Below are 207,471 nucleotides of genomic sequence, written 5' to 3'. Positions count from 1 at the left end.
TTCCAGTCTGAGCCACCTGAATGCTAGGATTTCACGTGTGCGCTCACCTCTGGCTCCAGCTTCCCACACTTGTAGTAGGGCTTTCTGCCGGGTGCTAGTGCACACGACACCGAAGACAATTACATGCCTGTAATTCCAGATTCTCAGAAGGCAGAGATTGGGAGGCAGGCAGCTGGAGGCTAGCCAAGACAAAACGTTAACTGGACCCCTCCCCCACCTCAATCAATAGCTGGGCGTGGTGGCCCAAGTCGGCCAAACCAGCTATTCAGGAAGCCTGTAAAATAGGAAGACGAGGTGGTGGTGGTGGGGGGGGGGGGTGGTCCAGGCCAGCCCAGGCAAAACCCACGTGAAAACCCCTATCCCCAAAATGAAGTCAAAGGGACTGAGGGCTTGGCTCGTGTGAGCGCACCTGCCTAGCAAAGCGCGAGGCCTTGAGTTCACCAGCTCCACACCCCAGTTACCCAGTGCTACCAGAAAAAAACTAAAACCAAACCCTTCACACTCGCGGAACGCGTCTTCCCACGACCCCTGCTCCCCAGAAGCCGCCCCGGTAAGCTTTGTAGCCAACCCGGCGCGCCGCGGGTTAACAAAAGTTGATTCTGGGTGGAGAAGAGGAGGCGCGTTCTCATTGGTGGAAAGTTCTCCGGGGGCGTGGCCTGAGCGTGCCGGACCCCACCCCCTGTCCGCAACACTCCCCCCCCACACACACACCCCACCCCGCCCCCCCTTCTCCACTTTGTACCTTTCTCGCCCCGACTGCGAAGCGGGCCGGGACCCGCCGGGCCACACCGGACCGGAGCCCGGGGGCGATGCGGCTGCTGCCCCTGCTGTGGACTGTCCTCTGGGCCGCGCTCCTCGGTTCCCCGCTGCGGGGAGGCTCCGGCCTCCGCCACCCCATCTACTGGAACTCCAGCAACCCCAGGTAGACGGGCCGAACCGGGCGAGCGCCCCGCCGGGCCTGCGCGCTCCCAAGCCGGGCGCGCGTCCGCCGCCCGCGGTGCGCGGCGCCGCCGGAACCCAGCCGCGCGCGCCGGGGCTCCTTTGTTTGAGCCGGCGGGGGAGGGGGAGGGGCGAGGCGCGCCTGGGGTCTCCCCGGGCCCGCACGTGTTGGGGGTGGGGGGCGGGCGGGGGGGGACCCCAGTCCTGAGGCTGGCGCGGCCGGGATCCGGGAGCCTGGAGCTGGGGGCGGGGGGGGGGGCCTTGGCGCGCGCTGCGGGCCCCGCCCCCTCGATGCTCCTCCGGGGACCCCCGAGCCTCGGAGGGGGGCTTTGCCCTCTGAAAGAATGCGGTTCGCTCCCGGCAGCCTCCAGTCTCGGGATCTCACTTTGTATCTCTGATTCCATCTCAGCCTCTATCGGCCCTACTATTCCTGTCCAGGTCTGGCCCTGCCCTGCTGGGTGAATCACCTTTGGGCAAGTCGTCTGACCTCCCCAACCTCAGTTATGTCATCTGCAAAATGGGCTAATAATACCCAGCACCCTGGGAAGTCAGGCAGGCTAACTGAGGTCAGGTGTGCGGAGAGAGGCGCAGCCTGTAGCAGACAGGAACGACTATTCCTTTCTTTCTCTTGAGCTGCCTGCCTTTGAACCTCGGTATTTTTTTTTTTTTTTGCTCTTTCCATCTTCCTCCCCTCCTCTCCCTGCCTCTCTGCCTTTCCCATCTGTTTTCTTTTCTCGTTTTCTACTTCAGACAATCTGTGACTCTGTTCATTTATTCACTAATATTTGATAAGCGCGTACTGTGTGCCTGGGACTTGGGCTGGGTTGCTGGGGATTAGAGAGATGAGAAGATCAAGACCCTGCCCTCTGCGAGTCCACAGACCCCCCAGGAAGGCAGGCCCGAAGACAATGGGAGAAGGCAGTGATAAGAGCTATTGTTGGCCTCCTGAATTCTTCTATCTCAGTTCCAGACCAGTGCCTCTGAAACACTTGAGGGACCCTGGAAAAATGCAGGTTTCTAGCCCCCCCCCCCGCCCCCCCGGCCCTGACATGTCTGCCTCATTCACACACTCCACAAATATTTATTGAGCTCTGCCTGGTGCAGGGCTCTTTTCCAGGCACGGAGGATTTGATGGTACAAAATGTACAGAGGCCCCATCCTTGCTCAGCTGCATTCTGGTGGGTGTCTGCTGAGCCCAGGAACCTTCCCTCCTAATCAGAGCTCCTCGTGCAGGTGGTCCTCGGACCACCCATTGGGGGACACTTGGAGGCCTTTCATAAATGGAGCTGCACTGTGCATGGTGGGTGGGGGAGCAGTGGAGTGATTCATGCCGTACTTGGTGCTGTGGTGGGTACCGTCTGTCCCCGAGCTTCCCACCTTTATACTGGCTCCCTTAGGCAGCTCCTAAGAGATGAGGAAGGGGCTGCGGGAACAGCTAAAACCAGTAATATGTGGAGAGTGGCTCCACTCCACACCGGCCTGTAACCCTAGCACTCAGGATGCTGGGGCAGGAGGATCACGAGTTCTAGGCCAGACTAGACTACATAGTCAGGTCCTGTTTAGGAAAAAGAAAAGAGTGAGACACAATGGCTCATGCCTATAATCTTTGTTATTCAGGAAGTTAAGATCACAGTTTATACCCAGCCTGGGCAAAAAGTTCAAGAGACCCTCATCTCAAGCCAATAAAACCTGGGTGTGGTGGTATATACCTGCAAATAAGTGAATTGCAATCTAAGCTGGCCCTGGTATTAGCATGAGATCTTATTGGAAGAAATAATGAAAACAAAAAGAGCCTTTTTGGCTCCAATGGTATAGTATCTGCCTAGCAAGCACAAGGCCTTGAGTTCAAACCCCATTACTGCCAAAATTTAAAATATGGCACCCAGCACGTACCTCTAGTACCTACTCCTCCATTCTCGCGCACTGTTGGGCTGAGGTTTAAAGGACAGTCTGCCGACCTCAGTGTTTGATACTAAGATCCTGACCATCCCGTCTTCTCGGTCTGTAACTGCTGTAACTTGTCAAGCCCGGGTGTGTGGTGGCGGAGCTTGGGGGGGGGGGGGGCATGGCCAGCCTGAAACGTAAGGCTGTTGTGACCTGTTTCCTTATACATATAAGCAGGCCTGCTAGGCTGTCTCTCAAGATGTGTCAGTCTAGAGAACTCAGGCCTTTCTGAGCTGCTTTATGTGTAGAGGAGCCAGAGAGGCCAACAGGGACATCTGGGCAGGTGTATCCCCCATCCTGCATCTCATCGGTACTGTCCTCTATACCCCTTCCTTCAATCCCTGTGCCCACAGACTGCTTCGAGGAGACGCCGTGGTGGAGCTGGACCTCAACGATTACTTAGACATCTTCTGCCCACACTATGAAAGCCCAGGGCCCCCCGAGGGCCCTGAGACCTTTACTTTATACATAGTGGACTGGCCAGGCTACCAGGCCTGCCAGGCAGAGGGGACAAATGTCTTCCTGCGCTGGAAATGCTCTATGCCCTTTGCCCCCCTGGGCCCTGTGCGGTTCTCCGAGAAGATTCAGCGCTTCACACCCTTCTCCCTGGGCTTCGAGTTCTCGCCTGGATACACTTACTACTACATCTGTGAGTGGAGTGATGGGAGCATGCTGCAGGCCGCTCAGGGAAGGTGGGGAGAGGAGCGGGGCTTCCTGTCTCTCCACCCATCAGGGAGGAAGGAGGGGCTGAGGGGGAAAGAGCTTTGGAGAGCAGCTAGGAGGGGGAGTGAGGGACCTGCCAGGGACAGGACTGGCACCTGGGGTGCTTGGTTCCAAGGAAGAAAGAGCCTTTCAGGACCTGGGGAGAAGCTGGGGGGATCTGAACCTGTGAGGCATACGAAGAGGCAACGCTGTCATGACTTCTTCCTCCCAATTTCCCACTAGCGGTTCCAACTCCCGAGAGTCCTGGCCAGTGCTTGAGGCTCCAGGTGTCCGTCTGCTGCAAGGAGAGCAGTAAGTAGGGTGATGGGAACTGGGGGAGCAGCCCTTCTAGACAGTCTGAGGGACCCAGAAAGGAAGGGGGGTGGGGAGCATCTCGGGCCATCACCCTAAGATCAAAGGGATCCCGGTGGAGCTTTAGGTTCTTCTCCCCAGATTGGTCTTGTGAACACTTCTACTGCGTCTTTCCCTCCACCCCCCATGTCCTGGGGCTTGAACTTGGGGCCTGGGCTCTGTCTCTGCGTCCCTTTGTGCTCAAGGCTAGTGCTCTATCACTTAAGCCAAAGCTCCCCTTCTGGCTTTTCTGAGTAGTTTGCTGGAGATAAAGGGTCACCGCCTTTTCTGCCCAGGCTGGCATCAAACCATGATCCTTAGACCTCAGCCTCCTGAGTAGCCAGGATGACAGGCAGGAGCCACCAGCGTTCAACTTCCTGAGCCTCTTTTTAAGCGGGGCTAAAAGAATGTGGTCTCCAGGACAAGGTTCTTTAAAGCCTTTAGCTAGGTACTGGCTGCCTCTAGCAGAGGAGACATGGAAGTTGGAGCTTAGAAAGGATGAATAGGTCATGGGAAGGTAGGGGCTGGTTTGGAGACCCTGAAAAATGAGATGGCGAAGGGGAAGGGCAAGAAGGAGGCTGGTGAAGAAGTGGGCAGACCCATCAGTGCCACCCCTGCGCCCTTACAGGGTCCGAGTCAGCCCATCCGGTTGGGAGCCCTGGAGAAAGTGGCACATCTGGGTGGCGAGGGGGTCATACTCCCAGCCCCCTGTGTCTCTTGCTGCTGTTGCTTCTCCCAATACTGCGTCTTCTGAGAGTTCTGTGAGCCAAGCAGATCCTCCCTGACACCCCAAGGAGCCAGAACCCTCCTTGCTACCCCTGCACTGGGAATGCCATACCAGACAGACAAGATGGAGCCTTGATGAGGGAAAGGAGGAGGGTCTGAGGTGACCCCCACAGGTGCCTGATCCCACACCGCATGCTGAAGAGGAGCCACAGAGGAGCTGCAGTTAAGGCCCTGGGCGGCTCCCGGGAGCGGAGCGCAGGCCTGACACACCAAGGCTTTGGGCAGCTGCTTTCCTGGTCTCATCCCCTCTCCATGGGAGACTGGGATTTGGGGGTGGGGGGAGGCGAAATCAACTCCTCTGGCTACTGGGGCCGAGGCTGAAGACCTGGGGACAGGTGGATTGCTGGTCCAGGGCAAAGGTGAAGAAGTCCTGCCTCCTGTGCCCTGTGAACCTCTTCCCATCCCAGGGGCAACACTCTCCCCCCCCCCCCACCTCCCCAGGGGTCATTTCACTTGTCTTCTGTGAAGACAGACTTGCCATGATGATGAATTTCATGCTGGTTTGTATTTTTATAAATATCTGGACCAAACCTTCAATAAAACACCCCTCTTTGTGTTGCCCTTTCTAACCTATTGCCCTTTGGCTCCTTCTGCAGCACCAGGACTCCCTGAGGCCCCGGCTCCAAGCTTGCCTTGGCCTGACGGCCGCACCAGCTGTGCCCAGGCCGTCTATGCCAGGCCTCAGTGGGCACCCCTCTGGGTAGCACGGAGTGGGTGCCAGCAACAGCTGCGGAGCTTGGCACCCTCCCTCCACTCCCTAGCAGGCTTCCTGTGCTGAGGAAGGGGCAGATGCTGCAGACAGCCCACCTGCCCGGGGAGCTGCGCAAGTCCGGGCAGCACCTGGCAGTGCGCTGGGGCCAAAGTGAGGGCCAGCGGGCAGATTGCACCTGGAGTTCCGAAAGCCTGGGTCCGTCGTCCCCCCCCCCCCCCCCTAGCGAGCGCTGCCCGCCCTCCCCCTCCCCAAAGGCACTCTGGGCGGTGCCTGGCCTAGAACCGGGAAGGTGGGGTCAGATCAAAGCCTCCTTCCCCAGCGGCCTCTTTGTTCTTCGCTTTTATAAGGAGGAGGGGGTGGGGCTGGGGAGGGAGGGCCCCCTCTGCGCTCTGCCCACCTCTGGCCGTCAAGCCTGGGATCGCCCCCACGCCAAAGCAGGTCCCTCTTTCTGAACTGTGTCCCGGGTGGAGCCGGAGGAGGGGGTGCCTCTCCCCTTCCCTGCAGCTGTGCGAGCTCCCCGCCCGCCCCGTGGCCCCGCAGCCTCCTCTGGCGAGGTGCCGGCCCGCCTGGCGCTCCGCCAGCGATCGATAGGTGGATGTTGTGCTGATTAGCTCGGCCGGCTGCGGCAGCGAGAGGCGGCGTGTGAACATGGGGCGGGGATGGGGGGGGGAGGGCACTGGGGGTCCGGAGGCAGGCGATCCCCGAGGTGGGGGAGACCTCCGGCCCGTGCCCCAGCCCCTGGCACACCTAGGTCAGGCTGGGGTCCTCCCCTGGAAGGGGGCGGGGCCCGCCATCCACACCTAGCACCCCGACCTCGGCCGGTTACCGTTCCTTTGGTGGCACGGCTCGGGTGGGGGGCCGCGGGGGTGGGGGGCGCCCCACGGGCCGGGCAGCCTGGAGCCCGTCCCTTCTCCCGCTCGCTCGAGGACACTTTCGGAAGCCGCCGCGCGTCTGCCGGCGCTTGCGCCCGGGATTCGTGTGTCAGGACCCTCGCTCCGAACCTCAGTCTTTTTTAACCTGGGCGAAGAAGGGTTGGGGCGCGGGAGGGGGTGGAATCTGAGCCCCGAGCCGAAGCAGGCGCGGCGGGCTGGGTCTCCTGGTGCTGAGTTCGAATCCCGTCTCTACCCTCATCCAAGGAGAGTGTCTGCGCGTTGCCATGGAAACCAGCCGTCCGGCTACCTCCGCCCCCAGGAGAAATCGCAGGTGGGGGCCCTGCCTCTGCTTAGCAGCCCCTGGCCTCGGGGTTCGGGATTATATAGGCGTCTCGCCCGGCTGTCAGCGGCCTCCCCGCCCCCCGACACCCCCTCTTTGCGAACCGAGCCTGGCGCGCTCGCTCCCGCGTGGCGCTAGCGCGCGGATCCGCCACTGATAAGAACGCATGTGCGAGGGAGAGAGAGAGAGAGAGAGAGAGAGAGAGAGAGAGAGAGAGAGACGCGGGGCCCAGCCGGCCCTCGCCGCGCCCAGACTGGCGGGCGCGCCCTCGCCCCGGACCCCCGCGCGCCCTCGCCGGCCTCCCCGCTCCCTGCGTGTTGGACGGCGGGTACCGAGGCGGCCTAAGGGCCTCCACTGAGGGGTGGGCACCCGGGCCAGGCGGTCCCCGCTTCCATTCCCTGTCCTCCCAGCCTGGGCCCTGCGTGGATGGCCGTTTCCATCCCGGCGCCCTCTTCACCAAGTCCAATCTCAGGGCCAAGACAAGCTGAAGGTGTTGGGCGGCCTTCTGGGCACCCGGCCCTACCCACCAAAAGTCCTCCAGGCGTGTTCCGGGGCGCGGCTCCAAGAAGCTAGGCGGGCCTGCAAGTTTTGGGGCGTCACCGATCTCCCCTAAAGTCAGCGACGGCTGAGGGTGGGGCCCTCGATTTACTGGGCCTGCCCTAGTCTCTCCCCAACAGATGCGAAAATTCCACTCGCCTTTACCTCGCCCTGTCTCCCTGTCCTGAGAGTCCCCATCCCAGTCTGTTGTCACTCCAGACTTTACTGGGTTACAAATCATGCTTTTCTCTCCTTGAGACGAAAGCTCGAAGGTTGTTTTTTTTGTTGTTGTTTTTTCGCTTTTTTTTTTTTTAAAAAAATCCTTTCCTGTGATCTTTCCGCTCCTTTTCTTTCCTCTCTAATTATTTTCTTCCTTCCTTCTCTTATTCATTCATGCAGCGCATTGTGAGCTCCCCTGCGCCCTCCATTCAGTTAGCCATTCTCGCTGGGGTCGTCGAGGGATCCCCAGCCGTGACGCAGTTGAAAAGCATGCACTTTGGCTTCCAAAGAGCCAATCGAATCTCAAGGTCTGGGGCATGAGGTCATCTGCGGTAGTGCCCATTGGTTCAGGCCTGGAAATGGAAAGGAGGTCCCCATAGCAACCGACGGTGCGTCCGAGCGCGAGTCAACCTAGAGAGGGGTCCTGGCTGCTGGAACTGCTGGGGCAGCTTAAGTTGTTAGAGATGGAGGGGAAAAAAAGCTAGGTTGGAGCCTAAGTTTCCTGGGTTCTGCAGCCATGGCCCAACTAAGCTTCTGTCTTTCTTGAGATCCGTTTTCTCCCTCAAAGTAATGGTCAGTACCCACTTAAACCAGAAAGGTTACACACAACCCCCGGGGGTGGGGGTGGGGTTACTGGCGACAGCACCGGGGTCTGAGGTGCGGAGCTACTGCCACCGGGAATGTCAGTTCTCAGATCCTTGTGTTCATCTGCATATCGTCTGCATCTCATTTGCATTCTCTTCATTTAAGGTCAAATTGGGCAGACATCTCCACCTTCCCATCCCTGTCGCTTGTCTGTATCTGCAATCTATTCCCTTAGTGGCTCTCTAATCTATTTCTCAGTTATCTCACTCCATGCCCTGCACCACCTCCCCCTCAGCAGTGTCTGAGGGTGGGAGAGGGCAAAGCCTCGCTGGAGGAGAAAGGAGGAGTGGTCGCTCCCTCTGGATGCTGGCTGACAGATGGGGAGTGCTGGTCTGCCCTGCTTGAAGACCAAATTGGCAAAGCAAGTGGTAGGGGGAGGTGGCTGAGGCTGGGTTGAGGGTCTCCAGGGCCAAATCACCCACATGCCTGGCAGGGGTGCTGGAACCAGAGATGCCTGGTTCCAGCAAGGGGCAGGCCTGCCCACCTGTCTGGTGCCAGGGCAGCTTCCTTCCTCCAATTAAACACTAATGAGGTGTCATTAACCCTTACCCTGCCTACTAGCTGTCAGGTGGAGCTCAAATTTACAGGAGGGAGCGGGAGAACAGGAGCCTTTGAGGAAGCTGGGAGGCACTGAGGTCAGGGCAGGAAACAAGGAGGCAGGGCCAGAGGTGGGAGCACCATTCATGGTGATCACCTCTGGATTCTAGGAATGAATGGCACTGTTCAAACACATTTATTTATGTTTTTGTTCATGGATTCAGAAGTATCTGTTAAGCACCTCTACTAACTAAATACCAGACTTCATGAGGATTCATATTTGCCTGAAACACGATCCATTCTCACTTCAAGACACAGACTGACCAATGAATAATCCTAATGACAAATGCAAATGCTAATCTAGAGCTACATACAAAGTACGGCGGGAGGATAGGGAAAATGGGCCTTCAGAGGAGGCTTTGATTTTTGAAGGACAAAGTTTATGACAGGGAGAGGATGTGTACAGCTCATAATGTTTGGGTCTGACACAGTGTGGGGTCTGTGTTTAGATGGTTCCAGGACGGTTGCTGTCTGCCTTTGCATAGGTGTATGTTTCCTATCCCCTTGCATATATGTGAGTGTATACGTGTTGTCTTTGTGCTCTCTTTGTGCCTGGAATGCCTTCTCCTGAATACATATTGTGGTTTTATTACAGATCAATGTTTGCTGCGAAGCTCTTGTGCAGATTGGCCTGAACCTGCCCAGCCCAAGGGAGAGAAGTGGAGATCTGAGGCTGGCTCTGTGGGAAGGGTGAGCAGGTACTAGCTTCACACCTGGGCCCCAGACCCCTGGTTCCCCAAGTGGGCAGCAGGCTAGCCAAGAAAGATAAAGGGCTGGGCCCTGGCTGTGGTAGGGTGTGACCAGGCCATAGATCCCTCTGCACCTGACTTCCCAGAAGAGACATGGGGAGGTTACAGACGCGACTCCCCACCAAGATCCTGGCCCCCCTCCCCCAGCCAGTTCCTCTTCTGTCTGTGCTGAGGAGCAGGCCGGCTCAGACCTGTCTGCCGGCATATTCCTCTCTCTCTCTCTCTCTCTCTCTCTCTCTCTCTCTCTCTCTCTCTCTCTCTCTCTCTCCCCTCTCAGCACCCAGACTTTTCAGGGGACATAAGAGGGCTGGGGAATGCTGGGACCTACTGGGAGATTGCCAGATACTCCACCCTGGCCTTCTGAGGCTCTCTCCAACCTAGATTCTCCCCGCCCACTCTGGGCTGCCACGTTTCTGGGCTTTGCCCAGGCATAATCATCATTGCCCTTGACTGCTAGTCAGAGTGGGGGCCAGAGCTCTGGGAATGAAAATGGAGTTGGGGGGTGCATTGGGATGCTGCTCAGAAACCTCGGCTGCTCCCTCTGTCTCCTTGCCGCAAAAACCTTGGTGAAAGTCAGTGTAGTTAGAGGGTTATGAGGCTCTGAAGAGAAGTCCAGAGCCCCTTCTTCCATATAGAAAGAGGGAGATTTCTTTGTTTTGCTGGTACTGGGGCTTGAACTCAGGGCCCCTTGGTTGCACACATAGCTGGCACTCTACCATTTGAGCCATGCCTCCAACTTCAGTTTTTTACTGGTTTAATTGGAGATAAAGTTTGTCTACCTAGGCTGGCTCAGATCTCAGTGCACCCAGCTTCTTTTCCTTTTTTCCTCTTTCTACTAGTCTATCTAATCTTTTCCTACACCTTCTCTACTGTCCAAGCCCCAGGACACCTCTCTCCCTGTGATAATTTAGGGATACTTAGAAGTGAACGGGGCCGGTGCTGGTGGCCTATGCCTGTCATCCTAGCTTCTCAGGAGGCTGAGACCTGAGGATTATGGTTTGAAGCCAGCCTGGGCAGAAAAGTCCATGAGACTCTTAGCTCCAATCACCTACTCAGAAAAAGCTGGAAATGGTGCTATGGCTCAAGTCCTAAAACACTGACCCTTGAACGCAAAGAGGCTCAGGGATAACATCTAGGCCCTAAGTTCAAGCCCCAGGACTGAATAAATAAAAAGATAGATAGACAGGGGCCAGGGGCCAGTGGCTCACACCTGTAATCCTAGCCACAAAGGAGGCTGGGATCTGAGGATCCAGCCAGCCCAGGTAAGAAAGACCACAGGAGTCTCATCTCCAATGAAGCAGCCAAAAGCCAGAAGTGGAGATGTGGCTCAAATGTTAGAACACTATCCTTCAGAAAACAAACAAAAAGCTCAGAGACAGTGCCCAAGCTTTGAGTTCAAGCCCTAGGACTGGCACACACACACACACACACAAAGAAGAAATGAAAGGGAACAAATACAAAAGGGAGTCTGGAGCAGTGCAGGTGGGAGAGCTAACACGTAACCTCTTCACAATGATGATGATGAGGCCTCCATTAATCAAGCCCTAAACACTATGCTCAGCTTCTCAGACAGAGTGGATCCTGACCCTCTTAACAACCAACTCCTTGAGCCAGTGGGGGTATTATTAGCCCACTTTACAGATAAGAAAGGAGTCCTGGAGCAGTGACAAGCTTGGCCAGCGAGTGGAACCAGGCTGTGACCTCCCACTGCCTTTCTCTTCACTTTTCTCAATGCACTTCCAAAGGCACATGTTCCTCCAGGGTAACAGCCCAGAGATGCTACCCAGACCTACCTAGACCTCTTGACTTGTCGGACTCCATAGAGGAAGAAAGACCTGTCTAGAATCCCGAGGTTATTATTCCCTGACCCCACCTGCCCAGTCCTGTGTCTCTAGACCACACTCAGGGCCACCTTGCTCCCTGCTATCAGCCATGTGTGTGGTTCTGTGTCAAACTCAGGCAGAGGTTAGCGCCCCACACAGCCACGCACACAGAGAAATCGGAAGGCACACGCATCATCCTCTGGTAGGGATCCACGGGTAGGACTGCAGACACAGACTGCCTGGGCCCATGCAAGGTGCAGAACCTGTGAATATTTCATGCCAGGAGCTGGCGGCTGCCTCTCCTGCTCACACGCGTGCCTGATCTTCCTTCTCACAGGCTCCTTGTTTATTTGTTTAATGAATTATTTATCCAAGCCCCCCCTCCCTCTCCGCCTCCCCCTCCTCCAGGCCCTAGCCTCCATGATTTATTAAACGCAGAGCACAGCTCTGTGGTTGCCACCCGCTGTCCCAGGAGCTGCCTTGGGCCACACAGCCTGAGAGCTCTCTCAGCCCCAGACCTGTTCAGCCTCCTGCTTCCTTGGGCCCTGGGGAGTGGGGGGGAGTGAGGCACCTGTGTCACAGGACTCTCGGGGGACCTGAGCTCAATGCTCCTAGAGAGTTCGTGGCAGCCAGCCATGTTCTAGCAAGCCATGGGGTCAGCTGGAATTGAAGCAAGAGCCTGAAGGGGAAGAGAAAGGGGGCAGGAAATCCAGAGGGAAGACCAACCTAGAGCCAACCTCAGCATCTACAGAGTCCCTTACCCTCCAGACAGTAGATCAGAGCAAAGCCTTGAACACCAGGCTGGGTGTGCACTATAGCACAGAACCGGCCATATGACCCACTGGGGAAGGGGAAATCAAGAAATCAGTATTATGACTCTCAAGTAGCTTATCTAGCTGCCTATTTATTTATTTTGTGCCAGTATTGGGGCTTGAATTTAGGCCAGGACACTATCCTTGAGCTTTTTTTTTTTTTGCTCAAGGCTGGTGCTCTACCATTTGAACCATAGCGCCACTTCTGGCTTTTTGCTGGTTAATTGGAATTATGAGTCTCATAGACTTTCCCGCCTTGGCTGGCTTTGAACTGTGATCCTTGAATCTTAGCCTCCAGAGTAGCTATGATTACAGGCATGAGCCACCAATGCCCAGCCAGCTTTATAATTGTTTCCAAAAATTTAGATCTTTGTAGTAAGTATTGTTTGATGAAACTTACCATTACTGAATTTATATTCAGTAAACAGAAGCGAATGTGTTGTGTGTGTACAGGCACCAGATTGCAATGCCAAATATACACACTACTCTGGGTCATAGTCAGGTAGGATTTGTCTCCTTAGGTACAAACAAAAGCCCAGACCCCACTGATAAAGGCCTCCCTAGGTTCTTCTCAGTTCCAAATGCCCATAGAGAGAAACTTGCATCTTCAGACCTGGTCCCAGGCCCAGGGACAGGGAGACCTAGACCCTTGGGAATCCCAGATTCTCTGAGTATAGACCTACAGGCAGGTCCGGGCATTATGGCTGGAGGAGTACATTCTGTGGACAAAGCTGCCACATATACAGTTGTGCCGTTTGTGACACAAAGGAGTCACAAAAGGGCAAGAGGAGGCTGACATCAGCCCAAGCTCCCTCACTAGAATGGGAAAATACAGACTCACCTCCCACCAAAGGAAGCAGCACCTTTGTTTCTGTACAAAGGCACTGCTTGCCAAGAGATGCACCCTAGGGACAGAGTCTACATAGAAGGGTGCCTTTTAAAATTGACACAAAGGCCTGAATCAGCCAGCAGCCTCATGGACAGAGGCCTAGATACCAGAGCACCAGATTCCATGGACATGGATCTAGGCCCTACAGAGAGTATTTCAAATTAAAACCAGACTTAGGCTCCTAGAAAGAGCTGTTTAAACACTGCAGAGAGAGCTGGAGATTCGAGGGAGAATGGCTCAGTCATTATTGGAGGGAGCATTTGGAGACAGAAATAAAGGATTCAAAAATGAAATCCAAAGGCCTGGACCAAGCAAACAGGCTAGCTCCTCCTCACTATGTGTATGGAAAGTCTTTCTGCTAGCTGCGGGCCCTACAGAGAGATGGCTACCTTTGCGGAGCAGTGGGTACAGCTCCAATAGGAGAGGAGACAGGGATTTGTGGCCCCTGGAGTAGACAGGGGAGCATCATGTGGGTGAAACAAATCTCCCTGAGGATGAAGAGTCTGGGGGCAGGGAGAGCTGTTTGCGAAGTCCCCCACTCCCATCCTTAGGGACCTAATTTACTTTCTGGCTCCTAAGCAGAAAGATCTCCTGGGGTGGAGAGTAGCCCACAGAGGATGAAACCTGTTCGTGCCTGGCAGCAGCCAGGCACAGAGGCCTATTGTGGATAGCAGTGTGCCTCCCCAGCACCCAACACAGGCTTGTAGTCAGAGGCCTGTGCTACCAGGAATGAGCAGATGGAGGGAGCCTGGGCAGCTCTCCTCCCTCGGCAAGCACAGTAGGGAAATAGCATTACACCTGCCTCTCAGGGCAGAGGTGACTGTTGTGAGACCTCAGAACCTAGTTAGGACTGGTTCTACCTGGTCAAATCTCAGTCTGAGCTTCTCCAAGAGAAAGGAGATAAGGGGTAGAGGTCCACTAGGTATGGATTCTGGACCTTTCTAAATTCCTACTTTCTAGGAAGAGAAGTATGGATGGGTTAGAGGATACACATGGGTTTGCATTTGAAAATCATTATGCATGTGGGTTTCTAGATATATGCTATGAGCCTATGTTTCTACAGATCTCTAGTTTTCTGGTAGCACCTTTAGCTATGTGTGTGTCTGTCTGTGTGTGGAGTGCTTGTGTTTCTATATTGTGTCTTGGTTTGTATGCCCTTTCTTGCGTGTGTGTGTGTGTGAGCGTGTGTTGTCTGTGCTTGGGTGTCCCTGTGAAGACAATGACTGTGTTGAGACCTGGATTACAGGTGTTCTGTGCTCTGCCCTTGGGTCAGCGTTTATGAGAAGAGGAGTGAGAACGCCCGAGGACATGACTGGGAGCACCGGGAGGGGCCCTTTGTGGTTGTGCCAGGAAAACTCGCTTGGCTTGAGCGGGTTCCATCCCCCAGTCTCCTCCTGCGCCACCTCGGGCCCTGGCCTACCAAAGGTCTCTGTGCATCCAGGACTGGCGAGCTTGGGGGCTGAGTGGGTGAGCTTCCTCTCTCTACTCCAGCTGGGAGAAAAGAAAAAAAAAAACAAAAACAAGCTCCTTGCTGCTCAGCTAAGGGGTTCAAGAGGAGCTGTCAGGTGTCTGGGTGTCCTCTAAGAGCTTCTCCACCACCCTTCTGGGCCCACTTGGCTCTTCGTGCACTTGAGAGGGGCCTGGAGGAGGCAGAAGGTTCGATTGTTCAGACATGAAGGTGATCCGGTCCTCTTCCTTCAGAGGTGGACGTTCCCCGTCTCCACACTCCTCCCTCCACTCCATCCCCAGAAATGAAGGGGCCCACACGATAAAGACCCCCGTGTTGGGCTCCCAGACCCTTCAGGACCAGCCGGAGGAAGCCACCTAAGAGAGGAGAGGCACGCAGGTTGTTCCTGAAGGGGCAGCACCGGGCCCCGGCGCCCGCGCACCGCGCGCTCCCGGTGCTAGTGGGGCGGGGCCTGGCGGGAGCGCGCCAGGGGCGGGGCCTCGGGGGCGCGCCCAGAAGGGCGGAGGTAAAGGCCTGTGGGCGTGGCCTAGGGCCGGGGGCTGGCGGCGGCGGCAGCGGGGAGCTGGGAAGCTGAGAAGCCGGGAGCGCGGGGCTCAGTCGGGGGGCGGCGGCGGCGGCGGCTCCGGGGATGGCGGCGGCTCCGCTGCTGCTGTTGCTGCTGCTCGTGCCCGTGCCGCTGCTGCCGCTGCTAGCCCAGGGGCCCGGGGGGGCGCTGGGAAATCGGCATGCGGTGTACTGGAACAGCTCCAACCAGCAGTGAGTCGGGGGGCCCGGGGAGCCCGGGGAGCCCATGCGTCCCGTTGTCACCGAGAGCTAGCTGGTGGGCCGGAGAAGTCCTGGGGGAACCCGGAGTGGGAGTCCCGCAGGCCAGAGCTGGGGGGGCTGGGAGGCGAGGGAGAAGGGGTGCACTCTGTGAAACTCGGGGGCTGTCTGACGGAGGTGGAGTACGGAGCGCTCGGACGGTGCGGGGGAAGCCTCGGGGGGGGGGCCCCCCATCCTGGTCTCGGCTTCTCTCCGCACTCGCCGCTGGAATAGCGTGCCTCCTCGTCCCACAGCCCCCCTCGTCCTCACTCCCTCGGGCCGGGTCGGGGTCGGGGGGATACCGGTGTGCTAGGGATAGGCCGCCGCGTCTGGGGGCCCCCGGGATGACCCCGTTTTTCAGCCATGAGGGTTTCGGGAGGGGTGTGGGGGGGGAGGCCTCTGCCTAGGACTCTGGCTGTGAAGAGCGGGGTCCGGAGCCGCGGCAGGAAGTCCGACCCAGCGCCTCCCCTGAACCGAGGGGTGGGGGCGGCCCTGGTGGTGCGGACGCACCGGCCTGCGGCGAGCCGGGGTTGGGCTGCCGAGCGGGGAGGACCCCGCGCGCGCGGCTCGGTGGAGAACGGGGACGCAGGGAAGCCGGTGACCGGGAAGGAGGCCGGCAGGGATGTCTGCGTGTCACACGCGCACACACGCCGGGGCTGGGGACGGCGAGAGGCGCCGAGTGTGAGCGGGCGTGCGCGGCTGTCAGGGTGCGTGTGTGTCTGCGTGTGTGATTTGTGTGTCTGCGTCGGCGATCGTCTCGGGGTGGGAGCGGGCGGCGGGTCGGGGAGTGGGCTGCGGTCGGGCGTCCGCGTGGCCGGCCTCGTCTGGGCTGGGGTGGCTGTCGGCGCCGCCGCGGTCTGGGCGGGTGTCGGGGCGGCCCTGTGGTTTCCCGGGGTGTGTGGTTCGGCGGCCGAGTGCCGGCGGCGGGACTGGGGTCTTCCTCCGGCTCAGTCCTGGCTGCCCTTGCGTCCTCCTCCCCGCGGAGCCGCCGTGTGTGTCAGTGTGTTGGTAAGGGAGGAGGGGGGGGATCCCTGGGGGACGTGGGGGTCACTGTCACACCTGCCCGGGCGGTGGCGGCTGCGTCGCCCCTGGCTCCCCTCCCCGAGGCCTACTGAGGAGCAAATGGTGAGACCCCAGGGGAGGGGACCAGCCGGGCCTGGCGGCCGCGACCCCCAACCTTCCGGGGGAGGGGCTGCCGCTCGCCGCTCCGCTCTTTGTTGTTTGGGGCTCTGCGCCTCCCCCTCTTCTTCCCCGCGCCCAGAGTGTCAGACTGGGGGTGGGGGATGAGCCAACGACGCCCCCCTCTTGCTTCCCATGGAAACCTCCGGGGTAGGGATGCGGCCCCTCCCCCCCGGGGCGGGACGCGGAGATCTCCGAGGGGCTCCGAGGGCTGGCTCCCCGGCCCTACCGAGCCTCCCACCCACCCCCCCACCCCAGACCCCGAACACCTCCGGCCCCCCCCCCCCGCCCCGCGAGCCCGGCGGCGAGTTGGGAGCTCGCAGGTGAGGGACCCCGGGCTTCCCGTCACCCTCGGGGCAGCCCCGCGTTCTCAATGGAAGGAGGAGCTGGGGGTGGGGTGTGGGAATAGCCTTGGGAGGGGGGGGGTGTTGATCGGGTTCCCCGCCCCCGCATACACCTGGGCGCAGGTGAAAGCTCCGGAAGGGGGTGGGGGCGCCCGGTTCCGGGAGCCTCCTTTCTGTCTGTCTGTCCTCTCCCTTCCCGTGCGGGCCCGGGCCCGCGGAGGTAGAAGGGGGCCGCACGCCCGGCCGGGAGGCTGCCGCCGCCCCCGCCTCGCTTCCCTGGCCTTTGTTGCCGCTGCGCCCGGGCTCCCCGGCTCCCTCACTGCGGCAGCCGCGGCCCCATAAATCGTGAGAGCGACGTGCTCCGGAGCCGGGAGTGGAGAGGGCCGGGGAGCTGGGGGCGGGGCCGGGCCGAGCCACAGGCTCCCGCGCCCCCTCCCCCCCCCCAGTCACGTGAGCCCAGCTCCGGGCTGCTACCTCCCGTCACGTGCCGAGGGTCTCTGCCCCTAGGGGTCACGTGGGGGGAGGGTCGCGCGACCCCGCCTCCCGGGGTCACGTGGGCGGGTGCTGGTGGGACACGTGCTGCGGCCTTCTTTGACAGACCTGGGGGCCCGTGGTCCGCAGGCGGTCACCCAGTCCCCCCCCCCCCCGCCTGGCGCTCAGCCCCCCTCCTGTCAGTCCCCGGGAAGAGACCTGTTCCCAACCTGGCCTAGAAACAAGGTCTGAGGCTGGGGAGGGAGGGGGGGAAGGGCTCTTTTGGAGGGAAGCCTGAGTGCGGGGTGGAGAGGTTACTCTGAGCCCCGGGTTGAATTTGGAGGAGGTAGAGGGCCAAATACATGCATGCCCCACCCCCCCCGCACTACCGCCCTCCCCACCGCCTGGGCTTCATTTCTTTGCAGAACTGAGCGAAGGATTGGTACTCGACCCTGACCCGAGAGCCTCAGAAACGTCTTTTCCCTGGCGGTCTCTCCGCCGATCTCTGTGTCTCTGGGATGTTTGTTGCTCATCTCTTTGATTCATACATTCATTCAGCAAATATTTATCGAGGCTCTACTACGTCCCCGCGGCGCGCTCTCCGGCCTCCCGTCCCGCACCCCCAGCGCGCGCCCCTGGTGCTCTCCTTGGCGTCTCTGGTCTCCAGCTCCGCCGTGGTGGGCCTCCCCAGATCGGCCTCCAGTTCCGCCCCGGGTGTCCAGGTCTACCCCTGCCTCTTGATTCCTGGCCTCCCTCCCCTCTTCCTCGCAGCCTCCTTCCCTTTCCCTCGCTGTGGATCCGGCCTCCCCGAACCTCCCTTCTCCGAGTGTGTCTCTGTCACTCCGTCTCTGTGTCTGGCTTTCGGCTGGTCTCTCGCTCCTCTCCGCCGCTGCAGATCAATAAACCTTCGCCGCCGCCGCCGCCGCCGCCGCCTCCGCCGCTGTCGCAGGCACGAGGGGCGGGGATGCCGGGCGCTCTGATCCTCCTCCCCCGACACGGTCTAGGGGAGCCCCTGGTCCAGAAACCCCATGGCAAGACCTAGGCCCACTGGGCGCCGAGGCCTGGGGCGCCCGCGGGGCGCGGGGGTGCCGGCGGGTACGCGCCGCCGCCGCGGGATCGTTCCCGCCTCCGCCCCCAGGCTCCTCGGGGCCCCGGCGCGCGGACCCCACGCCGCGCACACGTGGTCCTGCCTCGCCTGCCTGCCTGCCGGAGAGGGCGGCGCGCAGCCTCGGGGGCGCGCGCTGAAGGAAAGAGCCTGGTGTCTCCATCCCTCCTCCTCCTCTCCCTCTACTTGCTTCCCGGCGTCTGAGGCCAGGGGAGGGGGCTTAACAAGTTCAAGGCCCCTGGAGATCCTTTGCCTACTCGCTGGTCTTGTTAGGCACCCTGTTTACCTGCCCCTAATTGCCCCGGGGGGAGACGTTTGCTCCTTTCCCGGCTCCCTTGCCACCCATCCTGCCCCCTCTGCGGACATTTCAGGGAGGCTAGGCACTGAAAGGTGGGGCACTGAAGGAGTGAAGAAAGGGGGTCGGGATGTGCCCCGGGGGTGGGTGAGCAGGGAAGGACCTACTTGGCGGGGAAGAGGGCATCCCTTCCGGGAATGCTCGACACTCAGGCTTTTCTTCGAGAGAAGTGGGAGGCAAGAAGAGGATGAAGTGGGGGAAGAATAGAAATTTGTCTGAAGGAATCGGGTACAACCCAGTCCTCAGATCCCAGCTCCCCCCCCCCCCCCCCCCCGCCGCCTTGGGGGTGGGGCCCTGGAGGCGGGGTTAGCAGCTGAGCTCTTCTGGGGCCTAGCAGCACCTCCCTCTTCACTATTAGGTAAGGGAGGATGACAGATTCAATTAAAGCGCCCAAGCTGAGCAGACAGGTCGGGTCTCATAGGAGTTGTGGCTTGAGATTCCTGGCACCCAGCCCTCTGTCCCCTGTTCACCAGATACCAACTGGACACAGACAGCAGGTCTTTCTCTCACTGCCAAGCTTTATAGGCAGGGCACATTTCAGGGGCCTTTGCTGCCACCCACTCAGAGATAGGTGAGAGGTGGCTTCTTTTCCCTTCTGGTCACCCATCAATCTTTTTATAAGGCTGGTCCCACCCTGTTAAGGAAACTGAGGTACCTATAGAAGTATCTCTGGAGTTGGCTTGCTCCCTGCTGGAATGGGGTGTGTGGTAGAAGGAACTGGGTGGTGGGGCAGGGAGGAGCTGCTTCAGAGTGAGACTGGAAACCTGGGCAAGGCTCAAGGACAGAGGCCCCCGTGTGGCTCCATGGCTGCTTCAGACCTGACACCTATACTGATGGCCCCCTCCCCAAAGCCTGAGGGAAGGAGCAAGAGACCATGGGGTTAGGATGGACAGACAAGCCTGGGGTGGCACCTGGGAGCTAGGCCTAGTCTAACCCGTTTTCCTGCTCTCAGTGCCCCAGGCCGAGACTCCTGCCCACCTGAGTGCCAGGGCCAGGGAGGGGCCAGAGTGACCCATCACTCCCATGGGAACCAAGTGGGACTGCTGGCATTCATGATGACTCAAGAAGGCTATGCCCATTCTTCCTGGGGCACCCAAACACCAACTCTCTTCCACTTGACTCACTACCAGGCTTGAGGAGGGGGCAGCCCAGGAAAGTGGGGTCAGGTGAGGAGTGACTCTCAAGGTCCTGCCCCGTGCAGAAGCCTGGATGAATTGAATTGCTGTTTATAGAACTGAGTGGTTCCTGGTGACACGAAGTGCCAGTCTCTCCCCTCAGGGAATTCCCAGGGACTAGGGACCCCAGTGGTTTGACATTTTGGCAGATACCCCATCCCTTACTGTGTCCTCTGCTCTCCTCTGTCAGTGTCAGCACATGTGGACTTACCCTGGGGAAAAACCCCTGCCAACCACATTTCTCCCATGCCCACACCACCGGGTACCACCACTGAAGGTTTTAGACCAATGCTTTGATGGTGACTAGAAAGGCCGGGGAGGGTTGCTAGTGACAGTGTCTGCTCATCTGCTTCCCTGTCCCGGACACTGATCTGGGAAGTGAGAGGCACAGTCACCTTGTCTAGGCACTGTGCCACTCTCAGCCTGGCGTGGTTATTGGGGGTGAGAGGCAGTGGCACCCAGGTAGAGGAGGGAGGTGCATAAGGAGACAAGTTTTTGGCTGGTTGGCATGAGGCCACAGCAAGGCCAAGTCCCACAGTTCCCTGGTCTGTTGTGTCAAGTTACTGAAGGCTTAATTGCCCATGGCCTTGGGGGCGGGGGGCAAGGGACATCCAAGCCCACTGGTCAGCAACATTGTCATACGGGGGAGCACGGGGAGCCCCCTGCTTGGTAGGCTAGGGCCAACCAATACTGGCATGAGGCTCAGCACACATGCAACCTAGCTTTTCTAAGTGCCGCCTGTGAGTGAGTGGGTGGTGGACATTTTTGTTCCCGTGCCATAGAACTTGTGCATGTATATGCATGAAGCCGCCATCCATGCGGATGTGAGGGCAGGTCCTGTTGGACTGGCCTTGGGGGGTGGAGGGTGGACTGGCAGCCGCGAGGGAAGCATGCTGGCAGGGGCGTTGGGAGGGTGTGTGTCCCACGGAAGGAGCCCCCTCTCCGTTCACCCTTCACTTTCCCTCCTTCATCCCGTCCTCTCGGCTGATGGGATTCTGGGGGAATGGATGGAGGAAATCCGGGCCTGGGGTCTGGGAGTCGCTGGGGCCTGCGCCGTTCCTCTGGCAACCGAAGCGTAGGTTTCCCCCCCACCCCCACCCCCTCCCCTTCCCTCCGCCCCTCTTGGCTCGCCGCTCTTTCTTGGGAGGCAGCCGGGCTTCCCTGCGCCTCTGCTCCCCTCTGGCGGCCGCCAGGAGGAGGACAGGCCAAGGAGGAGGAGGAGGAGGAAGAGGGCACGGCAGGATAGCGAGGGGCTGGCGGGCACTAGGGCCCCGGGGACGGAGACGGGAGTGGAGGAGGGCGGAACCTCGGAGGGAAAGTCGGCGCGCTCCGGGGAGCCCCCCCCCCCCCGGGGACGGGGCGCGGGGCGGCGCCGTGGGGTGCGGGCTGGCGTTGGGGTTTCTCCTCTCTGACCCGCTTCCTTCCCCTCCCACCCCCCCCCACCCCCGCAGCCTGCGGCGAGAGGGCTACACCGTGCAGGTGAACGTCAACGACTACCTGGATATTTACTGCCCGCACTACAACAGCTCTGGGGTGGGCGCCGGGGCGGGGCCGGGGCCCGGGCCGGGCGGCGGCGGGGCGGAGCAGTACGTGCTGTACATGGTGAGCCGCAGCGGCTACCGCACCTGCAACGCCAGCCAGGGCTTCAAGCGCTGGGAGTGCAACCGGCCGCACGCCCCGCACAGCCCCATCAAGTTCTCCGAGAAGTTCCAGCGCTACAGCGCCTTCTCGCTGGGCTACGAGTTCCACGCCGGCCACGAGTACTACTACATCTGTGAGTGGCCGCCCCGGGGGGGGGGGAGGGCAGGGAAGAGGGGGGGCGGGGGGCAGGGGGCGGCGCCCCGGGAGGTAGCACGAGTGAGTGACCAGCCTGGGAGGATGGAGCCTGCGATCCGGGCCCACGGAGGGGGGCAGCTCCTACGTGGCCGTGAGGCTGAGGGGCGCGCGGGTGACCTCTCCTTCCCCCCCCCACCCAAGTTTGGGGCGGTATCGTGGGGTGCGATGTCTTGAGGGCTGAAGCCAAAGGAGCGTCTCTATCTTAAGTAAGGGCCGACAGCGGAGGAGCCCCGGGACCGACCCGTGTGCGTCCCAGAGGGCGGGGGACCGAGAGTAGTGTGGATGGGATGAGAAGGGAAGTCCTGAGGGTGGGCACCCCCACCCCCCACCCCCGGGGCGCGAATTGGGCGGAAGTGACCCCGCCCCGTCTCCTCCCCAGCCACGCCCACCCACAACCTGCACTGGAAGTGTCTGAGGATGAAGGTGTTCGTCTGCTGCGCCTCTAGTAGGTATCATCGACTCTCGGCCACGTCCCCCATCCTTGGCTCCCCGCCCTCCCCCCTCCCCGCCCTCCGCTTTGGGGCTCCCCTAGCTGCCTGGAGGTGGGGGGGCTGAGGGCACAGGCGAAGGGGGACTGACTCCCCAACAGTAGCAAGGGGTGGGGGATCCTGGCCCTGACTCTCCCCTCCTCTCTCCCCACCCGCACCCCACCCCGCAGCATCGCACTCCGGGGAGAAGCCGGTCCCCACTCTCCCCCAGTTCACCATGGGCCCCAATGTGAAGATCAACGTGCTGGGTGAGTCTGCGCAGCGCCCTCTGGTGGCCACTGCTGAAGCCGCAGCCCCCCGTCCTGGTGCCTGCTCATCCCCGCATGCCTCTCCCCCCCCCGCCCCCACCCCTCCGTCCTGCCCCCGTGGGTGGCCACGTCCCCGGCTCCACTGCTGCTGCCGCGTGCCCCCGCCCCCGGCGCGCGGCCCAGCCCTCACCAGCCTGTCTATTCCTGTGTCCACAGAAGACTTTGAGGGCGAGAACCCCCAGGTGCCCAAGCTTGAGAAGAGCATCAGCGGGACCAGCCCCAAGAGGGAACACCTGCCCCTGGCCGTGGGCCTCGCCTTCTTCCTCATGACACTCTTGGCCTCCTAGCTCTGCCCGCCTCCCGCGGCAGGGAGAGAAGGGGCGGGGCTGAGAAGGAGCAAGGGAGCCTTTGACCTCTCCAAGGGAAGCCTAGCTACATGTAGGGTGGGGAGGGGCCTGTACCCCTCCTCTCCTGGCTGGAAGTGGGGGTCTGCACCATACATCTGTGCCTGCCCCCTCTGCCCCCTCCCTCCAGGCAGGGCACTGTCGTGGACTAGGCACAGGTGCCCCCCACAGGTCCCTGGTGGCCTTGTGGCTTTGGTAATATTTGGTACCAAACTTGGGGGGGCCCATTAAGGGCAGTGGCTCAGGACTCCCTGACCCCCTGGTACTTTTCTCTGGCCCTTGGTGCCCTCCCCCTTTGTCCCATCAGAGAGGCAAATATGCCCCAGAGAGAGCGAATGGCAACATGGGAGGCACCCCTATCACGCTCCTCCTGGGACAGAACATGGGGAGGGGACTGGGTGGGTGAGGGGGTTGCACTGTCTGCTGCCTCCTTCCCCTGTTTACAGCAATAAGCACGTCCTCCTCCCCCCACTCCCACTCGCAGGATTGTGGTTTGGATTGAATCCAAGTTTACAAATAGACACCCCTGGGGAGGCAGGCAGTGGACAGGGGTGACAAGGGGTGGGTGCCAGGCAGGCATGTACAGACCCTCTATCTCTATATATAATGTACAGACAGAGTCCTCCCTCCTGAACCCCGACCTTTCTCAACATCCCCTTCCAGCCTCAAACCCTTTCCCCACCAGGCTAGGCCCCACCCCCCCTGGGGACCCCCGGCCCCTCTTTTGTCTTCTGTGAAGACAGGACCTATGCAACGCACAGACACTTTTGGAGACAGTGAGACAACAATGCCCCCTCCCTTCCAGCCCTGAGCCGGGAACCAACTCCCGGGACCTTGCCCTGCCCACCCTACATGGTCCCCACCCATCCTGGGCCTTTTTCAAGTGCTTTGGCTGTGACTTTCATACTCTGCTCTTAGTCTAAAAAAATAAACTGGAGATAAAAATAACTGAGTGCGTGTGATTTCAAGGGGGCCATCACCCTTCTGTTTTCACCAGCCAAGTCCCACAGGGCACAGGGCCCCAGGTAGGGAGGGGATTCTAGGCCAAAGAGTCCACTGAGCACCTTGTGATAAATGGCTTGTCTCCTCTGAGAGAGGCAGCTCTGTGTGGAGAGAGCACAGGGGCTTCTTCGAGCGGGGGCCTGGATAACTTTGGGCGAGTCCCTTAACCCCTCTGGGCTCAGGTATTCCATCTGAAAGCTGACCTATCATCTCTGTCAGGGTTGGTGTGAGGACAGAATTCTGTGGGGAGTTAAGGCTCAGTCAACAATGGGGTTCTCCTTTGCTTCTCACTCCATGCTGCAATCAGAGGTTCTTGGCTGGGGTCTATAGATTCCAGGGGATTTGTGAACCTAGGTAGGAAAACAATTACACCTTTATTTTCACTCACCTGTAACAAACTGAACATTCTCCTCTGTACTTGGGCGACAAGCCGTGATAGTATTAATGGTACCTGTGACTGTAAACAACAGAGATCACAGATGTTTTCAGACTGCATTATAGTTGTTGAAGATATCTCAAAATATCATTAATGTGCATCACTACTTTGAAATAGTTGTTAGATCTTCCTTGTTTTTAATGTATTAATAAAGAAGCATATATATTACTATACCAAAAAATGTAAATGTTTTGATAACTGTGTTTCAATATAACTGGTTTCCTTTATAAGCTTTTGTAATTTTATTCATTTAAAAACATGCTAGCTTGGGTGTGATGATGATGAATATCTGTACTCCTAGCACTTGGGAGGCAGAGGCAGTCGGACCATGAGTTCAAGGCTAGATGGGGCTACACAGTGAGTTTTGTCTGGAAAACAAAAAGCATGCGTATTGCTGAGCCTCACCCTGCATCTCTTGGGAGAGCAGGGGGGACACAGGGTGAAGATGGAGAACGGACAAGGCAGTCAAGAGGTTCTCAGAAGCCGTGGTGGGCTGAGTTGTGAGGGTAGGGGCTAAAATGAGCCTGAGGCTTCGCTAGCTGAGCCAAGGGGGGGTGGGGGTGAGGTGGGGGTGGGGTGGGGGAGCTCTTCACGGCCTCCAGGGACTCCATTCTACTCAGGATCTCTTAACTGGCACTAGGTATCAGGCTAGACACCCATGTGGCTCTTGTATTGTGAGAGCAGGCCTTTGGGCGCACGGCCTGCATTTGCCTTCCCTCTCTACCTAGAAGAAATGGGAAAATGGGACTCAGCAGGACTCTGGAGAGTGGGTGGATTTCTGCATGGGAACAGGGACGAGTGGGGGTGGAGGGCAGGCAGCGGGCCAGGCGGAGACATTGCTGCTAGAAGAAAAGATTGTAAAGGTGGCTTAGCCGTCCAAATATCCACGTACTCAACCAATGTTCATTGCACACGTGCTGAGTGCCAGGCCCTGTTGGGGGGCTGGGGCACAGAGCAGTCTCAGCCTCTGCTATCAGGTAAGTTTCTGGTTTGGCTGGTATTGCTTTGCATACCTGCAGGTATACATATTCTGCATCCAGGAGGCAGAAACAGGGAGATGGAGACTACACAGGGAGACCCTGACTCAAAGAAACAGGGAGATGGAGACTACACAGGGAGACCCTGACTCAAAGAAAGAAGGGAAGGAGGGAAAGAAAGAAAAAAAGGAAGAAAAGAGAAAAATGAGTAAGCAGAAATCGTAACATCACCAGCACTGCCACCATCACCCCCCCCACACACACCCAGAACAATATAATCAGGTTTTGTTTTCTTTTCTGCCAGTCCTGGGGCTTGAACTCAGGGCCTGAGCACCGTCCCTGAGCTTCTTTTTGCTCAAGGCTAGCACTCTACCACTTGAGCCACAACAACACTTCCAGCCTTTTCTGTTTATGCGGTACTGAAGAATTGAACCCAGGGCTTCATGCATACTAGGCCAACACTCTACCACTAAGTCACATACCCAGCCCCATAATCAGTGTTTATACCATGAAATGCCAAAGGGTGTGAGCCTTGCCTGGAAACTTCGGAAGGAGAACTATAGCTTTTACCCTACCAGAGAGAGTCTTGAAAGCATCTCAGGCTGAAGAGTGTAGTTTGTCCTAAAAGGAAGTTTTAGCAGCTGGCTTAGGCTCAGAGCCAGATGGAATAAGGGCTGGCGATTGGGATACCAAGAGCTTCCAGGATTCAAAAATCCAAAAATGGAGCTGGACACCAGTGGACACTAGCTAGCTGGACAGCTGGGATCTAGGGGATTGCAGCTGGAGGTCAACCCAGGTAGAAAAGTCTGTAAGATTCTATCTCCAAAATAACTAGCAAAAGATAGGGCTGAGTCAGGCCCTGGTAGCTCACATCTGTAATCCTAGCTACTCAGTGATCAATGCCACCCCGGACAAAAAAGCCCAAGACTCTTTTCAATTAACCCCCCCAAAAGCTAGAAGTAGGGCAGTGGCTCAAGTGGTAGAGTACTAGCCTTGAACAAGAAAAGCTAAGGGTCAGTGCCCAGGGCCCTGAGCGCAGGCTTAGGGTCCTGACCACCACTAGAACCTACTGCATACCTAGAACTGTTCACCATAAATCCCGGTGGCCCTCAAGTCCCCTTACACCCATAGTCTGTCACCTTCTCCTGCCTGGCTACCTGAACCTATTGGAGAAAGACATAAAATACATCAGGTCTGGATTGGGTGAGCAGCCCCAAACCTCTCATTTTTAAAGATGGGACAAAAGCAGCTCAGAGAGGACAAGGAACTTGCCCACACAGCCATCCAAGTATCTAGGGCGTGGCGGGGAGGGGGAAACTAGAACTCAGGGGTTCTGAGCCCCCATCTTCTCCCCTGTCTTAGTGACATGCGCAGAAATGAGAGTCATTTCTCCCTGGGAATGAAAAGCTGGCACACAGGGCAAAGAGGAAGACTCAGCTCCTCAAGGATCTCCTTCTATGCCCCTGAAGTTGAAGGCCCCAGCTGGGCATCACCCCTCAGTCAGGGCTTTTGATCCCCAAACAGGCAAAAAGGGGCACTGAGGTCGGGGCTCAGTACTATGGAGAGACAGACACCCATGACCCCGAACCGGCCTGGTACCAGATCCCTGCCTTGTGATACCAAAGCCCACACTGTCCAAGGCAGTAGTACGGTGGCATAGTGGTATTCTGGAAGAGAGAGGAAGGGAGAGGAAGGAAGGAGACCCCCAGACCCACTACGCGGCTACCCATCAATAGGGTGCTGAGCAGGATACCTTCAGGTGGTCAGAACCTGCTGGTGGCTGCCACATGGTGCCCCAGGGCCTGGACATTCTGCTCATTGTGCTATCCCCCCCCATCCAAAAGCAGCACCCTCAGATGGGCAACGCCAGCCCTGTGCAGGGCCCTCCTCCTCTTTGGTTTCAAAGGGCTGCCTGGGCAAGGGCGCTGCCAGAGAGTTCTTTCTCATAGGTGAGTCCTCCAGATGCAAAGAAAATGCATTCATCCCTCCTCTTCCTGTTCTTGATGGGGTCACAACAGACAACTAGGAGGATGCGATCCAGAGTGGCCATGTTCTCCCCTTCCAGGTGAGTGCTAGCTCTACCAAAGCTTAGGGTAGAAGGGGCACAGCCATTGGCCAACTGGGCTGGGTCTAAGCCCTCCCATTGCAGGGCTCCCGCTCAGAGCCTGTAGTTCTGCTCCACATCCAGCAGGTGGCACAACCTGCAGCTGGAGGCTGCCCAGCTGTGAGGGGGCTTGGGAAGATTTTGTGGTTGGTGGAAGTGTAAGGGTCAGCGTCGGGCCCTGGGGGAGGTAGAAAGCTGCTCTTTGGCATCTTCTGGGCGCAGGGTGGAGGAAATGACCCAGACCACACTCCATCCCAGAATTTCTCTCATCCCATCTCTTTTTCCTACTTCCTTATCTAAACACTATGGGGTTGGGCCCAAAGGGCACCCCTCTAGCGCAAAGCTACCCAGCCTCTACCCTCCAGCTTCTCCATTCTCCTTTTTTGTTTGTTTAGTTTTTGTTTTTTTATTTTGCCAGTCCTGGGGCTTGAACTCAGGGCCTCAGCACTGTCCCTGGCTTCCTTTTTTGCTCAAGGCTAGCACTCTGCCACTTGAGCCACAGCGCCACTTCCGGCTTTTTTCTATATATGTGGTGCTGAGGAATCAAACCTAGGGCTTCATGTATATGAGACGAGCACTTTACCACTAGGCCATATTCCCAGCCCCATCTCCTTGTTCTAATAGCAGGCAAACCAGGGGGGCTGGGCTGGGCTGGCATCCACTTGGGAGGATTGTAATCACACCAGCTGGGACCAGGAGATGACTGCGGTGAAGGACAGAGAGGATTTGGCTAGGAAAGCCAGATAGGACCTGCGCTGGCAGAGGAGACACAGGTGTGCGGTGGCAGGAACACAGGCCCCAGGATGACAGACAGGAGAAGTGTGACACTGACACAGGGAAGGGCCCCATGAACAGGGGTTAGACCCACCAGAGACAGGAGAGGAGGGCAGCAGGGGAAGCCGTGCCCTGACCCTGGGGGCCTGGCCTCCAATCCCTTCTGTGGCCTGACCCACTTGGGACAGATATGGCCCCTGCCTAGGAGGGCCAACACCAAAGTCTTGGGCTTCACCACCGCATCTGGCCTCAGGCAATTATAGGATGGTTGCCAAGCCTAGCTATGAAAGGGTGAATGGATCAGCCCAGGAACCAGGGAGCGCCAGCTAGCTAGGGGTCAGCCGTAGAGGATACTCAGACTTCACACATATACACACTTCACACCCACTCACACACTCTCACAACTCCCAGACCCCACACGGTCAATCAAACTCACTGCTCAAGACGGGGGTTGGGCGGGTGAGAAGCCTGAAGGGGCCTCGGAAAGGAAAGCAGGGGCTTTGTTTACACAGCTGAGGTAGAAAGGGGCCTCACACAGGACCAGAGGGAGCAGCCCAGGTCCCCGAAGAAGGGCTCAGGCTCACAGGCCACCCCACCCCCTCTGTGCGCAGGCAAGAGCACGCCCACCGCCTCCAGGTGGGCGAGCTTGACCTGCTTCCAAACCCTCACACGTGCACGGGGCACGCACATCACGTGACGCTACCCAGCACACTCCCACGCCGAGAGACACCCACTCCCACAGAGGAAGACGTTCACAAGCACCCCAGTCACACTTGCATCCAGGGTCACACAAGGTGACACCCTAGAGGGCTGGCAGCCAACAAATGACACAGTTCTCCGACACAGACTGGCGGTCAGTCCCAACTAAACAAACAATGTGTTGTGCCAGGAAGGGCAGTGGCCACACCAACTGGGCAAGGCTGGGAGTGGGGGAAAGTACAAGGGAGGGAAGGGGGAAGCTGTGCCACGTCCATAGCCCTGGGAACCTACAGATCATGTCAACAACTACACCAGACACAAAAACATCCCCAAGGTCGTACACACACACACACAGAGCAGGAGCGCCCTGCCACACGAGTGACTACAGTGGCATAAACCCTGTGCAGCACCCCGCTTTCCCCGTCCCCCCCTCCCCCCGCAGCTCCTCCTGGGATGTGCACAGCCCACCTTGTTGAGAAAGTAGGAGACAATGGGAGACCAGAGGGACCCTCCTTCCCACCACCCCACAGATATGAGGACGCATGCGTGTGCGCACACACACGTGCGCATACACACACACCAAACCTTGAGCCTCAGGGAAGGGCCTGAGGAAGTGGACCATCTCACAATCTCTCCCAGGCGTGGGGGGCGGGGGGCCACCACATCTGCCCACCTGGACACCCAGGGCCGCCCACTCTGAGCCTGCCCAGAGTTTCCCTCTGCCCCATTCAACTCCCTGGTCCTAGCTGCTGACCCTGGCACCCCTCTCAGCACTGAGAGCTGTCACGGAGGTGTCCTCTGGAGCCTGTGACAGGACCTGGCTTGGCATGGGAAATGGAAAAAGGAGGGGTTCTCGAAAGTCCCCTCCAAAGGCCCCACAGTGGGCTCTGAGAGCTCCTCACTTGGCCCTTGAGGGCCACCACTCATCCACAGGTGGCTAGACCTGGTGTGAACCCCCAACAGGGCCGCCTTCGGCCTGGGTCTGTGGGCAGGGTTGTCAGCGAAGGCCGTGGGAGGGGCCAGGGGCGTCAGGGGTGATTGGCAGTCTCCCAGCCTAGGATGGGGGTGTTGACTGAGGGGGTGGGGGCTCCATGGGGGTGGACAGGCCAAGGACAGCGGGCAGCAGGACCCAAAGGGCAGAGGCAGCTGTGCTGGTGCTGCACAGTACCCACACTGGCGGCCGGGAGCACCCTCTTCACCCGGGGCCTCGGTGCGCGCACCCCCCTCATTGAGCAAGAGCCTGCGGTCCCGGGCCTGCAGGGCTGAGCGCCGTTCCCACGGTGCCGGGGCTGCGAGACGGCGCCCCCTAGCGGTCCCCTCCGCCACTGCGCCCGGGGTGGGGCTCACGGCCCGCGAACCGCCTTCCACCGGGACCTCTGGCCCGGATCCCCAACTCTTGACATTCCCCGGGGTGGGGGTGGCCCAGGCCTGGAGAAAGCAGAGAGGCCAGGAAGGCTGGCTGCCGGGGCGTCTCATACACAGCCAATTCCCTTAACCAGAAGCACTTAGGCAGAGGCCAGAGTTAAAAATAGGCTGGATTTCCTGCCAGAAGGTGGCAGGAGAGGAAGCTGTTTTCTGACAGTACTTGCTCTCCTCGCCCCCCCCCCTCCCCACCCCTCTGTCCTCCACCCCAACACTTACAGAGGCTCCCAGGACTCTGCTGGGCTGGGGAGCACAACCAAATCTCCAGAGTAGTCAGCCATGTGTACTGTACCCACAGGCTTCCTGTCATCCCAACTCCATTCCGTCTCCTTTATTGGCTCACTAAGCTGTACTCCTTTGTTGTTTTGCCTGGTTGGTTGTTTTTTAAAGCAGGGTCTTACTATACCATCCAGGCTGACTTCAGATTCACTCGATTGCCCTGGCTGTGGTGGTCTTGAACTTGAGATCTTCTTATTTCTGCCTCCTGAGTGCTGGGATTACAGGCATGCCTGGTTTACTATGCTTAAATTTGTGTGTGTGTGTGTGTGTGTGTGTGTGTGTGTGTGTGTGTGTGTGTGTATGCTTCCTTTAAGATTACAGGATGCATCTTCAAACTATAGTTTATCTTCCTCAAATTTCAACCAACTTCACTTCCCACCTCCCAGACATTGGGCTATTGTACATTTTTATTTCTACATATCCTTTGAGCCCCACAATACATTTTTAGTTTTGTTTTCAACCCTCAACTATCTTTTAAAAGAATTTTAAAATAAGAGAAAATACCCACAGATTTACCATTTCTGGAGCTCTTCATTCCTTTGTATAGATGGAGATTTCCATCTGGTGTCATTTTTCTTCTGCTTGAAGGACTTTTAAAAATATTTCTTACAGTACAGGTCTGCTGCTGCTGAATTATTTCAGCTTTTGAGTGTCTGAAAGTGCCTTTATTCCACCTTCATATCTGAAAGATATCGCCATGGAATTCTAAGTTGACTGTTTTTTTGTGTGTTGTTTTTTTAAAAATCTTTTTGTACCTTAGAGCCGTTTGTTCCACCCTTCTCAGACTTGAATTCTTTGTGATTCTGCTTCTGTGCTTCCTCTACAGAATGTGTTGTATCTTCTTGTTGCTCTTAAGGCTTTCTCCTTGTGGCTGGATAATAACAATAAAGACAGATTATAATGTATCTCCATGTTGACTTATTCATATTTTTGTACATATGGTTTGTTGAGCTTCTTAGGTATGTGTTTATAGTTTTCACCAAATTAGGAGGAGAGTTAGTCATTAATCTTTTTTTCTTGGTTCTCTTCTTTTTCATTTGTATGTGGGGGGGGGGGAGGTACAGGAGCTTAAAACAAGCTCATGTGCTCACTGTAGGCTATTTTTTGCCAGTCCTGGGGCTTAAACTCATGGCCTGAGCACTGTCCCTGGCTTCTTTTTGCTCAAGGCTGGCACTCTGCCACTTGAGCCACAGTGCTACTTCTGGCTGTTTTCTACATATGTTTTCTACATATGTGGTGCTGGGGAATTGAACCCAGGGCTTACATGTATACAAGGCAAGCACTCTTGCCACTAGGCCATATTCCCAACCCTCACTGCAGGCTTTAACTCTACTATTTGAGTCAACCCGCCACTTCTGAACTTCTGGTTAATTGGAGATAAGAGTCTCAGATTTTCTGCTCAGGCTGACTCAGTTAGACCTCAGCCTCCTGAGTAACTAGGATTACAGGTGTGAGCCACCAGCTACCACTCCTTTCTCCTCCCTTCCTTGTTGACTTGGGGTCTTGCTTGACATGGGGCTTCCTGCTTCAATGAAGTGCTGAAATCGCAGGCGTGCACCCACACACCTAGCTCCTTTTGGATAAATTTTATTGCTAACTCTCTGACTTCACAAATCCCTTTCCACAATGTCTAACCTACTTTTAATTCCATCCAGTACATTTCTATCTAGGCATCATAATTTACATCTCTAGAAGTTCAATAGGGGTTTTATTTAAAATCTTTCCTATATCTCCATATCATGTTTGTGTTTTATCCTCTTGAACATATGGGATGTATTTAATAATAGCTATTATAAAGCCATCATCGACTCATCCTGCGATGTTTCTGCATCTGTTTTTATTGCTTGAGTCCTTTCATTTTGGGACATTTCCCTACTATTTACACGCCTGGTAGTTATTGATTAGATGCCAGACATTGTGCATTTTATGTTTGGTTGGTGCTGAATTTTTGTGTTCTTTGGCGTATTATTTAGCCCCATTCAGGAGCACAGTCAAGTTACTTGAAGACAGATTGACCCTTCTAAAGTTTTTATTTCAGTGTCATCTGGCAAGACCAGAGCCGCCTTTGGTTTAGGGCTCATCTGACCTCATCTCTGAGGCGATAGTCTGAGGACTTCATTTGTTGCCCCGTGGATCAGGGGGTATCCAGTCAGGAGACAGAAACGACGTGATACTTTGAACAGGGAAAGTTTAACGTGAAGAATGATTAACTGCAATAACGGATGGGAGGTAAAAGGGATTGGCTAGTTAGAAATCACTAAACTCTAAAGGAATACTGGAATTGCTGGGTGTGCCTGCTACCCCAGCTATGGCAGAGGCTGAGGGAGGAGGGACTGCTGGAGCCCAACAAGTTCCAGGCCAGCCTGGGCTACATAGTGAGACCTTGGTTCAATAAAACATTTTTTTTTTTTTTTGTCTTTCAAGGAGATTGTAGGACTCTCAGCTCTAAGGAGCAGCCACTGTTCCTACGTTGAGACAGAGTACCTGAGGAACAGACCTTCCTCAATCTGTTCCTGCAGGTGTTACAGGAATCTTCGGGGAGAGGGGACCAGAATGGGGAGGCGATAGCCTTCTTTCTGAAGCATCTCTCCAGCACCATCTAGGGATAAAGCTGAACCTCACAGCCACCGACAAAAGAAACATGTGAAAGGCTGAGCTGCCTTGGTACAACAGCAGGCAATGAACAATCGATTTTGACCTGAGAGGCCATACTTAATAATTGGCATAAAGTGATCAGTGATAGGCTGTCACTCAACACAGACTGGGATCACAAAGCGTTCCTGGCCCCATTTGAGCTCTGAGTTGCCTGCGTCTTTCCTGCAGGAGCTTCTCAGCACACAGGTGAATTCTTTGTGCCAGTTCTGGGGCTTGAACTCAGGGCTTCACAGTCTTGCTTAGCTTTTTTTTTTTTTTTTTTTTTCCAGTCCTGGGGCTTAAACTCAGGGCCTGGGCACTGTCCCTGAGCCTCTCTGTGTTCAAGGATAGGGCTCTACCACTTGAGCCACAGCACCACTTCTGGCTTTTTCTAGGTAGATAATTGGAGGAAAGTGTCTCATGGACTTTCTTGCCTTGGCTGGCTTCAATCCCAATCCTTAGATCTCAGCTTCCTGAGTAGTTAGGATTACAGGCAGGAGCCATCAGTACTGGCTTTACTTAGCTGTTTTTGCTCAAGGTTGGCACTCTACCACTGAGCCACACCAACACCTTTTTTTTTTTTTTTTTTTTTGGCCAGTCCTGGGCCTTGGACTCAGGGCCTGAGCACCGTCCCTGGCTTCTTCCCGCTCAAGGCTAGCACTCTGCCACCTGAGCCACAGCGCCACTTCTGGCCATTTTCCATATATGTGGTGCTGGGGAATTGAACCGAGAGCTTCATGTGTAGGAGGCAAGCACTTTTGCCACTAGGCCATATTCCCAGCCCCCACACCAACACCTTTTGTCTTTGTTGTTTTTGTGGTGAGGCTTGAACTCAAGGCCTGGACACTGTCCCTGAGCTTTTGTGCTCGACTAGATCTCTACCACTTTGAGCCACACTCCACTTCTGGTTTTCAGGTGATTAATTGGAGATAAGAGTCTCATGAACTTTCTTACTTGGGCTGGCTTTGAACCATGATCCTCTAATCTCACCCCCCTGAGTAGCTAGGATTGCAGGCATGAGTCACTGGAGCCCAGCTTACAATTAATTATATTTAATTAAAATGGCACACTACAGGGCTGGGAATGTGGGTTAACATTAGAGTGCTAACCTAGCATGCATGAAGCCCTGGGTTCAATTCCTCAGTACCACATAAACAGAAAAAGCCAGAAGTGATACGGTGGCTCAAGTGGTAGAGTGCTAGCCCTGAGGAAAAGAAGTGCAGGGACGATGTTCAAGCGATGAATTCAAGCCCCCAGGACTGGCAAAAAAAAACAAAAACAAAAAACAAGGGGGCAAGAAAAATGAGGGAGGAGGTAACAAGTTTGATAAGAAATGTACTCACTGCCTTACATATGGAACTGTAACCTCTCTGTACATCACTTTGACAATCAATAAATTCTAAAAACTCAAACAAAGGCACACTACATAATTTTAAAAAGTCAGATGGGGGCTGGGAATATGGCTTAGTGGTAGAGTGCTTGCCTAGCATGCATGAAGCTCTGGGTTCCGTTCCTCAGCACTACATACGCAGAAAAAGCCGGAAGTGGCGCTGTGACTCAAGAGGTAGAGTGCTAGCCTTGAGCAAAAAGAAACCCGGGACAGTGCTCAGGCCCTGAATTCCAAGCCCTCAGGACTGGCCAAAAACAAAACAAAACAAAAAAAAAATCAAATGGTACTAAGCTGATGAAAGGTCATAGCCTCTGTCAGCCCTCCCCGGCCTGTTTCACAGAGACAGCTACCCACAAACCTTCTAGCTGTTTCTTCCTAAACACAATGCTAGTCCCGCTGTTTTCCTTTTTCTCTTTCCAGTGTTGGAATTTATGGATTTCCTTCCATGGAAGATGAGAATTGAGTTCTCCGTGTCTTCCCCCTGCAAGCAAGGACCCCCCCCCTCACCCCAACCCTCCCAAGAGAATTAGATGCACATTTTTGGTTAAATCAATCTGTAGCATTTAGATGGTTATAAAACTGTAACAATTGTTCACAACTGAGCCCAGTACTATAAGAGGATTCATTCCCTTTCTTTTCAAATGCTTTTGTCTTCCTTGTTGTTAATAATTAACTGGAAAGACCAACAGCCCCTTAGAGAAATGACCAAAGAATGAAAAAAACAGTTCACAGAAAGGAAATGGAAATGGCTTTTTAAATTTTTTAAAAAGATGCTCAATTGCAGAAGATAAGTGAAAATTAAAACTACATTGAGATAGCACTTCTCATTTATCAGCTTGGCAAAAATCCAAAAGTTTACAACACAGTCTGTTGAGGTGACTTTAGCGAGCCAGCTTGTTCCTGTATTGCCACTGGGAAGATTCACGCAACTCACAGGCAAGGAGAGTGGGAGATTGCAAGCAAATTAGGAAGGCATTTGCCCTTTCACCTCACATCCTACTTCTGGGAATGTCCTGCAGCTACGCCTGTGCACACTGACTTTGACACATGTGTGTAGTTATTTATTGTGGCATTCACTTACAACAGGGAAGTACTGAAAACAACTCGAATGTCCTACAGAGGACTACTTAAGTAAACCACTGGAAGCCCACACGAGGAAACAGCACACCACAGCAAAAGAATGAGGAAGCCCACCATAGAAGGACTTCCGGGATATAATCTGATGTAGAAGGTTAAGGAGCATGAAAGAATAACAAGGCAGTATGTTCCTGTTTACTTGCCTAAGAACGTACAATTCCAGCACCTGTAGCTCATGCCCAGTCATTTATTAACTCAGGAGGCTGAGGGTTTCCAGCACCTGTAGCTCATGCCCTGTAATTTATTAACTCAGGAGGCTGAGGGTTAAGAATCCTGGTTCAAAGCCAGCCTGGCAGACAAATCCCAGCGCTGCTTATTTCCAATTAACCAGTGAAAAGCTGGAAGTAAAGGTGTGACTGGAGTAGCCGATCTAGCCGATCACCAACCCTGAGTGAAAAAGCCAAGCAGGAAGTGCAAGGTCCTCCAGCCAGCTGCCATTTCCAGCTGGTGGGGGGCAGCTGTTCCACCGAAGGCAGGCAGGTGACTTGGGTTAATTCTAGACCTGGATTTCAGGGCTGAGGATGACCCTTCCATGCCCTCTGCCCCAGGACACAGGTCTGCCTGCCCCACGACCTGTGCGGCCAAGAAGGGCCTACCTACCTTCATGGCACTGTTTCGGTGAGCAAGAATGCCCTGGTAAAGCACTTGCCCAGTGTGCTTTCCTCAGCCTCTGCAGCCCCTCCCCACATCCGGACCACCCTGTCACCACTGTTTAGTAGGCACAGGCCTGTGCTGTGAACATGGCGGCACCCCACGTGCTGAGGGACAGGGAGGCAGGTGTGAAACGCACACTAGATCTGGGAGACTGAGTAGGAGGAACAGTTTGAACATGGTAACATCTTGGATCCACCAAGTTAAATAAAAAATGCATTTGGACTGGGCCCCAGTGGCTCACACCTGAGATCCTAGCTACTCAGGAGGCTGAGATCTGAGGATCCTGGTTCAAAGCCAGTCTAGGTACTGGCACACACATGCACGCACACGCACACACACACACGCACACACAAATAATAATAATAATTAATAATAAGAGGGGATATAGCTTAGTGGTACGAAGCTTGTCTGGTATATTTGATCACCAGCACTATGCAAAAGTAATTATAACTGGGGCTGGGGATATGGCCTAGTGGCAAGAGAGCTTGCCTAGTATACATGAGGCCCTCGGTTCGATTCTCCAGCACCACATATACAGAAAAAGACCAGAAGTGGCGCTGTGGCTCAAGTGGCAGAGTGCTAGCCTTGAGCAAAAGGAAGCCAGGGACAGTGCTCTCAGGCCCTGAGTCCAAGGCCCAGGACTGACCAAAAAAAAAAAAAAAAAAGGAATTATAACTGATTTCACCTGTTTGTTGGGTTTTTTTGGTGGGGAGGGTTTGTTTGTTTTTTGCCACTCCTAGGGCTTGGGCTCAGTGCCAAGAGTGCTAGGCAAGCACTCTACCACTAGACCACATTCCCAGCCCCTGATCTCACCTGTTTTTACTTTCTTAAGAAAAAAAAATGGTCTTGAGTTCAAGTTCCAGTACCACAACCAAGAAAAAAAATCTCATTTGGGCCAAGGGTTTGAGATGAAAAACAATAACAACAAAAGGATCGCCTAAGAAAGGATAAAACAACAACAAACAACATCCAATTACAACGGTGTGAGTACTGAGGGCCACATTGGCCCAGGTGAAAATGCATATCCTGGGGCTGGGAATATGGCCTAGTGGCAAGAGTGCTTGCCTCATATACATGAAGCCCTGGGTTCAATTCCCCAGCACCACAAAAACAGAAAAGGCCAGAAGGGGCGCTGTGGCTCAAGTGGCAGAGTGCTAGCCTTGAGCAAAAAGAAGCCAGGGACAGTGCTCAGGCCCTGAGTCCAAGCCCCAGGACTGGCAAAAAAGAAAAAAGGAAAAAAAATGCATATCCTTATCAGAAGAACAACTTAGATAAAGAAGAGAGGGGAAAAAAAGACTTATCAGAAGAACAACTTAAAAAAAAAGAAAAGAATGACTATAGTCATAGCTCAAACGTTAGAGAATCACCTATCACCAGTACAAGCCCTGTTCAAACCCCAATATCACACCAATAACTAAGTAAGTGAATTTTTTTTGGCAGTACTGGGGTTTGAACTCCAGGCCTAGCACTTGCCAGACAGATGCTCTTTGCTGAGCCACAACCCCAGTCTGGGTTTTTGCTCATTGTTTTTGATATAGGGTCTCTCTTCCAGGCTAGGTGCACACCTGGGCATGATCTACCTGTCTGGCTTCCTGGTAGCTAGAATAACAGGTGTGTGCCACTATCTCCAGCTCTTTGTTGAGATGGGTCTTAAAGGTTTTTTTTTGTTTTTTTTCTGCCCAAAGTAGCCTTATACCACAATCACAATATTTTTAGCCTCCCAAGTAGTTTGGATTACAGGCTTGATCCACTGACACCCACCCAGTTATGTTATCTATGCTTTTTAGCCACCAAAAACAACCCACTAGAAATGTGTGTGTGTGTCTGTGTGTAACCAGTGGGTTGAAATGATTGCTTGTTTGGGGGGTAGCAGGGTACATGCTCCATTGTTTCACTTTTTAAATCATTTTAACGTACGAACCATATGAGTGTACTTTAAATATTAACAATGAAGGGAGCTGGGGATACGGCCTAGTGGCAAGAATGCTTGCCTTGTATACATGAAGCCCTGGGTTCAATTCCCCAGCACCACATATACAGAAAATGGCCAGAAGTGGTGCTGTGGCTCAAGTGGTAGAGTGCTAGCTTTGAGCAAAAAGAAAGCCAGGGCCCCAGGACTGGCAAAAAAGAAAAACCAAACAACAACAAAAAAACTCAAAAGCAAACAAATACCACCAATAAATATTAACAATGAATTTAAGCTGGGCACTGGTGGCTCACTCCTGTAATCCTAGCTACTCAGTAGGCTGAGATCTGAGGATCATATTAGAAGCCAGTCTGGGCAAGAAAGTCCATGAAACTCTTATCTCTTATCAAAAAAATTGGGAGTGAAGCTGACAGGGCTCAAAGTGGCACAGTGCTAGCCTTGAGCAGAAAAGTTCAGTGCCCAGGCCCTGAGTTCAAGCCCCAGACCAGCAAAAAAATAAAATAAAACAATAAAAATAGGGCTGGGAATATGGCCTAGTGGCAAGAGTGCTTGCTTAGCATGCATAAAGCCCTCCCTGGGTTCAATTCCTCAGCACCACATAAACAGAAAAAGCCAGAAGTAGTGCTGTGGCTCAAGAGGTAGAGTGCTAGCCTTGAGCAAAAAGAAGCCAGGGACAGTGTTCAGGTCCTGAGTCCCAGGCCCCAGGAAGGGCAAAAAATAAAAATAATACAAAAATTTAAGTTTACCAAATTATTCAATTTGGGGGTGGGGGGGTAGTCTTGGGGCTTGAACTCAGGACCTGAGCACTGTTCCTGGCTTCTTTTTGCTCAGGGTTAGCACTCTACCATGTGAGCCACTTCTGGCTTTTTCTATTTATGTAGTGCTGAGGAATTGAACCCAGGGCTTCATGTATACAAAGCAAATGCTTTACCACTAGGCCACATTCCCAGCCCTTGTTATTATTTTATTTTTTTTGGCCAGCCCTGGGGCTTGAACTCAGGGCCTGGGCATTGTCCCTGAGCTTTTTGCTCTACCAACTTGAGCCAAAGTACTGCTTCAGGCTTTTTCTATTTATGTGGTAGCGAAGAAATTGAACCTAGGGCTTCATGCATGCTAGGCAAGCACTAAGTCACATTTCCAGTCAAAATAGTGTATTTTATCCCAGTGTTTCTTTTTCTTTTTAACTTTTGGATCAGATTTAAAGTGACCCCTTGCAAAACTGCACCAAGATTATAGAAGGTGAAAACCAGGTACTTCGTAGAGATGTTTTCAATGAGCTTGATTGCCAGTGCCTTCAAGAAGGATCTAAACTGAAATGACAAAAACTTAGAATAGGGCTGGGAATATGGTCTAGTGGCAAGAGAGCCTGCCTTGTATACATGAAGCCCTGGGTTCAATACCACATATTTGGAAAACGGCCAGAAGTGGCGCTGTGGCCCAAGTGGCAGAGTGCTAGCCTTGAGCAAAAAGAAGCCAGGGACAGTGTTCAGGCCCTGAGTCCAAGGCCCAGGACTGGCAAAAAAAATAAAAATAAAAACCTTAGAATAGCCATAGTTAAATTTTTTCAAAGAGGCTTAGCAATTAACCATTTCCATTGCATATGCTATTTTAAGATGATAGTTATGATTGACAGCATTCTCTCAGCAATATGAAGCTCTTCTGGTTGCAATTAGGAACACACGTACACAGATCTGTATGTTAGGTGAGCCATGGATCTTTGATCTTGGCAGCTCCATCAATAGCAGTTACTATGACACTTGTAAGATTCAATTCCTAGCTCAAGCTCCCCCATTTCTGTTATCCCATGATGGATGAAGGCTTCCCTCAGCTTCCACACAGAATCACAAGTCCATGAGATCCACCTATTTCAGGCTGTCTCACAATAAGAAGAGTCTAGCAGGGTGAAAGTTTTAGCAAGGATTTATTTTAGCATAACAGGATTAAATTAGGAAGAAGCAGAAAAGGAAACATTTCCTGTTCCCCGTGCAGAATATGAGCGTTAAAGATGACTCTTTGTTGTGTTGTGTTTCAGTGCTGGGTCTGCTGAGGACCAGTGCTGCTGCAGCATTAGAGTGCTCTACCACTGAGCTACACCCTTGCCCAGCCCATTCTTATTTTGTTTGGGGTTTTTGCCAGTCCTGGGGCTTGAACTCAGGGCCTAGGCACTGTCCTTGAGCTCCTGTTACTCAAGGGTAGTACACTACCACTTGAGCCATAGCACCACTTCCAGCTTTTTTTTTTCTGTGTATGTCATATCAAAGATTTGAACCCAGGGCTTCATACATGCTAGAAAAGCACTCTACCACTAGGCCAAACTCCTGGCTCGCATGTATGAAGCTTTATTACACTCTTTCTAAAATTTCAGGTCTTGGAAAGTTTCTTATATTATGGTTATTTTTTATATTACTTCCTCCTATCTAATTTCTTCTATTAGTCTCCTGGAATAATTCTCTAATTGTGTGTGTGAGTGTGTGTATACATGTGCAAACACACACGTGCATGTGGATGCACATGTGCCCGGCAGCTTGAACTCAGGGCCTGGGCTGTCCCTGGGATTTTTTTTTGGCCAGAGAGAAGGGAGAGAAGGGGCGACTCCCACCCAGCCCTGCCTTATCTAGGGCAGGGGTAGGGGGTGTGGTCAGGTGGATTCGGAAGTGACCTCTCCCTGGGCTTTTTTGCCCAAGGCTAGCACTCTACCATTTGAGTCAGAGCTCCACTTTCACTTTTTTTCCCCCCTGAGATAGAGTCTCATGGACTTACTGCTCTGACTGGTTTTTGTTTTGTTTTTTTGCCAGTCATGGGGTGTGGACTCAGGGCCTGACCACTGTCCCTGGCTTCTTTTTGCTCAAGGTTAGCACTCTGTCACTTGAGCCACAGCGCCACTTCTGGCCATTTTCTATATATGTGGTGCTAAGGAATCAAACCCAGAGCTTCATGTATACGAGGTGAGCACTTTACCACTAGGCTATATTCCCAGCCCCTGCTCTGACTGGTTTTGAACCTTGATCCTCAGATCTCAGCCTCCTGAATAGCTAGGGTTATAAGCATGAGCCACTCACTAGTACCCAGCTCTAATTCTCTAACTTTTTTTTTTTTTTTTGTCGTGGTGCTAGAACTCTGGACCTGGATGCTGTTCCTGCGCTCTTCAGCTCAAGCTAGCACTCTACCATCTGAGCCATAGTGCCACTTCCGGTTTTCTAGTAGTTAATTGGAGATGAGAGTCTCACGGACTTCCTTCCTTCCTCTCTTTCTTCTTTCACTCTTACATTTTCACACATGTTTACAATATATTCCAATCAACCCTACTCCCTCTACCACTCTCCTTTCTTCTTTTTTCTCCTTCTCAGCGTTGATTACAGTTTTTCTCTGGGGACGATGGTGTTACTGGGATTGAATTCAGGGCCTCATCCACAAGCATGGGCTCTACAAGGGAGCAATTGCTCAGCCCTTGCCATTTTAGAAGTTGTCTATACCATGTTATTACCTCTCTTTCCTTTTAATTTCTTTTCTTCAAGGCATTTTGATCTCGTTTTCCCACTGGAGAGTTCTTCACTGTTGTCCATCCGTGCTTCAGCTGACATACAAAAGCTGTGGAGCAACTGTGTGTACAGAACAGCCTGGTGCCTGCCCTGACTCCATTACAAGCTCCCCAAGGAAGGCTCCAGGTCTTATGGCATCCTTGCACCTATAATACGTTCTTGGACATAGAGGCTGCTTAGAAAACATTGGCAGAAGAGAAGGAAGGTAGAAGAAAAAAATAAAAGGATATCTATCCCTGACACTGGTGACTCATGACTGTAATCCTAGTGATTCAGAGATTCAGGCTGACATCTGTGGATGGCTATTCAAAGCTAGTTCAGTCAGGAAAGTCCAGGAGATGCTTATCTCCAATTAACCACCAAAAGTCTCGGAGTGGAGCTGTGGCCGAACACTAACCTTGAGTGGAAAAGCTAAGGGATAGTGCCCTGGCCTTGAGTTCAAGTCCCAATACACATATACATATACATACACGAATACACACACACACACACACACACACACACACACGAATCCTATACTCTTACTTACGTAACATTGGCTTTGAGGAAAAGATAGGGGACAGGATAAGTGGTCTTCACTATTGAGCCCACGAATTGGTTTTGTTAGAACAGCTGAGAGGATGCACACCTGTGCACACCTAGCGCTCAGGAGGGTGAGCTGTAAGGGTATTTGAATTTAGCATGCACTACATAACAAACCCTGTCCCAAAGCCCAGTGAGAGAGGGGGGAGACAGACAGACAGACTGGCAGAAGCCAAGAGTGAACACAGTTCCACCGTAAGCTGTCTCCTGGTTTCGCTGGGTCCTGTGAGGGCAGAGTAAGTGCTAGTTCTCTGGCAATGTTGGAGGAGGCCTTGTGGCTGCAGGGAAAGAATCCCAGGAGAAAAGTTAGGTATAAAGATGGAGAAAGTGGCACTTCAGACGGGAAATTCTAGAAACACACTCAAGCACCAAAGGAAGGAAAGGAAAACCAGGAAGCAGGAAAGCCCTCAGGTCAGTGACTTAACCCATGGAGTGACCGGAAATGGAGCTTCTTGCAGAAATGTGAACTTCTTGAGGTATGATCTGTATCTCAGAATGAAGAAGAGTTTTGTGTCAAAAGCAAGTGCAAGGTTGAGTGCTTTGGCTCACGTCTGTAACCTCAGCTACATATGAGATCATCAGTTCCCAGGCAAGGTAGAAAGGGGAGACCTTGTCTGAAAATAACATAGCCAGGCATAGGTGGCTCACGCCTATAATCCTAGCTAGGAGGCTGAGATCTGGCAGAAAACTGGAAGGCGCTGTGGCTCAAAGTGGTAGAGCACTAGCCTGAGCAAAAGAGCTCAGGAACAGTGCCCAGGCCCAGGATTCAAGCACCAGGACTGACAAAAACAAAAAGCAAAAACCACCCTAAAGCAAAAAGGTTGGGGGCATGGCTCAAATGATATAGCATCTGCCTAGCAAGCACAAAGCCCTGAGTTCAAGCTCCAGTCCTGAGGGGAAATAAACCACTATTCTAGGGCTGGGAATATGGCCCAGTGGTAGAGTGCTTGCCTAATATACATGAAGCCTTGAGTTCGATTCCTTAGCACCACATATATAGAAAAAGCCAGAAGCAGAGCTGTGGCTCAAGTGGCAGAGTGCTAGCCTTGAGCAAAAAGAAGCCAGAGACAGTGCTCAGGCCCTGAGCCCAAGTCCCAGGACTGGCAAAAAAAACAACCCCAAAACAACAGCAAAAAGAAAAACAAAGCAAAACAAAACAAAACAAAAAAACACATAAAAAACAACCCACTATTCTAAAGGGAATAAAGAAAAGTCAGGGGAAAAAAAAGCGATTATACAGGCTGCTGCTGAGCTTGCAGAATTTCCACTGAGTATTCACAAGGCCAACAGGAGATAAAGGAACAAACCCTTGCTTTGTTCTTATGGAGAAGCCCTGGGATGTAACAATGACCTCTCAGGTCCTCTCCCTGAAGACTCCACTGAGCTCTGGCCTCCAATGTATCAACCCCAGGACTGAGGCACCCCCAGTCCCTTGGAGGAGCAGCTGTGTTCGCACCCAGCCACAAGATCTGTGCAGAGGATCTTGAGACACCCAAATGGGAGTCCTGGAACATGAGCCCTCCAGGTGCAACTTCTACCTGCTTCCTGCCCATTCTCCCCAAAGTGCTCAGCTTCCAACAGCTGAGGTCAGCCTCTTACAATCCGGATCTAAATCCTCACTGAAGACAATGAGAAATATCCTCACCTGAGCATCCGCTGCTCATGCCCGTGATCTTAGCTACTCAGGAAGCGGAGATCTGGGGATTGAGGTTTGAGTCTAGCCTGGCCAGACAAATCTGAGATTATCTTCAATTAACCTGGAGGCTGGAAGTAGAGCTGTGGCTCAAATGGTACAGTGCCCCAAGACCAGCATAGAAAGTCAGTCAATCAATGGAAATATCCTGAACCGGGGCTAGGAATATGGCCTAGTGGCGAGAGTGCTTGCCTCTTATACAGGAAGCCCTGGGTTCGATTCCCCAGCACCACATATACAGAAAATGGCCAGAGGTGGCGCTGTGGCTCAAGTGGTAGAGTGCTAGCCTTGAGCGGGAAGAAGCCAGGGACAGTGCTCAGGGCCTGAGTCCAAGCCCCAGGGCTGGCCAAAAAAAATTAAAAAAAAAAAAAAACAAAAAAATGCTATCCATGGAAATATCCTCAACCATCTAGGGAAAAAAAAAAAAAAAGAACAGGTTTTGTTTTACAGTGCTGGGGATGAAACACAGAGCCTGAGCTACGATCACAGCCCAGACTATTTCTATGTGCCCCTCAAAGCCATTTTGTTGCTACTTCTGAGCTAGAATCCTGCCTTCTAGTCCTTTTACATTTTTTTTATTTTTTAGAATAAGTGTATTTAGAAGCAAAAGGAAGGAAAGAAGAGTTAGCGGGAGGGCATTCTCCAAAGATAGGAAATTTCATAGGTTAGTATCCCTGATACTTTCATTTAAAAAATTTTTTTTGCCAGTCATGGGGCTTGAACTCCACCTGGGCGCTTGTTCCTGAGCTTTTTTGCTCAAGGCTAGCACTCTATCATTTTGGGTTTGTTTGTTTGTTTTTGCCAGTCCTGGGACTTAAATTCAGGGCCTGAGCACTGTCCCTGGCTTCTTTTTGCTCAAGGCTAGCACTGTGCCACTTGAGCCACAGCGCCACTTCTGGCCTTTTCTATATATGTGGTGCTGGGGAATTGAACCCAGGGCTTCGTGTATACGAGGCAAGCACTTTACCACTAGGCCATATTCCCAGCCCCACTCTATCTTTTTTTTTTTTTTTGACCAGTCCTGGGGCTTGGACTCAGGGCCTGAGCACTGTCCCTGGCTTCTTTTTGCTCAAGGCTAGCACTCTGCCACTTGAGCCACAGCACCACTTCTGGCCATTTTCTGTATATGTGGTGCTGGGGAATCGAACCCAGGGCCTCATGTATATGAGGCAAGCACTCTTGCCACTAGGCCATATCCCCAGCCCCCACTCTATCATTTTGATCCATAGCTCCACTTCTGGTTTTTTGAGTGGTTAGTTGGAGATAGTAGTCTTCTGGGGACTTTTCTATTGGGGCTGGGCTGGCTTTGAACCATGATCCTCAGATCTCAGCTTCCTGAGTAGCTAGGCATGAGCCACTGGTGTCTGGCTCCTTGATCCTTTTTTTGGCCAGTCCTGGGACTTGACCTCTAGGCCTGAGCACTGTCCTTGGCTTCCTTTTTTTTTTTTTTTTTTTTTTTGGCTCAAGGCTAGTACTCTACCGCTTGAGCCACAGGGCCACTTTTGGCTTTTTCTATATATGTGGTACTGAGGAATCGAACCCAGGACTTCTTATATATGAGGCAAGTGCTCTACCACTAAGCCATATTCCCAGCCCCCCTGATACGTTTTTGTACGAGAGCTTGAACTCAGGCTTTGCACTCTTACTTAGCTTTTTCATTCATGACTAGTGCTCCACAATTTGGGCCTCCAATGCCTCCAGTTCTGGCTTTTTGCTAATTAACTGGAGATAAGAGTCTCATGGTTTTCTCCTCTGGCTGGCTTTGAACTAGGATCCTACAGGTCTCAGCCTCCTAAGTAACTAAGATGATAGATGGAGGCCATTCTTCTTACTGCTATCTAAAACAAAAATTTAAGTCCTACTATCTACTTTTCTCTTCCCTTCTTTCCTTCCTTCCCTCCTTTCTTTTTTTTTTTTTTTTGTCAGTTGTGAAGCTTGAACTCAGAGCCTGGGCACTGTCCCTGAACCTCTGTGCACAAGGCTAGCACTCTACCACTTGAGCCTCTGCACTACTTCTGGTTTTTGAGAAGATAAGATTCTGCCTGGGCTGGCTTTGAACTGTGATTCTCAGATCTCAGCCTCCTGAGCAGCTAGGATTACAGGATTACATGCCCAGCCTCTACTTTTCTCTTTTTTTTTTTTTGGCCAGTCCTGGGGCTTGGACTCAGGGCCTGAGCACTGTCCCTGGCTTCTTTTTGCTCAAGGCTAGCACTCTGCCACTTGAGCCACAGCACCCTTTCTGGCCATTTTCTGTATATGTGGTGCTGGGGAATTGAACCCAGGGCTTCATGTATACGAGGCAAGCACTCTTGCCACTAGGCCGTATCCCCAGCCCCTCTACTTTTCTTTAGCAGAGAACTGTTCCCTAAAGTCTCTGCTCCATTTGTCATCTACTGGGGATGGGCAGGAAAGCTCGTGTGTGGACGCCTAGTTGTCCTCTGGGTCTATGGTTCCACATCCTTTGAATAAACCAACCACAGATAAGAAGTACCTGAACAAATTTGCTTCCATATTGAACATGCAGGAAAATTTTCTTGTTATTATTCCCTAAATAATACAGTATAACAAGCATTTACAGAGCATACAATTAGGTATTTAAAGTAACCTAGAGATAATTTAAAGTATACAGGAGGACATGAGTAGGTTATGTCAAATACTATGCACAAGGGACTTGGACATCCCTTGGTACCAGCCCCCGCAGATAGCCAGTAATGACTGTGTGTGCACATGTGTGTACTTGCACTCCTTACTAATAGAAAGACAGAAGAATAAGAGGAAGAAGAGGGGCTGGGACTCTGGATCTGTGAGCTTGCTCACTAGTGTATGCTAGATCCTTCAGGAAAGAACTCTCCCAAGAAACCTTTGGATGAGGCACGTGGCTAACTCAGGAAGCGTTTTCCTGCTTGAGGTATAAATGCAAATTCCCTAAGGGTAGCACAAGCTTGGAGAGTCCAGGAGCATCAAGAGGGCAAAGTGGTTGGAGGAAAGTGAGTGAGGAGAAAATTGGTTTGAGATCCGGTGGGGACAGGAGCCAGGGCCTTGGCCAACCACAGGAAGCAGAAAGAAATTTTAGAATTTCATTCTAAGAAGGATCTGGAGAGGGTGTGTGAAGGACAGATCTCGAGGGAGAGCAACAAGTGCAGGGCCAGGCAGAGAGGGTCGGGGCTCAGCCCAGACTGGACCACATGGAGGCGCTAAGCTGGAGATGCTCATGAAGGGGACTTGAGAAGGATGGGGTGGCCAGGGAGAGAAAGGAGTGGGCTAGAACGACGACTTGTATTGCGTGGTTCTGTAGGTTTTTTTTTTTTTTTTGCCAGTCCTGAGGGCTTGAACTCAGGGCCTGGGCACTATACCTGGCTTCCTTTTGCTCAAGGCTAGCACTCTACCACTTAAGACACAGCGCCACTCCTGGCTTTTTCTATGTATGTGGTGCTGGGGAATCGAACCCAGGGCTTCATGCGTGCCAGGCAAGCACTCTACCACTAGGCCACATTCCCAGCCCCTGGTTCAGTAGCTTTTGTCTTGACAATTACTACTATTGGTACTATTTTTGTGTGGTTTTGCAGTGCTTGGGACCTCATCAAAGCTAGGCAAGCACTGTACTAACTAAACTACACCCCAACCTTGGTGGTGCCTTTTTCTGAGGTGGGAAACTCAGGGCGAAGAGAAGGCTAGGGTAGAAATTAATCCTGCACCTGTGGGATAGTCAGCGTTGGCTGAGTAGACTTCTGGTGGAAATCTGAATGGGCTGAGGGCTGCAGTAGAAAGGAGATGAGGCCTGGGTTAGATGTTCGCCTGTGAGTTATCAGCTTACAGGAGTTCACACCAGGAGCCCGGGGACCTCTTGGGATGTGGCCTCAGGACAGTGGCAGGTTTCCCATGGGGCAGGGTTTACAGGGCATACCTGCCTAGCTTTGGGGGATTGAGACCTGGGAGAACCAGGTATGGTTTTTCACACTGGTATTTCCAGAAAGAAACAAGACATGGAGGCCTGTCTGCCGTAGGTCTCCCTTTCCCAATCTGAAACGTATGTCCAGCCCCGATCCATGTCCTGAGGGTCTATGTCCCACTCCTCCAAGGCGCTCAGAACCTTCCTGGGTTGAGAGGCGAACTTGGTGTTGTCTAAACTTCATTCTGCAGACATCAGCTTACAGTGGCTTCCTCTCAAAAAAGCTCTGTTCCCATCCCCTACCTGCTGTCCATCTTCGCAAATGTGTGAAGCCCAACTGCAAGGTGGTTTCTTCTCCCGTTCTTGGGGGAGCTGTATGATTATTACAGGATGACTCACTGTCATTTTAGTGTGGTTTTGAAGACAGACTTATGTGATTAACCCTCATGTGTCCTTAAGTCTTTAAAGTAAAATCAGTGTTATCACAGAAAGAGCTGAGGATTCAATTAGACCTGAGTTCAAATCTCAGTTCTTCCCTTTTATAAGAAAGTGAGGGGGCTGGGAATATGGCCTAGTGGCAAAAGTGCTTGCCTCATATACATGAAGCCCTGGGTTCAATTCCCCAGCACCATATATACAGAAAACAGCCAGAAGTGGCGCTGTGGCTCAAGTGGCAGAGTACCAGCCAGGAACAGTGCTCAGGCCCTGAGTCCAAGCCCCAAGACTGGAGAAAAAAAAAAAATTATAAAATTTGGGCTGGGAATATGGCCTAGTGGTAAAGTGCTCGCCTCATATACATGAAGGCCTGGGTTCGATTCCTTAGCACCACATATATAGAAAAAAGCCGGAAGTGGCGCTGTGGCTCAAGTGGCAGAGTGCTAGCCTTGAGCAAAAAGAAGCCAGGGACAGTGCCCAGACCCTGAGTCTAAGGCCCAGGACTGGCAAAAAAAAAAAAAAAAAAAGTGAGCTCAGGGCGAGGAATGTGGCCTAGTGGTAGAGTGGTTGCCTAGCATGCAAGAAGCCCTGGGTTCGATTCTTCAACACCACATATACAGAAAAAGCCAGAAGTGGTGCTGTGGTTCAAGTGATAGAGTTCTAGCCTTGAGCAAAACAAAAAGAAGCCAAGGACAGTGCTAGGGACAGTGCTCAGGTACTGAGTTCAAGCCCCAGGACTGACAAGCAAGCAAACAAACAAAAAGAGAAAGTGAGCTGGAGCCAGGTGCTGGTGGCTCACACCTGTAATCTTAGCTAATGAGATGCTGAGATTTGAGGGTCAGGGTTCAAAACCAGCCCAGGCCGGAAAATTTGTGAGACTCTTATCTCCAATTAACCCACAGAAAGCTGGAAGTGGTGCTGTGGCTCAAAGCTGTAGAATGCTAGTCTTCAGTGAAAAAGGAGCTCAGGGATAATGCCCAGGCTCTGAGTTCAAGCCCCATGACCAAAAAAGAAAATGAGCTTACAAAGGCTTTTATCCCCACCAGTTTCCCCTCTGAAGACAAGTTGGTCCCCTTACTTTCTCTTATTCCTTTTAAACCAACCTCTCAGAAACATATAAATTAAAATGGGAGTAAAAATGAACAAAACAGGGGCTGGGAATATGGCCTAGTGGCAGAGTGCTTGCCTTGCATACATGAAGCCCTGGGTTCCATTCTTCAGCACCATATATGTAGAAAAAGCCAGAAGTGGCACTGTGGCTCAAGTGGTAGAATGCTAGCCTTTAGCAAAAAGAAGCCAAGGACAGTGCTCATGCCCTGAGTTCAAGCCCTAGGACTAGCAAAAAAAAAAAATGAACAAAACATGATGAGCATCAGTGATCATTCTTGTAATCTTAGCTACTCAGAGATCAGAGGATCTCAGTTCAAAGCCAGTGTGGGCAGAGAAATCCTTAAAACTCTGTCTTCACAATAACCAGCAAAAAGCTGGGCTGGAGGTATAGCTCAACTGGTAGAGCACTAGCTGTGAGCAAGTAAGACAAGCAAAAGGTCCTAAACCCACACCCCAGTATCAGAAGAAAATAAAAATAGACAAAAGAGGAATGAGGGTTATTCTGACTAAAATATATGTACCTCCGAAAATATGATGGTGAGGCCCCTTGGTACAGTTAACACACTCAGGAAAGTCTGTGAGACTCTTATCTCTAATCAACCACCCAAATGCTAGAAGTAGAGCTGTGGCTCAAATGGTAGAGCATTTGTCTTGAGCAAAAAAGCTAAAGGGGAGTGCCCAGGCCCGGAGTCCAAGTACTGGCACACACACACACAAGAAAAGGTGTATGGGGTGGGGATAAGAAGGAAATAGGCAGCCAGCTTTCCTGGATAATAACCCACCCTAGGGAAGGATACTGCAGCTGTGACATTTCTCCTCCACAGCAACATTTCCTTCTACACTAGAGACTAAGTTTGTTTAACCTGCCTCATCTGCCTAACTTTGAAGCACAAAGCAGGAAGTAGCATTGATACGGTAAGTGGGAGACTGGGATGTAGCTCAGTAGCAAAAGTGCTTGCCTAGTAAGTGCAACGTCCTGGGTTCAATTCCCAGTACCAAAAAAGAAAAGACAAAAATACAGGTATACAGTTTAAAAAATTTATGACAATTGGGATCCAAGCAACAGTAGGAACTGAATTTGATGACAACAACTCTTATATTGGCATCGCCCCAAGAGTAGATAAAAGCTCACTCCTAATCCTTAAAGTGACATTGGACACCCACGGAATAAAGATTGCATATCATACCAGGTTTGGTGGTATATACACCTTTAACCCCAGCATCTGGATGGTTGAGACAGGAGAACCACAAGGTCAAGACCAGTTTAGGCAACTTAGAGAGTCTCCACTTCGAAATAAAAGTTTTTGAGGGGGCTGGGGATGTGACTCAAGAGGTAGAGTGCTAGCCTTGAGCAAAAAGAAGCCAGGGACAGTGCTCAGGCCCTGAGTCCAAGCCCCAGGACTGGCAAAAAAAAAAAAAGTTTTTGAAAAGAGCTTTGGATGCAAACTAGTGATAGAGAATTTCCCTAGTGTGAGGGAGACCTGGGTTCAATCCCAAGTATAAAAAAAAAAAAAAAAAGCTGGGAATATGGTCTAGTGGCAAAAGTGTTTGCCTCATATACATGAAGTCCTTGGTTCGATTCCTCAGCACCACATATATAGAAAAAGCCGGAAGTGCTAACCTTGAGCAAAAAGGGACAGTGCTCAGGCCCTGAGTTCAAGCCCCAGGACTGGCAAAAAAAAAAAAAAAAAAAAAGCCAGGCTCCAGTGGCTCACATTGGTAATTTTAGCGACTCATTCACATGACTCTCAAACCAACAAAGCCCATAGGAATGTAGACAGACAGCCCAGCTCTCTGTCACGTATCCCATACACACTGTGTCATACACCACACCACACTCCGTATCACAAACCAGGTCGAGAAGGACTTTGCTCGGAGACCCATTTCATAATACTCCAGGCAGCACTGGTAGAGTTCACATCCAAAAGCAAAGAACATCTAAAAGTTGAGAAACTTCCTTGTTTATCTGGGGGGGCAGGGGGAACCGTATCTTTGGCACTATGTGGTTTAAGACTTGGGAAATACATTTCAATCTCATGATCTCCAAATCAATTCTGATATGACCACTGCTCCTTGGGGAAAAAGTGCTGTCCAGAACTGGAAAGCTGGGAGATGGCTCCGTGTGTGGCACTGGCAGAGGTCTCGTGAGGACAGACCAGATCCCTGACCTCTGGAGGTAGCAAGGTGAGCTATGAAATCCACTACTGCATGGTGTACCATCTACAGGGCGCCAACCCTTTGGTGCCTCTGTGAGAACACAAATTCCAACCCTGTAGGTTCGCCAGGAGGGTGAGCATGACAGGTTATTTTATTTTTTTGCCAGTCCTGGGGCTTGAACCTAGGGCCTGAGCACTGCCCTTGGCTTCTTTATGCTCAAGGCTAGCACTCTACCTCTTGAGCCACAGTGCCACTTCAGGCTTTTTCTATTATATATGTGGTGCTGGGGAATCGAACTCAGGGCTTCATGCATGCAAGGCAAGCACTCTACCACTAGGCCATATTCCCAGCCCCCAGCATGACAGGTTATATACAGCACCTACAGGCCTATTACATCATTGCTGCTCAAGAGGAGTCATAGTCATTATTACTCATCAGTCATAGTGCTGCTGCTCCCAGGTGTCAATCAAGTATTGACTCAATAGGAGCCCCAGGAGTTCAGAGGGTGCTGGGTTTGAAGTTAGCCTAGGCAAATACTTGAAACTTTTTATTTAAATTGCAGTGCAGAGTCTCACAGACTTTTCTGCCCAAGCTAGCTTTGAACTGCGATCCTCAGATATCAGCCTCCTGAATAGATAGGATTACAGGTGTGAGCCACCAGCACCCAGCTTTCCTTGAAACTTTTGTCTCCAATTAGTCAGCAAAACAACAATAAAAAAACCCAGAAGTGTAGGCACAGCTCAAATGGTAGAGTGCCAGCTGTGAATAGAGAAAGCTGAATAAGAGTATGAGGCGAGAGTTCAAGCACACACACACACACACACACATACACACACACACACACACACACACACACAGATGAAAGGCCAGCTACTTGAAAGACAAAGATCAGGGATAATCATTAAAGGCCAGCCCAGGCATAAAAGTTTGCAAGACTTAATCTCAACCCACACCCGGATGCAGTGGCCAGCACATGCTTGTTATCCCAGTGACAAGGGAAGCACAAATAGGAGGATCACAGTCTGGGCTAAAGCAAGATCCTATCTCGAAAGTAACCAGCACAAAAAGGAACTGGAGGAGTAGCTCAGGTGATAAAGCACCTGCTTCCTAAATACAAGGCCCCAAGTTCAACCCCAGTCACACACACACACACACACACACACACACACACACACACACACCACACACACACACACAATCAGAACCCCCAGGTGAATTTGAATTTCAGGTAAAAGAAAGAAAATTGAAAATAAGTCTCAAGGGGCTGGGAATGTGGCTTAGTGGTAGAGTGCTTGCCTAGCATGCATGAAGCTTTGGGTTCTATTCCTCAGCAGCACATAAACAGAAAAAGCCAGAAGAGGCTCTGTGGCTCAAGTGGTAGAGTGCTAACCTTAAGCAAAAAGCAGTTCAAGGACAGTGCTCAGGCTCCACATCCAAGCCCCAAGACTGGCAAAAAAATACCAAAAAAATAAATAAGGGCTGGGAATATGGCCTATAGGCAAGAGTGCTTGCCTCCAACACATGAAGCTCTAGGTTCGATTCCCCAGCACCACATATATGGAAAACGGCCAGAAGGGGCGCTGTGGCTCAGGTGGCAGAGTGCTAGCCTTGAGCGGGAAGAAGCCAGGGACAGTGCTCAGGCCCTGAGTCCAAGGCCCAGGACTGGCCAAAAATAAAATTAAATAAATAAATAAATAAAATATGTCTCAAATTTACACCAGGTTAAAAAATAAATTATTTAACTGAAATTCAGACACTTCATTGGGTATCCTACAATTCTATTTGCTAGCACAGCCTACTTGTGTTTTTTTTATTTATTTTTGTTTTGTTTTGTTTTGTTTTGTTTTTGTTTTTGTTTTTTTTTTTGGCCAGTCCTGGGCCTTGAACTCAGGGCCTGAGCACTGTCCCTGGCTTCTTCCCGCTCAAGGCTAGCACTCTGCCACTTGAGCCACAGCGCCGGTTCTGGCCGTTTTCTGTATATGTGGTGCTAGGGAATCGAACCTAGGGCCTCGTGTATCCAAGGCAGGCACTCTTGCCACTAGGCTATATCCCCAGCCCTGTTTTGTTTTGTTTTGCAAGTCCTGGGCTTGAACTCAGGGCCTGGGCTCTGTCCCTGAGCCTCTCTATGCTCAAAGATAGAGCACTACCACTTGAGCCCACAGCACCACTTCCAGCTTTTTCTTTTTTTAATTTAATTTATTTTTTTGTTTGCCAGTCCTGGGCCTTGGACTCAGGGCCTGAGCACTGTCCCTGGCCTTTTTGCTCAAGGCTAGCACTCTACCTCTTGAGCCACAGCGCCACTTCTGGCCATTTTCTATATATGTGGTGCTGGGGAATCGAACCTAGGGCTTCATGTGTTGGAGGGAAGCACTCTTGCCACTAGGCCATATTCCCAGCCCCCAGCTTTTTCTGTGTCTGTGTACTGAGGAATCAAACCCAGTGCTTCATGCATGCCAGGCAAACACTCTACCACTGAGCCAAACTCCCAGCCCCCCAACAGCCTACTCTTGAAGAAGGGGCAGCATAGATAGGGCTGGGAGGAGAGGATGGAGGAAACTGCAGGCTGAGAGAACCACGCAGCTGCCAGAGGCAGCCCTACAAGATTGTCAACAGTCCCTACAGAGGGAACTCGAGACTGGAGATCAAGTTGGCCTGGTCCCTAAATACCTGATTTTTCCCCCTCATGCTCCACCCAGGAGCAGCAAGGAAGCAAAGGAAAGGGCATGAACACTCACGTTCATGTAAGAGCCCACCCCAGGCCCCAAGCCAACTCAGGCTCCCTAGGTAACACCAAGGCTCTGTGGTCTCTTCTCTTTGTAACTTGTTCCTGAAAGCCCAAAGCTAGATTTACAGTTTGCCATTCCCTATAACATGTCCATTCAACGAGGCTGCATTTTGGGTGCCTTTGAGTTATTCATCTGAATCAAGTGTTTCTTCTGCATTAAACTTTCTTTTCACTTCCCCTGTCCCCAGCAACCACCACAGGGAATATTGCCCAGTCGCTGGAGTGTCATCATCCTCCATCAATCTAGGGCCAGAAAAGTTCACAATAAAGAAGACAAATTTACTGCACGCTGGTAATCCCAGCACGAGAGAGGCTGTGAGGTAAGGGGATCTGAAGTTTGAGGCAAGCCTGAGTTATATAGTAAGAACTTGTCTTACACAATAGAACCAAAACAAATAGAAGAGATCAACTTAACCACAGATCTTCTGATCCCCAACAAATGTTATTCCCAAAAAGAGAATTTCCCAGTACATGCTATGTTATGTGTCGTGACCATAATAAAATAAAACCACATTTCCTTCAAATTAGATTATGAATTTTACCAGTTCTAAATTCAGTCCAATTACATTTATACTATAAACTGGGCAAAGTTCAAAATAAGAAATTTAAATATATATCCTAAATTGTGATGGCTTTATATCAAATTAAGTTTTTTTTCTTTTTTGTTTTGTTTGTGTTAGTCCTGTGGTCTTGAACTTAGAATCTGGGTGCTGTCTCGGAGCTACATCTTGCTCAAGGCTAGTACTCTACCACTTGAGCCAGAACACCACTTCTGATTATTTGGGGGGGGGGGGGGGAGGTCATTTACTGGAGATAAATGTCTCAAAGATTTTCCTGCCCAAGCTGGTTTCAAACCTTGATCCTCAGATTCTCAGCCTTCTGAGTTAGCTAAGATTACAGGTGTAAACCACTGGTAATTCAGTTTGGGTTTTATTTTCTATATAGCGGTTCTCTCTCTCGTTCTCTCTCGTCTCTCTCTCTCTCTCTCTCTCTCTCTCTCTCTCTCTCTCTCTCTCTCTCTCCTTATCTCTCACTCTTTCACCAAGAATTAATTGATGTAGCAGTGTGAGATCTAACCCATGGTCTTACAAATGCGAGGTCAGTCATCAACTCTGTAGCTACACCCCCAATGTCCCCAGTAATTCTCTTCTTAAACAACACTGCCTAATTCAACAACAGTCTAATTCAATAAACATGGACTGAGCTTCCAGTCTGGGCTCACAAAGAAGCAGGGAAGGCATCCGCCAAGAAAGACACATTTTTGGTCCTCAGAGGACATGCGATGGAGAACAGACACATATTTTGCTAAATTTCAGAAGAGAAGGAATAAAGTAAACATTGTAAAAGACAAAATGTCACAGGGGCCCAGGAGAAGGAGTGATTAATTTGCACTGGGGGAGGTGGTAGGGAGCCAGGCCGGCAGGATGAGTAGGATTTGACAGCTGGGAAGGCATCCTGGGCAGCAGAGGGAACAGCTTAGGGAAAGGTAGAAGGAGGGGCCCAGGATGCATGACTGGGGGCGGAGGGGGGGCTTAGGCTGGGGGGGGCCGTGTAGGAGGGGGGATTTGCTCCTTGTCATCATCTCATTACCAGTGTGTATGCTGCTGTATTCTAGTAATGATGTGTTGTTGAATATTATCGCACCTACTTGCTTCAGAAGTAAAAATCACATGCCTATATTATTGGCCCTCAAGGCCTTTAACTAATGATCTATACTACAGTCGTTTTCTTTTTTATTTAAAGATACTAATTTCCCAGACTCACTAAACCACCCTCCCTGAGGCTGGAGGCCTTTTACACACATTCCAACACTAGGAACACACACCCTGGCCAACAACAGAACCCCTTTTCTCGCCCCCCCCCCATGCCCGCGGCCCCTCCACATCTCTGCCTCTCTCTTCCTTGTTAACACGACCTCTAGGCCACACAGGCACACATATTACCAAAACCCATACGCAGCGCTAGACAGGAAACACGTTGGGAGGATTTTAAACAATTTCAAAATGCGCCTTCAAATTTTACAGCTTGCCTTACTTGCCTGAGGGAGGAATCCAGCCCCTTATATAAATATCACCCCAACAGGCCTGCCCTACATCCCACCCAGCTTGGGAGGCTGGGGTTTTCTGGGGGGAGGCGGGGGGGGGGGAGGAGGGGATAGTTTATTTTGATTTTATTTTTTTCCATTTCATCTGTGTTTTCTGTGGTTACTGGCTTTTCTAATCGTATTTATTTTATTGGCACTCTCAGTAGCCGGAGGAGATGCTTTCCATAGTCCTCAGATCAGCAGCAATCCAACCAGCCTGGGAAAAAACAACATTTAGGAGGCCCCGGGTTGACGGATGAGGAAACAGCTCAAATAAAGGCTTTGCTAGCCAGGAATCAGGCAATTCCTAGAATCAGGGTGGCTGGGGACAGAGGAGAGGCTCCTGTAGCTCTAGAGCTGAGATAAGCTAAACCTCAGTCCTTAGCCTTTGGCCAGTCAGCAGGGTGATTATCAGCAGGACATCCTGAGGGACCCCCACATAGCTTCCTAACTCTCTCTCCGGCCAGGCACCGAGGGCTCACACCTGTAATCCTAGCTACACAGGAGGCTGAGATCTGAGGATCAAGGTTCAAAGCCAGCCTTGGCAAGCAAGTTTGTAAGACTTGTCTCCAATTAACCACCAGAAAACCAACAGTGGTGCTGTAGCTCAAAGTAGTAAAGCGCTAACCTTGAGTAAAAAAACTTAGGGACAGTGCCCAGAATCTGATTTCTTTCCAGCCCCAGTACCAGCACAAAACCACAAAGCAATCAAAAAACAAAACTGGGGTCTCCAGCTTTCTGTTTATTGTTGTATTTCATCATCTTCATGAAACTATAATTTCCTGATGATAATAGTCACATACTTTAAGCATAGTGTGACTTCCTTTGTGGATTCAACCACATTTGGGGGAAAATTGTGCCTGCATTGAACATGTACAGAGTTGTTGGGTTTGGTTTTTTTTTTTGCCAGTCCCGGGGCTTGAACTCAGGGGTCTGGGCACTGTCCCTGAGCAGTTCAGCTCAAGGCTAGTGCTCTACCACTTGAGCCACAGCCCCACTTCTGGCTTTTTCTGTTTATGTGGTACTGAGGAATCGAACCCAGGGCTTTGTGCATGCTAGGCAAGTACTCTACCACTAAGCCACATTCCCAGCCCATGTACAGAGCTTTTATTCCTTAAGCAATGTAAGTATTTACAGGAAATTTATATTATGCCAGATATTATATAAATAATCTAGAAATGATTTCAAGGACAAAGTAGGAAGTACATAGAGTATATGCAAATACCAAGTCATTTTATGATAAAAGAACTTGAGCTTCCTTGAAATCCTGGAACCGATTCTCCACCCATACCCAGAAACAAGTGTCTGCAGGTTAGTGATGACTTGGCAGGGTACACTCTTTAAACCACCATGGAACAAAATAAAGACTGTTTTCATCTCCCAAGAGGCTCCCCCACTATCAGTGAGTCCCCATCATATCAACCCCTACCTCAGCTCAGACACTGGAGATTAGATCTACCTGTCCAAGAATCAAGTCATTAGCCAATCACAAGCAGATTGTGAACCTGAGCTCAACCAAGCTGAGCAGAGGGACAGGGCCGGCTGTGTTAGGGAAAAATAGAGGAGCAGCCTGCCTGCTCTGTGGGCTTGCTTGCCAGATTTTTTGTTGTTGGTGGTGGTCATGGGGTTTGAACTCAGGGCCTGGGTGCTGTTCCTGAGCTCTTTTGCTCAAGGCTAGCGCTCTACCACGTTGAGCCACAGCACCACTTCTGGCTTTCTAGTGGTTAATTGGAGATAAGAGTCTCATGAACTCCCTGTCCAGACTGGCTCTACACCATGATCCTCAGATCTCAGCCTCCTAAGTAGCTAAGATTAAAGGTGTGAGTCACCAGTGCCCAGCTTGCTTGCTAGATTTTTTAGGTTGATGATGCACCCTTCTTCACAGAAGTAAATTTTGCCTTGCTGAGACAATAACAACAAAAAGAATTAAGTCATGATATTCTTAGGGGAAAACGTAAAGGTGCAATGCCTCAATGCCTCTGAAGATAAGCACAGGGAGACAAACATTGCCTGTTTTCTCTCATGTGTGGAAGCTAAATCTAAAATACACCAGGATACGATACGTTATACAGGATTCTAGGTATTCACACACAGTGAGACCAAAGGAGGATACTCCCAGGGGAGAAACCCAAAGACGCAAGGCCTACGTGCCTCTGATCATCTAAAATAATATTCAACAAAATGAAGTCCAGGAGAGAGGGGTTTTTTTCCCTTCATTGTCGTTTTTATTTTCTTTTTGTCTTGTTTGTTCATTTATCTATCTTTGAGAGAGTATGAGGGCCACAGAAATGGAGGGACAAAGGGTGAACCAATGCAGCAATGGCACTCACTAGACACGATGTTGGAAATGAATGATACAGCTTGTGGGTAGGAGGGAAAAACTGGGAGAAAGGGAGGGAAGGGATGACATTGTCCAAAAAGAAATGTACTCTTTACCTGGCTTCTGTGACTATAACCTCTCTGTACATCATCTTTTTTTTCAATTTGTTTTTGTTTTTTTTGCCAGTCCTGGGGAGTGGACTCAGAGCCTGAGCACTGTCCCTGGCTTCTTTTTGCTCAAGGCTAGCACTCTACCACTTGAGCCACAGCTCCACTTCTGGCTTTTTTCTATATATATGTGGTGCTGAGGAATCGAACCCAGGGCTTCATGTATATGAGGCGAGCATTCTACCACTAGGCCATATTCCCAGCCCTGTACATCATCTTTATAATAACAATAAAAACATTTTTTTAAAGACTCAAACACTTTTCCTAGTGGGGTATCCAATATTCTTCTTCCTTAGTCTCCTTCCCTGCCCTTCTCCAGGCTTATAGTGTCAGAGGCATGTAAAGACCTAAGGTAATGTCTATATATTTGCTTCTCAGGAGAAGGAAAAGAGTTCCATCGAAACAGGAATGTGTAAGAGTCAGGGATGAGGCACAAGGAGGGAGAGTCTTGGGTACCTTGGCCAGGTGGAGACTGGGGGCCAGTCAGAGAAGTGACAGTTAGCCTCACAGTCTGATCCTAGTTCTTGGGGCACTAAGCACAGCTCAGAGTTGGAAAGAGGACCACACCCAGCTGCCCCACCTGAAATTGACCGCTGACATCCGGGTCCTGGGTTCCAGTCCAGTTATGCAGGGCAGGGCCCTTGCTCTGCTTCAGCTTCCTGCAGAGAAACTCGGCTAGAAGGAACTGTGGCAAGACAGCTTTACAGCCTGCGTACACACCAGGGTTGGAAATCACCAGACACCCAGGAGGGCACGCTGACCAAGATGGTGTGCTGTCTGGATGGGCTGAGCAAGCTTCTAAATGGCCCAGTGGAAAGCCCTGAAGGAACTGGAATCTCACCACCGCACAGCCAGGGGCATGCACATTAAAAACCCATCCGCCTCCCACCCCACAGACAGGCAGCTGCGAAGCAAAGCCAACACACCAAATCGGAACACAAATGGCTTTCCTGAGAACTCCCCGCCACAGGTGATAGAGGAAGGGAGATTCCTGCCCGCCCCCCCACCCCACCCTTCCCACCAGCCAGAACCCACGGCTTACGCCTGGCAGCCAGCTGCAGGCTTCAGCAAGAGCAGACACATTTATGAGCCCACTTGAGGCGCCCTCTGGGGACCACAAGCAATAGCTGAGGGGCCTTGCAGAGCGTTGGAGGTCCTGGCAGTAGGCAGGAGCGAGAGCCAGTTGGATTAGAAGGCACTACTATCATTCTGAGACCTACAATGGAAATCATAATAATTAGCATAATAACAGCTAATCCAAGGTCTCTCCATTTGCCAGACACGCCAGCCCTTCCAAGCGCTTTACATACATTATCTCATCTAATCCTCACCATGATTCTATAGTAAGGAGTTATTATTATCCTCGCTCATAAATGAGGAAACAGAGGCACAGCTGCAATTTGCCCTGGATCATGACCTACTGAGCGACAAGGGATGGGATTTGAATTCCCAAAGTGTGTCCCCAAAGCCCACCTTCTTTGCCTGGGTTAGGACTGGGGAAGCAGGTGACCTGTGAATAGGCACTGAGGACTCTCTTCCAGTACTTCTGCTTCCTCTTCCTATGGCTGTCTCCCTTCTGACTGCACTATGGGAAAAATAAAAAAGCTCGGGCTGGGAATGTGGCTTAGTGGTAGAGTGCTTGCCTAGCATGCATGAAGCCCTGGGTTCGATTCCTCAGCACCACATAAACAGAAAAGCCAGAACTGGCACTGGCTCAAGTGGTAGAGTTCTAACCTTGAGCAAAAGGAAGCCAGAGACAGTGCCCAGGCCCTGAATTCAAGCTCCAGGACTGGCGGAAGGAAGGAAGGAAGGAAGGAAGGAAGGAAGGAAGGAAGGAAGGAAGGAAGGAAGGAAGGAAAGCTCTGTCAATATGAGTTTTTGCCTCTGCCCTGATCTCCTGCTCTTCCTGGGACATAAGTTCTCAGTTTCCCCTTCATGCATCACTCAGCTTTCTCCATGACTTCTCCCTTCCTTCTCTACAACTGGGCCCAAGTTTCCTCAGGCCAAAAGACAGTGTTGGGCTGGGGTTGCAGCTCAGAGGTAGAGTGCTTGCCTGGCATTCTTGAGGATTACAGTTTGATTCCCAGTACAGCAAATAATAATAAAAGCCAAGTAGTGTCTCATGTCTATAATCCTATCTACTCAGGAGGCTGAGATTTGAGAATCATGGTTTTGAAGCCAGCCTGGGCACAAAAAGTTCAGGAGACGCTTATCTCCAATTAACCAATAAGAAGTCAGAAGTGGAGGAGTGGCTCAAATGGTAGAAATCTAGCTTTCAGTGAAAAAGCCAAATGAGAGTGAAAGGCCTTCAGTTCAGGCTACAGTACAAAGATACACAGACACAGACACCACACACACACACACACACAATAATAATAATAATAATAATAATAATAATACATCAAATCATTCCAAAAGCTTACAAAGCTATGTACCTTGCCTAGTCAAAATCTGCTTGTGAGAGGAACATCAAAATGAGTAGACAGGGCTGGGAATATGGCCTAGTGGTAGAGTGCTCGCCTCATATACATGAAGCCCTGGGTTCAATTCCTCAGCACCACATATATAGAAAAGGCCAAAAGTGGCACTGTGGCTCAAGTGGAGGAGTGCTACCCTTGAGTAAAAAGAAGCCAGGGACAGTGCTCAGGCCCTGAGTTCAAGCCCCAAGACTGGCAAAAAAAAAATGGAGAGACAAAGGGTAAAAGGCAAACCAATGCAACAGCAATACGTACAAAACTATGTGTTGTTAACCAACTGTACATCTAGTGGAGAGGGAACTGAGGAGGGGGGGAAGGTGGGAGAAAATGAGGGAGGAAGTAGCAGGGTTGATAAGAAATGTACTCACTGCCTTATGTATGAAACTGTAACCCCTTTGTACATCACTTTGACAATAAATTAATTAATCAATAAAAAATATCTGCTTGTTTTCCTGGCTTCCATTTTCCTTTCTAGGTAGAGAACCCCATTTTTCTTGGGGATTACCTTCACACTCAGAACACAGGCTTTGGGCAGGGACTTCCTCACCCCTCGGGTTCAGTAGTGAGCAAGTGTTTCAAGTTCAGCCAATCCCCATGCAGCAGTCCCTTGACAGATAGATGGGTTGAGAAACGGCCCTGTAGTACAGGGCAAAACAATGAGAGCTTCCTTGAACTCTTGTTGAACCAGAGAGGGGCTCTCTTCCTTCTGGAATGGCTAAGATGATAGGATACCAGACAGAAGTTTTTACGTTTGCCTTCATGACAAATATAACCAGCTCCCTCTCTCTCTTGGGATTCCTGCCAGCTTTCCATGGGCCTTGTACTGGCTAGCCAGCTCCTTGCCCTCTTAACATAGTAATCAAATCTAAACCCTATGCTCCACCTCCACACTTCAAACTCAATGCACTGTTCCTAGGCCCAGCCCTAATTTGCAAGTCCTTTGCAACCCACACAATCAGGAATTCCCAATCACTTGAAATTTACCTTCGCCAAATAGAGCCCTTGGCTGAGTCTTCTCCAGCTTCCTCTGGTTTTGTTTATGGGATCTTCATGGATCCAGTCTCCCAGGCTTCAGTCCCTCGCACTGTCCCTGACACCGTCTGCCCCTGTCACACTTGAAGCAGAAAAGAATTCATGGGTAGGAAATTGAGTACTTTATACAATGAAGACTGAAAATCTGTCTTGGGAACAGGAGCCATAGAACAGGAGTATGGCTACCGAGAAATAACCTCTAAACTCCACTCTGGTCTGAGTCCTGGGTGGAAGCATCTGGTTTGGGTTGGGGATTTTGTTTGTTTGTTTTGTTTTTGCCAGTCCTGGGGCTTGAACGCAGGGTCTGAGCACTGTCCCTGGCTTCTTTTTGCTCAAGGCTAGCACTGTACCACTTGAGCCACAGCGCCACTTCTGGCTTTTTCTATATATGTGGTGCTGAGGAATCGAACCCAGGGCTTCATGTACAAGAGATGAGCACTTTACCCCTAGGCCATATCCCCAGTCCTTGGGTTGGGGATTTTGTGAGGGATGGAGTTTGTGTCAGTACTGAGGCTTGAACTCAGGGCCTGGTCACTATCTCATAGCTTTTTTTTGCCAGTCCTGGGGCTTGAACTCAGGGCCTGAACACTGTCCTTGGCTCCTTTTGGCTCAAGGCTAGCACTCTACCACTTGAGTCACAGCACCACTTCCGGCTTTTTCTGTTTATGTGGCATTGAGGAATCAAACCCAGGGCTTCATGCATGCTAGGCAAGCAAGCACTCTACCACTAGGCCAGATTCCCAGCCTGCTCATAGTTTCGTTGTTATTGTTTTTTGCTGTGTATGTGTATGTTTGTGTGTGCCAGTACTGAAGTTTAAACTAGGGTCTGGGCACTGTTCCTGAGCTTTATCACCCAAGACTAGCACTCAACCACTGGAGCTAAAGAATTGCTTCTGGCATTTTGGTGGTTACTTGGAGCTAAGAGTCACACAGACTCTCCTGCCTGGGCTGACTTCAAACTTAATTCTCAGATCTCAGCCTCTTGAGCAACTAGAATTACAGGCATGAGACACTGGCATCTGGCTGAGTGGAACTATCTTATTGGCTGGGCTCTGACAGAAAAGGCCTGCACAATCAGATATTCAACCAAATATTCTTTCTTTCAGCTTTCCTAATGCTTCCTCCCATGAGGGTTCCTGATGCTGAAAGACAAGCCCTTCTTTCCCCTACATCCGATGGCTACAGCATCCTAGAGGGATCATTTCTAGATTGGACTTGCATTTCTCTGTGTCCCCTTTGGCCCACACTAGCATTCTGTCTAGGAGCAGCTAGGCAGTACAGGGCAATGGTGAAAATAGCCCCCCACCCCACATGCCAATTGCCTTGGTCTACATTCCAGACTGAGTACTTTCAAGCTGTGTGATCTTGTGGACTTTATCCGCTTCTCTGTGCTTCAGTTTGCCAGCATCTGCAAAATGAGGATACTAATGTTACCTGCCTCTTACGATAACGGTGAAGATGAAATGCATTAATGCACACAAAGTGCTTCGGACGAGCCTGAACTATTCCATAAACACAAGCGGATGCTGTTACTATTCCCAAGGCACCTTACCCATTATCCACTCCCAGCTCTTTTTCCTTTCCTCGGCCTAAGGCTCCCCACGCAAATCCAACCCTGCTCACTTGCTTCTGAGGCCAGCCTGGTGTGGCCCCAGTGCCCTTCTCCAGCCTAATCTGGAGTGCTCCGGCTCCATTTCAACCCATACTCCCTGGGAGCTCTTTCTCCTAAGGAAATGTCCTCCATAGCTGTCTGGGCGGCTCCCCTGGTGTGCATCCTGAGATTTGCACCCTCGCAGGGGTCCATGGCTGTGTGTGCTCATGCGCCCTCTGCCCCTCGGCCCCTCTCCTTATGCACGGACATCCTCCAGGGTGTTCACTATCAGGGCCTCCAGCTACTTGGGGTATGTGTGTGTGTCTGTCTGTGTGTGTGATGTATGTATATTCTGGGGCTTGAACTCAGGGCCTAGGCACTATCCTTAAGCTTTCTGTGCTCAAGATTAAACGCTCTACCATTAGAGCCACAGCTCCACTTCCAGCTTTTTGGTGGTTAATTGGAGATAAGAGGCTCAGGGACCTTTCTGCCCAAGCTGGCTTTGAACCATGATCTACAGATCTCAGGCTCTTGAGTAGCTAGGACTATAGGTGTGAGTCACCAGTGCCCGGTTAATTCCAGCTTTTTGGACCCTCCTGCTCCACCTCCTCTGGGTAATTCTGGTTTCCTCCTTGACCCCACCCCCCCTCCGAAGCTCCATTTCCCTTTGGGGCCCTTCATACCCTTCCTCACCATTACTTAGTTCATCTCTACTCCTGTTTAAGGGATCTCAGGACCCCCACCACCAGCCAGGGCCTAGCGTACACTTAGTGAACTCGATGCTGTCACGGATGACAGAGAAGGGTGAGTTGGTTATGGAGTTGAGCTGAGGAAGGAAGAAGAAGCAGAGAGGATGCAAGATTGTGGCAAGGAGCAGGTCCTCTCTGCATCTCCAAGCCCTTCTGCCCTCCATCTGTCTGCCCCCAAGGCACCTCAGAATCCTGGGTTGCATATGCCATGTCCCTGGGGCATTTGCCACATATTATCTGACTCAGCAAGTATGCTCCCAGACTCCCCCTTCCCCTGATCCAGGAGACTCCTCTCTCCACGCTCCCCACTATCAGGACAGCGGCTTCCACTCAGCCCTTGAAGGCTGGGACCACCAGTGACAGGCTAGTTCCCTAGCTTGAGCAACAGGCCTGCTCATATCTATTATTTTATTTGATTGCTATATAATTCCGTGGAGAAATACACATATATGTATGTATATATGCATATATGTATATGTGTGTATATAGTCACACATATACACACATATTCAGAAAGGTTCATAATAACTTAGGAAAGTTTCCAGATCTGGGACCGGAGCCTAGGCCCCTTGGCACAGAATAGATTGCTTTATCTAGCAGCTTCTGCATCACTCCCATATCACCTGCACCTCACAGAGTGCTCACTACCCAAACAAATGAATCACTTTCTGAATACCCACTGCCTACAGCAACAGGCTAGAGTTAGCTTAAGCCTAGAGAACTGTATCTCACAGCCTGTCCATGAACCCAGCCCCCTCAAGTCCCTCTAGGATATCCCACTCTATTTTTTTTTTTTTTTTTTTGCCAGTCCTAGGGCTTGGACTCGGGGCCTGAGCACTGTCCCTGGCTTCTTTTTGCTCAAGGCAAGCACTCTGCCACTTGAGCCACAGTGCCCCTTCTGGCTATTTTCTGTATATGTGGTGCTGGGGAATTGAACCCAGGGCCTCATGTATATGAGGCAAGTACTCTTGCCACTAGGCCATATCCCCAGCCCCCCACTCTATTTTTAATCTGCCCACCACAGAGCTCAGATTCTGTTTATGTGTGTTGGTAGTAAGGTTTAAACTCAGTGCCTAGGTGCTCTCTCTTAGCTTTTTCACTCAAGGCTGGTGCTCCACCACTTGAGCGACAGCTCCCACTTCTGCCTTTTTGGTGGTTAACTTTGGTGGTGAACTTTCTTGTCCAGGCTAGCTTTGAACCGGGATCCTTAAATCTCAGTCTCCTAGGATTGCAGTCATGAGCCACTGCAGGGCAGGGCAGGGCTCGGGTTCTAAAGGAAGTAGTTGGGGCCAGAATGTGGCTTAGTGGTAGAGTGCTTGCCTAGCATGCATGAAGCCCTGGGATTGATTCCTCAGCACCACATAAACAGAAAAGGCCGGAAGTGTGGCTGCGGCTCAAGTGGCAGAGTGCTAGCCTTGAGCAAAAGGAAGCCAGGGACAGTGCTCAGCCCTGAGTTTAGGCCCCAGGACTGGCAAAAAACAACAACAACAAAAAACCCTAAAGGAAGTAGTTCCTTTCCATTCCTTCTTTTTTCATCTCTAGCCCTGAGCATCTTTGTGCTCAAGGCTAGCACTCTCCCACTTGGGCCACAGTGTCACTTCCAGCTTTTTTGAGTAGTTTATTGGAGGTAAGAGTCTCACGGGGACCTTCCTGCCCGGCTTCAAACCATAATCCTCAGATCTCAGCCTCCTGAGTAGCTAGGATTGCAGGCGTGAGCCCCTGGTGCCCTGCTGGAAAAGCCTTTCCTGATCCCTAGGAAGGGAGGGCGGCTGTATATGAAAGGAAAGGCGCTGAGGGCACCTGCCCTGCCGAGGGCTCCATCTGAGATCTGCATATCATCACAGCACCATCACCTGTCCTAGGGAGCCTCAGTCTCCTCACCTGCTAGCAGCGGTGGGGGGGGGGGAGGTCGCAGCTCCTGCCTTTGCCCACCCACCCCACAGTGTGTAGGAGTCTATAAAGATGAAATAGCATGTGATAAAGCTGCACAACTGAAAACACTGGGCATCGTAAAATGTTACACAAATGTGAGGGGTTCTGCACTGGCTGTTATTACAGTATTAAACTGTAACCTCTCAAAGATATTTACCATAAAAAACTACAGAGCCATGGGAAAGAACCAAGAAGTGTGTGGGCTCCTGGGACTGAGCCTCCATGAGTGATTTCATTTCCTTTATTTGTGTTTCTCCAAGTTTTCTACACTGATGGTGTAACTCTGAAATTAGGGAATAAAGTTATGCAAAAGTAACACTTGGCTGGGGTATAACTCAGTGGTACTGTGTGTGTGTGTGTGTGTGTGTGTGTGTGCCCGCACGTGTGTGCACATGCATGCAGAGATTTGCCTTCCACCATTGCCAAAAGAAAAAGGAAAGAGAGAGAGAGAGAAAGAGAGAGAGAGAGAGAGAAACAGAGGGGGGGAGGGAGAAAAGAGGGAAGGAGAGGAAGGGAAGAAGAAAGGAAGGGAAGGAAAGGGAAGGGAGGGGAAGGGAAGGAAGGGAGGGAAGGAAGGAGTGAAGGAGGGAAAGTAAAAGAGAGGGAGGGAGGGAGGAAGGGAAGGAGGGAGGGAGGGAGGGAGGAAAATAAATGCTAGGAACAGGTGGCTCATGGCCTATAATCCTTGCTACTTAGGAGGCTGAGATCTGAGGATCCATATTCAAAGGTTGCCCCAGGAAGGAAAGTCCTTGAGATTCTTGTCTCCAATAAACCACCAAAAAAGTAGGAAGTAGAGCTGTGACTCAAATGGTGGAGCACTAGCCTTTAGCAGAAAAGATCAGAGACAGTACCCAGGTCCTGAGTTCAAGCCTCAGTATTGGCGGGCGCGTGCACGCACACACGCGCGCGCACACACACACAAAGAAGACAGAAAAAGGAAAAGAAAGGAACAAATTTTCTAGAATAAAGTCTCTCTGATTCCTGCTCTTATGCTGTGCGTGGTGAAAGATTATGGCCAGAGGTGAAAAGCAGCTACCCTTGGGGTGGGGGTAGGGGGTATCTTCCTGCCCACCCCTCACTCATCTTTCCCAGGCTAGTGCTCTTAACTCTGGAGAGCTGGCTGTAAAGATTTCTTCCCAGCCAGAACCATCGTGAGACGGATTCTGGGCCCCCTGTTCTCGGGCCGCCGGGGTACTGCACCTTCACACAAGCCCTTCTGCTGAGCCCTGGATCCCAAAGCCACACACCTGTTCTGAGTTTCTCGCCCTCCACAGCTCCCGCCGCTGCCAGACATGTCCTCTGGGAAGTCCTTCTGGTTGCTTAACAAACCGTGTCCCATCAGTAGCACGCATTGTTCACCGCTACCCTGAAGCCACAGAGAGTCGGCTCCTAGAGAGCTGAGCAGAACTGGGGTTGGGAGAGGCAGGCCCCCAGCAGAGTATTCCCTTGCCTTTTGTAGATGCCTGGGTGAGATGCCAACCCAGGCACCTGAGCCAGATCTGCTCCTGGAGGGGAGATTGCCTGAGGAGCCAAGATGGAACCCGGGAGACTGCACATACTAAGCATGCGCTCTACCCTTGAGCCACACTCCCAGCCAAGATTTTCTTACGGGCAGGGGCGGGGGGGGGGAGGGAGGGGTAAGAAGGGAGTCTTGGGAGAACTTTCGCTTTCATGTCTTCTTCCGCAAGGCCCCCATAGCTAACAGGTGGCTCTGTAGCTGAAGCAATGGCCTAGTAACCAGGGTCATGGGGACAACTGAGGCAGAGAAAGAACACTGGCCCTTTGATGAAGACACTGATGAGCTGCTGATCCACTTCCAGACTGCTGCTTGGGAGGGGACTAAGCTTTCCTGTTGAAACAGTAGTAGCTGGATATTCTGTCACTGGAAGTCAACGACACTCTGATGGGCACAGAGGGCCATCTTCCCAGGATGATGTTGTGCCAAGTTTCTTTATTTTTGGGGGGGGGGAGGCAGGCTCACTTGTAAGGCCTGAACTTGGGGCCTAGGTGCTGCTCCTAAGCTCTTTTGCTCAAGGCTAGTACTTTACCACTTGGACCCACAGTGCCAGTTCTGGTTTTCTGGTGGTTCAATGGAGATAAGAGTCTCACAGACTGAGCTGGCTTCTGTTAGCATTTCCCTAGCCTCAGGTCCTCAGCTCCTCCCACTAGCCCCCAGATCCACCCATACCTAATGAGCCACTCCTACTCACTACCTAACTACTTCCCCTTTACCCCCAGAGAGAGAAGCTGCCACCTGGATAAGGTGCAGACACCATGTAGCTCCCTCTCCCGTGAGAACTATGGCCCCACTAATAAACCTCCTTAAGAACCTTCTTCTCCTGTCTGTGATTATCTTCACATGGTCTTCTGGGATGGCCGGGAAATATCCTTTCAACTTCGAACTGTGATTCTCAGATCTCAACCTCCTGAGTAGCTAGGATCACAAGTGTGATCCACCAGCACCCAGCTTGTGCTAGGTTCATTGTGCACACTTCTGCCCCCCACCCCCGCCGCCCGCCATCCAACTCCTGCGTGGCACCTGCTTTATGTTCATGGCTCAGCTTGCAGCCCCTGTGTCCTCAAGCCCCTGTCAGCAGCTGGGGTTCCTGCGGCTCCAATCCCTCCCTCTGGACTCCTGCTCTCATCCAGGCTCTCTCCTTACAGTGATTTTTCTTTCTAAAATATAAATCTGAGCTGGCACTGGTGACTCAAGCCTGTAAGCCTAGGTACTCAGCAAGCTGAGATCCGAGGATCGTGGTTCAAAGCCAGCCCAGGCAGGAAAGTATGTGAGACTCTATCTCGACTAAACTGTCAAAAAAAAAAAAAAAGCCAGAAGTAGAACTGTACCTCAAGTGGTAGAGTGCTAGTCTGGAGCAAAAGAAGCTCAGGGACAGCACCCAGGTAGGTCCTAAGTTCAAGGCCTAGGACCACCCCCACACACAAAATTGTGTGTGTGTGTGTGTGTGTGTGTGTGTATGTGTGTGTGTGTGTTTATGTTTCCTACTTAGGCATCTGTGGGCTTAACCAATATTCAAATCCCTGAGCACCATCTTCAAGGCCCTTGGCAACAAGGTTTCCATGCTACCTTCTATCTGGTCTCTTATCACTCCCCTGAATGTGTTCTGTAGCCTTGCACTGGTGGCTCACACCTGTAATCCTAGCTGTTCAGGAGACTGAGACCTGAGAATTGTGGTTCAGAGCCAGCCTGGGCAGACACATCCAGGAGACTTTAAACTGGAAATGGAGGTCTGGCTCAAGTGGCAGGTGAGCTGAACAAGGGTATAAGACACTCAGTATTAGCCCGGAAAAAACAAACAAACAAAAATTTTTAAAAGTTCCATAACGGGGGCTGGGAATATGGCCTACTGGCAAGAGTGCTTGCCTCATACACATGAGGCTCTGGGTTCAATTCCTCAGTACCACATATATAGAAAACAGCCAGAAGTGGCGCTGTGGCTCAAGTGGCAGAGTGCTAGCCTTGAGCAAAAAGAAGCCAGGGACGGTGCTCAGGCCCTGAGTCAAGGCCCAGGACTGGCAAAAAAAAAAAAAAAAGTTCCATAACATGGAGACAAAGTCCTTGCTCTAGCAAGTTTTGAGGTTGGAAAAGCCCAAAAGTGACAGTGTAGGAGCTGGGAACAGTGAACACACTCCTCCTGTACATGGTGGTGTGTTCTGAGGATTTTGAGTCACTGCAAAGAAACAGATACTCTGAAAGCGTATTTGTATCCTGGGACTAGGTAACATGGAGATGTACTGTCACTGCTGTTTATGTTCTTCCTCACCTCTCTCTGTGCAGGGCTCCTGGCTGAGTGACCCTGGACTTAAGACTCATTGGGCTGGATTCATTATGATTTGTTTGTTGGAGAGAGAGCAGAAAATAGACTTGCTCTGTTCACCATGTGGCCCATACTGGTTTCAAACTCCTCTGTAGCCCATGCTGGCCTAAACCTGTGATAGTGAAACCTCAGCCTCCCAAGCAGTGGGTTATGCACAGTCTCTTTGGTTCTAAGTGCTGATAGGGAATAAAAAGATGTTTGCTATTGAAAAAAAAAAAAAAAGTCCCATAACAGTTACTCCACCAGGGAACTCACTGCACAAACTCTCACCCTCTAACTGGTGCTGTTCCTTCATCATTGAGTGTGAATGCCTACTCAGCTCCTTCTCTGGGAAGCCCCTCCCCATCCCAAACAAGCATTCCTTCCGCTAGGAGCCCTTAGGTTGTTGTGCCATTTAGACCTCTATTATAATTCTTACTTAATATTCTAATCATACATTCAGCTGCATTCCTTTGGGGCGGGGGTGCATTTTCGCATCCTCAGTGTCTCCGGGGACATTAGGGCACTGTGCTGAGTGCACTGGTAACTCTTCGGATTAGTACATTTTTGGGTGGGAGAGACAGCAGAGTATCTCACTTCTAGGACTTCCTGTGCAGAATCCATTATCCTATCCTTAGCTTCCTGCCCTTCCCCTTCCTTCCCCCCTCCCCCATCCTGCCCAACCTCTTCCCTGCTGTGGATTCCAAGGGGAGAAATCCACTGACTCCCAGGATCCGGCCCCCTCCTGGTAAAGAGGAACAGGTCTACTAGATTTTGTTTATCCTTCTGTGGGATAACTAACCAGTCACCAAAAGGTCAATGACTAGGTTGACAATACCAAAAGCTTTCTTGCAGGCCAAGCACCAGGGGCTCATTCCTGTCATCCTAGCTACTCAGGAGGCTGAGATCCAAGATCTCTGAAGCCAGGACAGGCAGAAAAAACCTGAGATTCTTCTCTCCAATTAACCAGTTAAGGACAGCACCCAGTCTGACTGCACACATTCTCTCTCTTTCTCGCACGCGCGCAGCTGAATGTGGTGATTTGGTGATTACAGGTGTGTGTGTGTGTGTGTGTTTATAATTCCAGAGCTAGGACCCAGGAAAATCAAGGGTCTGAAGCCAGGCTGGGCTATGTAATGAGGCACTGACTTTTCTTTTTCTCTCTAGGCTGGTGCTTTACCACTTTAGCCACAGCTCCACTTCTGGCTCTTTTGCTGGTTAATTGGAGATTATTTTCAAATCTCAGCCTCTTGAGCAGCTAGGATTACAGGTGTGAGCCACCAGTGTTACCTGGCTTGCTTTTTCTTTTCTTTCTCCTATCTTCTCCCCTCCCCTTCCCTCCTTCCCTTCTCCCCCCCTCCCCTCCCCCCCCCCCCCCCCCCCCCGCCTTCCTTTCCTCTCCTCCTCTCCCTCCCCCACCCCCCCACCCCACCCCGCAGTACTGCAGTACTGGTAATTGGCATTTATCCAAAACTTGGGAAAGCATACGCCTAAACATGAACTCTTTGAGCACAGGATCTTTCTACCCCAATCTAGAACCTAGCCCACAGTAGGTAATCCATAAATACCTGTTAGATAAAAGTCAGTTGCAGAGTTATTTCTAAGTTCCAAGAATCCATCAAGCCAGCTAACTACTCAGCAACTCAGGAATATTATATGTGTGTGAATGTGTTTATTTCTATTATGCTTTCATTACAGTGCAAACTCAAAACATTATGCTGCCCTTAAGATATTATGTATGGAGCTGGTTGCAGTGATATATGCTTGTTGTCCCAACTACTTAGAAGGATGAAGGAGGAGGATCTTGAATTTGAGGCCGGCCAGGGGAAAGTAATGAAACCTTGTTTTTTGTTTTGTTTTAAGAAAATAAAAGCTGGTGCCAGTGGCTCGCATGCATAATCCTATCTACCCAGGAGCCTAAGATCTGAGGGTGAAGGGTCAAAGCCAGCCCCAACAGGAAAAGTCCGTGAGCTTCTCATCTCTAATTAACCACCAAAAAAGCTGGAAGTAGAGCTGTGCTTCAAGTGGTGGAGCACAAAAGCTCAAAGACAGTGCCCAGACCCTGAGTTCAAACCCTAGGACCAGAACACACACACACACACACACACACACACACACACACACACACACACACACACACCCCACTTCATGGGGCTAGGAGTTTAATTTGGTGGTAGAATATTTGGCTCTCATGCTCAAGGCCCTGGGTTCAATTTCCAGCACTGTGGGGAAAAACCAATTCTAGGTCTAGGAGTAAGCCCAGAATTTCATTAACAGAATTTGAGAGACAACCCTAGAAGCTAAACATAGGGCTAACCCAATGGTACAGATCAAGTTTATTATGCACCAGGCTCTTGGTTTAGGCTTACCCTAGCACCAAAAAATAATTTGTGATTTTTTTTATAAGACATCTTCTGTTGTAATGTTATGAGGGAAGAGGAGGAGTATGCAACTGAAATGAGTCATATTTATCATGCTACCAAAAGCAAGCAAACAAAATCTCACAAGCAAGAGACTGGTAAGGAAGGAAAACAATGTTAACATTATCTGCAGTTTTCTCTTTCCTTCCCCCCCTCCCTATTTTCCAGACTTCGAAAAACGCGCAACCATTGCTTCATAATAAAGTGCACTTCGTTTTTCACAATGACCCTTAGATAGGGGGACAGAAGTGGCTCCAGGCTCCCGACTCACACCTCTGCTGCTGCCTCACCCCATTACCCAGAGATGCCCGCCGGGGAGCCGGGCTAGACACATCCCAAGGCCCCTTGGCTGTGACCTTCCCCAGCCAAACCTCAAACTAGCAGTCAAGCATTTCCAGTCTGGAAATGCTGCCTGCAGGGGTGCAGTGCCCCCACAGGTAGACAGCCCCGCCCTAGGGGGGGGGGAGGAGGCAGGGCCTTCCCCCTGGAAGACTCAAGTTTAACCTTACCATTCAGGAATTCCCAGAAAGGACTCACTGAGGGAATTTCCCAGACAGACAGACAGCTCAACTGCACTCAGCCTTGAACACAGATGTTTGCCTGGAGGGGGGTGAGGGGGTGGCGGTGCTGGGAGCCAACGCAGGTACTCAGCTCTGCGGTGAGAGTCAGCCCACAGCATAAGTGGAGATCAGCCCCGCCTGGGCTAGCGAGGGGCTGACAGGAGAGGGGCGCAGAGTTGGTGGCCACACGGAGGAGCCCCTTGTGGGGTCCGCGAGTAGCACAGTACCTGCAACCCTCCCTCGTGTCCACCAGGCGGCGCGGCGGCTGAGGGGGGGCAGGGAGGGTCTGAGCTGCAGCGCTTAGCAGCAGCTAAGTGTTGTGTTATCCTATTGGGGTGTCTGTTGTCTTTCACCCCTACACCCCAACTTCAGCAAAGCATATGCCCAGCCCTAAGCTCTCCGCTGATTGAGGGGCAGGGGCTCTGCCCTCGAGGGTAGTGGGTTTTGTGTGTTTTGTTTTTTCTTAGCCTCATCCTGGCATGGTTAGCGCTCCATTCGATGAATGACCCCCGAACGCACAACTATGTGGAGAGAGGGGTGCGGGGTGCCGGGGGCAGCGTGACACCAAGGGTTCTGCGCCCCGTCGGGGCCTGAGATCTCTCCGCCCCCCCCCCACCCCCCAACACACTCCATCCCCTCTCTCTCCAGCCCTAGACAGCAGGCTGGGCGGGAACGGACGTGGCCCCGCCAGGCTGGGCCTAGCGAGCCAGAACCTGCCCGGCCGGAGTCGCGCTGCGCGGAACCCCACACGTGCTCGCTCCGTCGTGGTGGTCAGGGAGATGGGGGGGAGTCCCGGGAGCAGCCTCCCGCGCCAAAGCGAGCCCACCGGCCAGGGGCGGAGCCCGACCCACACCCCGGCCCCTCGTGAAGCTTCGAGGCTGTGGCACGCGCGAGGCGGGACGCGGCGCTCTCACGGGGACGGACACGCGGGTGAGCGACACCCAGGTGTCCTCCCCGGTGAGCAAAAGGCGCGTGAGGTGTCACCCGGCGGCCTATCGGCCGGTAGACTTCGGCCCCTGCGGGAGGGGCGGCCGCGCCTCGGACCTACGTGGGGCTCGGGCACGTCGCCTCGGGCAGGTGCACGCGCGCGGGGCGGGGGGGGGCCAGGCCGGACCCGAACCCCGGCGCGGGGTCAGGCGACGTCAGTAGCTGTGATAAAGGCGGACCTCCGGGAGCGCCAGCCGGGGGCGGAGGGCGGGCGGCCAGCACCAACCTCCCTCGGCTCCCGGCTCCTCCCCGGCAGGGTCAGCGCCGGACTTGCCGCGGCGTCCCGGCCCCCGGGTAATTACAGGGGGCTGTCGCCAAGCCTGGCCGTAAAAGAGGAGGATGAAACGGCCTGGGAAATAAGGAAGCCCCCCCCCACCCCCCCGCGGCCCACAGCTTCTCCTGTTGCGCAGCCGCAAGAAAGGGCGGACACTCCATCCATCCATCCATCCATCCATCCATCCACACACACCACCGAACACTCGGCGTTCCAGCTCCAGACACACGCACCAACCTAATCAAACACCTGCCCGCCCTCTCCACCCCGGGAGCCGCCACCCGCCCTCCCGCTCCCCTCCCACTCCCCCTCCAGACGGCCGCAGAACAGCCCCGAGAGGCGAATTCCAGCGAGTTTGTTTACACGGCGCGGGGGAGGGGAGGGGAGCGGAGCGGAGCCGGGGCCGCGCACCGCGCGCGGGCCGGAGACTGGAGCCCGGCGGACTGGGGACCCGCAGCCAAACGCCGGGCCTCTAGACGCGGCGCAAACACCCCCCTCCCACCCCACCCCCCTCAGCACCCCCTACCCCCGGCCCGCAGCACGCCCAGGCCCTTCCCTCTCTGCACACACAGCTCACAAACATTAGCCATGCGTAAGTTTCACACGCTTCCACACGCGCCGCTGTGATATTACTCACAAATGTTTTCACACATGCGCGCCATCGCACGTATTTACGCACGCCAGATGTACAAGTGTTGGTTAGTTTGTCACCCTGGTACTCGGATTCTCACACTCCCCCTGCAAGAGCCCACTCTCCCGATCCACCCGCGCGGCGCCCCGCGCTCCCCAGGTCGCTGGGGTCCTTTTGGCGCCACTCGAGGCCCGGGCAGACCCTCCCCTCTCTCGAGCCCGGGGTCCCGCGTGCTCCTCCTCCACACGGATGGCCCGGCGCCCGTGGAGGTGCCTCGGACCCCGGCCGCGCACGTTACACACGGTCGCACTTGATTCCCGGCATCCAGGCGATGACACAATCTCTTGAACAAAGACAACATTGACAAACCCAACAAAAACAAACAGCCGCGTGCGTGCGTGCGTGTGTGCGGGGAGGGGCAGCGGCCGCGCGCGGCGTCCAGGAATGGAGGGGGGTGGGGTGGGGTGGAGGTGGAGGGGGAAAGTGTGGGAGCCCAGCCTGGGTGTGTGCGAGTCCCGAGGACGGTGCCGGCCTCTCCGCCCCGGCCAGGGGCGCCGACTCCGGCTCCGGCTCCGGCTCCCGCGCTCGCGGGCCTACGCGCGCCACTTCCCTCGCCTTGCAGCACGCGCCTGCACGCAGTCCCACAAAGTCCACAGAAAGCTCCACGCAGCGCCCCCCCCCCCGAGTGGCAGAACACGCGGCTCGGTGGAGATCGGCCGGACCCGGAAAGCCGGCCCCCGCCCCCCCCAACCCCCGCACCTCAGGCCTCCGCGCCGGCCTTCCCGCCCTCCCCTCCTCCACCGCCCCAGCCCCCCAGCCCCCGGGCAGCCGCGCGCCGGGCGGGGCGGGGGCGGGGGCGGGGCGGTGTCGGGCGGCGCCGGCCCAAAAGGCGGAGTCGCCCGGGGAAGGGGCCAGAGCTGTGAGCGCGGTGCCGACGGTGCCGTGGAGAAGCCAGCGGGAGCCCAGACCCCGAGGAGCCCCTCGTCCTCGCCCGGCCCGGCCTGGCCCTGCGCCATGGAGTTGCTTTGGGCCCCTTTCTTGGGTCTATGCTGCAGTCTGGCCGCTGCTGACCGCCACACCGTCTTCTGGAACAGTTCAAATCCCAAGTAAGCCCCGTCTCCCGCTGGCAGCCCGGGCGCCTGGCTGGCACTGCCCCTCCCCAGGTGAACTGTCTCGGCCTGGCTCTGACCTGAGCCTAGGGGAAGTGGCCCGAGGTGGGAGGGATCCTGTGGGTTTTTCTCCGGGCCCTGCACCCCGGGCAGGAGCCAGCCCGCATCTACTTGCACAGACGCTGCTTCTGCCCTTCCCTTCCTGCCCTCTGGCACCCTGTCACTCAAGTGAAGGACCCGCGCCCAGCGTTCCTGACTGGAGTGCAGGCTATTTGCCACAGACTCCAGGGCTCTTTCTGTGGGCTGCCCACTAGGAAACTACGGTGCCCCTTCTGGTGTGCCACTTGGGCATCTGCCCACACTGACAGGCACTTGATGTGACACCAGGAGTATGTAGAGTGTTCCTTAACCCTGGAAAGACCCTCAGAGAGCTCTGGGCCCCAGGGATTTAGCATTCGTTCTGTATTTAAGGTGATTCTGAACAGCCCCCCCACAAGAGGTCTTTTGGGGTGGTGTGAGAAAGATGCTGCACATAGGTAGATTGAGGGAGTCCCTTGTTTAGGAGGCTAAGGTGGTTCAAACAGAAGAAAAGGTGAGAGGTCATGGGAGCTTCAGAGGGAATGAAGGGGTTAACAGGCTACAGAGAGCTCTGGATAGGAAGGAGTTAATTTTTCCTGGGCAGGTTTAGGGTTGTGAGGCAAATGGCACTGGGAGGAAGACGCTCTGTCAGACCCTTTGTTCTTGCCCTTGAGTTTTCTGAAGTTATGGGAACAATATTTGTAGGAAACCAGGAGAGGGGGTGGGTAGCATGGTACAAGGAATGGAAGAAGGCCTTGCAGCTTGGGGGGGGGGGGGTTCATCAGAACACCCCTAACCCTAACATGCCATGCCTGCCTCTTACCCCTCACACACACAGATGTATACACACAGACATATACACATGTACCCCCCCTCCACACACACACACATACATGGCATTGCCTATGAGTGGCCTGTTGTTCAGATCATGCTGAGGGGACAAGGAAAAGCCAGGTGCCACCTCCAGAAGCGACTGTACTCCTGACTGAGGCTTGCCAGGACAGCCCAGCCAGTCCTCCAGCTCCCTACTCCTTCTGCTTGCTCTTTGCCTCCTTGACCCAGTCCTGTTGTTCTGCTAGTGGGAGAGAGCAAAGTCCCTGTTTATGCCCATGCCAGGTGTTGGCTAGAGGAGGAGGAGGGGACAGGAAGCCATTAGTAGGGAGCAGGGAACTCTGGCCTTTTCCGTTCCCAAGCTCCCAGGTTTCCTCCCTTTCAGGAAGGAGCCTCTTCCTTGCCCCCCTCCCTGCCTTCCCTGACGCCAGTTCGGCCCCTTTTCCCAGATGGTAAGCAATAGTCCAGTGCAGGCCATGGAGATGGAGGAGATGGTACCCCTAGAAAGGGGTGACTGTTACCCTCACAACACAGCTTCTGCCCTGTTCCTTCTTACACACACACACACACACACACACACACACACACACACACACACACACACAGAGAAAAGTCTACCCAGGATTAAAGGGAAGCTAGCCCAGAGAGGAGTCTGTCGGCAATGGAGCTGGCCCAGCTTGGGGCAGAGATGAGGTGGCACTCCTCTGGGCGGGTGTGAGGCTCCCATGGGTGACTCAGGGCAGTGGGCATCTGCTCGGATCGCCAGGGGCGGTGTGAGGGGAAGAGTACTGCCCCCTGAGCACTCTGCAGGGGCAGGCACCTTGCTCATTCAGATCTGCCGGCGCCCTTTGCCGGGTGGCCAGTCTGGAGCAACTCTGCGCCGGGGCCGGGGTCCTGTGGGCTGCCCCTGTTTGACAAGGTGCATTTCCACCGGTTCTCGGGAGTGCTGGGGCGGGTAGCAGAGGTGGATAAGGAATGAGTCAGAGCCCGTCACGGGAATGGGGGAAAGACGCCAGGCCTAGAGCTGAAATACCTGTTCTGAAATGGCTTCTATGTTTATCTCTCCAGAGAGGAATTTTAAAAGCCTCCCTGAGCTCCTCTTTTCCCCAGGGCTGGGGGAGGGGCCTGTAAGCCCAGCTCCTAGGGCCAGAGGCCCCACGCTGCCGCCAGGCCAGGCCTCCTGGGGGGGTCGGGCAGATTGGGCACTAGGTGCCCACCTCAGAGACCTCTAAGCCAAATCTCCCCTCTTCCCCTCTGCACCCCCATCTCACCTATGCCCAGAGCTTAAGTTTGAAGCAAGCTGGCAGCCAGCTCTGCTGAGTCTCTTGCTGGCAGGGCTTGGGGGAATTCAGAGAAGCTGACCAGCTTGCCGCCAGCGGGGTGAGGGCGGGGAGAGGCACTTTCTCCCTACCAGGACCCTACCCAGGCTGGAGCCAGGTGTCTGGAGCTGGGGGAGGAGGGGCCGGTGGGCAGTCAGGCTGGAGCCTGCAGTCTTGGGAAGGGGGGATATAAACTAGGGGGAGGGGAGGTGGCTCCACCTGCGGAGGAGGAGAGGAGAAAGGCAATCTCAGGTTTAAGAAAGAACTCCAGGGCTGGGGATATAGCCTAGTGGCAAGAGTGCCTGCCTCAGATACACGAGGCCCTAGGTTCGATTCCCCAGCACCACATATACAGAAAACGGCCAGAAGCTGCGCTGTGGCTCAAGTGGCAGAGTGCTAGCCTTGAGCGGGAAGAAGCCAGGGACAGTGCTCAGGCCCTGAGTCCAAGGCCCAGGACTGGCCAAAAAAAAAAAAAAAAAAAAAAAAAGAAAGAACTCCAGCATTTAATAAGAGAAGTGAGAATGTAGCCTTTGGATATTGACAGGGATTTTTGGAGATGCTCTGAGAGAAAGGGATAAAAAGATGGCATCATGAACTTGAGTAGCAAGACCTGAGATTTGACACGAATTGTTTTAACTTAAAGGATCAGGGAGGGGCATTGTCTGTGGGCTTGTTTTGGACTATGGGTTGTGGGCAAAGTGAAACTGAGCCTGAGCCTTGGGAGACAGTCTGTGGGGAGCAGGGGAATTGAGGGGCAGTCAGAAGAGTAAGAGAAAGGGAGACATAAATGGGCCTCAACACAAGGGTGACAAAGAGAAAGGGTTCTTTGGATTCTGATCACAGAATGGGCCTGTAGGGCATCAGGCTGAAGACAGTAGACATTTAAAGGAATAACTGGGAGGATAAACTTGGGTAAGTCTTATAAGTAGAACAGAAAGATGACTGGGCTACAGAAACATTTAGAAGCCCTTCCTTGGGCAAATACCGGAGGCTTATGAAAAGCGCTTTGGTACTTGAAAGATACTGAGTGGATGCTATTTGGAGGAGAATGAATAGGAGATGGTGGTTGTGGAGGGAATGTTTGAAGATGATGGAGAGAGATGTAAGAGATCAAGACTGGTAAGTATCGGGAGCTGAAGTTTTGGAATAATCTTTTAGAGTCTAGTGTGAAATGTAAAGAGTCACATAAACAAGTAGAGGCTCAAAGTACTAGCCTAGTTTGTGTGTGTGTGTGTGTCCATGTGCATGTGCACACACGTGTGTGTTTGCCAGTGCCAGTAATGAGACTTGAACTCAGGACCTTAAGCTCTCCCTTGGCTTTTGTGCTCAAGGCTGGTGCGCTACTACTTGATCTACTCCTCCACTTCTGGCTTTTGAGCTGGTTCATTGATGATAAAGACTCTCTTGGACTTTTTTGCCTGGGCGTGCCTTTGAACCATCCCAGACCTCAGCCTCCTGAGTAGCTAGGATTCCAGATGTGGTCTGGCTTCTGAATGACCACCTACCTGCTTCCTCTCATTCAGGTTCCACGACGAGGACTACACAGTGCACCTACAGTTGAACGACTACCTGGACATTATCTGTCCGCACTATGAGGATGACTCTGTGGCGGTCACTGACATGGAGCAATACACACTGTACCTAGTGGAGCATCCTGAGTATGTGGCATGCCAGCCTCAACCCAAGGACCCCGTCCGCTGGCAATGCAACAAACCCAACGCCAAACATGGCCCAGAGAAGCTGACTGAGAAGATCCAGCGCTTCACACCTTTCATCCTGAGCAAGGAATTCAAGGAAGGGCACAGCTACTACTACATCTGTGAGTGTGCATGGGAGGGAGGTACGGAGGTGTGTGTACTTGGGGACGAGTGGCACGATGTGTATGGCTAGGTACACGCTGAGTGGGGTAACACGACGTACCTTCTAATCCTGAATTCTTCCCATCACAAGTGTCAAGTGAGTTTCTGCTGTATACTGGAAATCCACTTGGCACTGTGGGCATAAAGATAAATACTTCAGAATCCCTACCTTTAAAGAAGCTTAGAAGGAGCACACATAAGCAAAACAGACCATTAGAACAGTGTGATGTGGTAGACACGAGTGCATGGGCCTTGGGGAAGTGACCTGGGCACACGCCAGGTTGGGAAGCATAGAAAGGGCTGAGCTTAGAAGAAGTGGAGGAACTAGCTAAGTATGAAGGAATGTGAAGAAAGGGAACATAACCTCTTCAAGGAATTCCTGAGCAGTCGGCACACAAGAAGTCGCAAGAGGTCGGCTTGAAGAGTGGACAGGACAGATCCTAGGGATCCAAACACTGCTAGGAATTTGGACTTTTATCTTTAGGGTGGTGAAGAGCTACTGTTAGCTCTTAAAGCGTTACAAGTCAGCCTTTGTGTAAAATAGGCCTAGGCTCATTCAGTCATTAGTCGGGCCTAGGCAAGATTGTATAAGAAGTAAAGGGAACATCTTAGGAAAGTCTCACTAAATTTCAGGCTGGGAGAATGAAGATGGGAACGTAAGGAGGGGACAGTCTCTTATGTCCTTCTCACCACCTCTGCCAATGTTGAGAGCTGTTCTAAAGAATGAGAGAATGTGCCGGACATTGGGCAGGAAGTAGGGAGGAGGACGACTGAGGAATGTAAGAATGGAGGCTAGAGAGAAAAGATAGATGGAAAGTGGGCAGGGAGTGGAGAAAGAAGGACCACCAGTCACATGTGGGCTTATATTAACTTCCTGGGGGCTTGTCTTGTAGCCAAACCCATCTACCACCAAGAAAACCAGTGCTTGAAGTTGAAGGTGACTGTCGACGGCAAAATCAGTGAGTGTCAGTCCCTGTGGACTTTCTCCCTCCATCTCTGTGCCGGGTGGGTAGTGGTCTGGCATGGGAGAGAAGGTCCACTGTCAGCCCACCTGGAACTCATACCCCTCTGTCTTCCTGGCAAGATCCTTGATCTGTCTCTACTCTTGTCTTCCAGCTCACAGTCCTCAAGCCCATGCCAATGAGCAGGAGAAGAGACTTCAAGCAGGTAGGTAAGCTTTGGAAGCAAGGGAGGGGTCTGCTTGGAAAGGATGGGTATAGGAGGTGGGATTTTTTGCCAGGCAGGGACTGGGAAAACTCTAAAGGCTAAGGGCCAGTGCAAATAATGGAACCATTTACCGTGAGGCTCGTATGTTCTCATCTTACAGACGATGCAGAGGTTCTACATAGCATCGGTCACAGTGCTGCCCCCCGCCTCTTCCCACTTGCCTGGGCTGTGCTGCTCCTGCCTCTTCTACTATTGCGAACTCAGTGAAGGAGTACACATCTGGACTGAGAATCGGAACTGGGCTGAGGAAGCAGGGACAGGCACCTTGACCTGTCCCCAAACTCCAGCCTTGGGAACCATTCCCGTGACATGCACAAGCTGCCACCCAGCAGCCTCAAAACGGGTCAGTATTAAGGGTTTCAGCCCAAAGGAGGACAGCCAGCCTGATGGTACCATCCCCACCTCGACTTCAGAGGAATGGAGAAAGAAGCAGGACAGTCCTTTCCCTGCCATCCCTGCCTTTAAGCCAAAGAAACAAGCTGTGCAGATATGGTCCCTGGAGAGGACCCAGCAGGAGCTGAGCTGGAAGGGGCCCAAGGCCATGGAGACGGGCACCGCGCTTGGCAAGGTGCCCCTCCCAGAGAGAGCGAGCCAGGACATCTGGATGAACTGACTAAAGGAAAAGCAAGAGACCATTTCCTGCATGGGAGCCAGGTACAGGAGAGTGTGCTTGGGCTGACCCAGCATCTCCCAGCAAGACTTCCGTCTGTGGAGTGGCCACAGAGGGGTTTGTAGCCAGGCACTGTATCCTCTCCCCATCTGGGGCAGCACTCCTTGGAGCTGTGCCAGCAAGGGGGGGGGGGCTGTGCCAACCTGTTCTCAGAAGAGTATAGTTGTTAAGGGCAGGGCCCGAGTGTTCGCACTGCCTAGAGTGTAGCTTAAAGGGCAGGGCCCACATGTACAGTATTGTATATAAACTTGTCGTGTGTCTGCTGATTTCTACAACTGGAGTTTTTTTTTATACAATGTTTTTGTCTCAAAATAAAGCAATGTGTTTGTTTGTTTTTGGACATGTTTGCTTTACTGTCCCTCCGTGTTGACTTTGATCACAGAGTCCCTGCTGTGTACTGGGTCAGAAGTCACTGGGGCTGCGGATGGAGTAGTACAAGCTTGTAATCCCAGCTCCTCTAGAGGCTAAGGTGGGAGGATGGCAAATTTGAGCTAGCCTGAGAAAGTTAACATGACCCTGCCGCAAAGTAAAAAAAAAAAAAAAAATATATATATATATATATATATATATATATATATATATATGCATGCTAAGGCTGTAACTCAGTGGCAGGGCATTTGCTTAGCAATGCAGGAGGCCCTGGGTTTAATACACAGGAGGGAAAGAGAATTTAAGCAACTGGGTTTGAATTTCTCTCTGAAGAGAACTTGCCCCTTACCAGGCCAACAGGGTGGGGTGTTTCCTTCTCAGAGAGTTCTGCAGTGCGAGAGCGTTCCCACAGCAATCTCACAGATTCGACTCCGCACCCTACTCTGGAAGCTCTTCCTGTCCCACTTCTACCCCCCTCCCACCCCCTCAGCGCTGGGCCTTGGCAAACCGTTCAGGTACTCCTGTATCTGGGTGAGTCAGGGAAGCTGGACGCCAGCTGAGGCGTGCGCCCCACCCCACAGCCCTGCCCGGCAGCGGCTTGGGGGAGGCGGGGAGGGAAAGTTCCCAGCAGCGAGGAGGGGGGGGGGTGGGCGACCATGGGTCGAGTGGGCCGTGTAAAGCCAGGCTTGTAGCCGAAGAAGGAGGGCATCTGACCCAGGAAGATTGTACTTCCAGCAACCCCTGCTATTTAAGGGAAAGGCAGGGGAAAAGGCTTCAGGAACTCCACGGGAAAGCCTCCCAAATCCTGGGCAGCTGAGGTTGATCTGGAGCTGGGGGTGGGACGCGAGAAGTGCGGCGGGGCCTAACTTCTGAGCCCTGGGGCGCGTGTGGGGACGCTCAGCGGTGTGAGGAGCGGCCGTGCGGGGCGGCGCGGGGCGGCCCCAGGCGCGGAGCCCGAGGACGGGGACGGACCGCGGCATGGAGGGCGCGCTCAGGAGCTGGACGGCAGGAACCAGCGGCTGGGAGAACCGTGTTTCACACGGCGCTCCGAGGCGTGGAGTTCCGGTACGGCGCTCTCGGGCCCTCTCGGGCCGGACCGTGTTCCCGCGCGGTTTCCGGAGGGAGGCCGCGGGGGGGGCGTGGTAAGGGGCGGAGTCAGGCGCAGGGCGGGGCTTCGGAGCTAGCCGGTCCCGGGAGCTTGTTGGCGCTTGGCGGTGGCGGGATGGAGGCGGGCGACGTGGCCGACTCGCTCCTCTCCGGAGCTTGCGTGCTCTTCACCCTCGCCATGTTCTCCACCGGCCTGTGAGAGCGCGGCCGGGCTGGGTTAGGGCCAGACCAGGAAGTCAGGAGAATGGATGGAGACTTAACCACAGCCCCAGGCTACCCCAGGGACCCCAGTGGGATCGGGTCGCGGGTATTCGGGTTGCGAGGGCAGAGGAGCTGGGAGCCGGGTCTGCGGGCGCTAGGGAGGGTGAGACGCCCCGGAGGTCGCCCACTCACCCCATACTCTTCCCTTTGGGGCCCCATTACAGCTCGGACCTCAGGCACATGCAGATGACCCGCAGTGTGGACAGCGTCCAGTTCCTGCCCTTTCTCACCACGGATGTCAAGTGAGAGTGCACGCCTGCGACGGGACGGATAAGGGAGGCAGAGGAGGGGCAGGAGGACCGATGAAGAAGCCTCCTGGTAACCCCCTGCCACACTCAACCCCGCTGGCTATATCCCCACATTGCCTCCCTCCTCTTTGCAGTAACCTGAGCTGGCTGAGTTATGGGGTCCTGAAGGGAGATGGGACCCTCGTCGTCGTCAACACCGTGGGTGCTGTGCTTCAGACCTTGTACATTTTGGTGTATCTGCACTACTGCCCTCAGAAGGTAGAGGCCCTCCTTTGGACCCACCTCTCTGCTGCACATCCTGCTTTGTTGGCAGGGCAAACACTACTTCCTAGAAAACTTTAACAGGCTGGCATGACCTCCTTTCCCTCGAAGGCCCTCCAGCCTTTCCTTTCTGCTTCCTCCAGACTGACATATGACCCCCTACTCTAGCAAAGCTAGCAATTTACCTAGCTTAGGGCTGCCTGTACTGCCCTGTGCTACCAAACAGGCTGAGAAAGGGCTTTTGTCTCCATACTTCCTTCAGGGCCAGGACTAGTGGCTGATAATCAGATGATTGATTAGCTGTTTCCCTACTCATTCACACAAGCATTTACCAGGATCCTACAGGGTGTGCAAAGTTTTGAGGAGGTCTCCAGTGTTGTGTGGATAAGACTGCTCCATCCAATCACTGTAGGGAAAGAGGATGTGACAGGGCAGTGAGGTTAGCTTCCACACTGGAGTATGGGAGAAGACAGGATGAATGACAGCAGGGAGGTCAGAGAGTGTTTGGGGACACACCTGCAAATATGACTCCTTTTCCCTACAGCATACTGTGCTCCTACAGACTGCAGCCCTGCTGGGGGTCCTTCTCCTGGGTTATGGCTACTTTTGGCTCCTGGTGCCAGACCCTGCGGCCCAGCTTCAGCAACTGGGCCTCTTCTGCAGTGTCTTTACTATCAGCATGTACCTCTCACCACTGGCTGACTTGGTGAGTAGGGCTGACCAGGAAATTGGGTGAGAATGGGAGGCAGGACAGAAGGGTTAGATAACCAATCACAGAGGTTGTTTGACTTTTTTTGTTTGTTTTTGCCAGTCCTGGGGCTTGAACTCAGCACCTAAGCACTATCCCTGGCTTCTTTTTGCTCAAGGCTAGCACTCTATTACTTGAGCCACAGTACCACTTCCGGCTTTTTCTGTATATGTGGTGCTGAGGATTCAAACCCAGGACTTCATGCATGCTAGGCAAGCGCTCTACCACTAAGCCACATTCCCAGTCCATTGTTTGACTTTTTTATGAGGAAATTCTTAGTGTTTTATTCTTTCCCCACAGGCCAAGGTAATTCAGACAAAGTCAACCAAGCGCCTCTCCTTCTCCCTCACCATTGCCACCCTCCTTACCTCTGCCTCCTGGTCCCTCTATGGGTTTCGACTTAAAGATCCTTATATTATGGTAAGAACACAGATGTTGTGGCAAGTCTGCCAAGTGGAAAACTAGCTCCTTTCTTAACAGCCCTTTTATTTCAGGTGCCCAACCTTCCAGGAATCATCACCAGCTTTATTCGACTATGGCTTTTCTGGAAGTACCGTCCAGAGCAAGACAGGAACTATCGGCTCCTGCAAACCTGACCACAGGCACCTAATGCCAACTTGGTACCAAAGAGAACTCCTTTTTTTTCAGCTCATCCTGATGACCAGTTTCATGGGTGCAAGTGGGAAAAAGAAATGACTTAAAGATCAAAGGGATCAAAGAAAAGAGCTTTACTTAGAAGAACAGGTAGAACCTAAGAGATGAAATCACATATTTTTTTAAGATTTTTTTTTAATTTTGGAGATCAGGCTATCTTTAGAATGTGCCTTAAAATAAACTCTTCCTCAGCCCTTGTCCATCATACCTCATTCTTTATTCCTGATTTGGTGAAAGGCAGATCTAGTTATTCTCAGGCTGTTAGTGGCTCAAAAAATGGACTTGAGGAGCTGGGGATATGGCCTAGTGGCAAGAGTGCTTGTCTCGTATACATGAGGCCCTGGGTTCAATTCCCCAGCACCACATATGCAAAAATGGTCAGAAGTGGCGCTGTGGCTCAAGTGGCAGAGTGCTAGCCTTGAGCAAAAAGAAGCCAGGGACAGTGCTCAGGCCCTGAGTCCAAGCCCCAGGACTGGCCCAAAAAAAAAAAAAAAAAATGGACTTGAAAGAACTAGGAAGCTGGGAAGACCACGGAAGGCTTTTAAAAGAATGGACCTTGAAAATAAATGTTTGGGGGGGGGGGAAATTTTGGAGGGAGGTTGGAAAAAAGGACTGACCTCAGAGCAGCTAATCAGGAGGCTGAGATCTAAGGATCATGGTTCCAAGCCAGCCCAGGCAGAAAAGTCGATGAGACTCTCATCTCCAGTTAACCACCAAAAAGCCAGAGTGGAGCTGTAGCTCAAGTAGTAGAGCACTAGCCTTGAGGAAAAAAAAAAAAAAAAAAAAAAGCAGAGAGACAGTGCCCAGGCCCTGAGTTCAAGCCCTAGGATTGACCACTAAACACACACCTTGGAAGATATAAAGAATGGGAGTTAATTTAAGTACTTCCTGCCAGACCTGGTGGCAGCTGTCTATAACCGACCCCCTCCCCTGAAAGGCTTCCTGACAGGGTTAAGAAGATCAGGGGGGCTGGGAATATGGCCTAGTGGTAGAGTGCTTGGTTCATATACAAGAAACCCTGGGTTTGATTCCTTAGCACCACATATATGGAAAAAGCCAGAAATGGTGCTGTGGCTCAAGTGGCAGAGTGCTAGCCTTCAGCAAAAAGAAGCCAGGGACAGTGCTCAGGCCTTGAGTTCAAGCTCCACGACTGGCCAAAAAATAATAATAATAAAAATAAGATCAGGAAAATGAAATGACATTTCTACCCCGAGAAAATATCTTTGCCTCCTTTCAATCAAAAATAATGAACACCAGTAAGATGCAAGTTCTTCCACCTCTCTCTCAAGATCTGTACACACAGTCCCCAATGCCATACTCAAACTACACACGATCAAAAAATAAACCTTTTCTTTAATGGGGTTTGGGAGGGGCTGTAATGAGGTGAGGGGGAGGGGAGAGTCAAAAGCGCAGCCCCTGGCGGGCTAAGTCAGCTCGGGCTTCCTGGATCTGGCTCTGCAGCTCTCGGGCGGCGTCCTCGCAGTCGTGAAAAGTGGCCACGCGGTAGCCCACGGTGCCCAGTGCATAGCATCCGGCGGACACTAGCAAGTAGGCGGGCAGCGGCCACAAGACCTCCTGGCATGGCGAGGGCAGCTCCAGGCCCAGAGCGCCCATGGTGAGGGCCGCCCAAGTGGAGCCCAGGAGCGCCAGTCCCCAAAGCCACTGCGCTAACTTCGTCATGGTCACTGTGGGAAGAGAAAGCAAAGCTCAGATCTCCCGCCGTCCCGCTCCACGGCTCGAACCTCACGGCACCCACCCGCCTCGCCCTCTCCATGCAGTCCTGGACGTACCATCTACACGTAGTCCCCCGCGGCGTGCAGTCCCGCCATCCGCGCTGCCGGGGCCCGCGTCAAGCGTCCTGACGTCTTCCGACGCTCGCGCTGCGCTCCCCGCACGGCCTTGTGGGAGTTGTAGTTCTTAGGGAGATGCCCAGCGCTCGCTCGGAACTCTCCATCCTGCTGGCCGCTGGCGGCCCTGGCCTCTGCCTCGCCTCCCTCCCTCGCAGCCGTCTTTCAAGCTGGCGTGGGACTTGTAGAATGCTTGACATCCCTAAACATCGCTACAAGGTGGAAGATGTAATATTGTTGTCTTTTAAACTCAGTTCTCCAGTGCCAAAAAAAATCCATTTATTCCATTTATTCATTTACTGACACATTCATTCAAACACTTAGGAGGGTGTTTTTTTTTTGGGGGGGGAGGTGGAAATGGGGGTTTGTGTCTTCTTGGTTTTGTTTTTTCTTGAGAACTTATTTATTTATAAGTAGTTGTACAAAAAAGTTTTCAATTCCTCGGGTCAGATTATGAGTACAACGCATCTTGATCAGTGCCAGCCCTTGCATTGTTCTCCCCTATTTCCACCCTCATCCCTGCCCTCAAGCTACTTAGTTCAACTTTCACGTAATTTACATTAATTTAACTACTGCATCTTCTCAAGCTTCCCAGAAAAAAAAAAAAACCCCACCATATTTTAACTTCCTGGTATTCATTGTGTTAAATGGTTTGTTAGGTATTCAGACGAGTTACATCATTGGAAACAGAAAAAGGGTAAATGTTATTTCAAACACTTATAATTTGGTAGAAAAGAAGGTAGTACAATTTAATAATAGAAAGGGAAGAAATACTGGAAAGGATAATGTGGGGTTCTTTTCTGTTTCTACAGGGGCTTTTTAGGAGGCGAGCACTTTACCACTAGGCCATATTCCTAGCCGGGGGGGGGGGGGGGGGGGGGTTGTCTTTTTAGCACCACGCTCTAACCAACTGAGCTAACCGGCCGCCCGGGGCTTTTGAATATACATTTTTATTGTTATTATAAAAGTGATATATACAAAGAGGTCATCGGTTCATAAGTCAAGTAATGAGTACAGTTACTTTTTGGGCAATGTAACCCCTTCCTTTGCTCCCTCTCAGTTTTTCCCTCCTAAACCCAGCACAAGTTGTATAGCTCATTTTCAACAGAGTGACTAGTGAATACCACTGCTGCATTTGCTCGCCATTAGTCCCTCCATTAATGTACCTCCCTTTACCACCCCCAAAGATAAACAAGCAAAAAGAAAAAGAAGCAAATAAAAAACAACTCTATCTTCACCAGCAGCAGAAACAAAAACAAACAAAAAGCCCTTGTTTCCATTTCCTTGAATTCATTTTGATAAATATTATTTTATATGTTCAGAGGGACAGAGGCATTGCACCTTTGTGTTCCATCCCTAAGAGACAAGATATCTCTTCAGACTGGCCTCAAATTCCCTACGTAACCCCAGGCTGGCCTCAAACTCTTGATCCTCCTGTCTCAGCCTCCTGAGTGCTAGGATTACAGTCATGCACCAACACACCCCACTTTCTAAGCCCCGTCCCAGCCCGGTCCATGAGATTCTTATCTCCAAATTAGCCACCAAAAAACTGGAAGTGATGCTGTGGATCAAAGTGATAGAGCATGGGGCTGGGAATATGGCCTAGTGGCAAGAGTGCTTGCCTCGTATACATGAGGCCCTGGGTTCGATTCCTCAGCAACACATATACAGAAATGGCCAGAAGTGGTGCTGTGGCTCAAGTGACAGAGTGCTAGCCTTGAGCAAAAACAAGCCAGGGACAGCGCTCAGGCCCTGAGTTCACAGCCTAGGACTGGCAAAAAAAAAAAAAAAAAAAAAAAAAAAAAGAAGTGATAGAGCACTAGCCTTGAATGAAAAAGCTCAGGGACAGTGCCCAGGCTCTGAGTTCAAAGCCCCACAACCAACAACAACAACAAAAAAAAACCCTTGAGGTTGAAGCATGGCTCAGTTGGTAGAGTATTAGTCAATGGGCAAAAGCATCAAGTACTGGGTTCGAGTCCCAGTCTCTAACCAAAAAAAAAAAGTTCTTCTACCTGGCTGCTTTCCATGTCTCTCTTGTACCAACATCCTAATAAACCTTTGGTTTTTCTATTTTTAAAAAATGTGGGGCTGGGAATATGGCCTAGTGGCAAGAGTGCTTGCCTCCTACACATGAAGCTCTCGGTTCGATTCCCCAGCACCACATATATGGAAAACGGCCAGAAGGGGCGCTGTGGCTCAGGTGGCAGAGTGCTAGCCTTGAGTGGGAAGAAGCCAGGGACAGTGCTCAGGCCCTGAGTCCAAGGCCCAGGACTGGCCAAAAAAAAAAGAAAAAAAATTAAAAAATGTGTATATAGGGCTAGGGATATGGCCTAGTGTCAAGAGTGCTTGCCTCGCATACATGAAGCCCTGGGTTCAATTCCCCAGCACTACATATACAGAAAATGGCCAGAAATGGCACTGTGGCTCAAGTGGTAGAGTGCTAGCCTTGAGCAAAAAGAAGCCAGGGACAGTGCTCAGGGCCCTGAGTCCAAGCCCCAGGACTGACAAAAAATAAATTTTAAAATGTGTATATATATATATATATATATTTATTTATTTATATAGATATATACATATACGGAGAGAGAGAGAGACAGAGACACCGAGACACAGACAGAGACACAGACGAGAGAGAGAGAGAGAGAGAGAGAGAGAGAGAGAAAGAGAGAGATTTGGTCCATGTGACCTCTCCTGAAAAGAAAGACAGAAAAGTAGCCAGGGAAGAAGGTCTCCAGAAAGATGTCCTTGGGAAAACAAAAACAAATCTGTCCAGGCCTGGGTGGCTCATGCCTGTAAATCCTAGCCAATCAGGAGGCTGAGATCTGAGGACTGCGGTTCAAGCCAGCCCAGGCAGGAAAGTCCATGAGACTCTTGTCTGCAATTAATCACAGAAAAAGCCAGAAGGGGTGCTGTGGTTCAAGTCTTAGAGCATTAACCTTGAGCAAAAGGAGCCCAGAGACAGTGCCCAGGTTGAGTTCAAGCCCCAGGACTGGCAAAAAAAAAAAAAAAAAAAGGTGGGGGGGGTGGGGAGGAAGAAAAGAAGGAAGAAAGGAAGGAAGGGGCTCTCAGATTCTTAATTTGAAAGAAAAACAAAAAGGAAGGAAAGAAGAAAAGAAGGAAGGAAGGAAGAGAGAGAGAGGCTCTCAGATTTGGAATGTACCTCTCTCTGAAACTAAAGCCAGCCAAAGCAGGAAAGATCAACAAACATGCAGTTCATCATCTGCAGAAGGAACTTATCTCAGTGGGCTTGTGAAGCATTGAATGATGACAGCAAGGGGACAAGAAGGCAGTGCAGGGGCTAAGGTGTGTCCTCAGCCCTGACAAATAACTAATGACAGCTTTTCATAACAACTGCAGCCCATAAACACACCCACTACATGCCTCCCAAATGCCACACATTGTCTGGAGAACCCTGCCCGCAATATCTTGCTTAATCTTGAGGGCAACGTGGGAAAGGACCAGTTACTGTTTCTATTATACAGCTGAGAAAAGTGAAGTCCAGAAAGGTTATTTGTTCAAGGTTATACAGCTAAGTGAACAGGACAACCAGGCTGTAAAAGTTTGATGTTTGGGGCTGGGGATATGGCCTATGGCAAGAGTGCTTGCCTTGTGTACATGAGGCCCTGGGTTCAATTCCCCAGCACCACATATGCAGAAAACGGCCAGAAGTGGCGCTGTGGCTCAAGTGGCAGAGCCTTGAGCAAAAAGAAGCCAGGGACAGTGCTCAGGCCCTGAGTCCAAGCCCCAGGACTGGCCAAAAAAAAAAAAAAAAAAAACACATAAAAGTTCGATGTTTGTTTGTTTACTTGTTTATGGATGCTAGGAGTCCAACCCAGCTCGCCATGTTAGTACTCAAATTACTTGAACCTTGCTTCCAATACCCTCCCTTTATCTTTTTTTTTTTTTGGCAGCTACTAGGTTTGAAGTCAGTGCCTCTTCCTTGTCAGGCAGGCATTCTAACACTTGTGCCATACTCCGAAGCCTATTATTTTGGTTGTTTGAGAAAGAATTTTTGCTGTCTTAGCTGAACTCCCTTACCTCTGTATCCACCAGTAGCTGGGATTGCAAATATGTGCTTCTATGCCTGGGCTTCTATAAGTCCAGTTTTTAAACCCCAAATTGCATTGCTTCTCAGACTAGGCTATAATCATGCATACTCTACCCTGCCTTGTAGCAGAAGACTGATAAACTTCAAAAAGATCAAAGAGTTGGACCAAAAGAATCTGCTAGACACTGCCCAGAGCTTTCCAAGGTCAAAGATCCTATGTGGACACCCTGGAGCCTCAGGAAAAGTTCGATTTCTTAGAACCAGGAAAGCTCTGGGCCATCAAATGCTGACTGGTGCTTCCCTCCCTCATCTGCCATTTATAGCGCGGTCTGGAGATAATGATGATAGTGGGCAAAGAAACAGAACTGCCTGCAATTCCACATGCTTTCTGGCGGTCTGTAGAGGACACTTGTGAGCACCAAGGAGAACAGTGGTGAGCAGTCATCATCTCTCCCTTCCCCAAGACGGATCAAGACTCAGGAAGGCTTCTTAGAGGACATGATCCTTGAGCTGAACTCCACAGAAGTCTGAAGAAATATGCCCACATTTGCTTGTAGCATTCCTAACCAGCAAAAAAAACAAACAAACCAGAACTGTAGATGAGGCTCAAGTGGTAAAGTGGCAGGGAGCTGGCAGCAAAAGAAAAGGACACATATTTGAGTTAAGGGTGAGAGGTTGGTCCTTCAGGTCAGGGGTCCCAACCTGTGACTCTGGTAGGAGTCTATGTGTTACCCTGTCAGGCAGGAGGACTTTTCGGTGCCCACAGGTGATGACTGGGTCTTTGGAGAGTTTTCCAGGTCGTCAGGTTGTAAAGAGGCGGTGCCTGCCCTCAGGGTACCTGCAGTGTCCTACGGGCAACAGGTCAGACATACCTATAATTAGCAAAATCTCATACTTGGAAAATTACAGACAAGCTTCAAGGGAAATGGTAGAGCAGAGATGAGCGGCCGATTGGAGGTGGTTGAGTGAGTCAGGGTTTCTGGAGAAGATAACCTACAGCACCCGAAGATGGGAGAAGACGACAGCCTGAGGGACGAGAGGCCTGAACTCAGACCCGGGCATCCTGGAGAAGCACTTGGCTGGCTCACTTTAGGAATTGAGCAGCTTACAGATGACACAGGCTGGATGCTTAGCTCCACCAAAGGGTTGAATATATGTAACCGCTGTGCTGCTCCTAGAACTCTTAGGGTTCTTTCTCTTTCAATAAACATTTATTGTCAAGGCACAGTGAGGTGAACCTGTGTCCTCCCAGCTACTCAGGAAGCTGAAGCAGAATCATTGCAGGAACCCGAGAGTTCCAGACAACCAGCCTGAGCAACACAGTGAGATCTTATCTCTAAAAGATTTGATTGGTGTTTTTTGTTGTTGTTGTTTTTGTTTGTTTGTTTTTGCCAGTCCTGGGCCTTGGACTCAGGGCCTGAGCATTGTCCCTCGCTTCTTTTTGCTCAAGGCTAGCACTCTTGAGCCACAGCATCACTTCCGGTCACTTTTGTCAGGAACTTCTGTTTCTGTGGTGCTGAGGAATTGAACCCAGGTCTTCATGCATGCTAAGCAAGCATTCTACTGCTAAGCCACATTCCCAGCCCCAGTTGGTTTGTTTTTAAAAATCTGGTTTATATCTGCAATCCTGGTCAGCCCTGTCTCTAAAAGTTTTAGTGTGTGTGTGTGTGTGTGTGTGTGTGTGTGTGTGTGTGTGTCTATGCCAAACCTGGGGCTTGAACCCACAGCCTGGGCATTGTCCTTGAGCTTCTTTTAGCTTAAGGCTAGCATTCTACGACTTGAGCCACATCTCTATCTACTTCAGCTCTTTTGGTGATTGATTGTACTTTGCTGCTCAGATTGGCTTTGAACAGTGAACCTCAGATCTCAGCCTCCTGAGTAGCTAGGATTACAGGCATGAACCATCTGTGGTATTCAAAAGAAAGAAAGGAAGGAAGGAAGGAAGAAAGAGAGAGAGAAAAGAAAAGAAAGAAAGGAAAGAAAGAAAGGCAGGAAGGGTGGGAGGGAAGGAGGGGGAGAGAGAGAGAGAAAGAAAGAAGAAAGAAAGAAAGAAAGAAAGAAAGAAAGAAAGAAAGAAAGAAAGAAAGAAAGGAAGGAAGGAAGGAAGGAAGGAAGGAAGAGAGAAAAGAAAAGAAAGGAAGGAAGAAAGGCAGGAAGGGAGGGAGGAAAGGAGGGGGAGAGAGAAAGAAAGAAAGAAAGAAAGAAAGAAAGAAAGAAAGAAAGAAAGAAAGAAAGAAAGAAAGAAAGAAAGAAAGGAAGGAAGGAAGGGGCTGGGGATATGGCCTAGTGGCAAGAGTGCTTGCCTCGTATACTTGTGGCCGTGGGTTCGATTCCCCAGCACCACATATACAGAAAACGGCCAGAAGAGGCGCTGTGGCTCAAGTGGCAGAGTGCTAGCCTTGAGCAAAAAAGAAGCCAGGGACAGTGCTCAGGCCCTGAGTCCAAGCCCCAGGACTGGCCAAAAAAAAAAGAAAGGAAGGAAGGAAAGGAAGGAAGAGAAAGAGACAAAGAAAAGAAAGAAGCAGGCTGGGAATACGGCCTAGTGGTAAGAGTTCTTGCCTAATATACATGAAGCCCTGGGTTCGATTCCTCAGCACCACATATATAGAAAAAGCCGGAAGTGGCGCTGTGGCTCAAGTGGTAGAGTGCTAGCCTTGAGCAAAAAGAAGTCAGGGAGAGTGCTCATGCCCTGAGTTCAAGGGCCAGGACTGACCAAAAAACAAAAACAAAAAAAAAGCCTAAATGGAGGAAATGATTTTATTGTTAAAGTTCATAGACTTCATAAGCTATATAGAGTAGAATATTTTTCATCATTGTGAAAGTTAAAATGTATTCTGTGAAATATATGTAGTAACTTAAACCCAATTTTTTAAAAAGCCTATTCACACTTATAATAATAGGTATTCAGGAGCCTGGGAGACCTAGAAAGATTGTAGTCGAAGCCATCCTAAATAGTCTGCACAATATCCGCTTTAATTAACCAGCAAAATGCCAGACTGAAGGCATGGCTCAAACAGAGAGGAACTGTAACAAAGATGAGTGAGAACTGAAGGCCCTGACTTCAAGACCTAGTACACACACACACACCACACACACACACACCACACACACACATTTGGGATGGGATAAGGCACTTGCTTACCATGTTTGAGGCTCTTTGAGTCTCACCACAAAAAAAAAGGGATTTTTTTGTTGCTAGTGCTTGTATTTGGGTTTGAATTCAGGGCCTCTCATTCTTGCATGACTGACTCCAGTTCTGGTTAGAGATAAAGGTCTCTTGGATTTATCTGCTTGAGCTGGTCTTGAATCTTCATCCTCAGACCTCAGCCTCATGAGTAGCTAGGATTAACTCTATCAGCTGGGCACCTAGTGACTTAAGAGGCTAAAATCTGAGGATCAAGATTTGAAGCTGGGGGGCTGGGGATATGGCCTAGTGGCAAGAGTGCTTGCCTCGTATACATGAGGCCCTGGGTTCAATTCCTCAGCACCACATATACAGAAAATGGCCAGAAGTGTCACTGTGGCTCAAGTGGCAGAGTGCTAGCCTTGAGCAAAAAAGAAGCCAAGGACAGTGCTTAGGCCCTGAGTTCACAGCCTAGGACTGGCCAAAAAAAAAAAAAGATTTGAGGCTGGCTGTGTGAAAAGTCTGGGAAATACTTGTCTCCAATTAACAACTAAAAAAAAGCTGTGGCTCAAGTAGTAGAATACTAGCTTTAATTAAAAAAGCTCAGGGACATTTCCTAGACCCAGATTCCAAGCCCCAGGATGGGCACACACAAAAAAGTTAACTTTATCATCCACACAGGGCTGGGAATGTAGCTCAGTGGTAAAACACTTCCCTAGCATGAGTAGCTCTGGATTTTATTCTGCAGTGCCATATTGGAAAGGGAGGAGGAGGAGGAGGAGAAGGAGGAGGGGGAGGGGGAGGGGGAGGAGGGGGAGGAGAGGAGGATGGGGAGGAGGAGGAGGAAAGGGAGGAGGGGGAGGGGAGGAGGGGGAGGGGAGGAGGGGGAGGAGGAGGAGACTGAGACAAGGGAGGCAGGGCACCCTCAAGTCTATAACCCTAGCTACTCAGGAGCCAAAGCTCTGGGGATCGAGGTTTGAAAAAAGCCTACACAGAAATGTCTGTGAGATTCTTATCTCCACAAAAACCAGGAATGGAGCTGTGACTCAAGTGATAAAGCATTAGCCATGGGCGAAAGCTCAAGGACAGTGTGCCCAGATCCTGAGACACAAGAACAAGCACAAAGGAAAAAAAAAAAAGAGTTGCCATTCCACAGAAAATGGACATTTATCCCATTTATCAAATGCCTTTTAGGCAATATCATACTAGGCTCTTCTCCATTATTTAACAGAAATCCTCATTATCTTTAACCTATTGTAGGTATTCTGAGCTCCATTTCACAATCAAGGAGGTTTAAGGTGTGGAGAGGTCACTTGACTTGTTCCAGTCAAATTCTAAGTGTCAGAGCCCAAACCAGAACTCGGGGCTGTCTGATTTTAAGAAGTGTTTTTTTTTCCATCATCTCATGTGCTGCCTTGAAGTCTGAAAGTCTGTCATAACTGGGCCTGGAGCACAGGAGCTGCAGAGGGGGCTGAGGCTAAGGGTAGGAAGGAGTAGGGATCTTTCCCTTCACACACGGAGTCATACATAAACCCCTTCCCAGCAATCTCTTGAAATAGCTGCAGGTCAATCCTCAGAGTAACTCTTGACCTAGAGAAAAAGGTGGCAGAGCTTTTTTCTTTTTTTCTTTATGTGGGATGTGGGCCATGTAGACAGCAATCTTGCTCTCCAGGCCTAGCAGAGCAGCATCTGCTCAAGTGAATAGGGAGACCTTCCCGGGCTCTACTCTTCCAGCCTAATTGGGGTGAGAAGAGTCTCAGAGAAGGGCTCCTGGCAGGTCAAGAGGGCCATTTGGCTCAGGCTTTATTGTCACACAGAGCCTCAAATTTAGACTTCTGGTGTTATCTTGGAATTTGAATTTTGTCACACTGTAACTCTAGGACAGAAGGGCCTTACCATGAAATTGATTGGACTTTTATGATGGAATTTTCAAATATATACCAAAAAAGAAGAAGAAGAAGCCAGACAGTGGTGATTCATGCCTATAATCCTAGCTACCCTGGAGGCTGAGATCTGAAGATTGTAGTTCTAAGACAACCTGGACAAATAAATTCGGAGTCTTTTTTTTTTTTTTTTTTGGCCAGTCCCGGGGGGACTCAGGGCCTGAGCACTGTCCCTGGCTTCCTTTTTGTTCAAGGCTAGCACTCTACCACTTGAGCCACAGCGCCACTTCTGGCCGTTTTCTATATATGTGGTGCTGGGGATTCTAATCCAGAGCTTTGTGTAGGAGGCAAGCTCTCTTGCCACTAGGCCATATTCCCAGCCTGACTTTTTTTTTTTTTTTCCCCAGTCTTGGGGCTTGGACTCAGGGCCTGAACGCTGTCCCTGGCTTTTTTTTTTTTTTTTTTCTCAAGGCTAGCACTCTGCCACTTGAGCCACAGCGCCACTTCTGGCCTTTTCTATTATATGTAGTGCTGAGGAATCAAACCCAGGGCTTCATGTATACAAACAAGGCAAGCACTCTTGCCACTAGGCCATATTCCCAGCCCAATCCAGAGACTCTTATCTCCCATTAACTAATTTTAAAAAAGCTGGAAGCTGAGCTAAAGCATGAAGCCGGCAACTCAAACCCAGTACCAAAAGAAAATAGAAAGAGGGCTGGGAATATGGCCTAGTGGCAAGAGCGCTTGCCTCGTACACATGAAGCTCTCGGTTTGATTCCCCAGCACCACATATGTGGAAAACGGCCAGAAGGGGCGCTGTGGCTCAGGTAGTAGAGTGCTAGCCTTGAGTGGGAAGAAGCCAGGGACAGTGCTCAGGCCCTGAGTCCAAGACCCAGGACTGGCCAAAAAAAAAAAAAAAAATAGAAAGAACATGTCAGTTCACCTAGTGTACCCATTAACATGTCCATCTAAATTATTTATTCATTTATTTTTACCATAGATTTTTTGGGGGGTTGTGGGGCTTGAACTTAAGTCCTAGGCACTGTCCCTGAGCTCTTTTGCTTAAGGCTAGAGCTCTAACCCTTTGAGGCACAGCTTTACTTTTGTTTTTTGTGTGGTTAATTGAAGATTAGAGTCTCAAGGGGAGGGGGGACTTTTCAGTCTCCGCTGGCTTCAAACCACACACCTCAGATCTCAGCCTCCTGAATAGCTAGGATTACAGGTGTGAGCCACTGGCAACTAGTATACCATAGGCTTTTTTTCTTAAACTTTTTTTTTTTTGTGTGTGTGTGTCTTTTCTTTTTTTGTACTGGGGGTCAAACCTAGGACATTGCACTAGCTAGGCAAGCACTTTGCCACTGAGCTACATCCCAGCCTGACTTTTTCCTTTCTTTCTTTTTTTCCCCTGCTAGTACTGGGGCATAAACTCAGGGTCTGGGCACGTCCTTTAACTATTTCACTCAAAGATTGGCTTGGAACCATAATTCTCAACCTCCTGAGTACCTAGTATTACAGGCGTGAGCCACCAGCAGCCAGCATGTTTTGTTGTTTTTTTTTCTCCCATAGACTTTTTTTTCCCTCCTGAATTCATGCATTTGTTTTAAATTCCCCCATAGACTTAACTGATAAAATAGCATCTGCAGTTCTTATGATAGGAAAAATATATAAATCCTATAATGATCTGTATTAACTTCGTGTTAATTTGTCAAGTGCAGCTATGACTGGTTTTCTCAATTTTTAAGCGTCTTCCAGGGAATAGAAATAGACCTGTGGGTGCAAGACTCCTACCATGCCTGGGGCACTGCTGCAGAGGCCTGTGCACGTAGATGCCCCTAGGGGCCCAGGGGAAAGGTCTAAACTCTGCTTCTGGCAATGGCTAACCTAAGGCATTTGCCATAGGTGGTGGGGGTGGGGGCTTGACTGGCCCACTGGGGGCTTCTATCTCTGCCCCTGCAGAAACTCAGCCAAATAGCATTTGCCATTACAACTTCTGCATGACCAGCTGGCCCTCCGTTCCTGTAAGGGTCCATTGGGAAACAAGATCCTGGCCCCCTCCCTACTAGGAGGGTGGCAAAGAAATGCACCTGAAGGAAGCAATTAAGTGCCCCCGCTGTGTCTGTGCTAAGGTCCTATCATTGTTTGCTTAGGAGGCAGTCCAGTTAGGGATCCTAAGTCAGGGAGGGCCAAACACCAGACTAGCCAGCCTGGAGGTCCCCCAGAGGGCAGGGCCTCAGGCTTCCCATTCTTTCAGAGTTCCCACAGTGCCTTGGGCCAGTTTACTTCACAATGAACTTCAATGCATTTTTGATGAAACCTTTCTCCCTTTGTATCTGTCTCTGTGTCTCTCAGCATCTCTGCCTCTACGGGCCTCTGGCTTTCTCTTGTTTCCCAACATCCTTCCCGAGCCCCTGGAGAGCAGAACTGGGAGGGGGGGGGGGAGCAGGCAGTGGGAACGGGACAGCGTCCTGTTCTCACCAAGGACAATAAGGGCCGGAAAGGGCTGGAGCCAAGGCCTGGCGCAAACTCCCCCTCCCTGCCTGCCCTGGGCACCCCCTGTCCCCGCCCTGACCCGCCGGCATGCTCTAAATGCCAGGCACTCCTCATGCCAGGGATGATGTTGAAGAGTACACCCCCCCCACCCACCCACCAGAGTTAGGGACCCTGCTTGCTGTGTGTCTCAGCGTCCCACTGGCCTTTCCACAGGTGGCATCACTTTCTGCCCCAAGTTCCATTTCTAGGTCAGGAGTCACAAAGGCCTCCTGCTTGTGCACAGCCCCTCCCCCTGTATTATTTACTCCTGTTTCCGGAGCTGTCGCCGGGTGTCCCAAGTGTCTCAGCCACGTGTGAGGGAGCAGGAGGAAACATCTGGCTTCCCTCTGTCCTCCAGGGACAGGCTGCCCTTCTCTCCCTCAGGTCTAGGGCCTCTGGGGTGGGACCTCCTGCTGGCCCCAGGAGCCCAGGGTCCAAGAGGTTGGTCTTTGCCTTTTTCACCCTCAGGTCCCTGGAAGCCATGATGTCCTCATCCCCCACCCCTTCTACTTAATGATGGTGATTAGGTGGCTGTAATACCCCTGCCAGGGTTAATTGGCAGGTCAGGTGTACGCGGCTTGCAACTAGGCACCACAAAGATAGGCTGGGTGGAGAGCTGCGGTCGGCGCCAATCTGCCTTGTAAATGTATTCATTCCCTAACTAAGGGGTCATTACTCCTGGGCCACATGCTGCCCCTGGGTGGCAGCAGGTGCCCAAAGCATTGGGCACTACCCTGGTACCTGCTGTTTGGATCCTTGTCTAGCCACAGAAGCGATGCTGGCACCACCCAAACAGCATGCCGAGGGGCTAGACCCTTCAGAAGACCCCATCCCGCGATTGTTTGCACCCAAGTAGACAGGGACCTGGCCTTTGACCACTGCTCTCACTCCAAAGTCAAAGCTAGAACAAAGTCAAGGTTTAACAGCAAGACCTAGAACCAACCAGCCACCTTGCAGGCCCAAGGCCCATTTCAGACAACCTCTCGCCTCCTTTGGAGCGCCCCACATATCACAGGTCTTCCTACGAGTAACTTCAGTAGGTGAGTTGGGGAGTAGAGCTGCCACCCTCTCAAGGAGGCTGTATTCTCCACTGAACTAGCTCCTCTCAGCATCGAGGAGAAGAGGAGGCTTCAGCCCTCCTAACTGGGCCAGTCTTAGGTCCTTCAAGAAGACTGGCTTCAGCTGGGGATGTGGCTTAGTGGTAGAGTGCTTGCCTAGCATACAAGAAGCTAAGAGGAAAAGCCAGAGTGGTGCTATGGCTCAAGTGATGAGTGGTAGCCTTACTCAAAAGAAGCTCAGGGATTGTGCCCATGTCCTGAGTTCAAACCCCAGAACTGGCACCAAAAAAAAAAAAAGAAAAAGAAAGAAAGAAAGAAAGCTGGCTTCCACAGACTCAGCAACATCCATTCCTCCAACCCTTTAGGGCCAACTAGCAAACGTGTCAAGTCTCCAGGAAAGGTCTGAGTTCATAGTGCCCTCTACAGGAATTTCAGGAAACTGCCTAGCACTCCCTCAGAGCAAACAAGTCTACTGCCCCCAAATGGGAGAAGGGCAGGGTAGGGAGGCCTCGTGACCAGACTCTGATAGGACTTGGGATTGAGTTCAGAGCCTCCTACTCACTAGGCAGGTGCCCTACCACTTGAACCACACTTCCTGCTCCCCCCCCATCCCACCTTTTAATGGATCCTCTTTAGTAATTTGTCCTTATTTTTGTTTTTTTTTGGCCATTCCTGGGCCTTGAACTCAGGGCCTGAGCACTGTCCCTGGCTTCTTTTTTTTTTGCTCAAGGCTAGCACTCTGCCACTTGAGCCACAGCGCCACTTCTGGCCATTTTCTGTATATGTGGTGCTGGGGAATCGAACCCAGGGCCTCATGTATACAAGGCAAGCACTCTTGCCACTAGGCCATATCCCCAGCCCCAATTTGTCCTTATTTTTAGGGGGTACTGGGACTCATACTCAGGTCTTTGAATTCTCTCTTAGCTTTTTCAGTCAAGGCTGGTACCATACCACTTGAGCCACAGTGTCACTTCCAGCTTTGTGCTGGTTAACTGGTGGTAAGAGCCTCCAGGATTTGCCTGGGGTTGGCTTTAAACTTTGATCCTCAGCCTCATAAGTAGCTAGGATTATAGATCTGAGCCACCAGCGCCTGGCCCAGAAATCCTTTGACCTCTTCTTCACTGGGTCTCCTGTAACATAGGCAGCTCCAGTGTACACGGTTTTTTTTTCCTAGAAGGGTAGATCCGCAGAAGCATTCATTCAACCAGTCCACCAACTGACTGCCTTCATCAAGCATTGAGCAGACAAAGTTGACCAAAATGGGTTTTACCTTTAGGGTTTTATCCTAAAGGTTTTACCACCCAGGAGGACTTAGGGTACCCTGGTAGCCCCAAAGAGAATGACTAGGCAGTGTTGCCCCTGACAAGGTAGAACCTGGACAGCTACTTTCCTCTTTTCCATCAAAGCTTGCTCAAAGGCTGGCCAGCTTTATATTCCTTACTAAAAACTAGGGAGGTCCTAAAATCCTTCCTATAAGACAAGAGATGAGGGGCTGGGAGTATGGTCTAGTGGCAAGAGTGCTTGCCTCGTATACATGAGACCCTGGGTTCGATTCCTCAGCACCACATATACAGAAAATGGACAGAGGTGGCGCTGTGGCTCAAGTGGCAGAGTACTAGCCTTGAGCAAAAAAGAAGCCAGGGACAGTGCTCAGGCCCTGAGTCCAAGGCCTAGGACTGGCCAAAAAAAAAAAAAAAGACAAGAAATGAAAAATTAAAGGCACCAGAACAAAGAAGTGACTAGCCCAAGGAGTCTTTCTAGACACAGGCACATGGTTCATGCTGGAATAGAATGGATATTTCTAGAAAAGCAATGCCGGTAGGGAACTGCAACAGAAAGTTCATTTGCTCAATGTAGAGCTGAAGTAATAGTCCTACATGGAGTCCCACAGTACAGTATAGGGGTAAAGGCCATTCCTCTCTTAATCTTTGGTTTCAAAATAGATTCCAGTTCTAACATGTTGGCAAGTCTTCCTGCCTGGCAGCCTTAACCCCTCGTCCCAAAGGTCAAGACTGCAGATTCCTGTACTTACCTTTCATGATGATGTCCCCACAGGTATATACCACAAATTGCCTCGCACTGACAGTGTTCAATGATTATTTGGCAAAAATGAACCTTGGAAGAAGAGCCTCACTATCCCCACATTCTGAAGGCAGTACGTGACTGTCTCGACATTCTGCAGACCCATGCGGCACCAGCCAGGGGGACCCACAACACATCACACCCCACAGAGCTACAAAGAAAACCAACTTTATTCAACAGTCAGGGTTAGTTTCTCTTCTTGCCCTTGCCTGTCACCTTGGCTGGGGTAAGGGCCGGAGCTGTTGCCTGGTACAGGGTTGAGGAGATCTTGTTGATGTAGTAGAGACCAACCATGGAGAAGATGAAACTACAAGGTGAAGACAGAAAGATCATAGCATCAGTGGGCATGCTGTACTACAGACATTAATGTCAGGGGGGAAAAAATCCAGGTTCAGGTTTAAAAATGGAAGAACAGAGGGAGAGGAATGTGGTGGTGACGGTAGTGAGCAGGTCTGGCACCATCACAGTAGGATCAGGTGCCAAAATACAAAGCATTGCACCCCTTACCCAGCTGTCAGGCACATACCAGGTGGTGACACAGACTCGGTGAATGAGGCCGGATGCAAAAAGCGCCAACAGGAGGCAGAGGAGAACTGGCAAGGAAAGAAGGGACAAAGAAGGTCAGGTGGACTGGTAGCGGGAGGCTCATGCCTGTAATTTGAGATATGAGGATCATAGTTCGAAGCCAACCTCAACAGGTAAAAAAATCTGAGAGACTCCAGTTAACCACAAAAAGTTAGAAATGGAGCTGTGGTTCAAATGGTGGAGTGTTAGCCTTGAACAAAAGAGCTTAGGAACAGCACCTAAGCCTCCAGTTCAAGCCCTGGGACTGACACATGTGTACGCATACTCACACATGGACACACACACACACAATAATGGAATCGGGTACTGGTGGCTCATACCTGTAATCCTAGCTGTTCAGGAGGCTGAGACCTGAGGATTATGGTTTAAAGCCAGCCTGGGCAGGAAAAGTCCATGAGACCTCCAATAAACTGCTCAGCAAAAGCCAGAAGTAGTCCTGTGGCTCAAGTGGTATAGAGCAAAAGAAGCTCAAGGACAGGGTCTAGGCCCAGAGTTCAAGCCCCAGGACTGGCAAAAAAAAAAAAAAAAGTCAGATGGTGGTTAGAATGGAAATACCGGGCATGTGCAGGAGAAAATATGGAGCGTTTTGAATCTTGGGGAACCTGGAAGAGTGTAGCATGACAACCCCCAGGAGGATTTCATGTTATCTTTATTGTACTAGGAACCTGGAGGTAGGTAATGCACACTTCTTTTTACCAGCTCTGCCTCAGCTCTCACTTAACTTCCAGGCCTTCCTCCCATAAAAAGGGAAAAATGGTGTGTGCTTATAATTCTCAACTACTCAGGAATCTGAGCCCAGGAAATCAAGAGGTGACCAGCCTGGGCTACACAGTGAGACTTGGTCTCAACAGAAAATGAAAGGTACTAGCAGAAAGCAAAGGTTGTTCCCATTTACGAAAACGACAAAAGTCAGCCAATGAGAATCAATTCATTAAGCAGGGTGACCAGTGGTGGTAGCTGAAGGTCTTGATCCCTGGACAGAGATGAAGGGCCAGAGTAGATACATTTGCCTATAGGGACAGGAGTGGGGTTTGGGAATATGGCCAAGTGGTAGAGTGCTTGCCTTGCATATATGAAACCATGGGTTCAATTCCTCAGCACCACATACATAGAAAAAGCCAGAAGTGGTGTTGTGGCTCAAGTGGTAGAGTGCTAGCCTTGAGCAAAATGAAGCCAGGGACAGTGCTCATGCTCTGAGTTCAAGCCTTAGGACTATAAGGAAAAAAAAAAGTAAATATAGAGACAGAAATGGATCTTAGGACATCTGGAAAAGGTGAGAGGGCAGAAAGCAGGGCAGGGCAAAACAAGTCCTACCAACTGGGGAAGGCAGAGAAAGCAAAGAGAGACAAAAGTGTGTGTGTGTGTGTGTGTGTGTGTGTGTGTGTGTGTGTGTGTAGGTATGTGTATATTAGGGCTTGAAATCAGGGGCTCATGCGCTTGTTCAGTTTTTTCCATTCACAGCTGGTACTCTTATCACTTGAGCCACACCTCCATTCCAGCTTTTTGCTGATTAACTGCAGCTAGGGTCTCTCAGACTTTTCTGCCCAAGTAGCCCTCAAATCTCAGCCTCCTGAGTAGATAGGATTACTGGCATAAGCTCCTAGCACCCAGCCCTAACAAGGGTTTCTTTCTGGAACAAATGAACACAGTACACATGGAAACAAAGCCTAACAGAGAGAAGTCCTGGGACTGCTGGATGGAAAGCACTTTGGAAGCCTGTAACAGGAACAAGACCTAGGGAGGGGCAAAGCAATGAGGTACATCTTTGTTTTACTAGACAAAGGTTTCACTTGATATTGAATCTGCTGTAAATTTTTGAGCATATGGCATTCCTTAGGTGTTCTGGCCATGATGCCTAATTTGCTTTATGAACTTAATTTTCCATAAATAATTACATCATCAATTCCCAATTACAAGAGCAATTAAACAAGGGTTATTCCAAACAGAAAACAATCTAACAGTTATTCTAACTTGGTCAGAGGTCCTGATGCCATAAACATGTGGTTTGAGTATTTTAAGCTCTTCACAATTCCCTTTAATAAACAGGAATCACTGGTGTTGGGTCAATGCGCATCTCCTCATGGGAACCAAGGATGGGTATCAAGCATGGATCCCCTCGGAAGCTTCCCTGAATGCCGGCCAGAAGGAGCTTCTTGCTTTCAAGGCCCTTGTCTTCCAGATCCAATGTCTGGAGCTAGACAAGATACTGACCCCCAAAGCATCCTCCTCTTCTAACGGTCTTGGACATATTTCTCCTTAACGACCTTTCCCACCTAAGCACCTGGACGTTCGGTGTCCTGTTTGGGGGAGTTTATAGAGAAGAGATGGCTCAAACACAACCCCCACTTTTAACTTACTCTCAGGGAAGATCTTTGCTTGGAATCCTTTGCCAAAGACCAGATTCTCCAGATTATTGAAGGCCTATTGGAGGTTGAGGGAGTGAAGGAAAAGGGCACGCGCAACAGGGGCAGAGCCGGGTGGGACCCGCTCCCTGAACCGCAGGCATCCCTCGGGCGTTCCCCCTCAGCGGGAAGGATACCGTGAGAGAGAAGACGAAGAGGCCGGAGCCCAGCAGGCCCCCCTGGATGGTGAGCCACTCGGTGGAGGCCAGCTGGCGGCTGTACATCTGCATGCCGGCGAAGAGCAGCAAGGACAGCAGGGAGGACAGCGCCAGGGAGGTGCCCGTGCCCACCACTGCAGGGGCGCGAGGGGGGGGGGGACCCGTTCAGCCTCGCCTTCCCACGGGACCACGGGGCTGGCCCCGGAGCACCCCCCCACCCCCACCCATCGCTAAGCATCCGGGGGGGAGGTCCGCCGGCGCTCACCCCGCGGCGACACCCCCTCCCCCAAGGAGTCCCCAGCCCTGGACACCCCGATCCCTCCCGTCCGCTGGGAACGCCCGCTCCCGGGAACCGAGGACACGTCAGCACAGCCGGGGGAGCGGGGAGGGGGGGGCGGGAGTTCGGGTCATGCCGGCCCGCCCCGCTCCGACGCCCGCCAGCCGGGCCCCGGGGATCCCGCGGGTCTCGTTACCCATCATTCCCCGGCTACGGGTCCAATCCGCGCCCCGGGTCGAGCGAGAAGGGAGCCGAACCGGGCGCGGCTGGCTGTGCGCATGCGCCAGCGCCCCCACGCCGCCCGGCTCGACCCCGCCTCTTCCTCTTTCCCCGCCCGGGCGCCAGGGCGCAGCGCCCTCTGCCGGCGAGGAGGACGGCATGTGCCAGAGAGCATCCTCGGCCACCGCCCTGGTCCCCAGCCGTGCCCCCGGTGCCCAGAGCATCCGCCGCCTCGCCGTACCGGCTGCACCTGCGTCCTCGACCCACGCGACCACGGCCTAAGGCCTCTCTCCCACCTCCGACTCCATGGCCGTCTAGGTCATCCCTAGCGTATGCCTGCCTGCTCCGTGCGCCGGGCTTCGACAGCTCCCGTGCGCTCGCCCAACCCCAAACGTAGAGTGCCCAAGCTGGGGTGCAGCCTGCTCTGACACTAGCCTCCCGTTTCCCGAGGGGGAGCCGGCCAAGAGTTCTCGGATGAGGACGAGCTGTACCCTCAAACGCCGTCCACGCTTCCCACCCCCAGACCGCCTTTCCGAGAACACGTGGGGAGAACTCCTTCCCACCCCCTACCCCGACGGGCGCTGTTGGCGGCGGGTCCCTGGAGCATGCGCAGTGACACTTCACCCCCACACCCCTCCCCACAACCCCCCCCCCCACACCGGGCTCCGGCATTAAGCCCGGGGTTCGCAGCAGCAGCCGGGAGCGGGCACCCGGGGGCGGGTGGGCACCGTGGGGCCATGGCTGAGGGTGAGGAGATGCAGACCTTCACTTCCATCATGGATGCACTGGTCCGCATCAGTGTGAGTGAAGATGGGGGTCCGAGGGGAAGGGTGGGGGTGTCGAGGGGTCCCGGGCCAGACAGAGCCTTGAACAGGTGGGACCTCCAGAGGGAGGGCGGGGGATGTAGACGGGGGCGGGGTGGGGGTGGGGGTGGCCGAGGGCAGAAGCGAGCGGGGAGGCCGGCGGGGGGGGGGGGGAGCGGGATGCGGGTGCGGGCGGGCGGGCCGTCCGGGGAGCGGCCGCGAGGGCAGCGCCGTGGAAGCCCCGTGGACGCCCGCCGTGGCTCGGAGGCGCTGCCCGGGCGCAGCGTGGGGGAGATCGGGGCCGCCGCCAGCAGTGCGCCAAGGCTGGGGCGTCCGGGGGAACCCGGCAGGTGCGTGCCAGCGTGCACATTTCCCGAGAAAACTGGGGGGGGGGGGGACAGGTCGGGGGGGGGAGGGGGTGATGGAGCAGCCGCTCCAGGGTGCAGTTCCCAAATTGCACCCCTCTCCGGAACCCCACCCCAGGCAGCTACCGTGCCTGCGGTTGTCATGGTAACCCGTGCCCGGCTCTCCCAGGGGCGGTGCCAACCCTGCTCCCCCCCACCACTTCCTTCCCCCTCCCTCCCTGTCCCTCCCTCCTTTGTGTCAGCTGCGCCCCTGACCGGGATGGCTGCGAAGAGAGGGACCAAGGTGAGGTGTGGGGGTGGGGCGTAGTCTGAGGACCCCCTCCGCCACCCAAAAGGGGGAGGGATACTTCCGGTGGGGAGGGGGGCGAGTAGGCGGGGCGCGTATTGCTCCCCTAGTTTAGGCTAGGGCTGAGCTAGGGGAACGGGTGGCAGGGCCCGGAGGGTCGGGGGCGAAGGGCCAGGGTTGACCTCGGAGGACTGGGGAGGGGAAGGATGAAGGATGGAGGCTGGGGCATGATGGGGACCGGAGGATGGCGAGCTAGCTGCGCCTGATATGGGAGGAGTCACGCGTCTGTGGGGCAGCTAGGAGACAGAATGCCGGGGTCGCGCGCCGGGGTCGCCCGGAGCCGCAGAATGGGCGGTGCCCTTGGGATGAAGGCCGGGACACGTAGCCCTGAGGTGGAGGGATGGGGACAGGTGAGGAGGTCTGCCCGTCGGACCCCACTGCAGCCAGCGCTGGGGGCGGGGCTTGAGGCTAGGGGGAGGGGGGGGAGGCACCAGCCGCTTCCCTTCCTGCTGCACCTTTAGCTCTGCAGAAGGGAAACAGAGGCAAGGACCAGAAGAAGGCTGGGAAGGTAGGTGGGTGAACTAGGCCTAGTCAGGTACTGGGCAAAGGCCCCAGGTAGCTTGTCTTGCCCTTCCCTGAAATCCCTTGAGTCTCTAAAAAACAGCTAGCTGAGATAGACCCAGGTGTTCAAGCTTTGACCCAGACTCTTGGTCCCTCCACAGACAAGCATGAAGAACATGGAGAAGGAACTGCTCTGCCCTGTGTGTCAAGAAATGTATAAGCAGCCACTGGTGCTGCCTTGTACCCACAATGTGTGCCAGGCCTGTGCCAGAGAAGTGTTGGGCCAGCAGGGCTATATAGGCCATGGTGGGGACCCCAGCTCAGAGCCTACCTCTCCTGCCTCCACCCCTTCCACCCGCAGCCCTCGCCTCTCCAGAAGAACTCTCCCCAAGCCAGATCGCTTGGACAGGCTGCTTAAGTCAGGTGGGACTGGAGCCCGTGGGGAGGTGGGGGTGGGACTGGGAATGTGAGGTGGTCACCAAAAAAAATGGAAGGGGCCCATCACTGCTCTGGGGCGTCTGTCTGTCTTTCTGGGGCTGAGCTCTGGCACGATAGAAACATGTGCTTTTTTAATTGAACAGATTTCAGTCCCTTCCCCTAGCCAGCTGTAACTCTGACCTCCTTTGCCTCCTGGGTCCATCCACAGGCTTTGGGACATACCCCGGACGGAAACGAGGTGCTTTGCACCCCCAGGTGATTGTGTTTCCGTGCCCAGCCTGCCAGGGTGATGTGGAGCTGGGGGAACGGGGCCTGGCAGGGCTTTTCCGGAACCTGACCCTAGAGCGTGTGGTGGAGCGGTACCGCCAGAGTGTGAGTGTGGGAGGTGCCATCTTGTGCCAGCTGTGCAAGCCCCCACCACTCGAGGCCACCAAGGGCTGCACAGAGTGCCGTGCCACCTTCTGCAATGAGTGCTTCAAGCTCTTCCACCCCTGGGGTACTCAGAAGGCCCAGCATGAACCCACCCTGCCCACCCTCTCCTTCCGCCCAAAGGTGAGTCAGCGCTTACTGGGCCTGGGGAGGAAGGGGCTTGGTGGGATGAGTGGGTGGAGGTGTCTGGAATGTCTTGTGTGCTCCTAAAGGAGCAGGGCAGAGGTTAAACTCCGGATCCTCCACCTTCAGAGTACAAAGTCAAGGGAAAAATCAACATTTCTGGACCTCTCAGTCTCGTCGGCAGTTTGGAGAAGATAGTATCTGCCCTGCAGTTTCCACACCTGCAGGGTTGATTGACCGAGTCCCAGGAGATAACCTATGTTTGCTATAAAGTGTTATCTGGCCTGGAATGACAGCGTAATGCCTGTAATCCCAGCCCTCAGGAGGTTGATGTGGGAGGCTTTTCAGGGAGACCAACCTGAACTAACTTAAGACCCATCAAAGAAAACAAAAGTTAGTTATATACACTAAATGGCGCGTATGGTATGCATGATGCTGTTCTAAGCATTGAGGGCACAGCAGAGAACAAGATAGATGAGGTTAATTATAAACCACAAGGCTTAGATTAATTATCATCGTCATTATTATTATTACTACACAGCCCTGAGGTAGTTTGAAGGAAGGAGCATTGCTGATGAAATGAACATTTACCTGGAGACTCCTGGGAGAGGCTCTTCGGTGCCTGTGTATACCACCAGGTGGCACTGTGGAGCACCACCAGCTGATCTTCCCTCCAGTTGCATTTGACAAGTAGCTGGGAGGGCAAGCAGCCACTCCAGTGGCGGGTCAGTGTCCTTAGCACACTGTTGACTGCCTGTCTCATTGTCTTTTGTGTCTCCAGGGCCTGATGTGCCCAGACCACAAGGAAGAAGTGACCCACTACTGTAAGACATGTCAACGGCTCGTATGCCAACTCTGCCGGGTCCGGCGTACCCACAGCGGGCACAAGATCACGCCAGTGCTCAATGCTTACCAGGCCCTCAAGGTGAAGACACCTGATCCATTCAGCCCTGCGCTAACTCACACCCTCGACATCTTGTCCTAGTTGCTGGCCTGCAGAGCCCAGGCATGATGCCCACCTCTTTCTTCCCCCTCAGGACAAGCTGACAAAGAGCCTGACATACATCCTGGGAAACCAGGACACAGTACAGACCCAGATCTGTGAGCTGGAGGAGACCGTCAGGCACACTGAGGTGAGAGAGTGCATGGACGTGGGCCCTGGTCTCTTCCTGGGAAGGGGAGACAGGAAGGTGGTATGGGTGGGCATACTTCCATCGCTTTGCTGCCAGCTCAGGAAGCCCTTGAGGGGTGCACATATGTGTGGGTGGAGGTTCTGGTTAAACTCGGTTCTCAGGAACATCAGTGCCCCAGGCTAGGCTTATAGCTAGGACTGTAGTGGGGCCAAGGAAAGTATAGAGCAGTTTGTTTGACATGGAAACAGACTACAAGGATAGTCACCAGTGGGCATTAGTTAGGACAATCCAAGGGGACATTAGTGTCATGGCCTTTCTTATTTAAGTGAGTTAGTTTTTAAGAGGTTAGGTTATAAAGTTCAGACAAGGGCTGGAGATATAGCCTAGTGGCAAGAGTGCCTGCCTCGGATACACGAGGCCCTAGGTTCGATTCCCCAGCACCACATATACAGAAAACGGCCAGAAGCGGCGCTGTGGCTCAAGTGGCAGAGTGCTAGCCTTGAGCGGGAAGAAGCCAGGGACAGTGCTCAGGCCCTGAGTCCAAGGCCCAGGACTGGCCAAAAAAAAAAATAAATAAATAAAGTTCAGACAAAATATGTCCAACTGAAAAAGCTAGGCGCTGATGGCTCACACCTGTAATCTTAGCCACTTTAAGAGGCTCAGATCTGAGAATTGAGGTTCAAAGCCAGCCTCAGGGTTTTCTGAGAGACTCTTATCTCTAACTAACTACTAAAAAAACTGGAAATGGTGCTGGGGCTCAAAATGTAGAGGACTATCCCTAAGCACAAAAGCTCAGGAGCAGTACCCAGGTCCTGAGTTCAAGCTCCAGGACTGGCACGTGCACACACACACACACACACACACACACACACACACACACCTGGTAATGTAGCTGAAAGCACTTTAGAAATCAATTAGAAGGGGCCTTTGGCCTAAGTTAGAAGGATTCTTAGGATGGGGTACAGGAAGGTTATTCTTCATATACCAAGACTTGAATAGCCTTGGTTATAGAAACTGGTAATTACAGCTTCAATGAACATGAATAGACCATCTCTTTGAAGGAACCCTTACTTTTCACTAGCTTCTATTGCTTTTCCCCACTCTTCTCTACCCTAGGCCAGAAAGATATCCCTTTGCCTATCCATTCCTTCACAACTGCATTGCTCTGGTGTTGGTAGAGCATGTGCTTAGCATGTATGAGGATCTGGGTTCCATTCCCAACATATCTTCCCCCTCCCCCCGCAAAAAAAAAGGTAAATTTATTATTGTCTAAAACATTTTAAGACATTGTGCTTTGGTCATTTCTTTGAAGTTCAATCTCATATAGATTCCCCCAAGTATGTATATAATTAATATGTTTTTTTTTTTTGTCAGCTGTGGGGCTTAAACTCTGGGACTGGACACTGTCCCTGAGCTCTTCAGCTCAAGGCTAGCACTCTACCACTTGAGCCGTAGCACCACTTCCTATTTTCTGGTAGTTAACTGGAGATAAGAGTCTTGCATACTTTCCAGCCCGGACTGGCTTTGAACCGCGATCCTCAGATCTCAGCCTCCTGGGTAGCTAGTATTACAGATGTGAGTCACCATCGCCCAGCTAATAAAAATTTCTTATGCATTAAGTTCTTGAATCCATCCACAAAGGGAGAAACAGAGAATACTTTTCTTTACAATTATGTGAGCATCCAGGAAGGTTAGCACAAATGGTCAGGTGTGCAGTCCCTCTGGGGTCCTGATTTCTTGTCAGCCAGGAGATGGGTAGGATTGCACGAGATTTTTTGGATCCTAGCTTCCTTGTGGTATCCTAGGATGCTGGCACAGGCACAGCCTCCAGGAGGAAGAGAAGTCATTCATTCTTTGGGTGTTGCTCCCCGGGCAGGTGAGTGGTCAGCAGGCAAAGGAAGAGGTGTCACAGCTGGTACGGAGTCTGGGGGCTGTGCTGGAGGAGAAGCGAGCCTCTCTGCTTCAGGCCATCGAGGAGTGCCAACAGGATCGGCTTGCCCGGCTCAGTGCCCAGATCCAGGAACACCGGAGCCTGCTGGACGGCTCAGGTCTGGTGGGCTATGCCCAGGAAGTACTTAAGGAAACAGACCAACCTTGTTTCGTGCAGGCGGCCAAGCAGCTGCACAACAGGTACCAAAGGGCATGGCACAGGGCGTCATGGGTGGCATCAACAGATAAGACAGTATCTAGCCCTATCTGTCAGGTGAAGAGCTAGGACTCGGGACTTTTCTTTAGACCAAACCACTATCCATTTGTGCCAAGGAATAAGGAAGGCATCCCAAGCAGAGGCTAAGGCTCTAGGGGTAGACAGACAAATCAAGGGGAAGGACAGCTGCCCGTGTGGCAGTGTCTGACCCTTTGCTGCTCTCCATCCCAGGATTGCCCGAGCCACTGAAGCCCTGCAAACGTTCCGGCCAGCTGCCAGCTCCTCCTTCCGCCATTGCCAGCTGGATGTGGGGCGTGAGCTGAAGCTGCTGACAGAGCTTAACTTCCTGCGAGGTAAGGAGATGACCAGGCCCATGCCCAACCAGAGCCTTCTTCCCTTCCTCCCCAGCAGCGGGCCCGGGGGGCAGTGCCCACCAGGGACCTCCTGGCCTCCTGCCTGGCCTGGCCAGCCAGTCCTCCCACCCAGCCTACCCTGCCACACCATCCTACCGCGCTCAGCGCTGCTTCTCCCTCTCTTTGTTTGTAGGCTGTGGCCACCGCGGACTCTGCTCCGGAGCACCCCAGGCAAGTCAGCGGCCCTGCCCCGGGGGCCCTGCCCCCCGCCGGGCCTCCCCACCACCCACCCTGCGCTCCCACGCAGCTCAGCTCGGCCTGCCAGCCAGTCATGGCTTCCTTCCTTCCTGCCCTAACCAGATTTCTTGGGCCTCTCACCTGACCAGTGCCCTATCACTTCTGCCTTCTTGAGGCTCTTGCCTAATCCCGGACCTTCTGGCCTTTTGTCCTGTGCTTCTTGTCCTCTGGACTCTCATTCTCTTGATCTCTACATCCTGCATTGCTGGCAAGCTTGCTTTTCCTCTGCGGCCTCCTCATTTGCTGTCTTGCTCCTTGTGGCACCTTCCTCCTAATCCTGCTCCCCCCCTTCCTTCCTGCTCAGGGCCCTCTTGCCTGGGTTTTCAGTGGCCTTTGCCTGCCTCACCCTGGGGCTCCTCTAAACTCATAGAATCTAAGCAGGAAATGCCCTCCCCCCCGCCCCAAATACACACCAGAACTTCTCTGGTCTGATACTCTCATTTGACTGAGATGGAAACCGAGGCCCAGGAAGGGGGAGTGACTTCCTCCAGGCCAGAGCGAAGTGGTGGTGGTCCAAGAGCAGAGCACAGGCCTTCTGATTCCTGTGGGGCACTCTCCTACCGCTTTCTCCTCTGGGCCCAGCTCTGCCCACCCAGTGCCCAGTGACTAGACGGGTCCTTTCCCGAACTCCCTCACCCACACTCACCCCCCCGGCTCCCGCTGCTTCCCCTCTCCTGCCTGCCCTTGCCCTCCACGTTAGGCCAGTGGCCAGGCCCTGACTGACCCCAGCTGTTTCTTCCCACAGTGCCCGAGGCGCCGGTCATTGACACCCAGCGAACCTTTGCCTACGATCAGATCTTCTTGTGCTGGCGCCTGCCCCCCCACTCACCACCTGCCTGGCACTACACTGTTGAGTTCCGGCGCACGGATGTGCCTGCCCAGCCCGGTCCGGCCCGCTGGCAGCGGCGGGAGGAGGTGAGGGGCACCAGTGCCCTGCTGGAGAACCCTGACACGGGCTCTGTGTATGTGCTGCGTGTTCGCGGCTGCAACAAGGCTGGCTACGGCGAGTACAGTGAGGATGTGCACCTGCATACGCCCCCTGCGCCTGGTGAGTGAGCAGCTCGGTGGGCCCAGAGCGGCAGGGGCAGGCTCTCGTGCGTGGGGGGGAATGGCAGGCGAGGGACTCACTAGTTCCAAGCGAGCCCCAGAACAAAAAATGGTTTAATACAGTGTACTTACTACATGCACTGGCTTGGGGATATATCTCTTACCAACCGGGGGCGGGGGGGGGGGGCTCTTGGACTTGAATTTGGACTTGAATTCAGGGCCTAGGTGCCATCCCTTAGCTTTTTCACTCAATGCTGGTGCTCTACCACTTGATCTACAACTCCATTCCCGGCCTTTTGGTATAACTGGAGATAAGAGCCTCATAGATTGGCCTGCCCAGCCTGACTTTAAACAAACCATGATCCTCAAATCTTAGCCTTCTAAAGTAGCTAGGATTACAAGCATGAGAAGGCTCTATCTGTGAGGATTTGACCAATTTTTCACCTCCTCTAAACTTGAGGGTCCTCTCGTACAGGAATACCGTTGTTATGAGAACTAAACTGTCATGAGCTAATACACGTAAGAGATTTAGCAGGAAAGCCAGTGGTGGTAGTACATACCTATAATCCTCTCAGGACCCCAGAGACTGAGGCAGGAGGATCCTGAGTGTGAGGCTCGCTTGGGTTACATAGCAATACCCTAATAGTAATAATAATAATACCAGTTTAGGGCTCGTAGTAAAGGCTCCATAAAGGTTAGCAAAGTGACACATTAGAGAATTCTTGGACTCTGGGGCATGGGTATGATAGAGGAAATTCAAAGGGCAGAAGAGAGTAGAGGTTGGTGTGGAGAATGTGGGCTGACAGGCACAGGAAGGTGTTGGTGGGAATGTCACCTGGTGGGGCAGGACAACAGTGCGCATTGTTCACAGAGCCAGCCATAGGAGGGCTGAAGGAAGCCTGTCGTTCAGCCAGGACACTTTGTGCTATTAGCCTTCACTCAAACCCTTCCAGCAGTCCCATGCCCATTTGGCATGCCCCTTTCTTCTTCCATCTTGCCTTCTAATTTCAGTTGTCCCGAATTTCTGTTCTCCGGAGCCCCTTGCGCATTCTCGGTAACTGAACCCCTAGATAACCTGTCCACCTTTCTGAAATCCCCCACGTCTTGTGTGAACACTTCACTCTTCCCCAGTGCCAATGTTGGTTGGTTGGTTTGTTTGTCCCTGAAGCCTTTCCTTCTGTTTCAACCCCTCCTCCCCCTTCCAGTCCTGCACTTCTTCCTCGATGGCCGCTGGGGTGCAAGCCGAGAGCGGCTGGCCATCAGCAAGGACCAGCGAGCAGTGCGGAGTGTTCCAGGGCTGCCCCTGCTGCTGGCTGCTGACCGGCTGCTGACCGGCTGTCACCTCAGTGTGGACGTGGTCTTGGGCGACGTAGCTGTGACCCAGGGCCGCAGTTACTGGGCCTGTGCTGTAGACCCCGCCTCCTACTTGGTCAAGGTGGGCGTCGGGCTGGAGAGCAAGCTTCAGGAAAGCTTCCAGGGTGCCCCTGATGTGATCAGCCCCAGGTCAGACCCCTCTGGAAGGGATGGGGTTTGGGGGTCCTGCATGGGAGTTGGGAGCAGGGTATGGTAAAAGTAGCACATGCTTGTGGGGATGAGGCTAGAGAGGGGACAAAGAGATACGGGCTCAGCAAGAGGGTCTTTGAATGTTGGTTTGCAGAGTGTGTAGTCAGGGAAAGGAATGACAGAAGAAAAAGTCATTACCTCTCCCTTCCATCTGTCACTCAGGACCTACCTCTCCAAGCCCCTACATCCTTTCTCCTAGCACCCCCTTTCTAACCTCCTTTCTCCTAGCACCCCATTTCTAACCTCCTTTCTCCAGGAAACTTTTCCTAGTCAAGAACTCCCTCACCCACATCTTTTTCCAACATCCTAAAATTCTTCCTTTAAATATCCCATCTCCACAACCTTCCTTTATTCACCCTCATATCCTATTTAACACCTTCCCACGTGTGCTTTTCTTCCTGAACCCTTTCTCCCCAGCACTCTATTCCCCCACCCCCCATTTCTCCTCATCAGCAATGCCCTTCTATATCCTTCCTTCATCCCTCCGACGCCCCCACACCAATCCACTCTTGCCTCTCCCAATGCCTCTCTCTGCCCATCTTCATAATTACCAGACCCTCCTTTTTCCAACATCTCCTGGCCCTAACATGATTTCCTCACCACCATTTTCCTCAACACCACCCTATCTCCATAAGCATGGCACATGTCTTCAGTGTGATGTACCCATGTCTTGCCTTTCCTTTCCCCCCAGCACTTCCCTGCCAGCATGCCTTTCCCTTTTCCTACCAAACCAAAACCTAGCCCTTCTCTCTCTTTTTTTTTTTTTTTTTTTGTCAGTCCTGGGGCTTGGGACTCAGGGCCTGAGCACTGTCCCTGCACTTTCTTTTGCTCAAGGCTAGCACTCTACCACTTGAGCCACAGCGCCACTTCCGGCTTTTTCTGTGTATGTGGTGCTGAGGAATTGATCCCAGGGCTTTGTGCATGCATGCTAGGCAAGCACTCTACCACGAAGCCACATTCCCAGCTCCCACCTAACCCTTCTCTTCAATATGTGTTCCCTCAATCCAAAGTTGATCCTTGCAACCTCCTCCTCCCCCCCCAACCTTCCATCCTCCCGACATCTCAGCTCCCTGGTCCCTCACTCTCGTACTCCATTCCCCCAACATCCTCCTACCCGATGCCCACTCCTACAGGTACGACCCGGACAGCGGGCATGACAGCGGTGCTGAGGATGCCACAGTCGAGGCGTCACCACCCTTTGCTTTCCTAACCATCGGCATGGGCAAGATCTTGCTGGGATCGGGAGCAAGCTCCGGCGCAGGGCTGACTGGGAGGGATGGCCCGGCCGCCAGCTGCACCGTGCCCCTGCCACCCCGACTGGGCATCTGCTTGGACTATGAGCGGGGCCGAGTTTCCTTTCTGGATGCTGTGTCCTTCCGTGGGCTCCTGGAGTGCCCCCTGGACTGCTCAGGGCCTGTGTGCCCCGCCTTCTGCTTCATCGGGGGTGGTGCAGTACAGCTACAGGAGCCCGTGGGCACCAAGCCGGAGAGGAAGGTGACCATCGGAGGCTTTGCCAAGCTGGACTGATCCTTTCAGATTCCATTTCTAGACTTGGGGTCTCACTGGGCACCGCCCCTCCCCTAAGCTTCCTGGCACTACTGGGTTGTTCCCCCGGCAGCTTCTCCCTCAAACTCTTCCAAATCTGTGGTCCTGCCCCATCTCCTCGGTCTGTGTCTTCCCAGGGTTTCCGCTTCCCAAGAGGCTCTCATCTGCTCCCCTCCGAATGTCCTCCATTCTTTCCACTGCCTGTTTGCCCAGGCCCCCATGCCCACCTAGTCTCTGCCCCATGCCCTGCCTTGGGTGCCATACCCAGACCACAGAGAGCCCCTTTCCCAGTCCCTGCCCTGTGCCCCTGAGGCTGATTGGGGGGCATGGCTCCTGGAACATTGGTCATGATTACCAGCTCTGTCCTTTGCCACGCCAAGGTCCCTTGTCCCATTGATACTGCACTACATACAGCTTTGGGGCAGGCAGGCTTTGGGCCTCCCTAGTAAGGGGGAAGGACCCTATCCTGCTTTATTTATTTGGGTCCTCATACCCCCTGGCCGCATGTCCTTTATGTCCCTCTTCTGCCTTTTGCATGCTTTACCTGTCCTGCACCCATGCCAACATGCCAAGTCTCCCTTGGGACTCAGCTGAGGCGGGGTGTCTCCATTGGATTGGGCCAGGCAAGGCCTCTGGTGCCTGCTGCCGCCTCCTTGTGGCAGCCCTCACTAGGCCTGTGTTGAGCAACAGCTGTACTTGTCATGGTTTATAAACAATAAACTGTGATGCCAGGCACATTTCTGTCTTTCCTGAGAGTGACCATCCTTTATAGCTGATGCAGAACATGGGGATAGTGGGGCTCCAGGGTACCCTGCTGTTGATCTGTGCGGGGGTGCCAGGTGGATCTGGGCCCCTGAGGGAAGGTCTGCTAGTCAGGTACTCCCAGCTTCCTGCCACACCTGCACCAGGCCCAGGTCACAACCAGCCATAGCCACTAGGGTGCGCAGCACTCTGGCTACTGGCATCAGGTCCTCGATGGGGTGTCCAGAGGGCGTCAGGGCCCTGGGGGAATGTGGTTGAAGGCTTGGGCACAGTGCCTGGGCCCAAAGGGGTCAGGGAACCAGAACCATTTCCCCATTCCCAGGGTGCCAGGGAGCCCACCCCAGAAGCAGTCTGTGGATGGGGCGGAGGCGGGTAGAGGGGGGGGTTGACAGAGGGGCAGGGCTTTGTGCCAACAACCCGGATCTGACCTGACCCAGCCCCCACTTATATCGCAGCAGTGTTGACTCTGCTGCTATCTGTTGCCTAAGGATTTACTTCACACCCAAACAGCTAAGAATAGAACCTCCAGCGGGCACCGTGCCAGCCAGAGAGGAGGGCTAGGACTAGTCTGAGTGAAACCCAGACCCATGAGAGGGGTAGAGGAGAGAGCTTCAGGCACACAGGCGGAGCTTAGTCTAGCCGGCCCACTGGAGCCAGCCTAGGTTTGGCCTAGGTTTCGTTTCCTTCTTCCTTCTGTGCCGCTAGGGATGGGGGAGAGGTGACTTCTGAGTGCTTAGGCAGGCCACCCATGAGTGCCCCAATATCACCTCTTGCCCACTCTGCCCCTGAAAATGAGCCCACCCTCCTTGACCCTTTCCCTTCCTTCCTTCCAGGCCCCTCACAGGCTCAAGGTGATTTACCCCTCTTCTCCAAGGGTTGCAAATGAAGGATCACAAGTTAGCACAAGAGGAGAGACCACATTTTATTCAGCCATGTTTGGTTCCCACCCCCATCTCAAGGCTTTCTAGGCCAATCCTGCTGGGAGCCACCAGGGCTCCCCACATTGTCCCAGGTATGTCCCCCCTGGGGCAGGACTGGGCTTCACTGGGCTACCATAGGTAAAGGATGTGGGCAAAGCCTCCTCTGGAGGAGGCTGTTAAGTGGCCCACCAGAATTCCCAGTTCACCAGCCCAGGTCTGAACGGTCTGTAGAGGGTTTCTGGCAGTGAAGAACCTGAGGAAGGGGACCAGCACTGCTGACCCTCACGTGAGTGAACTGCCCCCTATAAGTCGGCAGAAGTGGCTGACACTGCTGGGTTTGTGTAAGAGAGGCCGCCACCATTCCCTGCAGAAACCTGAGTGGGAAGAAAAGAGATTTGCGATGAGAGGGAGAAGTTACCTGCCAGGGTCCACGACTGGAGTAGGTACAGAGGCCCAGCCAGCCCTCAATGGGTTAATGCAAGGAGAGCACCTGCTGGGCCCCAGAGCAACCAGGTGACTGTAAACAGTCACCTCCCCCTCCCCTATACTCCCTCTCCTAAGTGCCCCTCCTGCCCCCTTTTCCCTCCATTCTTGGCAACTCCAGCCCAAGGGTGTGAGGGTGTAGTGTGTGTGTGTGTGTGTGTGTGTAAAGCTAGAGAGGGAGCGATTCCCCCCCCCCAAGTGGAAGAAAGAGGAAGAAAGGGCAAGAAAAGTAAATTCATGTCTCCTCCCCACCCCACCCCCAGTGGCTTTCCAGTTCCAGGTAACCCCAGTAATTATTTACTAGGTCTTGTGAAGAAGGCCAAGAGAGAAAAAGGAAGGGGGCCTCTCTTCCTGGAGGCTCCCAGGCCCCTTCCACCGGGGATCCCCTGGCTTGAGGAGACTTCTTCCTCCCTACCCAAGCCCCTCAGCCCTCCCTCACGTCGGCACAGGGCACAGGTGCTCAGTGAGTGATTGTGACTTGGCAGGAAGGGCTCCTGGAGCACAGCTCCACACCCATTTTGCCTCTGAGCCATGGCAATGAGCACCGCCTGCTGCCGATGCCAGCTCAGCCACAATTAATGCGGACAGGCAGTGATCTTTTGGGCTGGTAGTGAAGGCATTTTTGGGGGGTCCCCTCCCCAGGCTGTCCTTCAGAACTCATCTGAATGGCACTCCATCCTTGCAGGCTCTCCATTACTTCTTCCAAGTTCTTTGGACTGTTCAAGCACTCCTCCAGTGTCTTTACCCCAGCTAGGCCCCTACCCCTACACCCTACCTGTGGGATCTAGCCTTACCTCTTCATAGGGGCTACGTTTGGAATTGCCAGGGGCTACGTAACGCCCATGGGTGTGGTAAGTAGGGTATTCACTCATAGGATGGTAGGTGTCTCGGGCTGGAAAGAGGTCCAGCTGCCCATAGTTCTTTCTCCGGCACCGAAACAGAGCCTACGGGGGGGGGGGGGGGGGGTGACACAGGAGGTTATGGTGGGCGATACGGTTCCTTTTACCAGAGGCATTCTGGTAAAGGCAGGACTTGAGCACTTACCAGGAGAAGGAGATAGATGATGGCTAGTGTGACCAAAACACAGACCAGTACCAGCAAGGCAATGCCCCAGCCTGGTACACCAGACCGAGACTGAGCAGAGGAAGGAGCCAGCACTTCACGTGCTAAAAGAAAAAGCCATGGTCAAGGAGGTCTTCAGAAGGAGGTGGCCCTCTCCCAGCTAGCACCAAAGCGGGAACCCATGCCGGAGGAGAAGGGCTCTTTGTGGTGCTGGACGCAGTTGGGGATGTAGCCTCACCACTGACTTTTGAGATGATCAGTCCATAGCTGGGATCGTTGCTGTGCTTAATAACCTGTGACTGCACCTCGTCAGCACTGATGGTACCCTCCCGGAAGACCAGAGTAGATTCCACCACCACCGATCCTGGCCTGGTCATAAGAAATGAGCAACTTAGCCACAGGTCCCAGTTTCTGGCTCAGTATTCTCTGCCTTCCTCCCCCCCCCATCATAAGGGCACCCCAGTCCCTCCCCACACTCATGACAATACCCACTCCCACTACAACTGTACCTGAACTTGATGCCAGAGAAGCCCAGAAAATTTCCGTTAAAAATCCGCGAAAACTGGGGTGAGACAGGAAGGACTTAGGCTCCATGTAAAGGATTCAAGCAATTCTGGAAGGCTACTTTTAAAGAAAGCACAGGAGAAGAAGTGTAGATACTCACCAGTTCAGAAATGTTGCTTTTCAGCTCTTGGTAATACTTGCTTCTAGGATCTTCCAGGGAAGAATTAAACTGGTGGTTTAAAATATAAAAAGACAGGAAGAAGAAGGAGACCTGAACAGCCTGGGGAGAATTCTGACTGGAGGAGACATGAGGAAATACTGTGCTGCTGGCAACGGTGCTGCTAGCACTGGCAAGGGTGCTAGGGGTCGCAGACTGCTGGCTGGGCGTTGATGATTGAGTATTCTTGCCAATAGGGGTTGTAGTCGCAATAACAGAGGTGCCCTTCTGGACTGCAGTGGTGGACAAGTTTGATGTAGAGCTGGTGGTTGCAGTTGGGGTGCCATTGTGGACTGAAGCAGTGCTGGGTGTTAGTGTTGAGGTGCGCATTGTGGACCATGGTGGTGGACAGAGCCTGATGTAGCGCTGGGGGTTGGCACTGAGGTCGCATTGTGGACGGTGGTGGTGACAGAGCCTGATGTAGCGCTGGGGGTTGGCACTGAGGTCGCATTGTGGACGGTGGTGGTGACAGAGCCTGATGCAGCGCTGGGGGTTGGCACTGAGGTCGCATTGTGGACCGTGGTGGTGACAGAGCCTGATGTAGCGCTGGGGGTTGGCACTGAGGTCGCATTGTGGACCGTGGTGGTGACAGAGCCTGATGTAGCGCTGGGGGTTGGCACTGAGGTCGCATTGTGGACCGTGGTGGTGACAGAGCCTGATGCAGCGCTGGGGGTTGGCACTGAGGTCGCATTGTGGATGGTGGTGGTGACAGAGCCTGATGCAGCGCTGGGGGTTGGCATTGAGGTGCATTGTGGACGGTGGTGGTGACAGAGCCTGATGCAGCGCTGGGGGTTGGTGTTGAGGTGCCAGTGTGGGCCACAGTGGTGGCAGAGCCTGATGCAGCGCTGGTGGTTGGTTGTTGAGGTGCCAGTGTGGATGGTGGTGGTGACAGAGCCTGATGCAGCGCTGGGGGTTGGCGTTAAGGTGTCAGTGTGGACTGCGGTGATAGAGCCTGAAGCAGCACTGGGGGTTGGACTTGACGTCTCATTATGGACTGTGGTGGTGACAGAGCCTGATGCAGCGCTGGTGGTTGGTGTTGAGGTGCCAGTGTGGATGGTGGTGGTGATGGCAGGGCCTGATGCAGCGATGGTGGTTGGTGTTGAGGTGCCAGTGTGGATAGTGGTGGTGATGGCAGGGCCTGATGCAGTGCTGGGGGTTGGCGTTGAGGTCTCATCGTGGACTGTAGTGGTGACAGAGCCTGATGCAGCGCTGGGGGTTGGCGTTGAGGTCTCATCGTGGACTGTAGTGGTGACAGAGCCTGATGCAGCGCTGGGGGTTGGCGTTGAGGTCTCATCCTGGCTGCTGGTGGTGGCAGAGCCTGATATAACACTGGTGGTAGGGTTTGAAGTTCCTAAGACAACACCTTTCTTCTGACCTGTAATGGCAGCAGAGCCTGAAGCAGGGCTGAGGGTAGGGAGTAGAGAGTCACACGCACCGCATTTCTCTCAATGGGGTTGAACACTTGGTTGCATTGGACAGCCAAAGTCTGTTTTTCTGTTCTGGCCGAGGCCAGAAGTTGTAAGAACTATTGGGTTGGAGTACACATCAGAGCAAGGAAAAATATACAACTTCTGGCAAGAAACACCAGGAGGAAAAGAGATTTGGCAGCAACAGGCAGCCCCTGCGTCTGCCCTCTTGACAGTCCACCTCCCCCTTTCACTCTCCTCTGTTCGAAGAAAGCCCATTCTCATTACCAGGACGTCCCTGACTCCTTTTCCTCTAGACTCCTCTTCAGGGTATCTGGCTACCATGGCACCTACTCTGTCAGGGGGCCGCCTCTTCCCAGCCTGTCTTTAGCCTCTCCATTCGGGCCCAGACTGGGCCAATCTCTGTCTGAAATTTCTGACTCTTGTGCCGCCATCTGCCAGGACGGAAAACCCACAGAAAGACCAGGAAGACCACAGAAGCAGGGCAGTCCCCTCCCGACCCATGCACCTCACCTGTGGAAAGCACTAGTAGCAGCAGGAGGAAGAAAGGGGCCTGGATGCCCCCAGCCATGGTGGCGGTGGACTGGTGGGGAAGGGGCAGAGCAAACCGTAGCAGGCGCCAAGAATGAGGTAGAGCTGGGCTGGTGCTCGCTGCTTTATACCGGTCTTCCCCCCCCCCTCCCGCCCTAGGCACAGCAGGAGCAGGTGACAGGTGACAAAACTCCACCCACTCCCCCTTTCTGAACCTCCTACCTTTTTCCTCCTCCTCCCCAGCCATTCTCGGGTTAGGTACTTGGGCTCCAATCACTCAACCTTATGACAACCTGTTTGTTTTCCAACTGACCTCCTCTTTTCACCAACCACTCCCTGACTCCAGAGGTGGGGGGGGCGGGTAAAGAGGGGGACCCCTGGCTACAGGTTTAGTCCCTGGGCAACCACTAAGGTCAGGAAAGAGAGCAGAAAGCAGGTTGGGTCAAGGTCCTGGACGTCAGCCAGGAAGCCCACTTCCACACACAAACCCCACTCCACTTCCCTACTTTCCTCCAGCCCTCCTCTTGGAGCTAGAAGAAATAAGAGGGCTTGATAATGAGTGGACCAGGCGCTAGTTTGGGACTCCTTCCCTCCCCCCTCACCCCCTACTTCCCGGAATAGCCCCACCCTTCTCACCGCTCCCCACCTGGGGTTCCACGTGTGTGTCTCTACCCTGAAACCAACATCCCCGCCCTGGTTGGACTTTCCAGAAGCCTGAGTTCCCTCCTTGGCTTTCTCTTTGAGAAGGGAGTGTGTGAGGGGGGAATTTCCACTTAAAAGGCCGAATCCTGGGCTCCAGGAACCCTAAGCTCCTTTCCTCCCCAACCCTTCACCTCGGTGGCAGCCAGCTGGCAGGGCTGACCCCAAGTTCCCGCCCTCTAGTGGTCACCAGGAGTCCCAGGGACCGACCCTCAGGGGTCGGGGGACAGCGGCCCAGTGTGTGTACTGGAGAGGGGGGTTGGGCAGCGAAGCCCAAGGTGGGTCAAAGATCACGGGGAGGTTAGACCCCGGTGAGGAGGACAATGTCCTGGGCCCCAGGGGCTGGGAACAGTAGCTGGAAGCCTCCAGAGCTTGAGGTGGTATCTGGAGGAAATGGTTCGACGTGGGTGGGGTCCAGAGGAATGTGGAAGGGGCGTCCAGGTATGTGGGAGGGGACACTGGAATGTGGGAGGAGGGCGGGAAAGCCCGGCAGATTATTTAAGGGAGGGTGGGTATTTAGGAAGCCCCCAGTCGGTGGGACTCCCGAATAAGATCCGGGGGTACAGAGCTTTTTAGAAAGTAGTCTTTGGCATATTGTCTAAAGTCCTAGGCGAATTTTCTTGGCGTAGGCCACGTGGCTACTGTATATGCTCTTGGTACATTGGGTAATGTATATATGTCTGCCTGACCTAGGGAAGGGAAAGAAAAACAGGGTGTAAGATATCACAAGAAATGTACACACTGCCCTACTATGTAACTGTACCCTTTTTGCACAATACCTTGTCAAAAAATTTCTGTTTAATTAATAAATAAATTAAAGAAAAAAAAAGTCTCTGGGACAGGTATGCATGTGGGGAGGGCAAAGCCGTCTGTGGGTGTTCATGACGTGTGAGAGCTGCTTGGATGGGCAGAGGTTCTAGGGGGCCCCCCCGGCCTTGGGGGTCGCAGGCCAGGCCGGAGTCCGCGATCCTGATCCTGGGGTGTGGTCTCAGTCCACACAAGCAGTTCCCATTGCACGGGGGAAAAGGATCCTCAGCGCGGACCGAGGCTCCGCGGGCTGGGAAGCGGTGTTTTAAAAAGATTTCTGTGCGGCGTGGGGGTGGGGGGGCCGGGGAGCCCGGTCCTGAGACGCGGGACCGCTACTCCCGCCCCTCGACCTCCTAGGAGGGTCCCGGGGGCGGGGACTGGGGGGGAGGGTCCCGGGGGCGGGGATTGGGGTGGGCCCCAGAGGCGGGGACGGGGGGGGAGGGCCATAGAGGCTGGGACTGGGACATGGGGGAAGGGTGCGGGGACATGGGGGAAGGGTCCCGGCGGCGGGATCGTGGTGGGGGGTCCGGAGGGGGAGGGTCCCGGCGGCGGGATCGTGGTGGGGGCCCGGAGGGGGAGGGTCCCGGCGGCGGGACGTGGGGGCGTCCGGAGGGGGAGGGTCCCGGCGGCGGCGGGGACGTGGTGGTGGTGGTCCGGAGGGAGTGGGTCCCGGCGGCGGGATCGTGGGGGGGGGGGTCCGGAGGGGGAGGGTCCCGGCGGCGGGACCGTGGCGTGCAGGGGTCAGCGCGCCGGGGCGCGCGGGCTGGAGGCGGGGAAGGTTCCCGGTCCGCGGGCGGGAGAAAGTACAAGTATCTAAGTGGGCGGTCCCAAGCCGCAACTACCGGAGTTGCCGGGCAACAGCCATTCAGTTTCGTTGCTGGGAGACGCGTCACCATGGCGACGGCTCCGCGCGCCGTCCGGTGGGAGTATTTAAAGAGCAAGCGCGCGCAACTCCCGGGCGTCCGGCAGCGGCCTCGGGGGCGTCGCGGTCTCCCCGTCCCCTCCCGCCCCCTCCCCGCCCCTCCCCATCCCGGTCACCGGTCACCTTTCCGAGCGCCAAGTCTCTGGCCGGCCTTTAAGAGGAAGCCAACTCGCGAACGCGTTCTGGTCCTTGGGTCCCCCCGGGCGGGCTGGAGGGACGGGACGCGGTGCAGTGTTGTTCTTTCCCCCGCCAATATTGCACTCGTCCCGGCCTCCGGCCCCCTCGGCCCCCCGGCCTCCCCTCGTCCCGAACGGGGCAGCCCTCCCGCCTTCCTGGTTTTCGATCCTGGCTAAGATAGACTGGAGTGTCGACGCTGTCACCGTGAGTAAGTGGGGCTGGAAGGACTTCAGCCATCACCCCACCAGCACCCCATCCTTCTTCCCTTAACCCTATCTCGCACCTTTCCCTCATCCTCCCCAAACTCGCACAAACTTTCCCTAGATCTCTTTAGATCTGCCAGCCTTTCTCTTTTACCCCCTCAGGTTACTTTCTGTTCCTCACCATATCCTGGGGAGGAAAATCCCTAAAATAAACAATCGCACTGGTTAGAAAACAACTGGAACTTTATGGCAGTGGAGCTGTTATCTGTCCTGGGGTTAGTACCTGAGTAATAATACCCCTTGAAAATTTCCCAACCCCTGAACTGTGTGTTGACTACCCCTCTGGGGCTGAACTCCCGATGGGTACCAGAGGAGGGTCTATTTGGCTGAGGGGCTGTAGTTTAGATCCCAGGGTCTCCATAATGGACCCCCAAAGCCAGAGGGTCTCAAATCAGAATTCTGAAGCCGGTGGCCACCTCCTCACACCCTTCCCTGTAGTAGCTGCCTCCGGAATGGCTCAAAGTCCTCAGGCACTGTATCTGAAGAAAGGGAAAAAGTAAGGTCAGAGGATGTGGCTTTCCCAGGACATGGGGGAAGGGGGGAGGTGTTAGGTTGATCTTGGTTTGGAGCCTCACCATTGCATCGGTACTGGAGATTGGACCATATGATGTTTTCTTGGGAGAAGCAGAAGACACCAAGACGTCCCCCTCGCATGGATGTGTCGATGATCACCCCAGAATCTGCCACGAGCTGGGGACCCTCATAGAGCTTCACCCTGTTCAGGATAAGGGGCATCCATTGGTGTCCTTTCCTCTGGCCTTGTTCATCCCCAGCCCCCACCCCCTTGAGCTCACCAGTCCTGAGAGCAGGGAGGGGAGGAAGGAAAGGGGAGGGAAGGGGGGTGCTTTTCTCAGGCCAGGGGCCCCTAGCTCTTTGTCCAGCCCCTTTTGCATCTCAAAGCACCAGCCACATTCCAAGCGAGGATTGGGTTGCCATGACGATGAGCACAATGGGCTGGGGGGTGAAGTCACCCGCTTCCCAGGCTCTAGTCCACCCCCCTTTATCCCCTGCCCAGGCGCCCCACAGTCCAGGGCACCTTAAAGAAGAATCAACCCAGACCCTTGGACCCTGGGCTCTTAGCCATGAAAGTCCAGCCTTGAGGGAGATCAGTTTCCCTTCCCTCCATTAGTCACCCTCACTAACTAGTGAGCATACACTTGTGGGAGGGAAATGCAAACTTGTGGACAAAATGCTAAACTGTGAGATCTGGGCCTCTGTTTGCTCTTCTGTAAATGATCCCTTCCAGGTCAGAAGCTGATGGAGCTGGTTCTGTCCGGGTTGTACCACTTAAGCTGCTCCACAGACTCCCAGAAAACTGAAAAAGGCATCTAGCTCACCCAATGCCCTTGTTTAATACAGAGGGGAAATGGGGCATAGCGGAGGAATGATGTACCATACATCCCTCCTATACAGCTCCTCAAGTCTCTGGTGAGAGGGAGATGGAAAGAAGTAGCCGTAGCCCCCACTATGGGGACTTCCACACTGGGGGAAGGAAAGGACCGGGCCTGGGGTCCCACCCTGTAGGGCCAGCCCCTCTCCTCACCGAATGTAACCAACTTGGGGCCGATGCAACAGCTGCCAGCGATAGGAGGTCTTGTCACGCCAGCCCACATTTCGTGGATCAGTCCACAGAAGTCGGACCTGATCAGGGGTGTGGCCAGTATGCCACAAGGCATTCCGGAGATGCTCACCTGGGCCAGTCACTGATGTCACCGCCTGAGGATCATTGGCAAAGACAGTAATCAACCACATGATCAGAATGAAGGGAGAGAAGAGCTTGGTAAGTGCCAGTGGGAACAGAAGTCAAGGTGGTCAGAATTCTCCAGAGTCCCACAAAGCAGGCCTCCAGGCAACACCTTTGGGTAAGACAGTTCCCAGTCAGGCAGTGGGGGGGGGGGGGGTTCTGAGATTGGACAGGAAGAGCTGTGGGAAAGGTTGGGGAAACTGGGCAGCTGGGGTACCTTGAGTTGCAGGCCAGGCTGAGCAACAGCCCGGAAAGGTGTAGCCTGCCAGTAGGTCTGCTCTGTCTGCTTCCACATAACCACATAGAAGCGTCCACTATCCTGGTAACTGAAGAGAAAGCCTGCGTAGTCATCGTCAGTGACTGTGTTCACATGGAAGGTGCCTTCAAAGTCCACACCGTTGAAGGCTGTATATCCTAGGGTGGGGATGAGATTGAGGTTAGGAGCAGCAAAGATACTGGTGGTCCACTGTGGGGTGAGGAGTGGGAAGGGTGCCAGCTATATTTGTGGCCAGCTTTACTTTGCTGCCTTCTCCCTCACCTTTGCCTATCTTCTCTGTCCATTTCTTCCCTGACCCCTCTTATCCCTTCCATTTTGGAATTATATTGAACTAGGTACTACCCCTTACATACCAACTGCCAGGCCAGGGTCACTGTTCATGGTCTGAACAATTTCCATGCCCTAAGGGTGTAAAAAAATTTTTTTAAATCTCTGATCCAGATACTGATTACCCCCCCACACACACACACATATATGCACACCTCTCAACCTCACCTAGTGGTGTGGTCTCGAGTGTACCTCCCCAGCCCACATCCCTGAGTACCTGGTTGAGTACAACCCAGTTTGGGTCAATCTGAGCATCACCTTCAGGATCCAGGACGACAGTCTGATAGGCCCGAAAATCTGTGAGGGTTACCTCTGCACTTTCGGGGCATACATCCAGAGGATCAACCACTGCATCATTGTCAAAGTCATCCTCACATACATCACCAACACCATTACCTGGGTGGAGTTGAGAATAGGTGTTCATCAAGTCCCTGGTCAGTTACTGCTGGCCAACACTGTCCTCTCTTAGATCTTACGCTTCTAACTTGTCCCTACCTTTCCTCATGCCCTCATAGGACCTGCTGCCTCTCCTTGAACAAAGCTTGTACCAGTCAAACCCCCTCTGAGGCTTCAGCCTTACCATCTGAGTCCTTCTGATTGGGATTGGGTACCAGGCGACAGTTATCAGGGCCAGGTGGTACATAATCTGGGATACCATCATTGTCATCATCTCCATCACACTCATCTCCAAGTCCATCATTGTCTGAGTCCAACTGGGAGCTGTTTGGTAACTGAGGGCAGTTGTCCTTGGTGTCCTGATGTCCATCCCCATCGCTGTTCAGAAGAACAAATAAAGGCTCTAAAGGTACCCCCATCTTTCCCTATCTTCTGTGTGAGAGTTTCTTTGGGTGTCCTGCCCTCCACCCAACCAGGTCCCCTGCAGACAGAGGTGGTTAAGGGCACAGTGGTAGGAATAGAGGAGAGACTACACTATGAGGATAACTTCCCGCTCAATAGTTGTGGATCACAGAGGCAAGTGAGAATGTACTAGAGCGAAGTAGAGTGTTTCCTGAAGCCTTGCAGTTCTTGGCCAAGACTCTACCTGTCCTCATTAGTGTCACACACATCACCCACCAGGTCGCTGTCTGCATCTGTCTGAGAGAGTGGGGCCTGATCTCACCATCTCTTGAGAACTCCAAAGAGGATGAACCCCTTCCCATCCAAAGGGCTGGGGATTCATCCACCTTTTCATCCCCTCCTCTTCCTCCCCCTGCCCTTGCTACCCCCTTGTACCTGGGTAGGATTGCTCATTTCAGGGCAGCTGTCACAAGCATCTCCCACTCCATCCTCATCCCTGTCTGTCTGAAGTGGGTTGGGTACTTTAGGACAATTGTCCAGTCCGTTGGGGATGCCTAGAAGACATTCATCACTAGAACATGACCATCGCTTCTAGGTTGGTGAAAGTCCTGAGCTTTGTCTTCCTTCCCAGAGGACGATCCTCTAGCCTCACCCTACTCCCAGCCCCTATTCCTTATTCCACATTCCCATCAACAGCTGTGGCAGGTGATCACCACCATGTCCAGACCAAACTCCCTTGAGCATACTTCCTCAGTTCTTCCCAGCCTCTCTGCCTCATTATTACCTCTGTCCAAATTTCCTAGGTCTCCCAGCCACCCCCTTAGCCCCAGCCTGCACCATCCCCATCCACGTCGTTGTCACAAGCATCTCCTTCTCCATTGCCATCTGTGTCCTTCTGGTCGTTGTTGGGAACATTGGGGCAGTTGTCACAGGCATCACCAAATGAATCTGTATCTGAGTTCTGCTGGTCCTTGTTAGGAAATAATCGACAGTTGTCCTGGATCAAAGCGGTAAGAAGTAAGGGGTCAGTGGTACCCCAAACTCTCCTTGACTAAGATAACTATCCTGGGGTAGTCCATCTGCCTGGTGCAGTCCCACCCAGCCAGCCTCTATGTAGTCCATCTTATCCTGGGAGCCATGTGTAGACTCCCCTAGTGTGGAGTCGTGAGGTGCAATACAAGAAACACAGCATGAAGAGAACAAAGGAGCTAGAAGGGGCAGTATGGTTTGAAAGCCACCTCGACATTCTTGATCCCGTCCCCATCAGCATCGTCATCACACTGGTCCCCTACACCGTCATTATCAGCATCTTCCTGCCCAGAGTTGGGTGTCAAAAGGCAGTTGTCCTGAAGTTCAGAGGGAAGGAAAAGATAAGTTCTGGCCTAAGCCAGTCTGGGGTTCCCCACCTCACTCTGGCCCCTGCCCCCCTGCACCTGCTTGCAGTGTTTGTTGTTATCCATGCAGGGAAGCGCCTGGTCTGGGTAGCCATCGATGTCCGTATCAGGTCCACACACGTTCCCATTCCCTGCCCAGCCCACATTACACTGGGACAACAGAAGGTAGGGGTTAGTTTGAACTGACTCCCCTTCACTCCACTTTTGCCCCTGCTCCAGGAACTACTCTCCCTACTACCGTTTCACTTTATGACTGCCCTCAGCCCAGTCCTTAGAGACGTTCAGTAGCCTTATCCATTCTTCCAGGTGTGTGTGTGTGTCCTGGAGCTTGAACTCAGGGCCTAGGCACTAGGCACTATCTCTTAACTTTTTTTTGTTCAAGGGCTAGTGTTCTACTACTTGGGCCATTGTTCCATTTCTTTTCTTTTCTTTTCTTTTAGGTAGCTAATTGGCGTTACAAGAGATTCACAGACTTTCCTGCCCCAGGCTCAGAAGTGTTCAGCCTCCTGTGTAGCTAGGATCACAAGCCTGAGCCACAAGCACACAGTCAGAATACTTCCTTTTTGCAAACCCCAGGCTAGCTCACCTGGCAGGACACTGCACCATTGCGTTCAAAGAGACAGTGGGCATGGACGTGGCAGGGGCTGTGGGTTGGGCTGTGGCAGGTCCTTGCTGGTAGGCATCCTTGGCTCTGGTTGCCCAGGAAACCCAGGCGGCAGGGACCACATTTGAAAGACCCCTAAAAGTGGAGACATGGAATCAGGAAGGGAATGAGCCTGTCAGGTGCTCAGGACCAGTGCCTGCGGACAGCAGCATCTCCTTCAGGTTCTCAGGACAACTATCCCAGGTAGATGACAGTCTCATATTTTTTTTTCCCCAAATAATGAAGCTATGGCTCCAAAGAGGTAAACCTACAGTCCTCAGCAGGTCCATGTGAACACCTACTGTAAGTTGTGCCCTAGGAAAGAATGACAGCAGGAAATCTGCAGAGGGGCTGTTACCCATTCCCACATCCCTGGACATATGCAGGGTGCTCAGCTCACCACAGTGTTGGTGCAGATGGAGTTTGGGTCACAGCCACCATTATTGCCATCATTACATTCATCAATGTCATTGCAGACCTGAAAGAGAGGAGTCTGAGTGGAACTAGACCTATGGTGGGTCTCACAGATAGTGAAGAGCGCAGTGAGTCCTATCTATAAGCTTTGATAGGCTTGGACTCAGCCAAAAAGTCATTAACCTATTTATCAAAGTGTTCTGTGCCTAGAAGCACTTGGCCTCTACAAAGCTAAGATCCTTTGCCCATACAATCCAATCTGACCTGTTTGCTGGCCCGGGCATAGTCGATGCCCACACCAGACACCTGGGTGCCCTTGTATCCTCGAGGACAGGCCTCACAATGGAAGCCAGGCATGGTGTTGATACAGCTGGAGCCAGGGAAACAGGGATCAGCATGAGCACACTGGGGACCAGATGAGAAGAAAGATCAACACTGGGGAACTGATCCTACCTAAGCCTTCCTCCTTCCTGCCACTCCCCTAGCTCTTTGCTTGTGTAGCCCTCTATCTCCCTTTTGTCCGTCTGTCTTTGCTGGTCTTTGACCTCTTCTAAACACCAAGTTCCTCTGCTTCTGATCAGTATTTACCCAATCCCAGATTGCTACTCCCTTGTGGACTGTGCCCTCCTTCACCTCATTGATATCATCGCAGTGGGTGCCGTTGCCCTGCAGGCCCGGGGGACAGGGACCACAGCGATAGCCTGGGTATTCATATACTTCCATGCAGTCCACACCTCGGAAGCAGGGGTTGGGGCTGCAGTGAGAACGCTGCTCGTGGAAACCTAGAAGGTGGACATAATCACCCAGGAGTCTCCACTCCTATCTGTGAAGGGGAGGGCAAATCCTTAGCGTAGGTAGTTCGGCAGCGCCATGGGGAGCCCTCCCCTATGCTCCCACTCACCGCACACCTGACACTCCATGATAGTGTTTCGGATGAGGGACATTTCCTTCACCTGGAGGATGGGTAGTGCTCAGCTCTCAGCATCTGCCAGCCCACCCCAGGATTACCCTTGGCTTGCCCACCCAAACCTGGTCTCGAATGTCATCCCGCAGCTCCACTAGGATCTGGTTGAAGATGGTGAGTTGGGTGACCAATGCCTTGGTATGTTCCCCTGTTTGGGGGTATAGAGAGGTTTAGAACTGGGGCACCACCCTTGACCTCCCTGAGCAATAAGCCTGTTCATGCCCAAAGAAGATGCCTATACCTAACTGAAGAGGAGTTAGCTGCTAAAGCCTAGGTAGGGCCTCCTCTCCATTCTCACCTCTTCCACCTCATGGCCTACTTACCTAGAATGGACTGCAGTGCATTCGCCACTAGAGAGAAGAAAACATGGTCAGGAGGTAGGCTGGTGAGGAGGGGATGGGGAGGGAGAGAGGGGCAGAGCTGGAATATCAATAAAGTATTACAAAATAGGAAGGCAAAAGTGACAGGCAAGCAGCACTGTGGCTCAAGTGGTAGAGGGCTAGCCAGGCCCTGAGTTCAAGCCCCACAACTGTCAAAAAATAAATAAACCTCTTGCGGGGGAGAGAAGATGGGAAAAAATGAAGGAGGGTGTAACAACTATGACAAGAAATGTACTCATTGGCTGGGGATATGGCCTAGTGGCAAAAGCGCTTGCCTCATATACATGAGGCCCTGGGTTCAATTCCCCAGCACCATATATACAGAAAATGGCCAGAAGTGGCACTGTGGCTCAAGTGGCAGAGTGCTAGCCTTGAGCAAAAGGAAGCCAGGGGCAGTGCTCAGGCCCTGAGTCTAAGCCCCAGGACTGGCCAAAAAAAAAAAAAAAGAAAAGAAAAGAAATGTACTCACAACCTTTTGCATGTAACTGTAACCCCTCTGTACCTCACCTTGACAATACAACTAATTTTTTTTTAGTGACAGGCAATCAAGGTCAGCTTTATGCTTTTTTTGCTCTTTCAGGATGCTAAGGTTGGAACCTAGGGCCACAAACAACTAAGCAAGTACTCTACCACTGGCCACATTACCATCTCGCACCAGCTCTTTGCATCATAGGAAGTGAAGCTCTGAATTCTTGTTTGGAAGCACAGTAGTTATAGGAGGTCAAATAAAAGTATCCAAGCAGGGCCAGGGCCCCAGTATTCCATTTCTTCCCCCACTTCTAAGTGTCTGTGACAGGAGCACTTCTCTGAAATATCTGGGAGACATGGGTGTTTACTCAGATTAGCACTTCCAAACATCCCTATCAGATCAGGCAGGCTTGGCGCCAGGGGTTTACACCTATAATCCTAGCTACTGAAGAGGATAAGATCTGAGGATCACAGTTCAAAGCCAGCCTGGGCTTTGAGATTCTTATCTCCCATTAACTACCAAAAAGCCAGAAGTGGAGGTATAGCTTAAGCAATGCCAAGGTTCTGAATTCAAGATCTTGTCCTGGCGCGTGCGTGCACACACACACACACACACACACACACACACACACACAATGACAAGAGGCATTGCTGGTAGATGATAGCGGCCAAGGGAAGCTATAAAATATTTGAAACTAGGGCTGGGGATATGGCCTAGTGGCAAGAGAGCTTGCCTCGTATACATGAGGCCCTAGGTTCGATTCCCCAGCACCACATATACAGAAAATGGCCAGAAGTGGCGCTGTGGCTCAAGTGGCAGAGTGCTAGCCTTGAGCAAAAGGAAGCCAGGGACAGTGTTCGTTCAGGCCCTGAGTCCAAGGCCCAGGACTGGCCAAAAAAAAAAAAAAATATATATATATATATATATATATATATATATTTGAAACTAGAATCTCAGGCAAGGCCCTTGTTCTTCAAATGTCCTTAACAGTTATAATAGTCTCAGATTATCAGGGTTTTTTTCTGCTCACTCTAGTAGGTGGGGTGACCTGGTTTTTGACTCATAATTCTTAGAGTCAGGGGTAAAAGATTTGACATAACAAAGTTAGAAGCCCCTGTAATCCTAGTTACTCAGGAGGCTGAGAATTGCGGTTCAAAGTCAGCCCAGGCAGGAAAGTCTGGGAGACTCTTATCTCCAAATAATTACCAGAAAACAGGAAGTGGCACTGTGGCTCAAAGTGGTAGAGCACCAACCTTGAGCTGAAGAGCTCAGGGACAGTGCCCAGGCTGAGTTCAAGTCCCACAAAAAAGAAAAAGAAGTCCTAAGCCCTAAGAATCGGCAAGCCAGAGAAATAGATGTTAAGGAGTTATAAGATCAAAATTAATAGGAGTCACCAAGGATCACACTGGTCTCTGCCATCTAATAGAAATTATTGTGTTACCTGCACTGTGGATTGACTCTTCACCTTGGAATGGGCACTCACTCAGGGCTCCTACCCGAGCCATTGACCCGCCCAGAATAATTTTCATCGATTCCACAAAGCCCTGTGGAAATAAGTCAAGCCCATAGCAAGTAAGGTGGGAGGACCTACCAGTTCCTCCCCAAGACTGGTATCAACTGTTTCAACAGCACTTAGAGGACCCACTGCTCACCTGCATCCTCAGATAAGCCTTCTGTCCTGTCCTAATCTCCAGCCCACTGACCTCTGCTGGAGGAATGGGGGCCAGTGCTGGAAGGCCAGCATATTGGTCACCCAGTTTGCAGTCCACATAGAGTTGCAAGCCGGGGCTGGGTCGGGATGGTCCTCGAAGCCTCAGGAGAGCCGTGTGCGTGCGCCCATCAGCCAGGCCTGCTTGCTGTAGGTTCACTGCATGGACTTTGCCATCCTCCCGCTGGTACCGCACCAGTACTGCCCAGGAGCGGAGGTCAGTATGGGCCCTATCTCCCATCCCCCATGGTCCCAGTTAAGTGCTGCATCAACTCTTCTAGAAACCTATCTCTAGAGCTTCCATCCCTAATTTGGCCCCATATCTCTCAACCTTGTGCATAGTAGGTATAAATGTTTTTCAATTAGGTTTCATGACTATGATTTTGTCTTCTGTGCATCAGAGCACCTCATCTTTTCCTAAACTGGCCAGGAAACCGTGCCAGTAACATGAAGAACTCTTATCACTGCTGAGACACAGATCCCTCCCCCTCCGGATATCCTCAGGTACAACCTCCCATCCATACCTCCTAAACACCTTATACCAGGTGCCCCTTTGTGCCTGGCAAACCTGATGGGACCATGGAGGAAAATGAGAAGGGACTTGGGAGTTGGGGATGAGGTTCAATGCTTAAGGGGACCACCAGCGCAGGAAAGGAGATGCCCACCAGTCACCTTTGTTGATCTTGCCCACAACAGAGGCCTCCAGCCATCGAGTGTTGTCTTGGCGAGAATAGAGGCCAAAGAGGACGCCACCTTGCTTGGGGGGCAGGCGGAAGGTAGACAAGAGGTAGATGTCCCCAGCAGTGAGTAATGCCGTCCGGATCCTCTCTGCCACAGCCACCATCTGCCGGGACTCTCCCACAGTCAGCAGGTCAATTACTGGCCAGGCACGGGTTATCAAGATCAGAGAACAGAATCAGTGCTAAGACCTGTCCTCTCTCCAGAGCTCTTAAGGGTGGAGCGTCCCTAATCCCGCTGCCTCCTCCCCGCCCCCCCCCCCCCCCGTCCCTTCTCACTATCAGGCAAACATTCAATTCTCTTTGTTATAAGTTGGAATGTTGTGGATATAGTGGCTATTCCTTTCCTTCATTGCGTACTATCTCCACAACTCTGGAGGCCAGAGGCTCCAGAAATACAGAAGAGTCACCCCACCAATTTGAGATGACCCCACCAGATGGCGCAAGGGAGACACTGTGCTGATTGATCAGTGGCAGGAGTGGCACCTGGTGCCCATAGCACAGAACTGGGAGGCAGCTTCTCTTTTCACTGCTGGGTTTGGCTCATTCCCCACCACAGTGCCCCTCCTTCTATCCTGGGGGCTTATTTGAATGAGACCAGCTGCCCACTGAGGTCTCTGACCCTCCCACCATCTGGCTTTTCCCTCCGGGAATGTAGGACCCAGCTTCTCTGCTTGCTGTGTCTCCGCCAATCTGTGGTTTTTCCTCCAGCCAGTAAAGAATCTTTTGCCTGTGTCATCTGCTCCAGCTACCTCTCCCACACCCATGGGCCTATCCTACCACCAGACCTCCGGCAGAGGCCAGTCCTTTCACTCTCCACCCCAAATCTGTCTTTTGGCATCCAGGAGCCACAGCAAGGGGTGGGGGGACAAAGCCCAGGGTCCACAGAACCCACCTTCAAGCTGCCCTCCAGGACCCTGAAGTGACTTCAGAGGTTCTGACACCAACCCAGCCAGGCAGTCCTAGCATCTAGGTCTTGAGTCCTCTCCTCTGACTTCATGCTTGCTTTTGACCAGTTCACACATGTCCACCTCTCTGCGCCCACCCCTCCCACCAGGCCATCATTTCACTAAGCCTAGGTAGTATAACTTTCCTCCAGCTTAATTTCAAGACTCTCACTCTCTTCCCTGTCCCATGTGTTTCCTGCTTCCTGGACTAGGGGTTAAAGAGGATAGAGTCAGGCTTACCCTGCAGATCCTGACTGGCAGATGCAAAAGAGCAAAGGAGGAGAAGAGCCAGGGCGCCCCGAAGTTCCTGCGCCTCCATGCCGCTCAGCCGGCTCACTACCCCTGGCAGGCAGACTGCTGGGAGGGGAAAAGGCTAGGCGGAGAGCAGGAGCAGGGGGGCGGAGGGACAGAGGGGGGAGATGAAGGGGGGTTAGCAGGCGTGAAGGGGGGGGGGGGTGAAACAAAGAGCTGCCAATCACCCTAGAGGCATCATCAGCTCTGGGAACCAGGAGCACTGGGAACGAGTCCTGGGGACCTCCTGTTCCTCCTCAATGATCCTCTCTCCCAGATGCCTCCCTTCTCTCATGTCATCCCGTTGTTGGGGGCCTTAGCATACAGCACCGAATGCTACTGCTTTCTGGAAGCCGCAGTTGGCAAAGGCAGGAACCCCTGGCATGGATAGTGCCAGACAGCGGGCATTATTCCACTGCTGGCAGAAAAGAATGCCAAAGGAGTGGCCGAAACTAGCTTGCTTTGGTGCTTAGAGGATGTTGGATGCTCACATCCTCAAATCGGACCAAGTATTCTTTACTGGGGGTCACGGGGAGGGCTCCGGACAGGACATGTGCCTGTTCTTCCATTTTCCCTCATTCCCAGAAAAACAGGAGTCTGGAAGCGTCCGATGGGAACTGGTCAGCGAGGCTGAAGCACAGAAATTGAGAAAGAGGAAAAAGACCATCAGGGAGGGACGTGTGCAGAAAACCAGGCCAGGATCTAGGAGTAAACTTGAGAAACACTGTGGGGACTGGCCGACAGGCTAGGACCCGGATGAAGCCGAGGGGCGCCCGAGTTCCCGTCGCTAAGGCAACAGCCTGCGAGCCCCACATCCCCTTCCCCCACCCAGGCCCCAGCCCGGGCCTCGCTCCGGCCGCCGCCACCGCCCCTGTTTTGTTTCCATGGCGACGGGCGGTGCGGGGCCGCTCCAAACATAACGCGCTGTGGAAAACATGCGGCTCGGGGGACCCCCCCGCAACCCCGACCCGGGGTCGAGCACTCGGGGAGGTGCCGGCCACGTACAATTTGGCAACTGTCACCAGAACCGGGCCAAGAACGTAAGACCCCCATCTCCTAGACCCGCCGCGCCTTCAGGGGCTTGGGGCCACTGCAGGCCGAGGCGCTGCGACTCTCCCAGGGGAGACAGGCCGCCTGCCCTCCCCCGCTGCGAAGGCCGCCTTTGGCTGGGCGCTCGGCCGCCCTGCCCCGAAAGCCGCGGCCCCGCCTCGCGAAGTCCCATCACCTCCTCAGTCGAGAGAAGCCACGCCTCTCCGGAGAGATGCCTCGCCTTCCCTGTGGAGAGAGGCCATGCCTCCCCCGAGAGAAGCCGCGCCTCCACGGTCGACAGAGGCCACGCCTCTCCGGAGAGAAGCCGCGCCTCCCCCGATAGAGGCCACGCCTCCCCGGAGAGAAGCCGCGCCTCCCCCGACAGAGGCCACGCCTCCCCGGAGAGAAGCCGCGCCTCCCCTGACAGAGGCCACGCCTCCCCGGAGAGAAGCCGCGCCTCCCCTGACAGAGGCCACGCCTCCCCGGAGAGAAGCCGCGCCTCCCCCGACAGAAGCCGCGCCTCCCCCGACAGAAGCCGCGCCTCCCCAGTCGAGAGAAGTCGCGTCACCGCCGCTGAGAGAAACCGTGCCACCCCGGTCGAGACATGCCGCGTCTGCCCCGCAGAGAGAAGTCGCGTCTGCCCGGCAGAGAGAAGCCACGCCTCCCCATCCGACAGAAGCCGAGTCTGCCCGGCAGAGAGAAGCCACGCCTCCCCATCCGATAGAAGCCGAGTCTGCCACGCAGAGAGAAGCCACGCCTCCCCATCCGATAGAAGCCGAGTCTGCCCGGTAGAGAGAAGCCACGCCTCCCCATCCGATAGAAGCCGCGTATGCCCGGTAGAGAGAAGCCACGCCTCCCCATCCGATAGAAGCCGCGTCTGCCCGGCAGAGAGAAGCCACGCCTCCCCATGCGATAGAAGCCGAGTCTGCCGGATAGAGAGAAGCCACGCCTCCCCGTCCGATAGAAGCCGCGTCTGCCCGGCAGAAAGAAGCTCCGCCTCCCCATGCGAGAGAAGCCTCGCCTTCCCGTGCGAGACAAGCCACGCCTCCCCATGCGAGAGAACACGCGCCTCCGCCGTGCCTCCCCCATCTCCCCTACCCCAAGACTCCAAAGGGGCAGCGGAGGGGGGCGTGTCCTTGCGACTGAGGGCTCTAACGCAAGGGGAAATGCTTCCGGTACAGAGGTCGTACAAGATGGCGCCGCCCATGGAGCTGTTCTGCTGGTCAGGGGGCTGGGGGCTGCCGTCAGTGGACCTGGACAGCCTGGCCGTTCTGGTGAGGGTGACCCAGGCGCTCTTTGCTGCGCCTTAGAGGACTAGGGTGGGGCCCGAGCTAGTCAAGCGTTCGAACTTTGCTGGCGCCCCAGCACAGGCTCTTTGGGGGAAAACTGAGGCAATCCAAAAGCGTGCCAGACCGAGGTGGGCCGAATGACTCATCTTTGTAGTTTCCTGGATGTGAGGTAGTAATGACACTAGGCTTGATCGGGGGGTCCAGGAAAGAGGCTCTTGTCCTTGCTTATCCACGTTCTGGCCGTGTGACCTTGGGGCCATCCCTTCGGTAGGATCTCAGGGATTTTCAACTTGGCATTCTTGGCATTCTTGTCTTCTCACTGTTCTACACTCTCCTTCCCCCTATCCGGCATTTACTGACCCTATTTGTTGAATCAACCCGCCCTCAGCCAGACTGTAGAAAGGGCCTTGAAATCAGACAGACTCGTTTCACTTTATTCCTTCACCCTATCTAATTGTAAAAGCATGTGTTAGGCATCTTACAAATACCAAACATTGCCATGCTAAAATGAATGACTTTGTCCCTCCACTCAAGTTGTTAGTAGATAAGTTAATGAAGTGGTCAGACGGAAGATATAAAATTAGGTAATAAGACACACAAACTAAGGAGGACATGGTCATTATTTCCAAGAAGAGGGTTGGGAAAAACTTCCAAGGACAGGTGTTAAACAAGAGATAAGTAGGAGACAAGATGGAGGGGAAGGTTTTTCAAAGTTGATTTCTAATAAGGGATAGACTGGTTATGCGTGTGTGTGCGCTGTGCGTGCGCCAGACCTGGAAGCTTGAGCTCAGGGCTTGGGCACTGCCCCTGAGCTTTTGTGCTCAAGATTAGCACTTTACCACATGAGCCACAGCTCAGCTTCCTGCACTTTGGATACTTAATTGGAGATAAGAATCTCATGGACTTTTCAGCCCAAGCTGGCTTTGAACTGCAGTACTCAGATCTCAGCCTCCTGAGTAGCCAGGATTATGAGTGTGAGCCACTGGCACCCTGGCTTCATAATTCCTGTTTTATTCATTTGTGAAATGGAAGTGTTTTTATGTGTGTGTGCCAGTACTGAGGTTTGAACTCAGAGCCTTGCACTCTGGCTTAACATTTCACTCTATGCTACTGCTCTACCACTTGAGCCACACCTTCATTTCTGGCTTTTTATTGGCTAATTGGAAGTAAGAGTCTCTGGGATTTGTTTGTCTAGGCTGTTTTCAGACTGTAGTCTTTAGGTCTCAGCCTTCTGAGTAGCTAGTATCACAAGCATAAGCCACCAGCATTGGCTGAATTTTTTTTCTATACAAAACACAGAGCATAGTACATAAGATATTCAGTAAATATTTCTCTTATTGGTTCTTCTATGGAACCATACCTTAGCCTTCTGCCTTCTGCTTCCTTCCCTGCAGACCTATACCAGATTTACTGGTGCTTCACTCAAGGTACACAAGATTGCCAACCCCTGGAGGAGCCCTTCAGGTATCCAGTGTCCCTGGGTGGGGTAAGGGAGTGTGCACAGGGAGGAGCAGGAAATAGAAAGGAATGTGGCACAAATATGTTTGAATAGTCAAACAAGGATCTGGTAGACATACTTCTTTGTCAATGTCAGGAACTCTGCCTGCCCTTCGGACCAGTCATGGAGAGGTCATCTCAACACCACAAAAGATCATCAATCACCTTCGAAAAGAGGTACAAGACTTGGGGGAGGAGGGGTTGCAATGAAAAAAACCCAGTCAATTCAGTGCAACACGTTTATTAAGCACCTAACTTATACCAAGCTAGACACAAGTGACCCAGAGCACCACAAAGCACAAGTTCTGATGAAGACACACACTGTCACTATGATGTAGTAAAAGTATTTGGCCAGAAATTAAGCTGAAAGCCCTATTAGAGGTATCCAGAGGCACAGTACCTTCTGCATACTTGACAGGCAAGGAGGCTTAAACTGGTCACAGATAGAAGAGGGAAAAAAAAAGAGAAGATAGCAGTTGATTTTAATGAGATGGTGGGACTGGAAAGGGACTTTGAAGGGCCTCTTCCCTGTTTTCAAGGACCAGGTTGGGGCTCAGGATTAACTAGGCTTAGAGCCAGGTTAGGGACTTTGAAAGCATTACAAGAAGAGTACTGAGACCTAGGGTTCTCTAACTCTTCCTATTCTTCTCACTACCTTCCCAAAGCAATAAACTCCTTATTTGTAAAAGTATTAGGCTTAGTCATCATGCTTTAAAATCCTTCTAATCTGGGCTGGGAATATGGCCTAGTGGCAAGAGTGCTTGCCTTGTATACATGAAGCCCTGGGTTCAATTCCCCAGCACCACATATATAGAAAACGGCCAGAAGTGGCGCTGTGGCAGAGTACTAGCCTTGAGCAAAGAGGCCAGGGGCAGTGCTCAGGCCCTGAGTCCAAGGCCCAGAACTGGCAATAAATAAATAAATCCTTCTAATCTGTGGTGTGATTCCAAGAGGGAACACATTATTCAAAATGGGATCCTCTTCCTCATTTACTTAAAGGCTGGGAAGCTAGGGAGTGAATGTGGGTTTTAGAGGCTTTTACAATCCACATAAAAGCCAAAGTTCCTGACAGGGCCTGGACCATTACCTTGATTCCTCATGTATAAGAGTTTTCTCATTTCCAAAGTGCTTTTTTAAAATTTACTAATAGAGCCTATTAAGATATGAAGATGATATATTCTCATTCCACAGGGGGAAAACTGAGGTTCAGTGAGTTGTAAGAATTGTACTCAATGCTAGCCTTGAGCAAAAAGAAGCCAGGGATAGTGCTCAGGCCCTGAGGCAAGCTCCAGGGATGGCCAAAAAAAAAAAGAATTGTACTCAAAAGCTGGGAATTGGTGGCTCTTGCCTGTAATCCTAGCTACTCAAGAGGCTGAGATCTGAGGATCAAGATTCAGAGCCATCCCTGACAGGAAAGTCCATGAGACTCTTTTTTTTTTTTTTTTTGCCAGTCCAGGGGTTTGAACTCAGGGCCTGAGCACTGTCCCTGGCTTCTTTTTGCTCAAGGCTAGCACTCTACCGACTTGAGCCACAGTCCCATTTCTGGCCTTTTCTATATATGTGTTGCTGAGGAATCAAACCTAGGGCTTCATGTATACAAGGCAAGCACTCTACCACTAGGCCATATTCCCAGCCCCCCCACCCACACCCACACCCACCCCTGGTGAGACTCTTATCTCCAATTAATCACTAGAAAACCGGAAGTGGCAATGTGGCTCAGGTGCTAGAGCGCTAGCCTTGAGCTCAGAGACAGTGTCCAGGCCCAGAATTCAAGCCCCATGACTGACCAAAAAAAAAGAGGCTTGTAATTGGCCTGCCTGCAGACCACAAGCGTCCCAATAAAGACTCCAAAATTTGGACTTTAAAAAAAAAAAAAAACCAAAAAAATAGAATTATACTGAAGCTAGAGGCATGACTCAAGTGATAGGGCACCTGCATATCAAGCATGATGCACTGAGTTCAAACCCAAGTATCACCAAAGGAAAAAAACTATGTTCAAGAGATTACATAGGGACCAAGGCTGCTCAGGGTGTGGAGGGGCATGTGCTGAGGAACAGACTGAAGCTGGGAAAGATAAAGCAGGATAAGACTAAGGATCTGGGTGGCACATAGGCTATGGAATGAAACAGAAGAAATAGCCAAGAGCTGGGCCATGTGGGAACAAGCTGGGAGGATGGAGAGGAGTTCACTGGGTCCTGGGTGTGTGAGGACGGTGTCTCTTAGTTCCTTAGGCATGGGCCGAGGCTCAACCTGCAGCTGAGCTCTGCCCTGTTAGCTTTGTGGTATCTGGATCAGGACAGTACTGTTAGAAAGTTGCTGTCAGCAGGCTTGCTGCCAGCTTTCCGTGGAAACTCTGGGAGCTGCTCCTAGTTTGTGGGCAGGCTTTCCTTCCTCACACCCCCCTCCCCTTGCCCCAGTGGGTACAGGACCTTGACGGCCAGCAGACTCCAAGGCCCAGGCTGTCAGCCAACAGCAACAGGCTGTGCTGGCTGGGCCAAGGTAAGGGGCCTCAGCGGGCAAAGCTCTTTGTTCTGCCTCTGCTACATGGACAGCCTGGTGAGGTTACCTTCCCCACCAAGGAAGTGCCCCTGCAGCCCTCCCACCATCAGCTTCGTGACTATTTCTTTCACAGAAGTACAATGCTGATTATGACCTGTCAGCTCGACAAGGAGCAGACACCTTGGCTTTCATGTCTCTCCTCGAGGAAAAACTGCTCCCTGTGTTGGTAAGTGTGCCCAGACCGCCCAGCATTCAGAACCTGCAGGTAAGGGTCAGGCTGACATACCCCCACAGAGCAGTGTGGGGGTTGGAAGCCTACTCTGTGTCAGGCAGGTGCACTAGTTCAGACATCCCCTTCCTTCCCACCTACCCAATCCAGATACATACTTTTTGGATAGACACCAAGAACTATGTAGAAGTGACCCGGAAGTGGTATGCAGAGGCTATGCCCTTTCCCCTCAACTTCTTCCTACCTGGCCGCATGCAACGGCAATATATGGAGCGGCTGCAGCTGCTGAATGGGACAAACAGTCCTGAGAATGAGGAAGAACTGGAGAAGGAGGTAGCTCTGGGACAGGGGTTGCTATATGAGATGGACCCCTAGGATGATGGCCAGAAGTGGGAGTGCTCCAGTGGGGAGGTAACATTCTTCCCACAGCCACATGCCTACCTGTGCCTTCCTTATAGCTGTACCAGGAGGCTCGGGAATGCCTAACCCTTCTCTCGCAGCGCCTGGGCTGTCAGAAGTTCTTCTTTGGAGATGCGTGAGTCTGGCTCCTGGGGTATTCATGGGTGGTTGGAAGAAGACAAGGGTTCAGAAGCAGCTGCTGGGGCACGGGTGAGGGCTGGAAGGTAGGCTCTGGACAAGAAGTCTTTGGGACGGACACTGGCTGGGATGACACTGGGGCTGTGTTGTGGGGCCAGAGCCTCCTTGGTGGTACAGGAGGATGGGGTGGGAGGACCGCCAGGTACAGGAGGGGCCTGCAGGGTGTGGGGCACTCAATGTGCCCTTTATGCAGCCCTAGGATAGAGCCCCATTCAGGGCCTGGCTGGCGCCACCTAGAGAACCCTTCTCATCCCCATCAGGAACTGTGTGTCCTGTCCCTCCTCTGGTGGCCCCATGCTGCCCAGAGCCTCCTCACATCACATCCCTAGATGGGTATTTCTTCCAGCTCCATCTGGACCCCTCTGCCCACTCGTCCTCTATCCCATCTTTTTCCTCCCTAGCCCTGCCTCCTTGGACGCCTTCGTCTTTAGCCACCTGGCACTGCTACTGCACGTAAAACTGCCCAGTGGGAAACTACAGATGCACCTTCGGGGGTTACAAAACCTCTGTACCTACTGTTCCCACATTCTCAGCCTCTACTTTCCCTGGGATGGAGGTAAGGGGCAGATGGAGAGGGACAGTTTTGGGGAGAGTGGCTGGGATCCAGGAACTGGCTGCCCACTTTCCTTTTCTTGTTCCTCAGCTGGGGTGCCACCTCCATGTCCGACACCAGCAGCCCAAGATACTGAAGAGGAGCCAAACCGGCGCCGAAACCAGATCCTGTCTGTGCTAGCAGGGCTGGGAGCCATGGTGTGCTATGCCTTGCTCAGTGGAATCATCTCTATCCAGAGGGCAGCCCCTCCTCAGACCCCAGGCACCCGAGCCCTGGACATAGTTGAGGATGAAGAGGAATGATTTGTTCCCATGCTCTTAGGACTGGTTTTTCGATTATCATGCATTCCATAGGTCCCTCTGGTTCTCCATTGTTGATACAGCCAGAAATGGGGTACTCCCCATCCCTAGAATAAAGCTGCTCACACTGACTGGGATCAAACATTCTGTCGTTTAAGATGCTGCCATTCTCTCAGCTTGTGCTTTAGCTGGGGCCCTGAGTACTTGAACCTACCCACTGGTGCTAGGCTCCTGGAACTGCTTTAGCTTCGATGATGACATTGCTCCTGCATGGGCCCGGCTCTCCATCTCCAGGGAAGACAAACAATCCCTAGTTTGGGTTCAGCCTTCCCAGTCTCTTGCTTACTTCACTCCCCCACCATCTTTGTTTGTATAGACAGTGAGCTCACTCTGGGCCTAGGCCCAGTTTCCACAGGCACACATTGCATACACTTCTGCAAGCATGAGGGGTGGGGACACATTGGGGCTTCTTGATTTTTTTCCTTAGAGGCCTCCAGCCCCTGGTACCTACTCGAGAGGAGAGTGAATCACCCAAACCACTACCCCTAGCCTGTGTCACTGTAAGCTCACACTGGCCCTGCTGTGCCCTATTTAGTCACAGACATGAGCTGACTCTGTCCTTTTAATGTCCATGCTGAACCCAGGTGTCTGCTCAAATGTCTGCTCCATCACTGACGACGCCACAGGTAGGTATGAATGGAATATCCAGGTGAGATGGTCTCCAGAAATCCTATAGCAGGATCACTGATGGTAAGAGGTACATCCTTAGAGGAACTGAGGAGGAAAAGAGAAGCTGAGAGTGAGCCTGCTGAGGCCCAACACCCCATCTCAGCCCAGGTCCCCACCTGCCTTGGTCCTTACCGGTTTAGCACCACCACAACTGCAGCGCCATCAGGGCGAATCAGGGCCACTGTGTTCAAGTCATTCTTCTCACTAGCCACCAGCCCCACTCTCTGGGAGTCTTCAGGGATGAACTTGCTGCATGTGGGAACAGGCATCATCTGAGACCCTAGTCCAGCCCCTCAGGGTTCCACCCCTCAAACCCTCATCTAAAGCTAGGCACCCAGTGGCTGACACCTATAATCTTAGCTGCTCAGCAGGCTGAGATCTGAGGATGGCAGTTCAAAGCCATCCCCAGTAAGGCAGTCCATGAGACTCATCTTCAGTTAACCAGCAATGCACAAGAAGTAGAGTTGTGAGTCAGGTGATAGAGTGCTAGACAAGCAAAAAAAGCTAAGGGACAATACCTGGCAGTAGCTAGTCCCTACTTCAATCCCCAGTACTGGCAAGAATTTTATTCCTTCCCCCCTTGCTCCTAAGTCCTTCCAAAGCTCTTCCCTAAGGCTGGCATGTTAACGTGTTTATAGTATCAACTGTTCTGGAGGCTGTAGCAGGAGAACAAGTTCCATATCTAGCTTGAACAACATAGAACAAGACTCTTAAAGCAAGGCTGGGTGTGGTGGTACAAGCCTGTAATCCCAGCTCTGCTCTAACACTCTTTTAAATTCTTCTTTTTTTTTTTCTTTTCTTTTTTTGGCCAGTCCTGGGGCTTGGACTCAGGGCCTGAGCACTGTCCCTGGCTTCTTTTTGCTCAAGGCTAGTACTCTGCCACTTGAGCCACAGCGCCACTTCTGGCCGTTTTCTATATATGTGGTGCTGGAGAATCGAACCCAGGGCTTCATGTATACGAGGCGAGCTCTCTTGCCACTAGGCCATATTCCCAGCCCCTCTTTTAAGTTCTTAAGATGTGTTGTTGGGCCCTGTTCTTACCCTCCCACGTCCCAGTGCCAGCCTCTAGAACCAGAGTTATCTGTTTCTATTGCCACCTAATCACTTCCTGCCTACATGGTGCAAGAGAAGGGGTGTGCCTCTCCTGAGGTTCCCACCCTACACACCTTCCTGCTCCCTTATGTCCCTCATGGTGTGGGATGATGTAAGCCTGATGCAGGAGATGATAGGCTTGGTGTGGAATGAAAGCGCCCCCCCCCCCCCAACTACCTGAAATGACCAAGGTGGTAGAACATGGGCTGTTTGTAAAATGTATCCTTGGCAATATCCACAATGATAGGACTGTCAACAAAGTTGCGGACCCAGTTGGGTCCCCCTTCAGGATTCAGGGCAAGGTTCCAGTCTGTCCAGCCAACCACATGGTAGAGAAGGTTCTGTAGTAGGGACAAGAGCAAAGAGACACATACTCAACACAAGGTATCCTCAGAGAAGGTAGATGGCTTAGCCTTGTGAAGGAGTGACCTAACAAGAGGGAGACTGAAGATGGAGCATCTGGGGAGGGCGGGGGTGGGGGACAAGAAATCGGTGGCAGGTGCAGCTGCCTGGCTTGGCTCCAAACATGCAGTAAGAGGCGGTGGGCTACATGCAGGTCGGTGAAGGAAAGGTAAGACAAGATCGTGGCATCCCAGAATTTCTCCTGAGGGTAAACTGGCCACTGGGAGGGAAGACCTGTCAACCATCGGTGATTGTAGAAAGGTGTCTATTATGGTCTGCTTTGTGGCTCACCGTGATGATGCTGTGGCTGTACTGCATCCCTCGATCCCAGGAACCCAGACGTACACTCTGCTCCCAGAATTTGGAGCCCACACAAGCCTCAGAGGCAAAGAGCATGGTATTGGGGAACAGGCGATGTGTCTCCCCCAGGGTGGATTTTGCTGGAGCCAGAAAGTCTAGGTACCAGTGTACAGCAATGCCGTGGACATACTTCGCTGCTTCTGGGTCTGCCAGCACCTGCACAGGGAAAAAGGTAAAGGACCACTGGGAATCGAGAACCACTGGCCTGGAGTCCAGCACACAGGGTTCTGGAAGAGGAGCTTGGAGTCCCAAGAAGTAGGCACTAAGATGGCTACAACTAGAAGGGAGCAAAGTGATCACCCAGGGGTCTTCAGAACTTAGGCACCGAGCACTAGCCCAGGTGTCCTAGTAATCAAGAGTTGGACAGGCACCAGTGGCTCATGCCTTTAAGTCTAACTACTCCAGAGGCTGAGATCTGAGGATCAAGCCAGCCTGGGCAGGAAAGTCTGTGAGACTTTAATCTCCAATTAAGCACCAAAAAAGTCATAAGTGGGGGCTGGAGATATGGCCTAGTGGCAAGAGCGCTTGCCTCGTATACTTGAAGCCCTGGGTTCGATTCCCCAGCATCACATATACAGAAAATGGCCAGAAGTGGCGCTGTGACTCAAGTGGCAGAGTGCTAGCCTTGAGCAAAGAGAAGCCAGGGACAGTGCTCAGGCCAAGGACTGAGTCCAAGGCCCAGGACTGGCAAAAAAAAAAAAAAAAGTCATAAGTGGAGCTGTGGCTCAAGTGGTAGAGCACTAAACCTGAGCAAAAGAACTCAAGCACAGTGTCCAAGCCCAAGCCCTAGTACTGGCACCAAAAAGAAGAGCTGAACAGGGGCTGGGGATATAGCCTAGTGGCAAGAGTGCCTGCCTCGGATACACGAGGCCCTAGGTTCGATTCCCCAGCACCACATATACAGAAAACGGCCAGAAGCGGCACTGTGGCTCAAGTGGCAGAGTGCTAGCCTTGAGCAAAGAGAAGCCAGGGACAGTGCTCAGGCCAAGGACTGAGTCCAAGGCCCAGGACTGGCAAAAAAAAAAAAGAAAGTCATAAGTGGAGCTAGCAGCCTTGAGCGGGAAGAAGCCAGGGACAGTGCTCAGGCCCTGAGTCCAAGGCCCAGGACTGGCAAAAAAAAAAAAAAAAAAAAAGAAGAGCTGAACAGGAAATGTACTCATGTTTGAAGCCAATCATTTTGTGCCAGATTTTTGGGAGACACTGGGACCTTCATGGAAGTCATGACCCTTACCACTTCTGCCCATTTGGGCAGCAGCAAGCGTTGGTCATCCAGCATGAGCAACAGGACATCGCGGTGAGTACTATTGGCAAGAGCTGGGCCCAGGTCACGGGCAATGAAGTCTCTCTGGTGTTCAGCAGTGAAGCCCAGGCACTGAAAAGGGTACCCAGTAAACAGCCCTGCAGTAGGTTCATTCTCAGCCGTCACTGCCCAGAATTTTAACTTGTACTTAGCATAGGCATCTAGGAACCTGGCAGAAGAAAGAACATGACTGATCATGCCCCAAAGAACAGACCAGGACCCTAGGGAATAGGAACCCCAATGGAGCAGGGAAACTGATGACTCTAAGTCTCAATGGTTGAGAAGATGAACTAGGAAAGGCAGATCTAAAATGGACCCAGATGTAGGAGTGGGGCATAGTCTAAAGGGAAAGCTGGTCCAAACCCCCTTGACATTCTGATCTCTTACTTGACAAAGTAGTTGGCCCAGGTCTGGTGGTAAATATCCCCGGGATGACCCTTAAGTGACCCCTTTCCATTCACTGCCCCATTGGTCTTGAGCCATGTAGGTGATGTCCAGGGGCTGGCAAAGAGGGAGATGGGGCGCTGGGTCATCTTCAAGGCTCTGTGAATCAGGGGTATCTAGAGACACACATAGTAGAGAGAAATACTTGGAACACAGATAGACTAGCCTGACCAGCACATCAGGTCTAGCCATCATCTCCTACCCTCCCAACACTAGGAAAGAACAGAGAGCAGAGAAAGTTTTTCATCTCCACACACTGCCCTCGCTGGACCTCCTCAACCCCCCAGACATCAATGCCATCAGGGCCTGAGGCAGCCAGAATGCCCACCTTGAGCTTGGTATCTTCTTCTGCAAGGCTAAAGTTGTGTAAGTGGAAGTCATCAGGGGAGTCATCGTAGGTATACGTGTTGATAGAGAAGTCACAGCTAGCCATCGGCACCCGGATAATGTTATACTCGATTCCTGTGGAAGAGCATGACCAAGGTATGGGAGTCCAGTAGGAGAATATGGAACTTAGGGGATTTCTCTCTGTCTCTGTCTCTCTTCCTGTCTCTGTATATCTCTGTCTCTGACTCTGTCTCTGTCTCTCTCTCTGTCGTCTGTCTGTCTGTCTGTCTCCCTCTCTCTTTGGTTGACATGGACTCCATATCTCACAAACTTCTTTTTGCCAAGCTGGTACTTGAACCACCATTCCCCTAATCATTGTCTCCTAAGTAACTCCTGAGTCACTGCTCCTGGGTAGAATTTCTATCACTTTGCCTTCAGCACTAGATTCTTAGTGCTAAAGGGAACCTGGGACTCTAGGTGGGGGAATATAAGGCCAGGACCCAGGTAAAGCACAAGCCCTCTGAGCCTAAGACTGATAGGGCAATTTTATTTTACTGGCATTAAGAGAAAAACCAAGCCTGATGTCATATGCCTAATCCCAGCAGTAAGGAGGCCCATGCAAAGGCAGGAGAACTGGAAAGTACCAGACTGACTATATAGAGAAGAGAGAGGAAGAAGGGAGAAGAGCAGAAAGAACCCTGGCTAGGTGAGATTACACCTGTAATCTCAGCTCCTCAGGGGAGAGAGAGATAGGGAAGATCATGGCGAAAGGCCAAAGATCAGCAAGATTCCAATCTTAACCACCAAACCAGGAATGGTGGTGCATGCCTGTTATCCTAGCTAAGCAGGAGGCATAGGTAAAAGAATTGTAATCCAAGGCCAGCACTAGGCAAAAACTAAAGACCCTACGTGAAAAATAAATAGAGCAATAGAGGGCTGGCTCAGAGTAACTAAAGTGATGTGTGTGGCTCAAATAGCAGAGAATCTGCCTAGCAAGTATGAGGCTCTGGTGACAATGGTGCTATGTCTCTCTCCTCCTCACCTTCTGTAGAGAAATATGATTTCAGGAGCAAATTCTGGGCAGAGGGTGACAGGGCAAGGATGTTGAGCGCAGCAGCATCTGTCATAGCCCCTCCAAATCCTTTCACTTTCTGGAACTTCTCTTCTGGCTGCAGGGTCAGCAGAAGCCCTGAAGACACCACAAGAGAAGAAAGCATATTAGTACATAGAGGAAAAATTCTACAGTGGTCACTGGCATGACTCGGACCCAAGGCCAGGGGCATAGTAATTACCTCTGCCCGTGCGATTGGCCTGGATGGTTCCCATACTCATCTCCATCCGACGTCCACCTCGGGTACTCTCATAACGGCTGAAGTTGCCAGGGGCAGGGAAGGTCAGGGGGTCAAGAGAGTCACAGTATGTGGCATTGCAGACACAGACCACTGAGCTGTAGCCAAAGCTTTTAGGGATGCAGGGACGGGCACCTACAAGGAGGAGCACAAGCAGGAGCAAGGGCTGAAGGGGGGGTGGATGAAGGAAATGGATGTGCTGGTTAGGAGAATAAACAGTTTGCACCCCTACCCCAGGTTGCTCTCAATCACTCATAAGACTTTGCTGAGTAGCCACTGAAAGGCTACTACCAAGACCCTGGCAGGCAGAAGGAGGCTCAGCGCCACCCTCCCTCCATGTGTCTCACCTGATGTCCATGATACTGCCTGAAGTAGAAGCAATCCAATGAGGCTGGGAGCCATGATGCCTCCCCAGCTCCAGTGTTTGGGACACTCCTAAGAACAGAATGAGAAATAACCTCTTTATACTCTAATACTTTTCTGGCCAGCATTTGGCTGCCTGTGGGTGCCCATAGTCTAGTTTTCATATATATGTGCAGCCTTCCCTTTGCTGGTGAAAGCCTTCTGCCAACACCAGGAAGATTCTCCGCATCCTCTTTGCCCCTTGTTCCATCCCGCCTCCCATTTGTACCTTGCTGAAGGAGCCAGGATGGCTGGCTATATCCACACAAGTCAGCTATTCAATGAATTCTAAAGCAAAGTAACAAGAAACCTTTGGCCACTTACCTTTCCTCGGGGACCAGAAAATATCATTGCCTCAGGGTTGCTGAGAAGACTTCAAAGAGTTCCAGACGTTCAAACTGATGGAGAACTCCCTAAATGAAAACAAAGATGCAGGTATCCACCAGAATTGTACACTTATCTACTACTGCTGGAGGAACTGAGCTTGCCCTGCAAGTTAATTCTGGTACACTAAAGTGGAATGACACAGCGGGTCATGTGATAACTGAGGGGAAGTGTCACATGACCAAGGAAGTGAAGCAATTGCAGCCATATTTATAATGTGCATTTGCCTTCTTTCTGGTTATTGATAGTCTATTTTAGAAGGCTCTGTGGATGACAGCTCTGGGAAAGGCATAGAATAAGGATTTGAATTGAAAACTGGGTAAAAGCTCCTAAATCTCAGCCAAAGTAGGCCACTACAACCACATGTAGCAAAATATTTTAAAGTAATACGAAGGGCTGGGGATTAGCTCTTTAGTGGACGGCTTGCCTAGTGGAATATGTGAAGCCCTGGGCTTCATTCCCAGCACTGAATATAAAAGTGGTACTGTCAGGTGTGGCTGAGATCTGGGGATTTCCCTGGGAGGAAAGTCCATGAGATTCTTATCTCAAATTAATCCCAGAGGGCTGGGAATATGACCTAGTGCTTGTCTCTTATACATGAAGCCCTGGATTTGATTCCTCAGCCCCACATATATAGAAAAAGCCAGAAGTGGTGCTGTGGCTCAAGTGGCAGAGTGCTAGCCTTGAGCAAAAGAAGCCAGGGACAGTGCTCAGGCCCTGAGTTCAAGCCCAGGACTGGCAAAACAAACAAACAAAATTAACCCCAGAAAAGCCAGAAGTGGAGCAGTGGCTTAAGTGGTAAAGTGCTAGCCTTGAGCAAAAGAAGTCAAGGAAAGTGCCCGGTCCTGAGTTCCAGCCCCAGGAGTGGCAAAAAGAAAAGAAAAGGGAAAAAAAAAAAAAAAAAAAAAAAAACCCTGATAGTTATCCAAGAGCCAATGGCTCACTCCTGTACTTCTAGCTGACTATTCAGGAGACTGAGAGCTGAGAATCACAGAAAAGTCCCCATGAGACTCTTATCTCCAATTAACCACTCAAAACTGGAAGTGGAGCTGTGGCTCAAAGTGGTAAAGTGCTAGCCTTGTGAGAAAGAATTCAAGGACAGCACCCAGACCTTGAGTTCAAGCCCCAGCACTAGCGTACACACACAATACAAATGACAATACTAATAAAGAGAGGTTTGCTAAGCAAAAGGTATTTAAGACATAAATAGGGCCATATAGATATTACCCGAAAGAGGCCCATCAGGCCCTGGAGGTAGATGCAAATATTTACCAATGAAGACAGAAACAGTAATGCGTGCTTGGAGAGCTCCCTGGAAGGAAGAGGGACCTGGATCCTTGGAGGGTGGGAGTTCTCCAGAAAGGCTTCATGGAGGAGGGAAGGGGTGGGGTGTTATTATACAGCAAAGTATGGGGAAGGCAGGACTTGGCATAGGGATAGCATGACTGAGGGAGGGAGTGGTCAGCAGATACCCTTGTTTCATCATCAGATGCCGATTGAAATAACTTCTCTTCCTTCCTTTCGGGACTGGGAGGTTGGCATAATAGTTCAGAACCTAGGCAATGGGCTAGGTATGGGCGGCACATGCCCGTAATCCCAACTACCTAGAAACAGAGGCAGGAAGACTGCCTCAGTAGGCAGCCAAGGAAATGTAAATGGAAGAAGCTAGTTGAAAACCTAAAGTGAAAACAAAAAGACTAGAAACATGGCTGTAGTAGAGTGCTTGTCTAGTAAGTACAAGGCTGTGAGTTCATACTCTAGAACAAAGAAAAAGAAAGAGAGAGGAAGGAAAGAAGGAAGGAAGAGAGGGAGGGAGGGAGGGAAGAAGGAAGGAAAGGGAGGGAGGGAGGGAGGGAGGGAAGAAGGAAGGAAGGAAGGAAGGAAGGAAGGAAGGAAGGAAGGAAGGGAAGGAAGGAAGGAAGGAAGGGAAGGAAGGATAGAAGGAAGGAAGGAAGGATAGAAGGAAGGAAACAGAGGGAGGAAGTGAAGAGTACTACTCAAAGATATATCCTCAGTGGACAGAAGGAAGGGGCTGCCCCTGATGTTGCCTCATGATCTGCATCAAATAAGATTTAGTAAGTGACAAATACAATATGGCCTGACTAATTCCAGGTCTTGCAGCCTATTTTCTGGTTTGTAAAAAGGAGGCAATACTACAGTCTCACAGTTATTGCTCAAGTCAGTGAGATAAGTAGGACCTGGGGCTTAACAGGCACTGCAAATTACTTGCTTGTTTGTTATGTTTTGAATTATCTCAGTAGAAGTCTTTCCAAGACATACACCAAGCAAAATCCATCATTTCTTCTCCCAGTGCATAAAATATTTAAGTATAGTCTCTGGGAAATGGATAAGCAGGGATTGAATTTGGTGTCACCATTTACTGGCTATTTGAGCATCCATAAATTACTTAATCTCTCTAATCCTGCTTCTCATCTATAAAAGATGAGTGATGAGTACTACCTTCTAGAATTATTGTGAGGTTTAAGTGTGACTAGTACACTGCTTGGCACCAAATGTTGCAACAAGGTAGGCTTTGGTTTATGGAGGAAAAAGGAGCTTCCTTTAAGGAAATGTCTTAATCATTTCTTGTAGCCTTGTATCCACAGACATCAAGAACAGGGATAGGTCCCCCAGTTGTCAAGGTGAATTGAACTACCTGCATGGCTGTGTCTGTATTCACCTCTTTCTGAATTCCTGTTTTTCCAGGAAGTATTACTTAACACTTAGTCTCTACACTTGGTACCTTACTTCCTCCAGTTCACTCATTCTACTACTACTACTATTATTATCGCATAATATTATATATTATATAATAATGTTACTATTATATTATATATAATAATGATATTAAGTATAGTCTCTGGGAGATGGATGAGCAGGGATTTTTTTCAGGTTTTGCACATGAGTTTTTTCTATTTCATGAAAAAAAGTTATCATGAGGAATATTAAACAAAATTATGGGAGGCTATTATTTTGGATTGAACTGCAGTGAGCCTCAACAGACCAGACCAAAAAAAAAAAAAAGGATCATTTATGCTAAATGCCATATAATCAAAGTGGAACTTCAAGGAAGATAGATCCCAAACATTAGAGCCTAGCAGTATAATAAGGAAACCTGGGACTGGGAATGTGGCTTAGGTAGAGTGCTTGCCTAGCATGCATGAAGCCCTGGGTTTGATTCCTCAGTATCACATATGTATAAAACACCCAGTAGTGGCTCTATGGCTTAAGTGGCAGAGAGCTAGCCTTGAGCAAAAAGAAGCCAGGGACAGTGCTCAGGCCCGGAGTTCAAGGCCCAGGACTGGCAAAAAAAAAAAAAAAAAAAAAAAAACAAAAACAAAAACTCAGTATCACATAAACAGAAAAAGCTGGAAGTGGTACTGTTGCTCAAGTGTCTTGAGTAAAAGAAGCTCAGGGACAGTACCCAGGCCCTGATGGGCAAAAATGAATGAATGAATAAATAAATAAATAAACCTGCAAATCTCATTTCAACCACGTTTTGGTTGCTTTTCTGTTTTGTGCTGCTACTGGGGCTTGAATTCAAGGGCCTTGCACTTTTTTTTTTTTTTTTGCCAGTCCTGGGGCTTGAATTCAACGTTAGGACCCTGTTCCAGAGCCTCTTTGTATTCAAGGCTACCACTCTAACACTTGAGCCACAGTGCCACTTGCAGCTTTTTCTGTGTATGTGGTACTGAGGAATCAAACCCAGGGCTTCATGCATGCTAGGCAAGCACTCTAACACTAAGCATATCTGCAAATATGTATGAATACATATATATATATACACACACACACACACACACACACACACATATATAGTTGATTCAGTGGTATATACTAAAGTACCACTGATTTATCTTTGTTGGCTTGAACTTTGAGCCTCTAGCTCAGCCTTTTTCACTCATGACTGGCACTCTATTACTTGAACCACACTTCCACTTCTAACTTTTTGCTAGTTAAGTGGAAATCAGAGTCTCTTAGATCTATCTTCCCAGACTGGCTTTGAACCTCAATTTACAGATCTCAGCAGCTAGAATTACAGGTGTGAGCCACTGGCATCCAGGATACCTTTTATTTTAATTTTACATGTCTTGTTGAGGAGAACATGCCAAGCCAAGTGAAATAAAATATAATTCTTCCTTGTTCAAGAATGTCCTAACCTGCGGGCTGGGGATATAGCCTAGTGGCAAGAGTGCCTGCCTCGGATACACGAGGCCCTAGGTTTGATTCCCCAGCACCATGTATACAGAAAACGGCCAGAAGCGGCACTGTGGCTCAGTGACAGAGTGCTAGCCTTGAGCGGGAAGAAGCCAGGGACAGTGCTCAGGCCCTGAGTCCAAGGCCCACGACTGGCCAAAAAAAAAAAAAAGAATGTCCTAACCTGGGCTGGGAATATGGCCTAGTGGTAAAGTGCTAGCCTCGCGTACATGAAGCCCTGGGTTCGAATCCTCAGCACCACATATATAGAAAAAGCCGGAAGTGGCACTGTGGCTCAAGTGGTAGAGTGCTAGCCTTGAACAAAAAGAAGCCAGGGACAGTGCTCAGGCCCTGAGTTCAAGCTCCAGGACTGGCAAAACAAAACAAAACAAAACAAACAACTTGTGAGTAGGAACAGGGGGGGGAAACTGGGAGAGAGCAAGAGATGGGTGACATTGTCCAAAAAGAAATGTACTCGTTACCTGATTTATGTAACTGCAACCCCTCTGTTGATCATCTTTGTAATAACAATAAACATAAATATATTTATAAAGAAAAAAGAATGTCCTAACCTTACAAATTAGAATAGCTGCTTCCCTGGCCTCTATCCACTAGCCCTTCTAATCATTTTCCTCTATTAAGATGAAGCCCTGGGTTCGATTCCCCAGCACCACATATATAGAAAATGGCCAGAAGTGGCGCTGTGGCTCAAGTGGCAGAGTGCTAGCCTTGAGCAAAAAGAAGCCAGGGACAGTGCTCAGGCCCTGAGTCCAAGCCCCAAGACTGGCAAAAAAAAAAAAAAAAAAAAAAAAGATATTTCCCACAAATTTCCAAACTACCTAGGAGCAACTAAAAAACACTGCCCTAGGGGCTGGGGATATAGCCTAGTGGCAAGAGTGCCTGCCTCGGATACACGAGGCCCTAGGTTCGATTCCCCAGCACCACATATACAGAAAATGGCCAGAAGCGGCGCTGTGGCTCAAGTGGCAGAGTGCTAGCCTTGAGCGGGAAGAAGCCAGGGACAGTGCTCAGGCCCTGAGTCCAAGGCCCAGGACTGGCCAAAAAAAAAACACTGCCCTAGAACCTCGCCTCCAACACACAGGTGTGTAGTGGAGGGCCTCAAATGTTCAAATGCTCTGTCTTAGCCAGAGGTTGGGATAAAGTCACTGCTCTTGGTGCTATCCCCAGCACCACAAAAAGGAGAGAAAAAGAACCAACAAGCTGGTGGCTCACACCTGTAATCCTAACTACTCAGGCAGCTGAGATCTAAGGAATGAGATTTGAAGCCAGCCTGGGCAGGAAAGTCTGTGAGACTTTTTTTTTTTTTTTTTGGCCAGTCCTGGGCCTTGAACTCAGGGCCTGAGCACTGTCCCTGGCTTCCTTTTGCTCAAGGCTAGCACTCTGCCACTTGAGCCGCAGCGCCACTTCTGGCCATTTTCTGTATATGTGGTGCTGGGGAATCGAACCGAGGGCTTCATGTATACGAGGCAAGCGCTCTTGCCACTAGGCCATATCCCCAGCCCCTGTGAGACTCTTATATCCAATAAACTACCAAAAAATCTAGAAATTGGGCTGTGGCTCAAGTGGTAGAGTGCTAGCCTTGGGCAAAAGTAGCTCAGAGACAGAGCCCATACTCTGAGCCCTGAGTTCAAGTGGGGGGGCGGGGGGCGCGGGGAGAAAGAGAACACCTTCAACATGAAGGAAGGACAACTGGGACATAAACTTAAATGAAAAGTAGAAAGCTCAGGGCCCAGACCTCAACTTCATGCCCCAGGATGGGCATACAAAAATAGTTTTGCTGACCAAGCTCAGGAGTTCTGTTTTTGCCTTAGCCAGCCCAGTCCCAGGGCTATAGGTTTGGCTCCGATGGCAAATTCTAGCCCTGGAGATGGGCAGCCACAGCTCAGGCTCCTCTGGAAGCACAAGTCTAATTCCTCATGGAAGATACACCCTCTCCATCCCAATTTTAACCTTCATGGTTAAATGAGAGAGCAATGCTTTCTCATCCATGCACCCAGAGAGTAAGAGGTCAGGAATGAATGAATGAACTTTAGCAGTCAGCCCAGAACCTGTCCTTTCAACTCTGATTCCAGATGATCTAAGCACACGCTTCCAGATTACTGATACCAGACATGACCTCACTGTCAGGTGACACTCTTCATGTCTCACCTACGATGTTGTAGTTTAGTCTTGAATTCATCTGACTAACAATCTCTTCACAACAACCATAGAATTCATTATATAGTCCACTGCAAATGGAAGGTACGTGTACTTTATATGCTGTTTGTCTTCTAATTGTGCATATGCATGTGTGTGTGTGTGTGTGTGTGTGTGTGTGTGTGTGTGTACTGGGTCTTGAACTAAGGGCATCACATTCTCACTTTGCTTTTCTTTTTCCCCTCAAAACTGGTATTCTACCACCACTTGAATCATACCTCCACTCTGGCTTTTGGCTGGTTAACTCGAGTCTGCCCAAATAGTCTGTCCAAGTTTGCTTTGAACCATGATCTTCCGATCTCAGCCTCTTGAGTAGCAGGGATTATAGATGGGAGCCACCAGCCACTAGTTCCTAATGGTTCTCAAAATGACAGTACTCAGTCTTTGGCTAGTATCTAATCTGATAATTCTATGTTACAATAAGAAAACTGAGAGTTAGAAAAACTTAAAAAGTAGCCGAGCCAAGTCTAAACTTCTATCCATCCTAATCTAAAACTCCCAGGCCTTGAACTTTGTCATGTGTTTTGAGAATGTATTTTACTCTTCCTTAAAGGATGTAAACAATTGTAAAGCTAATTTCATGGTATCTGCTCCTTTGAGACCTCAAAGCTCTTAACTCAGAGGCAAGCACTGAAAACTTGCCCAGTATTTGTTAAATGGATGAATGAATGAAGCTACCAACCATACCACACTATTAAAGGTCTTGTTACTGTTTCGGAAAACAGTCCTTGATGTAGTTTGAAGCAAAGGTGTGGAGAACTTATGGGAGAGCAAGGCTCAGAACATAATTATAACTGGAATGAGACCTAATGAGGGAATCTGGTAGACAACTCCAGCTAACATTGAACAGCCTGCTCTCAGGCTCCTGATGTCACCAAGTGTTCTAGGCAGGGTTGAAAGGAAACTCCTAGAACAATGTTCTAGGAAGGTGCTTCCTGAATTGTAAGGTCTGATAAGGATGGTGGTTATAAAGCCTTTCTTTCTTCCCTCCAGATGCAATACTTCAACCTCCACTTGCTTCCTCTGCTTACCACCATTGTAAAAGCAATGTAGAAAATGATTTAGCTTGGACATTGGAGCAAAAAGACAAAGGACTTAAGTCAATGCTCCATTACTCACTAGATAGGAGAGATTGGGAAGTTACTTCTCAGAGACGGTTTCCTCATCCTTCTGGTCTTGCCTTGAGGATTGTCACAAGGATTGAAGAAAATGCACAAAGAAATATTTTTATAGCCAAGAGTCATGACAAGTTGCTCTACTGGACTTGTTCTCTCTCACACATACTTCCTACTCCAAAGATGAACCATCTAGGGGCTGGGAATGTGGCTTAGTGGTAGAGTGCTTGCCTCGTATACATGAAGCCCTGGTTTCGATTCCTCAGCACCACATATATAGAAAAGGCCAGAAGTGGTGCTGTGGCTCAAGTGGTAGAGTGCTAGCCTTGAGCAAAAAGAAACCAGGGACAGTGCTCAGGCCCTGAGTTCAAGCCCCAAGACTGGCAAAAAAAAAAAAAAAACCCAAAACAAAACAAAGATGAGCCATCTAATCTGTCTCCACTCCTGAACTGATCTTGCCAACATCATGGAGGATCCCCGGGCTTCCTGACATTCAGCTCTTATTTGACTTAACCTTTTAGCTCGAGTGATACTTGACCTTTTTTCTTTTTCTCTTCCTTCCATTCCTTCCTTCCTCCCTCTCTTCCTTTTTTCTTTCCTTCCTTAATGTCAGTACGGAAGCTTGAACTCTATTACTTGGCTCAAATGATAGAGTGTTAGCCTTGAGCAAAACTGTTCAGGAACAGACTCCAGTCTTTGAGTTCAAGCTCCAGTACCAACATACAAAAAGGAAGAAGGGAAAGAGAGACAGAGAAAGACACACACACACACACACACACACAGATAGAGAGAGAGAGAGAGAGAGAAAGCCAGGTACCGGTGGCTCCAGCCTGTAATCCTAGCTATTCAGGAGGCTGAGATCTGAGGATCAGTTTAAAGCCAGCCCTGGCCTACACATCCTTATGAGACTCATATCTCCAATTAACCACCAGAAAACTAGAAATGGTGCTATGGCTCAAAGTGGTAGAGTGATAGACTTGAACACAAAGAGGCTCAAGGACAGTGCCCAGGCCCTAACTTCAAGCCTCAGATCTGAGGAAGGAAAGAAAGGAAGGAAGGAAGGAGGGCGAGAGGGAGAGAAGGGAGGGAGGATGGAAGGAGATGAAAAGTGCTGGAGATGTGGTTCAGTGGTAGAGCATTTGCATGTGATAGGCCTGAGGTTGTTTTCCTAGTACTGCTGAGGGAAAAAAAGAGCAAATGTATAGGAGCAGGCATCTTTGTCCTACTCTTTATTTTTCACCTCTCCACTGGCACCTGTACCATATGCTTCAATGACCTCCTCAGAGAGACCATTGTTCACTCTGCCCTAAACCTTTTCTTTTCTTGTTCTGGAGATTGAACCCAGAGCCTCATGCAGGTTGTGTGTACTGTTCCACTGAGTTACACCCCTAGCATTTCTCTCTTGGGAAAAATGATTATTCTTCATCATTTAGGCCTTGGTCTTAACCATCACTGCCATCATTTGCACTTTCTTGACACCTCTGACTAGGTTAGGCTCTCTGGGTCTACAATTCACACACTGAACACATAGTTGGGCATCTGCTATGTGACATCTACTAGGCACTGTTCTAGATCCCAGAGATACAGAAATGAATAAGGTGGTAAAGTCACTTGTCTTTATGAAGTTCTATGTTTTGGCGTTTTTAGGGGCTTTTTTTGTTGTTTGTTTGGTTTTTCCTTTTTTTTATTTCAGTTGTGGGCTTGAACTTAGGGTCTGGGTACTGCTCCTGATCAAGGCTAGCACTCTATCACTTTGAACCACAATGCCACTTCCTGTTTTCTGGTGATTACTTGGAAACCTTTTTGCCTGGGCTGGCTTTAAACCTGCATACTCAGATTTCAGCCTCCTGAGTAGCTAGGATTACAGGCATGAGCCACTGGTGCCTGGCTTGGAGTTCTATGTTTTAAAGGAGGTAACAGACCAAAAACAAAACAAAACCAGATCATTTCAGGGCCTTGGTGACCCCAGTAAGGATTTTGAATTCTGGTCCAGGATATTCACTGACAATTCAGTTTCAGGAAAGTGACAGACCAGATTTATATTTTTATTTTGTTGTTGTTGGTGGCCACAGGGCTTGAACTCAGGGCCTGGGAGCTGTCCTTGAGCCTCTTTGTGCTCAGGGCTAGTGCTCTTCCACTTTGAGCCACAGCACCACTTCCAGTTTTCTGGTGGTTAATTGGAGACAAGAGTCTCACAGACCTTCCTGCCCAGGCTAGCTTTGAACTTCAATCCTCCGATCTCAGCCTCCTGAGTAGAGAGGATTATAGGCATGAGCCACCAGCACACAGCTTATTTTACATTTTTAAATATAAAACAAACGCATTTGGCTGCTGTGTAGAAATCAAACTGTAAGGGAGAAGTAAAAGGCAGACCAACATCTTCTTAATAGGTATATATACCTCAGCCCTCCACTTAGATTCATTAATGCTTATTCTTTCAGAACTCAGATCAGAGTACATTTTCTTTCCTTCTTTTTTTTTTTTTTTTTTTTTTTGCCAGTCCTGGGGCTTGGACTCAGGGCCTGAGCACTGTCCTTGGCTTCTTTTTGCTCAAGGCTAGCACTCTACCACTTGAGCCACAGCGCCAATTCTGACCATTTTCTATGTATGTGGTGCTGAGGAATTGAACCAAGGGCTTCATGTATAAGGAGGCAAGCACTCTTGCCACTAGGCCATATTCCCAGCCCCCATTCCTGGCTTCTTTTTGCTGAAGACTAGCACTCTACTTGAACCACAGCACAACTTCTGGCTTTTCCTATATATGTGGTGCTGAAGACTCAAACTCCAGGCTTCATGTATGTGAGGCAAGCACTCTACCACTAGGCCGTATTCCCAGCCCCTCTGGGGCTGGTGTAGTTTTTCTTACTCAAAGCTGGACTCTACCACTAGAACCACACATCCACTTCTGGATTTTTGCTTGTTAACTGGAGATAATTGTCTCCAGTTGGATTTATCTGCTAGGGCTGGTTTTGAACCTTGATTCTCAGTCTGCAACCTCCCAAGAAGCTAGAATGTCAGGCATGAGCCACAGGCAAACCACTGGCAGCATCCTCGTCTTTAAAAAAAAAAAAAAAAAAAAAAGAGGATAAAATCACCGAGTTTATTATCAAAAGGGTAGTAATTAAGGATTCTGTTTGGTGAGTTCATGGAAATCCACAAAGTGTTCTACTTAGAATAGATTCTTTCTATTAAAGTAAGCATAATAGGGAAAAATATTTGAGGGAAGAAAAATGAGGCCACCGTGAAAGTCTTGAAGGAGAAAATTTGATCTCTCTCCCCACCCCACCCCCACCCCCACTACCACTTGATCCACAGCTCCACTTCTGGCTTTTTGGTGGTTTAATTGGAGTTAAGAGTCTCAACCCGGCACTGGTGGCTCACGCCTGTAATCCTAGCTACTTAAGAGGCTGAGATCTGAGGACCGCGGTTCAAAGCCAGTCAAGGAAGAAAAGTCTGTGAGACTCTTATCTCCAATTAAGTGGTAAAGGGCTAGAAAGCTCAAGGGACAGGGCCCAAGGCCCTGAGTTCAAGCCTCACCACAGGGCAGGGGTGGTGGAGGGGGACGAGGAGTCCCACCCACTCTGCTGCGGGCCGGTTTGGAACCCCGATCCTCGTCGTAGGTGTGAGCCACCAGCGCTGCGCTTCACCTCTTCTTTATCAGTGAGACAATGCCAGCAATTAGTAACAGGATGACTGACAAGGTCAGGCGCAATGCCTGAGGGGCAGAGTGTGAAGATGCAGATTCCAACATCCTCTCGCTTACCGACGGCGAAGGGAAACAGCAGCCCCCACTGGAGGCGAAGGGAAATCCTCTGCAGGCCCCAAAGGCGAAAGGGCGGGGATGGAGGCACGGGCCCGCCCGCGTCAGCTCCCCGGCCAGGGTCTGGAGCGGCTCCCGCCTGGCGCAGGCCAGCTCGGAGGCTTCGGCCCCGCGGGCGGGGCGGGAGGAAGGGCGGGGGTGGGGGGGTGGGGGGAGTGCGGACCGGGCTTCCACAGACAGGAAGATTGACACTCGTCAGGGGGCGGGCCCTGCGTTCTCATTGGTCTTTCCGGGCGGGCCAACTCTCGATGACTCGCCCTCGCGCTTTCGTGGCCTGCTGGGAGATGTGGCAGGGGAGGGAGAGGCGCGCATGCGCTGGGTGTCGTGGTTTTCCCCTCCCCGCCCCCTCCCCCCCCCACGACACCGGTAATGGGGCTGGAGGGGTGGGGATCGAGCTCAGCCCGTGAGAGTGGAGAGGCCCGAGCTCAGCCTTTGGGGAGCCTGGAGCTAGGAACATCCAGTGCACAGAAGACGCCCCTGAGGGAATCCCAGGGTCCACCACCCACCGCCTTCTGTTTTTCCTGGCCTCGCCCCAACAGGCCGGGAGGCTGCATTGCTATGGTGGTGAATTATTCACGAAGCCTGGCAGCCTGACGCCATCTCTGCCCTTCCTCCTCCCTTTCCTGGAGGGCACTGCGTGGCTCCCACAGTGATAGGGCCCTGGAGCTATTAAAAGGCCGCCATTGAAAAATGTGTGTTAGGGGTGGGGTGGGGGGAACGACTGGGGGTGGGAGAGGGAGGGTGGAAGAAAAATGAGGGAGGGGGTAACCAGCTTGACAGGCAATGTACTCACTACCTTGTGTATGTAACTGTAGCCCCTCTGCACATCACCTTGACAACAAAATTAAATTTAAAAAAATGTTTGTTGAAAACATACTATGTATTAGGTAGGTCCAGTGCAATGAGCAAGCCACTGGTTTGGGGAGCTTATATTCTATGGAAGGACATAAATATTAACAGCAACCACACACAGTGAGACCAAAGGAAGATACTCAGGAGAAAGGCACAATGTCTATGTGCATTTGATCATACAAAGTAATATTTGAAGGATTCACATACAAACACACACACACACACCACTCTATTATGCAAGCACATACTGACACCAGGCAAAACCTATTGTATGGGGCTGGGAATATGGCCTAGTGGTAGAGTGCTTGCTAGCATCCATGAAGTTCTGGGTTTGATTCCTCAGCACCACATATATAGAAAACTCCAGAAGTGGCACTGTGGCTCAAGTGGTAGAGTGCTAGCCTTGAGCAGAAAGAATCCAGGGACAGTGCTCAGGCCCTGAGTCCAAGCCTGAGGACTGGCACACACACACACACACACACACACACACACACACCCCTTCAGGTTTGTGTGAGCCTGCTTTGGTTTGCAGACAGGGCAATTCACTTAGGCCTAGCTGTAAACAGGCCTTTGTGGGTCCAAGGAAAAGCCACCAACTTCCTAGACCTAGTGGCTCCTTCATTAACCTCCGGCCTCCTTGCTCAGTCCCCATGTAAGCCTGGTCCCAAATTCACCCCCTCCCACAACCTCCAAACCCTGGAGAAGGTCTGTACCCCTCGCTGTTCCTCAATGAACAGTCCTCACCTGATAACAGTCCTCCCTGTTGATGATCAAGTCCATCCTACTCCTTTTCCGTTCTCCTCCCTTTTCCTAACATATGCTGCTGAAACCCAGGATCCTAACATATGCTGCTGAAACCCAGGAGAGGAAAAGCACATAGAGTAACTGGGTCCCTCTACCCACCTCCTGGCCACCTCTCATCCAGCCTTTACCCTTCTCTTTCTAAGGCCTTCTGTTCTTCTCCATCCCAGAAATGGAAACAAGGATTTTTGGTGTTTTGGTTCTCTCTCTCTCTCTCTCTCTCTCTCGTCCTGGCTTGAACTCAGGGCCTGAGTACTGTCCCTGGCTTCTTTTTGCTCAAGGCTAGCATTCTACCTCTTGAGCCACAGCGCCACTTCTGGCCTTTTCTGCTTATGTGGTGCTGAGGAATCAAACCCAGGGCTTCCTGCATGCTAGGCAAGCACTCTACTGCTAAGCCACACTCCCTGCCCCTTTTCTTTTCTTTTTGTTCTGTCTGGTAGTGTAAAGGCAAGCACAGAAATGGAGAGACAAAGAGTGAAAAATGGAGGCTGGGGATATAGCCTAGTGGCAAGAGTGCCTGCCTCGGATACACGAGGCCCTAGGTTCGATTCCCCAGCACCACATATACAGAAAACGGCCAGAAGCGGCGCTGTGGCTCAAGTGGCAGAGTGCTAGCCTTGAGCGGGAAGAAGCCAGGGACAGTGCTTAGGCCCTGAGTCCAAGGCCCAGGACTGGCCAAAAACAAAAACAAAACAACAAAAAAAAAAAACCAAATTATGTTTTCTCGCACAGTTATCAGTTCTGTTACTTAGAGCTGACATCCTGAGCTATTCCACAGTAAAGAATTACAAAAGTAAAGAAAGGAATGCTTTAAATTTTTGTACTTTGCTGAAAATTCTTTTTCCTGGGTCTATAAAACCTTAATGTTTTTATATTTTACTATTTTTGTAGTTTTTTTGTGTAATCTAGGACTAGCACTGTTGGCTAGACCTGGCATTTGCTTGGTATATAAGGTTCAAAGTTTCTTTTCCTTTTTAAATTTATTTTATATTTTGCAATTTTTTTCATAATTTAAGTTTTTTGATATTTAGATAGTTTTCTTCGGTGAAGCACGAGTTTCTTTTCATGGTCCCTGATCAATTTTTTTAAACAGTTGGAACACCAGTGGCACTGTTAACTGCTTTCTGGGCAGCCTCTTTAGCTTGGTGGGCTGTAGTATAGCTACAGCACCATCAACCTGAGGATGCAGAGAATCTGAAGACTCAAGCACATGAAGTAACTCTGAATTATCTATCTCCAACAACATGCTAGTGATTTTACCAGCAAGAGTAGGGTGCATGGCTTGGATAAGAGGAAACAGCCTTTCACTCAACATTTGCTTTTGCTCTTGATGGGGGGGGGGGGGCAGATGCCAACATGGAAGCAGTCAAAGGTTCCTGACCTTACATATACATTTCTTGTCATTCCTGTTACCCCCTTCCTCATTTTTCTCCCTCCTTCCCTCCCCCTGGCTCCTCACCCCACCCCCTTGCATTCTTTATTAGTTTTTCAAAAACAGCAGCAAAAAAATCTTATCCTTAATGTACTTTATCACTGTAGTCTACAATGCTTATGGCCTCTATGATTATTAACTGTAAAAAACAATTCCTTCGGGCTGGGAATATGGCCTAGTGGCAAGAGCGCTTGCCTCGTATATATGAGGCCCTGGGTTCGATTCCTCAGCACCACATATACAGAAAATGGCCAGAAGTGGCGCTGTGGCTCAAGTGGCAGAGTGCTAGCCTTGAGCAAAAAGAAGCCAGGGACAGTGCTCAGGCCCTGAGTTCACGGCCTAGGACTGGCAAAAAAAAACAATTCCTTTCAGATCGGGTGATATATGCATGTGTATCTCTTTTCTTTTGCAATAATTTTTTTTTTTTTTTTTTTTTTGCCAGTCCTGGGCCTTGGACTCAGGGCCTGAGCACTGTCCCTGGCTTCTTTTTGCTCAAGGCTAGCACTCTGCCACTTGAGTCACAGCGCCACTTCTGGCCATTTTCTGTATATGTGGTGCTGGGGAATCGAACCCAGGGCTTCAAGTATATGAGGCAAGCGCTCTTGCCACTAGGCCATATCCCCAGCCCCTTTTGCAATAATTTTTTTTTGGCCAGTCCTGGGCTTGGACTCTGGGCCTGAGCACTGTCCCTGGCTTCTTTTTGCTCAAGGCCAGCACTCTGCCACTTGAGCCACAGCACCACTTCTGGCCATTTTCTGTATATGTGGTGCTGGGGAATCGAACCTAGGGCCTCATATATATGAGGCAGGCACTCTTGCCACTAGGCCATATCCCCAGCCCTGCAATAATTTTTTAAAACAATAATTTTACTATGACTGCATTAGTTGTGTGTGTGTGTTTTAGACAAAGTATCATTGCATGGCCTAGGCTACCTTCAATTCTTGATTCTATACTATGACTAGTACCTTCACCTAATTCAGTTCTACTGTCACCTCAGTGAACATCTTATCTCTACCCAGTCCTTCTGTCATATTCTTTGTATGTGTGTGTGTACACGTGCATGCACACACAGATTTGATTTTTGCCATGTTGCTCTGCAATACTAGGATAGAATCAAGGGCCTTAAGGCATTCAAGATGAATCTTACTATTCTGGGCACCATTGTCTTATGCCTGTAATCCTACCAACTCAGGAGGCCGAGAGCTGAGTCTCAAGGTTCAAAGCCAGCCTAGGAAGAAAGTCCATGAGACTCTTAGCTTCAATTAATCACAGAAAAAGCCAGAAGTGGCACTGTGGCTCAAGTGGCAAAGTGCTAGCCTTGAACAAAAGGAGCTCAGGGAGAGCACCCAGGCCCACAGTTCAAGCCCAAGGACTGGCTCGCTCGCACGATAAATCTCACCCTCAGTTAAGTGCTGAAATTACAGGTGCACATCACTGAAGCTGGCTTTTTTTGTTTTTTGGGGTTTTTTTTGCGGGGGGGGGGGGTTTGGTCCATGATCAGAACTTGAGCACAGTAACTGGCACTTTCTAGAACCCAGCAACATTTCTTTCCATAAAATAAGTATTCCAACAAGATGATGTTGTTATTTAAGACTTTTTGGCAGGTTGTGTATGGTTCACACCTGTAATTTTAGTTACCAGGGGAAAGTCATAAGACTCTTTATCTCCAATTAACCTGCTAACATCTGAAGTGGAGGCATGGCACAAATGGCAGAGCACCAATCTTGAGTAAAAAAGGTAAGGGAGTGGGGCCCCAGCAGCTCAAACCTGTAACCCTAGTTACTCTCAGGAGGCTGAGATCTGAGGATCATGGTTCAAAGCCATCCTGAGCAGGAAAGTCTATGAAACTCTTGCCAATCCTGGGGCTTGGACTAAGATCCTGAGCATTGTCCCAGGCTTCTTTTTGCACAAGGCTAGCACTCTACCATTTGAACCACAGCGCCACTTCTGGCCTTTTCTGTTTATGTGGTACTAAGGAATTGAACCCAGGGCTTCATGCATGCAAGGGCCACATTCCCAGCCCTGTGAGACTCTTGTCTCCAATAAACTATTAAGAAAAGGCTGGAAGTGGTACTGTGGCTCAAGTGGTAGAGCACTAGCCTTGAGCAAAATACCCTCAGGGACAGCACAGAGGCCCTCAGTTCATACCCAGGATTGGGGGGGGGGGCAGGGGGAGGAGGGAAGGAGCTAAGGGAGAGCTGTGAATACCTGAGTTCAAGTCCCAGTACTCTCTCTCTCTCTCTCTCTCTCTCTCTCTCTCTCTCTCACACACACACACACACACACACACACACACAAATTTTGTGTGTTTGCTTGTGTGCTGGCATTGAGGGAGTGGAGAGGCTCATGCTTCCCTGAGCTTCTTTGCTTAAGACTAGCACTCTAGGGGCTGGGAATATGGTCTAGTGGCAAGAGTGCCTGCCTCGTATACATGAAGCCCTGGGTTCAATTCCCCAGTACCACATATACAGAAAAAAAAAAAAAAAAGACTAGCACTCTAGGGGCTGGGAACATGTCCTAGTGGCAAGAATGCTTGACTCACATACATGAAGCCCTGGGTTCAATTCCCCAGCACCACACATATAGAAAATGGCCAGAAGTGGCGCTGTGGCTCAAGTGGTAGAGTGCTAGCCTTGAGCAGAAAGAAGCCAGGGACAGTGCTCAGGCCCTGAGTCCAAGGCCCAGGACTGGCAAAAAAGAAAAAGAAAAAAAAAAAAAAAGACTAGCACTCTACCACTTAACGCAAACCTCCACTTCAGTCTTGCCAGCCCCTTTGCTGGCAATAAACTTTTCCTTTGTTCTTCTGTGAAAACAAAACAAAACACAAAAACAACCCCTCCACTTTTTGTTTGTTTGTTTGTTTGTTTTGCTGGTTAATTGGGAAAAAGAGTCTCACAGTCTTTTCTGCTCAGGCTCCTTTCAAACCTTGATGGTCATATCTCATGCCTTCTGTGCATCTGGCACTACAGGAGCGAGCCAGCAGTGCCTGGCTGTTTATGATTTTTATTAGCATTTGGTGTACAAGGGGGAGGGGGAGTGTTACTCAATACACATATACAATGCACCCTCTCAGGCTCACCCACTCTATCTTTTTCCCTGCCTGCTTCTTAAAACAATTTTAAGAAATTTCATTGTTCTAGTTTCATGCAGGCATATGGAATACTTTGGCCATGTTACTTTACTCTCTTTCACCTTCTCTGTTAGCCCTCTCCACACATCTGTCCCCCAACATAGCCTGTTCCATAAGATAATTGTAGCCTAAGTTCAAGCCCCACAACTTACAAAAAAAAATCCAAAAGATAATTTTAGATGGTGGCAAGGGTATATTTCAATGTAGAGGCTTACCTTGCATGCACAAAGGCCTCTGCTTTGAATCCCCAGCCCAGTAAAACATCACCATGGAATAGCAATAACACAAGGATGTGATAGAAAGGCAGTTTAACTGGAGCAGAGAGTAGACCAGGACTTGGAAGATTTTCATTTTATTTATTGTATCTTTTTTAATTTTTAATTTTATTTATTTAATTTTATTTTTTTGCCAGTCCTGGGGCTTGGACTCAGAGCCTGAGCACTGTCCGTGGCTTCTTTTTGCTCAAGGCTAGCACTCTACCACTTGAGCCACAGCACTACTTCTGGCCATTTTCTGTATATGTGGTGCTGAGGAATTGAACCCAGGGCTTCATGTATATGAGGCGAGCACTCTTGCCACTAGGCCATATCCCCAGCCCCTTATTATTATTTTTTTGTCGGTCTTGGGGCTTGAACTTTGGGCCTGGGTGCTGTCCCTGAGCTCTTCAGCTTGAGGCTAGTACTCTACCACTTTGAGCTAAAGCGTCACTTCCAGGTTTTGTGGGTGTTTTTTTTTTTTTTGCCAGTCCAGGGGCTTGAACTCAAGGCCTAAGCACTGTCCCTGGCTTCTTTTTGCTCAAGGCTAGCACTCTGCCACTTGAGCCACAGCGCCACTTCTGGCCATTTTCTGTATATGTGGTGCTGGGGAATTGAACCCAGGGCTTCACGTATACGAGGCAAGCACTCTTGCTACTAGGCCATATTCCCAGCCCCACTTCCAGTTTTTGAGTGGCTAATTGGAGGTAAGAGTCTCAGGGAGTTTCCTGCTCGGGCTGGCTTTGAATCGCAATCCTCAGATCTCAGCCTCCTGAGTAGCTAGGACTCCAGGCTTGAGCCACCAGCACCTGGCCACTTAGCTTTTTCACTCAAGGCTGGTGCTGTACCACTTCTACTTCTGGCATGTGGCTGGTTAATTGGAGATAAGAATCTCCAATTTATGGCTGGGAATGTGGCTCAATGGTAGAGTGCTTGCCTAGCATGTATGAAGCTCAGGGTTTGATTCCTCAGTGCCACATACACAGAAAAAGCCAGGAGTGGTACTGTAGCTCAAGTGGTAGAGTGCTAGCCTTGAGCAAAAGAAGCTCAGAGACAGTGCCCAGGCCCTGAGTTCTGGCCCCAGGACTTACACACATAAAGCGGTAGATAGCGTATGTGGTAGGTAGCATATCTGCATAGCATGTTCGAGTCCCTGAGTTCAAACCACAGTAACTTGCTCCCCCTAGGGAAAAAAAAGAAAGTAGAACAGTGGACTATGGAGAGTGCCATAGGGCCCTCCAGTGCTTAGCAGCCCAGCAGGGGTAAAGGTAAAGCTGGCAAAGAATACCCACAAGATAAAGGAGAAATGTGTTATCTTTAAATACAAGAAAGAGAAAAATTCAAGAAGAAAAATGTTGTTTGCTTTTTGAAGCTAAATGAGATGCAAGTAGAAAAATGCTATAAACTTCCTAAAAAAGCGGGCACTGGTGGCTCATGCCTATTTATAATCCTAGCCACTCAGGAGGCTAAAATCTGATGGGAATGGCTGAGGCTCAGCTGGATATTCAAGAGTGGAAGGAAGCCAGGTGCGCGGGACACACACACACACTTATAATCCTAGCCACTCAGGAAGCTGAGATCTAAGGATCACAGTTTATGGTTCAAAGCCAGCCGGAGCAGGAAAATCCATGAGATTCTTATCTCCAATTAACCACCAGATAACCAGAAGTGGCACTGTGGTTCAAAGTAGTAGAGTGCTAGCTATGCGCAAAAGAGCTCAGGGACAGCACTCAACCCCCATGTTCAAGCCCCATAACCAAGAAAAAAGTAATAATAAACCTAAAGTTAGAAAGCAAGAAAGGAAAGAAGGAAGGAAGGAAAGAAGGAAGGAAGGAAGGGGCTGGGAATATGGCCTAGTGGCAAGAGTGCTTGCCTCGTATACATGAAGCCCTGGGTTTGATTCCCCAGCACCACATATACAGAAAACAGCCAGAAGTGGCGCTGTAGCTCAAGTTGGCAGAGTGCTAGCCTTGAGCAAAAAAGAAGCCAGGGACAGTGCTCAGGCTCTGAGTTCAAGCCCCAGGACTGGCTAAAAAAAAAAGAGTAGAAGGAATTAGAGACAATCTTTTGCTTATGAAAAGGAGAGCTCCAATGAGTTTTCTTAGTATGAAAGATATCAGCACAAATTTCATTGCGAATAAGAAAATAAAAAACAACCCAGGAGAGAAGGGGAAAATTGAAATTTATTGAAGGCTTACTTAGTATTAAGAGCTTACAAACATTCGTCTTCACAATGGTTTCCAGATGAGGCAAGTGAAGTTAAATAACTTGCCCAAGGTCATGCAGCTAGAGGTGGCAGGGCTGAGAGGCCACCCAGATTCTCTGACTCTTCTTGTCTGCCTCTCCAGCCCATCACACAGGCACAAGTCTCCCTGTACTTAATCACCAAGACTTGCCTTTGCCCTGATCACAGTGCCCCTGAAGATCAGAAAGAGCCACTCTCGTGCTGGAGAGTTTTTCTCCTCTGATGCAGAAAGCGGGCGCATCTCTCCCCACAGCCTGAATACTCATGCAGCGCAGGACAGAAGCTCCCCCAGTCTGGAGGGGCTGAGGCAAGCAGCAGGAGCCCCCAGAGGTAGGAGGGAAAAGGGACACTTTGGGATGTATACAGCAATTTCCGTTTGTGCCAGCCAGTGCAAGGGAGTGTTGGGGGGATGCTGGTCCCAACCAGCTGGTGCCTGAGGCCCCAGCCTTCACATGGATCTGTTCGGTGGGACAAACCCAGGTCAGAGCCCAGTCTCCCGGCTGCCTGCATTGAGGCTGAGGCTTTGCGGCCGGGTTCCACGATCCAGCCTGCGGCCTGACAGGAGCCTTCGAAGGGAGGAGCCAGAGCTCAGATCGCCACAGCTTCGAAGGTGGAGGCTCTCACGGCCTGGTCGACCCCATGGGCTCCGGGGCACCTGGAAAAGGATACAGGAGAGGGCACTGGTAGGACCTAGCCTACAGTTACAGGCTTTCCCAGGGACCCTTCCGGGCTCTCCTAGTGCTTACCTGCTTATGTCCATGGGCTCCAGTCCCAGTGGGCTCGGGGGACTTCCTGGACATCTGGAGGAACCGAGTGACCAGAGCCCGGCCTGGCCAGCTTCCTTTCAGGTCCCCCAGAGAGTGGGCAGGTGCAGGGCCCGAGGGCAGGGGAACCTTCCGGAAGGTGGGCACGGGGCGCCTTTTCTCAGCCGAACGGGCACGAAGCAACTTAGGGGAAGGGCAGCGGGCAAGGCGAAAGAGGCAGGCTTCGGAGCAGAGCCCTGCAGAGACAAAGGGAGAGAAGAGTGTAGAAAGCAGGGTGCAGAGAGGACCAGGCAGTACTCCCCGATCCCTCACCGTACAGAGTCTAAGTACATGGCTGACCTGTATCTGCTGAGGAAACAGAGGCGACTTCTTCCTCGAGCACTTTGGTATAAAGGTCCCTGAAGTCAGCTGGAGAGGACAGACAGGGCCTGAGTGGGAGGCCTTTGGGGACACATCTGCCATCTTACACCTCCCTTGGGAACCCAGGCCCGGAGGAGTTTTCGCGGCTTCCACATCTCCATCTCTGCTCATGTCTGCCAGCAACTGGGGGGTATGGTGCTGGCAGGCAAGAGTACCCCTGCCTGAACCTTCTGCGCCCCTGGCACCTTGGGGATAATGACAGGCATGATCTTTTCTTTTCTTTTCTTTTTGCCAGTCCTGGGGCTTGGACTCAGGGCCTGAGCACTGTCCCTGGCTTCTTTTTGCTCAAGGCTAGCACTCTGCCACTTGAGCCACAGCACCACTTCTGGCCATTTTCTGTATATGTGGTGCTGGGGAATCGAACCCAGGGCCTCATGTATTTGAGGCAGGCACTCTTGCCACTAGGCCATATCCCCAGCCCCACAGGCACGTTCTGTGCTGGTGTCAAGGGCTGGTGTGCATGATTTTCCTTTCCAGGACTAACCATGTCTGGCCCTGCGTGGCTTCCCGGGTCAGCTGGGGTCAGGTGCTTTACTGTGGAATGGTCCCCTCACCCCCAGTGCCCACCGTCCCCTGCACCTGGGGGTGGGGTGGGGGGCTGCTCACCAGTGTCGCTGGAGGTGGTGATGCCTGGGTCGCTGTGGGACCGTGGCAGCAGCAGCGGTGACGGCGGCGGGGGCACCACCGGATGAGGAGGCCGGTGCCCCGGTGGGGTGAGGGAACCTGAGCTATCGCTGAAGCGTCGGGTGGGGGGTCGGGTGGGAGGGGTGGCCCCAGGGCGGCGGCCACCACCGCCACCTCCCCGGGGTACCCGGCGCCTCAGCTCCGGGAAGCAGGGACCCACCCAGGGCGGCCAGCCCTCCAGCCGGTGGCAGCTGCGGGCGGCCGCGGGGGCGCCCAGCGAGGGCGGGGCCTCGGGGGCCGAGCAGGAGTAGGAGCGGGCGGCCCGCGGGGGGCGTCGAGGCACGGGGCTGTCCTCGAAGGGGCCTCGCAGGCCGCAGTCCAGGCTGAGGCAGTAGCCGGCGCGGCTGCGCTGGATAGAGCGGAAGAGCACGTAATCAACGGAGCGCACGGAGCCCTGCAGCTCCAGCAGGCACGAGTCCTCGGAGGGGCTGGAGCCCCCGGGGAGGTCGCCGATGGCCGACAGCACCAGAGACCCGCTGTCCATGGACACTGTGGGCGGCAGGGGGCGCTGGGTAGCGACGGCCGGTGGCCCAGCCCGGGCGGGCGGCTCCTCCTTCCCCAAGCCCCGGCCACTCCCGGGCCCCCACTGGCCTCCCTCCGCTTTCATTTCGGGGGAAACCCTCGCGCCACACACCCGTCCCCGCCCCCCAACCCCTTCAGTTCCACCCGGCCAGCCCTGCTGTCCCTGCCGGTCCCCGCCTGGTCCCCTCCTTCCCGTTTGCCACTCACCATCGACGATGGAGGCCACTCTCTCGCAGAGGCAGGAGCCATCGTGAAGCTGAGGGTCGAACAGAGTGGCCTGCAAAAGACACAGGGCCAAAGGTCCAGCCCTTCACCCTGCCACGAGCATGCCGCCTGCTAGGGAGAACGCTGGAGACATAAGATTTCAGACCACCAGCTTTGCCACTTTGCATGAGTCACTTAACTTACGTGGGCCTCAGTTTTCACATCTGGAAGACAGACATAATAGCTCCTCTCCCACCCACCTCACCAGACTATGGGGGGAGGGGGGACGGAGTGGGAATCAAAGATGATAGAGGATGCACTGGCACTGTAGCGACCACAGGACTATTATTATCCTTATCCAGCAACTACAGCTCCCTCACCTTTCCAGACTCTACCCCATTCTTCCCAGCCTCACCAAGCCCTGTTCTCACCTGGCTGTCTCCTCGTAGCCCCATGACAGCCTCATAAGAAGGGGGGCAATCGGTAGGGTACAGGGGCACTGGGCTGTCCATGGAACCATTGTATGTGATGCTGGTAGGATGAAGAAGTAGATCGTCAAATCCTGGAAAATAGCTCCTACTTCACGAAGATCCTTTCCCCTAAGCCAAGCCTAACCCCAGTCCTCTTCTCCGGTTCCCCCTAGCAGACGCATACCCAGCCTCACCTCTGCGCATCTGTTTCTGAGCTGCAGGTATACTCTGGGGGGTAGTAAGGTGGCGGGGGCACAGGCGGTACAAATTCCTCCAAGTCCAACATGGTGTGTAGGAGGGGGGCCGGAGGTGAAGATGTACAGGCCAGAGGACCCAGGGGGCCTGAGACTGAGCGCTCAGGAGCCAGCTGCTGGGGGAGGGGGAGACAAACAGGTCTGTGAGCCTGGTTTCTAGAAATATAGCTCCTCCTTGGGTTCTGATGGTCGGCCAACTACTTTATTTTTACGACCCTGCCCACTCCATAAAGCTACAGTTCTAATACCTCCTCTCCCGTATTGGTGCCTGTTACCGGCCCCCACTCTGAGACTCTACCCAGAATTTCCTCTTCTTCACAGCCTAATTCTGTCCAGAATTGCCACCTGTTCTCTGTCACCACAGGGCTGTCCATCCTTTATCCCAACTCAGTCTAGGGCCTTCTTGGCTCCACCCTACCCAGCACTCTCTCTAAAGTCCCCGGGGCCTGGTCACACACCTCAGCCCACAGTTTGCCTTGCTCTGAATCCAAACCTGTAGCTACCACCTCTTCAGTCCCAACACCCCCCCACCTGACCCCGCCACGTTCCTGTTCCCCGCTCACCGTATGCACAAGGTCCAGGGAGAAGATTTGAACACAGCAGACAATAGCAGAGAGGGTACAAATTATGGCAGCACAAACAGTGAGCCCACAGACACTGAAAAGCAGGTTCTGGGTAAGGGAAAAGAATAGAGGAGTGAACGCAGGTAAATCCCACCATATCCTGCTATGGGAAGGAATAGGGTAGGGCTTGCTCACCTTGAGGGCCCCTCGGGCTTCATCACAGGTGGAGTTAAGGGCAACTTTGAGTTCCTGTCCTGACTCTGGACAGGGCCGGAGTAGGGGAAGAGGGGGACAGCACACACAGACATTTCCGTCCTGAGTGGGAGTAGGGAAAGTGAGGCAGCCAGGGTCAGGACAAACTCAGATGTCCTGCATGCTTCCCCAAACCAGCCTCAAATCTCACCATGGAGCAATCTCGAAAGTCCCGGGCCAGCTGAGCATTCTTACAGGAGAGAACAGAGCCAGCCATGCTGAGCATGACACAGAGCACCGAAAGCAAGGAGAAGAAAGAGATCTGAGGGAAAGAGGGTGCTAATTTAGGGCTTGGACCTTCATAAGTACCCCTCTACCATGGATGGAGCCACCCTTTTTCACAGACACTTTGTGCCTGTTTGGCACCATCTGGAGAGCCAATTCCCTTCCTGAACACATAAGTGGGTATCCCCTCTGGTGCTGGGCACTTGCCTCCCAGTGGGCATTGGACCCCTGCACCTACCACTAGAGTGAATGGCCGCTTCCAGGTCACAATGCCAACCACCCCGGAGAACGCCAGCTGGGGACAGAGTGGGCACAGGCTTAGCCTGGCAGGGGAGGCACCTGAGTGAGCCCCTCACCACAGGATGCACCCATCCTTGAAAGGAGGGATAGGACCAGGAGAGAGGGAGGAGAGGGGAGGATATGGGCTTACAGCTGGTGAGGAGGAGTGGGGCCTGAGGAGCCTCCCCCGCCCGACGACCACTGTGCACCCTTTGAACCCAACTCACCGAGAACCCAGCCCAAGATGGGCAGGACCTCTTGATGCTCTCGGTGGTGGTGACAGAGGAGGCCACCATGCTGAAGGTTACCACCAGGATGCCCAGGAGGACCTGGGCCAGCCCTAGGGTGAGCAGGGCCTGCAGCCAGGGTCGGTGGAGGCGGAGGTGGGTAAGGCCCCGGGTGCTGGGCCGGCTGGTCAGCGAGCGGCTGGAGTCACTAGGCGAGGGCATCATGCCTGCCACTGGGTTGCCTGCACCTCGCTCGGGCCCCCTTGGCGCTTGGGAGCATCTCAGAGGCGCCCAAGGCCCCGTCCTTCCTCCTCTCTCCCCGCCTCGCTCTAGAGCCCACCCCCTGGCTGGGTCCTCTGGGGCATCGCCCGGGGACGCCAGCTGTGGGGGCGGCCAAGGGAGGGGCGTCACGGAGGGGCCGCGGGGTGCGCCCTCCCCACCGCGGGCACCGGACGGGCACCTCGCCCGGGGTGGCGATGAGGACGCGGGGACACTGGCTCATTGCATCTCCTTAGGGAAGAGGGGCGGCGAGAAGGGCCGGAGCCAGAGGCAGCCGAGGGCGGCGGTCCGAGCCCAGGGCAGGGTGGGATGGGTGAAGGCGAGAGGGACGGGTGGAAGTCTAGAGAGAGGAGGGGAGGAGTCGGCGGGGGGCGGGGGGACTCCGGCGGCGCGGCCGGCGTGCCCTCGGGGTGTCCAGTGGGGTCCGGGGTGCGTGGTGGGGAGAGGCCGCGGCGCTGCGGTCTCCGGGGTGGCCCGCCCCGCTCCCCTCCCCACCATGCTCCGCTCCCCCAGCTCGGGCTGCGGTAGCGGCGGGGGATGGGCGTGGAGGGGCGTGGCCACGCAATGCACCCTGGGAGCTGTAGTCCCGCACGGACCCGGAGGGAGGCGGGGAGGTAGGGCGAGGCGCGCCCGAAGCCCGAAGCCCGAAGCCCGGGGGCCCTGCAGGTAGCAAGCCGGGACTCCAGGCTCGGCTGTCCATGATCATTGCGGTACCCACTGGTACCGGCTCGAGCCCTCTCCAGCCCCTCAGGCGCGGGCCGCAGCGCCCAGGCAGACGCAGCAAGCTCTTCCCCATCCTTAATGGAGAGGAATGGAGGGCTATGCTTCCTGGTGTCTTACATTTCCACTCCCAACCAAGGACTTCCTGCTCCTGCTACCAGGCCCTTCCGCCCTCAGCCGCCCCCCCCCCCCCCCCCGTGCTCCCAGGTGACACTCAAGCCAGGTCCCCCCGTAGAGCCCCCCAATCTGCTTCCACTCCAGCCTCTTCTATATTTTTTTCTCTCTCATAATTTTTTTTAAAGTCCTACTACAAATTCAGTAAGCCAGTGAGTTCCAGTTACACTTCCTTTTTATTTAAATAATCGAAGCAACAGCTTTGGCACAGCAGAGGGAGGCTGTGTGGGGGAGTGTGAGATAATGGCAGCAGTGCAGTCACTGGGTCAAGGTGGGCTCCCCACACCCCCTAAGTCAGGTTCAGCAGCCACGGCTGAGCAGTCATGGCTGTACAATTGGGGGCACTATACAGAAACCATCATGTAATGATGTCTCTCCCCAAGTCCCAGAGACCTCAGGGATGGAGGCTATGTCAGCTCCTGTGTCAAGTGGCAGAGCCAGGGCATGAAGGGTCATGGAGTGCGGAAGGCATTTTCAGCAGCCCCGGCAGCTGCATTAGCAGCTGCAGTTCGAACTGCAGGGTTAGAGAAGACGCCAGCAGCAAATTCTTGCTGGGCCTTCTGAAAGCTGGCACCTGTGCGGCGGTACAAGGAGTGAATCTGCAAGAAGACAGTGGAGATGTTACAGCACAGGTCGGACCCTGGTGCCCCACAACCACCAGACACCACTGCCATTCAGCAGCCTGCTGCTCTGACTCTCTCTCCAGCACGCACACATGCGCACACACCCATACATACACATACCCCCCCCCTCCCCCCCACGTAGGTCCATTAGTTGAGAACTCGCCTCAGCCTGGCCTACCTAGGTTGTTCCTGAATGTTCCGCTCAGGCTCTAGGGACTCATGAGCTCACCCTCCTGGCCCCACCTTCCAGTTCCTCACCCGCTTCAGCATTACAATTCCAAGCACAGCGATGCCAGTGAAGAGCAGGGCAACCAGCAGCATGAACACCGCGACAGCCATGTTGGCTTTCACCTCCATCACCGCAGAGACCCATCCACTGTGGAGAAAGCGCAGGCTGATGAGAGGCTGCCACAGCAGGGCTGCCACCCCCCCCCCCTACTTTCTCTGCTGGGAATGTGGCAAACATGCTTTCTTTCCTACCCCTCCCACCAGTGGCCACTCCCCTGCCAGTCTGGCAGCATTCCATGAACCACAGTTCCCGCTACCACCACTCTCTTCACAGTTTAGCTCCAGTTTCTGAACCATCAGCTTCTACCTCTCTTAAGTCCTGCTGGGCAGACATCCTTACTCTGACCCTTCTGTTAGGGATGTTTCTCCCTCTTCAACTATGGCCTCCTCCGCGCCACCCTCTACAGCCTTCTTCCCCTCAATCTCCGCCTATCTAGAGCTGTCTGGTCTCTATCCTAAGTATATTATGTCTCTCATTAAACTAGCACATCCAAAGGGGGAGGCGATTTTTTGTGTGCTGGTACCAGGGCTTGAGCTCAGTACCTCGTGCTTTTACTCTGCTTTCTTGGCTCTAGCACTTGAGCCCTATCTCCAGTCTGGCTTTTTTGCTGGCTAATTGGACATAGGGTTTCATGCGTGGACCTTATTGTATGGGCCTCCTGAGTAGCCAGGATTATAGGTGTGCTATTGGCATGTGGCACAAATTTCATCTTGCCAGTCAAGTCCCACCCCAGTACCCGGTGCTGGCTTTTCTAGAGGAGTAGAAGGAAAGAATGGGAGTGGATGACAACTCCACAGACCTGAACCCCCAACCTGGGATGCCAATGGCCTGGAGGACAAAGAATACATCCTGGACGAAGAAAATGAAGAAGAAAATGAAGAAATTGAATGAACTGTCACTCCTGCAAAAAGAAAAAAAAATGGGGAAAGGGCAGGAGAATTAGAGTTAGAAGATCTGATGTGAGGCCCACCCTGTGGGCCATCATCCCATCCTATCCCCCACTTACCGGAAAGCCTTATACATGGGACGGTACCAGCAGACAAAGGAGCAGGGAGTGAAAAGGAGAACCCAGAGCAGAGAAAGCCCAAAGCCTGAGCCGTTGCTGGTCTCCACACAGAAACTGGCCAGGCAGGCGAGGAAGTTCAGGAGAAGAGCCAAAGTGCTACCTAAGAGGTGGAGGAGAGAATGGCAGGTTGTTCTGAACTAAAATAAAGGCTCCTCGCACACAAACACAAACCTCCAACACGCATCGAAAGTGGCAGTGTGCGGAAAGGGAACACAAGATAAATGTCACGTGTGGTCCCCTTGAAAAGACTCCCCCCACCCCAGTCGTAGGACTTGAACTCAGGGCCTAGGCTCTGTCTCTGAGCCTCTCTGGGTTAAAAGCTGGCACTCTAGTGCTTGAGCCACAGGGGTACTTCCAGCATTTTCTGTTTATGTGTTAATGAGGAATCAAACCCAGGGCTTCATGCATGATAGGCAAGCACTCTACCACTAAGCTACATTCCCAGCCCAGATTTTTAATGAATTAAGAATGTGTTTATGAGCTGGGTGTGGTAACCCACATCTGTAATTCCAGCATTTGGGAGGCTGAGGTTTAAGGATCCTAAGAGTCTGAGGCCAGTGCAGGCCTCAAAGTGAATTCCAGGCCAGCCTGTGTTACAGGGTGAGACAAAAATATATACTTATTAGCAGGCTGGTGAATAAGTTCCAAATACAACAGAAAGGAAGATTCCTGGAGCTACTACCCTAATATTCAAATGTGAATAAATGAAATATCTGGCTGTCAGAGAGTGTGCTCTAGGGCATTTAAGAAATCTCTATCTGTAACTTTTCCCCTAAAAGCCTCTCATGACTCACACATCCAGAGGTAGTACATGGTGGACACCGTCTTCTGAAATTCGTGGGGGATCTCCATGGATATGTCCTGGAAAAAGCAGGGCTGAACTGGGCAAAAAGAAGGGAGTGGGGGCCAATTGTTCTGTCGACCTGTAAAGCACCAAGAGAGCAAGAGGACCTTAGAAAGAAGTCTATCACTCCTCCTTCCTTCCATCCCCATCCTCTCAATTCAGAGTCCAAAGAGATAGAGTGGAAAAAATAATAGCAATAGCAAACGTTCATCACAATTTGCAAAATCTAAGTACTATGCCAAGAACTCTGAGTATATGCCTTTGTTTAACCTTCACAATAATGTCAAACAGACACATATATTATTCTCATTTTACAAATAAAGAAATTGAGGTGCACAAGATTAGGTAACCAAGGAAGAGGCTGGGAGCCTAGCTCAGTGGCATTAGCCCTTGCTTAGTATGCACATGGTTCTAGATTAGATCTCTAGCACTGGAAGTAAATAACAGTAATTTCCCAGAAGCACATGGCTAATAAACAGTATCTCCACAGTGCAAACTCAACAGTCTAAATGTACAGACCTTATTTATTTATTTACTTATTTTTGCTTCTTCCAAACTAATATATGCTTTTCCTTGCCCTAGCAAGAGTTCACTTACTGGCTGTGCCCCCCAGGGCAACATGCTGAAGCTCTCGCTCTCTGCGGTCCAACTCCTCTGCTTTGCGGTTGAGTTCCTCCTGTTTCTTTAACAGCTCAGCTGTGGCTGCTGCAGCTGAGGCCTACCAAGCATGAACAGAGGGAGAAGTAAGTCCTAGGCTCCAGGACTGGTCCCTCTCCCAGGCCCCCCCACCTGCACACACCCTTCACCTGTGTGCTGTAGGAGCCATAGTTCTTGGGTTCCTTGGGGCTGAGCTTTCTGGAGGGCTGCAAGGAGGGAGCTGAGGGTGCTGGTAATGGTGGAGCAGGGGCTGAGGCAGGAAGCTCATAGGATGGTGGGGGCTGTTGGGAAAAAGGCCTTAGAGACTGTCTAGTGCCTGTAATACAGGAATCTAGAGTCTCCCAGAACCACAATTCACTACCTACAGTAGCGGTCTTTGTTCCAGTTAGAAATCTAGTTTCTTTTACCCTCATATCCAATTCTTTTTTTTTTTTTTTCTTTTTTGGCCAGTCCTGGGCCTTGGGCTCAGGGCCTGAGCACTGTCCCTGGCTTCTTTTTGCTTAAGGCTAGCACTCTGCCACTTGAGCCACAGCGCCACTTCTGGCCATTTTCTGTATATGTGGTGCTGGGGAATTGAATCCAGGGCCTCATGTATACGAGGCAAGCACTCTTGCCACTAGGCCATATTCCCAGCCCTCATATCCAATTCTTTAGCAAGAACTGAAAATACTTATTTCTATATCCACCCCTTAAGTTGTTAACCCCACTATTTTCCTATTTCAGTGGGACCAACAGTCTATGTCTCATATTCCTTGCATCTTTCTGCCCCAGGCTTAATTTTCTTCAAGGAAGTCTTTTCAGACAGAGAACTGGTTCACACCTTGCTCTCTGGTCATATCAGAATTTGTAGAGCTCAATTCAGATGGCTCCTTAGGCCTAGAGTCCCTAAGATTAGGCATCTCAGTCTCTCAGGGAGCTAAACCTTAGCATGCAGCTAATACACAATACCCAGACTGGGTTTATTGGCCCATTCTCCCCATTCTTGCTCTTCTGTCCTCTCCAGCCAGCTTACCTCCCGGTTCTCAAAAGGGTTGTAGACATCAAGCGTGGCATACTGAGAGCTGGGTCGGTGCTGGATCACAGCTGGGTCCTGAGGGCAGAGACCTGACCTGAGCTCAGCTGGCATTCAACCCCTCCCATTACCTTGGGACCCCTCCTAAACTGCTCCTGGCTCCAAGTTCTGCACCTTGGGAGCCACGTTGTGGTCCCAACATTTGCTTTCAAGTCCGTCACATCTCGCTTTCACTACCAGCTCCTGCTTGCAGGGCAGGCCCGCCCCCCAGGTGCTCGCTGGTCTGGAGTCACCATCACCCCCCACGTGCCGGCACTTCCACGGATCAAATGTGACGAGCGTGAATGTACTTTGCCCGATCCTACACCACGGAGACACACTAATCCGACTGCTAAAGGAGGCCGTCGCAAGTCACCTGAAAAGGGTTGTCAAGTTCCCCCGATTCGGCAAAAGGGTTCCCGCCGTCTCTGCTCTGAGCCATGTTTGCAAGAGAGGCCTGGGCCGGCCCCCACGCTCCACGCCCCTGCCGCGGCAGTGGCTCTCCAAGCGCTCTATCCCCTCCAGACGCCTGGCTCTCCGCGCACCTATTGGCCAAGCCAACCGGAAGGACTGCCGGGAGACGCGCAGCAGCTCGTCGCGCCTGCGTCTTAGCGAGGTGGAAGCACCTCACGTGACACGCCCAGGCCAGCCTCAGCAGCTAAATTCCGCACTTGCCCACGTGACTGCCCTCCGCCAACGAACTACATTTCCCAGGGAGCCCCGCGCCGGAACCATGACCACGCCAGTCTCCCAAGATGCAAGTCGGGAGAGTTCTGCCCCCTGAAGTCTCCAAGACAAGCCCAAGTTTTGCCGCCTGATGACTATTAGGCAGGACCCTTTCCCAGCCCTCACTACCCCAGGTCAGAAAAGTGCTACTCTGTAACTCTTCTCCATGTTAGTCTCCAGGTAATAGGATCCCACCCCCTGGGACCTTTCCAGCACAGGCTACAGATAAACTACTGTACCTGCTCTAGCTCATTCTGCAGAGTAACAGGGACTCCTTTCACACCCAAACTCAGCCAGGGATGGGGGTCAGATGAAGCACGTCATTTTATTTCACAAAGACTGTACAAAATTCCTTATAAAACATGGGATAGATGCCACCTGGTTACCTCAATCTGCCCCCATCCAACTACCTTTGAGGGGGGCAGTCGAGGGTGAGAAGTGTATGGATGAATAGCATTATGTACAAGGCAAGGGTTGAAGTGATCAGTACAAGTTCTGTCATATTTACACTACTTCACATATTCACAGGAATATAGGGAACCAGGAGGGAATGAGCTCTGGCTCTGTTCTCTTGTATAAAAAAGCACCAGTGTCCTGGACTGGACACCCACTGCTGTAAGTGATGCAGGGGGGGCCCAGGGTCTCATTGTCACCGACTGATATCCCGACTGGAGTCCCACAACTTGGGGTTGGGTGGCTCAGTCCGAAGGCGGGCGAAGAACGGATGTTGAAGGGCTTCACCTAAGGTCAGCCGCTTAGCAGGTTCATACTCTAGCATACTTTCAATCAGATCGAAGAGCTGGTGGTGTTCCTCTGCCTCTGAGGTCAGATACCGCTGGTGGAGGGGAGGGGGAGTAGGAAAAAGGTGAGGCAGGGTGCCTTATACACCCTGCCTCTTTCTTCAAGGCCTACCTTTCAATCCTGGAGAAAACAATCGATGCCTTGTCTTACCACAACCACACCATGATCAATGTTTCTGCTATCACACCTCAACCTACCTGCCCTCTAGCACAATTATTCCTTCATACTCTTTCGGGAGTTCTTCCTACTTGTATATCCTTGTCAATGTCATAAATCTTTAGCTTATTAAAATGTAAACTCTTCAAAGGTAGCTTATTCTTTTCTGCCTGACCTAAAGAATCCAGGACATTGATTGGATATCTGGTAGTCTCAAGGTTAGGCTGTCTAACCTTTTCCTCCAGTCTATTCCTTTTTATCTGTATTTTATTAACCAAAAATTGTCTTCTTCCAGTTTTCCTCCCCTTCCTTCTCAACCCTCTGCTGTGGAGTACATTTCAAAAGCAACCAACTTAAGAAAGTGACTTTAGGTGGCTGGGCACAATTGATCCCCCTCCTGGCTCACCCGCAAAGGCTTGCAATTCTCACGAACGTAGCGTCCAGCTGATGTGTTCTCATCCCAATCCAAACGGCCCCGGTAAAAATATTTCTGCTTTCTGGAGGGGAAGGGAAGGTTGAGGAATCAGAAGTTTTCCCTTGTTATAGGATATTTCCCCATGTAAATGTAACTGGGGTAAGAATTGGCAAGGAAAAAAAAATATGAAACAGACCAGTTCTGTGGATACAAAATTAAAAGGGTTAAGTCCTTCTGCTCAAAGCTCACCTTGTCTTTCGGATCATCCGAGAAGGGATGGGACCCAGGATCCTTTCCATCATGGCTAGATGTTCTCTGTTGTCATGGGTCTGGGAAACAAGAAACAGAACTAACTATGGGACTGAACAGAGAACTCTGAGGACTAGCTGGCAACTGGGCAATCAATGTGGAGTGAGCAGGCATGTCTTCAGCAAGGACAAAGAAACTGGGCAGAAAAATGCCCAGTAGTCAAGATAACAAACCACTTACCTGGAAGAGAGTAAAGCCAACGTAGTACTCAAAAATGATACAGCCTATGCTCCACACATCACAAGGCTGCGACCAGCCCAACTCTGGTTAGGAATGGGAAGGAAAAAGTATTAGGAGTTTTAGGGGATAGCACCCTCACACCACCTCACACCTTTAGACAACCCTACCCTCCCTTACCAAGGATAACCTCTGGTGCTCGGTAATGGCGAGTGGAGACAATGGTGCTATGATGCTCATGGTCAAAGGTGGCACTGCCAAAGTCGACCACTCGCACAGCTGTGCTCTTCACACTGCGCTCATCTCGCTTCTAGGAGCAAAGCAGGAAGGGAATGAACCTCTGCACTGTATACTAAGACTCTACTGTTGTTCTCTAAAGTACCCCAGAGGCTTAAAAAAGCAATAGTGGCCTGACACCAGTGGTTCTCGCCTATCACCTAGCTACTCAGGAGGATAAGGGAAATGAAGGTGGAGGTATAATGCCAGTCTGGGCAGGAAAGTCGTTAACGCTCAGATTCTAAAAATAAGCTAAGTTGGAGGTATGTCTCAAGTAGGAGAGCATCAAACAAAAAGCAGAGCAAGGCCAAAGGCCCTGATCTCAAACTCCAATACTAGCAATTAAAAAAAACAAACAAAAAATAAAACAATCATGGCTTGCCACCAAACTGTTAGGAAAAATCTCCTAGTTTACAGTGTTACTTTAGTACTTTTAGGGGTGGGGGAGTAAAAGGATGATTATGGAATAGTCTGCCAGTCTGTAATATTGAAAGACTACACTCAAGTGAAGTTTTTCTGAAACGTGTAGGAAAGGAATTAAGTGGCAGACACCAGGTTTAGCTTTTAAATCTCCAGTTAGTCAAGGGAGCTGAGCTTTCCTTGTCACTGAAATATACATCTATAGATTTCTTTCTTTCTTTTTTTTTTTTTTGTCCTGGTGCTTGAACTCAGAGCTTAGGCATTGTCCCTAAGCTTCTTTCACTCAAGGCTAGCACTCTACCACTTGAGCCACAGCACCACTTCTGGCCTTTCTGTTTATCTGTGGTATTGAAAAATCGAACCCAGGGCTTCATAGCATGCAAGAGGCAAGCACTCTACCACTAAGCCACATTCTCAGCCCGTATCTATTTTAAGAAGCATTCTCAGTCTACTAAGCATCTTACTTTCTGTAAAATCTTTTTTTTTTTTTTTTTTGCCAGTCCTGGGCCTTGGACTCAGGGCCTGAGCAATGTCCCTGGCTTCCTTTTGCTCAAGGCTAGCACTTTGCCACTTGAGCCACAGTGCTACTTCTGGCTGTTTTCTATATATGTGGTGCTGGGGAATCAAACCCAGGACTTCATGTATACAAGGCAAGCCACTAGGCCATATTCCCAGCCCCCTTTCTGTAAAATCTTATACCCCTGACTTTCATCTTAAATATTTCCCTTTTACCCCATCTAATACTTTTGCTTTAACAAACTGGAACCAGACAGGAAGAAAATATGGCAAAAATAAATAAAAGGGAAAGCAGAAAGCAAAACTCATATGGCCCAGCTGCCTGCCCCAAAGGCCACCCAATAACCTGATCATCTTACCTTCTCTAGATTGTAGGTGAGCTCGTAGTCTGAGTTCACAAAGAGAATATTTTCAGGTTTGAGGTCCGTATGTGTCAACTTGTTATCATGAAGGACTGCAGGGGAGAAGGCTAGGTAAGGCTTGGTCCAGGTGGTCAGAACAAACTGACACCAAGCTGACCCCAGGCTAAACACCCAGAGCACAGTTGATGAGTAGGTCCAGCATCACTGGGGGGGGAGGGGTGCTTCCTGTACTATAAAAACTAAGTGAAATGCCTGGCCTAAGAGCGCCTACTGTGACGAGGGTCTAGGTATAAGTATTTATTGCAATTGGTAGCAAAAAGGTAAGAGTGCTATAAGAAGGTAGTTTTATTTTTAAATTCTGACCTCAGTTTGTGTAATTGTCATTCTGCAAACTCAATTATGTGAAACTGCATTTCTGTAAAGATTAAGGAAGTCCGAACTTGTCTGGACCTCCTACCTGGCCCCTTAGCTATTTATTTCACATCTATAACTACTTGCCATGAATAGAGAGCAATGAGTCTCATAAAAATGTAAATCTCTAGTTAACTCTTTCCCACAGGAGAGGAGAAATAAAAACAAGGTAAATTAAGTGCTTTGATTTCCAAGGCTCTTTCCCATCCCATGCTAGGTTGGATGTGGAATCAAGAGTAATCACCAGAAGATGCACCTCAGAAGAAGAGATGAAGAATGACAGTGAATAAAAGAACTGCAAGTAAGCTTATCAGTCAGGGGCTTGCCCTATACAGAAGTAGACAGAAATGGAGTCCAACGAACAGAGGGGCTTCCCGAGTCCGCCTTGGCCCATCCCACTCACACTTGACGGCCTGGCACAGCTGGAAGGCCATGTGGTGCACTTGGTGGATGGGGTATGGCAGGTAGTTGTTGTCTTTGAGGAAATCAAAGGTGCTAAGGCCCAGAAGCTCAAAGGAGATACACATGTGACCATGGTAGTCAAACCAATCAAACATCTGGACACAGAGGCTAGGGAGACAGAGGGGAAGAAGGATCTTTGATGAACATCCAAATGAATAATTACTTATTCTACATGCTGTGTAAAAACATGCTCACTAATAACCCTAACAAAATTCAGGTCAACTAGAGAAGGACAGTCTCTCTGGCAGATGCAAAAAGATACCACTTGATAATCTTCCAAACACTTTTTGCAACATTTTAAATAATTTGAGGGCTGGAAATATGGCTTAGTGGTAGAGTGCTTGCCTAGTATGCATGAAGCCCTGAGTTCGATTCCTCAGCACCACATATATAGAAAAAGCCAGAAGTGGCGCTGTGGCTCAAGAGGTAGAGTGCTAGCCTTGAGCAAAAAGAAGCCAGGGAGTGTTCAGGCTGGCGAGCAATGAATGAGTGAATAGAAAGCTATAAGCCAGACTGGGGGTGGCAGTCTACTCCTGTTGTGTCAGCATTTGGGAGGCTGAGGCAGGAGTATTGTAGGTTCAAGATGGAAAAGGTAAGCCTGGGATACATAGAGACACATTGTTTCAAAAACACTAACTAGCAATGGTGGCTCAAACCTGTAACCCTAGCTTTTCAGGAAGATGAGATCTGAGGATCACAGTTCAAAGCTAGCCCAGACAGTGAAGTCTATGACACTCTCACCTCCAATTAACCAACAAAAAACTGAACGGTAGGGGCTGGGGATATAGCCTAGTGGCAAGAGTGCCTGCCTCGGATACACGAGGCCCTAGGTTCGATTCCCCAGCACCACATATACAGAAAACGGCCAGAAGCGGCGCTGTGGCTCAAGTGGCAGAGTGCTAGCCTTGAGCGGGAAGCCAGGGACAGTGCTCAGGCCAGCCTTGAGCGGGAAGAAGCCAGGGACAGTGCTCAGGCCCTGAGTCCAAGGCCCAGGACTGGCCAAAAAAAAAAAAAAAAAAAAAACTGAACAGTGGAGCTGTGGCTCAAAGCGGTAGAGGGCTAGTCTTGAACACAAAAGTGCAGAGAATGCCTAGGCGCCGAGTTCAAGCCCCAGGACCACCCCCTGCCCCCCCAAAACCCACTGTTGTGTGAGGTGATTCAAGCCTGTTTGTAAAATAAACATGAGGGATACCTATTCAAGGACAGCCTGGGCATAAAGGTCAGGTAATAATGGGTTTGACTCAGGACCTTGTATTTGCTAGGCAAGTGCTCTACCAATTGAACCACACCTGCCTGGCTCTTTGATTATTATTTTGGAGACAGTCTTAGGGACTTTTCTGTCCACGCTGGGTTCAAATCATGATCCTTTGGATCACAGTCCTCCTAACTAGGTATAGTCCAATGGTGCCAGGCACTGTTTGTGTGTGTGTGTGTGTGTCTGTGTGCGTGCACATGCACCAGCACTAGGTCTTAAATTCAGTGGGTCTCAAGCTCTATTTCATTTCTTTCACTCACAGCTAGTACTCTACCACTTGAGCCATGCTTCCAGTTCTAGCTTTTTGCTAGTTAACTGAAGATGAGTCTTTCAGATTTGTCTCCCCAAGCTGGCTTGGAAGGGCTATCCTCAGATCTGATGCCACCGAGTTGCTAGGATTATAGATGGGAGCCACTGGTGCCTGGTAGACTTTTACCTTACTGAACAAGGCCCTTGAATATTCTAGGCAAGTTATCTACCACTGAGCTAAATCACCAGCCTGAATTCACATTTTGGTTAGAAAAACAAGTACTCAGCCACAGGGTTATTTCAAATTATCTATTATCTATTGCTATTATCCTGATCAAGAGCCAAACTGCAAAGCAATCTATCCTAAAAACAAGAGGAACAGGTTAGAGAATGTCACAAGGCCTCCATTCCTACCCTGATGTTCTACTACTCTAAGATGGTTAACAAGAGGAGAATAGATGAGAAAACTGAGACTCCTCTGACTGCCTAACTCGTCTTTCTGGTGGAGAGTTGCAACTTCTCAGCATCTTCACATATTCCTTTGTTTGCTTACTTCTTGTTGTCAGGGTCTTTCTCATTGATCTTCTCTAACACGTTGATTTCAAGTCGAGCTGCTTCTTTGTACTTCTCCACATTCTTAATAATCTTCAAGGCAACTCGAGCCCCTCCCCTGTAGGATGAGCAGGGAAAGTTCTGTTGGGTTCTCAAGAACATCTCAAATTGGGATGGTGCTGTGTGGGGACTAAGAAATCCTGCCTTTGGCTAGTCAAACACAAGTTCCAGCTACCTCCACCCTCTCTTCACCCAGCAAGTGTGGAGAAGGAAGGGGGCTGCCAGTTACCTGCGATGATCAACACATTGTACAACTCGGCCGAAGGTCCCCTCTCCTAAGGTGCTAATAATTTCATCTGAAATGAAACAGAGTAGGGTCGGGGACAGGGAGGGAGAAAAGGGAGGGGTGAGCTGAATTGGAAGGAAAAAAAAAAAAGGGTATAGCATCCTGGGGTGAGGAGATGAAGGGAACAGATACAGATGGTCACAGGGGAAGAAAACCCCTGCATGATTCCCACCACCTTTAACCCAGGGGCCATGAGAGCTGGGAGTGGACAACAGAGGTCAATTCTCAACAGCAACTCAAACCACCCAGATGAACAACACCACTGAGAAAAGGCAAAGAGGCTGTGACTTGGGTTGGCTCGGGACGTTAGGATGGCTATGGGACCATTAAAGGCTATAGGATTGTTACGATTTGGCTTGTACATCGCTCTTGTAGCCAGTCCCCGACGTGGTAGATGAGGTGGCCCTCAGCGTCGTCCTCTACACTCTTGGCTCTCCGGCTGCTGTGCTGCTGTCGGGGGGCGGGGGGGATCGGAGCAAGCCAGGTGTCGGAGCGGGGGCCGGAGGGAGGCGGGGTGGGTGGTGGAGGGGCCACCGGTCACAGGCGCCCAGCCAGGGGGGACAGACGATGATGGGGGACAGTGGAAGGGAACACGTCAGATGCAGTAAGGCGGATTGGTGTGAGAAGAGAGAGTGGCGCACAATCCCAAGTCCCCAAACCCAAAAAGGGAACAGGGAGAGGCTCGGGCAGAGCAGAGAAGTGATGTTGTTGCAATGTCACCCATAACCCCATGCTCTACACAATGCCTTTTCAGGCAGGCACAAGTCTTCCCTTGCCCCCACCCAAGCTCGCCTGTGAGGGGCCATGGAGCCCAGGGCTTGGGAGATAAAGTTCACAAACAAGGTCCCCATCAAAAAGTGGTGGCCTCCGGGGCAGAGGAGCTGCTCCCAACACAGTAAGCCCAGCATGCCGGGGAAGGCACAGTGGGCTCCATCCATGCCCATCCATCTCCAAATTGGACTCCAGGGCCCTTCAAGAGTCAGAGAGCTTCTAAGAGGGTAGGCAGACTCAGAACCCACCTCAACATTCATGCCCTAATGCTCAGCTGAGAACAAGGATATTTCTCACTTACCAGGGTCCCAGAGGGCCTGAAGAAGAGTGGGGAGAGAAAGGGCCTGGGCTGGCACTCACCGAAGACGAGTGGCTGAATGTCCGGCTATGCCTCCTCCGCCGTCTGTGCTTCCTCCGGCTGCTTCGCTGGCTGCGGTAACTGCTGTTCTCTCGATGATACTCATAGGAATGCCGATAGTCTGTATCATAGTAGGCCTCTCCCCGATCCCGACTGTAGTCATTACGCCTATAGCTGCCACAGTATCGCCGGTCATATACCCTCCGGTCAGGTGAACGGTCATCATAGCTGCTGATGGATAACAAACTCCCATCAGGGTACAGCTGTTCAGGCCACATTCCCTGCCATACCATGGTGAGGAGGTCCTGCCTCACTGAGGAATAAAAACCAGAGGTATAAGGTGAGGAAGTACAGAGGATTCCCACAGCAGCATATCACCTAGGCCTCCAAAAGGGCATTTGCAAACTGGTTTCTGTAGGGTAGTGGTTACCATGGTCACCTTACAAAAATGGCGTCTGTGGAGCCATTCCCACTTGGATATTCGCTTTTTCTATCACAGGATATGAAGGAACAAAGGACACTTCATTCCTTAGCATTCCTGACTAAAACCCAGCCTCACGCTTGTCCTCAAGACAAGCTCAATTGTCACTCTCTTTGCAGATTCTGGGGCTTGAACTCAGGGCCTAAACCCTATCTCTGAGCTTTTCTGCTCAAGGATAGCCTTCTACTACTTGAGTCACAGCTCCACTATCTGGCTTTTTTTTAAAGAGTCTTATGGACTTTCCGTCGCAGGCTGGCTTCAAGCCATGATCCTCAGATCTCAGTCTCCTAAGTAGCTAGGATTACAGGTGTAAGCTACTACCCACCCAACTTACCTACTTTTTTTTTTTGCCAGTCCTGGGGCTTGAACTCAGGGCCTGAGCACTGTCCCTGGCTTCTTTTTACTCAAGGGTAGCACTCTACCACTTGAGCCACAGTGCCATTTCTGGCCTTTGCTATATATGTGGTGCTGAGGAATAGAACCCAGGGCTTCATATATACAAGGAAAGCACTCTTGCCACTAGACAATATTCCCAGCCCCTTACCTACTTATTTGAATCTGGGGACTGAATAGAGGTTCTCGTACATACTAGTGTAGCATTAAACTACAACTCCAGCCTATTCATTAATGATCTCTTTTCCTTTTTTTTCTTGTTGTTGTTGTTGTTGGTGGTGGTGGTGGTGGTGTGTGTGTCCTAGTCCTGGGACTTGAATTCAGGTTTCAACTGGATGCTGTCTCTAAGCTTATGTGCTCAGGCTAGTGCTATACCAATTGAGCTACAATTCTACTTCTGGCTCTTTGGTTGTTAATTGGAGGTAAGAGTCTCACAAACTTCCCTGCCCAGGCTGGCTTTGAAGTGTGATCTTGAGATTTTAGCTTCCTGAATAGCTAGGATTAGAGGAATGAGCCACCCCTGACCCCAAGTTGGTTTCTTCCTCCCTTCCTTACTTCCCTCCCTCTCTTCCTTCCTGCCTTGCTGGTCCTGGGTCTTGAACTCAGTGCCTGGGCATTGTCCCTGAGCCTCTCTGTGCTGAAGGGTAGCACTCTACTACCTAAACCACAGTGTCACTTCCGGCTTTTTGTTTATGTGGTACTGATGGATCAAAATCAGGGCTTCATGCATGCTAGGCAAGAACTCTACAACTAAGCCACCTTCCCAGTCCCCCAAGGTAGTTTCTTTTTTTTTTTTTTTTTTGTCAGTCATGGGGCTTGAACTCAGGGACTAGACTGTTTTTCTGCCAAGGCTAGTGCTCTACCACTCTGGGCCACAGATCTACTTCTGGTTCTCTGGTAGTTTATTGGAGATAAGAGTCTCACAAGGAGTTTTCTGCCTAGGCTGGCTTTGAACCACAATCCTCAGATTTCAGCCTCCTCAGTAGCTAGGATTACAGGCACGAGCCACCATCACTTGGCCTAAGTTGGTTTCTTGAGACAGGGTTTCACTATACAGTACAGCTTGGCTTCAAACTCTTGATCCTTTTGCCTTATTTAGTCAGTCTCCCCAATGCTGAGATTACAGGAGTGTGCCAGCTTTGTTATACAACTTGTTACCCACTGCCAACTGCTTAGCCCAATGTCCTTACCATATAACCAATAAATGGACAAGTTAGTGGCCTGTACTCAGTCCTCTTCTTGAGCTCTCACCTTCGGGAACGAACATGGTAGCTGTCCTCCCGCCTGCGCCGCCTTGTCCGATCACTGCTACTTGACCAGGAGCGACTTCTTCGTCGCTTATGTTTTCGGCTTCGATACTGTTCATGGTAACTCCCTCGGCTGCCTCTCTCTGAGGAGTGGTACCTTCGGGGATGAGGCATCTGGAAGGAAAGTATAAGTGAAAATGGTAGAGAAAGTTCTTGAGTTTCTCAAAGTCTTCTCCTAGTTTTTCCAAAGTACTAACAAGCTGCTTTCTGACCTTTTATTTGTACTTCTGTTACCACTTACAGAAATTCCTCAATTTTTCTTCCTGGGACTATACAGTGACTTACAAATTTTGGTAGAAAGCTCCTTCAGTTCAACTGCTCTACTCTGATTTTCCTCAAACTGCTTTACTTTGATCCTCTTCAAATATGGCTCCATGAAGACTTTCAGGTCTGAGCCACAGATCATTATAGGTGAGGGAGTGTGGCTGATGAAGACTGCCAGTTTGTCCCTACTACAACCTAAGATATGCAACTTTGTTGTGAGTTTCTCACAAGTCAATAGAATAAAGCTTTAGTTTACACATCTATGTTTTATAGTCATTAAAAGTACATCTTGGGCTGGGGATATGGCCTAGTGGCGAGAGAGCTTGCCTCGTATACATGAGGCCCTGGGTTCAATTCCCCAGCATCACATATACAGAAAATGGCCAGAAGTGGCGCTGTGGCTCAAGTGGCAGAGTGCTAGCCTTGAGCAAAAAGGAAGCCAGGGACAGTGCTCAGGCCGAGTCCAAGCCCCAGGACTGGCCAAAAAAAAAAAAAAAGTACATCTTGGGCTGGGAATATGGCCTAGTTGCAAGAGCACTTGCTTCATACACATGAAGCCCTGGGTTCAATTCCTCAGCACCACATATATAAAAAATGGCCAGAAGTGGTGCTGTGGCTCAAGTGACAGAGTGCTAGCCTTGAGCAAAAAGAAGCCAGGGACAGTGCTCAGGCCCTGAGTTCAAGGCCCGGACTGGCAAAAAAAAAAAAAAAAAAAAGAAAAGAAGGAAAAAAAGTACATCTTGGAGCTGGGAATGTGGCTTAGTGGTATAGTGCTGGCCTAGCATGCATGAAGCCCTGGGTTCAATTCCTCAGCACCACATAAATAGAAAACGCCAGAAGTGGGGCTGTGGCTCAAGTGGTAGAGTGCTAGCCCTAAGCAAAAAGAAGCCAGGGACAGTACTCAGGCCTTGAGTTCAAGTCCCAGGACTGGCGGCAACAACAACAAAGGAGTACATCTTGTCACTCCTACTAGACTATAAAAGCAAGAATTCAGTTTCCCAGAAATGTATATATAGCAATTAAATACTAAATACTAGTAAATTCCAGGGATCTTGGTCTGGCCCTCCCATATCTTTGGCCAAATGCATCATGCAAAGTTTTAATATAGTAGGCCCAAATGAGTCAGTTTTTCCACTTAGCCATTCCCTTAGTATATTTATGAATTTGAAAATAAATGGTTTTTAACTAATATCAGCACAACTTGGCTGAGAGCTCAAGTTAAATGGCATTGGAAACAGTATGATCCTCAAATCCAGTTTTCCCCCCTCAAGGAATGAAATCCGAGTGAAATCAGTCACAATCCTGGAAAAGAACAGGAGGGCAGATAAAAAAAAAAGGCCCAGAGACAGAAGTCTTGTAGGGGAAAGGGAGTATCAGATGTGCAAAAGTTCTGACTTCAACATCTGGCTCCCATTCTGGGCCACTTCTCCCCAACCTCTTCAAATTGGGGAGGGTGATAATTCGATGCTTTCTCGTTCAAATAGAGCTGGCAGGAAACCAAGAAAATGGAAGCACGAGCTTTCTCTAGGTAATCCAACGCTGATTAGCACAGCTACATAAATGCCATTTTACAAGGTACACACTGCCACCAAAGACACTCACAAGGACCTCGGCAGGAAAAGCAAACTACCACTAGCCTACCTTCTTCAACTTCTAAGCCTTCTTCCGTGCCTCCTTTCCCATCCAGAAACACAGAACTGGGTCCTAGAACCAAACTCTTCCAGCAAGCTTCGAGTGACACTTCTCAAGCTAGGACTGGATTCCTTAGCCCAACTTCAACACTCGGTCCTTTTGCATCTCTCGAGCCTCTCCTATCCCAACCTCTTCACCCCTTCTCCTACTTCGGTTCCTCCCAAGTTTTCCATATGTTTTCTCAGGCAGCACCTAAGGCACGCCGACCTGCTTCATCTTCCTACTCTCAGCTCTGCAAGGTTCAACCCTCCTCCGCTCCTAACCTCGCCTCCATCACTTGCCCCCAATCCCATCCTACCCCGCCCGCCCCACGGTCGCCATCTTTCCGCGCGGCGCCGTGGTCCGTCTGTCCGCGCGCTCACCGTTCTGGCGGCGAGGCCCGTGCGCTTGTCCCACAGGAAGTCCGTGATGGCGGCGGCACTGCGGCCGGAGTCCCGGCACCCCCGCGGCGACGAAGTGCGGCTCCACCCCCCCCCCCCAACCCGGGACCCTAGGACCTCCCGCCCCGTTCCCGGGCTCCGCTCCTGTCCCGCCCGACCCGGCTCCGTCCCCGCCCCCAGGATCCGCTCGGCGCCGCTCGCACCGCCCCCGCCCGGGGCCCGATCCCAGTTCGATCTCCGGCTCTGGCCTCTCTGCTCCGCCGCCGCCGCCGTGAGCGAGCACGCACGCACGCACGCACGTCTTGCGTCGCTTCCCAGCTACCCCCCCTAGGCTCCGCCCCCAGAGTACCGTACGCCACCACGTGCTCAGCTAGCTCCCGGGCCTGGACCAGTCAGAGTCCCCGGGGTGCTGGGGGCGGAAGTTCGAGGGGGCAGGGCTGGACCTGGGCCCGCGCGATCGGAGGCTGCCGGTCCGCTCTGCCCCCTTGTGCCCTCCACTCTGAGCCTTTTAGCTCAGACGTCGTGCTTTGCTCTTTTAATTCTGCAGGATTAGAAGAAAGGATTGTCATTACCAGTCACTCTTTGGGAAACCTGACTATGGTCATACTTTCATCACATGCTGATTCTCCAAACGTAGCCCAAAAATAAAACCTTGCCTAACCTCAGCAGAGTCTCCTACCTTTTGTCCTGAAGGAACTCCTTTGTGGACTGGGAGAAAAGACGACGATCTGATCCGGGGTGACTCCCTTGAGAACTGTATTTTGTGAGACTTAAAAAAATTGGGGACTTGATCCCTGGCCGGTCAATATACTTTTTACTTTCCCCTATAAATCCATCTTTTTACTTGGGAAAAAAAAAAGGGGTGGGGGCTGGGAATATGGCCTAGTGGTAGAGTGCTTGCCTAGCATGCATGAAGCCCTGGGTTCGATCCCTCAGCACCACATAAAAAGAAAAAGCCAGAAGTGGTGCTGTGGCTCAAGTGGTAGAGTGCTAGCCTTGAGCAAAAAGAAGCTCAGGGACAGTGGGGACAGTGCCCAGGCCCTGGGTTCAAGCCCTAGGACTGGCAAAAAAAAAGTGGGACCGGGAATATGACCGAGTGGTAGAGTGCTTGCCTCCTATATATGAAACCCTGGGTTAGATTCCTCAGCACCACATATATAGAAAAAGCCAGAAGGGGCGCTGTGGCTCAAGTGGTAAAGATTGCTACCCTTGAGCAAAAAAAAAAAAAAAAAAAGCCAGGGACAGTGAGTGCTCAGGCCCTGCATTCAAGCCCCAGGATTGGCACGCGCGCGCACACACACGTATAAGCATCACTTGTACTGAATCCTTAAAAGGAAATGGATGGAGAATGCTACCTTTAGGCAAACTATGTGTTACACACATAATAGGAGGAACTGAGAAAAGGTCAGAAAGGAAAGTGGAAGAGAACAAAGTATCCCAAATATAGTAACTTTATCTTAAAAGTCTGGGAGGCAATGGGTGCTAGTGCCTCACATCTGTAATCCTACCTCCCCAGGAGGCTGAACTCTGAGGATCTGGGTTCAAAACCAATCCAGGCAGAAAAGTCCCCATGAGACTAATCTCCAATTAACCACCAAAAAGCCGAACTGGTGCTGTGGCTCAAAGTGGTAGAGGGCTAACATTGAGAGAAAAAGCTCAGGGATACTGCATCTAGGTCCCACGATCTACCAAAAATATAAAGAGAGGGCTGGGAATGTGGCTGGGGGTAGACTGCTTGCCTGGCACGCATGAAGCACTGGGTTCAATTCCTCAGTTCCACATACACAGAAAAAGCTGGAAGTGGCGCTGTGGCTCAAGTGGTAGAGTGCTAGTCTTATGCAAAAGAAGCTCAGGGGCAGTGCGCAGGCCCTGAGTTCAAACCCCAGAACTGGCTAAATAAATAAGAAAAAGAAAAAGTAAGTCAGAGAGGGTTGGGGGAGTGGTTTATGTGGTTGTGAGTTTGTTTAGCAAAAGAGAGGATATAAATTCAAACTCTAACCATCACTAAAAATAAAAATAAGCCAGGCATTGATGGCTCACATCTGTAATCCCAGCTATTCAAGAGGTAAAAATCTGAGGATGGTGGTTTGAAGCCAGCTCAGGAAAACAAATTTGAGAGACTCCATCTCCAATATCCAGCAAAAAGCTGGAGGAATAGCTCAAGGGGTAGAGCACAAGCTTTGAGCTTAAAAACAGAGCATGAGGCCCAGAGTTCAAGGTCAAGCATAGAAAAAAAACACACCAAAATAATGAATAAAGTCTGGAAATATCAGAGTGCAGCTGGATGGGAGATAGTTAAGTAGAAATTAGACTAGTCAAATAGAAATAGTTTAGAAAAACTTTCCCATTCTGAAAATTTCCATTCCCATGGCTCAAGTGCTAAGTAGCTTCCGTAGCTAGCAAGAGGCCCTTGGTTCAAACCACAGTACCTCCAACTAAGAAGAAAAGAAACAAAAAATTCTCAGTAGCCAGGCCCTGGTTTCTAATGCCTGTAAGTCCTAAACTACTCAGGAGGCTGAGATCTGAGGAACCACAGATCAAAGCCAGCCAGAGCACAAAAGTATGTGAAACTCTTATCTCTAATTAACCACCAAAAAACCAGGGGGAGAATTGTAGCTTAAAGAAGTAGAGTTTTAGCCTTGAACAAAAAAGCTCAGGGAAAGCACCCAGGCCTTGAGTTCAAGCCCTACAACCTAAAAAAAGGGGGGAAGGAATAGCGATTTTACTTCCTTCATGAACACTTTCCTAGATCATTCATTCGACAAACATTTGCTGAGTGTCCCTAAGATGCCCATCATAGTGCCAGGTGGATGATAGAAGATGTCTGTTCTTTATTTTTTGCCAGTCCTGGGGCTTGAACTCAGGGACTATCACTGTCCCTGGCTTCCTTTTTGCTCAAAGCTAGCACTCTACCACTTGAGCCACAGTACCCCTTCTGGCTTTCTCTATTTATGTGGTGCTGAGGAATCAAACTCAGGGCTTCATGAATGCAAGGCGAGCACTCTACCACTAAACCACATTCCCAGCCCAGAAGATGCCTGTTCTTCAGGCCCTTAATCTGATGGGAGAAGAGTGTGACATGTAAACAAATTGTGGAAACCTTGTGACATGAGCTGTTATAAACAGTGGTGACTCTGCTGCTGTAAGAAAACTCTAGGGCTGGGAATATGGCTTAGCAATAGAGTGAGTGCTGGCCTAGCATGCATGAAGCCCTGGGTTCAATTCCTCAGTACCACATCAACAACAACAACAAAAAAGCCAGAAATGGTGCTGTGGCTCAAGTGGTAGAGTGTTAGCCTTGAGCAAAAGAGGCTCAGGGGCAGTGCCTATGCCCTGAGTTCAAGCCTCAGGACTGGCAAAGAAAAGAAAACTCTAGATTCTATGCAGAAAGGAGAATGAGAAATGTTATTTGGTTCACCTAGAAAAGTTGGGATCTTATCCAGTTGTTAGAAAGTGAGTTGGAGGAAAATACCAGGCAGAGGAAATATTTGCAAAGTCCAAGAAACAAAAAAGAATAAGGCATTTCAGAATGTGTGTGTGTATGTGCATGTGTGCACACACACCAGTCCTGGGCCTTTAACTCAGGGCTTGGGGGCTGTCCCTGAGCTTCCTTTGCTCAAAGCTAGTGCTCTACCACTTGAGTGACAGCTCTACTTCTGGCTTTTTTTTTTTTTTTTTTGCCAGTCTTGGGGCATGAACTCAGGGCCTGAGCACTGTCCCTGGCTTCTTTTTGCTCAAGGCTAGCATTCTACCACTTGAGCCACAGTGCCACTTCTGGACGTTTTCTGTATATGTGGTGCTCGGGAATTGAACCCAGGACTTCATGTATAAGAGGTGAGTACTTTACCATTAGGCCATATTCCCAGCCCACCCCCCTTTTTTTTAGTAGTTTATTGGAGATCAAAAAGTCTTTTTTCACAGGCTGGCTTTGAACTGCAATTCTCAGATCTCAGCCTCCTGAATAGCTAGGATTACAAGCATGAGTTACCACTGCCCAGCCATGATTGCCGTTTTGTCTTTCCAGAGAGGCAGGGTGTCTATGGCTCAAGTCTATGGAATCTGAGAAGGAGGATCATGGTTTGAAGCAGATCTGTCCAGGCAGAAAAACCCTGAGACTGTCTTCAATTAATCAGATATATCTAGACTGGAGATGTAGCTCAAGTATTAGACTACCAACTAGGGTGAGAGGGGAGACTATCCTAGCAATAACAGGAGATGGCCCTGAAGTCAAGTCCCAATATAGTTGCTGGCACTTGCACAGACACGTGCGTGCGCACACACAAAACAACAAAACAAACATTTGAGCTGAGCACTGGTGGCTCACGTCTGTAATCCTAGCTATACAGGAGGCTGAGACCTGAGGATCAAGGTTCAAAGACAGCTTGGACAGAAAAGTCTGTGAGATTCTTATTTCTAATAAACTACTAAGAAAGCCAGAAGTGGAGCTGTGGCTCAAAGTGGTAGAGTGCTGCCTTGAGCAAAAGAGTTTAGGGACAGTGCCTGAGTTCAAGCTCTACAAGTGACCCCCCCCCCAAAAAAAAGTAATTAACTGGTAAAGTATAAAAAGAATTAGGCTGAGAGAGACTGAAAATTTTCTTTGTTGTTGTTGGTTGTAGGCAAGCTCCTTTGCCTACAAATGGAGCCACTGGGTCATTTTGAGTAGTGAGTCTCATGGGAACTTTTCTTCTTGGGCTGGCTTTGAACCCATCCTTAAGGTCTCAGTCTCCTGAGTAGCTAGGATTGCAGGCATGAGCCACTGGCACCCTGCTTAGACAGAAAACTCTAACAAAGACTTCTAAAATAATTTAGGTGGGAAAAAGACCCACTAAAGACTTGAAATAAGGCAGTAGCAATTAAAAAAAAAGGAGCTGAAAAGGTTCAGATACTTAGGAATGTACAGCACTTAATAACATATAGTGTAATTTCTTGTTTGTTTTGTGCTTGGGCACAGATGAGCAGTTGGCTTAATAACTACATTTTTTTTGGGCCAGTCCTGGGGTTTGGGACTCAGGGCCTGGGCACTGTCCCTGGCTTCTTTTTGCTCAAGGCTAGCACTCTGCCTCTTGAGCCACAGCGACACTTCTGGCTTTTTCTGTGTATGTGGTGCTGAGGAATCCAGGGCTTCACACATGCCAGGCAGGCAGTCTACCGCCAAGCCAGGTTTCCAGCCCCTTAATAGCTACAACGTTTATACTCTATGTTTGTATCCTCTGTAACCACTCAGTGAAAAATAGTTGCATTTGGTGAAAGTTGGTGGAACCGTTGGGAAATATGCTAGGGACAGCAGCTTGGAGGCACTCAGAAAAGACTTAGGAGAGACCATGGTAAGGACAGGGAAGAGGAATCTCAAAAGCAAAGGTCAGCCGAGGCTGCACTGGGAAACTCTTGTCTGAACTCAGACCTCCACTCCTCCCTCGCTCGCCTCAGCGCCCCCAATCCCGGGCCCTCCCTTCCCCAAGCCGTTTCCCGCCACTGGCAGGTGGCCCCACCTCTCCGCTCTCAGCGGGCGAAAACCCACCAAGGGCAGGCCACGCCCTCTCCTTGGCTGCGTCTGCGGCTGCGCTTCCCCGCCCCCCCTCCACTCCCACGCCGGCCGGGCCCCCTGGGAGCGCCAGGCCACGCCCACCGCGGAGTCCCCCTGGCCGCGGAGGCTTCCTCGGCCCGTCCCCGCCGCCCCGCCCAGCGTTCCTGCGGCCCGCGCCAGGGGGCGCCGCGCAGCCAGCCCGCCCGCCCGCCCGCCCGCCCGCCCGCCGCCGGCGGCCCGCGGGTCTCGCACACACCCCCCTCCGCCGCGCTCGCTGGCGGTGCGGAGCCGACGGCGCCTCCGCTCCGAGCCTGCGGGGCTGCGCCGGCTCCTACTCCCGAGGGGTCGCGGAGCCCCCGATGGCTGCGGAGGGGTCCGAGAGGCCGCGCGTGTGAGCTGGCGGGCGTCATGGAGGCGGAGCAGCGGTCGGCGGCCGGGGCCAGCGGAGGGACGACCCCTGGGCTGGAAGCGGCGCCTGCCGCTGCTCCGGCTCCGGCGAACGCGGCCTCGGGTCGGAACCCCGCGTCGGCGCCGGAGCCTAAGAGGAGGCAGCTTGGGACGCTGCTTCAGCCCACGGTCAACAAGTTCTCCCTGCGGGTGTTCGGCAGCCACAAGGCGGTGGAAATCGAGCAGGAGCGGGTGAAGTCAGCGGGGGCCTGGATCATCCACCCCTACAGCGACTTCCGGTATTGGGGGCCCGGCGAGGAGGGCGGAGGACACTGATCCCACCCCCCGTGGGCAGCGACGCGGGTGCCAGGCCCGCCCCACCCTCCGCAGGCACCCAGGGGGTCCCCGGGTGCAGCCGGAGAATCGCCTTCCCCTCGCCCCCTACCCAACCGAGGAATTCCCCGGCCGGTGGTCCTCCGTTTCTAGTCGGGCTGAGGCTCCAGAACCGGCAAGCAAACGCCGAGGAATCTCCACAGAGCGTGCTTCCCCCCGTGCAGGAACCCCGTAGCCCATCTGGACCCACAGGGGCTACCCCCAGTTCGGAACCTCTCTAGTCTTCTCCAGTTCTCTTGTGTCGGAGAATCCGAAAGATGATATCATGACCCCAGGCTCGGGGTCAGTCTGAGGAAGAGTCGAACCCTGCTATATCCCACCCTCTACCCGCCCCCTCCCAGCCCCCCCACCCCCACCAGCACCTGCCTATCTCAGCAGGATAGGCTACCTAGAAATTTAGGGACCTGGGAGGGGCAGGGGTCCCGGACCACAGCTCGGGTTGCTGCTGTCCCTGGTGCTGAAGGCGGGCGCGGTGGGGCGGGGCCAAAACTCAAAGCAGTTGAGGCAGCCCAGCAGGACCACCGCCCAGGTGATTCCTGGGGGGGGGGGGAGGGGGGAGGGACTGAAAGCGGGGGTGGGGCCATTTCACCGTCCCCATAAAGCTGTACCTCTACATCAAGGTCGCTAGGGGAGGAGAGCAGCCCTGTCCTTGGGGGAAGTGAAGGACAGTTTTTGGATGGGGTGGAGATGTGTGCGGAGCTGCTAACCTGGGAAAAGACAAAGTGTGCAGGGAACGCAATTGGAGATTTAGGCATTATTGTGCATCCACAGACATCCGCATTAATTGTTCCTTTTGCTCCCATTGTTCCTCCCAGTTCTCTTTTTACCGCCTGGCTCTCATCCTGCCAGTGCACCCTTTTTCGTCTCCCGTGGATCTTCCTCCCCTCCCCCAGTACACCCTCAGATGTGTCCCCAGAAGCCAGATTCCCCCTTATGATTGTGCTTTTTCTCCATCTTCTCCTTGCATCACCCGCCGGGCTTGTGACCGCCTGTGAGTCAGGCTGTGAAGATGTACTGATGGCTTAAGCAAACCTTTTCTTTTCCTCTCCCTTATCTCCCAGTGCAGGATCTGTCTTCAGAGCCCAAGAGAGATGTGGGGCGCAGGAGGGGGGGAGGGGGAGGCTAAAGGTGTATTTTTTTTTTTTAATGAAAGCAGCAATTTGAGGGGCTTCCTGGAGACTTGGATTTGAGAATCACCTAGTTCCCTCTCAGGGGCTGAAGGATTGATTTTGTAATCACAGTCAGACCAGGCTGTGTTTTGGCTTTATGCTAGGATTAGACATGTCCTAAAATTAAAACCACCATAGGTATTTGAGTCTCTCAGATTATCCACTAATTTTTCTCTGAATGAAGGCTTCACCCTGCTCCCTACTGACCTCCTTTTTTCCACAGCTTCTGCCAAAGCCGTCTAGCTTTCCTTTGCTTGGGCTCAACCGGAGTCCCATTGGGCACGCCCAGCAGGTGCAGGGATGTGGAGCTCAAACCTCACTGCCTTGGGATTTCCTTAGGAGATCTTCTGTGTGCAGCCATCAAAGGCGGGGGGTAGGGAGGAGGAATCCCTAGAAAGCTCAGTTCAGACAGGAGAGGAGGTAGGATAATAGACCACCTCAGAGGAGAGGAATAGGATTTCATGGGTGCGATAGTGCTGTGGAGGAGGAATGGGTGGGACAGGCTGAGGAAGACGTGAGGTCCTAGACTAGGAATGGACAGAGAGCAGGAGAAACAGCAACCTTTTCAGAAAGCTGGGACTAAAGGGTGGGTGAGTCATAGCACCAACTACTATTTGTACAGCATTTGTACATCCATTGTCTCGATGGAAAATTTTTAACAACCCCGTGAAGTTAACATAGAGTACTATCTCTGCTTTTACACATTTAAAAATGCTTCATAATCATGACACCAATTTTACATAATAGGGATGAGTATATACATGCATATATGTATATCTTATATGTCTGTAATTATAAAGCAAGCTTCCATGTAACAACTATCTATATTAAGATGTGTACATTGCTGGGCGCTGGTGGGTCATGCCTCTAATCCTATTTGCCCAAGAGGCCAAGATCTGAGGACCATGATTCAAAGCCAGCACAGGCATGGAAGTACCTGAGGCTCTTATCTCTAATTAATTAAAAAAAAAAAAAGCTGTAGGTGGTGTAAGCCAACAGCACCCAGCAGGCCTTATACTCTCGATTAACTTTTCTTTGCTCAAGCCTGGCACTCTACCCTTTGAACCATGCCTCCACTTCTAGGTTTTTACTTCTCAATTGGAGATATAAATCTCTCAAGTTTGTCTGCTAGACTGGCTCTGAACGTTGATTCTCAGATTTCAGCCTCCTGTGTAGGTTTGGAGGGGAGTGTTGAAAATTGAACTTGTGGGCTGGGGATATGGCCTAGCGGCAATAGTGCTTGCCTCGTATACATGAGGCCCTGAGTTCAATTCCCCAGCACCACATATACAGAAAATGGCCAGAAGTGTCGCTGTGGCTCAAGTGGTAGGGTGCTAGCCTTGAGCAAAAAGAAGCCAGGGACAGTGCTCAGGCCCTGAGTCCAAGCCCCAGGACTGGCAAAAAAAAGAAGAAAAAAGAAAAAGAAAATTGAACTTGTACCCAGTGCTGGTGGCTCATGCCTGTAATCCTAGCTACTCAGGAGGCTGAGATCTGCAGCCTGGGCAGGAAAGTTTGTGACACTCTTACTTCCAATTTGACACCAAAAAACCAGAAGTGTAGCTGTGGCTCAAAGTAGTAGAGTGCTAAGCCTTGAGCAAAAAGAACTCAGCGGGGCTGGGGATGTGGCTTGGTGGTAGAGTTGCTTGCCTAGCATGCATGAAGCCCTGGGTTCGATTCCTCAGAACCATATAAACAGAAAAAGCTGGAAGTGGTGCTGTGGCTCAAGTGGTAGAGTGCTAGCCTTGAGCAAAAGGAAGCCAGGGACAGTGCTCAGCCCTTGAGTTCAAGCTCCAAAACTGTCAAAAATAAACAAGCCCAAAACAAAATCCACAAAACTTCAGGGACAGCACCCAGGCCTTGAGTTCAAGCCCCATAACAACAAAAAAAAAAGGAACTTGTGGCCTACATCAGGTTAAGTCCACACTCTACCACTGAACTGAACCTCCAGCTTCATATTGGAGTTGTCTGGGACTCTTTAATTTCTAAAACAGTTGTTACTTTTCTACAGACTGGGATTGGAAAGCAGTTTCAGTGGAATCATCTGCATATGTATCATGTTTCTTTGTATCTAGATATGTATCTTCATGTTTCTTTCTTCTTCTCAACATAGAATTTGAGAGATTCACCTCTACTGCTACTGAATGTAGCTGTAGTTAGGTAGTTTTCTAGCTATAGAGTGAATACGTTGCAGTATATTTATATGGGATGTTTTTCCTCCTTTGGTAGGGCTCAGACCCATTGTGCTTTGCATGCTATGCATATCGCCAGCCCCTGGCTTGTCTTACCTACATTTTCTACAGATGTTGATTTGAATTTCACCACATTTAATCAAGGATTAAATTTAATCAAATTTAATACGAATTCTTGTAATATGTCTTGGAGCACCTTCCCTAAATGTGCACGTGTATCTAGAGACAGAATTGTTGAGCTGCACGGAATGCAAATGTCTAACCTAACTAAACGATGTGGAATTATTTTCCTAACTGCTGGTCCTAATTTTCCCTCCTAGTGACCACTAATCTATATCCTGCCCACTCTTTTCTTGGCAGTGTCAGAGAAATGTCACCTTGATCTTACTCTGCATTCCGTTTGTGACTTAGGTTTTACTGGGATCTGATCATGCTGTTGCTGATGGTGGGGAACCTCATCGTCCTGCCCGTGGGCATCACCTTCTTCAAGGAGGAGAACTCCCCACCCTGGATCGTCTTCAATGTCCTCTCTGACACTTTCTTCTTGATGGATCTGGTGCTCAACTTCCGAACGGGCATTGTAGTGGAGGAGGGTGCTGAGATCCTGCTGGCGCCGCGTGCCATCCGCACTCGCTACCTGCGTACCTGGTTCCTGGTTGACCTCATCTCCTCTATCCCAGTGGATTATATTTTCCTGGTGGTGGAGCTAGAGCCAAGGCTAGATGCCGAGGTCTATAAGACAGCAAGAGCGTTGCGAATCGTTCGCTTCACCAAGATCCTCAGCCTGCTGCGACTGCTCCGCCTCTCCCGCCTCATCCGCTACATACACCAGTGGGAGGAGGTGGGGTGGGGAGGTGGGCAGGGGGGCTTGCAGATTCCTCAGTGGGAAGGTGCTGTGGGGTGGGGGTGGGGATCCTGGTGACTTTATGGGATGGGGCAGGTGGATGAGGCTTCCATGGATGAATTATTTGCTAAGTCATGGGGAGGATGCGGGAACAGAGTAAATGTTCATGGAATGAGGCATGGGGTGGGGCTGGTGGTGCTCAAGGGTAATGCCCAGCAGCTGGACAAACACTTTAGGGTTAGTGATGGCTGGGTGAAAGATAGATATGAAGAGGAAACTGCTACTTCAAGGCAGCAGGGTTCCATGGTTGAGAGTACAGGTTCTAAAAAATTTCATTTCCTGGGGGTCAGATCCTAAGTTTTTTAATCTAAAAAAAAAAAAATATATATATATATATATATGGCTGATTCTTATTCTCTAAGATGGTAATAATATATTTAATTATGATTTGGTTGAAGGATTAAAGGAGTTCACTTGTGTAAAGTACTTAGGCATCTGGCACCGAGTAAGTCCTCAGCAAATTAGTTGTTCTGATTGCTTTTGTTGGAGAGGAAGTGCTGCCTGCTCCTAATGTTTTTTGTTTGTTTGTTTTTGTTTTTGCCAGTCCTGGGGCTTGAACTCAGGGCCTGAGCACTGTTCCTTGGCTTCCTTTTGCTCAAGGCTAGCACTCTACTACTTGAGCCACAGTGCCACTTCTGGCTTTTTCTGTTTATGTGGTACTGAGGAATTGAACCCAGGGCTTTATGCATGCTAGGCAAGCACTGAGCCACATTCCCAGCCCCTGCTATAAGTCTTGCACACTTGGCCTGGAGACCTGACATTGTGAAAAGCCCCCTTCTCCTCTCTTCCAGTTGACATCTATGCAGCTTGTGCAGCAGATGAGTTTGAGTCTCTGCCATGGCACTTATAGTGTGATTCTGGGCACTTGATTGGCTTCAGTTTTCCTATCTTCAAGACAAAAATAATAACACAACCTACTTTGTATTGGCTGTGTGTGTGTGTGTGTGTGTGTGTGTGCTATAAAACCCTATACAAATAAATAATAGCCACGTTTTTTTAATTCAGGGAAGCTGGGGCAAGGGAGAAGTTCAAAGAGAACTTGCAAGGCTAGG

The 207,471-nt window shown here is 51.5% G+C and overlaps 15 protein-coding genes across 27 annotated transcripts in view; 7 read left to right on the top strand and 8 right to left on the bottom strand.

Annotated features, from left to right (window-relative positions):
• Positions 1 to 747: 747 nt before the first annotated feature.
• On the top strand, positions 748 to 5,161 carry Efna4 (ephrin A4). Its single transcript, XM_048356395.1, has 4 exons — positions 748 to 922; positions 3,237 to 3,532; positions 3,829 to 3,897; positions 4,565 to 5,161. The coding sequence occupies exons 1-4, from the start codon at positions 810 to 812 to the stop codon at positions 4,699 to 4,701; spliced, it is 615 nt and encodes a 204-aa protein (XP_048212352.1). The 5' UTR covers positions 748 to 809; the 3' UTR covers positions 4,702 to 5,161.
• Positions 5,162 to 9,297: 4,136 nt separating this feature from the next.
• Efna3 (ephrin A3) lies at positions 9,298 to 24,492 on the top strand. Of its 3 annotated transcripts, none has more exons than XM_048356392.1 (5): positions 9,298 to 9,342; positions 21,267 to 21,589; positions 22,031 to 22,096; positions 22,310 to 22,387; positions 22,604 to 24,490. In XM_048356392.1, the coding sequence occupies exons 2-5, from the start codon at positions 21,415 to 21,417 to the stop codon at positions 22,732 to 22,734; spliced, it is 450 nt and encodes a 149-aa protein (XP_048212349.1). In that variant the 5' UTR covers positions 9,298 to 9,342; positions 21,267 to 21,414; the 3' UTR covers positions 22,735 to 24,490. The 3 variants fall into 3 exon arrangements, with proteins under 3 accessions (XP_048212349.1, XP_048212346.1, XP_048212348.1); XM_048356389.1 differs by lacking the exon at positions 9,298 to 9,342 and adding an exon at positions 15,014 to 15,141 and having other exon boundaries at positions 22,604 to 24,492; XM_048356391.1 differs by lacking the exons at positions 9,298 to 9,342; positions 22,310 to 22,387 and adding an exon at positions 15,014 to 15,141 and having other exon boundaries at positions 22,604 to 23,574.
• A 51,869-nt stretch (positions 24,493 to 76,361) lies between these two features.
• Positions 76,362 to 82,888, top strand: Efna1 (ephrin A1). 2 transcript variants are annotated; one of them, XR_007212466.1, is made up of 6 exons: positions 76,362 to 76,560; positions 80,315 to 80,610; positions 81,544 to 81,609; positions 81,767 to 81,817; positions 81,978 to 82,137; positions 82,291 to 82,888. XR_007212466.1 is itself a non-coding variant. In XM_048356396.1 (5 exons), the coding sequence occupies exons 1-5, from the start codon at positions 76,469 to 76,471 to the stop codon at positions 82,082 to 82,084; spliced, it is 612 nt and encodes a 203-aa protein (XP_048212353.1). In that variant the 5' UTR covers positions 76,362 to 76,468; the 3' UTR covers positions 82,085 to 82,888. The 2 variants fall into 2 exon arrangements, 1 of the variants encoding a protein (XP_048212353.1); XM_048356396.1 differs by having other exon boundaries at positions 81,978 to 82,888.
• A 1,209-nt stretch (positions 82,889 to 84,097) lies between these two features.
• Positions 84,098 to 86,398, top strand: Slc50a1 (solute carrier family 50 member 1). 2 transcript variants are annotated; one of them, XM_048356394.1, is made up of 6 exons: positions 84,098 to 84,218; positions 84,449 to 84,526; positions 84,667 to 84,790; positions 85,356 to 85,499; positions 85,842 to 85,961; positions 86,036 to 86,398. In XM_048356394.1, exons 1-6 carry the CDS (start codon positions 84,139 to 84,141, stop codon positions 86,135 to 86,137), a joined length of 648 nt encoding a protein of 215 aa, XP_048212351.1. In that variant the 5' UTR covers positions 84,098 to 84,138; the 3' UTR covers positions 86,138 to 86,398. The 2 variants fall into 2 exon arrangements, with proteins under 2 accessions (XP_048212351.1, XP_048212350.1); XM_048356393.1 differs by having other exon boundaries at positions 85,338 to 85,499.
• A 1,130-nt stretch (positions 86,399 to 87,528) lies between these two features.
• On the bottom strand, positions 87,529 to 88,106 carry Dpm3 (dolichyl-phosphate mannosyltransferase subunit 3, regulatory). Its single transcript, XM_048356397.1, has 2 exons — positions 87,986 to 88,106; positions 87,529 to 87,880 (listed from the first exon to the last, which is right to left on the bottom strand). The coding sequence occupies exon 2, from the start codon at positions 87,873 to 87,875 to the stop codon at positions 87,597 to 87,599; it is 279 nt and encodes a 92-aa protein (XP_048212354.1). The 5' UTR covers positions 87,876 to 87,880; positions 87,986 to 88,106; the 3' UTR covers positions 87,529 to 87,596.
• Positions 88,107 to 102,918: 14,812 nt separating this feature from the next.
• Krtcap2 (keratinocyte associated protein 2) lies at positions 102,919 to 106,468 on the bottom strand. The gene is given in 6 exon segments (XM_048357757.1): positions 102,919 to 103,073; positions 103,293 to 103,359; positions 105,709 to 105,772; positions 105,891 to 106,045; positions 106,385 to 106,424; positions 106,427 to 106,468. Coding segments are annotated over 6 exon segments (489 nt in total). The 3' UTR covers positions 102,919 to 102,952.
• A 547-nt stretch (positions 106,469 to 107,015) lies between these two features.
• Trim46 (tripartite motif containing 46) lies at positions 107,016 to 118,233 on the top strand. Its single transcript, XM_048357542.1, has 10 exons — positions 107,016 to 107,207; positions 108,584 to 108,845; positions 109,069 to 109,412; positions 110,194 to 110,337; positions 110,450 to 110,545; positions 112,422 to 112,675; positions 112,923 to 113,044; positions 114,087 to 114,389; positions 115,594 to 115,891; positions 117,085 to 118,233. The coding sequence occupies exons 1-10, from the start codon at positions 107,145 to 107,147 to the stop codon at positions 117,476 to 117,478; spliced, it is 2,280 nt and encodes a 759-aa protein (XP_048213499.1). The 5' UTR covers positions 107,016 to 107,144; the 3' UTR covers positions 117,479 to 118,233.
• A 922-nt stretch (positions 118,234 to 119,155) lies between these two features.
• On the bottom strand, positions 119,156 to 123,522 carry Muc1 (mucin 1, cell surface associated). The gene is made up of 7 exons (XM_048357779.1): positions 123,385 to 123,522; positions 121,388 to 121,677; positions 121,233 to 121,285; positions 120,962 to 121,092; positions 120,706 to 120,827; positions 120,456 to 120,605; positions 119,156 to 119,552 (listed from the first exon to the last, which is right to left on the bottom strand). The coding sequence occupies exons 1-7, from the start codon at positions 123,440 to 123,442 to the stop codon at positions 119,481 to 119,483; spliced, it is 876 nt and encodes a 291-aa protein (XP_048213736.1). The 5' UTR covers positions 123,443 to 123,522; the 3' UTR covers positions 119,156 to 119,480.
• A 2,913-nt stretch (positions 123,523 to 126,435) lies between these two features.
• On the bottom strand, positions 126,436 to 138,185 carry Thbs3 (thrombospondin 3). The gene is made up of 23 exons (XM_048356678.1): positions 137,313 to 138,185; positions 136,061 to 136,267; positions 135,333 to 135,589; positions 135,122 to 135,224; positions 133,155 to 133,181; positions 132,897 to 132,979; positions 132,769 to 132,820; positions 132,501 to 132,649; positions 132,132 to 132,272; positions 131,854 to 131,931; positions 131,397 to 131,549; positions 130,850 to 130,960; positions 130,655 to 130,762; positions 130,254 to 130,413; positions 129,852 to 129,970; positions 129,661 to 129,713; positions 129,199 to 129,392; positions 128,836 to 129,014; positions 128,645 to 128,693; positions 128,232 to 128,428; positions 127,814 to 127,986; positions 126,846 to 126,985; positions 126,436 to 126,749 (listed from the first exon to the last, which is right to left on the bottom strand). The coding sequence occupies exons 1-23, from the start codon at positions 137,389 to 137,391 to the stop codon at positions 126,691 to 126,693; spliced, it is 2,871 nt and encodes a 956-aa protein (XP_048212635.1). The 5' UTR covers positions 137,392 to 138,185; the 3' UTR covers positions 126,436 to 126,690.
• A 98-nt stretch (positions 138,186 to 138,283) lies between these two features.
• Positions 138,284 to 145,486, top strand: Mtx1 (metaxin 1). The gene is made up of 8 exons (XM_048358212.1): positions 138,284 to 139,666; positions 141,076 to 141,145; positions 141,276 to 141,355; positions 143,811 to 143,903; positions 144,057 to 144,239; positions 144,365 to 144,441; positions 144,905 to 145,059; positions 145,147 to 145,486. Exons 1-8 carry the CDS (start codon positions 138,299 to 138,301, stop codon positions 145,356 to 145,358), a joined length of 2,238 nt encoding a protein of 745 aa, XP_048214169.1. The 5' UTR covers positions 138,284 to 138,298; the 3' UTR covers positions 145,359 to 145,486.
• Position 145,487: 1 nt separating this feature from the next.
• On the bottom strand, positions 145,488 to 163,580 carry Gba (glucosylceramidase beta). Its single transcript, XM_048356679.1, has 12 exons — positions 163,437 to 163,580; positions 152,085 to 152,176; positions 151,706 to 151,793; positions 151,302 to 151,493; positions 151,052 to 151,198; positions 150,011 to 150,144; positions 149,626 to 149,798; positions 149,170 to 149,407; positions 147,870 to 148,094; positions 147,354 to 147,517; positions 146,217 to 146,333; positions 145,488 to 146,129 (listed from the first exon to the last, which is right to left on the bottom strand). The coding sequence occupies exons 2-12, from the start codon at positions 152,109 to 152,111 to the stop codon at positions 146,024 to 146,026; spliced, it is 1,611 nt and encodes a 536-aa protein (XP_048212636.1). The 5' UTR covers positions 152,112 to 152,176; positions 163,437 to 163,580; the 3' UTR covers positions 145,488 to 146,023.
• An 8,547-nt stretch (positions 163,581 to 172,127) lies between these two features.
• Positions 172,128 to 177,870, bottom strand: Fam189b (family with sequence similarity 189 member B). Of its 4 annotated transcripts, none has more exons than XM_048356597.1 (12): positions 177,072 to 177,870; positions 176,804 to 176,860; positions 176,492 to 176,602; positions 176,284 to 176,403; positions 176,089 to 176,196; positions 175,466 to 175,641; positions 175,233 to 175,332; positions 174,805 to 174,874; positions 173,998 to 174,564; positions 173,311 to 173,379; positions 172,954 to 173,207; positions 172,128 to 172,862 (listed from the first exon to the last, which is right to left on the bottom strand). In XM_048356597.1, exons 1-12 carry the CDS (start codon positions 177,294 to 177,296, stop codon positions 172,689 to 172,691), a joined length of 2,031 nt encoding a protein of 676 aa, XP_048212554.1. In that variant the 5' UTR covers positions 177,297 to 177,870; the 3' UTR covers positions 172,128 to 172,688. The 4 variants fall into 4 exon arrangements, with proteins under 4 accessions (XP_048212554.1, XP_048212555.1, XP_048212556.1 ...); XM_048356598.1 differs by having other exon boundaries at positions 175,466 to 175,638; XM_048356599.1 differs by lacking the exon at positions 176,804 to 176,860.
• A 531-nt stretch (positions 177,871 to 178,401) lies between these two features.
• Positions 178,402 to 183,338, bottom strand: Scamp3 (secretory carrier membrane protein 3). The gene is made up of 9 exons (XM_048356607.1): positions 183,151 to 183,338; positions 182,736 to 182,813; positions 181,873 to 182,004; positions 181,664 to 181,784; positions 181,017 to 181,145; positions 180,163 to 180,322; positions 179,956 to 180,057; positions 179,126 to 179,243; positions 178,402 to 178,843 (listed from the first exon to the last, which is right to left on the bottom strand). The coding sequence occupies exons 1-9, from the start codon at positions 183,214 to 183,216 to the stop codon at positions 178,697 to 178,699; spliced, it is 1,053 nt and encodes a 350-aa protein (XP_048212564.1). The 5' UTR covers positions 183,217 to 183,338; the 3' UTR covers positions 178,402 to 178,696.
• A 468-nt stretch (positions 183,339 to 183,806) lies between these two features.
• Positions 183,807 to 196,150, bottom strand: Clk2 (CDC like kinase 2). 5 transcript variants are annotated; one of them, XM_048356604.1, is made up of 13 exons: positions 195,836 to 196,150; positions 193,462 to 193,631; positions 191,339 to 191,567; positions 190,570 to 190,654; positions 190,151 to 190,217; positions 189,863 to 189,979; positions 187,747 to 187,913; positions 186,930 to 187,024; positions 185,539 to 185,668; positions 185,362 to 185,444; positions 185,122 to 185,201; positions 184,864 to 184,954; positions 183,807 to 184,335 (listed from the first exon to the last, which is right to left on the bottom strand). In XM_048356604.1, the coding sequence occupies exons 2-13, from the start codon at positions 193,629 to 193,631 to the stop codon at positions 184,150 to 184,152; spliced, it is 1,500 nt and encodes a 499-aa protein (XP_048212561.1). In that variant the 5' UTR covers positions 195,836 to 196,150; the 3' UTR covers positions 183,807 to 184,149. The 5 variants fall into 5 exon arrangements, with proteins under 5 accessions (XP_048212561.1, XP_048212562.1, XP_048212558.1 ...); XM_048356605.1 differs by having other exon boundaries at positions 191,339 to 191,564; XM_048356601.1 differs by having other exon boundaries at positions 190,570 to 190,657; positions 195,836 to 196,009.
• A 5,627-nt stretch (positions 196,151 to 201,777) lies between these two features.
• Positions 201,778 to 207,471, top strand: part of Hcn3 (hyperpolarization activated cyclic nucleotide gated potassium channel 3) — a 12,404-nt gene continuing 6,710 nt past the window's right edge. For both annotated transcript variants that reach the window (XM_048357540.1, XM_048357539.1), the window contains exons 1-2: positions 201,778 to 202,063; positions 205,927 to 206,356. In XM_048357540.1, the coding sequence (XP_048213497.1) occupies positions 201,786 to 202,063; positions 205,927 to 206,356 (708 nt within the window). In that variant the 5' untranslated portion in view covers positions 201,778 to 201,785. The remainder of the gene's footprint in view (positions 202,064 to 205,926; positions 206,357 to 207,471) is intronic.

Source organism: Perognathus longimembris, chromosome 11, assembly GCF_023159225.1.
Source record: "Perognathus longimembris pacificus isolate PPM17 chromosome 11, ASM2315922v1, whole genome shotgun sequence".
NCBI classification, from domain to species: Eukaryota; Metazoa; Chordata; class Mammalia; order Rodentia; family Heteromyidae; genus Perognathus; species Perognathus longimembris.
This window is presented reverse-complemented; position numbering and strand designations above follow the sequence as displayed.

Excerpts from the sequence above, each read along its gene's own strand:
- Trim46 (XM_048357542.1), top strand. The coding sequence starts at position 107,145 with ATGGCTGAGGGTGAGGAGATGCAGACCTTCACTTCCATCATGGATGCA. Across the intron at positions 112,676-112,922 it reads GCCAAGCAGCTGCACAACAG|GATTGCCCGAGCCACTGAAG; the intron begins GTACCAAAGGGC and ends TCTCCATCCCAG. Across the intron at positions 114,390-115,593 it reads GCATACGCCCCCTGCGCCTG|TCCTGCACTTCTTCCTCGAT; the intron begins GTGAGTGAGCAG and ends TCCCCCTTCCAG.
- Efna3 (XM_048356389.1), top strand. The coding sequence starts at position 15,014 with ATGGCGGCGGCTCCGCTGCTGCTGTTGCTGCTGCTCGTGCCCGTGCCG. Across the intron at positions 22,097-22,309 it reads GTTCGTCTGCTGCGCCTCTA|CATCGCACTCCGGGGAGAAG; the intron begins GTAGGTATCATC and ends CCCACCCCGCAG. Across the intron at positions 22,388-22,603 it reads TGTGAAGATCAACGTGCTGG|AAGACTTTGAGGGCGAGAAC; the intron begins GTGAGTCTGCGC and ends CTGTGTCCACAG.
- Efna4 (XM_048356395.1), top strand. The coding sequence starts at position 810 with ATGCGGCTGCTGCCCCTGCTGTGGACTGTCCTCTGGGCCGCGCTCCTC. Across the intron at positions 3,533-3,828 it reads ATACACTTACTACTACATCT|CGGTTCCAACTCCCGAGAGT; the intron begins GTGAGTGGAGTG and ends ATTTCCCACTAG. Across the intron at positions 3,898-4,564 it reads CGTCTGCTGCAAGGAGAGCA|GGTCCGAGTCAGCCCATCCG; the intron begins GTAAGTAGGGTG and ends GCGCCCTTACAG.
- Slc50a1 (XM_048356393.1), top strand. The coding sequence starts at position 84,139 with ATGGAGGCGGGCGACGTGGCCGACTCGCTCCTCTCCGGAGCTTGCGTG. Across the intron at positions 84,791-85,337 it reads TGCACTACTGCCCTCAGAAG|CATACTGTGCTCCTACAGAC; the intron begins GTAGAGGCCCTC and ends TTTTCCCTACAG. Across the intron at positions 85,500-85,841 it reads TCTCACCACTGGCTGACTTG|GCCAAGGTAATTCAGACAAA; the intron begins GTGAGTAGGGCT and ends CTTTCCCCACAG.
- Scamp3 (XM_048356607.1), bottom strand. The coding sequence starts at position 183,216 with ATGGCTCAGAGCAGAGACGGCGGGAACCCTTTTGCCGAATCGGGGGAA. Across the intron at positions 179,244-179,955 it reads ATCCCAGGTTGGGGGTTCAG|TGGATGGGTCTCTGCGGTGA; the intron begins GTCTGTGGAGTT and ends CTTTCTCCACAG. Across the intron at positions 178,844-179,125 it reads GAATTGTAATGCTGAAGCGG|ATTCACTCCTTGTACCGCCG; the intron begins GTGAGGAACTGG and ends GTCTTCTTGCAG.
- Clk2 (XM_048356601.1), bottom strand. The coding sequence starts at position 193,631 with ATGCCTCATCCCCGAAGGTACCACTCCTCAGAGAGAGGCAGCCGAGGG. Across the intron at positions 189,980-190,150 it reads CAATGTGTTGATCATCGCAG|GGGAGGGGCTCGAGTTGCCT; the intron begins GTAACTGGCAGC and ends CTCATCCTACAG. Across the intron at positions 187,914-189,862 it reads AAAGACCCTGACAACAAGAA|CCTCTGTGTCCAGATGTTTG; the intron begins GTAAGCAAACAA and ends CTGTCTCCCTAG.
- Fam189b (XM_048356597.1), bottom strand. The coding sequence starts at position 177,296 with ATGATGCCCTCGCCTAGTGACTCCAGCCGCTCGCTGACCAGCCGGCCC. Across the intron at positions 176,861-177,071 it reads CATCTTGGGCTGGGTTCTCG|CTGGCGTTCTCCGGGGTGGT; the intron begins GTGAGTTGGGTT and ends CTCTGTCCCCAG. Across the intron at positions 172,863-172,953 it reads GAGCCCATGGACATAAGCAG|GTGCCCCGGAGCCCATGGGG; the intron begins GTAAGCACTAGG and ends ATCCTTTTCCAG.
- Thbs3 (XM_048356678.1), bottom strand. The coding sequence starts at position 137,391 with ATGGAGGCGCAGGAACTTCGGGGCGCCCTGGCTCTTCTCCTCCTTTGC. Across the intron at positions 130,961-131,396 it reads ATGGTGCAGTGTCCTGCCAG|TGTAATGTGGGCTGGGCAGG; the intron begins GTGAGCTAGCCT and ends CTGTTGTCCCAG. Across the intron at positions 126,750-126,845 it reads TCTCCAGTACCGATGCAATG|ATACAGTGCCTGAGGACTTT; the intron begins GTGAGGCTCCAA and ends CCCTTTCTTCAG.
- Gba (XM_048356679.1), bottom strand. The coding sequence starts at position 152,111 with ATGATATTTTCTGGTCCCCGAGGAAAG. Across the intron at positions 151,199-151,301 it reads GGCCAATCGCACGGGCAGAG|GGCTTCTGCTGACCCTGCAG; the intron begins GTAATTACTATG and ends TGGTGTCTTCAG. Across the intron at positions 147,518-147,869 it reads ACAGCCACAGCATCATCACG|AACCTTCTCTACCATGTGGT; the intron begins GTGAGCCACAAA and ends TCCCTACTACAG.
- Efna1 (XM_048356396.1), top strand. The coding sequence starts at position 76,469 with ATGGAGTTGCTTTGGGCCCCTTTCTTGGGTCTATGCTGCAGTCTGGCC. Across the intron at positions 76,561-80,314 it reads TGGAACAGTTCAAATCCCAA|GTTCCACGACGAGGACTACA; the intron begins GTAAGCCCCGTC and ends CCTCTCATTCAG. Across the intron at positions 81,610-81,766 it reads GACTGTCGACGGCAAAATCA|CTCACAGTCCTCAAGCCCAT; the intron begins GTGAGTGTCAGT and ends CTTGTCTTCCAG.
- Mtx1 (XM_048358212.1), top strand. The coding sequence starts at position 138,299 with ATGCGGCTCGGGGGACCCCCCCGCAACCCCGACCCGGGGTCGAGCACT. Across the intron at positions 141,146-141,275 it reads CCCCTGGAGGAGCCCTTCAG|GAACTCTGCCTGCCCTTCGG; the intron begins GTATCCAGTGTC and ends TGTCAATGTCAG. Across the intron at positions 145,060-145,146 it reads CTACTTTCCCTGGGATGGAG|CTGGGGTGCCACCTCCATGT; the intron begins GTAAGGGGCAGA and ends CTTGTTCCTCAG.
- Dpm3 (XM_048356397.1), bottom strand. The coding sequence starts at position 87,875 with ATGACGAAGTTAGCGCAGTGGCTTTGGGGACTGGCGCTCCTGGGCTCC.
- Muc1 (XM_048357779.1), bottom strand. The coding sequence starts at position 123,442 with ATGGCTGGGGGCATCCAGGCCCCTTTCTTCCTCCTGCTGCTACTAGTG. Across the intron at positions 121,286-121,387 it reads AAAGCAACATTTCTGAACTG|TTTTCGCGGATTTTTAACGG; the intron begins GTGAGTATCTAC and ends GTCTCACCCCAG. Across the intron at positions 120,606-120,705 it reads TCATCTATCTCCTTCTCCTG|GCTCTGTTTCGGTGCCGGAG; the intron begins GTAAGTGCTCAA and ends CCCCCCCCGTAG.